The 288,358-nt window shown below is 40.5% G+C and overlaps 1 protein-coding gene across 1 annotated transcript; it reads right to left on the bottom strand.

Annotated features, from left to right (window-relative positions):
• Positions 1 to 47,772: 47,772 nt before the first annotated feature.
• Positions 47,773 to 284,269, bottom strand: kynu (kynureninase). The gene is made up of 13 exons (XM_059970252.1): positions 284,101 to 284,269; positions 246,492 to 246,612; positions 217,296 to 217,378; positions 190,320 to 190,381; positions 166,125 to 166,196; positions 165,751 to 165,825; positions 143,779 to 143,925; positions 95,831 to 95,929; positions 95,586 to 95,659; positions 82,820 to 82,872; positions 79,745 to 79,830; positions 63,921 to 64,151; positions 47,773 to 47,907 (listed from the first exon to the last, which is right to left on the bottom strand). The coding sequence occupies exons 1-13, from the start codon at positions 284,267 to 284,269 to the stop codon at positions 47,773 to 47,775; spliced, it is 1,407 nt and encodes a 468-aa protein (XP_059826235.1).
• Positions 284,270 to 288,358: the final 4,089 nt, after the last annotated feature.

Genomic DNA, 288,358 nt, shown 5'->3' with positions numbered 1-288,358 from the left:
TAACAAAAAAATGTAACAACTCATTTATTGAACTCCAGGAAACTGAACACAAAGCACCGGTAAAAGCACTTTACATGATTACGTAATTGCATTAGACCCGCTTCCTAAAGTGAACCCCAACTCAACAGCAGTGATTCTGAATTCTGTGTATTTCCACCAATTATATTACCCCACGTGACTCATCTGCACTGACTGTGGTCTCCTACTGAGGAAGTAAAGGACCCAGTAGTTACAGAGGCACAGGTTTTGAAGTTTGTTGATTAGTACTGAGATATTGATGATGTTCATTGCAGAGTTGTAATCAATAAACAGCAGTTTGGCATAGGTATTACAGTTGTCCAGGTGTCCCAATGTCAAGGTGAGAGCCAGTGAGAACACACCTGCTATAGATCTATTATGGCAACAGAAAAATTGTAGCAGGACTAGGTCAAACACGAGGAAATCTGCAGATGCTGGAAATTCAGACAACACGCACAAAATGCTGGTGGAACACAGCAGGTCAGGCAGCATCTATAAGGAGAAGCACTGTCGATGTTTCGGGCTGAGACCGTTCGTCAGGACTCCTTTCGAAGTATTGTTGAAACTCCAAATGCAGCAGTGAGAGACATAAAATGTCTTTGAACACTCCGGTTGTCACAGATTTTCAGGACCTCACCAGCTACACCATTGGTTTATAAATAGCTCACAATAGCTCACTTTCTTGAAGTACGTTCTGATATCACCCTCTGAGTCAGAGATCACAGGCTTTAGGGATTTGCACAGGTGTAATTTTCTCCCTTTCAAAGCATGCATAAAAAGCATTGAGCTTATCGGGGACTGAAGCGTCACTGCCATTCATGAAATTAGGTTTCACCTTATAGGAAGTAACGGCATGCAGATCCTGCCAGAGCTGTCATGCATCCATTGTATCTCTGACTTCACACAAATTGCCATTTTGCTCTCATGATGGCCTTCTATAGATACCGTAGTCTTGAATGCCACAGATTGAGCCTTTAGCAGAGTGCACCCCCTGGTTCATCCAGATCTTCTGGTTTAGATATGTTCAGTATGCTCTCGAGGGCACCCCCTCATTCATACACGTCTTGCTGAAGTCAGTGACAACTGTGACATAATCATCAAGATGTGAATGTAAATCCCTGAATATTGTCCAGTGACCCAATTCAAAGCATTCCTCTAAGCTCTCCTCCTACTCTTTTGACCATATTTCTGTGCTGTTCACCATTGATGTGATCCTCAGAATCTGCTGAGACCAGATGTATACCAGTTAATAGGATCAAAACACAAACTTCAGATGAGAAAGAAATCCACAAAATAGGTCAAATTAAAGCCGTTGGAGCATCTTCAAAGCTTATAAATAACATTCCACCTAAGAATAAGGAATCTGAGCAGACTGATAGATATTCAGAGTGCCCAGACGCATCTCTCCCACACTTTGCCTTCATAAAGCAGACTGCACAACCTGTTCCTTCAGATGTTACCACTTGTATTTCTCACGGGTCCACTATAATTGATTCGCATCTGCATTCTTTGTCTTGGTCATACGGCATGTATAATATTGAAATGTATTCTTCTGAGAATCGATAAATGTATGAAGTGATTTGGAAATACTCATTGTGAATTTGGCTTGGTCTTTGAGAAACTCTGCTGTACTTTTATAGTAATTATGTCTCCCACTTTACATCAATGTCAGCAAATTTTAAATATGAAAACTGTGCCTTCTGGAATTCTCAAAGTAAAAAAAAAGCAGAAATTGATAGAAATACTCTGCAGGTCAACAAATATTATTGAGAGAACTAGAGACAACACTTCCAGTTAATGAGGGATCATAACATAATATTGGTCTGGGATCTGATCTAAAGTGGTCCCATACTTAAACTCCCACTTGCCACTCCACCCCTACCCCTACTGTATCAGTATCAATTCTCTCCATCTATTGACATTGATTTCTGAATTTTGTAGATGCAACTAGCCAAAATTCCCCAGCTCTTGTAACATTTTAATTGTTTTCCAATAACCAAATGGAGCACTCATCTGTGATCATTTAACAGCTGAATTTGTAGTAGAAAATATTAATAAAAAACATGCTTGCTAGCTTTTCTTGGCTTAACTGAATGGTAGCATTATGAGTCAATATCCTATCAGCTGACTCACTTTTCTGTTTGTCTCCAGACCACTGACTTTGTGACAAATAAGGAATGGAGGGAGGGAGAGAGGGAGAGAGAGAGGGAGAGGGAGAGAGAGAGGGAGAGGGAGAGAGAGAGGGAGAGGGAGAGGGAGAGAGAGAGAGAGAGAGAGAGAGAGAGAGAGAGAGAGAGAGAGAGAGAGAGAGAGAGGGAGAGAGAGAGAGAGAGAGAGAGAGATTGTCTATAAGTTGTCACCTGCAAGCCTTACTTGAAAAAAAACTGTTGGGTCATTTGTCAACACCTGGGGCTCATAGGACTTGGTTGAAGTGTATTTCTTATCAAAGAATGTATATATTATACAACCTTGAGATTTATCTCCTTACAAGCAGCCATGAAACAAAGAAACCCCAAAAGAACCCATTAAAAAAAGACCCTCATACATCCAATGCGCAGGCAGGAGAAAAATGTGTAAACAATAAGCATACAGCACTCAAAACTGAAGTTTAATGCTGGTGCTGATCTCACTGATGAGTATGTGTAGGTTTCTTCCCTAAACTTAAAATCCATCCTTTTGTCCCTTGCAGCCCCCAATATCAGTCATAACAGAACTGGACTCTGTTGTGTAAGTTTGACTAACGTGTGGGGTGCTCTTTTTTGGAGTTGACACATTTCTCATTTGGAACACCAAACTAGGAAATTATTATCGGAGTTGGAATCAACAGAATGTGGTCCAGCCATTAATCACAGAGATCCTTCTTGTGCATGATTCTAGAAGCAAATCATCCAAATACCATTTCATAGGTGCTTTAGGACAGCTTTATATATTGTGGCATAGTGTTTGATGTTAACACTGAAGACAAGGTTAGTTAAATGCACTAAAAATGTATCAATGCATACCTTTTTTCTCAATAGATTTTAGAGGAGCAGTAGTGTATAAGAAACTGAAAATAACAAGAACTCAGTGATTTAGATTTGATTGCTGTGGTTGGACAGCATACTTGTGAAAGAGGATAGTGCCAGCAATAACTCTTAGATTTACATATTTTCTTGCAAATTGTACTTTGTCCATTTTAATAAAATTAAAGAGTGCTGCAACAGAGAGGTAATCTTTATAAAATAATGGCCAGGCCACCATAGGACTATAGTGTCCAATTCTCGATACGGCATTTTAGATATTTGTAAAGGTTGCATGGAAGATGTAGAAAAAAGTAGCAGAATGCTTCCAAACATGAGGGATTTCAGCAACACATTTAGAAGTGGATAAATGGAGACATTGTCCTTAGAATAAAGAAGTCAAGAGTAGATGTTTGGGAATAGTAATAGGATACGTGAAACAAAGGATACAAATTCAAAATGAGGAGAGATGTGAGAAATTTTTAATATAACTACCGGTACAGTAAAATTGAAAAGACTGAAAATCTGGCTGAGTGGTGTCACAACAACAACCTCTCTCGCAATGTCAGCAAGACCACGGAACTGATCATTGAATTCATGGGCTAGAAACTGAATGTCCACGAGCAAGTCCTAACTGAGGGATCAGAGGTGGAAGGGGTCAGCAACCTTAAGTTCTTTGGTGTTATCATTTTTGAGGATCTGTCTTGGGCCCAGCACGTAAATGCCATTATGAAGAAAACACCGCACCACCTCTGCTTCTTTAGAACTTTGTGAAGATTCGGCATGACATCTAAAACTTTGACAAACTGCTACAGATGTGTGATGGAGAGTGTATTGACTGGTTGCATCATGGCCTGATGTAGAAACGCCAATGCCCTTGAATGGAAAATCTTACAAAACTTGTCGATACAGCCCAGTTTCATGGATAAAGCCCTCCCCACCACTGAGCACATCCACACAGAGCGCCATGGCAGGAGAGCAGCATCCATCATCAGGGCCCCCAACACTCAAGTGAAGCTCTCTTCTCATTACTGCCATCAGGAAAAAGGTACAGGAGCCTCAGGACCCACATCACCAGGTTCAATAACAGTTATTACCCCTCAACCATCAGGCCCTTGAACCAGAGAGGATGACTTCACTCAACTTCACTTGCCCCAACACTGAACTGTTCCCAAAACCTACAGACTCAATTTTAAGGACTCTTCATCTCATGTTCTTGATGTTTGCTATTTATGTGTTATTATTATTGTTTTTCTTTTGTATTTGTTCATTTGGTTTTCTTTTGCACAGTAGTTGTTTGCCCATCCTGTTAGGTGTGGACTTTCATCGATTCTATTATGTTTCTTGGATTTACTGTGCTTGCCCACAAGAAAACAGATCTCATGGTTGTATATGGTGATAAAAATTTACTTTGAATTTTAAACTTTGTACTTTAAAAATTGTGACAAAGAAGGAGGCAATTCCTGCGCTGGTGGAGGAAAAATACCTAGATAACCCCATCTTCCAGAACTAGTTTCACAGTAATAATTTTCAAGTGTTTATCAATTTATGTAATTTTCAAATGAAGGTCTCTGTCTCTATTACCTAGAGTGGACTGCCAGTGTCATTCTCCCATAACAACAATAGCTAATATGAGAAAGAATAATTTTAAGATCTTTGGAGAAAATATAGGGGGGAGTTTTAAAGTTTTGTTTTTTACACAGTGAGTGGAAGGTGTGTGGGACACACTGGTGTGTTTGAGGCAAATATGTTAAGGACAGTTAAAGGAATCTTAGGCACATGGATGAAAAAAAATTGGAGGCCTATGAGGGAGTAAAAGGTTAGATTGATCTTAGAAAAGATTAAAAAGTCAGCACAACATCCTGGGCTGAATGGCCTGTACTAAGCTGTATCGTTCTATGCTCCATGTATCTAGCAGAATTATAAAGGTGAAAATTTCTCCTTATTTCCCTTCAATTTCTCATTCTACGTTACTTCTAACTTTAATAACCTTTACTAAACCTCTTCTGTCTTAAGGATACAACACACCCTGCCCAAATTTGTATTTCCTTCATGTTGCAAGTTTCTTTTTGTCTTCTCTTGGCTTGTTATGATCTGAAAATTACTGATTTGAAGATTAAATGAGGGTTAGCAACTGGAATAGACAAACTTGAAAATAAGTTTCATGGCCAAGTGGAAAGAGCAGGAGAACGGGCCTGAACTGGTTGATGAGCTGAATGACCTCCCTCTGTGCAGCAACGATTCTATAACTCTGCACAGGTGCAGAAGCCATATGTTCATGCCAGGCTGGTAAAGTGATGAGCGTGATCACTGACAGTTTTGTTGTCATTACAACCACATATTTGGAGCAAAATTAATGATGCCAGTGTAAACTTCTACATAATTTGGTTTACTGAAATAAGGTTATTATTTAAGTTTCACTCCATTGTACGTACATTATCATAAATTCAACAGCTGCAAAATTCAGCTCTATCACATTCATTTTATAAGCCGCGAGGGGATGCGTCATTCCTCCATTTATGTTGGGATTAGAAAACCTGAGTTACAGTAAGTTATCCTTGATCCCAAAAGATTGTTTAACAAGAAGCTTCAAGACTGAAAGTACATTTATTATAGAAGTACATATGCAATATACAAACCTGAGAAACGTCATCCCCACAGACAGCCATGAAACAAAAGAAACCATGAATTCCGTTCAAACAATAAACATCAAAACCACCCCCATGATCAAAAGAAAACAAATCGCGCAAATGGCAGCAAAAAAAACTAGCAAAAAGCACGGAGTATAAAACACAAAATCAAAAAAGACCAGGCGTATTCAGTTCTGCTCAGTGTTCGTTATCTTCAGACTGCCTGATTCAAAAGCGCCAAAAACAGCAACAAAAATGTAGTGACCGGTAACGAGAAACCACCTTGACATGAATGACAGTGTCCGATCCACAAACCATTAAACCTTGCCCAAGACCCCAGATTCCAGCACTATCCTCCGATAGCATTGAGGGAGCAGTGAACGATAGGGGGAGAGAGAGAGAGAGAGAGAGACAGAACCTGTCACACGCAGACACCCTCCTCCAGCAGCAGTGAGTGAGAGGGTGATAGATGTCACTGAGTATCCACTCACCTCAATGACTTCAATCTTTCTCGATGCTTTAATCAGAGAATATCTGCAAGAAATGGAGTCAATCATGGTTGACAAATTGATTCTAGTGTACAGTCTGGTACATAAGCACATGGTCAGACAGGTAATAACATGCAATATTTTGAGAAGGCAGATAGTAGCACTACTCAGCATCCAATAGTTAGAGAAAGCAGGTTGTAACTGTAATTTATGGATCTATTTCTTTTAGAGCAATGATCCCACCCCTCTTAGTACTACATGTTGTTGTGTTGTCTACGCATGCGCTGCTGTCTACACATGGGCATTGTTCTTTCTCTCTCTCTCTCTCTCTCTCTCTCTTTCTCTCACTTGTTGCAATGGGAATACACAAGTTAAAGCCATCGGCTGTGTGTGTGCTTTTATTTAATATATATGTAGTTGTGCACACACACAACAAATTGGTGGCAAGTACTAACTGAATATCAGAAAATATCACAAACTGCAACAACAGTTATGAGACAAAACAGCGAGAGTTAAAAGCCAAAGGACCCATGAGTAACAGTGAAAGATGTGCTGAATTTAAAGTGCACATAACATGATGATGGCTTCAGTCAGGAAAGTTGATGAATTTGGTAGTGCTAATGAAGGTTTGAAATGCAAACAAAGAGGAGGAGCAAAAGAAAGCCCCTACACTTCTTAGCTTAATGGACTCAAGAACATATAGTCTCTTGGGCAACCTCATAACCCCTGAATAACTAGCAGCAAGATGTTCGGTGAAATAGTTACAATTTTACAAAATCACTTGAGCCCTAAACTGCTGGCGTAGTTGAGAGCATTAGATTTTACAAAAGAAACCAGTCAAAAGATGAAAGCATTTCTGAATACATTGTAAAACTGCACAAACTTACCCCATACTGTGACTGTAGAGATGGACTTTCTAATGGATTAAAGGACAGGCTTGTATGTGGCATAAATAGGCAAAGCATTCGAAAGAAGCTACTCTTGGAATAAGATCTAACCCTAAAACGGGCATTGACCAAAACAATATTGTTAGAGACTGCAGCAAAGGATGCAGCAGAACTACAGAAAAGGATGGTAGAATTGGAAAAGCAAAAAAATGTCCCTGAATGGCGCAAAAAGCCAGAGACGTTATTGATATGGCAGAACTTCCCATGGTGCAAATGATTATTGCTTCAAAGGAAACTGTGCAGAAAAGTTCATAGACAAGGTCACATGAGAGAATGTGCAAGATAGACATAAAGTGCAACCAAGTGTAAAGTCTCAAATCACAAAACTAAGCAAATGCATAAAGTTCCTGAATTTAAAACAGAATCAAACAACACAGAGTCTGACAAAGGTGAACTGCCATGCCCAGGCCTGCATAATATAACTGAAACAGAACACAAATTCAACTGGATCACAATAGATGTGTCTGGTGTAGAACTGAAAATGGAGCTGGATACAGGGTTAGCTTTGTCCATAATTCCAGGGGCTGACTACAATAGACTGCTTTCTAAGATACCATTCAAAAAGACCCCAGTGATGCTAAAGACTTACACAGGCAAAAACAGTGTCTCCCAGAGACAAACTGAAAGTAAATATGACATATGGAGGAAACACAACAGTTAGAGCTTTCTGTATTGAAAAGTGAAAGGCCAGCTCTCTATGGATGTGAATAATTGAGAAAAATCCAATTAGACTCAATTAAAACTCTCAGTATGACATCAGCTGGCAACAACAGCCTGAATGGTAGCACTACCCAAAGACTGGCACAGCTGCTTAATACTAATGAGAAGGTGTATGAGAAGGGAATAGATGAACAGATTGAAGACATGGCCAAACACTGTTTGGAAGGCCAAAAAGTTCAAAATGAATCCCCACGGGCAGCATTACATCCATGGGAGTAGACATCTTCACCACGGCAAAGATAACATATTGACTTTGCTGGGCCATTCATGGACTCCATGTTTGATTGCTGTGGATGCTCATTCAAAGTGGCTGGAGGTTATACCAATGAAGTCAACCACCTCAGCAAAGATCGTCTCTGGTCTGAGGACTATCTTTGTTAGAAGTGGCTTACCAGAACAAATTGTGAGTGACAACAGACCACAATACAGGTCAGAGGAATTCCAACTGTCCATGAAGCAAAATGGCATCAGATATTTCAAGTCAGCTCCTCACCACCCAGCGATGAATGGGTTAGCTGAAAGGTTTATCCAAACTTCCAAGAAGTCCATTAAAGTGATGGACAAGGAGGACATTTCTCTATAGCACAAGGTGGTCAACTTCCATTTTGTGTATCAGAACACTGTTTGTGCGATGACAAACCTGCAATGCTGTTAATGAGCAAGAATCTGAGATCCTGCATAAACCTCCTGAAACCAGACCTCTAGAAGAATGTACAGAATAAATAGTTCAGCCAGTTGTCAAGTGAAGCAGCAAGAAGATTCGAGATTGGACAGAAATTTCTGGCGCGTGATTACCCAGAAGACAAGTGGACACCAGTAGGATAGCTATATGAATTGGACCGCTGATGTACACAGTGGATGTTGGAGATCAGACATGGAGACACCATCTAGACCAGATACTGGATGCTTAACTGAAGAACATACCTGAGTTGATTGCATCCATCAAGATGGACTCATTACAGTTACCAGACTTACCCCTCAGTGATGATGCCACTGACAGCAATGTGACACTGGAGGGCAGGTAATGTATTGATCTATTTCATTTAGAGCAAACACCCCGCACCCCCCACCCCCCACCTCAGCATTATGTATTGATCTGTTGTCTGCACATGTGCTGTTGGCTCTCTCTCTCACTGCAATGTGCATACACCAGTTAAAGCTATCTCGTGCATGCATGCTTTTATTAAGTATATATGTGTTGTGCACTGACACAACAGTAACACCACTCAATATCCAATATTTAAAGAAGGCAGGCAGTAACACCACTCAGCATCCAATAATATTGTTTGATTTGGTTGTGGGACAATTTTGAAGTTTAGTGCTTCAATTAACATCCTTGCATGCCTACACATAGCAAAGATTGTGTCCAGAAGCAGTGCAAACACCATGGCAGTGTTTAAAATGGCCACACATATCTTGCAAGTAGGTAGCAGATTGACTTCTGCTGGCTCTTGTTGTGGTGATAAAGTGTTTGGTTGTTTAGCACTCTAAAGTGACTAAGATCTACAGGTAGTGCATCAGGTGCTGATGAAATCAATACCAACTACAACAGGCCATATTAGTAGGTATTTAGTTGAAGTGGGATATGACACAGAGAATAAGCCGAGGGCATGCAACATAGGGAAAGCTGCCAAAAACATGGGGAGGGTGAGAAAGACACCTGGAAGGAGACTTCTCATACATCTTTTCTACTTAGACCTCAGCAAGGAACATTTAACATGGCACCTGGACTTAGATTTATCTTCAGTACAGTTTTTGCTTCTTCCATCTGAAATCACATCCTCAGAGCAGCCTGAAGTAAATCATGTAACTATTAAGCTTACATAGTATTGAAATGTTATGCACGTCAGAGCTAAACCTAAGTGCATATTTGCAGCATCTAAATCTAAATGAATATTTTCAGCATCTGTCAATATATTGTCCGCAATTGAATAGGGAAGATCATTCGAGCCATGGAGTCAAAGAAACCAATTGAATCATGTACACTACTTCACTATTTTTTGCTCTCTTTTTGCATAACTTATTTAATAACTGCTCCTACATGCTTCAAAAGGGCAACAATTATACCAGTGTTCTAGAAGAGCATTGTGAGCAGCCTTAATGACTATCGCCTAGTAGCACTCACATCAATGGTGATGGAGTGCTTTGAGAGGTTGGTCATGGATAAAATCAACTTCTGCCTCAGCAAAGATCAGGACCCACTGGCATTTGCCTATCATCACGATAGGTCTACGGTGGAGGCAAACTCATTGGCCCTCTTTGTGGCCATGGATCACCTGGACAATACATATATTTATGCCGGAATGCTGTTTATTGACTTTAGCTCAGCGTTTAACACCATTATTCCTTGAGTCCTGGTCAAAAAGCTACATAAGCTAGGCCTATGTACCTCACTATGCAACTGCATCCTCAACTTCCCAACGAGAAGACCACAATGCATGCAGATTGGTAATAATATCTCCTCCTTGCTGTTGATCAATACTGGCGCACCTCAGGGATGTGTGCTTAGCCCACTGCTCTACTGTCTTTACACCCATGACTGTGTGGCTAGGTACAGCTCAAGTGCCATCTATAAATTTGCTGATTATTCAACCATTTGTTGGCAGAATCTCAGATGGAGATGAGAAGGCGCACAGAACTGAGAAATACCAACTAGTTGAGTGGTTTCACAGAAACATTCTTGCCCCCAGCATCAGTAAGACCAAAGAGCTGATTGTGGACTTCAGAAAGGGTAAGATGATGGTACACGCACCAGTCCTCATAGAGGGAACGGAAGTGGAAAAAGTGAGAAGTTTCAAGCTCCTGGTTGTCAAGATCTCTGCGCACCTAACCTGGCCCCAGCATATCCATGCACCTATAAAGAAGGCAAGACAGTTCTCATATTTCATGAGGAGTTTGAGGAGATTTGTAATGTCACCTAAATCACTCAAAAATTTTGACAGATGTACCATAGAGAGCATTCTGACTGGCTGCTTCACCATCTGGTATGGGGGGGGGGGGTTCTATTTACACAGGATAAAAATAAACTGCAGAGAGTGGTAAATTAGTCAGCTGCAGCATGGATACTAACCCCCATAATATCCAGGACATCTTCAAGGAGAAGAGCCTCAAAAAGGCGGCATCCGTTATTAAGGATCCTCCCTACCCAGGACATGCCATCTTTTCATTGTTACCATCAGGAAGGAGGTGTAGGAGCCTGAAAAGGCACACAGCACCAGCTTCTTCCCTTCTTCCATCAAATTTCTAAATGGACATTGAAAGCGTGAACACTACCTCACAACTTCTTTAATTTATGTTTTTGCACAGCACATTTAATTTAACTATTTGATGTACATATACACTGTAAATCACAGTTTTTTCCCTATATTATCATGTATAATGGCTACAATATTTCCAAAAATATGCCAGTGATATTAAACCTGATCCTGATTCTGTTGTCCCTTTAGAATGGAGATGAGGATCAATTTCTTTAGTCAGAGATCGGTGAAACTGTGGAGTTCATTGTCACAGAAGGTAGTGGAGGCCAAGTTGTTGGGTATATTTAAAGCAAAGGTTGATAGATTTGTAGGGTAATGTAATGGGTGACAGATGACACATATTGTTCATAATAGAAATTGTCTACATGATTCACAAATACCATCAATGTGTTATTGTGTTCACATTAAGTAGGTTCTACTGCAGCCAGAGTACGGAGTCTACTAGAAGACCCACCTGCACACGATAAACATAATACCCTGAAAATTCACCTGCTATGCATTTTTGCACTGTCTGAGTCTGTACCAGTAAAGAGATCATCTCTTTGTTCTTCCTGGGTGACTCCAGGCCTTTAGAACTAATGGACCTTATGCTACCTCACTATCCTTGTTTTATTTTTAGAGAACTCTTTATGCAACAAATGCCTGATCAAGTTTGCACAGCCCTCACTAATGCACCCTCGAAAGACTAGGGAGCTTGCTAAAATGGTCAATAGTCTACACTCAGCCAGGCAGAGGTGCACCATTCCTCCTCCTTCCCGTGTCTCAATAAGCCCTGTCAGCAGAGCCTCCAGCAGACTCGCCTGAGGCTCCGAAGCAGACAGTGCCAGCTCTATGTTTTTACTATGCACGCTTCTGCACAAATGGTAAGTAATGCCGACCACCTTTGACAGTGCCAGCATATGAGAACATCAGAGGTCTATAAACACTGTGGGTTCCAACTGCCAGGGTTATCTGTGGTTAATTATGGACACCCTTTCAGGACGATGCTTTCTGTGTGACACAGGTGCTCAAGGTGCTGCCAGCATCAGCCATTAATTATAAGACAGAGAGTGATGCACACTCGATGGAGGCCATGAAGGGCAGCAGGATTTGGACTTACGGGACATGAAGTGTGATACTCTGCTTCAGTGGATGTGCTACACATGGGACTTTGTCTTAGCTAAAGTTACTAGACCTCGGTTTAACACAAATTTCATGTTGGCCAAAGGACTGTTAGTAGATCTTAGGAACTGCTGGCTTGTGGGCACAAAGGACTTTGAGTCATTACACTGCACACCCAGTAAGTTCCCCATAATGACTCTGTCTAGCGAATGCACCACCACAAGTGAATTCACTCACCTGTTGGGCGAATTCCCAAACATCATCAAGCCTACATTTTCCACTACAGTCACAAAGCAGGGGTTGAGCACCACATTTCCACAACTAGCTTGCCGGTCCATACCTGTGCACAAAGATTGGACTCAGAAAAGCTAGCCAGCATGAAGTTCATGAGACTGCTGTTATAACCCCATTTGGGTTTCTGTGCATGCTGCTTGGGCTGAAATAGAGCACAGGCAATGACTAATGCACATCCAAAATCAAACACTTATATCTCCGCACACTTTTCAAGCGCTTAAGCCAATGTGGACTGATAATTAATCCCGCTAAATGCCAATTCGGATCATCTACCATTGACTTTGTTGGCCACTGAATCTCCACAGAAGGTGCGATACGCCAGCCATCAAAAGTCAGTGATATTATGGACTTTTTACTGCCCCGCACAACCTATGCACTTCAAGAGTTTTTAGGTATGGTGAATTTGTATCACCGTTTCATTCCACGAGTTGCTGAACTTATTCACCCCTTGTATAGTGCCCCAAATTGCATGCTTGAGTGGTCAGCAGACAAGACCGGAGCACTTGATGACACCAAACAATCTCATTCGAATGTGACCCTGCTGGTGTAACTGTTCCCCATTGGACCTATAGCCATCACTACTGACACCTCAGACATAGCTGCGGGTGCTCTGTGCGAACAGCTCGATGGAGATGAGTGGCAGCCACTCAACTCCTTCAGCCAGTAGCTCCACCCCGGAGAGGAAGAGAGGCGCATTTGACTGCAAGCTTCTCGGACTCCATCTGACCGTCTGTTATTTTCTTTTTCTACTGGGGGGGTTGGAACCTCACCATGTCCGTTCACCACAAACCCCTCATTCAAGCGTTAGACAAGCCATCAGAGCCTTCGCCTACATGGCGGCAATGCCACCTGACCTACATTTTGGAATTCACCACTGACATACAGCAGATCGAAAGGAAAAAATATGCTGTGACAGATTGCAAACACGAGGAAATAAGTGGATGCTGGAAATTCAAGCGACACACACAAAATGCTGGTGGAACGCAGCAGACCAGGTAGCATCTATAAGGAGAAGTATCTTTCCTTTCAGTTAGTCCTGACGAAGGGTCTTGGCCCGAAACGTCGACAGTGCTTCTCCTATAGATGCTGCCTGGCCTGCTGTGTTCCACCAGCATTTTGTGTGTGTTGTGACTGATTGTCTTTTATGACCTACTCATCACGGTTGACTATGCAGGCATGGCAGCCGACCCTGTTACAAAGCCAGAGGTCCAGGCTTACAGGATAGCAGTCATGGGCCTGTGGTAGGTTGATACCAACTTCAGGGATGAAGGAGTTTATTTCCTATATGACGCCTTACCCAGTCACCCTCGCCCTGCACACTGGAGGTATACTGTTTTTAACTCCAATCACGGCCTCTCGCATCCGAGCGTGAAGTCTTGTAGGAAAGACACCATTTGGCGGCATGGCTTGGGCCTTCAGCCACACTTGGGTCTCTCAGTTCGACACCCCATCTGATAGTTCTTCAGACCAAATCATGTCAGTTCTCAGGGCTGCAGTGGCCCAGAACCTCTGGGTTGAATTGCATTGCACTGCGGCATATCGCCCGCGGTCCAATAGTCCATGCACACAGTTTCACCTTTCCTTAAAGGCTGCTTTGAGGGCCTCCCTAACGGACAAGTATTGGTAGGATCACCTCCCATGGGTCCTGCTGGGGCTCAGAATGGCTCCAAAAAGAGGATCCGCAGCCCTCTGCAGCTGAGTTGGTTTACAGGCAGCCAGTATGGGTACTGGGTGATTTTATTCCTGACACCACAACCATCTAGTTGGCATCTCTGCAGCATTCCACCCTCCTCAGTAAAGTCAATTATCTCATACCTATTCCTACCTCCCATCAAGCTTCCAGATAACCTGTTATCTAATTCGTTCAACTTTGTCCACGATGATACATATCAATACCCTCTTAGGCTCTCTTATGATGGTCCATGATATGGGGCAAAAAGACTCTTCCCGTAGATAAGAAGAGCAAACCTGAATGTATTTCTGTAGATCGCCTTAAACCAGCCCACCAAGACCAGGAAGGTTCCACTACCATTGCCCCAGCATCATGACATGACCATGTGAATGTTAGCATAAACCATGGACGAGCCAGAGGCATCTGTTCCTACTCCAGCTGAGGAACATAGAACCCAAACTGTGCAGCTCATTTGAATTCCAGACAATATACATTGCCAGTTTTGATAAATTCTGGGGGTGGGGTTCTGTGTGGGTGGTAAGGTAATGGGCAACAGATGACACAAATTGTTCATAATAAAAAATGTTCTACATAACTGAGAAACACCGTCATTAATTTGTGTTCACTTTAAGCGATGGTGTCTGACGTAATGATGTCAGTGTAAGATGCCTGCTCTTGGTATGTTCGTAGTGCAAGTGAAAGGCTGTGGTTTTTCTTAATGCAAATAAAATGACTCTCACGCTTATTAATCACAAAATCCTGAAAGTTCTTGATTAATAAGGGTGCCAAAGGTTAAGGGGAGAAGGCAGGAGTAGGGGTTGAGATCAATTATGATAAGATGGCAGAATCGACCCAATGGATCCAATCGAGCAGACCCCTCCAGTTTGCCTATCAGCCCCGACTAGGAGTTGAGGATGCCATCGTCTACCTGCTGAACCGTGTTTATGCCCACCTGGACAAGCCGGTGAGCACTGTGAGGGTCATGTTTTTTGACTTCTCCAGTGCATTCAACACCATCCGCCCTGCTCTGCTGGGTGAGAAGCTGACAGTGATGCAGGTGGATGCTTCCCTGGTGTCATGGATTATTGATTACCTGACTGTCAGACCACAGTGCGTGCGCTTGCAACACTGTGTGTCAGACAGAGTGGTCAGCAGCACTGGGGCTCCACAGGGGACTGTCCTGTCACCCTTTCTCTTCACCATCTACACCTTGGACTTCAACTACAACACAGAGTCTTGCCATCTTCAGAAGTTTTCTGATGACTCTGCCATAGTTGGATGCATCAGCAAGGGAGATGAGGCTGAGTACAGGGCTACGGTGGTAAACTTTGTCACATGGTGCAAGCAGAATCATCTGCAGCTTAATGTGAAAAAGACTAAGGAGCTGGTGGTGGACCTGAGGAGGGCTAAGGCACCGGTGACCCCTGTTTCCATCCAAGGGGTCAGTGTGGACATAGTGGAGGATTACAAATACCTGGGGATACGAATGGATAATAAACTGGACTGGTCAAAGAACACTGAGGCTGTCTACAAGAAGGGTCAGAGCCATCTCTATTTTCTGAGGAGACTGAGGTCCTTTAACGTCTGACGGATGATCCTGAGGATGTTCTATGAGGCTGTGGTGGCCAGTGCTATCATATTTGCTGTTGTATGCTGCGACAGCAGGCTGAGGGTAGCAGACACCAACAGAATCAACAAACTCATTCGTAAGGCCAGTGATGTTGTGGGTGTGGAACTGGACTCTCTGATGGTGGTGTCTGAAAAGAGGATGCTGTCCAAGTTGCATACCATCTTGAAAAATGAATCCCATCCACTCCATAATGTACTGGTTAGGCACAGGAGTACATTCAGCCAGGGACTCATCACACTGAGATGTAACACTGAGCATCATAGGAAGTCATTCCTACCTGTGGCCATCAAACTTTACAGCTCCTCCCTCGGAGTGTCAGACACCCTGAGCCCATAGGCTGGTCCTGGACTTATTTCCACTTGGCTTGATTAACATATTTTATTTATTTATTTATGGTTTTATATTGCTATATTTCCTTCATGATTCTTGGTTGGTGCATCTGTAACAATACCCAATTTCCCTCGGAATCAATAAAGTATGTCTGTCTCTCTGTCTGGATCGAATGGAGTAACTTTGCTTCTATGTCTTATGGTCTAAATGACTTAGCTCCAATTGTGACAACAAGCCTTACATTGTACATACTCGTTATTTGTCTTCTCAGTTTTACCCCAACAAACACTCATGCAGTCCCACAGAGTGGAACTTGTTTGTGAAATTGCCCTCTGGGGAGCTGGAAATTACACTGCTTTATGCTCCCACCTTGCCTGATTAGCCCACCTTGCCTGATTAGCTCTCCTGCCCAATAACCCATGAAACGTAGACCCAAACTACAAACTAAATTATAAATTGCACTTGATGTCAATATCTGAGCTGCTGACTGCAAATACTAAATCTATTGCCCATAACTTCAATCAATTTTCACTTCAGCCCTGGGACAGCTTCCAACTTTTGACTACCGAGAGCAAAGGGGCTCAATATGGCAGTAGTGGGAATGATGTAAAGAATGAGGGGTGTGCTGTCACAATCTGAATCTTGGAAATCAGACAAGAATTTGGGAAATGGCTTGTGCATTAGATATGGAACAGCATAATCAATTATGGTTCTAGCCTTGTCATTGCGCAATGATAACCACTCCAGGTTTGTCTCCCCCTGGAGTTAACGTGGCAGTGAATAGAGCTGTGGGTGCGCTGCTGCTATTAAATTATACATTTCCTTATTCCACCAGAGCAGGGGTCCCCCACCTGGGGTCCATGGACCCCTTGCTTAATGGTACTGGTCCATGGCAAAAAAAAACCCTGAACTAGAGGGAGGAAAACACTCACATTTGTATTGCGTGTTTAACTATGACAGGTGAATAACTGCAGTTTGAGATCTGGATGGGAGCCTGCCATCATGATAGGATGGGACTCTTCACTCACAGAGATTGCTGCTAGGTGAGTGGGAGTTGGGTGCCACGTTAACTAGTATATTAGAGGCATGGTAGCGTAGTGGTTAGCACAATGCTTTACAGTACAGGTAACCTGGGGTTCAATTCTCACTGTTGCCTGTAAGGAGTTTGTATGTTTTCCTTCTGACCAGGTGGGTTATTTATTGATTTATTTAGCTTGATAAATAATTAAATAAATAACACTGTTTCTGCAGTTACTTGCACAAAATGCTGGAGGAACTCAGCAGGCCAGTCAGCAGTATCTATGAAAAAGAATGATCAGTTGATGTTTCAGGCTGAGACCCTTCGTGAGTCTAACACACACGTTTTTTGTGTGTTGCTTTGGATTTCCAGCATCTGTGCACTTTCTCCTATTTCTGCTGTTGGTGGCTTTTATCTGCAACTCTGCTCCTCTTCAAGCCATGCACAATAGTCCTCAGTGCAGCACTGTGAATCCAGTCTCTCCTATCTTGAGCCAAAATTGAATGTATACAAGCCAGCTCCAGAATGTTTGCCAACATGTGCTGTATCCACAGTGTGCCTCCCTTTAAGAGATGCTGGCTGCTTTTAAATAAGACAGCCTGATTTAAAGTGTTGCTTGCCACATGCAGAATTTGGTTCCCTGCTGAGGCAGTTAACCATTGAACAGCACAGTTATTGCTGGCTGCACACGGTGTCCATGCAAATAAGCTGGCAGCTCTAAATTACTGGACTGACAGCATTGGATGGAATGGCATGAGTTAATCCTGCATCGAATCTCCAAATCTTGTTTTTGGGGGGGATTATTCAATTCAGAGTCCATCCATATCCTGGGAATTGAGATATGGAAGAAGGATAATTTTTATAACATTAGCATATGCTTTGAGATTTTCTGCAGCTTTCCCAATTGGCCTCATTGTTTTGATCATTTGCAAAATTTAGTCTCAAATGCTTTTATAGTTGTGCAAACCCAGTCAGAAGTATAATACGCTAACTGCATTTCTGATACTGGTGTCAGCTTATTTCCAAAGTTATCCAACATCGTCACTTCAGTTTTGGTATTGTGCAGGGACTTGCTTTAATATAGGGGATAGAAACTAGCTGAAAAAAATTAAAAGGAACTTGGCACTGAGTCATGATGCATCTAAGTCAGAGAAAAAACTTTCTTACAATCATTAGAAAAAAATGCAGAAGATGTATCAATCTGCTGCTAAGGTTCAAAGAGGGAAAAAGAACAAAAACTGTAAATAAAATTGTCTGAAAATAGTTCAGTGAAGAGACATGACATGACATGCAGTCCAAGGACATCGCTGCTCAAATTCCTTAGACCAAAATGCCTTCAGTTCCTTCATAAACTCTCCCCTGCAGCATTATGTCAAGAGTAAAACTATTTGCTGACTGTTCAAATCTATCAGATGATGAAGCTGTATATGTTACCTGCAACTCCTGCCCAGTATTCAAGACTAAGTTGGTAAGAAGTAAGAAATATCAGAGTCATACATTACTGATTCATCTCTGCCAGGCTGTGTTCCCTCCAAGGTGTGCCTGTGTGCACACACTTTTTGTTACTAGCACTCAAAGTAATTTAAACTGCACAAGCCTCTACCTTGTTGGCATGTTAAGTACACACAATCACATTTCCTTTTCTGGTTTCTGATGCAGATGGTGCGGACAACGTGGAGTTTGTGATCATTTGTCTGCAGATTTTAGAACTGGCTTACTCATACTGTTTTTATGGAACAAATTATTCAATGCACATATGTTACTGTCACTGTGCAAAAGATTGCACAGCACAAGATTTTTGTGCACACTGGACTTTACAGATTAGAGGGAACATTGCTGTCAGGTAGTATTCATTATCAACAAAATAGTGTCCAACCAAACTAACTTTTATTGACATTACCATTGGTGAATTTCCAAATCATTCTGCTGTAATTTCTTCAGAAATTTTAAGTGGTTTGTCACAGACTAGATGGGCCAAAGGGCCAGTTTCTGTGCTGTACTTTTCTTTGACTCTATGAAAGCTAGCTGAAAGAACAACATAAATGTTATTTCTAATAGGTGTGCATGAGGTGGCACAGTGAATGACCTATCTCCTTAACAAGAATATACATAAAAACAAAAGCCTTGAACTAAATCACTGGAAGCCTTACATAATTATTTTAAATATTTCTACCTTTTTGTTTTTCTTTTTTATATCCTTCAAGGCACAGTGAAACAACCCTCCTTAACAAAGCATATAATTATTGAGCACAGAAACAAGAAACAAGCCCACTGATCATCAATCACACACTTAGATTAATCCTACATTAATGCCATTGCATTCTTCCCACGCTTCTATCTACTCTCCTCCCATATTCAATCATTTACGAACACACCAGAATCAGCTCATGGAGTCCATTTAACCTATCGATGTACCGGCATGTCTTTGGCATGTGGGAGGCAACCAAAGTACCTGGAGAAACCACACATGGTCATAGGGGAGTGTCTAAACTCTGCACAAACTGCACCAGATGTCACTGAAGATGAGTGGTAGTAGCTACATCACTATGCTGCATGGTTCAACATCTGCTTTTATGCCTCTGTGTTAATTAATATTTGATAAAATAAGTTGCTGGTTAGATCTAATTACTTGAATGTTGCTGCTATCATTTAAATATCACAGAAATACTGCAACATTACAGAGGAAGCAGACAAAGGAAATGCAGGCAAGATATATGTCAGAAAGGGATAATTAGAAGTTTTGATTGAAGCTTAAATGAAAAGATAGTTGCAGCAGTTTTCTGAATTTTGAGGAAGTGATTAATTGAAAGGATTTATGCCAAGTTTAGGGAATAAGATTTCATGGTTATAACTTTAAAAATTAGGGTGAAAATCAGAATGATAAATAAATGGCCAAAGGACAAACCAAAAAAAATATATAGAAGTTGGAATAAAAGATGCCACATATAAATTTAAACTGAAAGAAGGTCTGGATGAAGATTTATGGCTTTTCGATTTAAGGAAACAATATGTTTTGCTGTCTCACGTACTGTTTTTGTTTGACAGTATAATTAAGTGTGATTTCAATTAATAATATTTGAACTTCATGGAAAATTATCAAAACTGGTCAATGTTGCAAGAACTTTCAAGAAGTTTTGAAAAGCTATATCAAACATGTGATAAATGTTTTCTTATTATAGACTCCTTAGAATAACTGTGTGAATCTCTTTCTAATTAATGATAAAGTATTCTTTCACCCAGAAGATATTCTTGTCCAGTAAGACTAATATGCCTGATTACTCTGTGACAAACCAATCCTAGCCCATAAAAATATACTATCCCCAATTGTTCAAGACAAACAGCAAAAATGGGCAGTTTTACTATAATGAGAAATTTTCTTTGCTGATTGATCTATGTAGTTTCTCCAATGAATCTGTGCCAATTAATCCTTATAGGACATAAAGCTTTTAATACAAAAATGTTGTTTAGCATGCTTCATGATCACAATTTCAAAAAGTCAAAGTCCTAATGTAAAGTTTTGGCCTGAAACCTCAGCAGTTTCTTTCCTGCCATTGATGTTACTCAACACATTGTGTTCCTTCAGCAGTGTTTTAATTCAAGAGTCAACAATGTTTAACTGTTCTGTAATTCTGAGAGTTTTTTGAACCTCTTTTGCTTAGGACCCCTTGGAAGTTAAAGTACGTAATGAAATCTGGGTTTGTTAGATTGGTCACAACTTCCTTATGTATCTTTCTCGAGGTGTATGAACTCAAGTGTAAAACTCATTATACCATAAAATTTACAAGCCTGCATGCTCTCCTTCACTTTCAGCAAGCATGTTATAAATTTACATGAAAAAAATATAAAAGATATATACACTTGAGATTATCAGCCTTAACACAAAGAGCAGATTCATTTGGTGAAAGGAAGGAACATCAAAGTTCTTTTTGTAACAGAAAACATACTTCTACATGATTGTATAACTTGTCTAATTGTGCAGCATGAAGACCATATAATAAGGTTTCTGGTAACCATAGACGTAGCTACATATAGTACTGTGCAAAAGTCTTAGGCACACATATATAATTAGAGTGCATAAGACTTTTGTACAGTACTGCAGTAATTTTATCTATCACACTGTACTGCTATCACACAAAAAAAATGACATATGTGAGTGATGATAAACCTGATTGTGATACGGGTCTCTGTTAAGGACTGAAAGTGGGTAGGGGGCAACGAGCAGGAGTCATGTTTGGGAAATGGGGAAGGTAGGGGTGGTGGGAGCAGGAAGCACCAGAGAATCATTATGTGATGATCAGTAAACCAATAGTTTGGAATCAAATGACCTTGCCTGGTATCTTGGGGCTAGGTGTGTCTGTGCCTGTGCACTACCCCACACCCCTGGCACTCCTTCTCCTTCACATGTCTTACACCCCTCACTCGGTGTTCTACCTTCACTGTTCCCAAAATCCTTTGCTCCTGCCAGATTTACAAACTCTCCCTCTACTCCACGTTGAAAAATATAGTAGTGTGCAAAACTCTTAGGCACCCTACCTTTATATATGTGCTTAAGATTTTTGCACAGTACTGTACATTATGTTTTCTTTAGTCTATACTAAAGCCAAACATCCATACTGGAATATGATCTCTGCAAGATTAGTAACCAGGTGATCCACCAACAGCACATCTGTACAAGTGAAAAAAATTGCACTCAAAGAAACTTCGAGACTAAATGTGGATTTGTTCTCACCGAAACAATGATCACACTCACTTCAAGAGAGCCTATTAGTTTCTATCAGTATTAATTCTTCAGAGTCAAACAATAAATAGTTAATGTTATAGTTAACATCAGACCATTTAGAGAATTATTATTTGCAAAACATTAAACTACATGTTATTCGAGTATCTTCTCCCTTCCTTTCCAGTTCTGAAGGAAAGTCTCGACCTGAAACGTCAACTGTTCATTTATTTCCATAGATGCTGCCTGATCTGCTGAGTTCTTCCAGCATTTTGTGTGTGTTGCTATGGATTTCCAGCATCTGCAGAACTTCTCCTGTGTATTAAATTATATCAACCATTCACCAATTAGGTTGATGTGGGAGCAAAATAATCTTCTAACGATCAGGTTTTATCTGATATTTTCAGATTATAGATTTAGCTAATTAAGGCACAGAGGGTTAATGCTGACAAGTGGGATTAATATATACAGGTATGATAGTTGGCAGAAATGAGGTGAACCAAAGAGCCCGATTCTATGCTGCTCTGCTCTATGACACCAACTTATGCAGTGAATTTTCTTTTCATTAATTTTTGTAACCCTTGTGCCGTTACAGGTGTGAATCAGAATTGGCTGTTGCCTGCCACATTAATTCTCCATTTCACTCCCACTCTGACCTCCTGCCTATTGTAATGATGCCCAACATAAGCTTGAGAAAGCTCCATATCTTCCATCTGGACATGTAGCAGCCTTCCAATGAGCATTAAATTCTGCAACATCAGATCACACTCTTTTCTGTCTATATCAGAAATGCCAATTTCTGTTGTAGGTCATCCATCTGTGACTTGACTCAGGTTTCCCTTCTCAATTAGCACAGGTTGACTTGATGCACATGTCTGAGGACAGCTCACAAGTTAAAACTAACTTGTTTTCTCTTGCTTCCCATTCAAATGTATGATTTCAACCTGAAATGTTAACCCTTTCTCTCTTTCTATAAACACTGACTGGTACCAGCAGTTCCTGATGTTATTTCAGACTTCCAGCTTCTTTATTTTCTTGCATTTGATTTTCTGTAGTTAACCAAAATATCTCTTCAATTTAAAAAAAGTTCTTACTAATGAAAAGGTAGTCTTGAATTAAACAAAAATCAATTGGACAACTATAAATTGAACACTTGAAATTAGGGGTGGACATGGAGATTTGAATCAAGGGTGTTTACAAGGCCTTAGGAGAGACTATAATGTACTTGCTCCATTACCAATTCCTTTGAAACTTCAAAAAAAATTAGAAAATTATAAGATTTTGAAAGGCATTACATATAGAAAGTCTCACTTTTTCACATTTGCAATTCAGACTTCAATGCATTTTGTTAGTTTCGTCTATAAAGCCCAGCTTTTGCATATAGAATTCCTCAGACATTTTCACAAGTGCATTTTAAGTCCACAAACTCTGAACATGGAAAATTGCATGTGGCATTCGGTTGTTTGTTTACGGCCCTGAGGTTTCCTGATTCTTCTTGCTATCTCTTTATGAAGACTGGAACCAGTGAAAGATCTACATTTGGTTCATAAAGCGGCAATCAGGGTTCATCCATGAAAATAACACCATTGTTTCCTACTACTGCAGAACTGTAATTTGTTCTTCTTCTATTTCCCTGAAAAATTCATCCTGAATTTGAAGAATGCTTCATTCAGAGTAATTTCAGGACTTTCATGAATGCAGCACTTTAAATTAGAACTGCAGCCATTCTGATAGGAAAAGATCAATTCAGGTGGAAGCATTGACAGATAAATATTGAAGACTTAGGTATCAAAATTACATGAGTCAAATACATATGCTGAGTCCCTAAATCTTATTTATTCACTTTCCATTTATGATATCTTACAGAAAAAAAAATCACAAAGGACAAAACAGGCAGCTTGCATTGTAGTCTATATAACTTAATGGCACATTGACATCAAAGGGCCTGTTGTCGATCTTTTATCCTTGGTGCCACCACAACACTGAAGTAAGATGGTGATATAAATTTCTGCAATGCGAGAAGGATGCTCCACAAACTCTCTCAATTCTTGGAGTTAAAAAAGACCACAAATTTTGACCGATGCTGCACTGTGCTTCTGGAGTCATACAGCATTACAAAACAAGATATTCGGGCTATCTAGTGCATTCTGAACTATTACTCTGCCTAGTCTTATCAACCTGCACCTGGACCATAGCCTACCATACCCCTCTCATCCATGTAGTTATCCAAACTTCGGCTAAATGTTGAAATCTAACTCACATTCACCAAATCCACTGGCAGCTCATTCCAAATTCTCACTACTCCCAGAGTGAAGAAGATCCTCCTCATGTTCCCCCTAAATATTTCATTTTCAGCCTTAACCCATGACCATTAGTTCTAATCTCACCCAACCTCAGTGGAAAACAGCCAGCTTGCATTTACCCTCTCTGTATCCCTCATAATTTTGTATACATCCATCAAATCTTCCCTCAATCACCTCTTCTGAAGTGCAAACACTTCCGAGTCCTCATCTTGCAAACACTTCATTTTCTTACTAAGGGTTTGTAGGATAAAATCTCTGTTCATTGTCTAGCAGCAAGGAGTTAACAAGGATCCTTGTACTGACATTTACTGTAGAAATTTGTGACCATACTCTGGGATGTAACAAGACTACAGACTCAACCCAAGGTTTTGCTTATCATTTTACATTTGGTCTTTTTGTCTTCTTGTCATTAAGGAATCATGGCAGAGATGTATTGGACTGTTTATCTAGAGAATTTGCTAAGGATAGAATCACACTTGAGGAATTCTCTACTGTGTTCTTTTCAAAGGATGCTGACTGTCTCTCGGCCTTGATATGCATTTCTCTGTTCTTGGTTTTCTGTATGGCCGGCTCTTGGGAAATATCCGCACACATTATGTAAAGATTCCTGCACTTCTTCAAAGTTCAAAGTTCAAAATTCAAAGTAAGTTTTATTATCAAAGTACGTACTGTATATGTCACCATATACAACCCTGAGATTCATCTTCTTGCAGGATACTCTGTAAATCTATAGAATAGTAACTAATACAGGATAAATGAAAGATCAACCAGAGTACAGAAGACAACAAACTACGCAAATGCAAATATAAATAAATAGCAATAACTAACAAGAGTTTGAGATAAAGAGCTGTTGTTAGTGAGATAATTGGTTGCGGAAAATATCAAAGATGGAGCAAGTCGAGTTGAGTGTAGTTATCCCCTTTCATTCAAGTGCATGATGTTTGAGGGATAGTAACTGGTGTGGGTCCTGAGGCTCTTGTACTTTCTACCTGATGGCTGCAGGGGGAAGAGAGCATGGCCTGGCTGGTGGAGATCTCTGACAAGGATTTCTGGTTTCCTATGACAGCATTTGATGTACTGTAGATGTGCTCAAAGGCTGGGAGTGTCATGGTCCGGTCCTGGAAGTCTGTGTTCCGGTTTACAGTCCGGTCCGTGGACTCCAGACTCCAGGTCTTCTGACTGTCCCTTGTTTCATTTGGGCTTAATCATAGGCACCTGATTCTCATCTTGAGCCAGGAATATAAGTGGGTTCTAGTGTAGGGGCTGATTTGTCTTGTCAGTATCCAATCCTTGCCTCTGTGGGGGTAAGTTGGGCCATTACCCTGAGGCTGGACTGTTCTCTTCCCTTCCCCTTCTTTCAGCAACCCATGCCTGAAGCCTTGCCGGCAACCTCACCTGTGTCCTTGCCTGTATTGCTGTCAAGTTCAGCCGCTGGAGTGAGACGGGAGCCTTGACATGCCAACAGAAGGAACTATCTATCGTTGAGCTTGAAACTGTGTCCCTGTGTTTGGTGTCTGTGTATGAGCCCCTGCCCTGTGTCCTGTTCTCAAGGAGGGGTCCTGACTCTGTGTAAGCCCCGGCCCTATGTCCTGTTCCCAAGGAGGGGTCCTGGCTCTGTGTTCAGTGCTCCCATGCTCAAATCCAAGGCTCAGTAGGCAGACCATTTGCTGGAGTTTTCCAGTTCATGTCCAAGGCCCTGAGGAGGTTTCCAGTCCATGTTCAAGGCTAAGTCGTAGCCCAGGCCCTGAGGCCTGGTCTCGTCCAGGGCCAGTATCCGTGTCCAGCTACGCCTCTCCCTGCTTCTGCTTTGCTCTCCCTCGACCACAACTTAGTCTGAGCTTCATGCCCTTGTCCAGCCCTGGAGTCCCATGTCCTGCCCCCACATCCAGTCCTGTTACCTTGCCCTGTCCAGTCCGAGCCTGTCAAGACCCAGGTTCCAGATCCATGTCCAGTCTCTGGCTCGGAGTCCTTGTCCATGTTCCTAGTTCCTAGTCCAGGTCCTGCTTTCCTAGTCTAGTCCTAGCCCAGGCCCTGTATCCTAGTCTTGTCCAGTGTTTCTCCCCCACTTTCCTTGCTTTCTCACACACCAGGTCCCACTTTTCCTTGTACTTCAGTGTCTGTATCTTGCATTTGAGTCCATTCCCCACGCCCACCTTATGACAGGGAGGGCTTCATCCATGATGTATTGGGCCGATCTACTACTCTATGTAGGATTTTCCATTCAATAAATCTACTGAATAATAACCATAACAGAATCAATGAGAGGCCCCCACTTACGGCATTCAGGCAGAGTGCAGAAGACAACAAACTGTTGAAATACAAAAAGAATAATAATATCTAAATAAGCAATAAATTTTGAGAACATGAGATGAAGAGTCCTTGTAAGTGAGTCCATTGGTTGTGGAAATATTTCAATGATGGGGTAAGTGAAGTTGAATTAAATTATCACACTCAAATAACACAACAACTAGAACTTCAATGAATGCTGAAACAGGCTATTCATCAATGCTTATGCTCTCTTTTTATGTGTAATCAAATGTAATCAAATGAAGCAGTGACTTATGAGAAGGAACAGGAGAAACCTTCAAAAGAGGAACCAGAGAATAAGACTGGTATTAGAAAGAAACATTTGGTGAAAACCATCAGTACAGAACTGCAAAGCTAACTGGAAATCTGTAGCATCAACAATCTGATGTGCATTCTAAAATGACAAAAAATCTTGAAATTAATCCAAATCTAACAATGTATAATATAAAACATTAAAATTATAACTGATGGTTCTGAATTTCTAGGAAATATAAATAACAGTAAATTTTATATTTCAGTAGAGTTAAATTAGCTCTGCAGAACATATGGCTACAAAAATGCTTGGGCAATTCCAATATAAATATTGCCATATTTATGTCACAAATCACAATGCTAATAATTTTTATCTTAAGAGAAATCAGTTTTCACAACTGGAATATCCTTAGTGTGAATATATATTGGATAGAAGTTTTAAAGTTATAGACATTTACAATGCTGTAAGGAACTACTTGATTCATTATGTTTGTGGCAGAAGAACAAGATCTGTATGTTCACATCCCACTTTCTTGTTCCTGGTCATGTAGATGTCACTTCAAATGCTCATCTATATACTTTCTGTCTACGTTGTGCAGCAATACCCAAAGGAAGAGTGCAGCTATATTTCCAAGATGTGTGACGGAACAGACGGCTGTGTTAGGAGAGACAGGCTGAAATTTAGGCAATCAACCAAAATGTTCTAGAATGCATTGAGAGAGCTAAGGCTCTGTGAGATATACATTTGGGAATGAATAAGAAAGAGAGGAGAATGTCTCAGATTCACTGTGACTTTTGACAGTCTGGATCTGTCATTTTCACATATTGCCATAAAAGATGTCACTTATTCAATGGTACTTTCCCAGAAGTTTTAACAGTACATGTAATTTCAATATGGGGTTACCTTGGTTCAAACACAATGAGAGGTACTAAGAAATTCTATTTTTTTTCTTTTTCTAACTAACGTACCTAATTATAAATGTATAATTGAAATTGTCCTCTCATTCAGAATCAGTATCAGGTTTATTATCACCAGCATGTGACATGAAATTTGTTAACTCAAAACCTTTTTGAAGTAAAGTAACCCATTGTAACTACAGACATTTTCAAGATCAAGATTCAAGATTCCTGGTAGTTTATTGTCAATCATGACAATCATCTGGTTTCCCCCGGGTGCTCTAGCTTTCTCCCACAGTCCAAAGACATACTGGTTGGTAGGTTAATTGGTCATTGTATGTTGTCCCGGATCAAAGGGCTGGAAGGGCCTTATTGGAAGTGCTGTATTGCATTAAAAAATAATTTTTTTTCAGTACACGAGTGTAAAGGAGAACAAAATGCTTGTTACTTTGGATCAAATGTAACATATATTAAAAAAGCCATAAGAACAAATAACGGAATTAAGACATTAAAAGACAAATACAAATAAACATATAAAAACAATGCAAAAAAAATCACAACATACAAGTAACTGTTTGAGTCTGCCTCTATATACATAAGATTAGCTTATATACAGTAGCTAGACTGATTGTATATACATAACATTATGCTAAGTGCTATAGCTTTTGCACATACGGTGTCTGACACAGAAATGTAAAGTGACAAAGTGGTGCTTGGTAAGAAGAGCTCTTCTAAGAAGTAGCAGGGCATATGAAAACACAATAGGATAGTGACTCTGGAATGTTGGTATGTGGTGTGTAGTGTAAGTGTTACGTGACAGTGCACGGGGGAAGGAAGTGTGCTGAGTGTTTGCGGAGAGGAGTGTCTGATGTGTATGTAGCAGTGATGGGTAAGTTTATGGTAGATGCATTGAATAATCAGATAGCTTATTGATCAAAAGTTGCTTTTTAATTAAAGATTTTATTGATTTTTAAGTATGTGTATTTAGTTTAACCTCCTGCCTATGGAGAAATGTGCCTGTTTTCCACAAGGTTACATAAATCCTATCATCACCTCTGTAATGAATGGTTTGCTACTTATATTATTAGGCTACAAATAATCATAGTCAGTGGTTAACTCTGAAAATTTCACTCTGTACTTCCTGTGGTGAAATTGATCCCATGTTTCCAACAAAACAACCAATTCTCCCCTGAAGAATCTTCATTTGTCCCCAGCATCTGCTGTAACCAATAAAAACAACATGTTTTATTATCTAAGTCATTGAAATGCACCTGTTCCAAAACATTGCACAATATCAGGAAAGACTGCTTTTGGGATATGTGTCAATAGTGTTTAATGCACAAAGTCTATTGAGATTAATGAAAAAATAGAAATAATATCAATGAGTGAAAACTATGTATTTTCATTTATTTGTGCTTTTGTGTTTATATGAAACATTTTGAGTATATATATAAACTTGGATGTTATTTTTTGATGACATCTTAAAAATTGGATTTCATAGTCGTCATTTCTACAGGGTATTCTTTCTCTTTTAGAGAGAGGTTAACTACAACTAAAGCATTACATTTTATCAATTGTCTGATCAATTTCATAAGAAACCACTGCAAAATTATGTTGAAAGACTTATTAATGGAATCAGAATCAGAATCAAGCTTAGCATCACTGGCTTATGTAGTAAAATTTGTTATGTGGCAGCAGGACATTGCAATACTTAATAACATAAACTGTAATTTACATTATATATATAAAAAGTGAAATTAAATAAGTAGTGCAAAAAGAGAAAATAAAAGTAGTGAGGTTGTGTTCATGCGTTCAACATCCATTCAGAAATCTGACAGCAGAGGGGAAGAAACTATTCCTGTGCTGCTTTCAGATTCTCATATCTCTTCATTAATGGCTGTAATGAGAAGAGCACATATCCTTTTTGAGGCATCACTCCTTGAAGATGTCCTAAGTGTTTCAATATGTTGGCCCCAGGATAGACCCTCAATGATATTGACATCTAGGAACTTGAAACTGCTCACACTCTCCACTTCTGATTTCTCTATGAGGACTGGTGTGTGTTCCATCGTCTTACCCTTTCTGAAGACCACAATTAGTTCTTTGTCCTTAATGATGTTGAGTGCAACATTGTTGCTGCAACACTATTCAACCAGCTATTCTATCTCATTCCTGTACCCCGTCTCTTCCTTTCTGAAATACTGCCAACAATAGTTGTGTCATCAGCAAATTTTTGGATGGCATTTGAGCTATGCCACACAGTCAAGGCTGTAGAGAAGAGAGCAGCAGGCTAAGCACATATCCTTGAGGTGAGCCAATGCTGATTATCAGTGAGGTGGACATATTACCTCCAATCGGCAGAGACTTCTTCTAGTGAGGAGGTCAAGTATCCAGTTGCAGAGGGAGATACAGAGGCCCAGGTTTTGGAGCTTTTTTGATCAGAACTGTAGAAATAACTGTGTTAAACACTGAGCTGTAGTCAATAAACAGCAGCCTGACTTGTGATTCAAGGCCTCATGAAGAGACAATGAGATCACCTCCACTGTAGAGCTGTTGAGGCAGTGGGCAAAATGCAGTAGGTCTGGCTCCTTGCTTAAGCAGGAGTTGTTTCTAACCATAACCATCCTCCCTTCATTCCTGTAGATGTCAATGTTACTGGACGATAGTCATTAATGCAGTTCATGCTGCTCTTCTTGGCCATAGGTATGATTGTCGCCTACTTGATTACTTTGAGTCCTCAGACCCAGATTTCTCTTTAAGTAGCCCACTAAGCTGTTTTTTCAGTGGCATTTAGATTCAATTTAGCTTTCTATTTCATTGTAGAAAGCAATGATTGGCTAAATATTGAAATTCCAGATTCCCTTGCTCAGCTGAAGATGGAAAAATTGTGAGCCCTAAAGAAGACCCCAGTTTGAATCCCTGCCCTTTCCTGTGTGTTCATTGGACTGTGGTAAGCAAGGGCACTAACCTCCAAAAGCACATGCATACTGGGTACGTTGGAAGGGAGCCTGAAGCAGACAAACAACACTTTACTGACAGACAAATATGAACAAGATCATTTGGACCAGGGAACAAAAAGCTAGCCAACACACCAGGCACAGAACCTCTGAACAGTAAAAGGGAGACAAGGCTTTCAAGTAAGAATTGGAAATGCAGAAGTATTACATTTCTGATGCCAAACAAATTGGCTAGGAGTTCATTACCAGCACTGTTGGTGCAGATGGAATTAATGGTGTAAAATGTAATTCCTTTCAGCCAACTGCCAGATGGATACATAAATATTCAAATATATTTCAGCATAATGACTGCCAGTTCAGTGTTAAATTACCCTGAGGACTTCGCATCAAATGTGGCAGGTTGAAATGGATAGTGGGCTCAATATGAGGGGAGAGGTAAAAGAAACAGCAAGAAGGGGATTTATAAAGCTATTAGAATATAAAAATAGTTTTTATGAAATCATAAAACCATTGAAACCAGTGTGTGTTTGTGCCTGCTCTTTTAAAGAGCTTTTCAATTACTTAATACCTTCAGTATGAGCGGAAGAGGTCACTTGGCCCCTTTCGACTTCTGCATAATTCTATACGATATCAGATCTATTGTAACTTCAGCTTCAAATATCTGCTGACTCTGGTAAGCTTCTACTACATAGCTTTATCAAGAACTTATCCAACTCTGCCTTTAACAAAAATGGAAAGGTTTGCATCCACTGCACTTTGAGGAAGCTATCTCCAAAGACTCTTCACCCTATGTGAGACAGATTTTGTCTATGCATTTTTGCACCCCGCTCAACATATCCCATTCATTTTTTCAGATTGAGTTATTCGTAACTGTGCCATTTTCCCCACCTAAGTGAATCAATTCAGCTCTTTTATGTTAATAGTCATCTATCTCACCAGCCAGTCTATATTATTTATTTAATGATCTATAGGTAATGTCCTTGAAAAGGTAGAGGGGACATCTTTTTACCAACCCAACTGGTTAAAGTATTCTGACAGTGCTGTTGCTGGGGAATTCTGATGTAAGGAAGCAGAAGGAATGGCAATATACAGTATCTCTGGGTCAAGATGGTGATTGGTTTGCAGGGGAACCATCAGGTGATTGTGCTCCCATGAACTTGTTGCCTCTGCATTTCTAAAAAGCTATTGCTGTTTGTTAAAGTTCTATTGTAAAAAAAAAGTTTCCAAGTGCATCTTATAGATTATGCACTTTATAGACACATTTCACTAGTAGTGAAGGAAGCAAAATTTAAGTTGGAAGACTGGATGAAACATCCAGTAGCCCAGCTACTGATGTTTCTGAACTTCATGAATGTTATTGTCGCCACACCTATCCAGCCAAATGATCTGTTTGGGCTGTAATGTCCATTGTATCTCCATGGCTGGTCTATTTTAACTTCTGATCAATAGTGACACGCCAACAGACAGAAAAGACTACTTCATTAGCTAAGGAAGTGCATATTAAAATAAACATATGGTATTCATGAACCATTTCTGGCTTTATATTGGAAGGACCAAAGTCGCAGCTGTGATGGTTAGCCTGAGAAACTCCCCGAGGACAGCCTGTACCAAGATGATTGACCTTTCCTTGCTTTGTTCCTTCAGTTGCACTGTTGCCTCACCTGCACAATTTTGCCTGGATGTTAATGTTCAGCTCTTTTATTCAGTTCTGGAAGTTAGTTCTTTGATCATGTTTGGACAGTAGGATTTTAAATGTGGACCAAGTGGAGCCAAAATTGGTGAGAGAATTAGTGGTTGGTTTCTGAAATACCTTGATGATGGAGCACAGACTGAAGGGATCGCTTGTATATTAATTGAGGTTTGTGTAGAGAGGATATTTCAAGTTTATTTTATAGATCCCAATGTAGCAGTACTTGAACATCTTACTTTGGCTGCGGAAAATCTAGATACTTAACACAAGTATTCAGCAATGTTGTTGGATAAGACACCCCTTGCTACATTCAGCCTTGTACTGATATGATCTTGAGTGAGGCAAATAGAAAGAATATTGGCTTCATTGATAATGTGAATATTAACAAGTAATTAATATAACCATCTCAATTTTTCCTTCCACTTCCTCATTCTAACCCTCTCATTTTGAATTTGCATTGACCTGCTCAATATGACTCCAATCCAAACATAGTCATTAAATCAACTGACCAGAATGTTGCTATTATGGGTTTCTCAAGATGGCATCTATCTTACAATGGTCAAATATCACCTCACAGTCATTGGCTTTTCGCTCCCCACAAAGCACCACTGAATATGAGGCCATTGTCTTCCAGACATTTACTAAACTAACTTTCATGGATAATCTTTCTACTGCTGCTGTGATCCTTGCACTGCTAGAAACACACAAAGCCCAGTTCTACTCACTACAGGCAGGACTGTTATGGCCTGCTCTCACCCCACAGTACTTCTCCATCCTTCTCCCCTGCAACCCTGTCTACCTTACATCTGTTATTTCTCTAATGCAGTGTTTCCAACCTTTTCTATGCCATCGAGCCTTATCATTCGCCAAGGGATCATGGACCTCAGGTTGGGAGTCCCTGATCAATCATCTGGTTTGACAGTTTGTGGTATTTTGGTCCTTATTGGTTCATCTTCATCATGGACATACAATTCCTCTCGATTTCTATCCCACATTCGGCCGGTCTGAAGGCCCCCACTTTATATTTCAATTCAAGCTCATTCATTCTCCCTGAGTCATCTGATTTTGCTCATTTTCACAGTTCAGTTCCACCCACTTGCAGCACATCAAAGGTGAATATATGGCAACTCACATGGAACCAATTTATGCCTTGTAGGGTATGTGGAAGACTCCTTGTGTCCAATCCATTCAGGTACACCCCTGAACTATTTTCTTTTCTGTTGTATCGACAATTGACTTGATGCTGTATCTTGATTTGAGTGGAACTCAGACGTGTCCTTACCTTGACTGCCATTTTCCACCCTTTACAAGGCACAGCTCTAACTCTTCTGGATTTCTGGATTCAGAAAATCCAGGAAGCCACTTCTTGGATTTCTCTTTCCCCATCTCAGGGCATGCATTAGCATCAAAGATTTATTACATGCCACAGCTACCTCATCTGTGCATCCTCCCACCTTACTCTTGTGAGTCCACCATTTTCCATTTTGTTTCAGTTCCATCACTTCTTCCGTTTTCAATGAGATTCAAAGATTCACAATCCATCAAAGTATGTATGCAGTATACAACACTGAGATCCATCTTTTCCGCAGACAACCAGAAAACAAAGAAACAGCATGGTATCTGTTCAAAGAAAACATCAAACACGCAATGCACAATAAATGAATAAATCAAGCAATGGCAAAAAACTAGAGAGAAAACAGAATATAAAACATTAAACCTCAGAGTCATTAAAACAGTCCAGGGAAGTTTACTTTAATTTAGCATTTTTACCACTGGCCACAGAGCCAGTCCACTCTGATTAAAATTGTACAAAACAGCAATAAAAAAGGCATAACCAGAAACCGGAAACACACATAACATGAACTACAGAGTCCAATCCATAAACCACTTGGCATTCATTTCCAAACTCGCCATTTACTCTTCCTGCTGTTTATTACATCTCTGATTTTCTTTTCATTTGCAAATTATTCCCTTATATACTAAAATCCAAGTTACAGTGATGCCAATACTAATCCTGAGAGGTCACTAGAGTACAGTCCTTATATTATGGAAAATAATCATTCACTCTGCTTCCTGTTTACAGCAAACTTATGTATTCATGCAGGCACAGTCCCCTAAATCCCACAGTCTTCAATCTTGTTGACAGATGGTACTTTATCATACATTTATGTAAGCCCATATTCATAACTCCACTATCTTGAGCCAGCTTCTCTCTTACTTCATCAAAGAGTTCAATCAAGATGATTTGCTTTGAGCAAATCCAAGCTGACTTTCAATCATTATCCCCTAACTTCACCAAATGCCAACAATAATGACTTTAAAAGTTTTCACTTTCTGATGTTAAGCTGATTAGCCTGCAATTTGTGGCTTTATCTATTCAGCCATTTTGATCAGAGCACCATAGCTAGAGTCCTCTAGTACACTGGTTTCAAAAGCTTTGGACACGTCCTTTAAAGTTTTTGTCCTTACTTCACCCACGATCGAAAGTATTGTCCTTCTAAAATGATTGACTATTTAAAATGTGATTTATTTTCAGTTCCACCAACACTACAAGTGTCTACTTATATTTATATGAGCATATGGATATACAGATTTGGAGCATGAAAAGGTCAGTTAGCCTCACAAATCCGTTTCATGATTAATAAAATGGTGATTGATCTGACTGTGTCATCAAATTTTGCATTCTGTGTCTTGACAAGATCCAGACACAACTCTCCACCAACAACACACGTAACTTATGGCAAGGTCTGCACACAGTTGCAGACTTCTAAGCTAAGCACAATGGTGCTGCCAACATCGTTGCCTCGCTCCCTGATGAGCTAAATCTCTTTTACACTAAGTTCGATGTCGCCAACACTGAGCCCCTGAGGAGAGCTGCCGAAGCCCCCTGCACCTTAGTCATCTCTGAGGTTGAAGTACGTAGGTGCTTCCATCAAGTGGACAATCACAAGGCTGCGGGTCCAGATGGCATCCCAGGGCGGGTACTCAGAATATGTGCAGCACAACTGGTCGGTGTGTTTACAGACATTTTTAATCTCTCCCTCTCCCAGTGAAGAGTACCCTCCTGTTTTGTTTCTGAACCTAAAACAACCAAGGTAACATGTCTGAACAACTAGAATCCTGTCAATAATGAACAAATGCTTTGAGAGGCCGGTCAAGGACTACATCTGCAGCATGCTACCACCCACAATGGACCCCACAATTGGCCTACCAATAGAAATGATTGACAGATGACACATTAGCTACAGCTTTACACACCATCCTTATGTGAGGATACTGTTCTTGAACTACAATTCAGCATTCAACACCATAATTTCCTCCAGGCTTGACAAAAAGCTCAGAGGCCTCGGCCTTCATCCTGCTTTGTGCTGCTGGAGCTTGGACTTCCAAACAGATCGCTGCCAGGTGTTAAGAGTGGGCTCCCTCACCTCTGCCCCAGTGACGCTCAGCACAGGTGCTCCTCAGGGCTGTGTCCTAAGCCCCCTCCTTTACTCTCTATATACCCATGATTGTGTTGCCACCCACAGCTCCAGTCTGCTAATTAAATTTGCTGATGACACTACACTGATTGGCCTTATCTCAAATATTAATGATGCAGCCAGCACAGAAGAAGTCATCACCCTGACACAGTGGTGTCAAAAAAAAAACCTCTCCCTCAGTGTTGCAAAAATAACGGAGTGGGTTGTGGACTATAGGAGGAATGGAGACAGGCTAACCCCTATTGATGTCAATGGATTTGGGGTTGAGAGGATGAACAACTTTAAGTTCCTTGGCATCCACATCACCAAGAATCTCACGTGGTCTGTACATACTGGCTTGTTATGGTCCGGTCCGGAGCCCGCATTCCGGTTCTTTATCCGGTCCTTGGACTCCAGGTCTTGTAGCCATCCCTCCTTTTGCCCTTGAGCCCAATTAGTCACACCTGTGATCATTGTGACTTGTTGGGGCACAAGGAGGTGCACCTGATGCCCATCAGCTGGTGATGTATACAGGGGGCTCTGGGACTTAGTGGAGTTGGGGGGGTTGCCCTGGCTTGGAGTTCCCTTTGTTAAAGATGAGTTCTTTGAGTAAGTCTGGCAGTCACCCTGGACCTAGTTCCCTTCTATCCCTTGCTTCTGTCAGGTAAGCCTGGCAGGACTGCTATTGCCTGGTGGGTACTCTGCCCCTTTCCATCCCTTGCTGCTGATAGGTTTGCCCTACAACCTACCCAGGTGCCCTGTGACCTGCTCAGGCCCCTGTGTTCCTGCCTGGGAGTTATGTGGCCCACCCAGAGGTCTCTGCCCCTACCTATCTCTTGTTGTTGATGGGTTGTGCCCTGCTACCTACTCAGGTGTCCTGTGACCTGGCCAGGCCTCTGTGTTCCTGCCTGGGAGGTCCAGGCCCTGCCCAGAAGGTTTGCAGCCTATCCAGTGAACTCCAGGATCCTGCCCTGCTGGAACTCTGGGATCTGCCTTGCCTGAACTCTAGGACTCTCCTTGAACATCTTGTCCCTCATGCACACCATGGTCACCACATCTTGTCTATTGTTTAGTCGTTTCCATCCTGCCCCTAGTACTTCAGTGCCTGTGTCCTGCACTTGGGTCCATCCTCCTGTCCTGTTATGACATGGCTGTGTGATGAAGAAAGCACAACAGTACCTCTTTCACCTCAGGTGGTTGAAGAGGTTTAGCATGAGTCCCCAAAACCTAAGAACTTTCTACAGGGGCCCAATTGAGAGCATCCTGACTGGCTGCATCACTGCCTGGTATGGGAACTCTACTTCCCTCAATTGCAGGACTCTGCAGAGTGTGGTGCAGACAGCCCAGTGCATCTGTAGTTGTGAACTTCCCACTATTCAGGACATTTACACAGACAGGTACTTAAAAATGGCCCAAAGGATCACTGGGGACCTGAGTCACCCCAACCACTAACTGTTCTAGCTGCTACCATCTGTGAAATGGTTCCACAGCACAAAAGCTGGGACCATCAGGCTCTAGGACAGCTTCTTCCACTAGGCCATCAGTCTAATTAATACACTCTGATACAATTGTATCTCTATGCTATATTGACTGTCCTGTAATACATACTATTTATTACAAATTGAAGCAAATTGTACATTTAGACAGAGATGTGACGTAAAGATTTTTACTCCTCGTTTGTGAAGGATACAAGAAATAAAATCAAATCAGTTCAATACTGGCAGCAGTTTTTAATCCCTTGATTATCAAACCTTATCCAGCTCTATCTTAAAGATACTCTGATGTTGCTTCTAGCACACTTTGAGGAAGAAAGTTTTAACAACTGAAAACTCTCTGAAAGAAAGCTCATCTTAAGTTGCTGATTGCCTTTACTTCAGCAGTGAACATTTAGTTCTGAGTCTCACACAAGTGAAAGCACCCTTCCATATTTGCCTGCTAAAGCACTTCAGGATCATATTCATTCCAATTAAGTTCCCATTCACTTCCAAACTCCACTATTCATAGAAACTTTGAAAACCTACAGCACAATACAGGCCCTTCGGTCCACAAAGCTGTGCCGAACATGTCCTTACCTTAGAAATTGCCTAGGGTTACCCATAGCCCTCTATTTTTCTAAGCTCCATGTATTCCAGGTATCAATCTAATAAGCCACCTCTGATTCAATTACCTTGTAATCCAATTCCCTTCAGCCTCTTTTACCAAAATGGTGGCATCTTTTTTGATGATGTGTCATTGTGTCACAGAGGTATATGATCAGCTTATCCATGCCAACCAAGGTGAGTACCTTTCCTATCCATGCACAGTACTTGTCCAAATGCCTTTTAAGCATTACAATTGTACCTGCTGTACCATCTTCGCTGGCAGTTCACTCCCTCACTTCTCCTTTTTATTTTTCTCCTCTCTCCTTAAACCCAAACACTCTCAGTTTTAGTCTCCCCTACTTTGGGGGGTGGTGGGGAGGAGACTGATTATCTATTCTATGCACGCCCCTCATACATTTATATACCTCAATAAAGTAATCTCTCAGCCTCATTAACTTCAGGGAAAATAAATTAACTTCTTCAATTTCTCTTTATAACTCAAGCCTTCTACTCCTGTGAACATTTTCTGCACCTTCTCCAGCTTATTACATCCTTGCAACTAGAAATGCACACAATAGAATTTCAAAATAAATTTATTATCAAAGTACATATTGTATGCATCACCATATATAACCTAGAGATTCATTTTCTTATGGGCATACTCAATAAATTTGATAACCATAATACAATCAATGAAAGACTGCACCAACAATCAGTGTGCAAAAGACACCAAACTGAAAATACAAAAAGAAAAAATAATTAAGGTGCAAGAAATTTTGAGCTCATGAGATGAAGAGCCCTTGAAAGTGAATCCATAGGTAGCAAGAATAGTTGGGTGCTGAGGCAAGTGAAGTTGAATAACATTATTCTCCCATTTCAAGAGCCTGATGGTTGAGCAGTAATAACTGTTTCTGAAGCTGGTGGAGTGCGTCTTGAGGTCCTGTGCCTTCTTCCTGATGGAAGCAGTGAGAAGAGAGGATAACCTGAGTGGTGGGGGTCCCCAATGATGGATGCTGCTTTCCTGTCACAGTACTCCATGTAAATGCATGGTGGAGAGCATTCTAACCAGCTGCATTGACGTTTTATGGGGTGGGGGAAGCTGGCTGGTGGCATAGTGGCATCAGCGCTGGACTTCAGAGTGAAGGCTCCCGAGTTCAAATCCAGCTGGCTCACTTCCATCCCGTGCTGGGTTGGGCCTCATAAAAACAAGAAAGCCTGCTAAAAAAATGCCATCACAGTGGCATCCCAATGACTCCACTCAGAGGCTTTCTTCTTCTTCTATAGGGTGGGGGGGGGAGGTGAGGGGGATACTGCACATGACTGAAAGAGCTTATTGGAAGTAGCGAACGTAATCAACTCCATCATGGACATTAGCCTCCATAGTATCCAGGACATCTTCAAAGAGTGATGCCTGAAAAAGTTAGTAACTATCATTAAGGACCCCAAAACCCAGAACATGTCCTCTTCTCAATGCTACCATCAGGAAGGAGGTACAGGAGCCTGAAGGCACACACTCAATGACTTAGGAACAGCTTCTTCCCTTCTGCCATCCGATTTCTGAATGGACATTGAACCCCTGGACGTGACTTTTATTTTTAGTTTTGCACTACTGATTTAACTATTTAACACATATGTTCTTACTGTAATTCATCACAAACAAGAGAATATCTGCAGATGCTGGAAATCTGAGCAACACACACAAAATACTAGAGGAACTCAGGAGGCCAGGCAGCATTTATGGAAAAGGCAGTTGGCATTTTGGGCCAAGACCCTTCAGCAGGACTGGAGAAAAAAAGATGAGGAATAGATTTAAAAAGTGGGGGAGGGGAGAAACACAAGGTAACAGGTGAAAGTGGGAGTTGGAGGGATGAAATAAAGAACTGGGAAGTTGATTGGTGAAAGATGCACGGGGCTGCAGAAGAGAGTCTGATAGGAGAGGACAGAAGGTCATGGAAGAAAGGAAGGGGGCGGAGGAGTACTGAGGAAGGTGATGGGCAGGCAAGGAAATAAGGTGAGAGAGGGAAAACGGGATGGGGAATGGTAAAGGAGGAGGGGCATTACTGGAAGTTTGAGAAATTAATGTTTATGCCATCAGATCGGAGGCTCCCCAGATGGAATATAAGGTGTTGCTCCTCCAACCTGAGTGTGGGCCCATTGCAACAGTAGAGAAGGCCATGGATTGACATATCGGAATGGGAATGGGAAGTGGAATTAAAATAGGTGGCCTCTAGGAGATCCCACTTCTAGCCAACTGGGCACTTTTTCTGTGTGTTACTGTAATTCATGACTCTATTATGTATTGCAAGCACTGCTGCCGTAATGTTAACTAATTTCACAATATATGCTGATGATATTAAACCTGATTCTGATTGCAATTCCGTATGATTTTACCCCTCATACCAACCAACCTACCATGTTAAAGGCCTCACTAACGTTCATGTGGACATGTGCCACCCTGGCCTCATCAATATATTTGATCATTCCTTCAGTCAAACTTTTGAAATGATTTCTCATGCACAAAACCATCCCCACTGTCTCTAATCAGTCTTTGCCCTCCAAATACAGATAAATCCTATTACTCAGAATCCTATCGAGTAACATTCCCACCACTTACGTTAGACTCACCAGCCTGTAGTTCCCTGGTTTGTCAATGAGGTCCTAGTGAAATAAAAAACAGCATTTGCAGCATTCCAGTCTTCTGGTACCTCAAATTGGCTGAGAAAGATCCAAAGTTATCTCCCCTGACAGTCAACTGTGAACCACAAGATTATAGAGGAAAGTAAAAGCTCTGACCTTATCTTACCATGCTCAACCTCCTCATTGAATACTTTTGATGAAATGCTTCACTACGTGATCCTCATATTTTAACCTCAATAACAGGTTTTGCATTTTGAGAAGACAAACCACGGCACTGCTTCCATAATGAATGGTTGGGCACTGTAGAGTAGAGAGGCCTAAGTGTTCAAGTACATGGTTCCCTGAAAGTGGCATCACTGGTAGAGGGAAGTGAAGGCTTTTGGTGTGCTAACCTTCATCAGTTATTGGTGGGATGTTATGCTGCAGCTGTACAAGATGTTGGTGGGGCCAAATTTGGAATATTGAGTTAAGTTTTGGTCACCCTGCTATAAGAAAGGCGACATGAAGCTGAAAAGGGTGCAGAGGAGATTTATGAGGATGTTGCCAGGTCTCAAGAGAATGAGTTATGGAGAGATGTTAAGCAGGTTAGCTCTTTATTCATTGGAGTGGAGAACAATGGGTGATTTTATAAAGGTACATAAAATAACAAAGGTGAAAGGACAAATACCATGATAATAAAGTATAGAGGATATGCATTGAGGATGAAAGAGTAGAAATTTTATAGAAACCTGAGGAGCAAATTCTTCAACAGAGATTGGTCCATATATGGCATGAGATGCCAGAGGAAGTGGTTGAGCCATTTAAACCAGACGGGTAATGGATCGGAAAGGTGGTTTAAAGGGATGTGAGTCAAATGTGGTCATATGCGATTAGTTGAGATGGTAATCAGGGTTGACATGGACCATTTGGGCAAAAGGTCCTGTTTCAATGCTGTGACTCCCAAAGCATCCACTCCAAAATATCTGCACACCCCCTCCCCCCGCCCCCGCAGCTCAACTTTCTAAATCTTCCCAGAATCTGCTTGCAAGGCCTGCAGGAAAGAAGCCTGACTAATGCAAAGTACTCCTTCAGTACCTTTAAAATACCATGTATTTCCACAGGTGGTCTTTTCTGGTCCCCTGTCCCATGCAGCTACTGTAATGTACTCACTTGAACTTTAACTATGATTCTATTCTCAGACAATTGCTTATTTACCATTTCAGGTTTCCCTACTTGTGCACTCAACTCGGACATACTGCTGAAATCTGAATCTGGCACTCTCAGACCCAAATGGAGTGATGACGCTTCTATGATCTACAAAATTAGTTTGAAGAGTGACACCAAAATTGAGGGCATAGTGACGAAGGCTATCCAAACTCGCAGCAGGATTTGGACCCGCTGAAAAAAATGGGTTGAAAATGAGATGGAATTCAGATAAATATGAGGTGTTGTACTTGAGAGGAAGAAAAAAACAAGGTAGGACTTATATAGTGAAGGGTAGGGCACTGGGCAGTTAATTTATAGAATAAAAGTAAGCAATTCTGGTCACCTGCATTCAGGAAAGTTATTAATAAGAAACAGAAAATTTAAAAGTTTGCCAGGACTTGAGGACCAGAGTTACAGGGAAGGATTTGATAGAGGCATTCAAATTTATGAGGGCAAATGTAAACAGGCCTTTTCCACTGAATTAGGGCAAGAATAAAACGAGAGATCATAGGATAAGGATGAAATATTTAAGGGGAACCCGAGGGGGATCTTCTTCACTCAGAGGTTGGTGTGACTGTGGAATGAGCTGACAGTGGAAGTCAATACAGGGTTAATTGCAACACTGAAGAGAATTTTGGATAGGTACATGGATGGGAGGGCTATGGAAGGCTATGGCCCTAGTGGGGTTTCGTGGGACTCGGCAGAGTAACAGATCAGCAGGGACCCACTGGTCCAAAGGGCCTATTCCTGTGCTGCTGTGCTTTATGATTTGAGGACTCTTCACAAATTATGTTCTCAAATTCTTATTTACAGCTTGTCTTCTTTTATACATTGTCAGTCTTTGCATTTTTAAATACAATTTTTCATGAAATACTATTGAATTTCTTTTTCTTCCCTGTAAATATCCACAAGAAAATGAATGAATTGCAAGGTAATACACGATGGCATTTACTTTCTTTGATAATAAATTTACCTTGAACTTTGAACTGATCTTCAAAGGATCGAGTTGCATGCATTGATTTTGCTTCTGTGCTCTTCATTTTACGAAACAATGCTGGAAATAGGAACTGGATGCCTACTTTGGTACAATTATTCATAAAAAAGAAACTCAAGATACAAAACTATGTGAGTAACAGGTAGAATGGTAATTTTTTAAAAATTTCTGCACTGAAAACAATACTTTCAACAGATAAAATAAAATTTATGCTAAAATTGGGGAAACATTTAGTCACAAAGAACAGCACAACTTCTTTGTTTATGGTTGAACTGCATTAACCAAAACACCTGCAGAATATTTTTTATTAAAATAATACAACAGGATTTCACTGTACTCCGTAAAATATTTTTTATTCATACATACTTCCTTTGTACAGTACTTTGGTACAATATTAATTTGGATTGTTGTCCAGAGAGGCCCTCACTTGGAGCAGGAATGTAGGAGGTTATTATCCAAGGGAAAGACAAAAGGTGAAAAACACAATTAGTGAGTCTACATGCAATAGCAAATTTTCTCTATCTGCATGTTCCTTCACCCCATATAATCTTATATCTGGTAAAGACCCTTCAAGTTGAAGAGAACGTAACTGGCAATTTTCTTGTTAGAAAAGGTTTCTGAAACAATGCTTTTACTAAGAAACCACAATAAATGAGCTGAAAGATAATTTTGGCCAATCAAGTTGGAATTGCAACACAATCTAATAGAAAATAACAAGACTTCCAAAATTCAGAACTAGAAATTCAACTTGTCAAGGTCTAATTAGTAATAGTTTTCTCTCAGTTGATAGCACCTAGCTATTTTAAATGCTGCTTTAAAATGGACTGTTTTGGGATTACAGAACTGTATGTACGTGGCAGGGAGAAACAAGGACACGTTTCGCTGTGGTTGCTTAGTTGTTTGCCGTGTTCTGTTTTGTTGTGTTCTGTGTTGTTCTATTGAGTATTGTAGGCATGTTGTATCAGCGCCAAAGTGTGTGTTAACACATACCGGCTGCCTCCAGCACACCCTTGGTCGTTAACACGTATTAGACATTTCACTGGTAAAGTTTCAATGTGCATGTGATAGATAAACTTGAATCTTGATTCTGTTGCAGTTTTCTGTTTGTCAGTCTCCGCATTACTGAAGGATACTTACTGAAATGCTGGTGTCTGCAAGAGCTGGAAAGATATTTCATATAGTTTTATGTCTCTGATTATCTTCTGATCTCTGGATAGCAGTGGATGTAGAAATTAGTACAATTTCCAGGAACTACATTGATGGCACTCTGCCCAGAATTTCCCAACATTTGTTGCAAAGGAGAATGATCCCCTGATGTTTGTGTCTCCCACAGAGCCCTTATTAAATTGTCTAGATTACTGAGAGAACGTAGGGACCACTACTGAGGCAAAAACTTAAAACCTACAACTGGGATTAATGTATTTTATAGCTAGTTTGAAGTCCTCTCAGGGTATTTACTGAACAATGTCAAATAGTAGCAGCTGTTGCAGATACAGTATGAAGTTCTTATGAAGCATACAGTGCCCATCGGCAGTCACGATGTGACACTGGTAATGTTCTAAAGGTCTGAGTATCATCATTTACAGATGTAGCAACAGCAACAATTTGCTGTTTTCCCAATAGTTTCTGTATTAATGATTTTAAGAACACAACATTAGAAGGGAAAAGTTCATTAAAATGTCAAGCCTTTTGCAAACAAATGTGATCCATTCATGATTGATACTCCTTTTATTAAAGTTTGTAAAACTCTGTCTGCTTCTAGTTTAGAAAACCAGCAGAAAATTCATCCAACACAGCCATTCATTAGAGGAGAAACTAATCTATGTTTTGGTAATTTTCTGGATAGACAGAAGATCAAAGTGAACCAATGTCAGGCAAATCATCTAATCTGCAAAGGGTCAAATGATAATAAGGCATCTCTGAATGCTATCTGAAGCTGGTGTTTATTCAGAAATAAACATTTCACAAATACACTAATAATATTTCAGATTTACATTTAAACAGTGCCCAATTAAATATTTTAGCAGAGAGTAGAGCTGGCTGCAGACATCAATTGGTTGCTTTGCTTGATTCTGAGATAGACACTGCGCTACATTTTTAAAAAACTTGAGCCCCTGGATCCTCAGATGATTCATAGAATGCCAAATGGAAGCTGTTACTTAAATGAAAAGACCATATTCTTAAGTTTACTTTGCTACGTAATCAACAGAAGTAACAGTCATAGTTGTTGTTCCTCTTCGAGCCCTGTGGTGCATCGGGCGGCAACCTTGCTGATTCTTTAGCATTTGTCTGTTTTTTTTAGGTGGCTGAGTTGTTAGCTCAAAGCTAAACCTAGCAGGGATGGAAAGCATACGAGCAGCTGGCTGGATTCGAACCTGAGTCCACTCGTCTCGAAGTCCGGTACGGAAGCCACTAAACCACTGGATAGCACATTGGTGAAGGTATTCATCCCAAATCCACAGCTCCCCTATATTGCTGCCAACCTGCATTAATCTTTTCTAGCTCTTCTACTCTTCCGATGGTTACTGCCAGTGAGGCAAACTGCCCAAAATGTAAATGGGAAGTACTGGACAGTCTTAGGATACTAGGTGCTCTTATGCAGTTGGGTGGAAACTAGCTTCTGCTCCATAGATTTCTGATATAAGTAAAATAATCACATATTAAATTCAAATTCTATGATCCCAACTACACAGAAATTATTAACTTGAATTTTATATGCGATTATTTTACACTGAGCTATAAGTTGAAAAAGCTAATTTATTGAGGATTAACTACAACTTACTGAATTCAAATTTATGTGCTTATGGTTAACATCAAGTGTCATTAGTTAGAGAGGAAACTCCTGGAGAATCATCCAGTGAGTTGGAATGGGTGGAACTGTGTTGCATGAAGGGGGGTGATCACGTTGATGGGGTTGTAATATAGACTCCTCAATAGTCAGCAGGAAGAATGGAGCAAATGATGTAGGGAGGTCATAGATAGCTGTAAGAATAATTGGTAGGATTGTTGAGCATAAGAGTAAGGAAGTTATGCTGAGGTTATACAAAACTTCAGTCAGACTGTACTTGGAGCATCGCTTGCAGTTTTGGTCATCCCAGTCCTGGAAAAAAAAAGCAGAGACTGTGGAGAGGGTGCAGAATAGGTTTACCAGGATGCTGTCTGGATTAAGGTCTGTAAGGAAAGAGTAGGAAAACTTGGATTGTTCTTCCTAGAGTATTGGAAGCAGAGGTGAGGCTTGTCAGAGGTTTTTAAATTACGAGAAGTTAGGGTCGACAGTCAAAATCTTTTCACCAGGGTAGAAATGTCAAACACCAGAGGTTATAATTTTAAGATTGATTGGGGGGGGGGGGTGGAGTTTAAAAGTGATGTGAGGGGAGTCTTTTTTAATACAGAAGCAGACAGTCTGGTAATCGTTTAAGGTGACTTTCAGATATACGTGTATATGAAGGGAATTCAGTATAAATTAGCATCAAGATGGCCTGTCCAGTGCTCTTTTATTTTATATTCTAAAAATATATTTATAATAGTAGGGGAGTAAACACTGATGGGGAATGCCATAGCATTACGGGCTTGTACAGTGAGGAATTTATTGTGAGGAATTTGTTAAGTATGTTCAGTAAAGTTATCACATTAACTGGTCGATGGCTCAATTTTTCTCCCTTTTGAAAATGCAGTGTTCCCTTTAAACATTTAATTTGTTTAACCAAAAGAAATTCTCTTTTTGCTGAGAGGAACAGAACAGGTGAATGTCCAAATGATGACTTCCTTCATGTTTATTTTGCATTACATATGTATCAATTTCATGAATCTCTCATTGTGCTCAAATCTTTGTGGTTAAAGATTTGATTCTAGTAATTTCTGTTTCACAATAGAGTTTTCAAGTTACCTTAGGAAATGAAGTGTTTATTGGGAACACTTCTGGAATATCAAGCTTCAAGCTAGTTATGAAAAGGCATAGGTTTGACACTCAATGTCTTGAAATGGGGCAAGGCTGATTGCAACAGTATTTGTGAGGACCATGCAAAAGTAGACTGGGAGCAGACACTTCAGGATAAAATGATATGTGACAATTGTTTCATGAGACTTAATGAGATCCGGCATGTTCTCATAAGGGTGAGCAGCCATATGTCCTTGGAGGTGACAACACAGGAAGATGGGATGGTGAAGATCGCATATGACATGCCTGTATTCATTGTTAAGGGCATGAAATATAAATGTTGGGAAATTATGTAATGACTTTACAAAGCACTGGTTAGGTTACCTTTGGGATATTGCCTGTAGTTGTGGTCAAGTCAGAAACTTTTCTGCATTCTGCCCAGTGCAACAACATCCTTCCAGATAATAGGAAGTATGCAGTTGCACTGGAGAGAGTGCAGGGATGTTTCACCAGAAAATCTGTTGGATTGAAGAATTTCAGTGATGGAGAGAAACTGGAAAAGCCAGGTTTCTTTTCTCTCAAGTGAAAAGGCTGAGGGATAACACGATAAGAGAAGTATAACCAATGTTGAGAGAACCTTTTTCCCAAGAGTGTGGCATCAAAAACAAGAGGGGTAGGTGAGAGGCAAACACTTTAAAATGAAGATATTTTACACACTTCTTAGTTGATCTCTGGAACTCACTACTTCAGGAGGTGATGGAATCAGGCATAATGACTATGTTTTAGAGAAATTTAGACAGACATTTAATAGGGCAAGGCATAAATGTGGGCTGATGGGCACATTTTTGTGCTGCGCAACAGTGAATACTGAACGTATTATGAAATTCATCAATGGCAGACATCTTCCTTTCCTTTATCTTCTGACTAGTGGATTGGTAAAGCCAATCAGTAATTTGCTACCGTTGTGGCCACTATTTCTTTTATAATGTTTGATATTTCAGAATCAGTGCAATTGACTAAATTGGAATAGCTTAGAATCAATGCTCTGAAATCGTTTAACTAAAGCTCGTAGGTCAATTGTGCACTTGTTGTCTGTTTGGCTGTTAAACAATGATCTCTATCATGAGACCGTACCATGAAATGTCTAGTTGAGTTGAACTTATAAATTATTCATTTGAAACAAGTATTTCTTAATTAAAAATAACCTGGTTTCTGACTTCTAGTTTATCAGTCCCGAAATCTGAACAAGCAGAAAGATCACTTTTCTGTCAGAGGGGGTACTCCTTGCACAATGAAACTTTGCAAATCCCACACTACATTCCATCCTTGAGTTCACGTGATACAGAATTAAGTGATTCATTCAATTTGCTGACAAATCTGTACACATCATAAAATGAGTTGTAAAGAGGTACAGGGGCTATACGAAGAATTGGTTCCCGGATGTCAGCCTGGGGAAAGATATGAAAAACAATGTTAATTTAATCCATACATAAAGCTTACTTTTCTTTTCTTTTCTTTCTAAATCTTTTTATTATTATTAGTAATATGGACAGAATACAAATGATATATTGATAAAGAAATTACCAACATACAAATTCCATTACATATGAAAAAATATAATAGTTACAATATAAATGAGTTTACCAAGACATGCCATAAAATATATGTAAGAACATGGTAAGTCTAAATATTTCATAATATATGATATAAAAAAACCAGAAGAAAGAAAAAAAATAAAAAAAAATATAATGCAAAACTAGCTAATCTACTAATGTAATAACTAATAACTAATACAGAAGAAAAAAGAAGCAAAAAAAAGAGAGAAAAAAAAGGGGGCTGTTTATAATATCTCACAAAAATAAATATTCATCAATGCCGTCACTTCCGGTCCTCTCAACATACATAAGCTAAAAGCTGGGAAATCAAATGAACTTGGAACAGGGTCATATTACATCATATGAAAATGTTGAATAAATGGTCTCCATAACTTTTCAAATTTAATAGAAGTCTCAAAAGCACCACTTCTAATTTTTTCTAAGTTTAAACATAACATAGTTTAAGAGAACCAATTAAATACAGTGGGAGGATTAATTTCCTTCCAATTCAACAATATAGATCTTCTAGCCATCAGAGTTAGAAATGCAATTATTTGACGGGCAGAAGAAGATAAATGCAGTGAGTCTAACATTGGTAAACCAAAAATTGCGGTAATAGGATGAGGTTGTAAATCAATATTCAAAACCGCAGAAATAATATCAAAAATATCTTTCCAATATTTCTCCAAAAATGAACAAGACCAAAACATATGAGTTAAAGACGCAATTTCAGATTGACATCTATCACAAATAGGACTAATATGAGAGTAAAAATAAGCTAATTTATCCTTGGACATATGTACAACCTTAAATTGTATTAATGAATGTTTGGCACATAACGATGATGTATTAACTAATTGAAGAATTCTATCCCAATTCTCACTAGAAATAATAAGACTAAGCTCTCTTTCCCAATCCTTTTTAGTCTTATAAAGAGGCTCTGAACGTATCTTCATAATTATATTATAAAGTTTTGAAATAAGCCCTTTTTGAAAAGGGTCTAATTCAAATAAACTCTCCAAAATATCTGAAGGCACAAAATTAGGAAACGTAGGGAGTACAGAACTTAAAAAAATGTCTAATCTGTAAATATCTAAAAAAATTAAATCTAGGCAAGTTATATTTGTTGGATAATTGCTCAAAAGACATGAAACAATTGTCCAAAAATAAATCAGAAAATCTTAGTAATCCCTTAGTTTTCCAAGCCGAATAAGCTTGATCTATAATGGAAGGGTGGAAAAAACAATTAGATACAATAGGACTATTTAAAACGAATTGAGTCAACCCAAAAAATCTCCGAAATTGAAACCATAAACACAAAGCATGTTTAACTATCGGGTTGTCAATTCGTTTCGACAATTTAGAAAGAGCAAAAGGGAGAGAAGTCCCTAAAATAGAACCCAGAGCATAAGCTGATACAGATTTAGTTTCTAAACTCACCCAACGAGGGCCGAAAGATCCACCCCCATCTTTCAACCAACATAACAAATATCTAATATAAACTGCCCAATAGTAAAATCTGAAATTAGTAATGCTAACCCGCCTTCCTTTTTTGTCTTCTGTAAATATATTTTACCTAACCTGGGATTTTTATTCTGCCATATATATGAAGAAATTTTAGAGTCAACATTAGTAAAAAAAAAGATTTCAGGATAAAAATTGGTATCGCTTGAAAAATATATAAAAACTTAGGTAAAATAACCATCTTAATAGCATTAATCCTACCTATTAGGGATAAAGATAAAGGTGACCACTTAGTAAACAAACCTTTAATCTGATCAATTAAGGGTAAAAAATTAAATCTAAATAAATCTTTATGGTTTTTTGTGATTTTGATCCCTAAATAAGTAAAAGAATTATTAACTAATTTAAAAGGTAAATTTCCATAAATTGGGACCCGTTTATTCAAAGGAAACAATTCACTTTTATTAAAATTTAACTTATACCCAGAAAACTCACTAAATTGAACCAATAATGATAAAACTGCTGGGATGGATTTCTCCGGGTTAGAAATGAATAGTAATAAATCACCTGCATACAAAGATAACTTATGAATGTCTGTCCCACGATTAATACCCAAAATATCCTGTGATTGTCTGATGGCAATTGCCAAAGGTTCTAAGGCAATGTTAAATAGTAATGGACTAAGAGGACATCCCTGTCTAGTGCCCCGAAATAGGCGAAAAAAGGGAGATCTTTGATTATTGGTAAACACTGAGGCTACTGGAGTATGATAAATCAATTTAATCCAAGATATAAATATCGGATGAAAATTAAACTTCTCTAACACATTAAATAAGTAAGGCCATTCAACTCTATCAAATGCTTTCTCCGCATCTAATGAAATCACGCATTCTGAAGTGTCATGTGAGGGAGTATAAACAATATTCAACAATCTCCTAATGTTAAAAAAAGAATAGCGATTTTTAATAAAACTGGTTTGATCATCTGAAATAATTTTGGGTAATACCTTCTCCAATCTAGATGCTAGTAACTTGGAAAAAATCTTGGAGTCTACATTCAATAAAGATATAGGTCTATAGGAAGCACAATTAGTAAGGTCTTTATCTTTCTTCAATATTAGAGAAATGGAAGCTCTATAAAAAGATTGTAGCAAATTCCCCAATCTAATGGGTTCCTCAAAAACCTTACATAACCAAGAGGAAAGAGTAGCGGAAAAAAAATTTAAAAAATTCAACCGTATAATCATCTGGACCCGGTGCTTTCCCAGAATTCATTGAGGAAATAGCCCCTTTAATTTCTACATCCGTAATCGGAGTATCCAATATTAAAAGATCATCAGATGATAATCTTGGAAAATTTAATTTCCCAAGAAAATCAAACATGGTATTATGATCTTGAGGAAATTCAGATTGATACAGGGAGGTATAGAAGTCTTGAAATGCCTTATTTATCTCATCATGATTAACTGTCAGATTCCCATTCTGCTGACAAATCTTAGTGATTTGATGTTTAACCAAAGCATTCTTCAATTGACTAGCTAATAGTTTACCAGATTTATCACTATGTATATAAAAATCAGATCTAGTTTTCATTAATTGATTTTCAATCGAGGATGTAAGTAATAAACTATGTTCCATTTGAAGTTCAACCCTTTGTTTGTAAAGCTCCTTACTAGGAGCAATCGAATAATTCTTATCAATCTCTTTAATTTTATCAACCAATAAAAGAGTTTCCATCTTAGTACGTTTCCTCAAACCAACAGAATAAGAAATAATCTGTCCACGTATATGCGCTTTAAAAGTGTCCCAAAGTGTTCCACAGGAGATACCATCTGTAGAATTAGTTGAAAAGAAGAAGTCGATCTGCTCCTCCATAAATTTTATAAAGTCAGAGTCTTGCAATAAGGTAGAGTCAAATCGCCATTGTCTGGCATTAGAAGCTGTATCCGTAAATTTCATAGAAAGTAATACTGGAGCATGATCAGAGATAGCTATAATATCATAGTTACAACCGATTACCAATGGAATAAAACAAGAGTCTACAAAAAAAATAATCAATTCTCGAATAAGAGTGATAAACATGTGAGAAAAAAGAAAACTCTTTGTCTTTAGGATGCCGAAATCTCCAAATATCAAAAACTCCATTGTCAGTCAAAAAAGAGTTAATACAAGTGGCCGACTTATTAGGTAAAGTCTGAATAGATAAAGATTTATCCATCAGAGGATTTAAACAACAATTAAAGTCACCACCCATTATTAACTTATATTAATTTAGATTGGGTAAAGAGGTAAATAAGTGAGGAGAATCCACATTTGGAGCATAAACATTAACCAAAGCAACCTTTTTATTACAAAGTAAACCCGTAATTAACAAAAATCTACCATTTGGATTCGAAAAAATATCATGTTGAACAAATGGAATAGAGGAGTTAATAAAAATTGAAACTCCTTTTACTTCAGCATTCGAATTTGCGTGATACTGTTGACCCCGCCAACATAAAAAAAAAACAAAATTTGTCCTCCTTCCTCACATGAGCTTCTTGTACAAAAATGATATGAGCATTAAGTCTTTGGAATACTTTGAAAATCTTCTTTCGTTTAATTGGATGATTTAAACCATTAGTATTCCAAGACACAAAATTAATGGTCTGAGCCATAATTCTAAAATCAACCCTTTGGTATAGAAAGGGTTAACCAACTTATAAACTCATGCACCCGGAAGAGGAACAAAAGTAAAGAGAAGACCCGGAAGTGACGACAACACAGACATATTTGAAGTTCAAAAACAGCCCAAATAAAAAAAACTAACACAAACTGGTGCAAAAAAAGTAGAATTAGAAAACAGACCATCCCCCCACCCCCCAAGAAAAAGAAAAAAAGCCAAAATATGACTTAAAAAAGGAAAAAGTAAGACTAATTCTACCCCCATGTCAGCTGAAGAACACTCCATATATAAAGGATATATATAAAAGAATCACCCCAACTTTAAAAATTTAAATCGCTATAATAAAAACCATATTTCTAAGTATAGTTAGTTGCAAAAAAAAACTAAGAATATAGTCACTAAAAAAAAAATTATAAATCGGGCTCTAGCCCAGACAAAACAAAAAATATTTAAGCTATGATAAGTGATGCATTGTAGGAAGAAGACGAAAGAAAGAAAAAAAATAACGCCATCTTAAGCAAAACCAAAAATCTTTTTCAAAAAACCACCATCTTAATCAAAGAAAAATTCACCTTCAAAGAATTAAAAATATACCTTCGAAGGAGCAAAGTTAATGGACAAGTATGTAGTATAATGGTTAAAGTGTATAAGGCAGAACAATTAATATGACGAAAACACGCTTTAACTTAAGTATAAAGTATAGGATGAACCTACACCAATAACCAGATTTTAATTCTGGTTGAAGTGATCGAGAACCATCTTACACGATCAGAATCGTTCATTTATTAGAGACTGGTGTCTGTAGCAGTAGGGAAGTTCTCCTCCAGATATTTTCTCGCTTCTGAAGTTGAAATGAAAACCTGTCGTGGAGCATTCGACGGAGATATTCGGAGCTTCGCAGGGTATAGGAGCGCAGGTTTCAGATTTTTCTCATAACATTCAGCCATCAACGGTTTAAAAAGAAGCCTTCTTTTTAAAAGGTCAGGGCTAAAGTCTTCGACCAGGCGGAAGCAGAATTCTTTGAATTTAATAATTCCTGCCCGACGAGCTGCACGTATAAGTTGTTCTTTGTCATGTACATAATGGAACCAGACAATTACCACCGAAGGTTTGTCTGTAGCACTCGGTGATCGACGCCGAATTCTATGTGCCCGATCCAATAAAGGAGGGTTATTCGGGAAAATCGTCGGAAACGCTTCTTTTAAAAGTTGAGCAAAATATTTCGAAGGGTCATCTTTTTCTATGCCGTCTGGAAGACCAAGTATACGTAAGTTCTGTCTTCTGGACCGATTCTCAAAATCGTCACTCTTGGCTTTAAGGGCTTCCATCAGCTTAATGGTCGAAATTAAATCCTGTTGCAGTTTTTCAATAGTCAAATCTTGCTTCCGAGCATCTTCTTGCAGAGACGCAATAAGAGCTTGTTGCTGTTTTATTACTGAATCCGTCTTAACCATGTACTCTTGAAAAGCCTTTAAAAAATTCTTTAAAAAATTCTTTAAAAAATTCTTTAAAAAATTCTTTAAAAAATTCTTTAAAAAATTGTTGTAGTTCATCAAATTTTTATCCAAAACCTCCATAAACGATTCATAAGTTAATTGAGTTTGTTGTGGCGGAGCCTGCTTCTTTCCGTTACCGTTCTGATTGCGTCCGGGATCCCGTCCCTTAGACCTGACAGACATTTCTGTTTGCATATCTTCAAAAGTTCACAACAAACTCTTGGCAGTAAGTTCAAAAAAAATTAACAAAGAAACTTTTGGTATAGGTAAAAATAAGCTGAATAAGGGTGATCAAAGGTAAAAAAAAAAGTAAAGGTTATGGAGCGAATCCAAAACAGTACTCACTCCATGAGCGTCTCCAGCTTACCTTTACCTTACTTTTAATGAATGTTTTGATCAATCATATCTTTCACTGTCATTTAACTTCTTTACAAAAATACATGTTTGTTTGGCAAGTGGATAACAGACGTAGGCCTAATGGGAGAGTTTAGGTAAGATACTAGACACTAGAATACTACAGCACAATACAGGCCCTTCAGCCCTTGATATTGTGCTGACCCATATATTCCCTAAAAAAAAGTACTAAACCCACCCTACCCTATAGCCCTCTATTTTTTCTTTCATCCATGTGTCTGTCCAAGAGGCTCTTATTCCAGGCACTCACAACCCTCTGTGTAAAAAACTTACCCCTGATGTCTCCCCTAAACATCCCTCCCTTAACTTTGTACATATGCCCTCTGGTGTTTGCTATTCATGCCCTGGGAAACAGGTACTGGCTATCCACCCTATCTATGCCTCTCATAATCTTGTAGACCTCTCATAATCTTGTAGACTTGTAGACCAAGTCCCCTCTCATCCTTCTACGTTCCAAAGAGAAAAGTCCCGGCTCTGCTAACTTTGCCTCATAAGACTTGTTTTCCAATCCAGGCAACATCCTGGTAAATCTCCTCTGCACCCTCTTCATAGCTTCCACATCCTTCCTATAATGAGGTGACCAGAACTGAACACAATACTCTAAATGAGGTCTCACCAGAGATTTGTAGAGTTGCAACATGACCTCTCTACTCATGAACTCAATCCCGCTGTTAATGATACTCTTCTGATTATGAAGACTATCTTTCTTTCCTGTATATTTTATCCTGGCTAAGACCATTCAAGAGAGCAGGAGAGAAAATATTAAGAGCATTACAATGTTTTGATTGTGGAACTTGGGGGAAGCTGGAACCAAAGGTATTACAAGCCTGGCAAGAAGAGACTGAGTAAGCGGACTAGGTGAGTGCGAAAAGCAGAAGTTTCAGACAGAAGACACAGGTAAGAACAGAAAAGCTTATTTTTATTGTCTGTAAATCCTTAGCCTTAGTTCAGAGTAGGCCGAATGGTTAAGGCACTGGAATGCTCTTCCTGTGAGATGTGGGATTTCAGCATACCTAACAATCTTCCTGATGACTTCATTGCAGGAAGTGCACCCCAACTTCATCTGACAAGGTCAGGGAACTGGAGCTGGGGCCAGATGTACTCAGAACCATCTGGGAGGCTGAAATCCTTATACAAATATGGTCACACTAGGAGTGCAGGCTTCAGAACTTACAAAGTTTGTAGATGGGTGACCACCAGTAGAAGTAAGGGGAGTAAGCAGTCAATGCAGGGTTCCCTGGTCCCCTGAGTAACAAGTATACAACTTTGGATTCTGCTGGGTGGGATAAACTATCAGGACACAGCGGCAGCTGCCAGGCCAGTGGCACTGTGAATGTCTATGAGGCTCAGCAGAAACAGGTAATTCAGGTAGAGCAATAGTGAAAGGAGACTCAATAGTTAGGGAATGGACAGGAGATTCTGTGGCCGAGAAAGAGACCCCAGGATGGTGTGTTAGGATCCAGAATGTCTCAGAGTGGCTGCAGAATATTCTCATCGAGAGTGTGAGCAGCCAGGGGTGATGGTGAACATTGCCACCAATGACATAGGTAGAAAGGGAGAAAAGGACAGTGTAGAAAGTTAGGGAAGAGGCTGCAGAACAGGACCTCCAAGGTGGTGATCACTGAATTGCTCCCAGTGTCACATGCTAGTTAGGGCAAGAATAGGATGACAGGACAGAGGCATGAGTGGCTAAGGAAGGGGCAGGGTTTCATGTTCTTGGATCATTGGAATCTCTTCTGGGGTAGGGGAGATTTGATCAAGAGGGATGGATTGCACCTAAACTGGAGGGAAACCAGTATTCTGGAGGTTCACTGGTGCTACTCAGGAGGAATTAAAATGGTTTGGTAGGGAGATGGGAAACAGAGCACCAAGTCAGAAGTGAAAGGCTGCAGAGTGTCAGAGCCAGTAAAGTTAGGAAGGAGCAAAGTAATATATGTGATAGGAGATATAGTTTAAAGTACATTTTAGTGCTAGGAATATTGTGAATAAATTTGATGAACTTAGAGCATGAATCAGTACATGAAACTATGACGTTGTGGCCTTTACATTGACTTGGTTGAGACAGGGACAGGAATATGTAATTAATGTTTCAGGTTTTGATGTTTCTGGAAAGGCAGAGAGGGAGATAAAAGTTGTGTGTGGAGTGGGTGGGGTAGGTGAAGTCTTGACCAATATCTTTGTATCCTCTCTAGCCACGGGCGAGGTCCCATAGAAATGACAAATAGATAATGTTGTTCTATTGTTCAATAAGAGAACCAGGAATAAACCTGGAAACTATACATCATCGAGACTTATGTCAATGATAGGGTACTTATTGGAGAGAATTCTTAGGGATTAAATTTAGGAGCATTTAGAAAAGCGATGGTCTAATTAGCGAAAGCCAGCATGGATTTGTACAGCAAACACAAGGAAATCTGCAGATGCTGGAAATTCAAGCAACACACAAAAAATGCTGGTGGAACACAGCAGGCCAGGCAGCATCTATAGGAAGAAGTACTGTCGATGTTTCAGGCCGAGACCCTTCGTCAGAACTAACAAAGGGTGTCAGCCCGAAACTTCAACAGTGCTTCATCCTGTAGATGCTTCCTGGCCTGCTGTGTTCCACTAGCATTTTGTGTGTGTTGCATGGATTCGTACAGGGCAAGTTATGACTTACCAAACTGAAAGAAACTTTGTGATGAAGTGGAGCTGTGAATGTTGTCTACATGGATTTGACAAGGCCACTTATGGCAGGCTCATCCAGAAGTCTAGGGGTGCAAGGGGTCAGTGATGAATTGGGCACTTGGATTCAGAATTGGCTTGCCCATAGAAGACAGAGGTGCTGGTCAAAGGGATTTATTCTGGAGGTCTGTCATTAGTGGTGTTCCACGGGGATCTGTACTGGGACTTCTGCTGTTTGTGATACATGTAGATGACAGGATGAAACTGTAGATGGGGAGGGTTAGTAAATATGCAGATGGAATGGAGATAGAAGGTGTTTGGATAGCGTAGATGTCTGCCAAAGAACATGGATATAGATGAGTTGCAGATATGGGTGGAGAAATGGCAAATGTTAAGGGCAAGACTGTTAGTAGTGTTGAAGAGCACGGGAATCTTGGGGTCCAAGTTCACAGCTTCCTGAAAGTAGCTACACAGGTTGATAGGGTGTTCAGGAAGGCCAATGGCATGCTTGTCTTTATTAGTCGAGGCATTGAGCTCAAAAGTCAGGAAGTTATGTTGCAGCTTTATAAAATTCCAGTTAGGCCACATCTGGAGTTTGCAGAGGATGCAGATCTGGTTCACCAGGATGCTGCCTAGTTTAGAGGGCATGTGCTATAGTGAGAGGGTGGACAAACTTGGTTTGTTTTCTCTGGAGTGCCAGAGGCTGAGGGGAGATCAGATAGAGGCTAATAAGATTATGAGAAGCATAGAAAGAATAAAAAGACAAAATCCTTTTTACCCCAGAGTTGAAATGTCTAATACCAGAGGGCATGCACTTAAAGTGAGAGGAGGCAATCTTAAAGGGGATGTGAGGGGCCATTTTTTTTCAGAGAGTGGTCGGTGCCTGGAATGTACTGCCTGGGTTGGTTGTAGAGGTGATGGATTAGGATTGGTTGTAGAGGTGATAGATTAGGAACTTTAAGAGACATTTAGATAGGCACATGGATGTGAGGAGACTAGAGGGATATGGACACTGTGTAGGCAGAAGGGGTCAGTTTAGTGGGCCATTTGATTACTAATTTAATTGGCTCAGCACAACACTGGGGACTGACCGAAGGGGCTGTTCCTGTGTTGTACTGTTCGATGCTCTGAAGTGTCACTCTCAGGACTTCCCAGCTCATTTCTTTGGCCCTGTTTTGTAGTGTTCTCAAGACTTCCCAGCTCATTTCTTTGGCATGCTGCATGTTGTACAAGTCAGAAAGAAAATGAAAATTAAAACAGTGCAATCAAATATTTTCCTTACTTGGTAAACAGGTGAACTACACCAAACCGTGTAGAAAATAAAGCAAATCTTCGAAGGTTACATTGCAGTTTTTTATTGCAAACTTTTTTGTGGGTCATTAATCACGACAGCGTGCTTAGGTTATTGCAACTGGCATGCTTCAATTAAATGCAGCCAGTTTAATATACATCTAAAATGGCTGCTGGAAGGCAAATGTTAGGTGCTTCTTAGACGCCTGCCAGTTTCTAATGGAGTGTGTTAAGAGCTTCCCTTCAGAGGCTAGTGGGGCTTGTGCTGACTGATGTTGGGGTAAATACTGATGGGGGCATGTATTTCTCATACAGCTCATGAAGGGCACTCCCCTTTTAGCCTAAAGCATTCTTTTCTGTATCCAGACCAGTTGAAAACCCACTGCAGTCAAACCTGAAAGGTTCAGTGGCATCTCTGCTCAGGTTTCCATTTCAATAAGACTGTAACATTTATTTTTGCAGATAAGAACCTAATTTCAATAAATTTTACAAGGTTTCCACCTGCAAACATCTACTTACTGACAATTCTCTGTCAATTAATACTGGTGGTAACATCATGACTTGCTGCAGGTCATATAATTTTAAGCAAAGGACAGGTGGACACACCATACTAACTCACCACACAACTAAGGATATTGATTAAAAACCTTAGAGTTAAGGAGATCAGCAAACGAAGAATAAATTTAAAGGAAGAAATTTAAAGTCATATAACCACCCACATTATGAACAAATAAAGAATATTTTTCCCAGGATACAATATACAATTCCGGGAAGGAAGTAGCTGCCTAATAATATGCTTTCAATGAATTAGAAGACACCGTGAATTTTCTGACAACTACAATGGTAATTTCAATAAGTTAGAGGCAGAATCAAAATAAAATTCACCATCATGGAAGCATAACCAAACACCACATTTTTAGAAAGTTATAATCAAGGATAGTGTACTGTGTTTTTCCACTTAATAATGTCACATTTCAAGGTGAAATTTATCGAGATGTTAAAGTGGCTCTTTATCAGAAGCTTGAAAATTGAATTTAGTCAGGCAGAGATTCTCAAGAATCAAAGTTCTATAGGTATGAATTAAGTTGTTTTCTATTTGCAATACCCCAGTCTATGGGACCTGAAAGCTACGACACACGAGTGTCTTCACAAACAAACAAAATCATTAGAGAGGATGTTTACAGTGGAAGGTATTGTTCACAAGGTCACTTATGTATTTATTTAGTAGTACAGCACAGAGCTATGTCATCCCAGCGACCCTGCAACCCCACTTAGCACTAACCTAATCACAGGGCAATTTACAAGGAGCAATTAACCTACCCGGTATGTCTTTGGACTGTGGGAGGAAACAGGAGCACCCAGGGAAACCCACGCATTCCATGGGGAGGACGTACAGTGACTCTTTACAGAAAGGTGCAGGAATTGAACTCCAAACTCTGGAACGCCCTGAACTGTTATAACATCATGCTAACTGCTACGCTACCATGGTGGCCAGGGTATCAATAGATTAGCTCCAGTAAATGTAGATTAGATTTATGGGGAGAGGTCAGGTAGAATGTGATGAAAATCTATTGAAATTTATAAAATTAGCAGACTAGATGCAGGGAAGGTACTTACTCTGAAAGATGGGTCTGGGAGTGGGGGGGCACAGTTTGAGGACAAGGGTAGGCTTTTTCACAGTGTGGTGAACATTTGGAATTCTCTCCTCCTAGAGTTTGTTGAGGTCCAGCCATTGTGTTTAATCAAAACAGTGGAAAATATTTCCAGAATGTAAGGGAATGAAATGATAAAGAAAAAGTGCTAGAAAATTATGTTGAGGGAGAAGCTCAAGTATGATGAATAGTGGAGCAGGCTTGAAAGCCCAAATTAATAAATTAAGCTCCAAGTTCTTGTTGTTCTTCATCTAATACTTCAGCTAAAACTTAGTTCATTGTCTTGGAGATCATTTATATATATATATTTTCAATCCAATCAGATTCCTATCTCTGCTCACCTTACTCCCTCTGTGTGAAAAAGCTTTTCTTCATCCCTCTCCTTGTCCTTCTGCCAATTAGTCTAAATCTATTTCCTATTTAATCCATCAAGATCCTCACAATTTTATACACATCAGTTTAGTCTCTCCTCAGTCTCCTCTGTTCAAAGGAAACCAGTATTAGCTTACCCAATCTTTCCTCACCGTGACAATTTTCCAGTCCTGACAAAATGCTTATAAATCTACTCTCTAGTGTAATCAAATATTTCCTGCAATGATGTGACCAGAACACTAAACAGCATCAAGCTATGGTCAAACTGTGATGTGCAGAGTGGGGACCCGTCTCAAATACTCTTTATTTGCCTGGGTGAGGGTATTGACAAAAACACTTCAGACGTGTAAGATCATTCAGTGTAATTCAGCTACCTTGAGTGCTCTCTCATCATTAACCTACACATTCACCAATGGGAAACCACAGGTGCAGTGTGTACCATACTCAAGATGCACTGCGATAACTCAGTAAAAATTTTCAATGGATCTTCACAAACATGATGCTTACCAAGTGGAAGTGTGAATAAAATGAGACAAACTAGCCTTGAAGTCCCTTAGCACCCTGTCATGCAAATATATCACTGATTGCTCAATGTTACCACATTACAATCCTGGGACTTTCTACTGAAAAGCACATAGCTATAGCTGTAACACACAAAAAGCACTGGAGGAACTCAGCAGACCAGGCAGCATCTATGAACAAAAGTGCAGTCAACGTTTCAGGCCGAGACCCTTCATATCAGGGAATGCTGTGGTACAGTACGACTTTATCAACTTCTTCTCATGGGCAATATATACTGGTCTTCCCACTGATGCTTGCATTTAGTGTGCGAACAGTAGTGAATACAATCAGTAGGAAAGAAAGCTGCAAAGTGACTAATATTATGTCTGATTTGAATAACTGTTTCACTTGGGGAGAATGAAAAATTGTGCATTTGATGGACACATCTGTTCAAGGTCACACAAAAAGTGGTGGTTACTCCAATCATAAATTGAAGTGTTAAACAGGTATACACAGTCTAAATCAATATGTAACCACAACAACTTAGACCTCTGTGGTACTACTGATGAAGAAAAGCACTGAAAGGGGACTTAAAGGAATGCAATTAAATTGAATTTTAACTCAAAGCCAAACAAAGAAACATTAGGGCAAATAACCAGGACTTTGGTCAAATGTCAAAAGAAGGCCAGGGGGCAAAGAGAATTTGGGAGGATATATCTGCAACGAGGGCCCTTAAACATAATATGCTAAATAACCAATCACAGAGAATTAAGATCAAGAATCATCAAGAGGATAAAGATGGTGAAAGTAACCCCATATCATGTCTTCCCATCCTGGAGTCCACGGACTGTTCAGTACATGGTAGTGGTGCTTGGCATAAAGACGGTTGGGAACCCTTCTTCTAAACAGTGACAGCACAATTGGTAATAAGCTGTGGCTAATTGATTCTGATCTCTTGTGCAAATTCCAAGCTGATGTTTTCAGTTTACCTTATACTAGTAGATAAATAATAGTGCACATGTCTCTCTTGCAGTCTGGAAAAATGCAGAGTTGGCTGACTGCGGTATCATTCCTCATGCAATATTGATATGGTACTGGCACTGACAAATTATATTGTGTTGTGGGAATTAATATAATGTCATATCCTTTCACAGAGACTAGACTTTCAATAACAGGTAAGACCTTATTCCAATGGCATCTGCTCTACATGCAGCCACTCTTCGAGAATTTCAGCTTTGTTGGTGATTGATTGGAAATAAGAATTATTCGTGGAGGACTTTGTTGTTGAACTCTTGTGAAGTTTCAGAATCTTGAAAGAGTGCTGAGGCATAAATCTATTTAATCCAAATATTCATTGCTCTTTCAACATGAAAAGGAGGATGAAGGAAAAGTTTGCTGTGCAGGGTGGTGAGTGAGGAGAGGCCATACATGGAGGAGTGTGTGAACTCTTTTGGAAGTACTCTTCTTGTACTGGGATTTCAGAATTGCAGGAGATGGTTCTATTTCTGCAGAAGGCTGTGATGTAAAATTGCCACAAATTGCTCCTATATTACAGCCACAGTTACTGCTATATTTCAGCAAAGGCAGAAATGCCTTTTCAATAGTAGTCAAGATAACAGCCGTGATGAATGACTCTGCTTACAGCTCATTCCAGGCTGGTATTGAAGATATGGGTCCCATCTCCCTGCTTCCAATGGAACTGAGGAGATTATAAAGTCCTGCCACTCAGAGAGAAGAATGACCCTCTTCTCCCCTGGGGGAAAGGGTAAAGAGCAGAGTACGTAAGGGAAAATGGGTGTATTGATTGAGAGTTATTGGGAGCCTCTTTACATTGTCAGAGCCAGACTGTTAGCATTATGCCTACAGTAAGGAATGTCTGGAATGGGCTGTTATCATGCCAAGAATGATTCAGTTGATGATGTAATGCAGTATGACTTGAGTAGAGAGGGTGCCACAGTAGTGTAGTGTTACGCTATCCACTATTATAGCTCGTTGGCATTGGAGTACGGAGTTCAATTCTGGCACTATCTGTGAGGAGTTTGTGACCACGTGGGTTCCTCTGGATGCTGTTTTCCTCCCACAGTCCAAAGACCTACTGGTCAGTAGCATGATTGGTCATTGTGAATAGTTCTTAATAGGGCTAGGGTTAAAAATAGGTGGGATGCTAGGTGGTGTGGCTTGTTGGGCCAGAAAGGGTTGTTCCATGCTGTATCTCTTAAATAAATTCCTTCTCCCACCATACACCAGCACCCTCTCTCCGCCAACCCACAACATGCTGTCCGACCTGCTGACTTCTTTCAGCAGTTTGCTTTTATTTTGAGATTCCAGGCCAGAAGAGCCTGTTCCAACACTGTGCCTCTAAATAAAGTAATTGGGCTGATAGGGGCTACAGCCATCCTTCACGCTACATGTTCATAATGATGACACGTTATTTGTAACTTATTCAAAGTTTTGGATGTGTGCATTGCTGGAAGGCCAGCATTCATTACTCATCCCTTTAGTTTTCATTGGCACTAGCTGCTCCTGAAATGGCATCCTGTAAAGAAGGAAATGTATTAAGTCATGTGTAAGCTACTGGCTCGATGTTACAATTATGATGCTGAGGCCCGGTCCCAAATTCTGTCTTAGAACAAACAAGTATACAAAATGCACCTTCTCCAGTATTTTGATTTTGTTTCCAGGGATTCTGGTCTTTGTAACACTTAGATGAGTCCCAATAAAATGGAAGAATAAAGTCACAAAGCACTACAGCACAGTAACATTAGCCCATCTAGTTCATGCTGACCTGCTTTTCTGCCTAGTACCATCTATTGGCTTACAGATCATGGCCCTCTATACCCTTCTCATACATGTACATATAAAGGCATATTTTAAAGGTTACAGTTAAACCTGCATCTACTTCTACTGCTGCTTGTTCCACACCCACATTTCCTCTTGAGTGAATTACGTCCCCTTCAGATTCTCCTTAAGTATTTCACCTTTCACCCTAAACCTATGAACCTCTATTTCCAGGCTTACTCAACCTGAGAGGAAAAATCAGGTCAAGTACATTCCGAATCCATACCCCTCATAATGTTGTACTTCTCTATAAGATCTCCCCTCACTCTCTGGAACTCTAGGGACTAAACCCTGCATTCTCTAGGTTTACCCCTGCATTCCCGGGTTTTATCCCCTCTCCTGAGCAGTACTGGGCTTAACCTCCTCCTACCCACTCCCTAGATTTCAACAACTGCCCAGCCTTGTCCCTCCCCCTCCATCCCAGAATCCCAAATAATAAATTTGAATGAAATAACTCATTTATTGCAAAGCTTAATTGCCAACAATTAACAATAAGTGTGTCAGTTCTACTTACAACAACTCCTCTTTTCATTAGTTCTAGAAAGATCTTTTTGATGTGGTCTGAGAACAACAGTGACAGCTGGCAGCCGCGTTCTTCAATATTTGAGGGAGTAATGATATCGATGTACAATTTCTGCGGATTATCTGGATCTTTCAAGTGATAATGTTTGATCAGACACTCCAAGTAGCCAGTAAGTAGAACAGATTTTTTTCGCAATGCTTTCTTGTCAGTTTGATTGTAGATCTGTAAATGAAAATAAGACTAATCACTAATATATCTGCCAGAATCACACCCAAACTCTATCACAATTCCAATTCTGGGAACATTTTCAAAAGAGTCCTCTTTCCAAAAGTATTGACACTGACGTAAGGAAACATTCACTGTTACAGTGCTGTCTTGCTCTTCACTAGAATCCAGGACAGAAGTATAAGTTTGTGGAGATTCCCTCGCACATGTGGTGAGCTTTCTACTGAAACCACCTACATCAGATCAAACCGGCAAAGGGGCAGCTGTGCAGACTAAGGTATGTGACAGTTATTTTAGATTTAAGTTTAAACTGCAAATAAGTTTATTATCAACGTACAAATGTCTCTATATAAAAACCTGAGATTTGTTTTCTTGTGGGTACTCACAGCAAATACAGGAAACATAGAAGAATCTGTGAAAGACCGCACCCAACAGGATGGACAAACATCCAATGTACAAAAGACAACAAATGGTGCAAATACAAAAAAAAGCAATAAATATTGAGAACATGAGATGCAGTCCTTCAAGTGGGTTCATAGCTTGTGGGGGACGGTTCAGTGATGGGACGAGTGAAATTAAGTGAAGTTATCCCCACTGGTTCAAGGGTCTGATGGTTGAAGGGTAATAGCTGTTCCAGAACCTGGTAGTATGGGTCCTGAGTCTTCTGTACCTTCTTCCTGATGGCAGCAGCAAGAAGAGAGCATGGCCTGCGGTGTTGGGGGTCTTTCATGATTGCTGCTGTAACGGTGTGCTACACGCAGCGCTAAAATTACGACACGGAGTCGGTAACTGCAGTGAAAGGAAAAAACTTTATTCGAAAACTTCAGCCTCACTTTTAAGCCTCCCTCAACCGGCCCCCCCATGGCGCAGAGGCTCCAAAGCTCTGTGCTCGCAAACCCCCGTAGGCTATCTAATTGTGAGTCGGTTCGGATGCGCCGGGAAGTGGGTCGCCACATAACCCCCCCTCCAGAACCGGCAATACACCCCCCAATGTCCACAGTCTGGGCTAGAACCTGCTTGGGAGGTCGGCCTCTGCGCCGAGGCGCCGGAAACTCGGCCAGTTGCGCCACGTCCACATGGGCCGGTTTGAGGCGGTCCACCGTGAAAACCTCCTCTTTCCCCCCAACGTCCAGCACGAACGTGGACCCGTTGTTCCGGAGCACCATAAACGGCCCCTCGTATGGCCGCTGCAGCGGCGGCCGATGCCCGCCCCTTCGTACAAACACAAACTTACAGTTCTGTAGGTCTTTGGGTACGCAGATCGGGTGCCGCCTGTGCTGTGAAGTGGGTATGGGGGCCAGGTTACCGAGCTTCTCGCATAGTCTGCCCAGGACTGCTGCGGGTTCTTCCTCTTGCCCCCTTGGGGCTGGTAGGAACTCCCCGGGGACGACCAGGGGCGCGCCGTATACCAACTCGGCCGACGAGGTGTGCAGGTCGTCCTTGGGCGCTGTGCGGATGCCGAGTAGGACCCAGGGAAGCTCGTCCGCCCAGTTGGCTCCTTGCAGGCGGGCCATGAGGGCCGACTTCAGGTGATGGTGGAAAGGCTCCACTAGCCCGTTCGACTGTGGGTGGTAGGCAGTTGTGTGGTGCAGCTGAGTCCCCAAAAGGCTGGCCATAGCCGACCACAGGCTGGAGGTGAACTGGGCGCCTCTGTCGGAGGTAATGTGGGCTGGTACACCAAAGCGAGATATCCAGGTGGCGATCAGGGCTCGGGCGCAAGATTCGGAGGTGGTGTCGGTGAGCGGGACCGCCTCTGGCCATCTTGTGAACCGGTCCACGATAGTCAGGAGGTGCCGCGCTCCACGCGACTATGGCAGGGGGCCCACGATATCCACATGAATGTGGTCGAAACGCCGGTGGGTGGGATGGAACTGCTGCGGTGGGGCTTTGGTGTGCCGCTGCACCTTGGCTGTCTGGCAGTCCATGCACATTTTGGCCCATTCACTGACCTGTTTGCGGAGTCCGTGCCAAACGAACCTGCTGGAAACCATCCGGATAGTTGTCCGGATGGAGGGATGCGCCAAGTTATGAATGGAGTTGAAAACGCGGCGCCGCCATGCTGTCGGGACGACTTGACGCGGCTGGCCGGTGGCGACGTCACAGAGTAGGGTCCTCTCACCTGGGCCCACGGGGAGGTCCTGGAGCTGCAAATCGGAGACTGCAGTTCTGTAACTCGGAATCTCCTCATCCGCCTGCTGCGCCTCTGCCAGTGCCTCAAAGTCTACCCCTTGGGAAAGGGCATGAACGGTAGGGCGAGAGAGCGCATCCGCCACCACATTGTCCTTACCCGAGACGTGCCGGACATCCGTTGTGTATTCAGAGATGTAGGACAGGTGGCGTTGCTGGTGGGACGACCAGGGGTTGGACGCTTTCGTAAGCGCAAAGGTAAGCGGTTTGTGGTCCGTGAACGCGGTGAAGGGCCGACCTTCTAGGAAGTACCTGAAATGCCGGATTGCCAGGTAGAGCGCCAACAGTTCCCGGTCGAAAGCACTGTACTGAAGCTCAGGTGGTCGCAGGTGTTTGCTGAAAAACGCCAGGGGTTGCCAGCGACCTGCGATGAGCTGCTCCAGCTCCCCACCGACTGCCGTGTTTGATGCGTCCACTGTGAGGGCGGTAGGGGCGTCCATTCTGGGATGTACTAGCATTGCGGCATCCGCCAAAGCTTCCTTCGTTTGAACGAAAGCAGCGGCGGACTCCTCGTCCCAGGTAATGTCCTTGCTCGGACCTGACATCAGGGCGAACAGGGGGCGCATGATCCGGGCAGCTGAAGGGAGGAAGCGGCGGTAGAAATTGACCATACCTACGAATTCCTGAAGGCCTTTGATCATGCTGGCTCGGGGAAAGAGGCGGACCGCATCTACCTTAGCGGGCAGACGGGTTGCCCCGTCTTTAGTAATCCTGTGGCCCAGAAAGTCAATGGTATCGAGTCCGAACTGGCATTTGGCAGGGTTGATTGTAAGACCGTACTCACTCAGTCGGGCGCAGAGTTGACGGAGGTGGGACAGATGCTCCTGACGACTGCTGCTGGCTATGAGGATGTCATCCAAATAGATGAACGCGAAGTCCAGGTCCCGTCCCACCGCGTCCATTAACCGCTGGAACGTCTGTGCGGCATTCTTCAGGCCGAACGGCATGCGGAGGAACTCGAAAAGGCCGAAAGGGGTGATGAGAGCCGTTTTGGGGACGTCGTCAGGATGCATCGGGATTTGATGGTACCCTCGGACGAGATCTACCTTGGAGAAGATCCGTGCGCCGTGCAGGTTTGCTGCAAAGTCCTGAATGTGCGGCACAGGGTAGCGGTCCGGTGTGGTAGCCTCGTTCAGCCTGCGGTAGTCGCCGCACGGTCTCCAGCCCCCCATCGCTTTGGGCACCATGTGCAGGGGGGAGGCCCATGGGCTGTCGGACCGCCGGATGATCCCCAATTCCTCCATCCTCTGGAACTCCTCCTTCGCCAGTCGGAGCTTGTCCAGGGGAAGCCGCCGAGCGCAGGCGTGGAGGGGTGGTCCCTGGGTCGGGATGTGGTGCTGTGCGCCGTGCCTGGGCATGGCCGCTGCGAACTGCGGTGCCAGAACCGATGGGAACTCCGCCAGGACCCTGGTGAAGTCGTTGTTGGACAGCGTGATGGAGCTGAGGTGAGGGACTGGCAACTGGGCTGCACCCAGGGAGAACGTCTGAAAGGTCTCGGCGTGTACCAATCTCTTCCTGGGCAGGTCGACCAGTAGGCTGTGAGCCCACAAAAAATCCGCACCCAGAAGCGGTTGGGCTACGGCGGCCAGTGTGAAGTCCCACGTGAACTGGCTGGAGCCGAACTGTAGCTGCACCTGACGGGTGCCATAGGTCCTTACTGTGCTGCCATTCACGGCCCTCAGGGGGGGACCCGGTGCCCTGCTGCGGGTGTCGTAACTCGTCGGAGGTAAAACGCCGATCTCAGCCCCAGTATCGACCAAAAACCGGCGTCCCGACCTTCTATCCCACACATACAGCAGGCTATCCCGATGGCCAGCCGCCGTAGCCATCAGCGGCGGCTGGCCCTGGGGCGTTTCCCGGGAACTTGCAGGGCGGGCGACAACGGCAGGCTTCTGCGCCCCGCCGCTGGTGGTAGAAGCACCAGTGTTTGTTGGGCCCCCCACCCCTGCCCCTGGGGTTGGCGGGCTCTGCGGCCGGGCCTGGACTGGTTTGCTGCCGGGACCGTGGCTGGGAGATCTGTGCGATGGACGCCCCGCTCACCTTTTTGGCGTTCCACAGCAAGTCCACCTGGGCTGCCACCTTCCGGGGGTCACTGAAATCCGCGTCGGATAGCAGCAGGCGTATGTCCTCGGGCAGCTGCTCCAGGAATGCCTGCTCAAACATGAGGCATGTGTGTCCGTCGGCCAGAGACAACATCTCATTCATTAAAGCCGATGGAGGTCTGTCGCCCAAGCCATCCAGGTGCAGTAAACGGGCAGCCCGCTCGCGCCGTGAGAGTCCGAAAGTCCTGAGGAGCAGGGCTTTGAATTCCGTGTACTTGCCGTCTGCCGGGGGCGACTGTACGAACTCCACGACCTGGGCCGCTGTGTCCTGGTCGAGGGAGCTCACCACGTAGTAGTAGCGGGTGTCTTCTGAGGTGATCTGGCGAACGTGGTATTGGGCTTCGGCTTGCTGGAACCATAGGTCCGGGCGCTGTGTCCAGAAACCCGGCAGTTTCAACGAAACCCCATGAACAGAGGCGGTGTCGGTCATTTCTGGTCCAAAAATCGTTTGGACCATCGGGGTCACCAATTGTAGCGGTGTGCTACATGCAGCGCTAAAATTACGACACGGAGTCGGTAACTGCAGTCGAAGGAAAAAACTTTATTCAAAAACTTCAGCCTCACTTTTAAGCCTCCCTCAACCGGCCCCCCATGGCGCAGAGGCTCCAAAGCTCTGTGCTCGCAAACCCCCGTAGGCTATCTAATTGTGAGTCGGTTCGGATGCGCCAGGAAATGGGTCGCCACAATGCCACTTTCCTGCAACAATGCTCCATATATATGTGCTCAAAGGTGGAGATGGCTTTACCCACGATAGACTAGGCCTTACTCACTTTTCATAGGATCTTCCATTCATGGGCATTGGTGTTTCATACCAGGCCATGATGTAACCAGTTAATCGATCCATTTTTCACTGCACATCTATAGAAGTTTGTCAAAGTTTTAGATGTCATGCCGAATCTTTGCAAAGTTCGAAGGAACTAGAGGCAATGCTGTGTTTTCTTCATTATAGCACTTACATGCTGGGTCCAGGTCAGATCCTGTGAAATAACACTGGAGAATTTAAAGTTGCTGACCATCTCTGATTCCCTGATGAGGACTGGCTCATCGCCCTCTGGTTTCCTCCTTCTGAAGTCAATAATCAGTTCCTTGGTATTGCTGACATTGAGTAAAATGGTGTTGTAGTGGTACCACCAGCAGATGTGAGTATGGCATTGGAAGTGTGTTGAACCTCAGACACAGTGTGCGGAGCAGAGGGCTAAGCACTGATCTGTGGTGATGGAGATTGTGCAGGAGATATCGTTTCCAATCCGAACTGGGTGTTGTCTGCAAGTGATGAAATAAAAGGATCCAGTTATACAAGGAGGCTTTTGAGGCCGAAGACTTGAAGCTTATTGGTTAGTTTTTATGGGATGATAATATTGAATAGTGAGCTGTAGTCAATAGAAAGCATGCTGATGTATGTCCCAATGTTCCAGGGTTGAGTGAAGAGCCAATAAAATAGCATCTGCCATAGACCTGTTGTGCCGGTAGGCAAATTGGAGTGGATCCAAGCCACTTCACAGACAGGAATTGCAGTGTTTCATCAGGAACCTCTCAAAGCACTTCATCACTGTGGATGTAAGTGCTACTGGTTGACAGTCACTGAGGCAGGTTACCACGTTCTTCTTAGGCACCATTATAATTGAAGTCTGCTTGAAGCAGATGGGTACCTCATACTGATGAAGTGAGCGATGAAATATATCGGTGAACGCTCCAGCCGGTTGACCAGCACACACCTTCAGTACTTGGCCAGGTACCCCATCAGGGCTGGATTCTCTCCATGGGTTCACCCTTGTGAAGGATGCTCTCACGTCCGCCTCACAGACTGAAAACAGAGGATTATTGGGGGATTTAGGAGTTCATGAAAGTTGCTACATGTTCTGATAGAGAAAGCGAGTGTAGAAAGCCTTGTTGTCACTTACAGTATGTTGCTTGGCTTCACTTTGTAAGAGTTTACATTATTCAAGCCCTGCCACAGCCATGAAGAATCCTTCAGAAACAAATAAACTCTTTTCAGGCTTCCAGCTGGGTACAGGTATTGATTATAACCGATGTTTTGATGACAAACTCTGCAATTTTCATCAGGGTTTATACCCCCATCATCTGTCCTTCTGAATTGGTTAATCCTCATCCAATCAGGTTTCCACTCTCCCACCTTGTTTACAATCAAATTCCAGTTCTTACTTACAGCAAGACCTTCATCTTCGTTAAAGTACTTTTCCTCTAGTTTTATTTCAATTGTTTCCTTTTACTTAGCAGTCCCAAAAGCCATTGGTGCAGCACAGTAGTTCTGTGTCTTCAAAGTCAATCCTACAACCATTGCAAATTCAATGTTCTGCTTCCACCGATTTTCCCAGGTAACCCAAACGGATACACTTCCTGTGCTTTTTGATGTGGGTTTCCACTATGCGATTATCAGGCCAATATATGCTGCTCTGCACTTACAGGGAAACCTGTAAACACCAGCCAACCTGAGTCTCGGGTCTTGTTTGACCCGCATAAACTGTGATTTGAGCTTTCTTACAGATTTGTGTATGGCATTAATCCAGGATTTCTTCAGGATCCTGGCAATCCTTCTAGAAACTGTGAAATATAGGGAAGACAGAAGGTAGTGATGGGGTCCTCCTCATTGTTAAGTTTGCTGGTTTTTCTGTTGGCCTGATGAAATTCTTTGACCATAGAGTCTCCCTGAGGAAATAAGATGATTCTGTACAAAGTTCATACAGAATGGCTACAAGGTGAAGGAAATCAATTGGGCCCTTAAAAATATGGACAGAAAAACTTCCCGTGCCACGCCAATAGCTTTTATGACTGCCTGGTAAAGGAAGCCATTAATATAAAAGCTAGAGTAAAAGAACCTTCCTGATGAAGATGGCAGAGATTGCCATTGAAATGTTGATTATAATCACTACCTGTAAGCCCGAGATGAGTTTATTCATCATATATGCCAGGAAAGCACTAGATTCATTTTCATTCTTCAAGTTTGGCCTAGAGCTGCCACTTCACACATGAGATGGCTTTTCGGAGATTGTACCTGGACCTTTTATCTTATTTGGTCACAAGACCTGAAAGCCATTGGTCTGGTTTTCAGTTGATTGTGAACGTCATGGTTCATCCAGAGATCTCGTTGGCGAAGACTGAATGATTTTGTGGTGCTACAGTCATCTACAACTGTTTGTGACAACTGTGGCATATTCATTTAGATTCTCTGTGTCCTTGAATATGGCCCAGTCCACCAACTAGAAGCAATCCTGTAGTTGCTCCTGTACCTTCCAGCACTTTGTTGTCCTTATCTCTGGAACCTTGATCTTTAGACTCTGTCTACATACAATTTGGAGAAGGACAGCCAAGTGATCTGATTTCCTGAAATGTGGTCGATTGTGTTGGGACCCCTGATACCTCAGGTTATATGTTGATAATTGGGCAGACACTTCTTCAAATAAGCCTTATTGGATTTTCCAACTATGATTTTAAATGCATCAGGGTGGGCAGTTTCTTGTTTGATGGTGGCAGCATTCAATATCTCGGGTGCCTAATTAATGTTGGCTTTTTGCAGTATGTGAACTTCAGTCTGAATCATGGAGGAGAGCTCTCCTGGTATGTAGAACAATTGGCAATTAATCATTAAATGTTCCAGGTCGGGGGAACAAGAGTGCAATAAAACTGCCATGTCTGAGCACCAGAAAGAGTTTGGCATGAAACATAGATTCCCACCTTGTAATTTCTCCAAATTAGTAGTTTGTTTCATCCTGTGTACCAGGAAGGCTTTGGGTCTTCTGAACGCCATGTCTCCATGAAACACAGAATGCAGCAATTCCTCATTTCCCTCCAATACAGCTAGATCCTCAATCATGTTCTCCAGTGATTGTACATTTGCTACCAAGGTGCTGGGTAGAGGGAGTTCTATTCCTCTCCATCTCAATTTTTGCTTGGAGTCCTGCCCTCCTGCTTCTCTTTCTGCCATGGTGATGTGCTTCGCCCGCTTAAAGCTGCCATACCTGCAAGCTTGAGAGTTAAGTCCGCCAAGTCCTTCAGAAGATCATGAAATTGCTAATTCATTAAGATGGTCCAAAAGCATGTTACTTAAAGGGAAAAATCAAGCTGAAGATTGCAGTGTTTTGCTCAAAAGAGTATAATTAGAAGTTTTGTAAGCAGCTCAGAACATGTCACCATGGTTCACAGGTGATATCTTAAATAGGTTTAATTTAATTTGTTAAGTTTATTTTATTATTTTAAATGATTTCAAATTGTTTTAAATATTTTAAGTGCTTTACTTTGTCAATAATAATGATGCAATTATTTGCATGCATACCTTTGCATGCTTTTTGAAGATTTTTAAACATTGTAAACAGACAATGTGATTGTCAGCTCAATGAGGAATGTGGTCAGCTGGCTGTCACAGTTATTTTCAGTTGTTTTTCAGGCATTGATCATTTATATAATGAATAAAGTCTGAAAAATGGCTGACAATACATTTGACAACTTGCTGACTGCATCTTTGGTTGGAGATGACAATCGTCTAAAGATGACAACCACAACTGGTCTAAAGGTCCTAAGGTCTATTCCATCCAGCAGTAAAAAAAAATTACCTCCTGTACCTAATAAAGTGGCCACTGAGTCTACTTTCATGGTCTTCTGCTGTTGTTGCCCATCCACTTCAAGGTTCAAGATGAGCATTCAGAGATGCTCTTCTTCTTGCCACTGTTGTAACATGTGCTTCCTGTCAGCTTGAACCAGTTTGGTCATTCTCCTCTGATCTTTCTCTTTATCAGGCCATTTTTGTCCACAGCACTGCTGCTCACTGGACAGTTCTTGTTCCTAGCACCATTCTCTGTAATCTCTAGAGAATTTTGTGCATGATAATCCCAGGACATGAGCACTTTCTGAGATATTCAAGCCACCACCTCTGGCACCAACAATCATCCCATGGTCAAAGTCACTCAGGTTACATTTTTTTCCCCTTTCTGAAATGGTCTGAACAACAACTGAACCTTTTGACCATGTCTGCATGCTTTTATGCACTGCCTTCCCATCGCATGATTGGCTAATTAAATATTTTCATTCATGACAAGTTATACCTAATAAAGTGGCCGCTGAGTGTATATTGAACCTGTAGTATTGGAGGCTGAGGTATTTGAGATATGAGATCATACTTAGGTCTTGATTTTGGAAAGGAAAGGGTAAAATATTAGCTCATTTCTCACTCCTTCAGAAGCTGACCTTTTGATATCGGGAGGAATCTTTTGAAATACAATTGAAAGCAAACATTTTCAGCAACATGTAATTTTCACATTAGCCATGCACATTGAATTAACAGTTTACATAAAAAGACAGCTATACTACAACCTGGTAACAGCAGTCCAACCACCTATTTTGATAAATTACCTGTCAAAAATCAGCCACTTTCCATTCTTTAAATTTCATGATTAACAGAGACCTGCTACATTTTAATTTATAAATCACTGACATGCGGAGTCCATTTGTCCTAGAAACAATCAGCTTTGAAGAAAGCATGTACCAAAAATTTAAGGTAAGCTCTTTTATACTGAAGATCCCTGAGGCACAGTGACTATATTGGGTTGAATAAGGTTCAATGAGGTCTCTGTCCTCTCATCTCATCTCTCCACTGCTGTCCATGCCACAAGTATCTGTTTTAGATCATGGGTGAAGTGTGAGGCAGCAACTAATAATTCAATTATTTGTCACACTTGCTTAAAATCCTGTTAAAACGGAGACATCTCTTCCTCCCTTATTAGGGGGAGAGAGAGAGAGAGGCTGTGGTATGTTGAAATGCGAAGTCTTTGGGGTAACTGCAAGACTGTGTCTTTGTTGTTGCGTTGCTCATGCTTGAGTGCTCGGTGGCAAGTCCCGATGCTTTTTTTTTGCCGGTGGGGAGAGGGGGTATTTTTGCTTGCAGCTGCTAACGCATGAAAGGAGTGGGAATTTGGGGTTCCAACATTTAACTGTCATTCATTCTTTGGGGCACTCCTCTGTTTTTGCGGAAGGCTGCGAAGAAAAAGCATTTCAGGATGTATTTTGTATACATTTCTCTGACATTAAATGTACCTTTGAAATGTATGAGATAGAATTCTGATATTGCACAACTGAGGCAAGGTGAGGCAATGGGCCTGTTGCCAAGTTTCAATCGATTTAAGCGCCAGGCTGATTTGGAAAGGTCGGACAAGGCCAAATCACGGCGGCAGGATCCAGGCACCAGAGTGCATCGAACCAACTGAACCCAATGTTTGGATGATGATTTAAGTACCGGGAAAAAATAGAAAGGTCAGGGTACAAGCCAAATCACGGCGGCAGGATCCAGGCACCAGAGTGCATCGAACCAACTGAACCCAATGTTTGGATGATGATTTAAGCACCGGGAAAAAATAGAAAGGTCAGGGTACAAGCCAAATCAAGGCAGCGGGGTCCAGGCACCAGAGGGATTTAAAGCAAAATGAACCTGGTGTTTGCATGATTTAAGTGCCAGGCCAGATTGAAAGGGTCAGGGTGCCGAGGCCTGAGGCAAGGGAAGGGCCAGTTCATCTCGCTGCTCCACGGCGTTCACTTGGCTCTGTGCTGAACAAGGGTTTATAGATGGACTCTTTGTGGACCAGTTCCGAACACTATCTGCTTGTGTTTTTGTTAGCATGATTTGTATATTTTTCTCTGCACATTGGGTGTCAGACAGTCTTTTGTGAATGGGTCCTTTTGTGTTTTATTTTTGTTTTGTGGCTGCCTGGACCTTGAGACGAATTTCAAGGTTGTATAATGTACTCATACTTCAATAATAGATGTACTTTGAAATTTGAACTTTAATGGACTATAAGGTGTAACTGCAAAAATGCAACATTCAATGGGATGCATTTAAAACTGTTTCCTAAAAACTCTTCTGAAAGACTATGCTTTGCAGCTCTTAACTCCCTATCTTTTCCAACGCCAAGTAGGGATTCCTTCACAGGTCACTGGCCTGCATCAATCATGAACATTAGAAACAAAGAAGCAATGTTAAATTTTACTCTGTTATTCTGAAGCACATGAATGATCGTTAATATGCAAGAATATTCAAACATAAGAAATTGGAGTAGAAGCAGACCATTTAGGTCCTTAAGGCCATACCACCCTGCCAAAAGAGCATGGCCATCTTCTGCCTTAACATCTTCCTGCCCTATTCCTATTTACTAAATTCCTCTAATGACCAAAAAACCATTAATCTGTTTTGTATTAATGAATAACTGAGCTTCTGCAACCCTCCAGAGTAAAACGAAAGGTGTGAAATATTTACCACAGAATAGAGAATATTACTTCTTGCTTCAATCCTAAATAGACTATTGCTTTATTTGAGACTATCTCCCAGGTTCTTGACTCCTCAGGCTGGAGAAACAGCTTCCCCATATCTAACATATCTTCCCCATATCTTTGCTTATATTCATTATGGCTCTTTGTATTTTTCTAGCGTCTAAAGAATGGAGCCTAACATATACAATCTCTAAATACAAGATATTCTGCAGATTACAAACACAAGAAAGTCTGCAGATACTGGAAATCCTTTCCTGTCCTGAAGAAGGGTCTTGGCCTGAAACATCCAGAAGACCATAAAACATACTAATCCCTCCATTGCCTTGATCCATCCATTTCACTGTCATTTACAGTCCATAGACATAGGAGCAGAATTAGGCCATTCAATCCATCGAATCTGCTCCATGATTCCGGATAACACTCAACCCCATACACCTGCCTTCTTGCCAAATCTTCTGATGCCCTGACTGATTAGGAAACTATCAACTTCCACCTTAAAATACCCACAGACTTGCCCTCCACCACAGTCTGTGGCAAAGCATTTCACAGATTCACTACTCTCTAGCTAAGAAAATTCCTCCTTACCTCTGTTCTAAAAGGTCACACTTCAATTTTGAGGTTGTGCCCTGTAGTTCTGGATACCCTCACCATAGGAGACATCTGCTCCACATCCACCCAATGTAGTCCTTTCAACATTAAGTAGGTTTCACTGAGACCCTCCCCAACGCAGTCTTAGAAATTCCAGTGAGCACAGCCCCAAAGCTGCCCAACACTTCTCATATGTTAACCACTTCATTCCCAGAATCATCCTTGCGAACCTAATCCGGACTCTCCAATGACAATACATTCTTTGAGATATGGGACACAAAACTGTTGACTATATTCCAAGTGTGGCCTGTCTAGTGTCTTATAAAGCCTCAGTATTATCTCTTTGCTTTTATATGCTATCCTTGAAATAAATGTCAGCATTGTATTTGCCTTCTTTACCACAGACTTCTGGGAGTCAATTAACTTCTGGGAGTCTTGCAGGAGGTCTCCGAAACACCTCTGATGTTTAAATCTTCTCCCCATTTAGATAATAGTCTGCACTTGTGTTCCTTTTACCAAAATGTGTTATCATACATTTCCCTACACTGTATTCTACCTGCCACCTTTTTACCCATTCTTCCAATGTGTCGAAGAACTGCTGCACTTGCACTGCTTCCTCAGCACTATCTACCCCTCCACTTATCTTTGTATCATCCAGAAACTTTGCCACAAAGCCATCAGTTCCATTATCTAAATCATTGGCAAACAACGTGAAAAGCAGCAGTCCGAAGACTGACCCCTGAGGAACACCACTAGTCACTGGCAGCCAACAAGAGAAGACCCCCTTTATTCCTACTCGCTATCTCCTGCCTGTCAGCCATTCCTCTATCCATGCTAGTACCTTTCCTGTAGCACCATAGGATTTTATTTTGTTAGGCAGCCTCATGTGTGGCACCTTATCAAATGCCTTCTGAAAGTCCAAGTAAATGATATCCACTACCTCTCCTTTGTCCACCCTGCTTGTTACTTCCTCAAAGAATGCTAACAGATGTGTCAGGTAAGATTTCCTGTTACAGAAACCATGATTTGGCTTATTTTATCATTAGTCTCCAAGTACACCAAAACTCATCTTAATAATGGACTCCAACACCTTACCAAAACTCATTGACTGTTTATTCATTTTCAAAAATTCTTCAGAAACTGGAAATTCACAGCAACACCCAAAAAGTGCTGGAGCAACTCAGCAAGTCAGGCAGCATCTACGGAAATAAATAAGCAGTTGACATTTTGGGCCAAGATCCTATTTCAGGACTGGAAACGAAGATGAAAGATGCCAGAATAAAAAGGGGTGGGGTGGGAAATAAGGACTAGCTAGAAGGTGGTAAGTGAAGCCAGGTGGGTGGGAAAGGTAAAGGTCAGGAGAAGAAGGAATCTGACAGGAGAGTAGAGTGGGCCACAGGAAAAAAATAGAAGATGGAAGGGCACCAGTGGGAGATAATAGGCAGGTGAGGAGAAAGGGGTAAGAGGCCAGAGTGAGGAATAGAAGAAGGGGAGGGATACAAAAATTACTGGAAGGAGACTCAACATTCATGCTACCAGGCTGGGGACAACCTATTTGGAATATGAGGTGTTGCTCCTCCACCCTGACAGTGGCCTCATTGTGGCAAAAGAGGAGACCATGTTGGAATGAGAATGAGGATGGGAATAAAATGGTTGGCCACCAGGAAATTCTGCTTTTGGCGGGTGCAGCAGAGGCGTTCGACAAAGCGATTTCCCCCAATTTATATTGGGGTCTCACCAGTGTAGAGGAGGCCTCATTGGGAGCACCAGATACCATAGATGAACACAACAAAAGTATTGTCTCACCTGAAAGAACTGTTTGGGGCCCTGAATGGAGGTTTGGGAAGAGGTAAATCGGCATGTGTAGCATTTCTGTCACTTGCAAAGATATGAGCCAAGAAGGAGATTAGTCAGGAGAGACAAATAGACTAAGGAATTATGGATGGAGCAATCCCTGTGGAGAGTTGGGGAGAAAGTAATGTTTGGTGGTAGGATCCTGTTGAAGATGGCAGATGTTGGAATCGGAAACTCATGGGGTGATAGGTGAGGCCAAAAGGAACACTATCCCTGTTAAAGCGGCGAGAAGATGGGGTGGATGCAGATGTCCAGAAAAGGGAGGAGATGTGGGGAAGGGCAGCATCAAAAATGGAGGAAAGGGAACCCTGCTCTTTGAAAGAGGAGATCTCTGATGCCATGGAAGTGAAAGCTTCATCTGGGAACGGATGTGGCAGAGACAAAGGAAATGAAAGAATGGGAATGGCATTATTACAGGTGATAGATAGGGTAGGAAGAACTATAGGTAAATTAGGCTTGTTAATCCTTGGTTTATAAAATGTCGGTTGACAGTTAAGTTTCCAGAAATGGAGACAGAGGGATCAAGTAAGGGGAGAGAAGTGTCAGAAATGGACCAACAAAATTTCGGGGCAGGGTGAAAGTTGGAGGTAAAGTTGATGAAAATGACAAGGTCAGCATGAATGTATGAAGCAGCACCAATTTAGTTGTTAATGTAGCACAGGAAGATTTGGAGAACGTTACCAGGGAAGGCTTGGAACATGCACAGTTCTAAGTAGCTAGCAAAGAGGCAGGCATAGCTGGGGCCATGCAAGTGAATATGGCTACCCGGTGAGTCTGGGGAAAGTGGGAGGAGCTGAAGGAAAAATTGTTGAGGGGAGGACCAGTTCTGCCAGACAGAGAAGGGCAACATCAGAGGGGAAATGGTTGGGCCTTTTGTTGAGAAAAAAGCACAGAACAGAAACTGGACATCCATAGTGAAAATGAGGTGGTCAAGGCTAGGGAATCGAAAGTTAGTGAGCAGACTGACAACATATGAAGAGTCGTGAACCAAGGGGGATAGAATGAAGCTGAAGCATGCAGACTTGAGTTCAGTGAGACAGGAGCAAGCAGAGTCAATAGGCCTAGCCGGACACGACGCAATGTCTACTTTTATGATAGACCTGCTAATCTGGAACCTGTATGGTTTATTTTCAGAGATCTCTCTGTAAATAATATATCTTTTCTCAAATTAGGAGACCAAAGTTGTACAAGTGTGCTCTCACCAAGGTCCTGTAATATTATAGGAAAACTTGTGTATTCAAATGGACTCATAGGTAACTGCAGATGCTGAGTTCTAGACAGAAAAACAAACTCAAACCTAAGATGTTGATTATACCTTTGCCTCCACTATCCTGATGCAGGGTCTTGATCCGAAATGCTGACCATCCCATTATTTCCACAGATGCTGCCTGACTGGTGGAGTTGTTACAACAGTTTGCTCCATTTCCCTTATGTATGCAGGTCCCTTAGCAATAAAAATCAAAGTACATATCTTTTCAACTGTTAGCTTTCAATAATTTGTACACAAAAAAATTGCTCTGCTTTCTTAAAGCATCATCACTTCCCAATATTTCACATGAAGTTTTTAAGTCAAATCAATGTACTTACCTCGAGGCTAGCCTGTAATGAGCGAACTAATAAGATTGGGGGATTAGATATTCGAAATCCATTCACCCCTGGACTTAGATCCAATTCTAAAGAGCAGGGAAGAAAAATAACATGTAGATTTTAGTCTTTTGTTGCAATGACTGTATGTTGAATTTTACTTCCCATCATGCAGCATTTGGAAAATATCTCAGGAGTACTCAGCTCTACTCAGAACAGTCAAATTTTCACCTCCTGAGTGAACATGTTGAGAGGCAATATCATGGCTGATACTGAGGAAAACCGGAAGACATTAGGATCAATAGGATTATGCCAATACTGGTTAATGCGTCATATTGCAGTTTATGCATCCATTGACATAAAGCATTCTCTCTCCTTAGATACTGCCTGACCTGTTAGGTATTTCTAGCACTTTCAATCTTGATTTTAGATTTCCAGCAATCTGCCATGTCTTCCTTTTGAAGGATCTACTGATTTAGAGTCATAGAGTCATAGAAAAATACAGCCCAGAAACAGGACCTTTGGCACATCTAGACCATAGCAACCCATTAAACTGCCTAGTCCCATTGACCTGCACCCGACCTGGACCATAGCCCTCCATACCATACCCATACATGTACCAATCCAAAGTTTTTTAATAGGTTGAAATCAAAATTGAATCCACCACTTGTGCTGGTAGCTTGTTCCACACTCTCACCACCATCTGAGTGAAGACTTACCCCTCATGTTTCCCTTCCAAATCCAGAGAAAACAGCATCAGGGACAAAAGGCATGACAAAGAGTGATGGGGACAGAGGAGGAAAGATGACAGTGGCCATTGTCTGCTATTGCACCTGTCTTGACAACTCAGAAAGTGAATTGTAAGCAGAATAGATCACAGAGAAATGTCCAGGGACATACAAATGACAATTAGCAAAGGGGAGGCATAATTGCATAGTGGTTAGCACAACGCTCACACGCCTCAGACAATTTGTTAACCTACCCGGCCTGGTCGGGACAATTCTTTAACCAACCCAGCTCAGACAAGTCGTTAACCAATGGCCCTTACAGTCCCAGCGACCAAGGATCAATTCCCGCTGCTGTCTGTAAGGAGTTTGTACATTCTCCCCGTGACCTTGTAAGTTTCCTCTGGGTTCTCCAGGTTTCTTACCACAGTCCACAGACATACCAGTTGATAGGTTAACTGGTCAGTGTAAGATTGTCCCATGTTTAGGCTAAGGTAAAATCGGGGTTTCTGGACGAAGCAGCTCGAGGGCCGGAAGGGCCTACAGCACACTGTATCTCAATAAATAAATAAATTTCACCATTCACCCTTAACCCATGACATCTAATTGTACACTCACCTAATCTCAGTGGAAAAAGCCTGCTTGCACTTACCTTATCTATAACCCTCATAATTTTGTATACCTCTATTAAATCTTCCCTAATCTTCTACATTCTAAGGAATAAAGTTCTAACCTATCCTCTCTTTATGTATAATTTAGGTCCTCCAGTCCTGGCAAATCAAGCATATTGCAGTTTGATCCAGTAGCATTGTCCGGTGGGGAATGCATGTTGGTAATATCCAGGTTTTGAAAAGAAGAGGGGAGGGAGTGAAAAACTCTTTAGCTTTTGGGAAATGTGTTGTTACTCTCATAATCAATGATAAGACAAAACATAGACATAATAAAAACCTCCTTGTACTTGCAAATTTCAAGAAATCTCCAGAAATTTCAATCCATGTTGTGAAATATTTACTGAACATGAGATCTATAAACAAAATACTTGGGAAGTAATAAGCATATCACCAAATTTTCTCCACGCAATATGGAAACACCAGTTAAAGAGCATTAAACTGAATTCCCTACTGGGATATGCAACCATTTGCATGACCTTTGTTAGATACCTGTATGTCCAAAGGGAAAAATGGCTGAAGTTGCTCAGCACTTTTGTGCAAGGGTGCATGAAAAATCAAACTTACAGAACTTATGAAAAATAGCAAAAACTGCCAATTTTTACCAAAAGGTATCTACACAATGCCTGCTCCAGACTTTGTCCTGTATGAATCCTGGAGAGAATCTATATCTATATATCTCTCTCCCTCTCCCCCCTTTCCCTTTCTCCCTCTACCCCCGCTCCTCCCTTCCTTTCCTACCGAGAGTGATGAGCCCGATTTACTAGGCACCAGGTCATACCATCTTTAATTACCCGCAAAGTTAAGAGCACACATAAATTAGAATATGATGCAGCCCACAATGTAGTTACAATTATTTTACAAATTAAATAGAAGTATCTACATTAAATACAGTACACAGACAACATATACACACTTACACATCCTCATTGCTAAAAAAAATGGAATATTTTGCCATATATAGTAGGGAAGTCATCATTAAACGAATCCTTTAGGACCCATTATTGGAAGATATTGGGGAAGACAATGAAGCGCGCACACTCAGCGCAACAACAGCAGAATGATGAGCTGATGTTTGTATGTAAATGCACACGTGTAAGGAGTATGTTCACCAAGCACGTTTTCAATGCTCAATTAAGAAAATTTGCTCCTAAATGTGGGAAAATGAAGCTTCATGAAAGTTAATATTTCCATATAATTAAAAAATATGAAAATATTAACTTCAAAATTTTCATTGACTTTCTTTGATTATCTATGGAAGTGGAAACTCCATTTATTTTAGCTTTAGTGGAGTGATTTTCTTCTTATCCTGGAAAACAAAATTCTTACCAATTATTAGCAATTAAGGAAGCAGAGAATTCAGCAAAAATTGGATTTAATTTGGGCAAAATTAAAGTAATTCACTGAAAAGGATAAGCTTAAGTAGCTTCTAAATAGTGAAAAGAAAAATAAATTACATATTTAAAATTTCAACATATGTAACAGTGAAGAAAACTCAGTTTAAAAGACAAAATATTATGGGTTCTCAAAAATGGCTTCCATGAGAGTAATGATACGTTCATTGGGATTCTATATTCTATCCATATTCAAAATCAAAGTATGAGAGAAACACAGTATGTACTGCTAACATTTTTATTTCCAACCTCACTAAATACAAATAATAAAGTTCAGAATATGTTCCTTACTGTTGTCCATCTGAAATCTGGATTTAAAGTTATGGCTCCACCAACCAAGTAACCTGAAAAATAAGCAATTTACAAAGCTAATCCATGCTTTGGGGACTATTATTCAACCAATTGCTCAAAATAAATCAGGCCCTTCATTGTTATCTGTGAAATCTGCAAAGTTTGGATTGTTGTACTTTATAAAATAGTAACTAAATTTTAAAAGAATATTTTTGTCAAGTGCTGTGAGATATATTCAGAGAGGCTGTCAAAGGAAACATTGGTTATCATTTCAAACTGATATTAAACAACCATACCTAGACATTGGCTTCATCTACTTCTGGTACACTAAACTGTTACCGAGTTTAGCATAGATACCCATAGAGGTCTGTAAAAAGTGCACACACACATTGTTTAAGTAGCATAATGGAAGTTTTCACCAAGAAAGATGTGCAAAAGTACGTGCTGCTTGATGGGTCCATACTCAGTTGAAAATAAATGCTTTTAATTTGCTGTACAGCAATTGGAGAGGACATCATCCTTAAAAGGTTTATTTCCCATAGTAGACAGACCACAACAACATACATTATCTTCTAAAGAAGAGACAAGTTGCAGAGGAGAAGGTGGGAGCTCAAACACTTGCTGTGATTTATATGACCTGGCTAGCGAAGGTCGTGGCATAAGTGAGGTCTTATGGCGTGGTGGAGATGCTCACAGTAAGGCAGGATATGAGTAGAATATTATTGCAGAAGGTGGCTTGGGTTATCTCCTCCAGATGTGAAAATCCACTGACAATGGGGGAATATGATGAGTAATACAATAATTTCACAAGATATGTCAAGAGGAATCTCAACCACTGTAAAAAAAATCTGATTTCATAAAGACATATAAACATAGACAGGCAAATTCTTCCAACTACACACAAAAAAATCTACCCTTTCCTACATCATTTTTAGCATTATCATCTAATGCATACTTCCCTCTCCAAATGCAAGAAAATTTAAAATTAATCATCATTTCCATTTAGATTAAGACAGCACAGAGGGTAACGACTGGCACCACAGTCAGGCCTCATGAATTCTGCGTCTGAAAGAATGTGGGCATAATATCCTTCTGCTCCCTATCAGCAAATAGCCTGTTCGTGGCCATCCCACCTCATGAACACTGGCTGTACATATCTGCTGGGTCTGCTGACAAAAATTGTTTCATTATGAATACACCTTTCCCTTTGACTAGACTGATACTAGGCACTCTGATTTTCATGGGAGTATCTCGATATTTTTTTAAAAAATGGCTATAGCTGAAATGCAATTATTTTCTGTTCTGTCCCTGCTGTACAGACAGATAATTGTTTCCCTCACATCCCTCCCGAACCTGAGAAAACAGAGCAGCGGCGACAAAAGGTAAGACGAAGAGTGAAGGGGTCAAAGGAGAAAAGGCGATGATGACCATTGCCTGTTTTTGCTCCTGACTTCACAACTCTGAGAGAGATTTGTGAGAGGAATAGGTCAGAGACAAAAGTCACAGGGACATTTACCAGACAATTAGCATAGGAGGCAGCATGGTAGCGCAGTGGTTAGCACAACGCTTCATGGTACCAGTGACCTGGGTTTAATCCCCAGTGTTGTTTGTAGGGAGCTTATATGATCTCCCTGTGACCACGTGGATTTCCTCCAGGTGCTCCGGTTTCTTCCCACAGGCCAAAGATGTAGGTTAATTGATCATGATTAGGCTATGATTAAATTGGTGGTTGCTAGCCGGCGTGACTCAAAGGACTGTAAGGATCTTTTCTGTGCTGTATCTCAATAAATAAATAAAGACAGATGCAAGAGACTGCAGTGTAGAGTGAATAATTATCTGCTGGAAGAACTGGGGAAGTTGAGCAGCATCTGTAGAAGGAAGGAATTGCCAGTATTTCAGGTCAGACTTTAGTATAGGGAAGCCAGTGTTAGGGTACCACCAAAAGGAAGTTCTCACACTTACATTCATTTTCAGAGGAATCAGATTATTGCTGAGGGTTGGGAGGTTTCCAAGATGAGACTGATCTAACAGCTCAAAAAGATGACTTTGACATTGTCGTGCTACCTGGTTGAATGCCAGGTCCATGATTCTGGTGATACATGTCCTTCTGATGCTCAGTGCCACTGGTTCAGGAAATTGCTGCAATGGAGGCAGATGAAGTCTTTCTGCTTCAATGCCTACCCAGCTGGAGGTCCACTCTCCACTGCACATGAGCGGTTTGGGCTTTTTCGGGAACACCAGAAGCAGCTCAATGTCCTCACTGTGCAGAGACATGGTACTGATGAGCAGTTATTATTCACACTGAGCAGTGGAATGGTACTAATGAGCAGACTGCCAGTCTCCATGGTCAATCCAAGAGCAGCTTGTGATTGCTGATGAGCAAGAGTAAGTTGCATGTAAGCAGCTAGCTGTTCAGCGTGAACAGAGGGATGCGGCCATACATAGACAGCTCTGCCACACGCACCTGAGTGCACGCTGCTCTTCTGTAGATGCAGCGCACAGGAACTTGTCTCTCTGTTTTCTAAATGACAACATGGCCCACTCACCTCCAAAATCTCTCTACTCATCACCCCACCCCTTGCAAATATCTTTGTAGGCAGAGTACTCTGTTTAGATGCTGAAAAGAGATGACTCCAAAGCAGGAAAAATACATTAGCAAACTAACACCTGCGATTTGGGGTCTTCAGCCTTCTCTGCTCCAGGTTTCAAGACCAAAGAGTTCATGGATCCACAGATCACCATGCCATTGCCTATCTGGTTTCCTGAGAGATCACTAGCCTCTGCAGGTGCAGGATTTTGAAGTTTCCATTAGGAGGACACTACTTCCCTGCCACTACATCCTCTCAGACAGCAGCCTCCTCTACATTAGCGAGACCCAACGCAGATTGGTGGACCGCTTTGTCGAGCACCTTCGCTCCGTCCACCACAACAGACAGGATCTCCCAGTTGCCACCCACTTCAACTCTGCTTCACATTCCCATTTGGATGTGTCTATACATGGCCTCCTCTACATCCATGATCAGGCCAAACTCAAGTTGGAGGAGCAAAGCCTCATATACCGTCTGGGTAGTCTCCAACCCCTTGGTATGAACGTTGAATTCTCCAGCTTCCAGTAATTCCCTCCCCCTCCCTTCCCCAATCGCAGTTTCACTCTACCTCCTCCTCCAGCTACCTATCACCTCCCTCATGGTTCCACCTCCTTCTACTACCCATTGTGCTTTCCCCTTACATTCCTTCTTTACCTTTCCTGCCTATCCCCTCCCTCATCCTACGATCTGCCATAGTTGGATGCATCAGCAAGGGGGATGAGGCTGAGTACAAGGCTATGGTGGGAAACTTTGTCACATGGTGTGAGCAGAATCATCTGCAGCTTAATGTGAAAAAGACTAAGGAGCTGGTGGTGGACCTGAGGAGGGCTAAGGCAAGGGTGACCCCTACTTCTATCCAAGGGGTCAGTGTGGACATGGTGGAGGATTACAAATACCTGGGGATACGAATAGACAATAAACTGGACTGGTCAAAGAACACTGAGGCTGTCTACAAAAAGGGTCAGAGCCGTCGCTATTTCCTGAGGAGACTGAGGTCCTATAACATCTGCCGGATGATGCTGTGGATGTTCTATGAGTCTGTGGTGGCCAGTGCTATCATGTTTGCTGTTGTGTGCTGGGGCAGCAGGCTGAGGGTAGCAGACACCAACAGAATCAACAAACTCACTCGTTAGGCCAGTGATGTTGTGGGGGTGGAACTGGACTCTCTGATGGTGGTGTCTGAAAAGAGGATGCTGTCCAAGTTGCATACCATCTTGAAAAATGAATCCCATCCACTCCATAATGTACTGGTTAGGCACAGGAGTACATTCAGCCAGGGACTCATCACACTGAGATGTAACACTGAGCATCATAGGAAGTCATTCCTACCTGTGGCCATCAAACTTTACAACTCCTCTCTCGGAGTGTCAGATACCCTGAGCCAATAGGTTGGTCCTGGACTTATTTCCACTTGCCATGATTAACTGATTATTATTTAATTATTTATTGTTTTATGTTGCTTCATTTCTTCACTATTCTTGGTTGTTGCAACTGTAATGAAACCCAATTTCCCTCAGGATCAATAAAGTATGTCTGTCTGTCTGTCTGTCTGATCTTTTCCCCTTACTGGTTTTTCACCTGGTACCTACCAGCTTTCTCCTTCCCACCCTCCCCCCACCTTCTTTATAGGGCCCCTGCCCCCTTCCTTTTCAGTCCTGATGAAGGGTCTTGGCCTGAAACGTTGACTGTCCATTTCCACGGATGCTGCCCGACCTGCTGAGTTCCTCCAGCGTGTTGTGTGTGTTGCTATATGAATATGTTTTCCACTATGACTTAGTACATGTCATAACAAATAACCAATTTATCAATAGTTGAGTATGACCTTCAATATAGAACATTGAACATGGAAGAGCAGGCTCTTTGGTGCACAATGTTGTAAGAACCTTTTAACCTACGTACTTCCCTTCCACAAAGCCCTCCATTTTTCCTTCATTGGTGTGCCTGTCTTAGAGTTTCTTTAATGACCCTAATGTATCGGTCTCTACCACCACACCTGGCATTACATTCCACACCCACTACTCTACATACAAAAGACCCACCTCTGACATCCTCCCTATACTTTCCTCTCATCACCTTACAATTATACCTTCTTATATTAACCATTTCAACCTTAGAATAAAGGCGCTGGCTGTCACTCTATCAGTGTTTCTTATTATCTTATATAACTGTATCACATCACCTCTCTTCCCCTTTTACTTCAAAGCCAATAGCCTTAGCTCGCCCAAACCTTCTTCATTAGACATGCTTTCTGATCCAGGCAGCGTCCTGGTAAATCTCTGCTGTAACCTCTCTAAAGCTTCCACATCCTTCCTATAATGAGGGAATCAGAACTGATTCCAAGTAAATATCAAACTGATTACCACCTTATGAAGCTTATTTGCTGTTTGTTCAATTTTATTATGTCCCCATCTGTGCGAGTGATAGAGAAATATAAGAGAGGCAACAAATTGAGATGAATCTTTTGCTGTATGCTGGCAGTTCTCTCAGAGAATCCTGACTTGTATGTGAATAAAAGCTCCTTGAATTGTTGAATAAGGATTAGTGAAAAGTGATTGCTTGTACAGGATTAGTTTCAACTGCCACAACCTATGGACTCATTTTCAAGGACTCTTTATCTCATGTTCTCTATATTTTTTCTTATGTATTTGCTCAGTTTGTTGTCCTTTGCAGATTAGTTGTTTGTCCGTCCTGTTGGGTGCAGTCTTTCATTGCTTCTATTGTGTTTCTTGGATTTAAGTGTGTTTGCCCACAAGGAAACAAATTTCAGGATTGTATATGGTGACATATATGTACTTTGATAATAAATTTACTTTGAACTTTGAAGTTGTTGCGAAATGAGTAAAATGCTGTGCATCTACTGCTGATAGTTTATCTCTTGTGCCCCACTGTAGAACTTGAAACGGTCAATTAATGCAAAGCTTAAAATGAATATCAGTTGATTTCTCATGAGGAACTTGTTATTGCTGACAGATTGTACATTTCATTGGCTTGAAATACCAACCCCTCAGTGCATTATTCATCGAACGGCAATCTTATTAATATGTGATTATGGGCATAAGCCATAATTTCTGTGGGTATGATGCTGACTGGCTACCATTGATGTTTAGCTGTAATCCAAAAGGATCAATAATTAAAATGATATATCTACTGGGATGTTTTCTGATAATGCTACAATGAAATATGGATCACTGGCCATTAGATGAGGCATGATTATTGCATGTGTGGGTGGTATTAATGCAGTTGCCCAGGAATTCTGTGCCTGGAAGTATGAACTTCACAGTGGAGTCAAAACCCTATGCTGTGTTAATGCTGGATCTCCCAGACCCCCTGATATGGGATATGAATTGATCATAGGAACAGATTTAGGCCATTTGGCCCAGTGAGTCTGCTCTGCTATTCAATCATGGTTAATTTATTATCCCTCTCAATCCCAAAAATCTAGCAGAATACTTTGAATTGTGTGTACCTATCATTCGGTCTGCTGGAGGCCACCACATGAGAAAGTTCCTCTGAGCTATTTGTGGCAGAATTTCTATGTGCACTCTTCCTCTTGGAAATGGGTGCCTTCACAATTCCAACCCCTTCCACTGATTTCAGATCACTTCTGCTCTTTGTAGACTCATCATGTACAGATCCCATCTTAACCTGCCCAGCAATGTAACCACTTGAGCTGGAATTGTTACATTTTCCAGACAGACAGGATCTCCCGGTTGCCATTCACTTCAACTCTCCCTCTCATTCCCATTTGGACATGTCCATACATGGCCTCTTCTACTGCCATGATGAGGCCAAACTTCGGTTGGAGGAACAACATCTCATATACCTTCTGGGTAGTCTCCAGCCCCTTGGTATGAACATCGAATTCTCCAACTTCCGGTAATTCCCCTCTCTCTCTTCCCCCATCCCACCTCTACTGTCTCCTCTTCTAGCTGCCTATCACCTCTCATGACTCTGTTTTCTTCTACTACCCATAGTGCTTTCCCCTTAGATTCCGTCTTCACCTCTCCTGCCTAACCCTCACCCCTTGATCTTTCCTCTGATTGGTTTTCCACCCTCTCCCCACCTTCTTTATAGGGCCCCTGCCCCCTCCTTCTTTAGTCCTGACGAAGGGTTTCAACCTGAAATGTTGACTGCTTCTTTCAATGGATGTTGCCCGACCTGCTAAGTTCATCCAGCTTTTTTGTACGTCTTGATTTAACCACAGCATCTGCAGTGCACTTTTGTGTTAAATTTTCCATCTTCTCACTCTTCTACAACAACCTGTGCTAGGTTCCAGTTCTTTGTTATTTCAAGAGAACATGTCCAACACCTATAAAAACCGACTACAGTATTAGTGATGAGAATACCATTGTCTTTCCCAGTTGCAGACTTACCACTGTTTGACTGAGCATTCATTCATTCATCATCATCATCATCATCATTATGTACCGTGTTGTATGACATGGGGGATCACAGCCTATGACCATGATTAACCTTCACAAGTTTTTCTACAGAAGTGGTTTGCCATTGCCTCCTTCTGGGCAGTGTCTTTCCAAGATGGGTGAACTCAGCCATTATCAATACTCTTCAGAGATTGTCTATCTGGTGTCAGTTGTCACATAACTAGGGCATGTGATATGCACCAGTTGCTCTTACCACCATCTACCACCTGGTCCGATGGCTTCACGCAAGGCTCTTGAGGGAAGAGATGAGCGGCCTAAGCACCTTGCCCAAGGGGTACCTGCAGGTGAGTGGAGGGAAGGAGTACCTTACTCCTCCTTTGGTAGAGATGCATCTCCAACCACTACTTCATTAGGCTACTCTAAAGATGCCATCTGAAAATCGAACAACATCTTGAAGTATGAAACAAAGTGTGTTGTAAAGGTGAGATACAATAGGATTAAAGTGGATAGCAAAATGTACAGAGGAAGATGTGTGATTAACTCAAGCCTATGTCCAGCCACATTTAGCAGTGCAGGTTAATATGATCAATCGCACCCATTCCTGGGGGTTTACCTGCTATTGTGGCCATTTGGGCTTCAGCTAGCCCTGAAGGAGAATGGGTGCTGGTGTGTAACACCAGATGGTTACACAATGAGCTTATCATGATTGAAAGTTGCCACTGCATGGAAGAGGTGAGATGTCCTTCTGACCCTGCATTAGTGGCAAATGCCTAGCTATGGTGGCTATGAATCTTTTATTTTTTTTACTTTATTGAGATACAGCGTGGAATAGGCCCTTCGAGTCACACCACCCAGCAATCCCTTGATTTAATCTTAGCATAATCATGGGACAATTTAAAATGACCAAGTTAACCTACTAACTGGTAAATCGTTGGACTGCGGAAGGAAACCTGAGCACCCAGAGGAAACCCACACAATCACGGGGGATAAAATACAAACTTCTTACAGGCAGTGGTAGACGTTGAAACTGGGTTACCTGTACTGTAAAGTGATTTGCTAACCACTATGCTACCCATGGTTTTAACCATGTTGTGAATTGAAGGTTGATACCATGAGAAATATGTGAAGTGAATGCAGCAGGTGAGACTTGGTATCGAAAGATCCTTTCACTAACTTGTAGATTGGTTCAACTTGATCACGGATAAGGATAGATCTGGTCCTCGGGTTGAGGTTCTAAACTGGAAAAAGGCCAAATTTGAAGAAATGAGAAAGGATCTAAAAAAGCATGGGTTGGGACAAGTTATTCTCTGGCAAGGGTGTGATTGGTAAGTGGGAGGCCTTCAAAGGAGAAATTTTTGAGAGAGCAGAGTTTGTATGTTCCTGTCAGGATTAAAGGCAAATTGAATAAGAATAAGGAACCTTAGTTCTCAAGGGATATTGGAACTCTGGTAAAGAAGAAGAAAGAGATGGATGACATGTATAGGAAACAGGGAGCAAATAAGGTGCTTGAGGGGTATAAAAAGTGCAAAAAAAAACTTAAGAAAGAAATCAAGAGAGCTAAAAGAAGACAGGAGGTAGCTTTGGCAGTCAAGGTGAAGGATAATCCAAAGAGTTTCTACAGATATATTAAGAGGAAAAGAATAGTAAGGGATAAAATTGGTCCTCCTGAAGATCAGAGTGGTTGGCTCTGTATGGAACCAAAAGAAAGGGGGGAGATCTTAAATGGTTTTTTTTGCATCTGTATTTACTAAGGAAACTGGCATGGAGTCTATGGAAATATGGCAAACAAGTAGTGAGGTCATGGAACCTATACAGATTAAAGAAGAGGAGGTGCTTGCTATCTTGAGGCAAATCAGAGTAGATAAATCCCCTGGACCTGACAGAGTATTCCCTTGGACCTTGAAGGAGACTAGTGTAGAAATTGCAGGGGCCCTGGCAGATATACTTAAAATGTTAGTATCTACGGGTAAGGTGCCAGAGGATTGGAGAATAGCTCATGTTGTTCCGTTGTTTAAAAAAGGCTCTGAAAGTAATCCGGGAAATTACAGGCTGGTAAGTTTGACGTTGGTAGTAGGTAAATTATTGGAAGGAATACTAAGAGATAGGATCTACAAGTATTTTAATAGACAGGGACTTATTTGGAAGAGTCAACATGGCTTTGTGCGTGGTAGGTCATGTTTAACAAATCTATTAGAGTTTTTCGAGGAGGTTACCAGGAAAGTGGATGAAGGGAAGGCAGTGGATGTTGTCTACATGGACTTCAGTAAGGCGTTTGACAAAGTTCCGCATGAGAGGTTAGTTAGGAAGATTCAGTTGCTAGGCATACATGGTGAGGTAGTAAATTGGATTAGACATTGGCTCAATGGGAGCAGCCGGAGAATGGTAGTGGAGGATTGCTTCTCTGAGTGGAGGCCTGTGACTAGTGGTGTGCCACAGGGATCAGTGCTGGGTCCATTGTTATTTGTCATCTATATCAATGATCTGGATGATAATGTGGTAAATTGGATCAGCAAATTTGCTGATGATACAAAGATTGAAGGTGTAGTGGACAGTGAGGGAGGTTTTCAAAGCTTGCAGAGGGATTTGGACCAGCTGGAAAAATGGGCTGAAAAACGGCAGATGGAGTTTAATATAGACAAGTGTGAGGTAATGCACTTTGGAAGGACAAACAAAGGTAGAACATACAAGGTAAATGGTAGGGCACTGAGGAGTATTGTAGAACAGAGGGATCTGGGAATACAGATACAAAATTCCCTAAAAGTGGCGCCACAGGTAGATAAGGTCGTAAAGAGAGCTTTTGGTACATTGACCTTTATAAATCAAAGTACTGAGTGGAAGAGTTGGAATGTTATGGTGAGGTTGTATAAGGCATTGGTGAGGCTGAATTTGGAGTATTGTGTGCCGTTTTCATCACCTAATTACAGGAAGGATATTAATAAGGTTGAAAGAGTGCAGAGAAGGTTTACAAGATGTTGCCGGGACTTGAGAAGCTGAGTTACAGAGAAAGGTTGAATAGGTTAGGATTTTATTCCCTGGAACGTAGAAGATTGAGGGGAGATTTGATAGAGTTGTATAAAATTATGATGGGTATAGATAGAGTGAATGCAAGCAGGCTTTTTCCACTGAGGCTAGGGGAGGAAAAAACCAAAGGACATGGGTTAAGGGTGAAGGGGGATAAGCTTAATGGGAACATTAGGGGGGGCTTCTTCACACAGAAAGTGGTTGGAGTGTGGAATGAGCTGCCAGATGAAGTGGTAAATGCAGGCTCACTTTTAACATTTGAGAAAACCTTGGACAGGTACATGGATGAGAGGTGTATGGTGGGATATGGTCCAGGTGCAGGTCAGTGGGACTAGGCAGAACAATGGTTCAGCACAGCCAAGAAGGGCCAAAAGGCCTGTTTCTATGCTGTAATGTTCTATGGTTCTGTTGACCCCTACTGCCCTTGACCATATTCGTACAGGGAAATCTGCACTCTGCAATACAAGATTTTACTCCTTCTTGTCACTATTTTCAACAATGACAGCAATTTATCTTCTGAAATCTTTTGATTCTTCTATCTTCTATGGAGTACTCTATTTCCTTGCTGAGTTCCAAGTTCAAGTTTAATGTCATTCAACCATACATGAATCCCCATGAATACAGCCAAGTGGAACACTGTTACTCTGGGGACAAGGTGCAAAACACAGTACCAACAGTCACACACAGCACAAGGCACATATAGCACATATTAAAAAAAACATTAAAAAAAAGTCAAGCTCCCAATGCACAGAAAAAAAATTGTGCAAACTATAAAAGTAAGCAAATAACATTCCGTACTGAAGAACTGAAGTAAAAGGTCCTCCTTTTAATGAAGTGAGGTGGTCTGTAGTATGCTCTGCTGGATGCTGAAACAATAGTAATGAGAATACTCTATGACTTCCCTGCACTGCCAATATTATGCTTAATGCATTTCAAATAAGTGCCCTTCATCATCCATATAGGCACATTCAAAATGGTGTAGAATCTCAGCAGGCCAGACTGCATCTATGGAGAGAAATAAACAGACAACGTTTTGGACCAAGACCCTTTGATCAAGAGCTCAGCCTGAAATGTCGACTGTTTATTCAACTCCATATATGCTGCCTGATCGACGGAGTGCCTCCGGCATTATGTGTGGATTTCCAGCATCTGCAGAATCTCATGCATTCATCATCCATGTCCCCCTTTTACATATACTATCCAATCTAGCTCCATTCAATAACACTCCTACTCCCATCTATTAAGATGTTTTCCCACTCCTTTTTACGAGGGTATCTTTTAAGTTTAAGATCCACATTGAGAGTACATTTCAAATGGTTCACAGGGCATGTCGCCAAGGACACTTGAAGGCATCATTCAGGTAATTTCATGAGGCACTTACTTACAATTCATTATCTTAACTGCAATGTGCAGAAATTATATAACTGCTCTGGTGGAACCTAACCATTGAGTTGCTGGAATCTCAGCTCTGCTTCAGGCTGAAAATTGGTAGTAAGGGATTGACTACCCTTTATAGACCTGCTCAATTTTCTGTTTTCTTTAAATCATGTGTAACTGGGAGTGGTCTGCACCTACTAGTTTTTCAGCAAAGGCAAAATTACCTTCAAAACTCTATAAATCATTTCAATGGAAACTTGAATTCAGTCAACTGGCCAATTACAGCCAGTCAGGCCACAAAACATGCTACCTAATAAGTTCATTGTAACAGCAGGAAAGCAACACTTCTTCAGAAAAGTGACACACACAAAATGCTGGAGGAACTTAACAGGTCAGGCAGTATCTATGGAGAAGAGTAAACAGTTGACTTTTCAAGCCAGGACCTTTTTTCTGGACTGAGAAGGAAGGGGGAAGATGCCTGAATAAAAAGATGACGAGAGGGGAGGAGAAAGTGAAGGAAGAGGAGAGCCGAGGAAACTAGAGAAGTGAAAGGTCAGAGTGGGGAATAGAGTAGGTGGAAGGGGAAATTTTTTCACTGGAAGGAGAAATTGATATTTATACCATCGAGTTGGAAATGACCCAGACAGAATATGGGTTGTTGCTCGATCACTCTGATGATGCCCTCATCTTGGCACAAGAGGAGGCCGTGGATTGCGACGTCGAACAGGAATGAGAATGGGAATTAAAATGTTTGGCCGCTGGGAAGTTCTGCTTGTGGCGGATGGTGCAGATGTGCTCAACGAAGCGAGCCCCCAATTTACAACGGGTCTCCCCAACGTAGAATCAGCCACATTGAGAGCAGCAGGCACAGAAGACGACCCCAGCAGATTCACAGCTGAACTGTTACCTCTGCTGGAAGGACTGTTTGGGGCCCTGAATGGAGAGGAAGAAGGATGCTGATTTACATATTCACGAGGCTGAAAGGAGTGAAATGGTGAAAAGCAAGAAGCAATGTAATATTCTGAGAACTGATGGAAGTAGTCCATTGTTACTAATTATATATTATATATCCTTTCATGGGGACAAAACAGCAAAACGTAGCTAGTAAAGATTACATATTTAATTGGCTTGTTTAACAAGAGGGTATCCAGAAGCCCCATGGGAAATGGCTAATAAGACAAATGAAAAACCATATTTAATACAATAAATGTTAAATTAATTTTTTTGAATTATGTTATTTATGTGTAGTATGTAACTCTTTAAGCTTTCACTAATATTTTTCTTGAGGTTATGGCAAAATTATTTTAAATGCCATCCTTAATTAACATTTGCCACCAATTATAAGACAAAAAATTCTATTGATTAAATTTAGTTGGGTTTCCGACACATGATACTTACATTGGCTTTATGGTAGATTTATGTTTTTCATGTATATATGCTCCTGCTAAAGTTCCAGCACCAGAATTCAAATACTGCAACATATTAATAAAAGGTAATTTGTTTATTTTCATATTGACTTCACAGGTTTTCACATTTATGAAACTCAAAACACAAGTAAGTCATGAAATTTGCTTCAAAATGAATAGATATAAAAACAACCAACAATTACAATTAATGAAGCTACACAGTGGATACAGTTTTACCTTGTAATTACACCAGCAGGCAAAGTCCACGTTCCAGTCATGTAGATGCAGTTCGACATTCCCAACAGCATGGGCAAGGTCAAAACCAACATAACACCCCTGCACAATACCAGTTCAAAGCCAAATTAGTTTCAAGTGCACAAACAATTTATGAAATAAAACAAACTCCAATAGTAATAGGTCGCTAAAATGGTATATATTTGCTAACAGCATTTTACCTTCTGTAAACATTTGTAGGAACATGTTTTGTTTAGCACCTTGCAGATTAAAAATACCGAAAATAACCAAAAAAAATGGAGAAGGCACATTACAAAGTTTGCTGAGTTGTATTTTCTTGCTTCATAAGCAGCACTGTCAGGATGGATGTGAAACTTTCTCCCAACTGTGAACAAGTACTGAAATAGCAATGTTTTGGGAGACTATCAGACCAAGTGGTTGCCTCTTAATTATATAACTCTTCAAAGTGCCCTTCAGCTCCAGGGATGGAGAATACCTCCGAGAACAGCAATGAATAACTGTGTTTCTAATACTTCGTTGATAGGTAATCTGTGGGGATGTTACTTCTCCTTTTATGTTTCAGCAGTATAATTGAGGGGAAAAAACGCCCTTTGGACAAAAAGCTCCTTCCATGATGCTAGCCTTTATTCTACCCACAAAGGGACCAGATAGTTAAGGATGGGTAGCAGATGTCATACATGGTTACCTTATGTCAACCACAGATGTGGAAATAGATATTATTAATCCAGCAGGGATTGGTGTGTTCTATATTCTAAAACATCTTTCCAGAGTATACAATCAGTTAATGGTTTCCTACTGAAAAAAAATATGAAGCACTTCTCAGCTGAAATATTCTTTTAATAACTCTTATAATATGTGAGTGGAGCACACTGATTTTTTCTAAGATAACTGAGGCACTTATAAGAGGATCTACTGCTAATGTAGCTATGGAAAGTGCATTCACCTGGGCTGAAATATTAGTACGATTTCTGCAGGCACCAGGTATTCTATGTCAATAAAATGGATATTTTTAACAGTTTGAGAAATTCTTAATTACACAGAAATACTGGACTGTTTTTCCATGAGCATGCTGATCATATAATTTATTTCTTTCAGCAGCAAGTAGGCCCTTCTGGCCCTTTGAGCCATGCTGCCCTAGCAACCCCAAACAAACCTGATTAACCCAAACTTAATCACGGGACAATTTACAATGACCAGTTAACCTAATAACTGGTACGTCTTTGGACAATGGGAGAAAATCAGAGCAGCCAAGGAAAACCCACGCATTCCATGGGGAGGACATAGGAGACTCCTTACAGAATAGTGCCAGAATTAAACTCCAAACTCTGGAACACTCCAAGCTGTAATAGCATTGCGCTAACCGCTACGCTATATCTAATTAGTAAAATATCACTTTAAATGTCTAGCAGTACCAATTTTCTAAATGTTTCAAGCTTAACAATTCAATTGCCTGTCTTTACCTTTGAAATATTGTATAGCTTAATCTTTTTAAAACATATTATGAGTCTATGCATTCTTAGTCCCCTGGGAACATGCTTGCTATTCAAAAAAACATACGATGTAGAAAGCTAAAAAGATCTTACTATCTGGAGTAGGGATAATTTTTGACCCAGGGTTGATCATTTCCTGGCCCTGAATAATTACAAAACTGGAGCAGGAGTTCTGATGGGAGTTATCATAGTAAATACGTTATGACCATAATGTTTAGTTAATGAATAAAGATCAACAACGAAGAAAATCTGGCTTGAAACCCAACAAGAGAAACAGCAGATGCTGAAAATCTAAAATAAAAACAGAATATACAGGAAAAATTCAACAGGTTAAGAAGCTGAACTATGGAAATAGTTCAGGGTGAAGCTCTGTTTTTAGAAATGGGAAACAAAAACTGGCTGGCATTTAGTTACATTTTGGTGGGGTTTTGGAATTCAAAGGACAACCAACCTAGGATTCATCTTTAGAAGCAAATTGGAACAAACAGTTCAGGCAAAGGACAATTCTGACAAGGGACACGTACAAACACGCTGGAGGAACTCAGCAGGTCGGGCAGCATCCGTTGACTGCTCATTTCAATTGATGCTGCCCGACCTGCTGAGTTCCTCCAGTGTGTTTGTACGTGTTGATTTGACCACAGCATCTGCAGTGTACTTTGTTTACAATTCTGACAAGGGGTTTTCAGCTGAACAACTGAAAATGAATGTGAATGATGTCTATTAGTTGTATGAGCATCATTCCAATAAAATTATTGAAACCTCATTGAAATACTGGAAGTATAGGTGTGGGTCAAGTGGAATGAGAGTGTGTCCATCTGCAGCTCCTTGTGTCAAAGTAGCAATGCCTAAAAAAAGCACTGGATGATCTATCTGGAACTTATTGAAACAGTAGAATTCTTATGAATGCTGGAACTTCAAAAAAAGTTCAAAATATTCCAAGTAAACTTATTATCAAAGTGCATATTGGTTACCTGGGGTTCATTTACATATGGGAATTCACAATAAATACAAAGAGATAAGAAAAAAAAGCAAAATAATAACAAATAAATTAGCAATAAATTTTGAGAACATGAGATGAGGAGTCCTTGAAAGCGAATCCATAGGTTGTGGGAACTGCTCAGTGTTGGGCTGAGTGAAATTATCTGTCTGGTTCAAGAGCTTGACAGTTGAGGGGTAATAAGTGTTCCTGAACCTGGTTATGTGGGTCCTGAGGCTCCCACACCTTCTTCCTGATGGCAGCAGTGAGAAGAGAGCATAGCCTGAATGATGACGGTCTCTGATGATGGATGCTGCATTCCTTTATCAGCACTCGGTGATGGGGAGGGTTTTACCTGCGATGGATCAGGCTGTATCCACTATTTATTGTCGGCTTTTTTGTTCAAGGGTATTAATGTTTCCATACCAGGCCATGATACATCCAGTTGACATACACTCCACCACACATCCATAGAAGTTTGTCAAAATATTTGATGAGATACTGTATCTTCGCAAACTTCTAAGGAAGGAGAGGCAATGCCTTGCTTTCTTTGTAATGGCATTTATGTGCTGGACCCAAGACAGATTCCCTGAAAGGATAACTCTAAGGAATTTAAAGCTGTTGACCACCTCCAATCAGGACTGGATTATGGGCCTCCAGTTTTCTCCTCCTGTAATCAATAACCGGCTCCTTGGTCTTGTTGGCGTTAAGTGTGAGGTTGTTGTTGTGGCACCACCCAGCTGATTTTCAATCGCCCTCCTATATGCTGATTTGTTGTCACATTTGATACAGTCTACAACAGTGGTGTCATCAGCAACCTGAAGTATGGCATTGGAGGTGTGCTTAGCCCCACAGTCATAAGTATAAAGTGAGCCTTGTGGTGCACCTGTGCTGAAGGAGATTGTGGGGATGATGTTGCCTAACCAAATTGGCTGTGATCTGCAAGTGAGTAAATTGTGGATTCAGTTGCACAGGATGTATTGAAGTCAAAGTCTTGAAGCTTATTGATAAGTTTTGAGGGGATGATTGTATTGAATGTAAATGAAGAGCATCCTGACATACACACCTTCACTGTCCAGCTGTTCCAGGGTTGAGTGAAGAGACAATGAAATGGGATCTGCTGTTAGAGGACTTGAAAGGTGCCCCTGATAAAATAAATGAGTGAATATGTTCTGAAGACTGTATCAATTGACAACCTTTAGAGATGTTTTTTACCTCCTTTATGACTTTCCCTCCATAGATGCAGACTGACATGCAAAATGTTTTCAGTGCATTTTGCTATTATATCTAATCTTCAGGAAATACATTATTTCCCTTTTGTTTTCAAGTTGTTTTCATGAACTAGTGAAGGGTGACCAGTTTCAAGATCTAGGGTTTCAGTATCTCTGAAGATCTATCCTGGGCCCAGCATATTGATGCAGAGAAGGGATGACAGTGGCTATATTTTATTTGGAGTTTGAGGAGAATTGGTATGTCACCAGAGACACTCTCAAATTTCTACAGACGTTCCGTGGAGAGCGCTTTTAAATGGTTGTATCATCTGGTATGTAGGGACTGCTGCATAGCGTCAGAGAAGTCAAATCAAGTCACTTTTATTGTCATTTTGACCATAACTGCTATGTACAGTACACAGTAAAAATGAGACGTTTTTCAGGACCATGGTGTTACATGACACTGTATAAAAACTAGACTGAACTACATAAAAAACAGAGAGGAAAAAAAGCTGCAGTCAGTTGTAAACTGAACCACCTCACCATGGGTACTAGCCTCCCTAGAGTTGAGGACACCTTCAAAAGGTGCAATGCCTCAGAAAAGGTGGCATCCATTATTAAGGACTCCCGTCACCCAGGACATGCCATCTTCCCATTGCTACATCAAGAAACAGGTAGAGGAGCCTGAAGACACACACTTAGTGTCTCAAGAACAGCTTCTTTCCCTCCGACACCAATGAACCCATGAACACTACCTCACAATTATTGCAATACTTAATTAATTTTATTTTTTATATACTGTATATACTTCTTTTTATAATTTAGTTCTAATTATTATGTGCTGCAATGTGTTGCTGCTACATAACAAGTTTCTTGACATATGCCAGTGATATTAAACCTGATACTTTTTCTGATCTGATAAATCTGAAATTTATCTTTGGGGACACCTTGGTAATATACTTGCGGCACCACAGGCAAACTGTTGCACAAGAAACAGTAAACAAATAATCTTGCCAGGATTAATTCTGCTCAATACTATTTCAGATGTAGGTAACAACCATCTGAAAGATAATGCAAGCAAACATCCAGGTATTTTTTGCAACAGATGAAACAAATAGGGCCTTTGCTCCTTTTCAAAGTGCAACTTTGCACAATATCTATAGGAGTTCTCAATTTGCAAGGGCATGATTGATCGCAATCTCCATTGTAGAAAGAGGCAGAAGCTCACACAACCATGTAAGGAAGAGTTATAACCTACTCTGGTTAACCACATGAAGCTTTGAACTTCTGCTATTTTTCTTGTTCAGTGTCTTCCATTCAAATGAATATTATTGAAATTACTGATTCCTACTTTGTATTATTTATTTGTTTTGTGACTTCTGTGAATCCTCAGAATTCTTTAAAAGACCATAATATATAGAAGCAGAATTAGGCCAATCGGCCCATCGAGTGTGCTCTGCTATTTCATCATTGCTATTCCATTCTCCCTCTCAGCCCCAATCTCCTACCTTCTCCCCATTTCCCTTTAACACCTGACTAATCATGAAACTAACAATCTCTGCCTGAAATATACGTAACAACTTGACCACCACAGATGCCTGTGGCAATGAATTCCACAGATTCACCACTCTCTGGCTAAAGAAATTCCTCCTCATCTCCATTCTAAAAGGATGCCCCTCTATTCTAACTATGTCCTCTGGTCCTACGCTGTCCCACCATTAGGAAATACCCCCTCCACATCCATTTTATCGAGGCCTTTCAACATTTGATATGTTTCAATTGGGTCACCACTCATTCTTCTGAATTCTAGTGAATACAGGCCCAGGACCAACAAACGCTGTTCATATGACAAACCGTTTAATCCAAGTATTATTTTTGTAAACCTCCTTTGAACTTCTCCAGCGTCAGCTCATCCTTTCTAAGGGGACCAAAACCGCTCACAGTACTCCAAGTGAGGCCTCACCAGTGCCTTATAAAGCTTGAACATTACATCCCTGCTTTTATATTCTAGTCTTCTTGAACTAAATGCTAACTTCACATTTGCCTTCCTCACCACAGACTCTACCTGCAAGTTAACCTTTAGGGAATTCTGCACAAGGATCCAAGTCCCACTGAACTCAGGTTATTTTTAAAATTTTCTCTCCATTTAGAAAACAGACTTCTCTTTATTTCTTCTGTCAAAATATATGATCATACACTTCCCAACACTGTATTCCACCTGCCATTTCTTTGACCATTCTCCTAATCTGTCATTCTGCAGCCTCAATTTCTTCATCACAACCTGCCCCTCCAGCTATCTTCATGTCATCAAAAAGCCATCAATTCAGTGAGTAATTAATGAGGAGGCTGAGCAGCCTGAAGTCATGGTGCACATTGGTGCCAATGACATTGTTAGGAAAAGGAATGAAGTTCTGAAGAGTTAATGTAGAGAAGTAGGAAGGAAGCTAAAAAGCAAGAGCTCAAGGATAGAAATCTCTGGATTGTTGCCTGTGCCACGCACCGGTGAGGTAAGAATAGGAAGTTACGGTAGATAAATGTGTAGCTGAGGAATTGGTACAGGGGCCAGGGATTCAGATTTGTGAGTCATTGGGATATCTTTTGAGGAAGGTATCATCATCATCATGTGTCGTGTCGTACGACCTGTGCCATCCTGATTCCATGACCATGATTATTCTCGGCAAATTCTTCTACAGAAGTGGTTTACCATTGACTTCTTCTGGGCAGTGTCTTTACCAGATGGGTGACCCCAGCCATAGTCAATACTCTTCAGAGATTGTCTGCTTGGCATCATTGTTCAATCCAAATAAGTGTGAACTGATACATGTTGGAAGACTGAACATGAATGCAGAATAGATGGTTGATACCAGGATTCTTAGCAGTGAGGAGGAAAGGTAAGGTCTATGGGTTCAAGTCAAAAGCTGGTATGCAAGTGACTGAGAAGATGTATGAGGCGTTGACCCGTATTAGTCAGGGGACTGAGTTCAAGAGCCACAAGGTATAACACTCTGACTCGACCGCACTTGGAATATTGTGTTCAGTTCTGCTTGCCTCATAACACGAGGAGCTAAGGTGTTAGAGGCATATATATTTTGCACAGAGTGGTAGTTGCCTGGAATGCACTGCCCTGTGTGGTAGAAGTAATACAACAGGGACATTTAGGAGACTCATAGGTAGGCATTTGGATGTAAGAAAAATGAAGGACTTACGGGCAGTGTAGGAGGGAAGGGTTAGGTTGATCATGGAGTATGTTTGCATTGGTCGGCACAACATTGTGGGCTGAAGGACCTGTACTGTGGTTCTACGTTCTATAGTAATTTTTTTTATGTTTCCTCTGTACTGCTGGCACTAAACAACAAATTTCATGAATTATGATTCCGATTCTGATCATTTTCCGTTGAAGGTGTTCAATAATCTCTTGCCTCACTGAGTTTTCAGGGCTCCAAATAAAATGTTCATCTCAGTGAAATGTGTATTTTCTTCAAGTTTCCCAAGGCTGACATTTCTTCTCACCTTTTCTCTCACTTTTTTCTGAAACTTGTATTTTATGTCGCTACAATAGATACAAATGCTCTGGTAGACTGTGTTTATGTCTTTCATAATGGAATATATTTGACCTGCCACTTATTTCTATTATTTTCTTTTTAGTCTTCCTTTTACACCAGAACACTTTTTAATCATTTAAAGCATCAGAATTTTACTTAACACTCTTTAATGGAACCCTTCAAATAGTTTTGCAAGTGATCTAATGATGGACCCTGGTCAATAGAAAATCCACTCTGAAGCTAATAGTCAGCTGGTACAGAGGAAGGTTTAAGTGCTTTTATTCTACCTTCTTTTAAGATGTTACTTTCCACAAGTTGTACATTATTTAAATGGTATTTTTTCTTGTAAAGCCTGAAGTATAGTTACTCGCGCAGATCCACAGCTAGTAGTACTGCTGTCTCACAGCCACAGTGACCCAGGTTCAATGCTGACTTCTGCTCAGGAAGGCCATGTCCATCATTAAGGACCTCCATTAAGCAGAATTGCCCTCTTCTCGTTACAACCATCAGGAAAGAGATTCAAAAGCCTGAAGACACACACACAACACTTTAAGAACAGCTTCTTCCCCTCTGCCATCAGACTTCTGAACAGTTAATGAAGGCATGAATACTACCTCACTATTTTTGCTTTCTTTTTGCCACTTTATTAGGTACACCTGTATACCTGCTCTATAATGCAAAGATCTAAGCAGCCACTCATGTGGCAGTAACTCAATGTACTCATGATCAAGAGGTTCAGTTGTTATTTTGACCAAACTTCAGAATGGGGAAGAAGTGTGATCTATGTGAATTTGACCATGGAATGATTGTTGGTGCCAGACAGGGTCGTTCCAATATCTGAGAAAGTGCTGGTCTTCTGGAATTTTCACACACAACAGCCTACGGTTTGCAGAGAATAGTGTGAAAACAAAACAAAATCCAGAGATGAGCAGTTCTGTGGGTGAAATATTTTGTTAATGAAAGAGATCAGAGGAATGGTCAGACTGGTTCAAACTGGAGGCAACAGTAACTTAAATAAGCTTGCATTACAACAGAGGTATGTAGAAGAACATCTCTAAATTTCAAACCTTGAAGTGGATGATCTACAGCAGCAGACCATGAACATACACTCAATGGCCATTTTATCTGGTACAAGAGGTACCTATATATATATATATAAAATGTCTGGCATATTCTCCAAGATGCTTGGAACAACCTACCAGCTGATATTCTCATAAAACTGCACATAGTGTACTGAAGAGAATTGCTGCAGTTTTAAAAGCAAAGGTGGTAACACTAAATAATGATTTGATTTAGTTTTTTACTCTTTACTATTCCTTGTAATAATATTTTTGAGATTTAGAAAGATTTCATTTTATTATTTTGTAAGTCTTCACTTTACAGAACTTTTTTACATGTGCCAAAGACTTCAGCAGAGTAATGTATATATTTGTATGTATGTACAGTATATGTGTATGCATGCATATATGTACTGCATATGTATATATTTTTCTTACTGTACAGTATATTTTATGCATTGCAATGTACTGCTGCTGCAAAACAACAAATTTCACAACATACATCAGTGATAATAAACCTGATTCTGATTCATATTCTCCTTCTGATGTGTCTGTAAAATGGGTGGTTTCTCATTGGTATCGAGGGCCTTTTTCCAGCTATTGTGACCCTGTGTATGATAATTTACAAATGCTATATTTTTGTTGATTCCTGAGGATAAGCTTGTTAGCCAAAATTGTGTTCTGTACATCAAACAGTCCCACTTAGTTTCTACTGATGATTTCTCAATATACTGTACATGCCAATAAATTTTGTGATTTCCACTTTAAGGTAGGAAGTCCCAAAGAGAGAAATTACCAGTCAAGTTTTGGGGGGGGGGGGGCATGTCCCATGGTACAGCAGGATTCTGCGGAGGTTCCCCAACACTTACACTGGGGAATCTGCTTTCAAACCCTGAGTCAAGCTCGATTTGCCAAGGGCTCTACAAGTCCATTCCTACAGAGAGGAAGCTACAGGGATGAAATAATAAGTGAATTGTGCTGCTGAGTTGCTCTCAGAATGCTGGAGGAACTCAACAAGTCAGCCAGCTTCTATGGGGAAGAATAAGCAGTAATGTTTTAGGATGAGACTGGACTGGGAAGGAAGTCAAGTAAGAAGGTGAAAGTGGGACTGATGATAGGTGATCGCAACTGCATCAACAAACTTGCAGACAAGGGTGGTGCTGTTGAAGACTGTGGACTGACCTCTACCTTTCTGAATCCAAACAACAACTCTCACTCGTATCACCTCCATTTCCCAAAAATTGGCTGTCACCACATCCTCCTGCAACAACAGGGATAGGATTCCCTTCGTCCTTACCTCACAAGCTCCATATCCAGCATGTCATTCTCCCTCAACTAACCATCTTCCCCCTACCCTGGTCTCAGTCATCACCTATCAGCTAATACTCTACCCTTCCCCTCCCCATTATTCTGGCTTTTGCTCACTTCCTTTCCAGTCCTGATGAAAGATGTCAGCCCAAAATATCAAATGTTTATTCCCCTCCTTTGATTCTGCATGATTTGCTGAGTTCCTCCAGCATTTTGTGTGTTGTTCAAGATTTCCAGCAGCTGAAGAATCTCTTGTTTACAAATGTGTTGATTTTTGTGCTTTGTTTTATATATATTTTTAATGTTTTTGTTTTAATATTTTACAATTTTAATTTACAAATTTTGTTCATTGAAATGCCTCAATAGTGTTTACAACCTGAAGACTGAGGTGGGACTTTGCAGGCTGTTAAAAGCTTACAAGTATTTGGTGGGCAGGGCTTGTTCAAGTCCAACTTTGTTATTACATTGGTATTGGTACAGATTTTGGTGCTTGGTTCCAAAATCCTCCAAACTCACCTGAAGGAGGAGTAAACCAACGTCAATATTGCTTGCTGCACAAGAGAGGCCCGTTCACTTTCCAACAGCTACATTGTGAAAGCTAAGACATGTGAATGCTTGAGGCCACTCTAACCTGAGCTCTGGCTAAGAAAGTAATATGAGCTTTGCTCAAACTGAATAAATGCAATATCCTTAACAACTTCTTGGGACCTTAGGCTAAGTGGACGTGGAAGAAGAACAATGGGATAGTATTAAGAATATTGCAGTCATATATTCAGAGCACTCAAAGGCCTTGCATCAGAAATGGAAGGAGCTATACCTATGCTTGCCTCCATGTTAACCACATCCTGTCCCACACTAGTTTCATGAATCAGAATCCACAAATCCATTGTAGAGCAAATCCATCTTGATCTCAAGGGTCTGCTTAAGAAGAATTCTATCAACTCCATCTTCTTTTCTCTCCTTGTTGTGTTGTAAAGTATTTTTCATCAGTGCCCACCCAATTCAGTTTTAAACGCTCCAATTAGTAATGTTCCAGACCATTACTGCTTCCTATATAAGACATTTTTTCTCAACACTGATTGTATCTGTGGAAAAGTGTTAACCTAGGGTCAACAGAGTCTTGAGCTTTCTGCAATCAGAAGAGTTTCCTTCTGTTTATCCTGTCAGACACATCAGCATCTACATCAAATCTTCTTTAAACTTCCTGTGCTCCAAGGAGAAATGAATAGCTTCCTCATCCTCCGTCTAAATTGCACAGCCTGTGGTATTTTGATTCATGTGGGGCTTTTGCGAAGCTTGAAAACTACAAATCATGTAGAAGAAATAGTTATGTCAAAATAATTATTTGAAATAGTTTGGTAGAAACTTGCATTGGAGTGTAATCACTAATTTTGTCTGGTTTGGTTCTATTTCTGCACGGCAAATGGCAAATAATGCTTTCTTGTAAGATTACCCAGCTCACTGCATAACCCGTGGGAGCAGTGGAGGTAGAGTCTTGGCTGTAGTGGGGACTGAGCCTCAATCCGTGGGCTTGCTTGCTGCTGCAGTCCAGGAGATGCTGGAGGCAGTGTAGCATGACGTCCATGCTCAGTTGGGGGTTGGCCTCTCCCATCGGTGCTCTTCCAAGTGTCCAATCGGTGGAATGACAAGATGGCTTGCGTGCATGCGTTCATCTGTGAATTGCTGGGAACTGACACCATCAGTTTGTGGGGCATGTCACTCAGTCTTTTGGGCTAAATACATATATTGCGTGACCATATGTGTGCTCACCATCTTGAATGTGCAGTGTTTGTTTTGTGCCTCGTTCCCAGAGGAACATTGTTTTGTTCAACTGTATTCATGTATGGCTGAATGATAATTCAATTTGATTGTGATTTGAATTTGACATGGGATGAGGGTTCAAAGGTGGGATATATCGAGGTGTATAAGGGGAGGGAGTTTGCAGGGATGATGATTTTTGTTAACATTGATCATGAATGATCTGACAGAACTGAGAACTGGGAGTGTTTATGCATATTTTAATTTTAAGACATTGTTACAATATAGAATATAGAGACAAACAATATTGATAAAAGGAAATTTGTCTCAAGAACTTTTTGATATATTTAATTTACTTTGTAGACTGGAGTCAGCAGGATAGCCAATATAAGTTCTAAAAAATGTAATCAGTTCTTTTCAACTGCTCAGTAATCAAATTCACTTTGATCTCTCGGAGAATACATTTCTAATTAATGTATTTCTTCAGCTTGGGATGTTTCATTCTAGGATCAGACCTTAATTTTAATTTAGAAATGCCTTTCTGAATTTCTATTCAAGAAAAACACAAATTTGGCAATCATGAGAATAGGAAGTGTTGAATTAAACAAAAAAAGAGCACTTGGGCTCTGAATATAATTTGATGATAGCATGCAATTACCATCATAAAGGAACCAGTGAGAGTAGTCCACTAGAGGCAGCGTGTTCCCTTCACTAAAGGACACTGATTAACTCAAAATAAGCTTTACTGCAATAAGCTTTACAGTCTACTAGATTTTGGAAGATGTTGACAAATATTACACAATAAAACTTGGCCTGAGGTATTTAAATAAAACAACAGAAATTTTGATTTGATATCATTTTAATTGAAATTAAGAAATGTCAAACAGAGAAAGAGCTCTGTTTCAAAACACTTACTTTGAATAGTAGTAAATAACCTTCAAAATAAGAACACGTATTTTATGAATTAGGTGTTTTCTATATCAATAAATTAAGAGTAAGAAAACCTTGTTTGTTTGTGGAATGCTTTTGAAAAACTGTAATATTTTAATAGCCTCTAGGTGGCAGAGATAACTAATTTTAATTTCCTAAAGCAAGGCACCAGCATTCTACTGTGTTAAGGAGTGAATCAACTTTTATTTACATAATTCAAAATGAGGTTAATTGATTTTGGTTTTGGATATGTTTGAAAGGGATAAATAACCAAGACAGATCAATATATTGTCACAAAGGAACAAAATCTAGCTAAACTAGGCATAGTTTGAGGAAATGAATGGCCTACTCCTTCACGTATGCACTTCATATCTCATGGATTATCCAAATGCATCTATCTTGCTGGATTTGTCCACTGCAATTATTAGCTATGGCCACCACACATACCTTGGAAGTGGAAGTCACACCTTGGGTATGGAAGTCAGATAATTGAGGTCTGGACAGTAATAATGTCTGGAGGCAGCATTGTACAGAGGCCCTGCCACTAGAATGGTTCTGACAGACTTCAATGGAAGAAAAACATGGTTTTGAAGTCTTACCTTCAGCCAAAGGTGTCACTGAATTTAAATAATAGGAGCACAAGAAATGCAGCATTAGAACGTCACAGTTGTTTTTGAGATTCCTCTGCCATTAAATAAGATGGTAGCTAATCTGACATTGTCCTAAAATTCATTTTCCAGCTAGTTTCCCATAGGCCTTGAACACCTGATACCCAAAATGGATGCATTTCACCCTGAATATATTCAATGATTTAGCCTCCATGGTTTTCTGAAGCAGATAGATCTAAATATTCATGAAAGATAGGAAATTTCCTCCTGATCTCCACCTCAAATGGACATCACTTGTTCTGAAACTATGTCCCATGCTTCGAGATTAACCCGCAAAAAAAAATCCTCAGCTTCATAAAGAGATTGAGGCAAATGGTATGGAAATGCCAAGGATTGAACCAAAGCATCAAGCACCATTGAGCTATATCCCAAAGAGGACAGTCGCACACATACAAATAAATTAAAATTCAGTCAACTATTTATTAAATAAGAATAAAGTTCATTGATACATACCAACTCTTTCCCTTCACCTCAACTGTGGTCAAGAAACTCATTAACATTAACGGAGGCCTCGAACGCTGGCCAGCATCTGGCCTGTTACAAGAGTTGAGAGGTGATTCACCAGTGTAAAGATGAGGAATCAAAGCAAGATTAGGCCTTGCCAATGAACTCCAGGAGGAGTCCGATGAATGACACAAAATGACAGGCCTGACAGTTAAATCTGTTGATTTGTCCCAGATTAATCCCAAAGGAAAGATTTCATGGCTAACAAGAGCAATCAATGCCAACATATAAGCCAAAGAGAGGGTATATCATGGAGCAAAAATTAGTGGTAAGAGGATTGGGAAGCTTTCAAAAACTAACAGAAGGCAATTAAAATTTCATTAAGAAGGTAAGAATGGAATAGGTAAGGTAAGATAACCAATAACATTAAGGAGGATACCAAATCCTTCTTCAGACACATTAAATGTAAAACAGAGGCAAGAGTGGATATTGGACTGTTGGAAAACAATGCTGGAGGGGTAGTAATGGGGGATCACAAAAATGGCAGATGAACTGAATAAGTATTTTGTATCAGTCTTCACTGTGGAAGACCTTTTGAAGGACCTTTTGATGAAGTACAGAGGCTACAGAAGGATTTGGATTAAAAGAATGGGCAAAGAAATGGCAGATGAATACAGTGTTGGAAAGTGTATAGTCATGCACTTTGGTAGAAGAAATGAAAGGGTTGACTATTTTCTAAATGGAGAGAAAGTACAAAGCACTGAGATGTAAAGGGACTTGGGAGTCTTTGTGCATGATTCCCTAAAGGTTAATTTGCAGATTGAACCTATGGTGAGGAAGGCAATTGCAATGTTAGCATTCATTTCAAGAGAACTAGAATATAGGTAAAGGCTACACAGGCAGAAGGGGAAGGGGTGGCCACTAGACAGTGTAGCAGTAGGCAGATAGTGCAGGAGTCCCCTGAGGTCATCTCCCCCTAAACAGATATACTGTTTTGGATACTGTTGGGGGAGATGTCTCATCAGGGGAAGGCAGCAGCAGCCGAGTTCATTGCACCATGGGTGGCTCTGTGGCACAGGAGGGAAGGAAAAGGAGTGGGAGAGCTATAGTGATAGGGGATTCGATTGTAAGGGGAATAGATAGGCGTTTCTGCGGCCACAAATGAGACTCCAGGATGGTATGTTGCCTCCCTGGTGCAAGGGTCAAGGATGTCTCTGAGCGGCTGCAGGACATTCTGGAATGGGAGGGTGAACAGCCAGTGGTCGTGGTGCACATAGGTACCAATGATATAGGTAAAAAATGGGATGAGGTCCTACAAGGTGAATTTAGGGAGTTAGGAGATAAAATAAAAAGGACCACAAAGGTAATAATCACTGGATTACTACCAGTGCCACGTGCTAGTCAGAGAAGAAATAGGAGGATATTTCAGTTAAATACATGGCTTGAAAAATGGTGCAAGGGGGAGGGATTCAAATTTCTGGGTTATTGGAACCAGTTCTGGGGGAAGTGGGCCCGGTATAAACAGGACGGTCTGCACCTGGGCTGGACTGGAACCAATGTCCTAGGGGAAGCGTTTGCTACTGCTGTTCAGGAGGCTTTGAACTAATGTGGCAGGGGGATGGGAACAAGTGCAGAGAGATGGAGGGGTATAAAATGAGGGTAGAAGCAAAAAGTAGTAAGGTGAAAAGTAAAAGTGGCAGGCAGGCAGGCAAATCCGGGGCAAAAATCAAAAAGGGCCACTTTCCAACATAATTGTATAAGGGCTAAGAGTGTTGAAAAAACAAGCCAGAAGGCTTTGTGTGTCAATGCGAGGAGCATTTGTAACAAGTTGGATGAATTGAATGTGCAGATAGTTATTAATGAATATGATATAGTTGGGATCACAGAGACTTGGCTCCAGGGTGACCAAGGATGGGAGCTCAACATCCAGGGATATTCAATATTCAGGAGGGATAGACAGGAAAGAAAAGGAGGTGGGGTAGCATTGTTAGTTAGAGAGGAGATTAACGCAATAGAAAGGAAGGACATTAGCCTGGAGGATGTGGAATCGATATGGGTAGAGCTGCATAACACTAAGGGGCAGAAAACGCTGGTGGGAGTTGTGAACAAGCCACCTAACAGTGGTAGTGAGGTTGGGGATGGCATTAAACAGGAAATTAGAAATGCATGCAATAAAGGAACAGTAGTTATAATGGGTGACTTCAATCTACATATAGATTGGGTGAACCAAATTAGTAAGGGTGCTGAGGAAGAGGATTTCTTGGAATGTATGCAGGATAGTTTTCTGAACCAACATGTAGAGGATCCAACTAGAGAGCAGGCCATTCTAGATTGGGTATTGAGCAATGAGGAAGGGTTAGTAAGCAATCTTGTCGTGTGAGGCCCCTTGGGTAAGAGTGACCATAATATGGTGGAATTCTTCATTAAGATGGAGAATGACATAGTTAATTCAGAAACAAAGATTCTGAACTTAAAGAAGGGTAACTTTGAAGGTCTGAGACATGAATTAGTTAAGATAGACTGGTAAATGATACTTAAAGGGTTGACAGTGGATATGCAATGGCAAGCATTTAAAGATCGCATGGATGAACTACAACAATTGTTCATCCCAGTTTGGCAAAAGAATACACCAGGGAAGGTAGTGCACCCGTGGCTGACAAGGGAAATTAGGGATAGTATCAAGTCCAAAGAAGAAACATATAAATTAGCAAAAAACAAGTGGCACACCTGAGGACTGGGAGAAATTCAGAGACCAGCAGAGGAGGACAAAGGGCTTAATTAGGAAAGGGAAAAAATATTATGAGAGAATATTAGAAAGGATGTGCTGAAACTAGAGGGGTTTACGAAAATGATTCCAGGATTGAATGGCTTGTCATATGAAAAGTGTTTGATGTCACTAGAATTTAGAAGAATGAGGGGTGACCTCTTTCAAACTTACCAAATGGTGAAAGGCCTTGATAGAGTGGATGTGGAGAGGATGTTTTCTATGGTTTGAGAGTTTAAGTCTAAGAGTAGAGGGGTATCCTTTTAGAATGGAGATGAGGAGGAATTTCTTTAGTGAGAGAGTGGCATGTCTGTGGAATTCTTTGCCATAGGCAGCTGTAGAGGCCAAATCTTTATGTAGATTTAAGGCAAACATTGATAGATTTTTGATTTGTCAGGGAATGAAGGAGTATGGGAAGAAGGCAGGAGATTGGGGCTGAGAGGAAAATCGGATCCACCATGATGAAAATAGCAGAACAGACTCGATGGGCCAAATGGCTTAATTCTGCTCCTATATCTTATGGTCTTATTTATAGTACATGTGCATAAGTCCAGTACAGACCTCACAATGAAGGGCTGAAAGCTAGTTGTTGTGAAGTCATAGCTCATGAGAATTGAATGGCCAGATGACCATTTCTTGCATCAGCAATTTGGCCTGATACAAGAACAAGGAGACAACGCAGGTAATATGCCATTAAACCAATACAAGGTTGTTGCAAAGTTAAACAAATTCTGGAAAGTTCCAACAATAATGCAGTAAAATGAAGGCAAGAGTAAGTCAATGTAGTTTTAATGAAGGACTTTAAACTCAAGTAAACAGTATAGTCAGTGAAGCAGAGAAAAATAATGAGAGATCTAATATGAAATGTTCACCATTTTTCAACAGGTTGACAGGGTAAATACATCACTATTCTTGCTGGTTATTACGTTTGTATTTCTTAAGCACATTTTAATTATATTGTTCTGATGGAGATAACAAAACTAAGGATTTACTCCCATCACATTTAGTAAGAAGTAGGGAGAAGAAGGAAACACAAATGGTTGCACAAAAGCTTAGTTAATGAGCAAAGTTTTAAAAATGACTTTAAAAGTGGTGACACATGAAACAATGGGAAGATTCCATATTCTGCTGACAACATCCAGCTCAATCCCTTCATTATCTCTTTAAACCTCTCCACTGATCCCAATTTGTTGTGCTGTTTTTGTCAAGAACAAACATTTCTTCTGACAAAATATGATGAATACCAATGCCTGTCTCTTCTATTTCAAGAAGAAATTCCATCCACCAGCCCTAGCTCTACCCCTGTGCATAAACACTGCCTGAGGCTAAAGCAAGCTATTTGCAAGACCAGTCTCCTATTTAACCCTATAGTGAACTTCCTAGTGTTAATATACTCATAAAATCATAGTTAAACACAGAAACAGACCCTTTGGTCAAACTGATCTATGTTGACCAAAATGCTGCATGAAGCCAGTTCCAGCATTTAACCCTGGACTTTATCTACTCCAACACCAATATTACTCATTGACATCTCCATCACCTCAACAAACCCCTCAAACACATCTTGGTTCCTTTGGGAGTTGACTGCCAAAAATTTATTTCCACTTGTATTTTTGACCTCATCCAAAGCGTTGCTGGTTACATCCACACCAACAACCGTGGGTTTGTTATTCACTCCTGGGGTTGTTGAGCTACCCGGGGTCTCAGGTGGCAAATATCAGTTTTAACATTTTCATGAGCTTATCAATCCCTCCATTGCCTTGCTCCACCCATTGCTCTGGTAATTTACAATCGATAAGACATAGGAGCAGAATTAGGCCATTCAGCCCATCCAGTCCACTCCGCCATTCCATCATGGTTGATCCCAGACCCCACTCAAACCCATACACCTGCCTTCTCGTCATATAATTTGATGTCCTGACCAATCAGGATACTAATAACTTCTGCCTTAAATATCCTCATGCACTTGGCCTCCACCGCAGTCTGTGGCAGAGCATTCCACAGATTCACTAATCTCTGGCTAAAAAAAAAATCCTCCTTACCTCTGTTCTAAAAGGTTTCCCCTCAGTTTTTGCGGCTGTGCCCTCTAGTTATAAGAAACCATTGGAAAAATCCTCTCCAATCCCCCTTATCTAGTCCTTTCAACATACAACAGGTTTCAAGGAGATCCCTCAGCATTCTTCTAAATTCCAGTGAGTACAGGCCCAAAGCTGCTAACTGCTCCTCCGAAGTTAACAGCTTCATTCCCAGAATAATCCTCATGAAACTCCTCTGGATTCTCTCCAATGACAACATATCCTTTCTGAGGTATGCTGCCCAAAACTGTTGACAATACTCCATGTGCAGCCTGACTAGTGTCTTACAAAGCCTCAGCATTATCTCCTTGCTTTTATATTCTATTCCCCTTGAAATAAATGCCAACATTGCATTTGCCTTCTTTACTACAGACTTAACCTGTAAGTTTACCTTCTGGGAGTCTTGCACGAGGACTCCTAAGTCCCTCTGCACCTCTGATGTTTGAATTTTCTCCTCATTTAGATAATAGGCTGCACTGTTGTTCCTTTTACCAACATTTCCCAACACTCTATTCCTGTATTCCATCTGCCTCTTTTTTGCCCGTTCTTCCAATTTGTCTAAGGCCTGCTGCAAATGCATTGCTTCCTCAGTACTACCTACCCCACCACCTATCTTCATATCATCTGCAAACTTTGCCAAAATGTCAGCAATTCCATTATCTAAATCACTGATGAACAATGTTAAAAGTAGCGGTCTCAATAATACCCTTCAGGAACACTTCTAGTCACTGGCAGCCAACCAGAAAAAGGCGCCTTTACTCCCATTCGCTGCATCCTGCCTGTCAACCATTCCTCTATGCATGCCAGTGTTTTTCCTGAAATGCCATATGAGTTTATCTTCTTAAGCAACCTCATGTGTGGCATATTATCAAATGCCTTCTGAAAATCCAAGTAAATCACATCCACTACCTCTTCTTTATCCACTGTGCTGGTTACTTCCATGAATAAATTCTAACAGATTTATCAAGCAAGATTTCCCTTTACAGACACCATAATGATTTGGACTTATTTCATCATTAAGCTCCAAGTACCTTACCAAAATGTCATCCTTAATAATAGAATCACAACACTTTCCTAACTATTGAGCTTATGCTAACTGGCCTATAATTTCCTTTTTTTTTGTCTTCATCCCTTCTTAAAGAGTGGAGTGACATTTGCAAACTTCCAGTCCTCCAGGATCATGCCAGAATCAAGTGATTCTTGAAAGATCATGACTAATGCATCCTTTATCTCTTTAGCAACCGCTCTCTGGACTGGGATATAGTCTACCTGGTCCGGGTGAGTTATCCACCTCAAGATCTTTCAGTTTGCCTCGCACGTTTTTCTTTGTAATAGCAATGGCACTCACTCCTGCTCCCTGACACTCACGGAGCTCTGGCACACTGCTAGTGTCTTCCACAGTGATGACATGTGCAAAGTACTCATTAAGTTCATCTACCATTTCCTTATCCCCCGTAACCACCTCACCAGCATTAGTTTTCAAGTGGTCCAATATCAACTCTCACCTCCCTTTTACTCTTTATATAATTGAAAAAAACTTTCAGTATCCTGTTTTATATTATTGGCTAGTTTTCTCTCATACTTCATCTCTTCCCTTCTTAATGCTTTTTTAGTTGCCTTTTGCTGGATTTTAAAAGCTTCCCAATCATCCAATTTCCCATTCACTTTTTCTGCCTTATACACACTTCCTTGGCTTTCTTACAGTCTTTAACTCCCCTTCTCAGCCACGGTTGCCTAGCCCTGCCATTTGAGAACTTGTTCTATCCTGCGCCTTGTGAACTATTCCCAGAAACTTCAGCCACCTCTGCTCTGCCATCATCCCCACCAGTTTCCCCCTCCAATCTATCTGTGCAAGCTCCTCTCTCATGCCTTTGTAATTCCCTTTATTCCATTGTGATACTGATGACTTATATGACTTATATGCATATGACTTATGCATCTGCCTCTCAAACTACAGTATGAGTTCAATCATATTCTGATCACTGCTTCCTTAGGGTTCTTTTACAATATGCCTCCTAATAAGATCTGGGTTTTAACACCCAATCTAGGACAGCCTTTCCCCTACTAAGCTCAAGCACAAGCTGCTCTTAAGAGCCTTCTTGTAGGCATTCAACAAATTCCCTCTTCTGCAATCTGATACCAACCTGATTTCACCAATCCCCTCACATATTAAAGTCTTCATTACAATTGTGACATTACCCATGTTACATGCCTTTTTCAGCTCACTTTGCAATCTCAATCCCACTTCTTGACTACTATTTGGAGACATATATATGACTCCCATAATAGTTTTAAACCCTTAGAGTTTCTTAACACCACCCACAAAGATTCAACATTCTGTGACCCTATTCTCCTGTTTCTAAAGATGAAATTCCATCTCTCACCAACAGAATCACTCCACTGCCTATGCTTTCATGCCTGTCATTTTGACGCAAAGTATATCCTTTGACATTAAACTCCCAACTTCGGCCATCTTTCAGCCGTGACTCAGTGCTGCCCACAACGTCATACCAACCAATCTTTAATTGCACCACGAGCTTGTCCACCTTATTCCGAATGCTATGCAGATCTACATACAGTCCCCAAAATGATGTTGCACATTTCTGATTTTAATTTTACCATCTCAGACTTTACCCACTGAGACACTAATCTCTAGACCTGATACCTCTTTATATAGCCTGGGATCAAGCTTTATTAAGGCTTTTGTGAAGCACCTTGGGATATAGTCAGGGCATGCTATATAACTATATTGTATTGTGACAAGAGCTAGTGGTTCTTTCTGAAGGGGTGCAACAAAATACACAAAAACTTTTGGGGTAATTTATTCTCAACATTACTGCAACTAAAGTAAGAAGAAGTCAGCTCACTAATACAGTGAAATGCAACATTATTAATGGAATATTCAGGGAGATTAATATGTTTTTTTATCATTTAAATGCTACACTGTACATTCATTAGTTCTCTGAAAAAGATAGGGCCACTCAGCTATCTGCATCTGACCTTGTCTCATTGAAGTGTTTTCAATCTGTCTGCTGAAGGATTGGAGAAGTGGACACAGGGGTACTTTTGAAATAAATAATATCCAGTTCACATCACAAGGTTATCCTGTAGTTGAAAACTTCCCCTCGGGTTATGCTATCACATGAATACATATTGGACAATTTCTTAAATTTAAAATGCACAGCTTAGTACTGAAGTGACCGGCTCTGTTGAACCGGAGAGAATGCTTAAACCAGATAAAAAATCTTTAACACAGATGGAGGGTGGGGGATGGTGAGGGAATGGCAGCTAGAAGAACACCTGAGAAAAGAAACAGGAGAAAATCGGCAGATGCCGGAAATCCGAGCAACACATAAGAATACTGGAGGAACTCAGCAGACTAGGGAGGACCTATGGAGAAAGAGTGAACAGTCAACACTTCATTCTGACCCTCCATCAAAACCAGAGAAAAAAGCTGAGGAGTCAGAGTAGGAAGGTGGGGGAGGAGAGAAATAAGTACAATGTAGTAGGTGATAGATGAAACCAGAAGAGGGGGAGTGGAGAAGTAGAGAACTGGGAAGTCAATTGGCGAAATAGATCAAGGGCTTTAGAAGGGAGAACCTGAAAGAGCACAGCAGGTCATGGAAGAAAGAGAAGGGGAGATGCTTCAGAGGGAGGTGATGGACAGAAAAGGAGATAAAGTGAGCGAGGGAAATGGGAAAGGGAAATGATGAAGGAGAGTGGGGTGGAGAAGTATTACCAGAAGTTTGAGAAATCGATGTTTATCCTATCAGAGTTGGAGGTTACCCAGAGAGAATATAAGACATTGCTCCTCCAAGCTGAGTGTGGCCTCTTTGCGACAGTAGAATAAGCCATGGACTGACATGTTGAAATGGGAATGTGAAGTAGAACTGAAATGGTTGGCCTCTGTGAGATCCCTCTTTCTCTGGCAGATTGGGCTCAGTGAAGCTGTCTCCCAATCCTCATCAGGACTCATTGATATACAGGAAGCCACACCGGGAGCACCAGATACAGTAGATGGCCCCGACAGACTCACAGGTGAAGTGTTGCCTCACCTGGAAGGACTTTCTGGGGCTCTGAATAGTAGACAGGGAGGAGGTGTAGGGCAGGTGCAGCACTTGTTCCACTTGCAAGAATAAGTGCCAGGAGGGAGATCAATGTGGTGGGACAAATGAACAAGGAAGTCACACAGGGAGAGAGCCCTGTGGAAAGCAGAAAGTGGGGTGGGAGGGAAAGTTGTGTTTGATAATAGGATCCCGTTGGAGGTGGTGGAATTTACAGAGAATTATGTGCTGAACGCAAGGGAGGACAAGAGGTGGTGGGGTGGCGGGAGGATGGAATGAGGTTAGACGTGTGTGAAATGGAAGAGATGTGGGTGAAGGGAGCGTTGATAGTGGAGGAAGGAATATCCTTCTTTGAAAAAGTAGCTCTGGAATAAAATGCCTCAGACTGAGAGCAGATGCAGCAAAAATGGGAGGAATTTGAGAGAAAGGGATGGCATTTTTAAGAGAAAATCTGAGATGTGGCCAAGGTGAAAGCAATAGCCAGTCAGTCTTGGTGTGCAAATTTTAAAAGAATATTGGATAGAACTTGCGCAAACAACAGATAAAACAATACAACTGATATAATTTTTTAGATTCACACTAAATACTATCAGAGTCAGAACCAGGTTTATTATCACTGATGTATGTCATGAAACTTTTTTTTTGGTGGAATTACACAGCAAGACAAAAAATTACTTTAAGTTTCAATTAAATTCTATGACTCAAAGGCTCTAAAAATGAAATAAATGAATGCTAGTGGCCTATTAGGTTTATGCCAGCTCCCAGATGTGTGGTCCTATTAGCTCCACTCCTTCTCCCCTTAGTTCCTGTGGCCCTTGCAAATCAACTTTGACTCTTTTTTCTAGTTACTTACACTAAATGGCAGTCCACAGTATCTGATTAACCAAGTGCGCATCTTTTGGATGAGGGAGGGGACCAGAATATTCCTCAGAACCCCACACACATCGAGAAAATATGCAGATTCTGCCCAAGCAGCACAGATGTCAGGATCAATCCTGGGTTTCCGGAGCTACAAGGCAGCAGTGCAAAATGTCATGATGCAGCTTGACTCTTATTTTCCATGGATGACATGGTGGTATTTGAACTCAAGTCTCTAGGCTGTTTCTACTGGCCTCTGGAGTGCTGGTAATTTAACTGCTGCACAGCAATCCTACCCTCACACTGCACAGGACTGTCAATTTATGTAATTATTGCAGCACAAAAGGAAGGTATTCAATCAGAACAATAACCAAAAGAGTAATCTTATCAATCCCTCATGAAGTGGGCAAATAGAACTGAGAGCTTGTTTAAATGTGCAAGTCAGACTGGTTCATTGACAGCTGGGCCAACTTATTGCTGACAGGCACGAATTCTCAAAACTTACACTATGTTAATTGTCGCAGGGGTCTAGCACCTCAGCCTATTGTCCTTTCGGCCCATCAAGATCTTGCTGTTCAAATGACTAAAGAACTGTTTGTTGATTCTGTTGGTGTCCGCTACCCTCAGCCTGCTGCTCCAGCACACAACAGCAAACATGATAGCACTGGCCACCATAGCCTTGTAGAACATCCTCAGCACCGACTGGCAGATGTTAAAGGACCTCAGTCTCCTCAGGAAATAGAGAAGGCTCTGACCCTTCTTGTAGACAACCTCAGTATTCGTTGACCAGTCCAGTTTATTGTCAATTTGTATCCCCTGGTATTTGTAATCCTCGACCACGTCCACACTGACTCCTTGGATGGAAACAGGAGTCACTGGTGCCTTAGCCCTCTTCAGTCCACCACCAGCTCCTTAGTCTTTTTCACATTAAGCTGCAGATGATTCTGTTCGCTCCATGTGACAAAGTTTCCCACCGTAGCCCTGTACTCAGCCTCATCTCCCTTGTTGATGCATCCAACTATGGCAGAGTCATCAGAAAACTTCTGAAGATGGCAAGCATGGAGTTGGCAACTCTCTCGTCTGAGAGTCAGAAGTATTGTTCTGCAGGAAGTGAAGCATGAGATGTTTGGTTGAGACTACAGTGTAGCGTTGAGGATTTGCTGCACTATCCATGATATGCAGGATATGCAAGTGGTCTTTTTGTTGAATGAGTTAAAGGCCCAGTTCACTTTCTAACAGAGATGTGAAACACTCAGTACTCAACCCTCTGATTAATGGTCTCAGATATGGGGGGTGTTAGCCACTGCACAGGATGAAAGAAGCTGCAAAAAGTTGTAAACTCAATCAGCCCCATCATGAGCACTAGCCTCCATAGTATGGCGATGCTTTCATAAAGGAGGCATCTATTTTTAAGGTCCCCCATCACCATGCCTTCATGGCTACCATATTACTTGCTATAATTCAGTTATTCTTATGTATTAGTGTACTGCAGCCGTAAAAACACCAAATTTCACGACATATGCTGGTGATATTAAACCTGATTCTGATCATTATTTTTCAACAGATGCTGCCTGACCCACTCATTGTTTGCCAAATCTCTCTTTTTATTGTCTACTGTTTTAATAAAGGTGATTATGATCAGTGAATAATATGTATTTTTCAATCGATATCAGAGTCATGGAGCCACACTGTATAGAAATAGGCCTTGTGGCCACTTCGTTTTGTACTATTAAATATCTATCTATACAGTTCCAATTTCACAACTCTTGGCCTGTATCCTTCAGTACCATGGCACATCAAATGTTCATGTACTGTAAGTACTTCTTAAATATTGTGAGAACAACCTCCTACATCAGCCCCTCAGGCAGTGCATTCCAAATTTTATTCAAACTCTGGGTGAAAAGTTCTGAGAGCTATGGAGTAAAACAGCTTAGAAAGAGGCACTTTGGACATACTTGTCCATGGCTACCAACCTCCCCTTCAGCAGTACATAGTCCACTTGCTTGCATATGGCCCAAATCTCTCCAGATTTCAGATCCACTTTCCCATATTACTCTTAATTCCATGGGCTGTTGCCTTGTGGGACAGAAGTCCACTACTAAAACACGTTGTCATGAGACATTTAGATTAGATTTTTGTTGGAGTCTTCTATCTGTAAATTTGGAAAATTTTCAAAAATATTTTGTTCGTTGCAGGGTGATTTGAAACATAAAAATCACTGGTGTGGTGAAATACACATTTTTGTTCTTTTTGGGATCTCAAAACCGTTCAGCAACAGTTAGGAACGCAAGTGGCTACAAGGACCACAGAAGGAACAGCCTGGCCTCGTATGGGTAATGCAATCAGTTGACTGATGCACATCTGCTTCAGGTGAATCTTTAAGATTGTCAAGCTAATGATGGAAAACGATTCAGACCAGATTATCAGGTGATATATGGCATCTCTGCCAATGAATGAGTACAAAGGAGGCAAAATTTTTGGCTCTGTATTGTTAACATGGGGGAAGAGATTAGAAATATCTTTCAATCACAATGTAAGTGACTGCAATACCCAAGGCTATTGAAACAAATCTAGGAGTAATTGAGGGAGCTCGTCAAATGATAAAATAAAATAGGAAATAATACCAGAAAAAATACAATTTTCCAACAGTATATTTTACTTTTACTGTTGAATTTAATGTTATATACAGAAAGGGCAATGCAAATTGATGTCACCCTCCATGTATTGATTGGAGAAGGTGGCTTGAAAGAGAAGTTTTATTCCTCTTTATAACAAATGGTAGATCGTAGAGTCAGTTAATATATTTCTAGCTGTACTATTGCAATCATCCTTCAAGTTGTTCCTATTAAATATTTCAATTCACCATCCATCCACTTCCTATGAGCAAACACTATGCACTCGCTATGGGCAAATGTTTAACTAGGCATCATTTCCCTGGGGATGTGGGTGAGTGCCTTTGATATAGTGTGTACCTTATCAAATTATGTTTTACTTATTTTTTTGTTTCTAGAAGGGTGAGCTGTTGAATTCTCCTGACACGAGTAACATTTCAAAATAGCTGACATGAGTATGTTTTGTAATTTGACGTGACCCTTCAAAAGATCGCCAGTTTAATGGGTAATGACATTTAGTATGCCACCAGATTTAATAGCCCAACTTCTAATTTAGCATAAGGTTGACTACACTACTAAATTGATACAGTGATACTATTTTAAAGAACCATGCAAAGGAATAATACTTTGCAGATTACAACTTGAGTTATTTTGATGAATTATCTCTTCTCAGGCTTCCAGGTATCAATTTTACTTACGTACTGAGTTTTGATGACAAGCTCTGCCATCTTCATCAGGGATAATGCCTGGGTATATCTAGTCTGGTGTTTTTTATACCCCCGTCGACCATCCCTCTTCTTTGGTTAGACCTCATCCAATCAGGTTTTCACTGTCCCACGCTGTTACTATCAAATTCCAGTTCTTACTTTGTCTTTGTTAAAATTCCTTTCCTCCACTTTTATTTCAAAGGCTTCCTTCACCAGGCGGTCCTAAAAGCACAGCAGTTTTGTGCCATCAGAATCAATCTTATGGCCATTACAAATGCACTTTTCTGCCACCGCCAATTTCTCCAGCTAACCCAAACATTTACGCCTATTGTGCTCCTTGATGTGGGTTTCTACCGTGCGTTCTGTCTGGCCGATATACACTGCTCCGCATTCACAGAGAAACCTGTAAATGCCAGTGTCCTGTGTCCCACGTCATCTTTGACCCGCACAAGCTGTGATTTGAGCTTCCTTATGGTTCTTGAATGGATCCTGGGGATCCTTCCAGAAATCATGGAAATACAGGGAAGACAGGTGGTAGTGACAGGTTCCCCCTTGTTGTTAGGTTTCCTGGTTTTTCTGTCTGCCCTTTTAGGAGCCCAATTAATGTCCTTCAACTTTGGTAGGAACATTGTGCATCATCATCTTATTTCCTCATGGAAACTCTCTGTGTCTGAAATAGTTTTTGCATGGTCAATCAAAGTGGAAAAGGACTGTCCTATGTTGGGAGGTAGCTGATCAAAGATGATCTGGGACTCCGGATGGCTGGCCTTTACAGGATTCCCTGTGAATGTGGTGCAGTATATATCTGCCATTCAATACTCAATGTGAAAACCAGCATCAAGGAGCACAGGTGTATCCGTTTGGGATACCTGGAGAAATAACTGGTAGTGGAATATTGCATTCGCAATAGCCATAGGATTGACTTCGATGGCACAAACCTACTGTGCTGTGCCAATATCTTTTGGGACTGCCTGGTGAAGGAAGCCTTTGAAATAAAACTAGAGAAAAAAATGTTAACAAAGACAAAAATCTCGCTTTAAGTAGGAACTGAAATTCGATTGTAAACAAGGTGGGAGAGCGGAAACCTGATTGGATGAGGACTAACCAATCAGGAGGGACGGATAACAGGGGTATAAATACCACCAGACTAGATATGTTCAGGCATCATCCCTGATGAAGATGACAGAGCTTGTTATTAAAATGTCAGTTAAAAGTGATACATGCACCCTACCTGAAGCCCAAAAAGAATTTATTCATCATATATGCCAGGGAACCACTATGTAACTCCCTGGGTCGCCTCAGGCTCGCTCAGCTCGTTCTCGTCTAGGGGGAGCAGCCTTCGGCCCCGCCAAACTGGGTAATCAGCTGGTGTGGATGCTGTGTGATGTCCCCGCCTCGCCCAAAAACAGACAGTACACCATATGCGATTAAATGAGTACAATTTATAAAGTTTACTATAACTAAGTGATTAATAACGATACAGTATATATGAAGAGAAAATTAAAGAAAAGGCGCCAAACTTATCAAAGTCCAAACCACTTCGTGCACAGCCGTTGGAGCTCAATTACTGAAGTCTTCTGGCCACCATTCGCTCCCCTCCGAACTCCTCGACTCGCAGCTCAGGACCCTCCGAACTCCTCGACTCTCCAAACAGCTCAGGACCCTCCGAGTGGTCAACCAAGCACATCTAGCTTCATCCCCCCCTCCTCGGAGAATCTCCCGGCCTCGGACCCCCCTTTGGGGTCCGATCCTCGCCCAGCTTAGAGCATTGCGTCCTCTCTCTCGACCCCCTCGCGCCGATCTGCCCAAAAGCCCGTCAACAAAAGCTTACAGACTCAGAAGAAAGAACATTAATCCCCATTTGGTTTACAAAGGAATACCATTCTCGTTATCAGTAAATTATCATTCCTGCTAGTTAACAAAAAGAAGAAACCCTCTTTACAACTAGATGCTTTTGAGTTGTTTTCAGTTAGCTTCCAACAGCCTAAGCAATTTATTTTGTTCATGATATTTGCAGGATGTTCCACTCCACCCCATTTCCTTCACTTCTGAGACCTTCAAACACATTCTGCAGATAAAAATTTTTATACTATTGGAAATAATTATTTAGTGTTTATTGAAAGGCTTTTGCACATGGTTTAATGCACCATAATGTTATTAAATGTGGTTTAAAGAGAAAACAGGTGGTGGGGTGGAGGTATGTCTACAGCAAAGGAAGTGTAAGGTGCTCCTTCTCTCTGCTAGCCTGCAGATCAACCTTGGGCAAGGTGTAGCACCTGCTTAGCACCTCCGATCAGGGTCACATGAAGCCACTGTCATATGAATGGGTGATGCACATCACAAGCCCTGGTTATACGACCACTGATGCCAGGCAGACAATCTCTGAAGAGTATTGATAATAGCTGGGGTCACCTGTCTTGTAAAGACACCGCCCAGAAGGCGGCAATGGCAAACCACCTCTGTAGAAAAATTTGCCAGGAACAACCATGGCCATGGAATCATGCTCACCTACGTGATACGACATGGGACATACATAATAAACGATAAAGGAAAATGCAAGAAGTGTTATTGAATTTGGCTGTTGACATAAAGCAGTCCCTTCTTAGAACTAACACCACAGTTGTACTGTTTCAGTTGCATTTTAGATTGTAACAACAAATGAGAACAGACCTCTAATTTTCATCAGTCAACCTCATTAGAGTCATCTCGATAATGTCTTTCTTTTAAACTTCTTCTAATTCTGAGCTAATATTTTGATCAAAGCATTGTGCCTTCCAAATAATTATCTGTTGGAGAGGATGATCAATTTCAAAACCCTGAAATAAAACTAACAGCATTTGTACACGGTGAACACAGCAAGCATTAAGTCAACTTTACCCTAGGAAATAAATCAGATTTCAATTTAAGAACAGTTAAGCTAATTAATTTCAGGGCCTATGTCCTGCAGTGGTCAAAATAAAACTGTGATAAAATGCTATTCACACAACAGAAGCATGACCTGCAGACACGGTTATTTCCCATTAATTTCACTTACCACTGCTATGGTCATTAGTAATCCTATGGTTACATCTTCCCTTGTCTCACCTCCTTCCTATCTACAACACATTCAGGACTATGAGTTGTCTTTTCCTGTTTATGATCAGATGATGCATGGTTCTGATTCTGATTAGGGGAGACTAGAAAGAGTCAAACACCTCTGTAATTGCAAGCCAGCCAACTGTGCCCTGTTATTTTCAGTTTATTGAAATTGCTAGCAGGATGCAGAACATCAATGGTACTGCCACCACTGAATTGGGGAAGTGCTTTGTTGAGCACCTCTGCTCCATCCGCTAAAAAGTGGAACTTCCCGGTGGCCAAGCGTTTTAATTCTGACTCTCATTCCCATTTCAATGTGCTAGTCCATGGCCTCCTCTTATGCCATATTGAGGCCACCCTTAGGATGGAGGAGCAAACCTTATATTCCTTCTGGATAGCCTCCAACCTGATGACATGAATATCAATTTCTCCTTCTGGTAAAAAAAAATCCTCTTCCCCTCTTTCCCCCACTCTGGCCTCTCTTACCTCTTTTTCCACGGCCTACCTACTACCTCCCCTAGGTCTGGCCTCCTTCCCTCTCCTCTCCTATTGGATTCCTTTCACTTCAGCCTTTTACCTTTCCCACCCATCTGGCTTCACCTATCACCTTCTAGCTATTCTCCTTCCTCTCCCCCCACCACCTTTTTATTCTGGCAGGTTCCTCCTTGCTTCTCAGTTCTGAAGAAGGTTCTATGCCTGAAATATTGAATGTATATTAATTTCCACAGATGCTGCCTGACCTTCTGAGCTCCTTTGGCATTTTGTGTGCGTTGCTCTGGATTTCCAGCATCTGCGGACTTACGCATGTGAATGGTACTTTTAAATTTTTTGATATGAAATAAAAAAACCTTTCTTAGGAAAGTAAAATTCTGAAAGAACAAAACAAACACTGGAAATATGAAACAAAAACAAAAATGCCCAGAACTTTCAGCATCTGTGAAGAGAGAAACCAAAGCAAGATCTCGGTTCTGCATTAGAATAGGAAACAAACACATTTTAAATTGTAATGGATGGGGGAGTGGGGGGATGTGGAGGGACAGGAATTGGTAAAGAAAGAGTGGAGACCGAGTTTGCTATGGCAACATAAAAAGTTTCAGTGCCATGGGATGGAAGGAGTAATGAAACAAAGAAAACATGTTGACTGCAAAAATGCAAAACATATCATGTAATAGTTGTGGAGAGAGGACACTGAGTTAATGTTACATCAGTACATTATAGTTGGTTAACTCTGTCACAAGCAGGAAAGCATGGTAATCTGTGGGTGAATAAGACAAAAGAGTCAGGTGGAAATCCAGTAGAATGGGGAGCTGAGCTTTTTCAGGATGGGTAGACCTGGAAAAGAAGTGACAATAAACTTAACAATATCACGGGACAACAACGATTTCGCTTCCTGAATACCTTTGGGTATATCTTATGAATGCTGATCATGAAAATCACCATGAAATTTCCATATCATGCACAATTTTGTGAAATCGCCTATATTTGTTATTACAACTCATTACTCAAATCAGAATAACTGATGCCAAGATGAAGGAAGGCATTTTTGCTGGTTCACAAATCAAACAGATCATCACTGACAGGCAACTTGAAGAACTTCTAGTGGGACTAGAGAGAACCTCATGGAAGGTAGTCATGGATACTGCTGAAAAATTTCATGGCAACTACAAAGAACCAAACTATGTGCATCTGGTTGACAACAGGCTTCAGACATACAAAACCAGTGAAGTGCAACATGTCACTAAAGATTCATTTTCTGCATTTAGACCTCTTCCCTGCACATCTTGATGCTGGCAGCGACAAGCATGGTTAAACGTTTCACCAGGACATTGCGGTCATGGAGAAACATCTCAGGGCAACTGGAACACATCAATGCTGGCTGATTATTGTTGGACACATTATATTCAAGAGAAGTTATTTCTTGTTGCTCCAAATTCCTACCTGATTCAAGTAGTATGAAATTATATTTGTGTTCAGCTTCAAATGCTCTATCATAAACAAAAGGAAGTTCTGAGTCCAGTTGTCCAGTGCAATTGACGCAAATCAAGCTTCTTCTCTCTTCATAAAAATACTTGAGTATTTCTGTGTTTGTGTGGTTTGTGCAATATATATCTCAGTCTTCCTTTTAATTTTAATTAGTTATTTTCTAATGGGAATCAGCAACAAATTAAAAATGAATCAATACAGGCTCCAAACCTCCGAATTCAACCAAAACCAAACCAAATCTTTCTTTTGTACTCATTTAGCTTCACAAAACCTTTTCTCATTGTTAAAGCAGCAATGAAATCTCATTAATTTCAAATCACTTCCCCTGAAATGCATTTTATATATAATGATGTCTATCAAAACATTACATTAAAAATGTGTGTTTTAATAACCTGTGCTACTTTCCCACAGTTTGCCATTTTATCCAAATATGTAAAAAGCCTGTGAAATATAAAACAACCTCTGTTGCTGGTGCTTTTATGTCCTTTGCTATAAATACAGTTACACAAGCTTAGTTATAGATGCCCTTCCCTGGTGTTAAACTGTGCAGAATGAAGTCTATTATACATTACTTCATAGTTTTTTGCTGTGAAATATATTAATTTCCTAACAAATTTCAGATCTGTTGACCTTAAATTACCAACAAATCCTTTATAATCATTTGTATTTTAACAGCTTTCTCAATATCTCAATGGCCAGAAACCCTGCCTTGATTTTTGTTATTATGGAATCATTATGTTCCACACTGAAATACCACAGCAAAAACATATTTAATGATTTATCCACCATAAAAATCACATGAATTACGAGGATTAAATAGGGATGGCCAGCACCGCAGTTAAAGACATGCTCCTGCCCGGAAATACATCTCAAACTGGAAGTGCTAAATATATTACCAACACGAAGGAATTAATATTGGACTTGAGTCAACTGGCAAGGTATTCCAACTCGGAATATTTTCATTAGCCGCCCATAAGTTTCTGTGGGTGATGTGACTTTGCTCAAGCAATTAGAATTACATTTGCATTTGAGGAAGTGAAAGGAGATTATGAAGATGAAAAAAACAACTTCATTTTTGCTGAACGGGTACCACATTGCTGGTGGGTAATTGTATTACATTTGGGTTCAAGCAAGTTTGCCTGATTTTCCTTCAACTCTTTGCTTAGATATCAAATTTTTAAAGTTCAATTTCTTTAATGAGTACATATAAGTCATCATAATATAATCAATGAAAGGCCCCACCAACTTAGGTGTTCATCCACAGTGCAAAAGACAACAAACTGTACAAATACGAAAGGTAAGAAATAATAATAAATGAGCAATAAATATGAAGGATGTGATAAAGAGTCGTTGAAAATGAGTCCATAGGTTGTGGGAAAATTTCAATAAAGGGGCAAGTGAAATTGAGTAAAGTTATCCCCTCCGGTTAAAGAGACTGGTGGTTAAGGGGTGATAACTGTTCCTGAACCTGGTACTGGTCTTAAGGGTCCTGTACCTTCTTCCTGATGGCAGCAATAAGAAGAGAACATGTCCTGAGTGGTGGTGGTGGGGCGTGCTGATGTTGGATGCTGCTTTCCTGTGATTTCAGTAAATGAAACTAACAGTAAGTGAACTACACATCAGAGTCCAATGCCCTCACATTTTTTGCTGCCTGTGTCAGTTTCTTAAATCATTAGTAAAAAACATTTATCAAAACAGAAGTAAGTAATTTTCTGATTTACATGAATTTCCATTTAAAATAATGCAATGTAGTTTGAGATTCTCACTGCTTATTTTTTAGCTGTACTAAACTAGTACATAATTTGAAAGAAAACATTTCATCCTTCAGATTCTTTTCATCAGTTTATGTAAAAACATGATCTCTAAATTTCTTTTGGAGATCATAACTAAAAATTCAAGGACTTTTTCCCCTGTAAGTTTTGAACATTACTCTGACATTTTTCAGTTACAGGAATACATACTTGTTTCAAATTGTAGGAGTATACTTGTCTTTTAAAGAAATAGAAAATGCTTACAGTTTTTTTTTAAATGAACCTTTTAATCACCAAGTATGATGATAACTGCATTGCTCATTATCCTGAAGGAAAAGGTTAACTAAGGACAGTCAGCTTGGATTTACTGAAGGAGGGTCATGTCTAATTGTCTTTAGTGATTTTTTTTAGCAAAGTAACAAGACTGTCAGAGAGGGTTCACCTTCACTGATTTTAGTAAGGCTTTTAACATAGCCATACAAGGCAGAGAAATCAGAATTATAAAGGCCCCTGAGATTGAAGAGAGGGCAGAAAGTTGAATCCAAAATTGGCACCTTGGGGGTAAAAAATATGAAGGGTAATTTTTGAAAAGTGTTTCCGACAGGAAAGCTGATTCCAGCTGGTTTCTACAATGCTCTATGTTGGTGTAATAAAGAGTTAAATACTAGGATATGAAGTTTGTATGATGAGGCGAGACCTTTCAAGGGGCTGATAGTAGGGAATGAAACTGTCAAATCTGGGAAAACTCTCCACTCTACGGTTTACAGACAGCTTCTTCCTTACTGCCCTCAGGTTCTTGAAATGTATGTGAGCCCATGAATCGTATCCTTTTCTTTTATACTATTTATTCAGTGATAATAAACCTGAATCTGAAGTAAGGAGGCATGAGTGAATTGGTGAAGGGGCAGAATTAAATCTGGAGAGCTCTCTGAGTAAGGCAAAGGAATACACAACAAATATTGGCATATATTAGAGAAATGGAGGGATCTAGAAGTGTTTGACTACAGATTGCCAAGCAGTTGAGAAGGCATATCTTTAATCATAAGGTAATAAATGTAAGAGCAGGAAAATCATAATGAACCATAAATTCACTAGTAAAGACTGCTTAGTTCTAGTCACAGGAGGATGTGACATCACCACGGAGTGTTTAGAGGACAGTCTTTTTTTCTCAAGATGGAAATGTCAAACACTAAAGAGCTTCTAATAATTTCTAATGTAGCTTTAAGATGAAAGGGGAAAAGTTTAAAGGACACCTACATTGTAAGTTTTCTTTTTGCAGGGAGTAAGTACCTGGAATGAGTTGCCAGGGGAGATGGTAGTGGAAGCAGAAACAACACCAAAATTTAAGAGGCTTTTGGAGAGGTGCATGAATATGCAAAGTTGAAGGATATAGACAATGTGCAGGGACATGTAGAATTTAAACAGGCATCACTATAGGCACAGATGACATAGGCAGAATGATATGTTCCAGAGATTTACAAGGTTGTGCCAAGGCCAGTTATAATCAGAATAATCTTACCCTTGAATGCTTACTTCATTCTTTGATTGACAAGCATTCTTCACCTCCCGTTAGCAGAGTTTAATTTAAAAGTGATTTTCTCCAACTTGGTTGCATATCATTTACCAAAGAAATGGACAGTAAAATATGTATTAATCAAAATACAGAATTCTAGAAAAAGCGTAGCAGGTTAAGCAGCATCTGTGGAAAGAGAAACAAACTTAAGTCTTCAGATTTCTAGCATCTGCAGTATTTTAAATTTCATTCAGGGCAGAAAACAGTAAATTTCTGATTGTAGAGAAAAGAAAGTGACAAAGTGTCTGGCAATTTGAGGAAACAAGGCAAACCACCCTCTCACTTCTTAGCATAAATTGTGTTGTAAAATTACAAGGTCACTTACTTCACAAGCAGAAATATCAGTCACAGAAGGATGAGTAATGAGCACAATTAACTGACCAAATGGGTCCCTGCAGATGAGATTTAGAATCTCTATACTGAGCCTACACCTTACACAAATGTCTAAGAAAACAGCCTTGTTAATAACACAATGGAAATCTTCATCATAATGGACTACAGCTGATCATGAATTAGCAGGAAGGAGTACTTGCAATAGTTTTAGATCTTACTTTTTATTACAGTTAAAAAGTACTCAGCTGGCTGTCACAGTATATAGACCACATTATTGCACTTTACACATTGGGAAAACTTTATGACTTGCTATGTAAACTATATCATCCACATCAGAGCACATTCAGGTTCACAACAATAGCACTTTTTTCCAGTAATTATTCCAGTATTTTAAAGCAATTCCAGTAATTGCTTTAAAATTTATTTATTTATAAACTAAACCACAATTGCAATTGTGGTCATTTTGCAAAATGTTGGGATCATCACTACCAGCAAAATTAACAGTCAGGTTTATAGCTCCAGCCCATTCAGGATTTCAGGATACGGGAACCAATTATTTGCAGGTGTGGGATTGCAGTGTCAGTGGATTATCTGTGCATTGTTCAGGGGAAGAGAATGAATGATAAAACTAAATAATTCACTTGATTGGCAGATGTCCTAGTCCTGGGAAGACCTTGTTGTCCACCAAAATACTTAACAATGATCTCTCTCTCAGGACAACGTGGTCTAGATTCTGCAATTACCTAAAAAGAAGTGAAAAGCATTGTGAATGAAATAATCCTTCAGAAATTGCTTAGAGGCAGATCAATGACTCATCTACCTCCTTATTTAGGAAATTTGATGTATACCACCTTCCTCTGGCTGACAAAACTGGTCCTCACACTCAACAATTTCTCCTACAGCTCCTCCCACTTCCTCCACACTCGAGAGGTAGCCATGAACATCCCCATTGGCCTTAGCAATGCCTGCCTTTTCACTGTCTGCATAGAACAGTCCATATTCCAAGCCTTCCCTGGTTGTGCTCCCAAACTCTTCCATCTCTGCATTGACTGCTACATTGGTGCTGCTTAATGCATCCAAGCTGAGCTCATCAATTTTAACAGCTTTGCCTCCAGCTTCCACCTTGCCCTTAAATGTACGCAGTCCATTGCTTTCACTCCATGCAGCAACAGCAGAATTTCCTGGTGGCCAATCACTTTCATTCTTATTCTCATTCCCGTTCCAACACGTTGGTCCGTGGCCTCCTTTTATGCCATGATGAGGGTATCCTCCGTGTGGAGGAGCAACAACGCATATTCAAAGCAGCCTCCAACCTGTTGGCATGAATAATGTTTCTCCTTTTGGTAATTTTTCACCACCTTCTTCCTTCTGGGCTCTTCCCTCTTAATCTCACCTGCCTATCACCTCCTCCTGGATCCCCTGCTCCTTCCCTTTCTCCCATGGTCCTCTCTCCTCTCCTATCAGATTCCCTCTTCTCCTGTCATTTACCTTTCCCACATACCTGGCTTCACCTATCACCTTCTAGCTAGTTCTCCTCCCTTCACCCCCCAACTTTTTATTCCACCACTATTCCCCCTTCCTTTCCAGTCCTGAAGAAGGGTGCTGATTGAAATGTCAACTGTTTGTTCATTTCCATAGATGCTGCCTGACCTACTGAGTTCCACCAGCATTTTATGGGTGTTGCTCTGGATTTCCAGCATCTGCAAAATCTCTTATGTGTATAAATACAGTGCATAAATAAATGATATGAAATAAATGCTAAACCATCACTAGGATGTGTTTTAAAGTTCCTAATGAATTTTGGTCTAAAGCAATCGATCATCTCCATCTACAACGGTAAGTCCTCAGGAAGCTGAAAGCTGTTCTATAGATAATTGTTTCAGGATTTAGATATGACAATGTAAAAGTGTTCTCTCTTCATTTATTCTTGTTATCAAGATCTGTGTTTTCAGAGGCACCAGTGCCTCTACTTCTTGAGAAAGTTGAAGTATTTTATTCCTGCCAGCCGCTTACCAACTTTTAACAACATACCTTAGAAAGCAATCTACCCAGATACAGCATGGCTTAATGTGGCAAATACTCTGCCCATGGTCACACGGAGTTTCAGACAATTGTGGACAGCTCAGCACATCATGGAAACGTGCTTCCCCTCTATGGACTGTCTACACTTCACAGTCCACAGTGCCTCGATAAAGCAGCCAACATAATGAAATTTCCTTGACGGTTTGTCTTCTATTCCCTCCCACAGGGCAGGATATACAAAAGCCTTAAAGCAGGTACCACCAAGCTCAAGGAAAGCTTCTATTCTGCTGTTGTAAGACCAATGAATGGTCCTCTAGTAAGGTAAGATGGATTATTGACCTCATATTCTACCTTCTGCCTTACTGTTTGCTTGCACTGCATTGTTTCTGAAACACTTTAGAAGTTTAAAGTAAATTTATTATCGTAACTATGTGTCATCATATTCTACCTTGAGATTCATTCCCTTGCAGGTATTTGCAGTAGAACAAAGAAATAGAACAGATTCAATAAAAAGACTCCTACAGGTGCATGGCCTGAAGAAGATCTTTATACTACATTCTGTTACTGCTTTCCTTTTCACTATCTCAGTGCACCATTGGAAGGAAATAACCTGTATGGATGGCATGAAAAAAACAAAGTCTTTCTGTGTACCTTGGTATACATATGACAATAATAAAGCAATTTACTTTAAAAAGTCTTTGAATCTGACTGCTATATAGTTTCCTGTAAGAGGTAGCTAATTTTGTTTATGGATAGAATCCTTTTCCCACTCCCACGCACATCTCAAATACCTACTACTATTTGTGGTATCTTTTTTTTTAACTGCTGAGTAATTGTTTTTCAGGATTTTCTTGGAAGTACAATTATTGAGTGTCATGTTTATAGTCAATCAACCTTACCAGAACTGAAGAAGAGTTTTATTTTAAAATGAACAACTAAGAGGAATCAAAAATCAATTAAATAACAGAAATTCATTGCAGATGAACAAACTGTAGAAATCAGCTGGAGTCTTTATGCTGATTCATTACAAAAAGGTGGGAGCAGGAGAGCATTCGAAACAGGGTAAGCTAGAGAAATTTATATTAATCTGTTTAGCATATTGTTTTCCTGGAAGAAAATCATACTTGGTTAAGTTGTTTAGGTGTTAATTGTTCCTGAAGAGAAAATGAAGATTGTGACTTACTGGAGATTTTAATGCTCTTGAAACACTTACACTGATTGAATTGATTTTGCTATTAACTCAAAATAGCAACCATAAAACATTAACTTTAGACATAGCTATATGCAATCTACATGGTAGATTTTATGTACATGTCAAAAATGAAAGAATATGTTCAGTGTAAATATCACTGCGTACAGTTTATAATATATATCCTAAAAAGTTCAATGTCAAATTTTGCCTTAGGAAACTTGATAATGAATTTACCCTAAGTGGAGTGCCAAATTACGTTAAGAGTCAAGAAATCATAATCAGCTATTTGATGGAAATCATGCCAAATTAGCTTCAACCATTGTTAAATGTAATAAGATTTTGGCACGTAGCATATCATGGCAACTGCTCAAGGCAGCAAAAATGACATGACATGAGGATAAACAGCAGCAACTTAATACAAAAACACTTTAATCTAACTCAGCTGCTGGGGAAGTGACAAAGGCATTTTGAATTCATTGTCTGGTTTTACGTTACAGGTCAGTTATAAAATGCATGGTTAATCTGGTGCAAATGGCTAAAATAATAGTTTCCCAGGTTTTATAAATGTAATTTATTTTTGACTCCCCTCCCATCAAAATCAACCACTCCCCCCCACCAAAGGAAATCAAAGAATACAGTTCTGTGCTTACCAATGCCATTTTCAGGTAATGTTCACTATAGAGTATTATAGTGCAGTAACAGGCCCTTCACTGACATCCCACCCTGCAAAAACTCACTTCAGGGAGGTAGCACCCAGCCCCCCCCCTCCCCCCCCCCCCCCCCCCCCCGGTCGACCTCCAAGGGCGTATGTAATACCTTGTTTAGTGACTTTGTTTAATCTGTAAACCAAGCTGGGTGCATGCAGAAAATGTGACATTAAAATATGTACGTATATTATCGTGGAGTCATTTTTTTATTCCATTACAACTTTAAGCAAATCTACAGGGAGTCTGGCCTCATCATGTAGGACATCAATAAAGTAGCTCCTTAGCAGCAAGCCAGCTAGCTTAAGTAACATTAGCTATGCTAATAAACGAATGACTCCTGTTAAGCTCACCTCAACATGTCTTTTACATTTTAACCCACCATGGGCAGTAGAAAAGTCACTGTTGCAAACAATGCAGCGAGGAACACTGTCATCATTTTTGAGGTCAACTGTAAAGCCTGCCCACAGAGAAAATTGATAGGTCTACTTAGCACGAAGACAGACCAATCAGGATGCTCCCTCTCGCTCCCGCTCTCACACTTCCTCTCAAAAAAACTGATTTCTGGGATATCGTATATAATTTGCGGGCTATCAATATGTGGGAGACTCCGGAACTTCCAGGGGAGGTGGGATGTCTGCATTCGGCCCATCTCTTCTGTACCAAAATGTTTTTCTACGAAGTCCCATCTACCCACATACAGACCATAGCCCTCCATACACTCCTCATCCATCACAGAATATCACTTGGAATATTTTACAATTTGTGCCAGAAAGAAGAATTGGTTGAAATGTAGAATATGTGGTATCTAAAATTAACCAAACCGTTTTCAGCTCAGTTTTTGCTGTTTTTAAAAAAATGTCAGATTTCCATTACAAAAATTTTGCATTCACAGATAACATCGCCACCTTTTTGGAATGATTTAAAACTTTGCAGAGCTTACTTTGAAATCTAAACTAAATAGGTAATGCATGCACTCTGAATATTGTCTTTATCCACAGATTAGACATTTTTGTCATAATTTAACTGTTTACGTCAGGTACACGATTTCAGGTTTTATGGGGAAACTACTCTTATAGTGCTGTTAAGGTGGGACGCCAGGATATTGATGGTGAGGTAATACTGATGGAAGGGTGTATGTATTACATCATCATCATCATGTACTGTGTCGTATGACATGGGGGATTATGCTCTCCTGTCCATGATTGTTCCTGGCAAATTTTTCTACAGAAGTGGTTTGCCATTGCCTTCTTCTGGGCAGTGTCTTTACAAGATGGGTGACCCCAGCCATTATCAATACTCTTCAGAAATTGTCTGCCTGGTGTTAGTGGTCACATAACCAGGGCTTTTGATATGCATCGGCTGCTCATACAACCATCTACCATCTGCTTCCATGGCTTTACATGACCCTGATCGGGGGCTAAGCAGGTGCTACACCTTGCCCAAGGGTGACCGGCAGGCTAGTGGAGGGAAGGAAGGCCTAACACATACTTTGGTAGCGACGCATCTCCACCCTGCCACTCAGTACGTATTAGAAGGAATTACAAAAGGTAATGTTTCTGCTGGCCTTCAATTTGGTTTAACTGGTTTGATAGATAGATAAGTAAACCTTGGTAAAGGGCAAATTTTAATTTGCTGTGGCAAAGCAGTTGGTGTTCTTGGCATCTGGGTTTGATCCAGACTTCACCCGTGTGGAATTGGCATATTTTCTCTGCGACTGCGTGTGTTTTTGCTGGGTGCTCCAGTTATCTCTGACATCACAAAGATGAGCTGGCTGTACTGTCATGGACAGAAGGAATCTGGGGTTCATGGACCCCCTTGGATAATGGCACAAAATTGGCTGAGCACCCCCGATTTAGACTGTCGAATCATTGAGGTTGCACTTGGCCAGGTAAATGGAGCATAATCCATTCCTCTCCTGACTGCAATGGAAAAGATACGATTCCGGATATTAAGTCGTGACAGAGTCTTTGAAATCTTAAAATGGAGATGCAAAGTCAAGATGTTCTCCAAGACGACCATAACCTTGTTGTAGAGTTTGCAGGCTTGCATGCCTCAATGATCAGGAAGGCGATGTAGGCTGGAGTAGTCAGGGTCTTGTGCTTTGACTCTTACTAGGGTCAGCAATGCCAAACAGGTCAAAGGGCAGAGGCCCGACTAAGAACTATTCCTTTAGGTTTGTGGGGTTCATCTCAGGGCTAACAAGCCCAACTGGTGAAAAAAAAACAATTGTTCTGGAAACGGCAATGAAGAATCCTTGCACATCTGTGTGTGACAATATGGACAGACAGAGATGGAGAACCTTAATTGTTGCCCTTAATGCCAGTGAGTAACAGCAGTAAGTAAAGTCAGGTATGAAAAATAATGACAGATAAAATCAAAGAAAATCTGCAGATGCTGGAAATTCAAAGCAACACACACAAAATGCTGGAGGAACTCAATAAGCCAGGCAGCATCTATGCTAAAGATTAAAACAGTCGATATTTTGAGCCAAGACCTTTCATTAGGAAGAAAATCTGAGTTATTTTATAAGTTAATAAAGATCAAGTGGACTAGGGAAGGAAGGACCAAAAAAAAATAAAGTGAGTATGGAAGCAGAGAATGAGGATACGTTTCATTGTGAATAGCTTGTGACTGTCTTCACTAAAGTGGGCTATGATGCTAATTTTAATGAAGATAAATAATTAGATTTTTACATCATAAAAGAGGAAGTATTAAGGAGCTAAGCATCTTTGAAAATGGATAGGTGATGAAATCCTTTTGAAAGGTAAAGATACAAGAGACTACAGACCCTAAAATATGGAGCAACAGAAAATATACTGGAGGAACTCAGCACAGCAAGCAGAATCTGTGGAAGGAAAGTAATTGTTACTGTAATGGGCCAAGACCCTGCATCAGGATTATTTGTTCCTCCAGTTGAAATATAACACAGGCTGTTAAAAGAAGCAAGAAAGCAAACTGCAGAGACTCAAAATATGGTATTCAATCCTACTTGGCTGCAAGAGAGATTTCAGTGGAGAGGGCTGTTGGCCTTATACCACTGGCTTAAAAGAGAGGAAAATATAAATCAATTAATTACTGACCTATAGTTTAACTGCAATGGTGGGGAAATTACTGGAATCAATTCTAAGCAATTGTATATACATTAGTTTAAAAAGATACAGTTTAATTAGAGCAGTCAGCATGGATTTGTGGAAGGATAACTATGAAATATTTAAGAATTTGAGAGTCAATAGGGAAAATGTTTGTGTATATGTATATGTGTGTGTGTGTGTGTGTGTGTGTGTGTGTGTGTGTGTGTGTGTGTGTGTGTGTGTGTAATCTATATGAACTTTAACAAGTCTTTCAGTGAAGTCCTAAATGTTAAGCCAATCAGATACAGAATTAATTGAGATATCAATAAACGGATTATAGTGGCATGAAAAATGCTTTCCTTTATTACCCAAGACATAAGAGCATGGAGATGACACTAGTAGGACCACAATATGGGTACAGCATGTCTCCACCTTAGAGGAAAGGTAAAATTCTGCAGGTGCTAGAAATCCAAAGTGCTGGAGGAACTCAGCAGGTCAGACATTAACTGCTGAATAAAAAGTCAACATTTTGGGCCAAGATCCTTCTTCAGGCCTGGAAAGGGAGGGGGAAGACACCAAAATAAAAAGATGGGGAGAGGGGAAGGAGGATAGCTAGAAGATGATAAATGAAGCAAAGCAGGTAGGAAATGTAAACAGCTGGAGCAGAAGGAATCTTCTCCAGAAGAGGAGAGTAGATTATAGGAGAACAGGAGGGAGGAGTGAACGAAGGGGGTGGTAATAGGCGGGTGGGAAGAGGTAACGGGGCAGATTGCAGAATAGGAGAGGAGAGGGGGAGGGATTTTTTTTATAGGAAGTGTTGCTCCTCCACCCTGAGGGTAGCCTGATCATGACACAAGAGGAGGCCATGGACTGACATGTCAGAACAGGAAAGGGAATCGGAATTAAAATGCTTGGAGACTGGGAAGTCCCGCATTTGGTAGACGTGATTGCCAGACAGAGAGTGGAGAGACTAACAAAGGCTTTTGCAGGATTAAAAAAAATTCTCTTGAGTGTTGTATAGAAAAGAATTAAATCCATTGGCCCACTTCACCTATGCCATGTTTCTGCACATCTAATCCTATTTGCCTGCATTAGGTTCATATCCTTCTTTCCCAAAAGTGCTTGCTCCCTTGTTTATGGAAGAATTAGAGAAGCTATAACATTGGTGAGGCTGAATTTGGAGTATTATGTGCATTTTTGGTCACAGAATTACAGGAAGGATATTAATAAGGTGGAAAGAATGCTGAGAAGATTTACAAGGATGTTGCTGGATCTTGAGAAACTGAGTTACAGAGAAAGGTTGAATAGGTTATACTTTATTCCCTAGAGCATAGAAGAATGAGGGAGATTTGATAGAGGTATATAAAGTTATGATGGGTATAGATAGAGTGAATGCAAGCAGGCTTTTTCCACTGAGGCTAAGGAGGAAAAAAACAGAGGACATGGGTGAAGGGGGAAAAATTTAAAGGTAAAATGGGGGGGGGCTTCTTTGCACACAGAGTGGTGGGAGTGTGGAATAAGCTGCCAGGTAAAGTGGTAAATGCGGGCTCACTTTTAACATTTAAGAAAAACTTGGACAGGTACATGATGAGATGTGTATGGAGGGACATGTTCCAGGTGCAGGTCAGTGGGACTAGGCAGAAAAGTGGTTCGGCACAGCCAAGAAGTGCCAAAAGGCTTGTTTCTGTGCTGTAATGTTCGACGGCTCTAACTTTCTTTGTAGACAATGAGGCTGCAACCAGACTTATTTGAGATCCATTGCTGTATAATTATGAAAAAAACGCTAAAGTAAATGGAATGCAATGCTTTATTTATCAGAGAGGTCAGAACACAGTAAGGTTTGATTCAAAAATCAAAGTATTATATGCAGAATAAGAATTTAATTTTACTAAGGGACTGGTTCACATCTGGAACTCAGTGTCTGAAAGGGGGGAAATGGCAGAAACACTCATCAAACTTTGTATGGATATGTATGTCAAAAGCCCTTATCTACAGTTTATAGACCTGGTACTGGTAAATAAGTTTAAATTGGGCTGCTCTTTTTCAATCAACACAAACTAAATGGGTTAATTGTTCTCCTAATGTCAAGAGAACTTTCTATGATTTTATAGAAGATGGAATCCTGCAAGCACAAAATGGGAAGCTGAACTGAATGGAATGATGGGAAAAAAAGCAGTGAAAATGCTGACACACTTTACCCTGCAGATTGAAAGAAAGTAGTTAGCAAAACGGAGATAAGGGATTGCTGATATCTTGTGAAGTCAACAGATACCCTAAAAAGACAAATAAGCAAAACGTAACTGATAAAATATCAGATGAGGATAGCTGAGAATATTAGAAATTATCTGAAATAAGGGAAGAATAGAAAACTGATGAATGGGCCTGCCACATTCTCTGCAATGAAAACAAAAGAACATCTGTTCCTTTGTAATGCCAAGGGAGAAACAGTCAATTAAATTGATCAGCAGCTAAACCGTCAAATATGCCATTATTCCAACAGGCCTGAATGGGAAAAAATATCACCTATATATTACCAGGACATTTCTAACAGACCTAACATAAAGTGTCTCCAAAGCAATAGTGTCTGAGAGGAGCACAGGTGGAGAAGGTCAGGAACTTTAATATTCCTGGGTGTTACTATTTCAGAGGATCTGTGCTGGACCCAGCACAGAAACGCAATTGCGAAGAAAGCATGGAAACCCCTCAACTTCCTTAGGAATTTCACGAACTTCTATAGACGTGCATTGGAGAGTGCATTGACTGGCTGCATCTCAGCCTTGTATGGAAACACCAATGCCTTTGAACAGAAAATCCCAGTACATCACAGGTAAAACCCTCATCATCACAGCTCCCTACCCACCACCCACCACACAGGTCATGCTCTTCTCTCGCTGCTGCCATCAGGTATAAGGTACATGTGCCTCAGGACTCGCACCATCAGTTTCAAGAACAGTTACTACTCCACACCCAACAGGCTCCTGAACAAAAGGGGATAACTATACTCACCCATCCATTGAGAAGCTCCCACAACTAATGGTCTCAGTTTAAGGACTCTTTTGTCTTGTTATCTCATGTTCCAATCATTTATTGCTATTTACTTATATTTGCATTTGCACAGTTTGTTGTCTTCTGCACTCTGGTTGATCTTTCATTGATTCTGTTGTAGTTACTATTCTATAGTTTTGCTGAGTATGCCTGAATGAAAATGAATCGCAGGGTTGTATATAGTGACATATATGTACTTTGATAATAAAATTTATTTTGAACTTCAAATTCACTTTTGATTTCAGATTCCCAGTATCTATACAGTTGAATAATGTATAAGCTGCAGAAGTGAAGGGAAAAAGTACGGGTGCTCTCTCAAACCTGTATCAGAACATTGACGTAAATCATGCGTTTAGAGCTGGAATGCAAATTGAAATTAGAAACTTGTACTGCAGAACTGAGAACCGCAGCAACCGAGCTACAATTTACATAGCTGCAAGGTGATAATCCCATTGTGACAACAGATTAGGTTGAATCTCATGTAATTTTCATATGACTCACAGCTTGTGTCCTGTCAGGTTAAATGAAATTACTCTTCCTGTAGTGAATACTGGATCCTTAAGTAACTAAGGTGTTTCTTGTTCTCTAGGTAACCATCTGGAAAGAAGTCAAAATAATGCAGTGGGTGAGGGAGATAATTGAAATCCCAACATTATGCTCTGAATTTACTGTAACTGTGGGACTGATTTTAGGAGTCTTCTTGAAACAGGTACCCAGTGACTTGCCCCTGTTGCCTGCCTTGTGACTCGATCATTTTGTTTTGAGCTATATTTGTAAATCGGGACCTCACTTAAATTTGCCAGTTGCAATCACCTAACTTCCACGCTAAGCCAGCATTTTAGATATGAGGAAGGTACTTTCAAGTCAAGTCAAGTTTATTATCATTTAACTATATATACATGTATACAGCCAAATGATAAAACACTTCTCCGGACCATGGTGTAAAGCACAGTAGTACACATAAACATACACATAACACACAATAACTCAGGAAAGAAAGAATGAAACTTACAAATGAACTGCACGTAACTGAAGTACATATATTAAACATTGTAGGGTACAGAGCAAATTAACAAGTGACACTGCAATGCGATGTGGCCAGCAACTGATAAGGGATTGTTCCTGCATGTTTTAATTTTGAACAGCTTGCAGTATTCAAAGCATAGCAAAGATGAGCAAGATTTGCACAGCAGTTGGCTCTGAGATCCAACCAAAAGGGCGGCTCTTTCCCAACCCCAGTGGTTTTCTGATGTTGTCAGTTATTTTACAGCAAGAATAGGAGATTGGCATTTGAAAAGTGCTGCCTACCTTCTTCAAGACATGAAAGTTGTTCTATAAATACTGACACTTACCCAGGTTCATATTAAATGACTTACTTCAGTACTTTCATGTCCCTTTCTTCTTCTGAAAACTTCTTCTCTGACATTCTCAAGTGATCTTTGAAGCTGTCATTTTATACCCATTTTTAGTAGCTTTTCAAAAAACATACTTCCAGACTTCTGTAACAGAAAGCAACCTGTCTGCCTGTAATATCCCTTGTGATCTTTTTACCTACTTTCTATTTTGCTGTATATTAATACCTGCTGGTATTTCAGTATCTGTCCACAATGTAACTTTATTAGCTCCTTTCAGATGTTGATAAATCTCAATTTCAATATTCTGTTGTTCTAGGTTGGATAGTGAATATTGGTATCTCGGGCTGAGATGTTTGATGTAGTGGTGTTTGATAAGTTTAGCAACCCGCAAAGCACTCCAGCGGGTGGTGATTATGGACACCCAATTGCTCACCATTAAGAACATCTACCATAAACGCTGCCTGGGCAGAGCGAAAAACATTATCAAAGATGCATCTCACCCTAACTTTACTTTATTGTCACCAAACAATTGATACTAGAGCGTACAATCATCACAGTGATATTTGTTTCTGCGCTTCGCGCTATGAACTTCTAACTCTTCATCTGCTAGGTGCTACAGGAGCCTCTGCTCCTACACCATGAAGCTCAGGAAGAGCTTCTTCCCTGAGGCTGTGACCCTGCTGAACCTCACATCACAGCGCTAAACAGTATTGCACTCATATTGGACTGTCTCAGTACTTTTATATTTGTGTGCTGTAGCACTTTTTACTCACAGTTACTTTGTAAATAACACTAGTCTTTTGCACTTCTGGTTAGATGCTAATCGCATTTCTTTGGCTTTCTATCTGTACTCGGCACAATGACAATAATGTTGAATCTAATTAACTTACAAACGCTTCATCACCAATCAAGGTGACATCGTCAGTGCACATTTGTTGGTGTTCCTCTCCGAGAGTGCTCTTATTTATATAGCATCCTTTGCTATTTGCTTGCCTCAGTCCTGATTGGCTACCCATTCAATTGACCTTTGAGTTCTTTTAGCCTGTGTTTCTTTGACCCGGGGGGGGGGGGGTGTTGTAGATGGAGTCTATTTTGATATGTTTGTTTATGGAGTTATCAGAAGAGAACCACGCTTCTAAAAATTCTCGTGCCTGCTTCATGTTTGCCTGCGCCCGAACCTCTGCAGCGCTCCAGTTAAAGTGAAGGGGCAGTCTACATAAACACCAGTCTTCCCAGAGGGAAACAGCAGTGACTGCTCACTGGGGATGTCACCGCGACAGGTGATTAAATGTCTGCAAACTAACTGCCAAGCTTGGTGAACGCTGCAACATGAAACTCAGTTGATCTCTTCGACTCACCTTCGCATGCCCTGTTCTTGTTATTGAAAGCATGTCAAAAAGCTGTCCAGTGTAATATTGTACTCCGCTGAAGAGAATCACGGCAATACTGTCACCTTCCTTTTCTATTGTAGATAAAATATCTTTTGTTTGCAGGATCTCTTCACCCTGGAAACAAATGGTTGGTCATGATTTTGTTTAAATGCAAAGCATAATGAATGAAATTATAATTCCTACAATCAAGGAATATTAATTGAAGAATATGTTTTGATTCATTGTGCATGAATGCTCTGTCCTTCAGCAACACTAGATGTCAACAAGATTTGAAATACTGTTTTGCAAAAAATCAGATTTTCAAAAAAATGCTCACAGATTTTAAATATCATTATTTTGTTCTTGAAATCAAATACTTATCTCCTTTAATCTAATTACATTAATAGCTACTATTTATGGTGCATTGACGTAAACACATTTTCAAGATAAAAGAAACTGCTTTGCACTTCAATCTTTAAACACCCCATGTAAAAAAAAACTTTATTCTGAGCTCATGTTGCCAAGGAGAATCGATCAGCAGGTATTTCATATTGTTTCTCTCAGGAATAGCAGGGCAATTATTTAATTATCTGTATCCATATTGTACAAAAGGAAACATGAATACTGAATTTGAAGTTTATGGTAATAACATCCTTAATGTTGTTCCTTGTCAAAACCAAGCAGTTGCGACCCATGTACAGTAAATAATTTAATTTGATGTATAATTGTTCATGTAATTATGTAATTTATGTACTGTAATTATCAAAACTGAAAGAACTAAACAGTTGTTTGACTTGGTTCTTGTTGTGTTTGTTATACCACGGGTTACTCATAAAGACACATATTCTGGAAGAACATAACTAGAACTTTTATTTAACAGCAAACAGCAACCACGATTAACCATACAAGCTTTTAGATCATTCTGTCATTTCTGCGCATGCTCTGAACTCTGTCACGTGACATATGATATCTCATCTGACTTTTCTTAAAAAGAAAAACAATTAGCAACATTAATCAAAACAAATGAATAATTTAACGTCTCTATCAGTCTCTTCGGGGGTTTATGAACATGAGTAGACCTAAGTGGTTCACACAGTTCTTGTGTTTCCTTGCTATTTCCATGTTTTGTCTGGTCTGCATCAGTTAACAGAAACTCCGAAGTTGGCTCTTTCTTGAGGTCTTTGTGATTGCTTCTTAACGCTGGTCCTTCTTCTGTTTGGACCATGTATGATCTGGGTTGTACTTCTTCAAGTACTGTAGCTTTCTGTGTTCATGTGTTCATTTTGTCTTGTATCCTCACTTCATCTCCTTGGTGCAGTTCAGGTAACGGACGAGAACATCTGTCAAAGTATCTTTTCTGCTTTGCTTTGTGTACATCTTTCCATCTTTTCACTTGTTCACCATCCTCTGTTCTCAGAAGGCTTTCATTTATTGGCAGATTGGATCTCAAACGGCATCCCATCAAGAGCTGAGCAAGTGAAAATCCACATTCAAGTGGAGTACTATGATAGGTTAACAAAGCTTTATAAAAATTACCTCCACAATCCTTTGCTTTGTAATCAGTTTCTTGATAATTCCTACCGACTTCCCAACTAATCCATTAGACTGAGGGGAAAATAGACGATGTTGTATGAACAAAGCCTCATTCCTAAGCAAAATGTCTCATGCATTCACCATTGAATTGTGGACAATTGTCTGTGAAAACTTCATCAGGTCTGGAAAGAACTGATTTGTAATTACATTCTCTGCTGTTTTTTTCTGCCCAAACCACACACTTCAGGATACAATGAGTAGTAATCTGTTATTGATAGATAATCTTTGTTGTCAGTTATAAGCAGATCAACGCCTGACTTCTGATAAGGTTTCTGAGGACTAGGATGTGGATGCAGTGGCTGCATAGGGTTGCTAGGTTGGTATTTAAAGCATATTCAACAAGAAAACACCAATTCTGCAATTTCTTGATTCATCCTGGACCAAAACATCACTTCCCATGCCCTTCTCTTACACTTTTCAATACCTAGGTGGCCTTCATGAATTTTCCCAAGCATTTCTTTTCAGAGACTTTTAGGAATCACAATTCTGCTACCTTTGTACAATATCCCATCCACAACAGAAAGTTCTGATCTGTGGTTCCAATATTCTTGTACTTCTGAGGTACAGTCATGCTTATTATCTGGCCATCCATCCATCACCACTTGTATACCTGACTGAGAATTTTGTCCTTCTGTCTCAAGACGCATCAGTTCCAACCTTTTGGGAGCAACAGGTACAGTTTGAATGACCATATCAATAAATACCTGAACATCAATAATGTTCCTGTGACTGTCTTTTGTTGTTGGATCTATAGGTCTGGTAAGTGTGTCAGCTGTGTACATGAATTTGCCAGGTGTGTATGACATATTCAATTCATATCTTTGCAATTTGATCATCATTCGCTGAATTCGCAAAGGACAGTCACTTAAAGGTTTGTGAAACAATGCAATCAAAGACTTATGATCAGTTTCAACATCAATAGATTGCCCTGACACAAACTGATGAAATCTCTCAGAAGCAAACAGAATACTGAGCAATACTTTTATAATTTGGGCATATCTTGTTTCTGGTTCGGATAATGCACGAGATGTATATGCCACTGGTAGCCATTCCTGATCATGTTTCTAGAGTAATACTGCTTGAGAGGCATCACATGAGATCTTGATGGGTCTGTCAGCATCACAGAATTTCAACGCAGGTTCTTTGGTGAGCACTTACTGAGATTTTGCCATGCCTTCTCCTGTTCATGATTCCAGTTCCATTCGTTTTTCATTTCTGTTAGCTGCCTCAATGGGGCAAGTTGTTCTGAAACATTGGGAATGAATTTTCCCATGTAGTTGATCATTCCCATGAACCTTTGAACATCCTTTTTACATTGCAGTCTTGGCATGTTCTCAATAACAGAATCCTTCAATGGATCAGGACGTACACCCTCTTTGCTGATGATATCACCCACAAAGGTAAGTTTAGTCTCTCCTAGCTGACATTTGTCTTTATTCAACTTCAGGTTTGCCTTGCGTGTTGCCTCAAAGACTTGTCTGAGTCTGGTGTCATGCTCTTGTTTAGATGATCCCCAAACAATAATATCGTCCATGGAAGTATCTATGCCCTCAATGTGCTCATACAGCATGTGAATATACACTTCAGGAACTGATGCAATTCCAAATGGAAGTCTAAGAAAATGGTATCTGGCAAAAGGAGTGTTAAAGGTACAAGACTCTGAACTCAGTTCATCCAGCTTAAGTTGCTAGAATCCAGAGGATGCATCTAATTTACTAAAATACTTTGCATTAGCAAACTGTGACATAATTTCTTCACAAGTAGGCAATTTGAAATGCTCTCTTTTAATAGCTTGATTCAAGGCTCTTGGTTTTAAGTAAATCCTCAGTTTTCCATTTTTTCTTATCAGCAATAACAAGCAAATTGACCCACTCAGTCTGTTCATCAATTTTTTTTTATGACTCCTAACCGTTCCATTCTGTTAAGCTCTGTTTTTAGTTGATCACGTAATGCAAAAGGTACTTTCTATATGAATGTACTACGGGTGGCACTGTGTTGTCAATTTTAATTGTGTGCTCTCCTGGAAGACAACCCTCATACTCTTTCATCAAGTCACTGTATTCTGACTCTGTGTCACTGTCCAGGACAAAACGTTTTTCACCAAAGTCAGTCGCTCACAGATAAACCCAATATTGACTGTACGTTCTTCAGCACGACCACAAATGAAAGCGTGTGCACCATATTTTTGTGTGATACTTTTGCCACACATGTTCCTTTAACTGGAATGTCTGAATACCCAGTCACTTTTATATTTGTCTGATGTAACTTTGGTCTTGGCTTTAATGCATTAAACTCAGATTCTGCAAGAACATTTACTTGTGCTCCAGTATCCAATTTAAACAGATTAATGTTTTCATTCACTTGCAATGGCATAGTCCAGTCATTCTTACTTACTTTGTTTTCACAAAGCTCATCTATATAAAACTGCTCAAGTTCACTTTCAAGCACTGCATTTATTTGTTTTATTTCCTTTCTACTTCTGCAACAGCGTGAAAAATGATTATTCTTACCACAGTTGTTGCACACTCTCCGATACGCTGGACACATTTTAGGTTGGTTCTGCCGCCCACAGTAATCACGTTTTTTTCTTTCAGATGGCGTCTTGCTCTCTGCCGGTTTCGTTGTTGCTTCATTACTTTTTTCTAATCTGTTCGTGCTTTACAGCGTCTACGCTGCCGTTCTCAATTTTAAAAAAGTCTCTTTAGCCTGTGACATCACAGTCTCCAAAGCTTTGCAGAGAGCCACAGCTTTTTCCAAATTCAAATCTTGTTCTAACCGTCTTCCTCTCAGACCATTATCCAGAATGCCGCAAACAATTCTGTCTTTAATGAGAGAGTCTGAAAGCTCTGCAAATTCACACGTTTTACTGTGATTTCTCAATTCCGTAACAAATTGATCAATTGTTTGACCAGCTTTCTGTTTGCATGTAAAGAATTTGTACCATTCATACATCACATTGCGCTTTGGTAAACAAAGTGCTTCAAACTTGTCGGTTATCGGTTTTAGATTCAAATTACCTCCATTCTCAAACGTAAAATGGTTATATACCTCAGTTGCATTGTCTCCAATTATGTGGAGTAGAATTGCAGCTTTTGTTTTCTGTGTTTTATTTTCTGCTCCGATCGCCGATAAATAAATTTCAAAACGCTGTTTAAATCTTTTCCAGTTTTCAGCTACATTTCCAGTCAGCTGAAGCGTCAATGGGGGGTTGCAAAACTTCCATTCGTAAAGCTGATAGCAAACAACAAAAAAGTTTGTGCTTTTGTTTTTTAATTATCTTCACTTTTCCCGTGTTAGCAAAACAAATTATTCTTCCAGACCGACTTCTGACACCATGTTGTGTTCTTTACACGTACCGTGGATTACTCATAAAGACACACATTCTGGAAGAACATACATAACTAGAACTTTTGTTTAACAGCTAACAGCAACCACATTTTAACTATACAAGCTTCTAGATCATTCTGTCATTCCTATGCATGCTCCAAACTTTGTCATGTGACACATGATATCACCACAGTTCTGATGACAGTATCTAACTACATTGTAATGTATTAACTAAGACTGCATAGAACAGAATTTATATTGGTATAAAAGAGCAATCATTATTCGGAAACTCGGAGCCCAACTGCTGAAGATTAGACACAAGAGGTACCGGAGATGCTGGAAATCTAGAGGAATACACACAATGTGCTGGAGGAGCTCAGCAGGTCTGCCAGCATCTATGGATGGAAATAAACAATCTTTTGGGCCAGGACCGTTCATCAGGTCTACAAAGGACCTCGGCCTGAACCGTTGACTGTTTATTCCTATTCATAGATGCTGCTTGACCTGCTGATCACCTCCAGCACACTGCTCAATAACGTTATTGGTGACATTACTGCATTGGTTGCAGAACATTAAATTATTAATAAAGTTATAACTGTTTCACAGATTTGTGAGTATTTAATGTGTGGAAGGAACTGCGTGGTGCATCAACGTCTATCAAACTTTCTAGTCCAATCATGTTTCACAGCTTTTGTTCCATTTTGATGCTGGCTTTACCACCTCAAGAGCAATCTGAACACTTACTAGGTGTCCTGAGATTTCTGCCTTTGCTACACTTTCAGGCTTCACCCTCTGGGTAGGTATTAAGACCCTTTTATTCAATTCAATTCTAATACCATTCACAAATCCCTGTCCTTAAGCTACAGAAAATAGATCTTTCTTATCAATTCCATGAGGCCTGCACATATGTTTTGACAATTCAATTAAATATTCCATCATCTTAAAAGCAGAGCCATTTTTATCTTTCCAATCATTCTGCATAGCTAAAATTCTACAGCCCTGGAAAAATTTTTGTAATCTGTATCATCCGATTTCCAATAAATCATACAGTGGAATTCTACACTGTAATAGTCAGAAAACATAGTGTGTACAAACAACCCGATGGCTGGAAATGTATCTAGTATCCTAGCTATGATGTAATTAGTGTTTTAGACAGTTTTGGCATGAGCACTCTGCCTCTGATGTTATTCCTTCAGAAGTATCGCATATACTCTCAAATACCTTATCTACTTCTCCTGTTACCTGTAGAGATCTAGTGACATTCACGTCAAGGTACCTCTTTTCTTCTACGTCAAAATAGCCTACAGCTCATCCGCAGGTCAGCACATTATGACACCAGCCTCCCTTACATGACCTCTGTGTTGACTATTACAGCTTGAGGGTTGGAGTTTGGAGTTCAATTCAAACATCATCTATAAGGACTCTGTACGATCTCCCCATGGAATGCGTGGGTTTTCTCCAGGTGCTCTGGTTTCCTCCCACAGTCCAAGGATGTACCAGTTAGTAGTTAAATAGTCATTGTAAGTTGTCACTTTATAAGGCTGGGTTCAATCGGGGGTTGTAAATACCCCTGAGGTGTGTCAGTGTTGATCGCCACCGAGGAGGAGGTATTATCATCAACTCGTACAGATTTTGGTCTTCCAGTTAGGAAGTCGAGATTGCAGAGGGAGGTACAGAGGCGCAGGATCTGGAGCTTATTCATCAGGACTGTGGGAATGATGTAAAATGCTGAGCTATAGTCAATGAATAGCATCCTGGCTTACAATGCTTATGAAATGTATTCCCCCACCCCCAGAAGTTTTCATGCTTTAGAACATTGAATCATAGTGGCTTTTTTTTTGTTCTTTTGGCTTTTTTTTACACTGATCAACAGAAAACACTCTGCTCTGTCCAAGTGAAAACAGATCTATACAAAGTGATCTGAATTAATTACAAATATAAAACACAAAATAATTGATTATAAGCATTTACCACCTTCAAGTCAGTATTTAGTAGATTCACCTTTGGCAGCAATTACAGCCTTGAGCGTGTGGATAGGCCTCTGTGCATCTGGACACTGCTGAAGCTCTGTCAGAATGCATGGGGATCATGAGCGAACAGTCCTTTACATGTCCAGCCACAAATTCTCAATTGGATTGAGGTCTGCACTCTGACTTTGCCACTCCAGGTCATTAACTTTGCTGTGTTTAAGCCATTCTTGTGCAGCTTTGGCTTTATGCTTGGGGTCATCTTCTTGCCGGAAAACAACTCCTCTCCCAAAAGGCTGTTCTCTTGAAGACTGCATCAGGTTTTCCTCCAGGATTTCCCTGTATTTTGCTGCATTAATTTTATACTTTACCTTCACAATGCCTTCCAGGGCCTGCTGCAGGGAAATATCTCCACAAAATGATGCAGCCATTCATAGGAGGGATGGTGTGTTTTTCATGCTGTGCTGTGTTTGGCTTATGCCAAACATTGTGTTTAGTCTGATGGCCAAAATGCTCAATGTTGGTTTCAGACCATAGAAACTTCTTCCCGATAACTTCAGGGTCTCCCACATGCCTTCTAGCAAAATGTTGACGAGAGTTCTTGTGAGTTTTTTTCCAACAGTGGCTTTCTTTGCCACTGTCCCATGAAGAGGCGACTGGTGAAGCACTCGAGCAATATTTGTATACACTGTCTCTCCCATCTCAGCTACTGAAGCTTGTAACTCCTCTAGAATTTTCACAGGTCTCTTGGTGGCCTCTCTCAATAGTCCCCTTCTCGCACAGTCACTCCATTTTTGAGGACGTCCTGCTCTAGGCAGATTTACAGCTGTGCCATATTCTTTCCATTTCTTGATGATTAACTTAATTGTACTCCCGTAGATATTCAGTGACTTGGAAATTTTCTTGCATCGTGCTTTTCAATAATCTTTTTACGGAGTTGCTTGGCAGTGTTCTTTATTCTTCATGGTGTAGTCTTTGCCAGGATGCTGACTTATCAGCTGTTGGACTTTCCAGTTACAGTTGTATTTTTACTACAATCAACTGAACCACCTTGTCTGCACACAGGTCTCCAAAAACAGGTCTTCATTTAACTAATTGTTTGGCTTCTAGAACCAAATGGCTGCACCTGTGATGATTTGGTGTGTCATATTAAAGGGGGGGGGGGGGGGGCGTGGCGGTGAATTCTAATGCAATCAATTATTTTCTATTTTATATTTGTAATTTATTTAGATCACTCTTTATAAATCTATTTTTAATTTGACACAAAATAGTCTTTTTCTGTTCAGTGTCATAAAAGCTAAATCAAATCAACTGTGATTCAGTGGTGTAAAAAAATAACACATGAACAGTTCCAAGGGGAGTAATTACTTTTTATAGGCACTGTAGGTGTTTGTATTGTCCAAGTGATCCAGGTGATCCGTGTGAAGACCCATTGAGATTGTGTTGAGTTCATCTGGTAGTGAAGCATTGCTGCCATTCATGTGACTGGGTTTCACTTTGTAGGAAATAATGTCATGCAAACCCTGCCAGAGTTTACATCCATCCAATGTCGCCTCTAAACTTGCTCGGTTGTTTCTTCGCTCTTGAAATAGCTCTCTGCAAGTCATACCTGGTTATCTTATACAGACCTGGGCTACCAGATTTAAATGCCACAGATCTAGCCCTCAGCAGGCAATGAACCTTCGGTTCATCCACAGCTTTTGGTACAAACAAGTTTCTGGGGGCACTCACTTAACCACGCAAATTTTAATGAAGTCCATAACAACTGCGGCATACTCATCCAGATTTGAAGACGAATCCCTGAATACATTCCAGTCCATTGATGCAAAGCAGTCCTGTACGTGCTCCTGTGCTTCCCTCCCTATCCATACCCTCTTGGTCCTCACTACTGCTGCTGCAGTCTTCAGTCTCTGCCTATACTCAGGGAGTAGAAGTGCAGTCAGGTGATCAGACATTCCGAAGTTTGGGCATGGAATAGCAAGGTAGGCATTTTTGATGGTGATGTAACAGTGGTGCACTGTGCTTTTTCCCTCTGGTAGTACAAGTGATTTGTTGATGGAAATTTCTCTGTCGCCATAATACTTTATTCTGTATTTCACATTTGCTTTTCCTTGTACTACATCAATGTACTGATGTGATGAAATGATCCTTAAGGATGACATGCAAAACAAAGTTCTTCACTGTGCCTCAGGTCATGTGACAATAATAAAGCAACTTAACAACGTATCATTGTTGTGCATTTTTTTGCCTTCATCAAATACATCACTAAATCTGTTATTTGCAATTTGCTACTCGTTTTACCAGTAATGTCATGTTGTTAGTTGCCATTCTGTCTCTGAAATACCGAGCACATTTGCTTTATCTCACAGTCAATTTGCCACTTTTAGCAGTGAATGAAGAAACTTCACAGCTGCAACTCAAGAACAACATCCAAGACCAATGTACGTCAGAGGCTGGATTTCATTTCAGAGTAAGATAGAGAATTGGAATAACTAGGAGATGAAAGGTTGGAGCCGCAGAGAGTAAGAGGAAGCTTTGTGAAGCCTTGGTCCCAGTGGAATTCATGGCTACAGGGGGCTGAGGAGGCCAAGTCATTGGCAATATTTAAGGCAGAGGTTTATAGATACTTAATTAGTCAGGACATGAAGATAATCAGCGAAAAGGCCAGACACTGGAACCGAGAGGGAAACGGATCAGTTCTGATGGAATGACGGAGTAGACTTGATGGGCTGAATGACCTAATTCTGCTCCTACATCTCATGGCCTTGTGGAATGGCTAATAAACAAATGAAGAGAACTAGCTTCATGGGTGGTAGAGATGAATGGATGAAGATTTGAGATAAAAATGCACAATAAACTAGGGAACCAGGTTGGTGGAAAATAATGAACATAAAGTCATAGGGTGAATATTAAGAACATGAAACATAATTCATGCAGCTGGGTTGACACATTGATTTATGGAAGACACTCCACAGAGGAGAGATAAGGCAACTGTTGAAGCTCTCATTGTGGGAGGTGATAAATTATGTATGAGTATCTCACCAACAGAGGCAGGGAGATCCACCAGTGGACTGTGGGTTTGGAGATGGTATGACAAGGGTGAGAGTGAAATACACTCATTTCTTTCACTTCTAAGCATCATTTAAATTTGAATTCTGTTATTCATCTGTATCACTCATCCTTCTGTGATCCAGACTTAACCTGTCTGTTTTCCTTAGCAACAACATCTTTCTTTTCTTCTGGACAATGAGTGAAGAAGCAACACACACAAGATGCCAGAGGAACTCAGCAGATCAGGCTACATCTATGGGAATAAACAAACAGTCAACATTTCAAGCCGAGACCCTTCATCAGGACTGGAAAGGAAGGGGGAAAACACTAGAATAAAAAATGTGGGGGGAGGGGTAGAGAGGATAACTAGTAGGTGATAGGTGAAAAGATAAAGGGCTGAGGAAAAAGGAATCTGATAGGAGAGGAGAATGAATTACAGGAGAAAGGGAAGATGAAGAGGAACTGGGGTAGGTGATAGGTAGGTGAAGAAGAAGAGGGGAGGGGGGATGGGGGAGATAACTATTTTTTTACCAGAAGGAGAAATGGATAATCATGCCAGCAGGTTGGAGGCTTCCCAGATGAAATGTAAGGTGTTGGTCCTCCATCCTGAGGGTGGCCTCATCTTGGCAAAACTGGAGGCCATGGACTGACATGTCAGAATGAGAATGGGAATCATAATTAAAATGTTTGGTCACCTGGAAGTTCTGCTTTTGGTGAATGGAGCAGAGATGCTTGATGAAGCAGTCCCCAATGAGTGAACTTCACAACTCCCATATTTGTTTGTCTATGTTCTTTTATTGGTACAGTGATAAACATACATTGCATGTCATCCATACAGATCATTTCATTGCACAAGTCCATTGAAGTAGTGCAAGAGAAAACAATAACAGAATGCAGAATAAAGTGTTATGTTACAGAGAAAGTGCACTGCGGTTACTCATTGAATACTTCAAAGATATGTCACAGCCTTAGATATTCCTTTATCATATTCACTTACAGCAGCTGAACCAATAATTGAAACAAAACGTTCCTTCTGCCTAATCATTTTACCAGGATAGCTAATGCAATTGCACACACCAGCAGAAGGAAGGTAAGTGAGAAAGAACGTATGTGTAAACATTAACCCCTTAGTCCCAACCCTTTTGGAATTATATTGCAGTATTTATCATTTGCAATAGCAGAGGTGTTCCGATATAATTTTTTGACAGAATGAAAATCAGCAAGCAAGAATTCAGTTTAACTTTCCGTCCATGGAGTCATTCAGCATGGAAACCAGCCATTCGGCCACAACGCCCAAACTAACAACTGGATGCAAATCATTATTAACCCATCTTTCAGCACTCTGCCTGTAGCCTTCAATGCCTGTTTAGACAGTTCCTAAGTGCTGTCAGCAATTCTGCTTCCACCACTTCCTGTTGTGCTGCATTCCAGGTATTCACAACTCTCTCAGTGAAAAAGGCTCACCTTGAATCCCCTACAAATCTCCATAGGCAAAATTTATGTCTTGTACTCTTAATCGTCTCTGATGAGAGGAAGAATTTTCTGCTGTCTATTCTACGGGCTCCCCTCATATTTTGTTATATACCTTAACCCTGTCCTCGCCTAACCTCCTCTTCTCCAGGGAAAAGAGACCTAGTTTTTTTAGTTTCTCCTTACATGTCATCTTGTAACGATGGAGGTGCACAAGATGAAAAGCATCTTCGATTCAGTGAATAGTGAAATGGTTAATACAAGAGGGTATTATTTTAAAGTAACCAGTAGAAAGTATGAGGGGGATGTCAGAGGTAATTTCTTTACACAGATTGGAATGCTAGGTAGAGAGATATATCAGTGGCATTTAAAAAAACTCTCAGATAGGCACATGGATGATAGAAAAATGGAGGGCTATGCAGAAAGGAAAGATTAGATGAACTGTCGAGTGGGTTAAAAGGTCAGCACAACTTTATGGGGCGAAGGGCCTGTATTGTGCTGGAATGTTTTATGTTTTATAATTGAATCATTCCATCACAGGCGACATCATGGCATTTATCCTTTGCACCCTCTGAGCTTTGCACCCAGCTGAGGGTGACCAATATTTCATAACATTGAATCATGACCTCCCTGTTTTTGTCTTTAATGCTCTGACTAATTCAAGGCAACAGTAATGACCTTTCAACAATCACTAGCATTTAGAATGGTTTTCGAAGACAGGAAATTTTGCAAATATCAATCTACTTCTTTAAGATAGGAGGGTGGTAGAAAAGAGAAATGCCAGTTAGCCTGACTTCAGTGTTTGGAAAAATTAGAGTCCATTATTAAGAATGAGGTTTTGGAGTATTTGGAAGGACATGATGAAATACGGCAAAGTCAGTCAGGTTTCCTTCAGGGGAAATCTGGCCTGACAAATCCATTGAAATTCCTGAAGGAAATAACAAGCAGAATAGACAAAAGAGTGTCAGTGGATGTTACTTACTAGAATTTTCAAAAGGCTTTAACAAGATAAGAGCCCATGGTATTACAGGAAAGATATTAGTATAGACCAAAGATTGGCTGACAAAGATTTGGATGACAGGATTATTAGTTCTGTGGCCAAGTTTGCAGATGATATGAAGATAGATGGAGGACCAGGTAGTATTGCGGAAGCAGGTCACCTGCAGAAAGTCTGGATTAGTTCCTGACGATTGGAGGGTGGCTAATATAACCCTACTTTTTAAAAAAGGAGGGAGAGAGAAACCGGGGAATTATAGACCGGTTAGTCTGACATCGGTGGTGGGGAAAATGCTAGAGTCGGTTATCAAAGATGAGATAACAGCACATTTGGAAAGAGGTGAAATCATCGGACAAAGTCAGCACGGATTTGTGAAAGGAAAATCATGTCTGACGAATCTTACAGAATTTTTTGAAGATGTAACTATTAGAATGGATAGGGGAGAGCCAGTGAATGTGGTATACTTAGATTTTCAAAAGACTTTTGACAAGGTCCCACATAGGAGATTAGTGTGCAAACTTAAAGCACACGGTATTGGGGGTATGGTATTGATGTGGATAGAGAATTGATTGGCAGACAAGAAGTAAAGAGTGGGAGTAAACGGGACCTTTTCAGAATGGCAGGCAGTGACTAGTGGGGTACCGCAAGGCTCAGTGCTGGGACCCCAGTTTTTTACAATATATATTAATGATTTAGACGAGGGAATTAAATGCAGCATCTTCAAGTTTGCGGATGACACGAAGCTGGGCGGCAGTGTTAGCTGTGACGAGGATGCTAAGAGGATGCAGGGTGACTTGGATAGGTTAGGTGAGTGGGCAAATTCATGGCAGATGCAATTTAATGTGGATAAATGTGAGGTTATCCACTTTGGTTGCAAGAAAAAGGAAACGGATTATTTTCTGAACGGTGGCTGATTAGGAAAAGAGGAGATGCAATGAGACCTGGATGTCATTGCACACCAGTCATTGAAGGTGGGCATGCAGGTACAGCAGGCGGTGGAAAAGGCAAATGGTATGTTGGCATTCATAGAAAAAGGATTTGAGTCAAGGAGCAGTACAACTGCAGTTGTACAAGGCCTTGGTGAGACAGCACCTAGAAAATTGTGTGCAGTTTATGGTCCCCTAATCTGAGGAAAGATATTCTTGCCATAGAGGGAGTACAGAGAAGGTTTACCAGATTGATTCCTGGGATGGCAGGACTTTCATATGAAGAAAGACTGGATCGACTAGGCTTATACTCACTGGAATTTAGAAGACTAAAGGGGGTATAAAATTCTAAAGGGATTGGACAGGCTGGATGCAGGAAGATTGTTTCCGATGTTGGGGAAGTCCAGAACGAGGGGTCACAGTTTAAGGATAAAGGGGAAGCCTTTTAGGACCGAGATGAGAAAAAACTTGTTCACACTGAGAGTGGTGAATCTGTGGAATTCTCTGCCACAGGAAACAGTTGAGGCCAGTTCATTGGTTATACCTAAGAGGAAGTTAGATATGGCTCTTGTGGCTAAAGGGATCTTTATGGAGAGTATGGAGTATGGAGAGAAAGCAGGTACAGGGTTCTGAGTTGGATGATCAGCCATGATCATACTGAATGGCGGAGCAGGCTCGAAGGGCCGAATGGCCTAGTCTTGCACCTATTTTCTATGTTTCTATGAAAGACCTAGACAGAATGGGAGAATGTACAAAGTGGCAGATGAAATATACTATAAGGAAGTATATGATAATGCACTTCTGTAGAAGGCATAAATTCAGAGATTATTTTCTAAATGAGGAGAAAATTCAAAAAAATCAGAGGTGCCAAGGGACTTGGGAGTCCTTGTGCAAGTTCCCTAAAGGTTAACTTGCAGGCTGAGTTGGTGGTAAAGGAGACAAGTGAAATGTCAGCATTAATTTTGTGTGGACTAGAATACAAAAACAAGGGTCTAACGCTGAGGCTTTAAGGCATTAGTCAGTATTGTGAGCAGTATTGGCCCTTTACCTAAGACATCTTGACACTGGAGAGAGTCCAGTGGATGTTCGCAAGAATGAATTGGAAAGAAAGGGTTAATGCATGAGGAGAATTTGATGGCTCTGGGCCTGCACTCATTGGAATTTAGAAGAATGGCGGGGGGAACTCATTGAAACCTATCAAATATTTAATGGACCAAATAGAGTGGATGTGAAGAGGATGTTTCCTATAGTTTGGGGGTACAAAACAAGAGGGCACAACCTCAGAATAGAGAAATGCTCATTTTGAACAGATATGAGGAGGAATTTCTTCAACCAGACTCCTGAATCTGGAATTCATTGCCACAAATGGCTGCAGAAACCAAGTTATTGAATAAATGTAAAAGGGAGACTGATAAGTTCTTGTTAGTCACAGCCTCAACTGTTACAGGGAAAAGACAGGAGAATAGGCTTGAGAGGGACAATAAATCATCCATGATGGAATTGCAAAGAGTTAGTGGGCTGAATGGCCCAATTATTCTCCTATGTCTTTTGGTCTGACAGTTTAATATCCCACAAGCTTTCTATTCTGCACTGCCACCTTCAAGGATCACTGGACTTGCATGCCAAGGTTATTACCTGTTCCTCAATACTCACTAGGAACTTATCACTTATGGTGTGTGCCCCAGCCTCAATAGAACCCCCAGAATTCATCATCCCATATTTATCAGGATTAAGTGTCATTTCCCAGCCCATTTCACCAGCGCATCATCATCTCTCTATTAGACTAAGACTGCTATCCCCTCTGTCAATGATTCCACCAATCTTCCTGTCGCTTGTGAAATTTTGATCATGCTTCCTATATGACACCCAAAGGACTCACATATGTTACAAACTGCAGAGTCTCATCAGTGAACCCTATGGCATACTACTAGTAGCAGGCATCCAATTACAAAGACAACTCCCATAACCCCTGTCTGCTTCTACCAAGCACTCTCCCTTTGGATCTCATTGAAATCCTTAAGGATGTCCACATAAACAGCGAATACTGAATGACATTTAACAATACACTTTCTACATCTTCTAAAGATCTTCCCTTGGCAAAATCTTGTTGGCTATCTCTGATTAATCTCATCTAACATATCATTCTTCACAACTTCCACCGGCTTCAACAAGACCCTGTAACCAAACACATCTTTACCTCTCCAATGCCCACTCTCCACTTTCCTCCCTTGTGCATTTATCCATCCATGATAATCTCCCTCCTGCCACTTATCCCTGCAACCGGACGTGCTATACTTGCCTGTTCATTTCCTCTCTCATCTCCATACAGGTCCCAAAAAGTCCTCCCAGGTAAGGCAACACTTCACCTTCAAATCTGCTGGGCTCATCTACTATAACTGGTGGTCCCAATGTGGACTCCTCTGCACTGGTGACACATGAACTGCTTTGTTGAGCACCTTCACTCTACCCACAAAAAGCAGGATTTCCTGGTGGCTGGCCATTTTAATTCCAATCCCCATTCTCAGTCCGACATGTCAGCTCATGGTTGTCACGTTAAGGACACTCTCGGTTTAAAGCAGCAACATCTCATATCCTGTCTGGGTAGCCTCCAACCTGGAGGCATGAATATCAATTTTTCCAATGCCTGATTATCTTCCCCCTCCCCCAATTCTCCACTCCGGACTCCTTTTTAGCTCTTCTCTACAGCTGCCTATCATCTCCCCTGGTGCCCCTCCTCTTTCCCTTTCTCTCATTGACCACTCTCCTCTCCTATCTGATTCATTCTTTTCCAGCCCTTCATCTTTTCCACTTACACCTCCCAGCATTTACATCATCCCCTCCCCCACATTCTTATTGTGACATTTTCCAGTTCTGATGAAGAGCCTCAACCCAAAATGTGTGATTTGTGGATGGCTACTTCAAGGGGAAAGGGACAATTTTGAACGAGGTTGGAGGCGAAATCAGATACACAGCAACTCTGGCAGGGACTGTAAGACATTACTTCCTACAAAGCAAAACCCAATAGTATGAATGGCAGCGATGTCTCACTACCAGATGCACTCAATGCCTTCTATGCACGCTTTGAAAGGGAGAACTCAACTACAGCTGTGAAGATCCCTGCTGCACATGATTACCCTGTGATCTCTGTCTCAAGAGGCCGATGTTAGGCTGCCTTTAAAGAGAGTGAACCCTCGCAAGGCGGAAGGTCCCGATGGAGTACCTGGTAAGGCTCTGAAAACCTGTGCCAACCAATTAGCATGAGAATTCAAGGACATTTTCAGCCCCTCACTGCTATTGGCAGAAGTTCCCACTTACTTCAAAAAGGCAACAATTATACATACCAATGCCAAAGGAGAATAGTGTGGGCTGCCTTAATGACTATCACCCAGTAGCACTCATATCGACAGCGATGAAATGCTTTGAGAGGTTGGTCATGACTGGACTGAACTCCTGCTTCAGCAAGGACCTGGACCCATTGCAATTTGCCTGTCGACACAATAGGTCAACAGCAGATGAAGTCTCCATGGCTCTTCATACAGCTTTAGACCATTGGACAACACAAACACCTATGTCAGGATGCTGTTCATTGACTGTTGCTCAGTATTTAATACCATCATTCCCACAAGCCTGATTGAGAAGTTGCAGAACCTGGGCCTCTGTACCTCCCTCTGTAATTGGATCCTTGACTTTCTAACTGGAAGACCACAGTCTGTGCGGATTGGTGATAACATATCCTCTTCGCTAATGATCAACACTGGCGCACCTCAGGGGTGTGTACTTAGCCCACTGCTTTACTCTCTGTATACATGTGACTGTGTGGCTAAGCATAGCTCAAATATCACCTGCAAATTTGCTGATGATACAACCATTCTTGGTAGAATCTCAGATGGTGATAACAGGGCATACAGGAGTGAGATATGCCAACTAGTGGAATGATGCCGCAGCAATAACCTGGCACTCAACGTCAGTTAAATGAAAGAGCTGATTCACAAGATCACAAGACAAAGGAGCAGAAGTAGGCCACTCCACCATGAGCTAAACTATTCTCCCATCTAGTTCCAATTGCCAGCTTTTTTCCCATATTCCTTGATACCCTGACTAATTAGATACCTGTCAATCTCCTCCTTAAAAAGAGCTGTATGTGGCAATGAATTCCATAAATCCATGACCCTCTGGCTAAAAAAAATTCTCCTCATCTCTGTTTTAAATGAGTACCCTCTAATTCTAAGACTGTGACCTCTTGTTCTGGACTCACCCACCAAGGGAAACAGCCTTTCCACATCTACTCTGTCCAACCCTTTTTTGTGGATTGTGGACTTCAGGAAGGGTAAGACGAATGAACACATACCAATCCTCACAGTGGGATCAGAAGTGGAGAGAGTGAGCAGCTTCAAGTTCCTGGGTGTCAAGATCTCTGAGGATCGAATCTGGTCCCAACATATTGATGTAGTGATAAAGAAGGCAAGACAGCTGCTATACTTTATTGGTAGTTTGAAGCGATTTGGCATGTCAACAAATACACTCAAAAACTTCTATAGTTGTACCATGGAGAGCATTCTGACAGGCTGCATCACTGTCTGGTATGGAGGGCTACTGCTTAGGACCGAAAGAAGCTGCAGAAGGTTGTAAATCTAGTCAGCCTCATCTTGGGCACTAGCCTACAAAGTACCCAGGACATCTTTAGGGAGCGGTGTCTCAGAAAGGCAACATCCTTTATTAAGGACCTCCAGCACCCAGGGCTTGCCCTTTTCTCACTGTTACTATCAGGTATGAGATACAGAAGCCTGAAGGCACACACTCAGCGATTCAGGAACAGCTTCTTCCATTCTACCATCTGATTCCTAAATGGACTTTGAAGCTTTGGATCCTACTTCACTTTTAAAAAAATACAGTATTTCTGGTTTTGCAATTTTTTAAATAATCTATTCAATATATGTAATTGATTTACTTGTTTACTTATTATGTTTTATTTTATTCATATTTTCTCTCTCCGCTAGATTATGCTTTGCACTGAACTGCTGCTGCTAAGTTAACAAATTCCACGTCACATGCCGGTGATAATAAACCTGATTCTGAACTGTTTATCTATTTTTCACAGATGTTCCAGTATTTTGTGTATGCGTTGCTCCCCTCCACTTACTGCCTTTATTTCTGGCCTACTACTACAATTTCTCTAGCTAATTTTAAATAGACGAAATTATGGTAACTATCTCCAAAATGCTCCTTCACTGACACTCCATCAATCTTACCAGCTATATTTCCCCTAGACGGAGTCTTGTAATGCTCCTCTCACATTGGTTTATCTGTATATTGTTTCAAACACTTTTTTGGACACATCTCATAGATCACTCCACAACATCCCCCTGAGTCTGCTACACCAAAGCAATCTCAATTAATGCTTGGGCAACTGAAACCCAAAATGAGAAAACTATTTTCATGACAGCTCTCCTCTGTCTGCCTACATATCAGTTCCCCCATCTTCTGTTTACTGTTACATGCATTGTAATACACCCAGCAAAGTGATGTCACCCTTTTTGTTCCAAATCTCTAATCAAATGGCCTCATTTGATGAGCCTTCTAAAATATTCTCACCCTTCCAGAAGAAGATGGTGCCAGCAAACAATGCAAACAAGGGCGACCTCCTCCAGATAGTTCACAAGACTACTTCTGCCACATCATCTTCTTCTTTCAAATGTGGTTCTCCCACTGATGGAGCCAGTGATCTACAATTTGGTGGTGATTGAGCAATCTGGCACTTTGCTATCTCTGAAGGTGTTCTGGAACACCTTGAACAAAGAGTGCGACCTCGCGGCCAAGAAGCCTGGAGACCAGGTGCGAGTCCAGGATCAACTGCATTTCTCACTGATCTCACCAATTAAAAGCACTTGATGACAGAAATCATCAAGGCGAATGCAGGAGGTGAGTGGGTGTTCAGCGTTGTCTTATCATTCTCTCGCTCTCGCAAGTGACGGTCTACCTCTTCCTCTCGCTCGCTGTTCCTGAATGATGATCCCTGCGTTGAAATGGTCTCTCTTCCTTGGATGCTTTTGCAGGATGGTGCCGGAGCTCTTGGGCAAGGTTTACTTGACGCAGTTTATGGATTGGACTCTATAGTTCACTTTGTGGTGTGTTTCTGGCTTCTGGTCAGTTCTTTTTTGTTCCAATTTTGGTCAACTTTGAATTGGTGCGGTGTGCAGATAACGAACGCTATACTGAACTGGGTATGCCTGGACTCTACTTGAATTTTTAAAAATTTTCTGTGCCTTTCTCTCTTTTTTGTTGCCAGTTGTGTAATTTTGTTTGCACGTGGGGGGAAGGGGCTTTGCTTTGTGGCTATCTGTGAAAAGACAAATCTCCGGGGTGTACACTGCACACTTACTTTGATAATAAATGTACTTTGAATCTCGAATCTCGTACTGATATGATACATTCTTTGATTGAGATTGAAATGCCATGAGCTCTCTTGCATCCTTTCTATCTCGCTTGAAAGTTCTACACCCCAGGATACTGAGCCTAACTGAGGTTCTGCCTAACCTCCAACGACATTTCAGTAATGCCAATAATACTGTAGCAATATGAGTATTTTGTGTAGTTCTATCTGATCACATTACGGGAAGGCTGTGTTAGTAATAGGGAGGGTGAGTGTGAGATTCATCAGGATGTTTTGTCTCAAATGAAGGGCTGTTGTGCTTGGTGAGATTCGATAGACTGAACATACACTCAAAGGATTTATTCACCCATCCATGATGCTGAGGGTGACCTAAACAAGGTTTAGATAGTTACGAGGGGCATGGAGAGGTCACATAGACTACAGTGAAGGGTAGTCTAGGACAAGAAGGTTTAAGATGAGAGAGAAGAAATTCAAAGGGTTTTTGAGGAATAGATTTTTCACACAGATCAGAATCAAGTTTATTATCGCTGACTTACATGATGTGAAATTTATTGTTTAGAGGCAGCAGTGCAGAGCCAGGGTGGTGGTTATTGGGAATGCATCACTAGAGAAGGTAATAGAGGCATATAAAATAACAATGTTTAAAAAACATTTTGGAGAGATCCTCGGATAGGTAAGGCAAAGAGCGATAAGGGACAAATACAAATAGGATTAGATAAAATACACTAATCCCATTCATCTGTACAGTGTAGATTGGCATTGTGGTTGGCATAGCCAAGAAGGGCTTAAATTGTCTGTTTCTATGTTGCACAATTCTATGTTTCTATGTTTCCTATCAAAACACTACTCTAGGTAACTATGTACTGTTTACCTAGTGTCACAACCCAGTGCAGATCACCTGCAGTTGACCACAAATTCCTGGACCAAACCACTGCATTGTTCCAGCATTCTTTTGATAATTGAATATGTTTTTACACTACATCCTCTCAATGGCATTGCTATTGGGACATTGCAAATAAATGGTTATATAAAACCTCGAGGGACAAATTTTTCCTGTGCTTTGGTAAAGTATGTGGACTGTACAAGGAAGTGCTCGGAGCCATAACAAATCTTGGGAAGCTGTGGCACTCCTCACTGCTTGACAAGCAAGGTCACTGTTTGCTCACTACTGCAGTCATGGGATATTTCTGCTCTTTTCTGTGCTTGTTAAGGAATGCAGTTTGAGTACTATTAAATGGGCTACCAGCCATGCTTATACAACCTAGTGGTTATCATTCATTCTCGTGAAAATACAACAAGAGCAAAAAGGTTAACTTTTATTCCACACAAAATAACTGCAGTGTTCAATTACATTTAATATTCTGCAACTTCAAACAGTTGGAAATAGTATTCACAAAATTTAATGCCCCTCCCATAACAACTATATTTACTTATTGAGATTAAGTGTGGAACAGGCCCTTCCGTCCCTCCGAGCCAAGCTGCCCAGCAACCCCCCGATTCCATCCTAGCGTAATCCAACTAGTACGTCTTTGGACTGTGAGGAAACCAGAGCACCCGGAGAAAAGCCACACAGTCACGAGGAGAAGCTACAGACTTCTTACAGACAGTGACAGGGAATGAATCCCCTGTTGCCTGTACTGTAAAGCATTGTGCTAACCACTACACTACCGTGCTGCTTTCCAGCAATTCCGTTGTCAGCAGAGACTGGATAAGCTAGGTTTATTTTCTTGGAATACTGGAGAATAAAAGGGGACCCTGAGAGAGGCAGATAAAAATATGAGGAGGACAGTTAGGTAGATAGCAAAAATCCTTTTCCTATGGGTGGGTTGTCTAAGACTATAGTGCATAAGTTTAACGTTGAGAGATACAAGGTTTAGAGGAGATCTGAGGGGGAACTTGATTTCCACAAGAGGATGAATGGAGGCTGAAATATGCTGCCTGAAGAGGTGGTGGAGGCAGATACTCTCTTGACATTTAAGAGCACTGAGTGAAGTACTTGAATGATCTAGGTAAATAAAGCTAAGGACTTAATAGAGGTAAATGGAGTTAAAGTAATTAAGTTCAACGAGGAGGAATGTGGGTTAAAGGTTGGGTTCTGTGCTATATGACTCCAATAATAAATGTCCATAAATAATTAAATAGTATTTTTCAAAAAGAACCTGCATTGTGCGTCATTCAAGTCTAATAATGTACGCTGCAATGGCAACTGGTTTATTATCTTATCTGTATGATACAAACCTCTGCAGGAGACAGCAAAAGCAAGCTTTCCTTTGGATCACGACCTTGAAGACGGATTTGAGACTCCACTGCATACTTTAAAGGAACAAAGGTTATAATTAATGATTTGCAGACTTTAACTTCTACTACATAAAAATCAATATGGCCAGTTTTCAGCTACTTCCATGGTCTCTTACTGAACTCTTACATCAATCATATAGCATACTCTTTTCAAAAATGGCTTTGGTAATAAGATGCATGCTGGGTGAGCTTGTAATAAAGCTTGGCAAAGAGCCAGGAAGTAAATATTTCACCAACTAAGTGTCCACAAATAAATCACTGAGTAACCTGTGCAAGGACTTGACAAATTCTAGTGCTGTAAATGTGGTTCTTACATAATCAGAAGGAAATGCCCTCGCTTCCATGAGAATCTTATGTCTACTTGATGATGGTTTGTAGAAAGACAACTGTAAAACAAAACAAAAAGATTACCACACACAGAGTTCACTCATTATTTAAATAAAACTATTTTATAAGTGCAATGAGCAGTTTAGTTGGCCATCTAAGTAAACAAATACATCTGAATTTCTTTTGATGCAAAATAGAAGAGTCTTCATATTCCTCCATAATTATTATTTAAAAATTAATTAGTTGTTGGGCCTTAAACAAACTATGATAGGGGGATTTATTTTGTATAATTGACCATGATGGAGTAAAAAAAGTATCAGAATCAGATTTAATATTGCTGGCATATGTCATGAAATTTGTTGCTATGCAGCAGCAGTAAATTGCAATACATACATAATAACAAAAAGTCTAAATTACAGTAAGTATATACATATATATATTTAAAAATAAATTAAATAAGTAGCACAAAAAGAGGGGAAAAACTAAAGAAGAATGGATCAACGTTCATTCAGAAATCTGATGGCAGAAGGGAAGGAGCTATTCTGAATCATTGAGTGTGTGAGTTTAGGCTCCTGTACCTCCTCTCTGATGGTAGCAATGATAAGAGAACATGCCCTGGGTGATGGGGGTCCTTAATGATGGATGCTGCCTTTTTGAGGCATTGCTCCTTGAAGATGCTCTGGATGCTAAAGAGAGGGGCATGGAGACCCAAATCCTCCTTAGTCCCACCACTGCTCCCACTCTTGCAGGGATCACTTAGTGACAGGTTAATTTTAAAATCTGAGTCCCATTATTTTGCCAGAAAAAGAGAATAAACAATTTAAGGACCAGCTGTAAGGCTGCAAACCAAACTGATCTGTTTGATTTATTGCTGCTTCAAAATAGCTTTCAGTCTGACATGTCATCTTTAACTATTTATTAAAGTTAATGTACATGATAGCCAAGCTCAAGGCTTGCATGAGGTATGAGTTATCCCCTTTGTCGAGATCCAAGATTGGTGCAAAATCTAATTTGAGCTGTATTTATTTCTAAGATGTTTATTTTTTGTCAGATTAATATTTTTGATCTAGACCCCTGGAAATCAGTATGTTTCAGTCTTCAGTCATGTGCAGAACACTACGGAGGTATGGATTGCATGAGAATTCAAATGCTGGGATACTTGTGGAGAAAAAGAAAGTCCTTCCAAGTGGATTACAGTAATATACTATAGCAAGAGTGTATTCAGTTTTGTTAAAGGCAGTGATACCAATCGAATTCAACTACTTACTGCTCAATCATCTACACCAAGGGTTCCCCACTAGGGGTCGATGGACAACTCGGTTAATGGTAAGGCTCTACAGCATAAAATCTATGCAATAATGAAAGCTATTATCATCAGTGCTATGAAGTGGCATTTAGTCATTCACTAATGCCCAACCTGAGTTTCGCCAGAGCTTTTAAGTTCTAAACCCCATCACAGCCTTTATCCAAGTGTAGACCAAAGAGCTTAGTTCCAGAAGGGAGATGAGAGTGGCTGCTGTTGACATCAAGACAGCCCTTGACCAAATACAGCATCAAGGCAACCTGATAAACCTGGTCAATGAATATGAAATATTCCAGTAGTTGGAGTCCTATCTCACACAAAGGAAATTGGTTGAGATTGTTGAAGATCAATCATTCCAGTACTAGGACTCACACTTCAGAAGTTCTCAGGGCAATGTCCTAGACACAGTCACCTTTATCTCTTTTGTCAATGCCCTATCTCCTATTGTTGGCTCAGCTGTCAGTAGGGGCAGAGTTAAGATGATGCCAAGTGGCTGCCTCTTCAAGTTCAACTGCAGAAACAGCTTAAATTCTTCTCTTTAATGTCTCTTTTTTCCCTTTTCAGGATGGTCGAGGTTCTATCGAGGCCTTGATTGGCAAATGACTCTCAAACTGTGTTTTTTTAAAAAGGCGGAGGAGTTCCCGTTCCTGGAGCTCACAGCCGACCATTTTCCTACATTCTCCAGGTATGGTTTGGATGATAGTACTTCCGGAGTGTAGCCCTGGGACAATCGACTCCAGGCCGATGTTGCCCATTGAGACATTGCAGGAGATGGAACAACAGGATTTCACTGCGACTGAGGTTTTTGTGGTCAAACGGTCACACTCTCTCTTTCCCTCTCACACGATGGAGGGAGAGTTTGCTGCTGATTCTTGGGTCGGACAATCTTGGAATAAGAAGTGACACGGCAGACTACAATATCGTAACAGCATCTGTCAGTCTCCCCTTTCACTGTGGAAATGGGCAATATCTCTCTGTCACTTCTTTGTCGGGGGGGGGGGAGATTTCAAACTGTCAGGTTGACTGGAGATCATGGCCTCTCTTTTGGTGCTTTGCAGTTACTTAGTGGGTGGTGGGCACTGGCACTTTCTCCCTGAAGTGGGCAGGGGAGGGGAGGGAGTTTGCATTGATGCTTGCTGCTGCTTGCACGGGGGGGGGGAGGGGGAGAGCAAGATTTGGGGTTCTAATGCTTCTCTGTCATTCAGTCTTTTGGGGTTCTATTTTTTGTGGATGTCTGTGAAGACAAGTACTTCAGGTTATATACAGTATACCTTCTCTGATAATAAATAAAACCATTTGATCCATTCCAACCATCCGATGTTCACTAATAATTGTACAATGTACAATTCATTTATAATTTTCAGCAAATGAAGCAACCCATATCTGCACACTGCACTAACCAATTAATATTCAGGTATGGACAGGTTATATCTCAAAAGTGCAAGGGAATGAGCACTTCCAACAGGAGAAAATCGAATCACCATTGAACGGTAATTGCAGGATTCAAGCTCAAAGCTGATGACCTCGAATGTGAGCTTCAAACACTACAAAGTTCAAAGTGAATTCGTTATCAAAGTACATATATAACCCCATTCGTAACCTTGAGATTTGTTTTCTTACGAGCATACAAAGTAATTCCAAGAAACACCACTCCAGCAACACACGAGAAATGCTGGAGGAACTTGGCAGGTCAGGCAGCATCTATGGAAATGAAATGACAGCTGCCAATTCCGGTTGAGACCCTTCATCAGGACTGAGAAGGGGGGTGGAGTTTCAAGATGGCGACGTAAGCATCTGCCTTTTAGGCGCTCTTTACTTTTTCAACTATAATCACCCTTTAATCAAATCTTTTCGAACCTAATCATATGAGTTGATACCTTTGATTAACTCTTTTTTTCTAAAACAATATTTGATTTAATCTTGTCAAACATAAAATGGCTACAAGTAAGAAATTGTCTAAGGATCCTCTATCCATCGACGCTATTTCTCATCTTCTGGACGCTAAACTTGCAACTCTGGAAAGCAGGCTAGAAAGTAAACTGGAAAGTAAACTGGCAAGTTTGGAAAATAAGCTTACCACAAAAATATCTGAACTCGAAGGAGTTGTTAGATTGCTTGATACTAAGCTTCAATCACAGGCAACAGAAATTCAGCGGCCTGAAGATAAGATCACGACTCTTGAAAAATTAATTTGCGAAAAAGTACGTACAATTGAAGCGTTGGAGAAGAAGGTACACTCGACTGTTAAAACATTAGATCAGTATAAGTTTAAAATTACTGATCTTGAAAATCGATCTCGCAGACAGAATTTGCGAATTATCGGGTTCCCCGAAAAAGTTGAGTCCGGTGATTTAACTGAATTTTTCTCTAAATTATTGTGGGAAATTTTCGGTGCTGAAGGTTTGCATACTAAACCTGTTATCGACCGTGCTCACAGAGTTACGAGGTTTTCAGCTGCGAGTGGCAAACCACGAGCTGTGATTGTTCGCCTTCATTATCTTCGGGAGAAACAGCTTTTAATTCGATTAGCTCGTAAAAAAGGTATGATTTCCCACAACAGCAACACATTTCGAATTGTTGAGGATTATTCATTCGAAGTAATGAGAGCGAGAATCGCTTTTAAACCAGTGATGGCAGAGATTCATTCGATTGGACTTAAACAAGCTTTAACATTTCCTGCGAACCTTAGAATTACGTTGAATGACAACAGTCAGCAATTTTTTAATACTCCGGAAGAAGCGAAGAAATTCGTTGAAGAATATCAATCTTCTAGTGCAAGTTGAACTATGTGTTATGCTGAAAATTTTTTGGAGAGAAGATGCCATTTCATTTTAAGTTTTAACCTATGAAGCTGGGTTATAACTTCTTATCCTGATCTATGGGTCTGGTTTCTTTTTTTACTATCACCATCGTTTATAGATGCTCTTTTAACTTTTTATAATATCTCTTTTTTTATTATTCTTTTTTCTGTTTCGGATATACACGTTTATATTTTGTAATAAGGATTTACCTTTTTTTAAGATGTCGTTTCTTCTTCCCATAAGACTTTACTTTTTGTAAACATTTATCTGTTTGCCTGCACTTGGTAATGGGACAAATGTTTTGGATTTTTTTGGTCTTTTTTTTTATTATATATGATAGTGTCTATTAAATCTTTTTTTAATCCTATTTTGATAACTTTTTTTTCTATTAAATTTTTTTAATAGATCGTTGAACTTATATTTATATTTTGTAATATGGATTTTTCAAAATGTCGTTTCTTCTTCCCATAAGCCTTTGCTTTTGAAACGTCATTTTTCTTGTATTTGAACATGGAATCTTTTTTAAAGGTATATTACATTTTCAAATTTTAATGTTTATACCTTTTTTTTAATTAATGATCGTTTGTTTTATTATATTATTTTTTTTCATTCTGATTGATATACATTTTCTTTTTGCAACCCTATATTTAAATCTGGGTATTATATAGTTTTTTAAAATCTTTTCATGGAGCCGCCATCTTGAAATGGGGTTAATATTAGTGTTAGTTTATGCGCCTGCCGCTTGGCTTTCTTTCGAGGGGTGGGGGGAGGGGGTAGGGATCTTTTTTCACGCTTTTGCTTTTTATTTTTTTGCTTTTAGTTTATGGGCCAACTTTAAATTATTAATATTGTTGAAGTGTCTTGTTCTCCGGTTGCTCCTGTACCATTTTTCCTTCTTCCTGAATTATGGGTTATGTGTCTTTTTCAACCTTTTATGGTATATACAATTAATATTAGCATGATGGATAAGTCTATTAATTTTATTTCTTGGAAAACTAATGGTTTAAATCATCCGATTAAATGTAAAAAAATATTTAAAGTATTCCATAGACTAAATGCTAATATTATTTTTGTACAGGAGACCCATATTAGGAGGGAGGATAATCATCGTTTTTTAGGTTCTGGAAGGGTCAACAATTTCATTCAAATTGTACTGCTAAAATTAGGGGTGTGTCTATTTTTATAGACCCCTCAATCTCGTTTATACATCATGAAATTATATCTGATCCACAGGGCAGATTTTTGTTGATTACTGGTTCACTTTTTAACCAAAAAGTGGCTTTAGTTAATATTTACGCTCCAAATTTTGACTGCCCTGAATTTTTTAAACGTTTATTTACTACCCTTCCTAATCTAAATGAATATATGTTGATAATGGGTGGAGATTTCAATTGTTGTTTGAATCCTTTGATGGATAGATCTAAACCTATTCGAACTCTTCCGAATAGATCAGCTTTACTTATTAACTCTTTTATGGTTGATTTGGGAATTACTGAAATATGGCGGTTTTTGAACCCTAAAGATAAAGAATTTTCGTTTTTTTCACATGTATATCATAGTTATTCTAGAATTGATTATTTTCTTATTGATCATCGTTTATTAGCAGATGTTATTGACTGTAAATATGATTCTATTGCTATTTCGGATCATGCACCTTTGAAGTTATCTATCAAGATCTCGGACTCTTTCATTAATACCAGATCTTGGAGACTCAACCCTACTTTGCTTCAAGATCCAGAATTTATTACCTTCATAAAACAGCAAATTGACTTATTTTTTTCGACAAACTATACTGAAGAGATTGACAGAGGAATACTTTGGGACTCTTTTAAGGCTTTTATTCGTGGACAAATTATCTCATATTCTGCTGGTAAAAGAAAACAAAGATATTTAAATATAGCTTTATTGGTGGATAAAATTAAAGAAATTGATAAGATTTATTCCGTTACTCCTACCAAGGAACTTTATAAGAAGAGAGTTGAACTGCAAATGGAACATAGCTTACTGTTATCTTCTTCAATTGAGAATCAATTAATTAGGACCAGGGCTCAATTTTATATCCATAGTGATTGAACTGGTAAATTGTTAGCTAATCAATTAAAAGCTATTTCGACTAAGCGACAAATTATTAAAATTTGTAAACAAGATGGTAATCTGACTACGGATCATAAAGAAATTAATAATACTTCCAAGATTTTTATAAATCTTTATATCAATCAGAATTTGATGGTGATCTGTCTATGATGGATAATTTTTTTAACAATTTGAATATTCCCAAATTGACAGATGAAGATCGAAGTTTATTTGATGCTCCTATTTCTATGGCTGAGGTAGGAGAGGCTATTTCATCGATGAATTCAGGGAAAGCTCCTGGCCCTGATGGTTATATTATAGAATTTTTAAAAACTTTTTCTTCTTTGCTTTCCCCTTGGTTATGTGAAATTTTTAATGATGCATTTATTAAGAAGAGATTACCCCAGTCCTTTTATGAAGCTACTATCTCTTTAATTCTTAAAAAAGATAAAGACCCTACTTGATGTGCATCTTATCGCCCTATATCATTGTTAAATGTAGACTCTAAGATTCTTACAAAAATTTTAGCTATTAGGTTAGAAAAGGTACTATCACAGATTATTTCAGGAGATCAAACTGGTTTCATTAGGAACCGATACTCCTTTTTTAATGTTAGAAAATTAATTAATATAATTTATACTTCCTCACCCACAACCCCAGAATGTGTTATTTCATTAGATGCTGAAAAAGCTTTTGATAGAGTTGAATGGACATACTTATTTAATGCCTTGAAGAATTTTAATTTTAGTTCTAATTTTATATCATGGATTAAATTAATATATTATAAACCTGTTGCTTCTGTTCTTACGAATAATTATAGATCCTCTTTTTTTCAATTATCTCGTGGTACGAGACAAGGTTGTCCCCTAAGTCCTTTATTATTTAATATTGCATTAGAACCTTTAGCTATTGCTATTCGTGAATCCCCTAATATTTCTGGTATTACCCGTGATGAGAAATTATACAAGCTATCGCTCTATGCTGATGACTTGTTGTTATATATTTCTGATCCTGATAATTCTATTCCCGCTATTCTATCCTTGTTGGCTCAATTTAATAGTTTTTCTGGTTACAAATTAAATTTGGATAAGAGTGAACTTTTTCCTTTAAATGCACAAACTTTACTGAACCATTTAAAATTGTTACTGATAATTTTATTTATTTAGGTATAAAAATTACCAAGAAATATAAAGATTTAATCAGATTGAATTTTTTACCTATGCTTCATCAAATTCAACAACTTACTAATGGATGGTCTCCTTTATCCTTATCATTGGTTGGTCGGATCAATGCTGTTAAAATGATGATTTTACCGAAATTTTTATATTTATTTCAAGCCTTACCAATTTTTATTCCTAAGTCTTTTTTTGATAGCGTTGATTCAAAAATTTCCTCATTTGTGTGGCAAAATAAAAACCCCAGATTAAGTAAAAGACAGTTACAGAAATCTAAAAAAGATGGTGGTTTAGCTTTACCCAATTTTAGATTTTACTATTGGGCGAATAATATTCGGAATTTATTATACTGGAAATTAGATTTAGATTTACCATTGTGCCCACAGTGGGTAAATTTAGAATGCAACGCTACACAAGGATATTCTTTATTTTCTGTTCTTGGCTCTTCTCTCCCTGTTGACTTAACTAAACTTAATAAACAGATATCTAACCCTATTGTCAAACATACATTGCGAATTTGGTTTCAATTTCTTAAATTTTTTACTCTAAAAAACTTTGTTCTTGATAGCCCTATCTTACTTAATTTTTTCTTTAAACCCTCTTTAACAGATCAAGCTTTTAGTATATGGAAAAGGAAAGGTATAATATGTTTTCGTGATCTTTTTTCTGAAGGTGGTTTGATGTCTTTTGATCAACTTTCTAACAAATTTAAATTACCTATATCTAATTTTTTTAGATACTTACAAATTAGAAACTTTTTGTATAAAGTTTTACCATCCTTCCCTAATTCAACTTTGATAGATTTTTTAGATATGATTTTTACTTTAAATCCCTGTCAGAAGAGATTAGTGGCTCTTATTTATAATATGATTATGAAGATACAACCAGAGATATCAGGTAGAATTAAACAGGAATGGGAAAAAGAACTTCAATACAATATTTCAACGGAAAAATGGGAAAAAATTTTACAAATGGTTAATTCGTCTTCTATATGTGCTAAACATGCTTTAATACAATTTAAGGTTGTACATAGAGCTCATATGTCTAAAGATAAGCTTGCTCGGTTTTATTCTCATGTTAATCCTCAATGTGACAGATGTCATTTAGATGTGGCTTCATTGACCCACATGTTTTGGTCATGTCCTACTTTACATAATTATTGGAAGGACATATTTGCTACCATTTCCTCAATCTGGAAAATTGATTTACAACCTCATTTTATCACTGCAATTTTTGGTATTCCAAATGAAGATGATAGTCGATTTTCTCCTCCAATTAGACGAATGATTGCCTTTGTAACATTAATGGCCAGGAGATCTATATTACAAAATTGGAAAGAAGTAAATCCTCCTACCACATTTCAATGGTTTTCTCAAACTATTTCTTGCTTAAGTTTAGAAAAAATTAGAAGTACTATTTTTGATTCATCAATTAAATTTGAAGAAACTTGGGGACTGAATTAATTTGACTTCTTCCAGACCTTTTCTCTTATTATTCTTGTTCTGGTGTGGAGTTCCGGAGTTTTTTGACACTATCATATACTTATAAACTATTATTATTGCCCATGTTAGTTTAGGTTTAGTTTTTTTTTAATTATTTCTTTAAATATACATTTTTTCTTATATTTTACATTTTTTTCTTTTTCTTTTGATGATTATTTTTAATCGTTTCATGTATAATCTATATAGATTAAATTGATATTATATGATCATTTTTCGCCGATAGTTTAATAAGATATTGTTATTTTGTTACCAACTCAATTTTCAATCTATTGTATTCATAACATATGTAATATTATTATGTTATGTTTTTTTAAAAAATTAATAAAAAGATTGAAAAAGAAAGAAAGGACTGAGAAGGGAGAAGCTGCCAGAAAAAAATTGTGTGGGGAGGGGAAGGAGCCTAGCTGGAAGCTGATAGCTGAAGCCAGGTGAGTGGGAAAGGTCAACAGTTGGAAAAGAAGGAATCTGATAAGAGAGGAGAGGAGAAGATAATAGGAGAAAGGGAAAAAGGTGAGGACCCAGGAGAAGTAATTGGCAGCTGAAAAGAGGTAAAAGGTCAGAGTTGGAAATGTGGTGGTGGGGGGAGAGAGAATTTGTTTACCAGAAGCAAAAATTAATATTCATGCCATTAGGTTGGAGGCTAATCAGGCTCCTCCACCCTGAGGGTGGCCACATCTTAAATGAAAGACCTCACCCAAACAACTGGGCAAACAACCAAGGTGCAGAAGACAAAACAACTGTGCAAATACAAAGGAAAAAATAAACAGTAATTGTCAAGAATGAGATGATAAGTCCTTGAAAGTGAGTCCATCGGCTGAGAGAACAGTTCACTGATGGGGCGAGTGAAGTTATCCGCTCTGGTTTAGTGTTAATAACTGTTCCTGAACCCTGGGGGTGTCTGTTCTGAGGTTCCTGCACCCTCTCCCTGATGGCAGCAGCACGGCCTGGGTCGTTGGGGTACTTGATGGCGGACACTGCTCTTCTGTGACAGGGCTCCATGCAGATGTGCTCAAGGTGGGGAGAGCTTTTACCTGAGATGGACTGGGCCAGATCCACAACACATCGGAGTTGGGGAGAGTTACCTGGATGCTGAGGTGGAGAGGCAGTCACACCCATTAGATTATTTGCTTCTAATTTGGTCTTGGTCAAGCACAAGAGGATGTGATGCCGAATGGGGCAGGTAGGGGGTTCCAAGAGGTACAGTTGGAGGAGCTTGCAAACAGTTTTGAGATTCTCACTCGCTGCAAGATTGGGTGCCATTGGAAGGATGAGTATCCTAACTGAGACACTGTGGTTCAGAAAATAATTTAGGGTGAGTGCAGAGAAGAGAAACCTGGTTGTACTTGGGGTAGTACAGTCATGGGAATAGACAGAATTATCTGTCACAAAGATCGAATGTCCTGACGGCGGTGTTGCCTGCTGTCTGGTGACAGGGTTCAGGACTTCTTATCTGATTTGCAGAGGCTTTTGGAGCAAGAGTGCGATCCAGGTCGGCAGCAAAATCATAGATACAACAAAAGGTTTTGCTGAAGGAATATGAGCAGCTAGGCATTAAATTAAAACAGCAGAACCAAAATGGTTATGATCTCTGGATTGGAACCTGAACCACGTACAAAGTGGCGCAATGTCAATAGGATTAAGCAGTTGAAAATGTGTCGCAGTGATTGGTCTGGGTGAAGTGTGACATTGGATCCAGTACCAGGGAATGGGAGAGCTGTTCCAAAGCAGCAGGCTCCACTTTAAAGAAGTAGAACCAGTGTTCTAGCAAATCATCTAACTTGGGCTGTAGATCGGACTTTAATCTAAATAGTGGGGAGGGGGGGCAACAGGCTGGAAAAATACTGATAACATAAAAGGAAAGGAGAGTGCAGGAGAGGCAACTTAAGTCTCCGAAATAAATAAAGATAAAACAAAATGTTTATAAAATGACACCAATTTAACTTTAGGTAACATGGAGACACATTTGAGAAGAAGGCGAGTCGATACAGGATGGAAGATGGTATATTTGCACATCTTTTTTACAAAACATGGTAGATGAACTTACAGCTCAATTAAAAACTGGCAGGTACATCATAGTTGGAAGAAAGTCACAGCTGGGGCCTAAACATCCACCTATGCACATCCTAATGCAAAGACAAGCAGGTGGGCAGAGGAGGTGGGGTGGCTCGGTTGATAAAAAATTAAATCAAATCCTTAAGACATAGGATCAGAAGCTATACAATCCTTGTGGGCAGAGTTAAAGAACTGTAAGGGTATAAAGACCCTGATGGCAGCTATGTATAGGCCTCCAAATAGAGGCCAGGATGTGGAGTATAAATTACAACTGGAGATAGAAATGAAATGCAAGAAAGGCTAATTTTTAATTGTCAAGGGGGACTTCAGTATGCAGGTAGACTGAGAAAACAAGGTTGCACTGGATCCTAAGAGAAGGGGCTTGTAGAATGCATATGAACTGGCTTTTTGGGGCAACTTGTGTTTGAGCACTTCAGAGAAAAAGCAATTCAGGGTTTTGTATTGTGCTATGAACCAGACTTGATTAGGGAGATTATGTCCTGAGGAACCAGTGATCACAATATGACAGAAATTGCATTGTAAATTGAGAGACGCAAGCGCAATGTATCAGTATTAGAGTTGAGTAAAGTTAACTAGAGAGGCATGGGAAAGGAGTTGGTGAAATTCAATTTGAAGAGAATCCTGACAGTGATACTGGTGGACTTGGACTGGTTGGGAGAATAGGCACAGAAGAGGCAGATGAAATACAGTGTAAGAATGTGCCTTGTCATGTGCTTTTGTATAGAAGTTATAACATGGAACATTATTTTCTAAATAGGCAGTGTGTAGGTTTCTGCAAATAAAATGAAGTGAGGCATTTTCTGTTTAATGACACCAGCAACACATTTTATTGAACTTCAAAACTTAACCCACAAACGTGTGCTAAATCATTTTATGTGAACGCGTCATCACGTCAGTCCAGCCTCTAAAAGTACAGCCCTAAATCAATGTTGGTGGTTGTGAATTATGTAATTTCTTCCAATTACATTACCCTACAAGTGAATTCTGAAACTGAATGTGTTAAAAGGATTCTTAGTGCAGGATTCACTAAAGGTTAACTTGCAGGTTGTGTTGGCAGTAAGAAGGCAAATGCAATGTTAGCATTCATTTTGAGAAGACTAGAACATAAAAACAAGGATGTATTGCTGAGGCTTTATAAGGTATTGTCAGACTACATCTGGAGTACAGTTGGTCCTCCTTATCCGTGAGGGATTGGTTCCGGGACCCCTCATGGAAATCAAAATTTGCAGATGCTCAAGTCCCTTATTTAACCTGTCTCAATGCAGTGGATCTTAGGACCCAGCGGAACCCCAGACCTTATTTAACCTGTCTCAGTGTGGTGAACATTAGGACCCCGGTACTGAGCTCCGAATCCGTAGTGTTTCTGTTCATGAAAATAATCACGATCACGATTGAAAATAAAGTGGAAATCATAAAGCGATCAGAAGGAGGTGAAACGCCATCGGTCACTGGAAAATTGTTAGGCTACAGTCAGTCAACGATTGGAACAATTTTAAAGGATTAAGTGAGAAAGGCCGTGCCCCAATGAAAGCTACAATTATTACTAAGCAACACAATGGTTTAATTTAAGTGGTTTAATTAACTATGCCTGCCTTTTTGTTGACCATGTGGAGCAATCTATGTTCTAAGCCTACACCGGTATCTGTCCTCCTCTTTTCTTGCGTTATATCGACGACTGTATCGGTGCTGCTTCTGCACTCATGCTGAGCTCGTCGACTTCATTAACTTCGCCTCCAACTTTCACCCCAACCTCAAATTCACCTGGTCTATTTCCGACACCTCTTCCCCTTTCTAGATCTTTCTGTTTCTATCTCTGGAGACAGCCAATCAACCGACGTCTACTACAAACCTACTAACTCCCACAGCTACCTAGACGATTCCTCCTCCCACCCTGTCTCCTGCAAAAATGCTATCCCTTTCCCACAATTCCTCCACGTCCACCGCATCTGCTCTCAGGATGAGGCCTTTCATTCTAGGACAAAGGAGATGTCTTCCTTTTTTAAAGAAAGGGGCTTCCCTTCGTCCACTATCAACTCTGCCCTCCATCGCGTCTCCCGTATTTCACGCACCTCTGCCCTCACCCCATCCCCTCGCCAGCCCACCAGGGATAGAGTCCCCCTGGTCCTCATCTATCACCCTACCAGCCTACAGATCCAATGCATAATCCTCCGTAACTTCTGCCATCTCCTACGTGATCCCATCACCAACCACATCTTCCCCTCTCCCCCACTCTCGGCTTTCCGCAGGGATCGCTCCCTACACGACTCCCTTGCCCATTCATCCCCACCATCCCTTCCCACCGATCTCCCTCCAGGCACTCATCCCTGCAAATGGAAGAAGTGCTACACCTGCCCCCACACTTCTTCCCTCACCACCATCCTAGGCCCCAGACAGTCCTTTCAGGTGAGGCACCACTTCACCTGCGAGTCAACTGGGGCGATATACTGTATCCGGTGCTCCTGATGTCACCATTTATACATTGCGGAGACCCGCCGCAGACTGGGAGATCGTTTCGCCAAACACCGGCGCTCGGTCCTCCAGCAGTGGCGGGATCTCCCTGCGGCCACTCACTTCAATTCCACAGACCACTCCCACTCCGATATGTCTGTCCATGGCCTCCTCTACCGTCAAGATGAGGCCACACGCAGGTCGATGGAGCAATACCTTATCTCCCGCCTAGCTAGCCTCCTTCCTGCCGGCATGAACATCCAACTCACTGACCTCCATTGATACCCCTGCCCCCCACCCTTACCCCCATCCTATCTATTATTTTAGTCTGGTTTGCTTTCTCTCTCCACACTATAATCTCTCCCCCCAGCCCTACTTTTCTTTCTCTTTTACTTCCCATAATTCTCCACCTTCCCCCCTAGCCCATTTCCCTCCAGCCTATCACTTCGCAGCTTCTACTTTATCCCTCCCCCCACTTCTTATTCCCCCTTACCATCCCATGTTACTTCACTCCTGATGAAGGGTTTCGGCCCGAAACATCATTATTACCTCCTCCCATAGATGCTGTCTGGCCTGCTGAGTTCTGCCAGCATTTTGTGTTTGTTACAAAGGTTTAATTATTGGGTTTTGGGGTTTTGAGCTTTGATCTTCCATATCAAATTGCCACGGATGGAGAGCGCACTCGAAAGCTGTCTGTCACTGGCTCACACTCGGGAACGGTTCCCGAGCCCAGCGCTGAAACATACGTTAAGTGTTTCATATGCATAGAAAGATAAAATATATACTATATTCTAAGATAAACGGTTGACTAACTGACACTTAATAATACCGGATGTATCTGTTCCGACTTACTTAGTAAGAGAACTTCCGATTTTTTTCCGACCCCAATCCACGATAACCTATGCACATCCTCCCATATACTTTAAATCATCCCTGCAGTAAATCATCTGGATTACTTATAATACCTAATACAATGTAAATGCTATGTAAAATAGTTGTTATACTGCATTGCTTAGGGAATAATGACAAGAAAAAAAAGTCTGTACATGCTCGAACAACAAGTTCCGGGTTTTTGTGATTCGCGGTTGGTTGAATTCACAGATGCGGAATTCGCGGATAAGGAGGGCCAAATGTATTCTGAGTAGCTTTGGGCCCCATATCCATGGAAGGATGTGTTGGCATTTGAGAGGGTCCTGAGGAGTTACAAGAATAATCGTAGGTATGAAAGGATTAACATACGAGCTGCATTTGATGGTCCTGGACCTGTACTCATTTGAGTTTAGAAGGATGAAGGGAGATCTCATTAAAATCTACCAATTATTATGAAGTCTAATAGAGTGGTTGTGGAGAGTAGTGGGAGAATCTAAGATCAGAAAATACTGCCTCAGAATAAAAGAACATCCCTTTAGAACAGAGACGATGAGGAATTTTGTAATGCAGGGATCCATTTCTTTTGGAGCAATGACTCCCCTTAGTACTACATATTGATCTATTATCTACACATGCACATTGCTCTCTCTCCTCTCTCTCTCTCTCTCTCTCTCTCTCTCTCTCTCTCTCTCTCTCTCTCTCTCTCTCTCTCTCACTACAATGCAAATACATCAGTTAAAGCATCAACTGCACCAACAATTATGGGACAAAAGAGTGAGGGGAAACAGGGACACTAACAAAGGAATGCACAAGTAACAGTACATAGTGGATATTATAGAGAGAGGGCAGAAGAGATTTACAAGGATTTTGCCTGGATTGGAGGGTGTACTTTATGAGAATAGGTTGAGTGAACTTGGCATTTTCTCCTTGGAGCAACAGAGGATGTGAGGTGACCTGATAGAAATGTGTAAGATGAGGGGCATTGATCGTGTGGATAGTCAGAGGCTTTTTCCCAGGGCTGAAATGGCTAACATGAGGGTCTTAAGGTGCTTGGAAATAGGTACCGAGGGGATGTCCGGGTTTACATCACACAGAGAGTGATGTTGCGTAGATTGCACTGCTGAGGGCAGTGGTGGGAGCGGATACAATAGGGTCTTTTAAGAGTCTCTTAGATAGGTGCATGGAGCATAGAAAAAATAGAGGGCTATGTGCTAGGGAAATTCTAGACAATTTCCAGAGTAGAGTACATGGTAGGCAAAACATTGTGGGCCGAAGGGCCTGTAATGTGCCTGTAGATTTATATGTTCTAGTATACACAGTGAAAAACACAACTAGCAATGTTAAAGTGAAAATGATGATGGTGTTAGTCAGGAAAGTTGATGAATTCAACAGTGCTAATGAAGGCTAGGAGTTGTATATTGAGAGGGTAGAACTGTATTGTAACGTGAACAATGTGGAGGAACCAAAGAAAGTCTTCATGCTTCTTAACTTAATGGGTCCTAGAATGTAAAGTCTTGTATGTAACCTATTCACCCCTGAAAAGCCAGCAAGTAAGATATTTGACAAAAATGTTACAATTTTACAAAATCACTTGAGCCCTAACCACAGGTAATAGTTGAGAGGTAAAGAACCAGTCAAAGGATGAAAGCATTTCTGAAGAACTGTGCACACTTTCCCAGTACTGTGACTTTAGAAATGGACTTTCTGATGTATTAAGGGATAAGCTTGTATGTGGCATGCATAGTCAAAACACTCAAGAGGCTACTGTCAGAAATGGACCTGACCTTAGAACAGGCATTGGCCATTGCAATATCATTAGAAACTGCAACAAAGGATGCAGCAGAACTAGGGGAAAAGAGGTCAGAATGCGAAATGCACAAAATGTTCCTGAATGATGCAAAAGCCATTTATCGATGTAGCAAATCTTCCCATGATGCAAATGACCGTTTATTTAAAGAAAAAGTTTGGAGAAAGTGTCACAAACAAGGTCACATTGAGAGAATGTGCAAGGCAGACAAAAAGCCAAACCGAGTGAAAGCTCTCAAAAACAAAACTAAGCAAATGTATAGTGACCGAATGTGAAATGGAATCGGACAACACAGAGTCTGACGAATGTGAGCTGTCATGCCTAGAACTGCATAGTATTACTGAAGCAGATCATAAAATCATCTTGATCACAATAGATGTGGCTGGTGCAAAACTGAAAATGGAGCTGGATACAGGGTCAGCTTTGTCTATAATTCCAGGGGCTGACTATAACAGATTGTTTTCTAAGATAGCATGAAAGAAGATCTCAGTGATGCCAAAGAACTACACAAACGAAAAAGTGTCTCCCAAAGGCAAACTGTAAGTAAATATGACATATGGATACCAAACACAACAGTTAAAGAGTTTGTGTATTGAAAAGAGAGGGCTAGCACCTTTCAGATGTGAATGGTTGAGAAAAATCCAACTAGACTGGCACTCAATCAATGCTCCCAGTGCAACATCAACAGGCAACAACAGGCCAAATGGTAGCACCAACCAGAGAGTGGCACAGCTGCTTAATGCTAATGAGAAGGTGTTTGAGAAGGGGATTGGTCTACTCAGAGGCAGAAGATCAGAACTGAATTGAAAGGAATGAAGCAGCAAAACCAAGATTCGATAAAGAGCCTCCACTGCCTTTCACACTATGTTCTACTAAAGTAGATGCTGAACTTCAGAATTTTGGAATTCTCTCCAAGGCTGAGTGGAGTGATTGGACCATGTCCATTGTCCCGGTGATCAAGTAAGGGAAGGCCGGAGCCATTCACATATGTGCGAAATTCAAAGTGAGCATCAACCCAGTGCTGCATACTGCCACAAATAGAAGACATTTTTGTATCTTTGGCAGGTGGGGAGAGATTTTCAAATATTGCCTTGTCACAAACCTACCTTTAAATGGAGATTGAGGAGCCAAGCAGGAAGTTCCTCACAGTCAACATTCAAAAGGGACTGTTCAGTATAATTATCTCATTTTTGGCATAGCATCAGCTCCTGATATATGACAAACTGCTCCAAGATATCCCAGGTACACAATGTTACATTGATAACATCATTGTGACTGGCAAGAATGATGAAGGGTACCTCCAGAACCTTGGTAAAGAGCTTACCAGGTTGAATGAGTATGGTCTATGTGCAAGGAGAAAGATATCTCAGTTTTTCAAGAATGAAATCTCATATTGTGGACATATCATTGACAATCATGGCTTACATAAATCACAAGAGAAGTATGAAGCAGTGCTACAGTCACCCAAACTGGAATATGAGTCACAACTCAGGTCATACTTGTGCCTTGTAAACTACTACCACTAGTTTCTCCCAAACCTTACTACACTGCTGCACCCATTGAGTGCACTGTTACAGACAGGAGCAAAGTGGGAATGGTCAGAAAGATGTGAAAAAGCATTCAAGGAAGCAAAGAGACTAATAACATTCGATGAACTGCTCACCCATTATGACCCATCCCTGCTCATCAGACTGGTGTGCGATGTGTCCCCTTATGGCACTGGAGCCACTTTATCACACATTATGAAAAATGGATCTGAATACCCGATCGAATTTGCTTCAAGATCACTGACAAGTGCAAAGCACAACTATGCACAGATTGACTGAGAGGCCCTTAGTCTAGTATGGGGAATAAAGAAGTTCCACCACTACCTCTATGGACAAAAGTTTATGCTAATGACCAAACACCAGCCCCTTGTGTCCATTTTCAATCCCTGGAAGGAAGTCTCAGTGATGACTGCCACCCAGTTACAATGTTGGGTACTATTCCTAGAAGCCCACTCTTATGACATGTTCAAGGGTATCGAACAACATAGCAATGCAGTTGGCTTGTCACGTCTTCCACTAATGGCAACTAGAGAAGTCTTCATACTGTGATCCAGCAGAAGTGTTCCACACAGCATTGGTGGACCAGTTGCTGGTAACAAATTCTGAAATACAAAGGGAAACAAGGAATGACACAACATTATTAAAAGTCTATGACATCACCATGCAAGGGTGGCCAGCTCATGATAACCCCGTGTTTCCAGAGTTCTCAGTGAGATGAGACCAACTATTGGTATGTCAAAGTACGCTGATGCATGGAGCTTGTTGCGGTTCCCTCTAAACTGCACACCAGAGTGTCAAGAAAATCTGCATGAAGGACATCTGCGTACAGTCAAGATGAAGGGTCGTGACAGAGCTATCTGTGGTGACTGGAAATAGAGAAATAGATTGAAGAATTCAACAAGAGCTGTTGAGGATGCCAAGAAGTTCAAAATGCACCCCCACAGGCACTGTTACACCCTTGTCGTCACCATGGCAAAGAGTACATATTGACTTTGCTGGGCCATTCATGGACTCCATGTTTCTGATTGCTGTGGATGCTCATTCAAAGTGACCGGAGCTTATACCAATGAAGTCAACCACCTCAGCAAAGACTGCCTCCATTCTGACTGCTTTCACCAGAAATGGCTTACCTGAACAAATTACAAGTGACAATGGACCACAATACATGAAGAACTCTGACTGTTCATGAAGAAATACGGCATCGAGCATTTCCTGTCAGCTCCTCGCCACCCAGCAATGAATGGGTTAGCTGAAAGGTTTATCCAAACCTTCAAGAAGTCTATTAAAGTGATGGACAAGGAGGACATTTCTCTACAGCACCAGGTAGAAAATTTTCTTTTTGTGTATCGGAACTCTGTTCATGTGATGACAAATCAAACACCTGCAATGCTGTTCATGAGCAGGAAACTGAGATCTCGCATAGAACTCCTGAAACTAGGCCTACAGAGGGAAGTGCAGAATAAACAGTTCAACCAGTTGCCAAGTGAAGCAACAAGGAGTTTTGAGATTGGACAGGAAGTCCTAGTGCGATACTGAGAAGACAAGTGGATACCTGGTAAAATAGCTACAAGAATTGGACCACTGATGTACACAGTAGATGCTGGAGATCAGACACGGAGACGCCATGCGGACCAGACACTGGATGCTCAACCAAAGAACACACCTGAGTCGATTGCATCCAACAAGACAGACACATTACAGCCACGGGAATTAAGTCTCAGGGTGATGTCACTGACAGCAATGTGACACCGTCAACTGAAAATGTCGTTTTAGATAAGACATCTGCCAATCCTGATGCCACTCCACAGGTCCAAAGGCATGACAAGAATGTTATCATTGATAAGACTGCTGTCAAACCTGATGCTACTCCACGGGTTCCAGAGGTACTATCCTGAAAGAAACAGAGCGCCACCCAAAAGACAATCTTCTACAGCAGTGAAGTCAGTTATGGACTGTTATTGTGAAAGCATGCATATTTGGAATATGGTTTGTGAATAGGAAGATTGAATGTTTTGTACATATACACTTCTATTGTTGCAATAATCTAAAGGGGCAGGAAATGTAATATATGGATCTATTTCTTTTGAAACAATGACTCACTCCCCTTTGCACTATGTATTACTGATCTGTCTACGCATGTGCATTCATTTTTACTCTCACTTTTTTCTTTCTCTCCAATGTGACTACACCAGTTAAAGCATCTCCCACATGCATGCTTTTATTTTATCGATACAGAGTTAACAAATTTCTTTTGCCAAAGGTTGGTGAATCTGTGTGATTCATTGCCATCAATGGCTCAGGAGGCCAAGACTTGTGGAGTTTTAAAGCTGAGGTTGGTAGGCTCTTGATTAGTAAGGGTATCACAGGTTATGGGGAGAAGGCAGGAAAATAGGGTTGAAAGGGAACAATAGCCAGGACTGAATAACAGAACAGGCTTGATGGGTTGAATGGCCTAATATTGCTCATAAGCATTATGTTCAGCAAACCTCACTTTCATTAATATTCTGGAGTCAAAAGAGAGTATGACTAACCACAGGATACACTGCAAGGTGTACAACATCTGAACTGAATTATGTTGCTAGACCTTCATTGCTATTGGGTCTCAATCTTGGAATTTCCTAGCTTCACAAAATTGTGAAACTCAAATTGCCAATGTACTTCAAGAAGTTTCTAACCATCGACTTCTCAAGGTCAATTAGGATGGGTATTAAATATTGGCTTTAGGTGCAATGTCCAGATTAAAAATATATATAATTTTTAAAAATGCCTTTAAAATTGGACCAGAATGTGCCACATTGATTAATGACATGTTTCACATTAGATATGGAAGATACATTCTGCACAAAAGTTTGTGGAATGTAGATTTGCAGAAGTAAAATTACAGATGAAAGAAAATAAAAATGAGGCACAAATTTTAGGCATGGAGCATTAAATACAACCAGTGAGTTTTTCCAAAACCAATTCAAGTAAACTACAATTCACAATTGTAATACTGTGTTGATCCAAAATCAAAATATAGTACTTGGTTTAATGCACTTCATTATAAAGTAGATTCTGGAGTGGCAGGGGAAAAAAAAGTGTAGATTTATCAAGGTGACACCATTGATATAATTTGTTCCAGTGTGTAAAAGCTCTCTTTCAAGTCTCTTATCATCATTTGAGAATATGATGATGAGAGAATTGAAAAATATATTGCACTCACTGGAGCAAATAAGGATAAGACAAGATCTAGCAGGGTCGATGAAAATTTGAAAAGGTTAGAAGAAAAAATTAGTCAAAGATTATTTCTACTGATCAATGAATCAATAACAGGGTTGCATTAATTTTGGAATAATACTGCAAGTATTAAGAATGAGAATAAAACATTTTATAAAATAAAAATATAAAATTATTGCAAGTTCCATTGTCAATTAAAGCAGAGACAGTCAGAACGTTGATGAGGCAAATGACTTGTAAAGGACATCGAAGGGGCAATGAAATGGGACGAAAATGAATTACTTAATTCAAGGAAACATCATGTAAAAATTAGTACTGTAATAATATCTACTTTTGCATTGACATATCACAAATTCTAATATCTTGTTATTTAGAAGAATTCTCCACTATGATATGCTTATGTGCAAAGGAGGCTGCTTTCTGATACCATCAGAATTTTTGTCTGTATGAAATCACTTACAATATTTCACTCCACTTACATATCTTAATTCTGGTGGTTATTATTATTATTATTATTATTATTATTATTATTGATAACATCAACAATGCTGAGCTAAAGAGGGTTGAGAGTTTCAATTCTTAGAAGTGCACATCAACAATAGCCTGTCCTGGTCCAACCACATTAACAGCATGCACAAGAAGCTCAACAGGACCTCAGCTTCCTCATTAAGGCTAAGACTCCCTTTGATTTTACCAATTTTTCTTAATACACCTTAGAAAATATCCTAAGCAAAAATAGAAATGCAGAATAGGCTCAGCAGGTCAAGCAGAATCTATGGAAATGAATAGATAGTCATCGTTTTAGGCTGAGACCCTTCTTCAGGACTGAGAAGGAAGGGGAACATGGCAGAATAAAAAGGTGGAGGGAGGGAAAGAGGCTAGAATGGTGGATGGGGGAAGAGAATTTGTCTACCTGAATAAGAGTTCAATATTCATACCATCAGGTTAGAGCTACATAGACAAAATATAAGGTGTTGCTCCCCACACTGAGGGTGGCTTCATCTCAGCACAAGAGGAGGCCATGGACCAATATGTCGGAATGGGAATGGGAATAAAAATGCTTGGCCACCAGGAAATCCCACTTGTAGCAGATGGTGTGGAGGTGTTCAATGAAAATATCCTTTCTAGATACATAATGGCTCGGTACCCAACCGCCTTAGCACACGAGCACAAGAAACTTCAGAAAGCAGTAGACACAGCTCAACACACACCAGAAACCAGCCTCCCTCCATGGTCTACACTTCTCACTGGCTCAGCAAAGCAGTCCGCATAATCAGAGATCCCACCCATCTTGGACATTCTCTCTTCTCCCCCAACCCAGGCAAAAGATTTAAAAGCCTGAAATCACGTACCAATGGGCTTGAGGACCACTCCTATCCCACATTGTAAGACAATTGAGGAGATCCATGGCAGGATAAGGAGGACATTTGCTCTCACAGTCTACCTCACTGTGACCGTGCATCTTACGGTCTATATGCACTGCACTTCCTCTGCAGTGTAATACTTTATTCCACACCTGTAATTGCTTTGCCTTGTAATACCTCAATGCACCACTGTCATGAATTGTTCTGTATGGAGGATATGCAAAGGTTTTCAATGTATCTTAGTCATATCAGGGATTCAGAACCTGGGGCCCCTGGACCCCTTGGTTAATAATAGGAGTCTGTGGCATAAAAAATGTTGGGAACCCCTGGTATATGTGATGATAATAAGCAATAAACAAAATCTAGAAAAGGATACTCTCACTATCATTATGTAGAGGAATTCCCCACTATGATATGTTTACTTGCAAAGGAGATTATTTTCTGTTACCATCAGAATTTTTTAATGTATGAAATGGCTTACAACTTATCCCATCACTCAAGTTTTAGTTCTGAAGAATTCAGAACTACTTATTAGACCTTGCATAAATTAATGTTAGTTCCTGTATCTCAACCTCAGATAAGCTGTATACAAATGGGGCAGTGATGGACAGCGAGGGTTTGTTCTGAGAGCAGAGAGAATGAAGGAAACAGAGAGAGAAAAAGAGAAAATACTGGAAAGTACTGAAAGGGATATTAGAACAAAGAAAGAATGAAAAATATAGTTTATTGTCCGAGAAATATTCTTTCAATCTGCCCTAAACAATACTCAAAGAAGTTAATCATTTTCATATTAATTTATCAATAAAAAGTTTTTATATTTATCCCATCATTCCTGACTAATGTTCAAAGCAGCTTGCTCTAAGAAAGGTCACCTCTCTTGCAAAATGATTGACCTTGGTCATCTCACTTCCGTATGACTTGATTTTACACTGTAGCATTTTGAAATTTATTACAAGGTTCAATATACTGAAGCTCATGACAATCTTGAAACTCACCATAGCCTTAACATAGTTGCTCCTGTCCACACTACTTTGCTTACCTATAGTAATGGTATTTGAACTGTATTAAGCAGTTATTCAAAGAAGAGAAAGTAAATTAAAAATAGATGAAATGAAATAAATGCTAATTTTCTGAGAATTGATTTGAAAGCTGATTGTTTTTAAGGTACAAAGGACATTGGAAGGCATTTGATCATATATAGATATTAACTGTACTTCACAGGCATTTGGATAAAGAATGAGCTGGCTTATATTCTCATCACAATCAGAATCAGGTACAATACCACCAGCGTATGGCATGAAATTTGTCTTTGTGGCAGCAGTATAATGCTATATATAATTCAAAAAATTGTGAATTACAGTAAATACATAAAATAGTTAAATTAAATAAGTAGTGCAAAAAATAGAAATTTAAAAATATTCAGGTAGTGTTCAAGGGTTCAATGCACATTCAGAAATCTGATAGCAGAGGGGAAGAAGCTGTTGCTGAATTATTGAATGTGTGCCTTCAGGCTTCTGTATCTCCTCCCTGATAAGAAAAGGACATGGCCTGGGTAACGGGGGTCCTTAATGATGGATGCCATCATTTTGAAGTTTCGCTCCTTGAGCATGTCCTGGGTACTACGTAGACCAGTGCCCATGACGGAGCTGACTGAGTTCACAACTCTCTGCAGCTCCTTTTGACCCTGTGCAGTAGTCAACCCCCTCCAGTGCCAGACAGTGATGCAGCCAGTTAGAATGCTCTCCATCGTACATCTGGAGACATTTCCAAATTAGGATTCATGAGGATGCTTTTAATCTCACCAACATGAAATTATGTAAGGGTAACTGAAGCAAACACTTTTGTAATGTTTCCCATTTATGTAGGTGACCTCCATGAAGCATACCATGAAACTGAAAAGAAATTATATGACTGCAAGTACTTACACTGTACCAGTTCTTCAAAGTATTGGTGTCTAATTGCATTATTTTTCAAAATGATGTGTAGTAAAAATGACTTCTCACCAGCAGGAGATGCAAGTTCACGCTCAGTCCATTCATCAATGCAGTTTCTTCTTTTTTAGCACCTATGAAATAAAAAGCTATTAGTGCACTATACTGAGTTAAACCAGCCCTTTGATTTTAGCTTTCATGTCATGTCGTACACTGCCTGTTTATATCTTGTATGTTTTGCTTGAATACATTTAACATTGCTTATACATTCAAGACATCAAATACTGAACACAACAGTTGGTTTTGCCAGCAAATATCAGCGGCTCATTGAGGTATCTGCTGAATATGAGGTAGCTTTTGAAATCCACCCACGTGTTTTAATTAAAAATGGTGGCAGGCATTGAAACCTCCTTCAACTGATGCAGCACACGTCTGTTTCCAGTCGTTCAGGGCAGAACTGCTGGAGTTGGTGCTGCCCCTATTGTTCACTCGGCAGAAGATACGCCATACTCTTTGGCCCTGGAGTAATGCTATTTTGCTTGGCTGAATTCATGAGTAATCATGTATGGTTGAAAAACAATTAAGCTTGAACTATGATATGTGTGTCAGAGAAATATGGTCTCTCTGACTCTGTGTTTTACATTCTATACCTGGTGGTTCTGCTCAGTAACTACTACAAAACACCACAAATTGCAACAAATATGCAGAGCCCAGGCTTTGCCTTGGCCAGCAATTTTACACCCAATGGAGAGCTAATAGGCTTTCCTAATAAGAGGAGACATGCTCCATCTTTAAGATTTAAGCGTACACTCACCAAAAATCTAACAAAGTCTCGTGGCTGTTGCAACATTGGCGAGACATTCTGCTGTCACAAGTACTCACAAAAATACAAAGACTTTATTAGAATGAGTACACAGAACATGTGATCACGCATATGTGCATCACGCATCCTGTGATCACACACTTATATGTAAACACAATGCATAGAACAGTGTGTATGTGATGCTTTTATAGCCTTTCTAAAACCTATCCTGCCATGTAGTTTCAAACCTACCTAAGCATACCCAGGTGTGCCTGGAGAAGGCAGAAAACTTTTCAGCTTATGGTGTGGGCAATATTTTAATTGACCTGAATTATGAACTGAAATAACAAATATTGGTGATTTCAAAGGAAATGGTATGTATTAGGAAAATCTCAGGGTGATTTTCATGATCAGCAGCCCAAAGTCCATGAGATACAACCAAAATCTTCAGGGCGAAAAATCTTTGGTGTCCAGTATTCTTGACAATAGAATTTGCAAAAAACTATAAAGACTGAAAAACAACCAATGTAGAAGGCAAATTTTGCAAATAAAAAAATACTGAAAACATGAGCTGTAAAGATTCCTTGAAAGTGAGTCTGTAGGTTGTACAATCAGTTCTGAGTTGTGACGAATAAAACTATCCACACTTCTTCAGCAGCCTAATGGTTGTAGTGTGATAAGTGTTTCCGTATAGAAGTGGGGATCCTAAGGCTTCCGTACCCCCTGCCTGCTGGTAGTAACAAGAAAAAAGCACGGCCTGGATGGTGAGGTTCCTGATGATGGATACGTTCTTGTGGCAGTGCTCCATGTAAATGTGCTCAATGTTGGGGAGAGCATTGACTCATGGACTAGTTGCATCAATCACATTCTGTTGGCTTTCGAGTTCCTGTGATTTGGTCTTTCCACACCACACCATGATGGAACAAGTTAGGTAACTCTCCACAGTGCATCAATAAAAGATTTGTCATAATCACAAGAGATTCTGTAGATGCTGGACCTCCAGAGTACTACACACAAAATGCTGGAGGAATTCAACAAGTCAGACAGCATCAGAAGGAAAAAAGAGCTGAAATCTCAGGGCAAGGTTTTTCATCAGGACTCATCAGAAATTTGTTTAAGATTTTTTGTTGATTTTCTGATTCTACACAAACTTCTATGACGGTAAATATGCTATTGTGCCTTCTTTGTGATAGTACTTACATGCTGGCAACAGGACAGAGCGCAGGAGGTGGATTTTTGGTGAATTATGTGAATGCTAACCTTTTGAAGAAGTTGACCAATTGCTCACAGCAACACACACAAAATGCTGGTGGAACACAGCAAGCCAGGCAGCATCTATCGGGAGAAGTGCTGTCGACGTTTCGGGCCGACACCCTTCGTCGGTTAGTCCTGATTTGAAAGTAGATTTGAAAGTAGTGCAGGGAGGGGGAAATGCGAAATGACAGGAGAAAACCGGAGGGGGTGGGATGAAGCTAAGAGCTGGAAAGGTGATTGGCGAAAGTGATACACAGCTGGAGAAGGGAAAGGATCATGGGACGGGAGACCTCAGGAGAAAGAAAGGAGTGGGGGGGGGAGCACCTGAGGGAGAGGGAGAACAGGTAAACAACTAAATATGTCAGGGATGGGGTAAGAAGGGGAGGAGGGGCATTAACAGAAGTTAGAGAAGTCAATGTTCATGCCATCAGGTTGGAGGCTACCCAGCCGGTATATAAGGTGTTGTTCCTCCAACATAAATTTGGATTCATTTTGACAATAGAGGAGGCCATGGATAGACATAGCAGAATGGGAATGGGACATGGAATTAAAATTGGTGGCCACTGGGAGATCCTGCTTTTTCTGGTGGACCGAGCGTAGGTGTTCAGCGAAACTGTCTCCCAGTCTGCGTCAGGTCTCACCAATATATAAAAGGCCACACCGGGAGCACCGGACACAGTATACCACACCAGCTGACTCACAGGTGAAGTGTTGCCTCACCTGGAAGGACTGTCTGGGGCCCTGAATGGTGGTGAGGGAGGAAGTGTAAGGGCAGGTGCAACACTTGTTCCGTTTACAAGGATAAGTGCCAGGAGGGAGATCGGTGGGAAGGGATGGGGTGGGGGGGAAGAGAGAATGAGTGGACAAGGGAGTCACGTAGGGTGCGATCCCTGCAAAAAGCAGAAAGGTGGGGAGGGAAAAATGTGTATGATAGTGGGATCCTGTTGGAGGTAGCCGAAGTTACGGAGAATTATACGTTGGACCTGGAGGCTGGTGGGGTGGTAGGTGAGGACAAGGGGAACCCAATCCCGAGTGGGGTGGTGGGCGGATGGGTTGAGGGCAGATGTGCGGGAAATGGGAGAGATGCGTTTGAGAGCAGAGTTGATGGTGGACGAAGGGAAGCTCCTTTGTTTAAAAAAGAATGGCATCTCCTTTGTCCTGGAATGAAAAGCCTCATCCTGAGAGCAGATGTGGCGGACGGAGGAATTGTGAGAAGGGGATAGCCTTTTTGCAAGAGACAGGGTGGGAAGAGAAATAGTCCAGGTTGCTGTGAGAGTCTGTAGGTTTATAGTAGATATCAGTAGATAGATATCCAGAGATGGAGGCAGAAAGATCAAGAAAGGGGAGGGAGGTGTCGGAAATGGACCAGGTAAATTTGAGGGCAGGGTGAAAGTTGGAGGCAAAGTTAATGAAGTCGACGAGCTCAGCATGCGTGCAATGGGCAGCGCCGATGCAGTCGTCGATGTAGCGAAGGAAAAGAGGGGGATGGATACTGGTATAGACTTGGAACATGGACTGTTCCACAAAGCCAACAAAAAGGCAGGTATAACTGGGACCCATACAGGTGCCCATGGCTACTCCCTTATTCCAGGACGAAGGAGATGTCTTCCTTTTTTAAAGGAAGACATTCTCCATCTCCATCTGGTGCTCTTCCCCCCAACTCCTTTCTCTCTCCTGAGGCCTCTCGTCTCATGATCCTTTCCCTTCTCCAGCTGTGTATCACTTTCGCCAATCACCTTTCCAGCTCTTAGCTTTATCCCACCCGCTCCAGTCTTCCATCATTTCGCATTTCCCCCTCCCCCCACTACTTTCAAATCTCTTACTCTTTCCTTTCGGTTAGTCCTGATGAAGGGTCTCGGCCCAAAACGTCAACAGCGCTTCTCCCTATAGATGCTGCCTGGCCTGCTGTGTTCCACCAGCATTTTGTGTGTGTTGTTGTTGTTTGAATTTCCAGCATCTGCAGATTTCCTCATGTTTGACCAATTGCTCTGCTCTTTTCCTATACCTTTCCAAATTATCTCTTTTCATTTAAGTGACCAATTCTATTTCAGAATTGATCTTTGTCTCTGTAACTTTTCAGGCAGTACGGTTATAACTGAGTCACTACATATACAGTACAGTCGGCCCTCCTTATCCGCTGATTCCACCAAGCGCGGATCAGGAAAACCCGGAAGTTCTCTCTCCAGCACTCATTGCTTGAGCATGTACAGACTATTTTTTCTTGTCATTATTCCCTAAATACAGAATAACAACTATTTACACAACATTTACATTGTATGAGGTATTATAAGTAATCTAGAAATGCATTAAAAGTACAGGCAGTCCCTGTGTTCCTGAGTTCGTCTATAAGTCGGATTTGAAGTCGGAACAGGTACATCCGGTATTATATAGCATCAGTCAGTTAAACGTATTTCTTAGTATATAGTACATACTTTACCTTTCTATGCATATAAAACACTCAAGAAACAAACGTACTTCAATAATTTAACCACTGCGTTGCTTAGTAATAATTGTAGCTTTCATTGGGGCAGGGCCTTTCATATGCTCCATTAATTTCTAATCATTGACCAACTGTAGCCTAATGCTTTTCCAATGATGGATGGCGTTTCACCTCTTTCCGATCGCTTTATTACTTCCACCTCATTTTCAATCCCGATCGTGATTATTTTTGTGAACAGAAACATTGCAGATTCAGAGCTGCGACGCCAGGTCCTAACATCCACCGCACGGAGACAGGTTAAATAAAGTCTGGGGCTCCGCTGGGTCCTAAAGACCACCACACTGATACCTGTTAAGTAAGGGACTTGAGCATCCGTGAAATTTGGTATCCGCAGTGGGTCCTGGAACCAATCCCCCGCGGATAAGGAGAGCCAATTGTACTGTGCAAAAGTCTTAGGCACCCTAGATTTTTTATATGGTTTCAGGTGGTGTGGCCTCCACAGAGCCCTGATCTCACTATCACTGAGGCTGTCAGGGATTACCTGGAGAGACAGAAACAAGCGAGACAGGACAGCCAAAGTCTGCAGGACTGTGGCAAGTTCTCCAAGATGCTTAAAACAACCCACCAGCCGATTTTATTAAAAACTGCACAACAGGATTAAAAACTGCACAACAGGGTACCTAAGAGAAATGAGCAGTTTTAATGGCAATCACAACAAATTTTGATTTGATTTCGTTTTTTAATAGCTTGTTGCTCTTTTTTTTCATATTTAGAAACTTCTTTTCATTATTTTTGAAAAATCTTCGCTTTGCAGAATATTTGTTACATGTGCCTAAGACTTTCGCACAGTATAGTAAAAGGAAGTTTTCCTGTATTTGTTCCCAATAAAGCTTTTTTTTAAATAATTGTCTTCTTAAACTTGTGTCCTCCAGGTATTAATCAATCAGGTTTCTTTCCATCAAATTAATCAAAATATCTCATGTTTTGGGTCATCAATTTTTTTCTCTCTAGTCCTGCTGAAGGGTCTCGGCCCGAAATGTTAACTGTACTCTCTCCATTGGTACTGCCTGCCTACTGAGTTCCTTCAGAATTTTGTCCGTTTTGCCTAGATTTCCAGCATCTGCAGATTTTCGCTTGTTCATATTTTGTGTCCTATTAAATCTCCATTTATGACACTGGGAAAAAAAATAAGGCCATTTTAAGAATATCAATAGAATCATTAACATAAATAAAACCATTAAGCCTTCGGAAATGTGAAACCAATTTTACTTGGTACTAAAATGGGACTTTTTGGAGCATTAAACACACTATTTGCAATCTTACTGTCACTAACATTTCTTATAAATAAGCTGAAAGTGGAGAAGCAGTGTAATGAAAATCTGGTCATTCAACTGCGATAATACATCCTTCAATTCAAAATTTCAATATTCTACATAAATAATAACAGCTTGCAAGACTTAGTCACTGTTAGCCTTTTATGTAGCAGAGAATGAACATTGGATTGACCAGTTCAGACACAGGACAAAACTTAATCTAAATAAAATCTTGAAAATTATTTCCCCTTCGTTTTAAAATCTGTCCTTTCAAAATTGACCTATTCAGAATTTCCAGAAGATATGGATTGTATTCAGCAATGCACTCTTACATCAAACTCTACATTTGTGTTTGTCCTGCAGAACAGCATAGCTGTTTTCATCTCTCCTGTGTAGCAGATCTGCTTTTAAGCCACATAATATATTGTAAGAAGACTAGCAGCTTGCTTGTTGGCAGCACAAGTTAATTCCCTGTGGTCACATGGAGGGGGCTAAGAAGATTCTGAACAAAAAAAAATCACAACAGACAGTCCTTGTATAGAGAACAGTGATGAAAAACCTTGGCTAAGGCATCATGAAAAGCTAAACCTTTCTTATATAGTCTGCTTTACCTACACAGATACACCGAAGGAGAATTGTCAGTGTCAGAGTACTGTTGCCAGCAGATTCATTCTTCTATACGTGTGAATGCAATTACACAATGTAAAATCAAATGAACTGATTTTACAACAATACCTACCACTTGTTTTTATATAAAGACATTCACATAATAATACTAAAATTATTACAGGTAAGAAAGGATTGTTGGAAATGAACAGGAAGCTTAACCTTGATTAATGTAGATTTACCAGAACAAAAATGATTGAAGTTAAGTGACGGTGATATACTGATTTTTCAAAGTATTTGAAACCATGGTGGATTATTCTGATGAGGAAGGGTGAGGATAAAATTCCAACTGTGGGGATGAAGGCATCTGAACACAAAGAGGAACTGGAAGAAAAATGAAAACTGGTGATGCACAGGAAACCAGTATCGGAGAAGAGCAGAATCTGCAAAAGAATGTGAAGATTATAAAGTCATGTTAGTAGAGAGTCGATACAAGGATGAACAATGTGATTTCATATTTCATAGAGGGAAGGAAACTCATTCCATTAAGCCTCTGCCTTCTCATAGAGCAATCTAATGCTACTACATTTCTTTATAATACCCTCGCTCTATGCTCTCATCAGCTCCCTTATGTTTGTATTATTTACCTGGACATGAGGAACAATTAACAATGGCCAATTAATCCTGAACCTGCAAAGCTGGAGAATGTGGGATCCTGCAGAAGAATGTGCAAATACATACCACACAGGACTGAAAACAAGTCCTGGAGCTGTGAGGAGCAGCTCTCACAGCTATGCCTTGGACTTCAGCTAAAACACATTTGGGGTATTGTATTCAGCTCTAATGGCATCATTAAAGAAAGGATGAAAGAAGCAGAAGAGGCTCACCAAGACACGGTCCGAATTGGAGTATATTAACCATAAGGAAAGGTTTTCTCAAAGGCTTAGAAGCACCAAATGGAAGCATTTAAAATTATCAGAAGCATAGCTAGTGTAGGTAGTCAGAGGGTGAAAGTGTCAAGTATTAGAAGGCACAGCTTTAAAGTGGGAGGGTAAAGGCATTATTATTACACAGAGTAGTAGGTGTCTGGAGAGTCCTGCCAGGGAAGGAGTAGCAGTAGGTAGAATACAAAGGTTTAAGAGGTATCTAGGCAAAAGCAGCAACAGGCAGGGAATGTGGAACACATACAGTAAAGTGGGATAAGTTTAATTGGCTTCATGTTTGAAATGACATGGTAGCCTTAAAGGTCTGTTTATGCATTGTTATATTAGGTACTCTACTTGCAATGTGCAGAAAATGATAACTTTGTAATCTGGATGCCAATACAAATCATGGATGATAGTAAATTAAACGTGTTGCAAGTTAAAATAAGGTTTGAATAAGTTTAGCTTCATTTAATGCATAAAATGGTTGGGAGCTGGTAGTGCATGAAAATTGAAGAGGGGGTCATTTGTCACCCAGAGGAGGCCAGAATTAGAGGATTCCACTGATTTTGAAAGGAAGTTAAGATTTTGGGTGATTATGGAGGTAGGAAAATACAGGGATTTAATCCACAAATATTTGTTCAATTGAATGAAAGTTTGTCAATTGTACAAAGCTAGATGGCAGTATGGGCTATGACATACTTTGTGAATGGACAAAGACATGGCAGATGGAATATAATGTTAAAATATGTGAGGTCACATATTCTGTTTGAAAAAGTAAAGAAGCTAAAGTGTTTATAAAATTATGTGAAATTGAAATGAGCTAGTGCACAAAATTAGTGCAATAGCAAAGAAAGCCCAGCAGTGTCTCTACTTCCTGCCAAAGCTGAGGAAAGTCTATCTCCCACATCCCCCATCCTCATCACATTCTACAGGGGTTGTATTGAGAGCATCCTCAGCAGCTGCATCATTGCCTGGTTCAGAAATTGCACCATCTCGGATCGCAAGACCCTGCAGCGGATAGTGAGGTCAGTTGAGATCACCGAGGTCTCTCTTCCTGCCATCACGGACATTTACACTACACGTTGCATCTGCAAAGGAAACAGCATTATGAAGGACACCATGCACCCCTCTTACAATCCCTTCTCCCTCCTGCCATCTGGGAGAAGGCTCCGAAGCATTCCAGTCTATGTAACAGTTTCTTCCCCCAAGTTGTCAGATTCAATACCCGAAGCCTGGACTGACACCTTGCCCTATCGACCTGTTTATTATTTATTGTAATGCCTGCACTTTTTTGTGCACTTTATGCAGTCCTTTGTAGGTCTGTAGACTAGTGTGGCTTTCTCTGTGCTGTTTTTTTTACATAGTTCAGTCTAGTTTTTGTACTGTGTCATGTAACACCATGGTCCTGAAAAACTTTGTCTCATTTTTACAATGTACTGTACCAGCAGTTATGGTTGAAATGACAATAAAATTGACTTGACTTGAAATAGACCTGGATGGCATTGTACACAAATCAGTGAAAATTAGGATGCAGCAAGAAATCATAAAGGCAAATGTTATATTCATCTTCATTACAAGATGAGTTGAATAAATAGTAAATGGTGTTATGTGAATGAAGTCACCGTTGAAAAGTACTGCTAGATATAAAGCAGCCCCTTTATTCAACAAGATACAGCAGGCATCATAAGGAGACGCTTTCGGTGGAAAGGTCTTCCAATGCCACATTTTATATGCTAAAGATCAAAGAAAATTCAGGACAATTCAAATAATTTTTACAACATATTTACAAATATAAACAATATTTACAATCTTCCCACCATCACTTGCAAAAACAAGTCCATGCAATGGAATGTTGAATGGACTCATGCTATGCAGAGCATTAGCGAAATGCCTGTTCCCCGGTCTGGGAACTATTGTTCAGAGTTTAATTCAAATTCAGATGTGGAGAATGGTGACCAAAGTTATCAGCTAAATGTGCTAAAGACAAAATTCATTCTAACAGTCCCTCTTCTTGGCCCTCCTGGACAAAAATATATTTGGTCCAGGAAAGGCCAAATGTTAACGAGGATCTATTCAAATAGGGCAGCAGAAATGCCCTACGTCTGAATATCCCTCCCAAATATTTTATGTGCATCTACATCTACCCTATCATCCCTTATCGCTATCTACAAAATGCTAAACAGAGAGCACAGACCCTTCAAAGGGTCTCAGTCCGAAACATTGACTGTACTCTTTTCCATAGATGCTTCCTGGCCTGCTGAGTTTCTCCAGCGTTTTGTGTGTGTTGTTTGGATTTGCAGCATCTGCAGGTTTTCTCTTGTTTGTGAAGCAGGGAGATTGTTCCAGAGATTGAACAACAGTCTTTACAAATGCAGCTTCGCTCATATGCCCGTTGGCTCTTTCCTTGCTGGCTGAATGCAGCTTAATCACATTCCTTCTCTTCACCCCTTCATTCTCTGGTAGCTAAAACTCTCACTTTCCAGGAGCACCAACAAGGTAAGTGCATCAGGCTCACAGACCCTCTGATTGATGTGCAGGAAGGGGTTGGGGTGGTCACCAGTTGAATGACTGCAAGGACCTCTCTCCCTTCTTAACGGTCTGATCGATTGCAGGCCCCAAATGCAGAAAGGGGGCAGCGCTCTTGTATTCACTCCCTGTTCAGGTCGCACCATCTTTCTAAGTCTGCCACATCATGAAGTTGTGGAACCCGTTGTCTCTGCTTTAACTTAAATCCCTCCCCACCTATTTTATTCCCTCTTTTATATTCTATGCGGTTCGACTAATCATCTACCTTCAGCAACCAGCCATCATCACAGAGTACTGACTGTCACTATCACACTTTAGTATGTTATTCACGGGTTTCTGTCATGCTCTCAGAGTCTTTCAAGAAGGAGCTAGATAGATATCTGATGGATAGGGGAATCAAGGAATATGGGGACAAGGCAGGGACTGGGTATTGATAGTGAATGATCAGCCATGATCTCAGAATGGCGGTGCAGACTCGAGGGGCCGAATGGTCTACTTCTGCACCTATTGTCTATTGTCTTCTGCCTTCATGTTTTTGCTGTTTTTCCATCAACTGTGGTCAGGTCTGGCTTGGTCAGCTGCTGTTAAACTCTTAGGTTCTCTATAATCACACAATTACTGGGTACACTTGATCCGCCGCTCTGTCTGTGGGAGCAACAAGAAGGTGAGTTGTGCAGTTTAAACTAGGTCCAGTGTTTCTGCTGGCTGTATCGCCGAGTCTCACAAAGACTCAAGTCTCATTTGTTAAAAGTACCATCTGTGGTCCTATCCATCTGGGAGCAAACCCTGCCCTTCCAGGCAGCACCCGCACCATGACTTGGTCACTCAGCCGTGTTGGAATCAGAATCAGGTTTACTATCACCGGCATGTGACGGGAAATTTGTTAACTTAGCAGCAGCAGCAGCTCAATGCAATGCATAATGAGAGAGAGAGAGAGGGAGAGAGGGAGAGAGGGAGAGAGGGAGAGAGGGAGAGAGGGAGAGAGGGAGAGAGGGAGAGAGGGAGAGAGGGAGAGAGGGAGAGAGGGAGAGAGAGAGAGAGAGAGAGAGAGAGAGAGAGAGAGAGAGAGAGAGAAAATAATAAATGAACAAGTAAATCAATTACATATATTGAATAGATTAAAAAGTGCGCAAAAACAGAAATACTGTATAGTTTTTTAAAAAAGTGAAGTAGTGTCCAAAGATTCAATGTCAGGAATCGGATGGCAGAGGGGAAGAAGCTGTTCCTGAATCGCTGAGTGTGTGCCTTCAGGCTTCTGTATCTCCCACCTGATGGTAACAGTGAGAAAAGGGCTTGCTCTGGGTGCAGGAGGTCCTTAATAATGGACACTGTCTTTCTGAAACTATGTGAGGACTATCTCCCTCCAGCTCTCTCTCATCAGCGTTGTGCTGCATTTGAATTGTTCCATCCTTCAACAGTTTAAGTTGGTTACAAAGGTCTTTCACATACGGTGTCATTCTGTCTCTGTAAGCCCCAGACTCAACACAACACATAATTACCCTATAAGAGAGTATTGTTGTTTGCCCCATTAATAATTCGTAAGGGCTGAGACCCAGAGTGTGGTCTGGGGCTGCTCACAATCTCTTCGGGATTCATGGTATTACATCAATCCATTGTTCCTTCTCGATTCAGCTACAGCTTTATTTAAGGCACGGTTGCTCGGTTCATCCTTTCTGCCATTCTGGATCTCTGAGGGTTGTAGGGTATGTGGAACTGTTGTCGAATCCCTAACAATTGGCACAGTTCCTTCATCGCTTTCCCTGTGAAATGTGCTTCCTGATCCGAGTCCACCTGAACTGGGCTTCCCCACCTCGGGAGGGTTTCCTGAACTGAAATCCGTGCACCGGTGCTGTTGGTGCAGTCTCTCACTGGGAAAGCCTCTACCCACTGAGTGAAGTGATCCAAAATTACTAGACAGTAGCTTTTCCCCTTGTGTTTTGGCAGGGGCCTGTGAAGTCCATCAGGATATTTTCCTAGGGTCCACTCAACCCTGATTGATTTGCCAGCAGTAGGTCTATGCCCTTGCCAGGGTTATGCTGGGCACCAATGATACAACAGCAGCAGAATTTCTCAACATCCCCACCTGTTATCAGTCCTGTCAGAGGGTCATGATCATGTTCTACCTTCCCTGATGCATCACCCCATGATATAAATTCAGCTGAGTCTGTCTAATACATGGGGGGGGGGACACCACGACTCCTTCCTCCCCGTGTGTCCAGCACCCCTCTGGTCCCTCCTTTGCTCCCTTTCTCCTTCTCTTCTGCCTCCATATAGTTTAACTAAACTAGCTTCCGACACTTCTTCCTGCACACTTGCAATTTCAATCGCCTCTTGTTCCTTTGCGGCCATCTTCGCACTGATGCCTGCTCACTCATTTCCTTTCTGACCCTTACTCTCCCCTTTCCAGTGAGCTTTCACTTTAACTACTGCCACCTCTGCTGGCAGACTCACTGCTTCCAGCAGTGGTTATTTTAGGTGCCTGTACTGAATACCTGCACCTGTTCAGGTTGCAAATCCTCTCCGTGCCCATGCCACCAGATAGTCATGCACCACCCTGAAGTCATACCTGATAACTGTATGATTCATCTGCCTTTACTGTGGAACCGTGCTGCTATCAGGGCCACCAGTTTCACCAACTGAGCTGAGCAACCCCCCCTTGGCAGTCCTCCTAAAGTTAATTCTTCACCTGCTTCCTTCACCATGGACCACACAGTCTGCAGCATCTCGTCTATGTACCTCTGAGACTTGTCTTATAAAAAATTTCCTCTACTTCTCCTTCCGTGTGTCTCCCCATCTGTTAGGATGGTACTCGCAGGATTCATTCCAGTGTCCCTAACTATCATTAATGTTTTGGGGGATGAGAACTGCCTCCCAAGCTGCCCTTCCACAGCTGGTGACTGCTCTCACCTTATTTCAAAGATAACCAGGGTCTCAGAATGGCTGGCATTTACAGGGCTCCCTGTGAATGCAGAGGAAGTTAGAAACCCAAGTACAGGAGGACTGGAAGTGTGTCCATCTGGGCTATCTGGAGAAACCAACAGTTGTAGAACACTGCATTTACAATGGCCACAGGATCGATTTCAATGGCACAAAACTACTGGCTCTTGGGACAACCTGGTGAAGGAAGCCATTGAAGAGGAAAAGAATTTTAACAAAGACGAAGGTCTGGGTCTGTAAGAACTGGAATTCAATTGTAAACAAGGTGGGGAAGCAGAAACCTGACTGGATGAGGACTAACCAATCAGGAGGCATGTACGATCAGGGTAGAAATATCACTGGACTAGACATCCCCAGGCATCATCCTTGATGAAAGTGGCAGTGTTTGTCCTTGAAACATCGATTAAAATTGATACCTGTACATGGCTGGATGCCCGAGAAGAGTTCATTAGGAAAGAAATATCTTAATCCAAAGTATGATGAGTTTGCTACTAGAATGCCCTGCAGGCTTGCTCACAAAGTTTATACAAGGCAGATTTTTAGGTATCAGGGAAATCAAGGGGTATGAGGCTGCACACAAAAGTACAGCTAACGTAAATGATCTCAACTATCTTCTACGGTGCAGCAAGACAATGGACTGAATGGTCTACTTCTGTTTTTCTGTTTCATATGGTCCTGCTCATGCAGTCAATATCCTTGCACCCACTTGGTGCCAGCAACTGCAGACTTCTTCTCAGCTGAGTCTAGGAACAAGAAACTTGTCATCGAAGTTTGAGGCAATGACAGAATTGCTGACAGCTCTTGTGACAGTTGCAGTAGGCGATCCAAGTGTCCAACAAAAATGGAGACTGAGGCATAATCCTGAATCAGAATCAAGTTTAATATCACCAGCATGTGTTGCAGTACAATGCGATACATAATAATAGGAAAGAAATGTAAATTACAGTAAATATATATATTTCATGGTTAATTAAATTTTTTTTAAAAGTGAGGTAGTATTCATGGATTCAATGTCCATTCATAAATTGGATTCATAAAGTGTTCCAAAATCATTAAGTATGTGCTTTCAGGCTCCTGTACCTCCTTCCTGATGGGTACAATAAGGCATGTCTTGGGTGATTCTGAATTCAAGATGTCAGCTGATGAATTTAAATTGAAGTAATTCAATAAACCTGGATTCAAAATCATTCTTTAACAATCACCATGAAATGTCTAGATTGTCAATTAAAAAGAACAGACTGACTACTGATTTAAGGAAATATTTTCTGGTATCTTTACCTATTTGGACCCCTCCATAACTCAAGATCCAAGAACAATGGTTGGCTTTTAACTGCCTCCAAGTCCTAAGGCAAGCATAAGTCATATAAAGAGAGAATACAGATTGGCAATGCCACTTAATGAAAATTACATGATGAAAAGCTAAAAACACTCAGCAAAACAGGACATCTGAATACTGAAATTATGAGCACATGGGCAGGTTAAGAAGATTAACAGTGTAAAAGTGAGTGAAAATCAAAGGGATACTAGTCAAAGAAGATGGCACTGCAGCATCCAATAAAATACATGATAACACTCAATGACAAATGAAAGAGACAGATGGAATGGAACATCATGACCTGAAGGGAATATTCAGAAAAAGATAATCTGAAATAACTCATGCTCAAAGGATAAAATCAAAGGCAGCAATTGGCATGGGAAGCCAAATGAACAAAATGATTCTCAGAGCTGTCAAACTGAACAATCACTCACTGTCCTTCCACCAGCAATGAAATACTGAAGAGCGAGATAATAATCTCCATTTGTAAAGTATGAAATCATAAGACCACAAGATAAGAACATTTGGCTCACTTCCCCTCAACCATTTACAGGCATGCCTATTACAGCACCCAGCTGTCTTTAAAATTACCCTAGGTATTCACCTCCAAAATTGTGTTTCTTATTTCACTTTCTATATCATTTAACATCCTGAATACTTTAACACCTAATCTTCCTCATTCCTCTTTTCAAGGTTGAAGCGTGGAGTTTTCTTCAGGTTTTCATTATCATTCACTGGTCTATTCCCAGGAGCCGAGTTGGCACCTTTTCAATCGTTCTGCCTTCTAGTCTGAATGCTTCTGCAATGATTCAATCAGCAAATCTGCACACTTTTATTCAAGGTGGTTGGCTGACCAGAAAACCGACCGTCCTAGTAACCTCCTACTCATATTCCAGAGATTCCAATTTTTCAGACACACTATTGTGCCTCAAAATGTGACACAACACACTTACTGTCACATAGAGATCTCTTTCAACTTCACACTTGGGCAAGACAACACCATTAATGCAAAACATATTTCACGCAATCTTATGGTGAATATGAGATTGCTTATAAATAACACTGGTGAATTTTTGTTTGCTAGCTGTTAGGCAATTATTGATTACACCTGGTTCATTGCAGATATTTGAATTCATTTTTGTGGAGCTCAGGTCCACAGCACAGCATCTTTCCACTTCCTGATTTATTTCCCTTATGATACAGATTCAGAAATATAACCATATTTATTTTAAAAGATACAGCACAGTAACAATCCCTAGCTGTCCAATGAGCCTGTGCTGCCCAATTACACCTGTGTGACTAACTAACCTACTAATCTGTTTCGAATGTTGAAGGAAACGGAATCATTGATTACTGAATCATTAGTGGTGGGAACTGAACCTACATATGTCACTGTAATAGTGTTATCGCCAACAGCTAAGTTACTGTGCTACCCTAATTATTACATAGAAATTTCAAAATATTGCAGGCTCTAGTTCATTCCTATCCAATTTCCAAACAACGATGGACCCCCAACATCCAGGTCATGCCTTGTTCGCATTGCTACCATCAGGAACGAGGCAGAGAAGCCTGAAGCCACACACTCAGTGATCCAGGAATAACCTCCTTCCCTCTACCATCCGATTTCTGAATGGATATTGAACTCATGAACACTACCTCACTACTTTTTAATTTCTATTTCTTACTTAATAAAGCAAGTTAATATATATTTACTGTAATTCATGTTTTTTCTATTACTATGTATTGCAATATACTGCTGCCTCACCATCAAATTTCACAACATATGCTGATGATAATTAAACTTGATTCGGATTCTGAAGTTATTTGTATAACTAGTTCTGATGCTATTTGTCTTCAGTTAACTTCTGAGTCTTATTCAGATTTCAATGAACTCATATTGCTCTAACAGGTTGCCCGTTAGCCTTTGAAATAGTGCCCAAAATTTGAAAAGATAGAAGGATTCAAAATGATGCAAGTCAGGCGTGGAATCTGACACAAATGCAAAGCTGATCCCCCCACTGAGCAACTGGGAAACCATTGCAAACAACTAGTTTGAAGTGCAAAAGTATTGGTGAGAGGATAGCTTCACTGCAGTTCTTTGCTAGCAGCTTCAGCATCTGTTTTTCCACATCCATTAACATCATCTGCTTTTAAACTTTTTCCATGACATTTCCATTCTTTTCTGATTTGGACTCAAGGTAGATTTAAAAAAGCACAAAACCAACTTTTAAGGACAATATGTGGAAGCTATTTTGAAACCTTTTTCCCAAATTTCTCTTTTAAGATGATCCCAAAATGGGCATGATTTACAGTTTAATGGCAGACCTCTTTTTTAAATAGTCATTTTCTTTCAATGACTTTGAATAACAAATCAAAAGTCGTTTGAAACATATACTGTTCTGGCTTTGAACGCCAGCCTCATGGTTGGAAAATAAAATCACATTCTGAGTTTGAAATTGCGAAACACATTTGCCTAAAAATTTGTTCAATTGCAATATTGTGCATTGTATCATAGTATCAACAGAATGTATTTCAATAGATTAAATTCCAGAAAGAGCATTCTTCACTAAAGTCACATTAAATGACCAACTGCAGATAATTTTTTAAGTATGCTTATTAGTAAGATTTGCATTAAACTACCAATCTGAGATAATTTTATAAATATGCATGTTATTAAGATTTGCATTAAACTACCAATCTAAGATAAATTTCTAAATAAGAATGTTATCAAAATTTGTATTACTGTGTGCCACCACATAATTTACACTAGTAAATAGGGGGAGGCGGGGGAGAACAGGAAGGTACAGCAGAACATTTCACCCTTTTAAAACAAAGCTGGCTTGGGCCAATTTGAGGTCTTTTTAACATGCCCTGTTTTCAACATAATAATTACATATTTTGGTTTTTAAAGGTAAAAAGTAGAAGACTTCCAATGCAGAGTCTAGGCAGTCAAAGTTAATCAAACATCAGCACTGACAGTCCATTTAAGTCTGCTCTGGTGACCAAAGAAAAAATTCTCCCCCATGGAGTTTCAGTCAATGACTCCCTGGTATTGATATCTTACTACCACTAGTATGAACTGGCTGCAAAATATGATCCTTTGCTCTGGAATTGTCTTGAGAGGAAGCATGATATTTTCTACATCTGTGGGGCACAAAAAACACCCATATTGCAGACTAAGAATGGATTTGTTATTCCGCTAAAATGGAAATCAAGTTCATTGAACCAGGGTCACTTCACCGCAGTGTGATCGATAAGTACATCTTACTACACTCAGAGATCTAAACATAATCTCAAATCTTATACCCAAGGGTATTTTTCCATTGTAAATTATCAGTTTGCACATTAAACAAACATCACAAGTAGCATTTAATAGACCTTGAAAATAAGTTTATATTCTATTTTAAGCATTTGCTGAATCAAAAGTTAGCATTTATAATTTTAAAATGCCCTGTTGTAAGATCAGCTGTATAAAACATCCTAATATGACGGCTCAGGCACCACGTCTTTTCCATAAAGAACAAAATTATATTAAATTTATCATGCTGAGCCTACTAGTTTGTCAGGGTGGAATTAAAAAGCGAATTATCTGATAATTAGTGGGAAAAGCTTCACATATGAATATTACATGGTTAAAAGTCACCACACTAACTGTTGAACATTCAGAAACAGGTCGAAGTTTACGTATGACTATGAGACATAGGAGCAGAAATGGGTCTATCGGTCTGTTGCGTCCGCTCTGCTGGTTGAATTATTATCCCTCACAACCCCATTCTCCTGCCTTCTTCCTGTAACTTCAGACACCTTTACTAATCAAGAACCTAGCAACCTACACTTTAAATATAACTAATTACTTGGCTTCCATTCATTGCAACTCCACAGATTTTCCACCATCTGGCTAAAGGACTTTCTCTTCATCTCTGTTCTAAAGGGGTGTCCTTCTATTCTGAGGCTATGCCTTCAAATCTTAGCCTCTCCCACTATTGGATATATCTTCTCCACATCCATTCTATCTGGGCCTTTCAATATTCAAATTCAATGAGACCCCCCCCCCCCTCATTTTTCAAAACTCCAGTGAGTATAGGCACAGAGTCATCAAACACTTATCAAATGTTAACTATTATTCCCAGAATCATTTTTGTAAGTCTATTCTGGACTATCACCAATGCCAGCACATCCTACCTTAGACATAGGGCCAAAACTACTCACAATACTCTAAGTGAGGTTTCACCATTGAATGCCTCATAAAGTTTCAGCATTTCATACTTGATTTTATATGTTAGTCCTCTTGAAATGAATACTAACATTGAACTTGCCATCCATATTACCAACTCAATATGCAAGTAAACATTGAGAGAGTCCTGCACAATGACTTCCAAATCCTTTTGCATTTCTGATTTCTGAATTCCCTCCCCATTTAAAAAAGTATATCCCTTTATTCCTTCTACCAACGTACATGACCATACAATTCCCTACATTATATTCCATCTGCCGCTTCTTTGCCTATTCTCCTAATCTGTTTAAGTCCTTCCGCAGACTCACTGCTTCCTCAATATTTTAGAATCCTGGGGTATAGTTGTTACTCCTGCAGCCCCTCCTTTGTGAGAATTGCAAGATCACTATTGGGTTGAGTCAGGAGACCCAGGAAATGAGAGAGAGACGTGCGGAATGTCTCGTTCCCCCGGCAATATAAAGCAACGGGACACGGCCATTGTCTCTTGGAGACCAACTTGTGGATTGAAATACTATGCTACGTGAAAGCCCTCAGGCAAAGTGGGCTGGTTGAGGGAGGGATTACATCACCCCCAACCTGACTGACATCTGCGACCCTGCGAGTCAGGATAAAAGAGGGTCTGTGGGAAGAGCCACTCAGATGCACCAGAAGAAATGCTAGTGATCCCGTAATAGCGGGAAGCCATTTGAAGGAGGCCACGTGCATTCAGTTCCGTTGCCTAGGACTGGTGGCTGGTACCACGGAAAACGGCTTTTAGCTAACAACGGGGAAACCAATTCCCCCGACTCAAAGGATTGGCATCATAAAAGACCTGGGCAAGATTAAACCGTCTCTCTCTTAAACCCAAAACGCTGCAGCTTGAATGAACTAACAGTGACTGTTATATTTTCATCGGACAATACCTTATCCCCTAGACAACGATAGAGCTATTTCTTATTGATTATTATTATACCCGCGCTTTTAGATTTAGTATTGATGACGTATACTATCTGTATGTTGCATTAATCTTATTTTTGTGCCCCTTTTATCATTAAATACTTTTAAAAATAGTACCATCAGACTTCAATGGACCTCTCTATCTTTGCTGGTAAGTGACCCAATTACAGGGTTCGTAACAAAGTGGGGGCTCGTCTGGGATTTGACACCAAATTGGGAGGCCAGTGAATCGGGCTTGTGAGTCCAAAACTTGGATCTGGTTACGCGGGTAGCCAGATGGGAAACCAGCAAAGATGGACGTGGGTGAATTTATAGAAAACCTGACCGTGGAGGCGGCCACCAAATCAGACTTGATAAATTTGTCGAAGGGGTTAAACCTCGTAGAGGTGAGGTTGTCAATGAAAAAGCGGGAGGTGCGAAGGGCAATAACTCAGTATTATATTGGGAAGAATGTGTTTACAGCTGAGGTATTGGAAAATATCCCTGAACAGTTACCAGCTAGTGGGACGGCTCAGTTAGAGTTGGAGAAATTAAAGTTGGAACATGCAATTCAGTTAAAGCAGCTGGAGGCAGCTGAGAAGGAGAATGAACGAGCCGAGAGAGAGAAAGAGAGGGAACGAACCAAAAGAGAGAGGGAGTATGCGTTCCAGCTAAAGGAGTTAGAAGTGAAACGAAAACATGAAATGCGGTTAAAACAGCTGGAAGCAGCTGAGAAAGAGAAACAGAGGAAACATGACTTGGAGATGGAGAAGTTACGGCAAGAGCCATGAGTTCCGGGGTCAGACCGAGAGGAGCAGTTCAATGTTAGTCGAGAATTGAGGTTAGTACCTCCGTTTGAGGAGACGGATGTTGATAGTTATTTCTTGCTTTTTGAAAAGGTGCCAGTGAATCAGAAATGGCCCAGAGGTCAGTGGGTGGAGCTGTTAATAAGTGTGTAAAAAGGGAAGGCACAGTGGGCATATACGGCGTTGGCCATGGAGGAGGAAGAGGAGGAGAGTTATGACAAAGTAAAGGCGGCCATTCTCCGGAGTTATGAGCTAGTACCTGAGGCATATAGACAGAAGTTTAGAAATTTAAAGAAAGGGTGGAATCAGACGAATATCGAGTTTGCTTATGAGAAGGGGCCATTGGTGCACAGCAGAGATAGTGGAAGAGGATTATGGGCGGCTCAGGGAGTTAATTCTGATTGAGGAATTTAAAGGTTGTGTTTCGGAGGATATCTGGATGTATTTCAATGAGAAGCTGAATAAGTCCATCTCAGAATTTGCTAGATTTGCAGATGAATATGCCCTAACACACAAGGCAAAGTTTTCCTCGAATAAAAGTTCCCAGAGAGACAGTGGGAACGATCGAGGAAGTGTGCCAGCTGAGGCAGAGGTCCCGCCAGGAGCTAGTGGTAAGGTTGAGGGGGAAAGGCCAGACGGCCAGAGATTTCTGGGTTTGACCTGTTTTAAGTGTGGAAAGGGGGGGCATATTGCATCTCGGTGCTTGACTCCGAGGAAAGAGACAGGAAAAGGGAAAGCAGCAGTCCCTATCGGACGTGCCGTGGTACTCAGTAAATCGACAAGAGAGCCCCAGGTAGACAGAGTAGGAGAAGGGTCTGAGACTTCTCTGTCACACAGAACCGTGTCTGTGAGGGAGGGAGATACACCAGTTCCCGTATGGATCTGGAGAGACACGGGGGCTGAGCTGTTGTTGATCAGCAGTAAGGTACTAGAGTTTGGTCGCAAGACGAGAATGGTAGCTGTGAAGGGAATCAGTAAAGGGACAGAAATGGTGCCCTTACATAAGGACATTATGGATTGTGAGCTGGTATCTGGACCAGTTGAAATAGGGGTGCGATCAGAATTCCTAAGAACTGACGCGGACGTCCTTCTCGGTAATGATTTAGCAGGTGATAAGGTTTGGGTAGCAATGACAATGACAAGCCGGCCGGTGAGTGCTGCAGCTCCGCCCCTAGATTCCAAGATCTATCCCGCATGCACGGTCACTCGCAGCATGTCGAGAGAGGCAGCTGAGAACAAGAGCAGTTTAAATCCAGCCAGTTTCGATTTGGCTGAGACATTTCTACCGATCCTGTACCATGAGGGTTTAGAGGGTGGTAAAATGAAGAGTAGTAAAGTGAAAGAGGGTAAGGGAGCGTAGGTAGATCTGCCCTTAGCAAGGAGAAAGGTTCTAGAGGCAGAAAATAAAGATGAGGAACCGATAGAGCGGTTGAGAGGTCCAGAGGTGGACAAGGATGATCTGTCTGGTTTGGCAGAACTGTTTGAAGAAGTTGAAAATTTTAAAGGTGTTCCAGATAATGAAATGAGGGCAATCCTAGATGAAAAGGGTACCCTTGCCTTGACGAAGTCTGCTGGGTTGGCAAATGAGGTTGTTTCAGCCCGCGGGGTTATTTACTCCAGAAGGGAATTGCCCAGAGAGTAACTGGGAGGATCAGGGGAACTTAGAATTTGAAAGGGGTACGGGTATTGAAAGCCTGGAAGAGGCCAATGTCCCGTTTGAGTGTGTCCAAGATGGGGATGCACGTGGTACTGAACCTAGTAGAAAAAGTCTGAGGTATATGATTCAGTTGAACGAGATGGCTGTCCTTGTGGGTCAGATAGACTTGGTTCAGTGAAGAAAGGGTTAACCTTGGTAATAGTGAGAAGTGAGAGTTCCCAGGTGTTTGTGCTCAAAGGTGTGTTAAAAGTTAATGCTGAGCTCAAAAATGGGGAGATAAATATTATTATTGAAGGAAACGGGAAATATGTAGTTCCCAAATCGAATGAAGAAATTTTAAAACCTGCGGATCGCTTACAGATTAAGCCGGGAGATGACCCCCCCCCCCCCCCCCGTGCTATTGTTATTCCAGAGTGTGGTGTGAAAAGGCAGAATTTGAAATGCTGCTTGAGCAAAGAGTTCGAACTGAAAACACATAGCGTGAAGCGTCCTGACAGGAGGGCTAGCCACCTGTGTAAAATTAAAGAACTGGGTGGAAATTCAGAAGATGGTCTAAGTTTGGGACACGGTGTTGATAAAATAAACCCTATGAAAGAGGCGGGCGAGAGTTTACCTCGCCAAGGTACCCAAGCGCCCCACGTGGGAACTAACCGGAAAAGAGGCGATGGTTAATGGGGACGCCAGTTTTAAATAGCAAAGGCCAGTTGTACGGGACTTCGACAAAGCAGGTGAATAATAAAGGCAACCCCATGGAAGCCTGCCTGTTAAGTTTGAAAACAGTCGAAAGATTAGTATTTGCATAAACTTTTGTAGATGCATGTCAGCTCCTTAGTTTTGTTGCTGAAGGGAAGAAATAAAAATAGGTGGTTATTAAACTGAAGTCTGATGCTCCAAGACTTTAGTAAGGTACAAGATGTTAAGATATTAAAGGAAGTGACACTGTAATCGTTAACTGTTTGGATGATGAATTGAACGTATAACAGTATTACTCTGTAGCGAAAAGGAAAAGCTTTTGTATTGTGTTAGGTTCTACAATCCTGTAAGACTCTGTACTACTTCATTTTAACTGCTAGTAAAAACACGTTGAAGAAAGGGGGTGTTACGCCTGCAGCCTCCTCCTTTGTGAGAATCGCAAGATCACCATTGGGTTGAGTCAGGAGACCCAGGAAATGAGAGAGAGACGTGCGGAATGTCTCGTTCCCCTGGCAATATAAAGCTATGGGACACGGCCATTGTCTCTTGGAGACGAACTTGTGGATTGAAATACTATGCTACATGGAAGCCCTCAGGCAAAGTGGGCTGGTTGAGGGAGGGACTGCATCACCCCCAACCTGACTGACATCTGCGACCCTGCGTGTCAGGATAAAAGAGGTTCTGCGGGAACAGCCCCTCAGACGCACCAGAAGAAACGCTAGCGATCCTGTAATAGCGGGAAGCCATTTGAAGGAGGCCACGTGCATTCAGTTCCGTTGCCTGGGACTGGTGGCTGGTACCACGGAAAACTGCTTTTAGCTAACAACGGGGAAACCAACTCCCCACAGCTCAAAGGATTGGCATCATAAAAGACCTGGGCAAGTTTAAACCGTCTCTCTCTTAAACCCAAAACGCTGCAGCTTGAACGAACTAACAGTGACTGTTATTCCATCGGACAATACATTATCCCCTAGACAACGATACAGCTATTTCTTATTGATTATTATTATACCCGTGCTTTTAGATTTAGTATTGATGATGTATATTATCTGTATGTTGCATTAATCTTATTTTTGTGCCCCTTTTATCAATAAATACTTTAAAAAATAGTACCATCAGACTTCAACGGACCTCTCTATCTTTGCTGTTAAGTGACCCAGTTACGGGGTTCGTAACATAGTCCATTCATTTCCGATGACTTATTCACCTTCAGACCTTTCAGCTTCTCAAATACCTTCTTCTTAGTAATAGTGACTACTTACATCTGCCCCCGACTCTTTCAAATTTCTGGAATGTTGTTGGTGTCTCATACAGTGAAGACTGATGCAAAATACCTATTTTGTTCATCTACCAGATCTCTGTTCTCCATTATCATATTCCAGCAGTTCAATGTCTTCTCTTGCCCCTCTTTTATTCTTTTTATATATCTGAAAATACTTCTGGAAACCTCTTTTATATCAATAGCTAGCTTACTTTTCCCTTTAAGATGTTGGAAAAGATTTGTAGCTAGGGTTGAGGATGCTGAGTACCTCAGCGAGCTACTCAACAACAACATTACTTTTACCTCCTCATTATATTTTTAGTTGCCTTCTGTTGGTATTTAAAATGCTTCCCAGCTTCCAACTTTCCACTGACTAAACCATGAATTGCCTTTTTTCTTGTGGACTCAACCCCAAACTGTTCTGAAAAGCCGTCTTGTAGACATTCTACAAATTTTTCCTTTGGGATCCAGTACCAACCTGTTTTGCTAATCTCCCTGCATTTTCAAATACCACATGACCTATCAGAACACTGGCCTTTTTACATGCCAATTCCTGTTTGCCATGTGGGAGACTGAAGTAACAAACAAACTCTCCACTGGAAATGCAATAGATTCTGCAGATGCCAGAAACCAAAGGTCCCGTTCCAAAATGTCGACTGTTCATTCACTTCCATAGAAATGACTGACCAGGCCTACCTTTATATTTTGATTAAGATTGATAGAGTTAAACAGAAACTGGCCTTTCAGCCAAGCTCAACAATTCTGAGATACCAATGTAAGCTAAACCCATTTGGCTCATATTCATCTCACCTTTACCAAGTAGTTCATAATGAACTAATTACAAGAACCTCTAACACCTCCTTCAGCAACATAGCATATTATTCCTACCACCTTCCGTTTGAAAACCTGCCCCTCAAATACCCTTTGAACTTTTCCCCTCTCACCTTAAACTTAAGCCCCCTAGTTTTAGACTCTTGTACCCATGATAAAATGCTATGTATCTTATCAATGCCCTTGAGGTTTATAAATCGCTACAAGGTTATCACCCAGTACCCTTCTTTCCAGGAAAAACAAGCTCTGCCTATCCAATCTCCAGTCCCAGAAACATCTTTCTGAGCCTTTAATGCACCCGCTGTAGTTTAAACACAACCCTCCTAGTTTATGGTGACTAAAACTACACATGAAATTCCAGGTAACTTTCACCAATGTCTTGTACTCAATGCTCCATCCAAAAAAAAAGGCAAGCAAAGCTCTGCCTTTGTCAGAAACCTGCCTATCTGTGATGCTTTTTATGGAACTACGTACTGGTGCTCCTAAGTCTCTCTGTTCAAGGCCATCTTCAAGAGGTAGTGCTTTAAGAAGATGGCATCCATCATTAAAGAGCCTCACCATTTGGGACATGCCCTCTTCTCATTATTACCATCAGCAAGGAGGTACAAGAGTGCTGTTCTGCTGCCAGAGAACAAAAGATTTCACAAGTCCGAGGATGATAAAATTAAATATAAAAGGTTTTTTTTTAAATTCCACCCTTATGTAGTTCCTTGAAAGTGGAAATACAGAGAAAAGTGTGATGAAGAAAGTCTATGGCATGCTTGCCTTTAACGGCTGTGGCAATGAGTACCAGGTACGGAAAGTCAGGTCGCATATGCACAAGATGTTGGTTAGACCACATGGAGTCCAAAGACGTACTGGCTGGTAGGTTATTGGGTATTGTAAATAGTCCCGTGATTAGCTTAGGGTTAAGCAAGGGGTTGCTGGGCAGCACAGCTTGAAGGACCGAAAGGGCTTGCTGTATCTCAATAAGTGAATATATGCTGCCTGATCCATTAAATTCCTTCAGCTTTTCCTGTGATTCTTTTGGATAAATTGGATATGAATTTACTGGTTTGTACTTGTAATCTGGAGACAGAAGATATCAGATCATGGGGTGTCAGCCATTAGACTGTTATTGTAATTTCTCAATTCAAGTAAAGACAGGTTATTCAGAAAAATATACATCATTTGTCATAATTTGTTACATCCTGGATTGGATCTGTGTACAGCTGACAGAAGTCAAATCCCCCGCCTACTGTAAAGTGGAGATAATTGTTAAAAAAAACTTGTTAAAAAAGTAGAATTGGTACATTGTGCATTGAAGGTTGATGGGAGTTTTGGATAGTGTAGAATGTTGTCATAGGTTACATCAGGGCATTGACAGGATGCAGAGCTGGGCTGAGAAGTGACAGATTCATCCCAGAGAAGTGTGAAGCATTTCACAATCCATGGTGAATGGCAGGATTCTTAGTAGTGTGATTGGACAGTGGAATCTTGGGGGTCCACATCCATAGGTCCTACTAAGTAGTTGATAAGGTTTTCAAATGGCATGTTATGAGCTTGCTTTCTTTAGTCAGGGATTGAGTTCAAGAGCCATAAAACCCTATTAAAAATACTTGGAATATTGTGTTCAGTTCTGGTTACCTCATGAAAGCTTGTGGAAAGGATGTGGAAGCTTTAGAGAGCATGCAGAAGAGATTTACCCCAAATGTCTCTTGAATGGAGAGAATATTTTATGGGGATTGTTTGGGTGAGCCATGGCTTTTCTTCATTGGAGCAAAGAAAAATGACTTGATAGAGGTCTACAAGATGATAACAGAGACAGATTGAATGGATAGTCAGATACTTTTTCCACAAGAGCAGAAATCACCAATATGAAGGTATATCGTTTTAAGGTGCTGGAGGAGTGCATAGTGGGGATGTCAGAAGTAAGATTTTTTAAACCATAGAATGATGGGTGCTTGGAACAGCCTAACAGAAGTGGTTTGGAGGTATAGTAGATACTTTAGGGGCATTTAAGAAAACTCTTAGGGAGGTGCATGAGTGACAGAAAAGTGGAGAGCTAAATAGGATGAAAGGGTTAGATTAATTTTAGAGTAGGTAAAAAGGCTAGCACAACATCTTGGGCTAAAGGACCTGTACTGTACTTCAACATTCTATGTTCCAATTTTAATACAAGATGCATTGAGTTGGAGTTTGTTCATTAAAAGTAGTTATAATAATGACACATTGAAAATTGTTCAGTACTGCTGGATTTTCTTCATAAAGTATTTCTGTTTGAACCTGTCATGCTAAACACTTCAGTAATGTGGTGATATTGTCTTGATGCAGCATCATTTATCCACAATTTTTCTTGAAAATGAACAAAATGTACCAGAAGGTAAAATGTTCACAATAACAGTATACTGCCTGGGAATCAGTAGAGAAATAACAACTTAATTCAAAATAAATTTCATTTATTAATCAGATAAGCCTTCATGATAAAATCAAAAACCAATGTGGCTTAAAGTAATTCATATCAACATTAAGTCATAATGAATAGTGTCTTACCAACTACATTAGCCATTCGTTCAGTAAAGCATTCATCGCCTAACGCCCAAGGATAAGATCCATGGAAATGACCGTGAGCACCTCTGCAAGATAAATAACAATGTTGTTGAAAAGAAAAACAAATTAATATTGCAGCACTTATCAGGATCTCCACATACTCCAAAACATTTCAGAATCAGATCAACTTAAAATAATGTCACTGCTGTCTTACTGGGAACTGCATACATCATATACCAAAGTCTATCAAGTAACAATCCATTCTTCTCTCCTACCAGATTCCTTCCTTAGCCCTTTACCTTTTCCACTTACCACCTCCCAGCTTCTTAGTTCAAATACCTCCCCACCCTACCTGGCTTCACTTATCACTGCTAGCTTACACTCCTTTCACTCCCCATACCTTCTTATTCTGGCTTTTTCCCCATTCCTTTCCAGTCTGGATGAAGTGCCTCAGCCATTGACACCGCCTGTTTATTCCACTCCCTAGATGCTGCTGAGTTCCTCCTGCATTTTGTGTGGGTTATTCTGGATTAACAGCATCTGCAGAATCTCTTGTATTCATTGAAATACTCTGAACAAAACTGATCTTACTGGAATATAGTTGCACCAATAACATTGGATAACGGTCAGTGTGGAAACTAGATGGTGATCCCTGAAATGAAATGCTGCAGGCTGTCATGAGAGGGAAAGCAGCTGAAGTACTATAAACCCAAATGTGGAGCAGAAAACTGCTGGTTCTCTGCCGGTCTCCACAGCAAAATTATGTTCTGGTGCTGGCCATCTTTCAAACTCCACCATTCAAGCCTGATACATGGTCTCCTATTAATTGACCACTTCAACACTCTTTCTGCTAGCTTCAGCTCACCATTTCTCTGGGTTATCTGCACATCATGTCATCTTGTTATGACTATTTGAACTTTTCTGACTTCTACCACTAACTTTTACGCTGAATCTCAAAGGTTCATTTATTATCAAAATATGTAAATTCTTCTCCATATAACCACAAAACCAAGCAAGAAAAGAACGGCAGCACAATCAACCCTCAAATCACCCCACCCACACAAAAAATTAGAAAGTTTGGGCAAAAACAGAGAATATAAAAATATTATTAAACTGAGAAAAAGCCTATAGTCCAAGTCCATATCTAAAATTCAGAAAAACTGGGTAACATTTTCAGGGCATGGTGGCAGGTCTTTCCCTCTCTGGCAGAGCGCAATCCCATCAGCAATCAAAAGGCAATCTCCCCTCTCCGTAGAAGAGCAATTCCACCAGCAAACAAAAGGCGGCCTGTCCTCTCCGATAGCAGAGTGATCCCACCAGCGGTCAAACGACAGTCTCTCCTCTCCGAAAGCGATTAAAAGGCAAACAGCTCACACTCACCTTCAGCATTCGCCTCGACGTTTCAATCTCCCTCAGCGTTTTAAATCGGTGAACAATGGAAGCTTTAATCTAATGATAAACTGGCATCATTCAATGCTCTTGTGATGTTGGACTCATTGGCAGGAGATTCACAAGAAAGTTTTGAAAGGTTTTAAAGGAGTTGTGTTCAAGATATTGCTGCTCCTTTTCAGACCAGCAATTAAAACGGCCGTCAAGGAGGAGCATAATGATTATAGCAGGTCCATGCTGCTTTGTAGTAAGCGTCATTGCTGTTTCTGAAGTCAGACAAACAACACAAGTGGGAGGAAAGAGTTTTTGAAAACTAATCCACGATCCTTCTACTACCGTGACCCCATTTCTATTAACTCCCAGGTAAAACAGGAGGAATAGTAAATTACAATAACCCTAGAATTACCTATAGCTGTGTACAAAATACTACTTCAGCTATAGGTCACCACTGCAGCCAACATTCCAGACTTACTCTGTTGAATGCTGGTGAAAGACAGACTTCAAATAATCATAAGACCATAAGACATAGAAGCAGAGTTAAGCCATTTGGCCTATTGCGTGTACTCGAGCATTCGATTGTGGTTGATTTATCCTCCCCCTCAACCCCATTCTGAGTTCACCCCTTAACCTTTGACAGCCTTATTAATCAAGATACTTTCAACCTCTATTTTAAATATACCCAATAACGGTCTCCATGGCAATCTGTAACAATGAATTCCACAGATTCTCCAGCCTCTGGCTTGAAAACCTCCTCATCATCTTTATCTTAAAGGAATATTCTTATAGACTGAGGCTGCACCCTCCAGTCCTTGGCTCTCCTGCTATTGGAAATATCCTCTCCATATCAATTCTATCTAGACCTTTTTATGTTTGGTAGGTTTCCATGAGATCCCTCCTTATTCTTCCAAGCTTCTGGCTCAGAACCATAAAATACTACTTATACATTAACACATTCATTCCTGGAATCAATCATCACAATTCACATTTGGAGAGATCTTTTCCAATGAAACCAGCAAATAGTAGAGTCAGCTGGAGACGCTCATGGAGTGAGTACTGTTTTAGATTCGCACCATAACCTTTACTTTTTTTAACCTTTGATCACCCTTATCCAACTTATTTTTACCTACACCAAAAGATTCTTGCTATTTTTTTGGACTTATTGTTAAGAGTTTATTGTGAATTTTTGAAGATATGCAAACAGAAATGGCTCTTCGATCTAAAGGACGAGAACCTGGGCACAACCCGAACGATAATGGAAAGAAGCAAGCTCATCCGTAACGCACTGAATTAACTTTTGAACTGTTTATGGAGGTCTTGGATAAAAAATTTGATGAACTACAACAAATTTTTAAACAAGATATAGGCTTTTCAAGATTATATGGTTAAGACGGATTTAGTAATTAACCAGCAGCACGTTCTTATTGCATCTCTGCAAGAAGACCCTCGGAAACGAGATTTGACTATTGTAAAATTGCAACAGGATTTAATTTCGACCACTAAACTGGTGGAAACACTTAAAGCCAAGAGTGTCGACTTTGAGAATCGATCCAGAAGACAGAACCTACGTATAATTGGTCTCCGAGACGGCATAGAAAAAGATGAGCCTTCAAAATATTTTGCTCAACTATTAAAAGATGCGTTTCCGTCGGTTTTCCCAAATAACCCTCCGTTACTTGATCGCGCACATAGAATTTGGCGTTGATCATCGAGTGCTACAGCTAAACCTTCGGTTGTAATTGTCCGGTTTCATTATGTACACGACAAAGAACAACTTATTCGTGTGCCTCAGCGGGTAGGAATGGTTAAATTTCAAGATTACTATTTCCGTTTGGTTGAAGATTTTAGTCTTGAAGTTATGAAGAAAAGGCTTTTTTTTAAACCGCTGATGGCTGAATGTTATGAGAAAAATCTAAAACCTGCGCTCTTATACCCTGCAAAGTTTAGTATCTCTCCGCCGAATGCTCCAAGCCAGGTTTTCCTTTCTACATCATAAGCGAGAAGTTATCTGGAGGAGAACTTCCCTACTGCTACAGACTCTCAACTCTAATAAATGAGTGATTCTTATTGTGTAAGATGGTTTTCGATTCCTCAAACCAGTTTTAGTCTCTGGTTATTGGTGTAGGTTTATCCTATACTTTATATTTAAGTTAAAGTGTGTTTTCGTCATATTAATCGTTCTGTTTTATACACTTTAACCATTATACTATATTCTTGACTATTATTTTTGTTCCTTTGAAGGTGTATTTTTAACCCTTCAAAGGTGAATTCTTTTTTATTAAGATGGTGGTTTTTTGAAAAATATTTTTGGTTTTGTTTAAGATGGCGTTTGTAACGTTCTCCTTCGCGTGTCACGAACGCCGAATTTAACGTCGAGATAAACCACAGTTAATAAGAACCAGATCGCAGCAAGATTAACCATTTACTGTTCACTCTTCACATTAACATATGGTGAAAACTGTTGATAAAACAATACAAGATTGATACAGTATTTGTTCCTTCCTTAATATCACATTTCAAGTGTAAATACTTGCAAAGGTGACTATAACTACATTACACTAAGGTGCAGTATACAGGGAGAGTTTACCTGCTCCATTGACTACTTTAAATACACTTCCATGCAAACTATCCGCGACTCTTTAAATAACGAAAGCATAAACATTATCTACCGTCGTTACTTCTAACAGGATCGGCATTAACATCTTAGTTCAATATATCGATTATCTATTAACTTACAGCGTTGCTCTCACTGTGATTTCTCATGCCTGCAAAACAACTTCTGCTCGGGTCTGCCTCGTGGTAAGCCCCCACCCTCGCGCTAATTTCAAACCGGTACTTTCCCACAAGACGCGGCGAAACCGGATGTGACGTCATCGCATGCCGATATATTTTACATGCAATGAATATACTTTAAACACTTCTAATTCTAACTAGAAAATACTATTGAATGAATTACTAAGCGGAAATATTATAAACTAAATAACTGTCGTAAAGACAGCACACTCCCCGCTTGACCTTCGTAAGGTCACAATGAGCAGAGTACAAAACTTAGTCTCTTAATCAGTCATTGGGTAGAAGTAGAATAACTTCTGTAACTGGCCCTTGGTAAATTTTCACATCGCCTTGGTCGGTAGTCTTCAATTCGATCTTCCTAACATGTCCATCCCCACTAGGGATTGTAGCAGTGATTCTGGCCGTTGACCAGCTGTTGCGGGCGATTTGCTTGTCCCTGAGCAGGACTAAGCCTCCAACTTGAAGATTCCTGTGGGGTTCTGTCCACTTTTGTCTCTGTTGCAACAAAGGTAGATATTTTTGTCTCCAGCGAGGCCAGAACTGATTTGCCAGAGCCTGGACTTGTCTCCATTGCTTTGTGTACAAATCCTTGTCTGAAAAGTCTCCTGGTGGAGGAGGTGCTCCTGCCTTCTGCGTAAGGAGCATTGATGGCGAAAGTATAAAGGGGTTTTTTGGGTCAGAAGACACAGGTAGGAATGATTGTGCGTTTATAATGGCTGTGACCTCTGCCATTAGTGTGCACAGTACCTCGTGGGTCAATCGGGTGCGTTGCTGCATCTCAGGTTTCCTTTTCCGGGTTTTCCGTAAGGACGTGAACCGTTTGACTGCCTGCTCTTTGTTATCTGGTGAGCACTGTCGTGGTTCTCTGAAAGGCAATGGGGCAACCCCATTATTTGCTTCATCTCTGAAGACCTTGGTGTCTTTGGGTTTTAAAGAAATGGTATCTTGAGCTGATTGTGCAAGTTTGTTTCCGTGCTCGGTTTGAACGAAAACTGACTGACCTAGCGTCTCGTCGGTTACTTTACGCTTGGTAATGTCTTGTTGTGCTTCTTTAGGGTACACCTCAGTGTGGCAGATCTTGGAACAAGAACGGCTTGACTGAGTTTGACTGCAAACTTCTGTACAGTTCGAGGTGACAATTGTTGTCCTGGAGTGAACCTCTCCCTCCCCGCCGTCCTGTTGTGGGGGTGAAGGAGCGTTGTCGGTTCTTTCATTCTTGACTTCATCACGGAGCCGTGAGGGTAAATTTCCTTCCTCGTATGGATGTGATGCAATCGTGACTCTCTGAGGTTCCTCGTAGCTGGGGAAGTTATCGAATGCGTATGGAGAGGGGAGACGAGCCTGCCTGTCTATTTGAGATTGTACATAGTCGCTTGTGCGTTCCAGTCTGGTCCTTTCTAAAGTAGATCTTACTGCGGTCAGATCACGCGACCCTTCAGCTTCTTCTATGTACTTTGCTTCCGCCATGGCAGCTTCTTCTTCTCTTTCTAGCTGCAGCACTTGCAACTCTGTCGATATTTTTGCCATTTCCAACTGGATTTCGGCTTCTCGGGCGGCCGCTTCGGCTTCTCTGGCAGCCGCTTCGGCTTCTCTGGCAGCCTTTTCTTTCTGGATTTCGGCTTCTCTGGCAGCCTTTTCTTTCTGGATTTTGGCTTCTCTGGCAGCCTTTTCTTTCTGGATTTCGGCTTCTCGGGCGGCCTGTTCTTTCTGGATTTCGGCTTCTCTGATGGCCTGCAGCATTTTCAAAACTGCTTCTTGTCTGGCGTAACGCAGTCGCACCTTGGCGGCTTCTGCCTTGGCTCTTGCCTGGGTGGACTTACTTGATGTCGGTTTACCGCCCTCGTCGCTGGGCGGCGTCGACTTGATGCTGGATCGAGCTGACATTGCAGCACTTGAAACACCTGATAATGTCGCTTTTTCACTGTAACGTTCTCCTTCGCGTGTCACGAATGCCGAATTTAACGTCGAGATAAACCACAGTTAATAAGAAACAGATCGCAGCAAGATTAACCATTTACTGTTCACTCTTCACATTAACATATGGTGAAAACTGTTGATAAAACAATACAAGATTGATACAGTATTTGTTCCTTCCTTACTATCACATTTCAAGTGTAAATACTTGCAAAGGTGACTATAACTACATTACACTAAGGTGCAGTATACAGGGAGAGTTTACCTGCTCCATTGACTACTTTAAATACACTTCCATGCAAACTATCCGCGACTCTTTAAATAACGAAAGCATAAACATTATCTACCGTCGTTACTTCTAACAGGATCGGCATTAACATCTTAGTTCAATATATCGATTATCTATTAACTTACAGCGTTGCTCTCACTGTGATTTCTCATGCCTGCAAAACAACTTCTGCTCGGGTCTGCCTCGTGGTAAGCCCCCACCCTCGCGCTAATTTCAAACCGGTACTTTCCCACAAGACGCGGCGAAACCGGATGTGACGTCATCGCATGCCGATATATTTTACATGCAATGAATATACTTTAAACACTTCTAATTCTAACTAGAAAATACTATTGAATGAATTACTAAGCGGAAATATTATAAACTAAATAACTGTCGTAAAGACAGCACAGCGTTATTTTTTTTTTCTCTTGTCTTCTTCCTACAATGCATCACTTATCATAGCTTAAATATTTTTTGTTTTGTCTGGGTTATAACCCGATTTAAAAGCTTTTAGTGATTATATTCTTTTTTTTACAACTAAGTATATTAAGAAGTATGGTTTTAGTATAGTGATTATAATTTTTAAAGTCAGGGTGGTTTTTTTTAGATATATCCTTTATATACGGAGTGATCTTCCGCTGATATAGGATTAGAATTAGTCTCATTTTTTCCTTTTTCTAGCCATATTTTGGCTTTTTCTTTTCTTTTTCTTGTGGGGGTGGGGAATGGTCTGTTTTCTAATTTTATTTTTCTTTTACCAGTTTGTTTTAGTTTTTTCATTTGGGCTGTTTTTGAACTTCAAATATGTCTACGATGTCGTCACTTCCGGGTCCGCTCTTTATTTTTGTTCCTCTTCCGGGTGCATGAGTTTATAACTTGGTTAACCCTTTTTATACCAAAGGGTTGATTTAAGAATTATGGCTCAGACCATTAATTTTGTGTCTTGGAATACTAATGGTTTAAACCATCCGATTACACGAAAGAAGATTTTCAAAGTATTCCAAAGACTTAATGCTCATATCATTTTTGTACAAGAAACTCATGTGAGGAAGGAGGACAAATATCGCTTTTTTAGGTCTTGGCGGGGTCAACAGTATAATTCGAATTCGAATGTCAAAGTAAAGGGAGTTTCAATTTTTATTGACTCCTCTATTGCATTTGTTCAACACGGTATCTTTTCGGATCCGAATGATAGATTTTTGTTAATTACGGGTTTACTTTGTAATAAAAAGGTTGCTATGGTTAATGTTTATGCTCCAAATGTGGATTGTCCTGATTTTTTTGTCCTTATTTACTTTTTTACCTAATCTAAATGAATATAAGTTAATAATGGGTGGTGACTTTAATTGTTGTTTAAATCCTTTGATGGATAAATCTTTATCTATTCAGACTTTACCCAATAAGTCGGCCACTTGTATTAACTCCTTTTTGACTGATAATGGAGTTTTTGATATTTGGAGATTTCGGCATCCTAACGACAAAGAGTTTTCTTTTTTCTCACATGTTTATCATTCTTATTCGAGAATTGATTATTTTTTTATTGACTCTTGTCTTATTCCATTGGTAATCGGTTGTAATTATGATATTATAGCTATCTCTGACCATGCTCCATTAAAACTTTCTATTAAATTTATGGATACGGCTTCTTTCTTTCTTTCTTTTTCAACCTTTTTATTAATTTTTATAAAAAAAAACATAACATAGTATTAAATAGGTTATGAATACATTAGACTTAGAATTAAATTAGTAACAAGATAACAATATCTTATTAAGCTATCAGCAAAAAAGAGATCGTACAATAATCAATCTAATCTATATTGATTATACATGAAAAAGATTAAAAATAACCATCAAAAGAAAAAAAAAGTATAAAATACAAGAAAAAATGTATATTTAAAGAAATAAAAAAAATAAACCTAAACTAACATGGGCAATAATAATAGTTTATATGTATATGATAGTGTCAGAAACTCCGCAACTCCATACCAGAACAAGAATAAAAAGAGTAAAGGTCTGGAAGAAGCCAAATTAATTCATATGAACTTGTCGAATGAACGGTCCCCAAGTTTCTTCAAATTTAATTGATGAATCAAAAACAGTACTTCTAATTTTTTTCTAAACTGAAACAAGAAATAGTTTGAGAGAACCACTGAAATGTGGTAGGAGGATTTACTTCTTTCCAATTTTGTAATATAGATCTCCTGGCCATTAATGTTACAAAGGCAATCATTCATCTAATTGAAGGGGAGAATCAACTATCATCTTCATTTGGTATACCAAAAATTGCAGTGATAAAATGAGGTTGTAAATCAATATTCCAAATTGAGGAAATGGTAGCAAATATGTCCTTCCAATAATTATGTAAGGTAGGACATGACCAAAACATGTGGGTCAATGAAGCCACATCTAAATGACATCTGACACATTGAGGATTAACATGAGAATAAAACCGAGCAAGCTTATCTTTAGACATATGAGCTCTATGTACGACCTTAAATTGTATTAGAGCATGTTTAGCACATATAGAAGAAGAATTAACCATTTGTAAAATATTTTCCCATTTTTCTGTTGATATATTGTATTGAAGTTCTTTTTCCCATTCCTGTTTAATTCTGCCCAATACCTCTGGTTGTATCTTCATAATCATATTATAAATAAGAGCCACTAATCCCTTCTGACAGGGATTTAAAGTAAAAATCATATCTGAAAAATCTATCAAAGTTGAATTAGGAAAGGATGGTAAAACTTTACACAAAAAATTTCTAATTTGTAAATATCTAAAAAAGTTAGATTTAGGTAACTTAAATTTGTTAGAAAGTTGGTCAAAAGACATCAAACTACCTTCAGAGAAAAGATCACGAAAACATATTACACCTTTCCTTTTCCATATGCTAAAAGCTTGATCTGTTAAAGAAGGTTTAAAGAAAAAATTAAGTAAGATAGGGCTATCAAGAACGAAGTTTTTCAGAGTAAAAAACTTACGAAATTGAAACCAAATTCGTAATGTATGTTTGACAATAGGGTTAGATATCTGTTTATTAAGTTTAACTAAATCAGCAGGGAGAGAAGAACCAAGAACAGAAAATAAAGAATATCCTTGTGCATCATTACATTCTAAATTTACCCACTGTGGGCACAATGGTAAATCTAAATCTAGTTTCCAATATATTAAATTTCGAATATTATTCGCCCAATAGTAAAATCTAAAATTGGGTAAAGCTAAACCACCATCTTTTTTAGATTTCTGTAACTGTCTTTTACTTAATCTGGGGTTTTTACTTTGCCACACAAATGAGGAAATTTTTGAATCAATGCTATCAAAAAAAGATTTAGGAATAAAAATTGGTAAGGCTTGAAATAAATATAAAAATTTCGGTAAAATCTTCATTTTAACAGCATTGATCCGACCAACCAATGATAAGGATAAAGGAGACCATCTAGAGTAAGTTGTTGAATTTGATGAAGCATAGGTAAAAAATTCAATCTGAATAAGTCTTTATATTTCTTGGTAATTTTTATACCTAAATAAATAAAATTGTCAGTAACAACTTTAAATGTTATCCTGTCATTCAGTAAAGTTTGTGCATTTAAAGGGAATAGTTCACTCTTATCCAAATTTAGTTTGTAACCAGAAAAACTACCAAATTGAACCAACAAGGATAGAATAGCGGGAATAGACCTATCAGGATCAGAAATATATAACAACAAGTCATCAGCATAGAGTGATAACTTGTATAATTTCTCATTACGGGTAATAACAAAAATATTAGGAGATTCACGAATAGCAATGGCTAAAGTTTCTAATGCAATATTAAATAATAAAGGACTTAAGGGACAACCTTGTCTCGTACCACGAGATAATTGAAAAAAAGAGGATCTATAATTATTCGTAAGAACAGAAACAACAGGTTTATAATATATTAATTTAATCCATGATATAAAATTAGAACTAAAATTAAAATTTTTCAAGGCATTGAATAAGTATGTCCATTCAACTCTACCAAAAGCTTTTTCAACATCTAATGAAATAACATATTCTGGGGTTGTGGGTGAGGAAGTATAAATTATATTAATCAATTTTCTAAAATTAAGAAAGGAATATTGGTTCCTAATGAAACCAGTTTGATCTCCTGAAATAATCTGTGATAGTACCTTTTCTAACCTAATAGCTAAAATTTTTGCAAGAATCTTAGAGTCTACATTTAGTAACGATATAGGGCAATAAGATGCACACAAAGTAGGATCCTTAACTTTTTTAAGAATTAAAGAAATAGTAGCTTCATAAAAAGACTGGGGTAGTCTCTTCTTAATGAATGCATCATTAAAGATTTCACATAGCCAAGGGGAAAGCAAAGAAGAAAAAGTTTTTAAAAATTCTATAATATAGCCATCGGGGCCAGGAGCTTTCCCTGAATTCATCGATAAGATAGCCTCTCCTACTTCAGCCATAGAAATAGGAGCATCAAATAAACTTCGATCTTCATCTGTCAGTTTGGGAATATTCAAATTGTTAAAAAAATTATCCATCATAGACAGATCACCATCAAATTCTGATTGATACAAAGATTTATAAAAATCTTGGAAAGTATTATTAATTTCTTTATGATCAGTAATCAGATTACCGTCTTGTTTACGAATTTTAATAATTTGTCGCTTAGTCGAAATAGCCTTTAATTGACTAGCTAACAATTTACCCGTTCGATCACTATGAATATAAAATTGAGCCTTGGTTTTAATTAATTGATTCTCAATTGAAGAAGATAATAGTAAGCTATGTTCCATTTGAAGCTCAACTCTCTTCTTATAAAGTTCCTTGGTAGGAGTCACGGAATAAATCTTATCAATTTCTTTAATTTTATCCATCAATAAAGCTATATCTAAATATCTTTGTTTTCTTTTACCAGCAGAATATGAGATAATTTGTCCACGAATAAAAGCCTTAAAAAGAATCCCAAAGTATTCCTCTGTCAATCTCTTCGGTATAGTTTGTTGAAAAAAATAAGTCAATTTGCTGTTTTATGAAGGTAATAAATTCTGGATCTTGAAACAAAGTAGGATTGAGTCTCCAAGATCTAGTATTAATGGAAGAGTCCGAAATTTTGATAGATAACTTCAAAGGTGCATGATCCAAAATAGCAATAGAATCATATTTACAATCATTAACATCTGTTAATAAACGAAGATCAATAAGGAAATAATCAATTCTAGAATAACTATGATATACATGTGAAAAAAACGAAAATTCTTTATCTTTAGGGTTCAAAAACTGCCATATTTCAGTAATTTCCGAATTAACCATAAAACAGTTAATAAATAAAGCTGATCTATTCTGAAGAGTTTGAATAGGTTTAGATCTATCCATCAAAGGATTCAAACAACAATTGAAATCTCCACCCATTATCAACATATATTCATTTAGATTAGGAAGGGCAGTAAATAAACGTTTAAAAAATTCAGGACAGTCAAAGTTTGGAGCATAAATATTAACTAGAGCCACTTTTCAGTTAAAAAGTGAACCAGTAATCAACAAGAATCTGCCCTGTGGATCAGATATAATTTCATGATGTATAAACAAAATTGAGGGGTCTATAAAAATAGACACACCCCTAATTTTGGCAGTACAATTCGAATGAAATTGTTGACCCATCCAGAACCTAAAAAAGCGTTGATTATCCTCCCTCCTAATATGGGTCTCCTGTGCAAAGATAATATTAGCATTTAGTCAATGGAATACTTTAAATATTTTTTTACGCTTAATCGGATGATTTAAGCCATTAGTATTCCAAGAAATAAAATTAATAGACTTATCCATCATGCCAATATTAATTGTATATATCATAAAAGGTTAAAAAAACACATAACCCATAATTCAGGAAGAAGGAAAAATGATACAGGAGCAACCGGAGAACATGACACCTCACCAATATTAATAATTTAAGGTCGGCCCATGAACTAAAAGCAAAAAAATAAAAAGCAAAAGCGTGAAAAAAGATCCCTACCCCCTCGCTCAACCCCTCGAAAAAAAGCCAAGCGGCAGGCGCACAAACTAATACTAATATTACCCCCATTTCAAGATGGCAGCTCCATGAAAAGATAAAAAAAAACTATATAACACCCAGATATAAATACAGGGTTGTAAAAAGAGAATATATGTATCAGTCAGAATGAAAAAAAATTAATATAATAAAGCAAACGATCATTAATAAAAAAGTATAAACATTAAAATTTGAAAGTGTAATATACCTTTAAAAAAATCCATATTCAAATACAAGAAAAATGACGTTTCAAAAGCAAAGACTTATGGGAAGAAGAAACGACATTTTGAAAAAAACATATTACAAAATATAAATGTAAGTTCAGTAATCTATTAAAAAAAATTAATAAAAAAGTTTCAAAATAGGATTAAAAAAAGGATTTAATAGATACTACAATATAAAAAAAGTCCAAAAAATCCAAAACATTTGTCCCATTTCCAAGTACAAGCAAACAAATAAATGCTTATGGAAAGCAAAGTCTTATGGGAAGAAGAAACGACATATTAAAAAAAAGTGAATCATTATTACAAAATATAAACGTGTATAGCCAAAACAGAAAAAAGAATAAAAAAAAGACATTATAAAAAAATTAAAAGAGCATCTATAAACGATGATAATAATAATAAAAAAAACCCAGATCCGTAGATCAGGGTAAGAAGCTATAACACAGCTTCATAGGTTAAAGCCCAAACTGAAATGGCATCTTCTCTCCAAGAAATCTTCAACATAACACATAGTTCACCTTGCACTAGAAGATCGATATTCTTCGACGAATTTCTTCGCTTCTTCCGGAGTGTTAAAAAATTGCTGACTGTTGTCATTCAACGTAATCCTGAGATTCGCTGGGTATCTTAAAGCTTGTTTAAGTCCAATCAAATGAATCTCTGCCATCACTGGTTTAAAAGCGATTCTCGCTTTCATTACTTCAAATGAATAATCTTCAACAATACGAAACTTATTGTTTTTGTGAGAAATCGTACCTTTTTGACAAGCTAATCGAATTAAAAGCTCTTTCTCCCAAGGATAATGGAGGCGAACAATCACAGCTCGTGGTTTGTCTCTCGCAGCCGAAAATCTCGCAACTCTGTGAGCACGATCGATAACAGGTTTAGCATGCAAACCTTCAGCACCGAAAATTTCCCACAACAAGTTAGAGAAAAATTCAGTTAAATCACCGGACTCAACTTTTTCGGGGAGCCCGATGATTCGCAAATTCTGTCTGCGAGATCGGTTTTCAAGATCGGTAATTTTAAACTTATACTGATCTACTGTTTTAGCAGTCGACTGTACCTTCTTCTCCAACGTTTCAATTGTACGTATTTTTTCACAAATTAATTTTTCAAGAGTCGTGATCTTATTTTCATGCCGTTGAATATCTGATGCCTGCGATTGAAGCTTAGTATCAAGCGATCTAATAATTCCTTCAAGTTCAGACATTTTCGTGGTAAGCTTATTTTCCAAACTTGCCAGTTTACTTTCCAAACTTGTTGCTTTACTTTCCATTTTACTTTCCAAACTTGCAAGTTTAGTATCCAGTTTAATATCCAGAAGATTAGAAATTGCGTCGATGGATAAAGGATCCTTAGACGATTTCTTGCTTGTAGCCATTTTAAGTTTGACAAGATTAGATCAAATATTGTTTTAGAAAAAAAAAGTTAATCATATGTATCAACCCATATGCTTAAGTTCGAAAAGATTTGATTAAAGGGTGATTATAGTTGAAAAAATGAAGAGCGCCTAAAAGGCAGATGTTTACGTCGCCATCTTGAAACTCCACCAGCCACAGCTTCTAATGTTAGACAATGGCGATTTGACTCTACCTTACTGCAAGATCCGGACTTTATTAAATTTATGAAGGAACAGATCGATTTCTTCTTTTCAACTAATTCCACGAATGATATTTCTTGCGGAACACTTCGGGACACTTTTAAAGTGTATATACGTGGACAGATTATCTCTTACTCCATTGGTTTGAGAAAACGCATTAAGAAGGAAACTCTTTTATTGGTCAATAAAATTAAAGAGATTGACAAGAAATATTCGATCACTCCTAGTAAGGAGCTTTACAAACAAAGGGTTGAACTTCAAACGGAACATAGTTTATTACTTACATCTCTGATTGAAAATCAATTAATGAAAACCAGATCTGATTTTTATAGACATTGTGATAAATCAGGTAAACTGTTAGCTAGTCAGTTGAAGAATGCTTTGGTTAATCGTCAAATCACTAAGATTCATCAGCAGAATGGGGATTTGACAGTTAACCATGATGAGATAAATAAGTCATTTCAAGACTTTTAAACCTCCCTGTATCAATCTGAATTCCCTCAGGAACATAATACCATGTGTGATTTTCTTGGGAAATTGAATTTTCCAAAATTATCATCCGATGATCTTTCAATATTAGATACTCCTATTACGGATGCAGAAATCAAAGAGGTTATTTCCTCAATGAATTCTGGGAAAGCACCAGGTCCAGATGGGAATTTTTAAAAATATTTTTCCGCTACTCTTTCTCCTTGGTTATGCAGGGTTTTTGAGGAAGCAATTAGATTGGGGAATTTGCCACAGTCTGTTTATAGAGCTTCCATTTCTTTAATACTGAAGAAAGATAAAGACCCTACTGACTGTGCATCCTATAGACCAATATCTTTATTGAATGTAGACTCCAAGATTTTTTCCAAGTTACTGGCATCCAGGTTGGAGAAGGTATTACCCCAAATTATTTCGGAATATCAAACCGGTTTTATTAAAAATCGCTATTCTTTTTTCAATGTTAGGAGATTACTGAATATTGTTTATACTCCTTCACATAGCACTTCAGAATGTGTGATTTCATTAGATGAGGCAAAAGCATTTGATAGAGTTGAATGGCCTTACTTATTTAATGTGTTGGAGAAGTTTAATTTTAGTCTGACATTCATTTCCTGGATTAAACTGATTTATCACACTCCAGTAGCCTCAGTGTTTACTAATAATCAAAAATCTCCCTTTTTTCATTTATTTCGGGGCACTAGACAAGGATGTCCTCTTAGCCCATTACTATTTAACAGTGCTTTAGAACCTTTGGCAATTGCCATCAGAGAATCACAGGATATTTCGGGTATTAATCATGGGACAGATATTCATAAGTTATCTTTGTATGCAGATGATATTATTATTCATTTCTAACCCTGAGAAATCTATTCCAGCAGTTCTATCATTGTTGGCTCAATTTAGTGAGTTTTCTGGGTAGAAGTTAAATCTCAATAAGAGTGAATTGTTTCCTTTGAATAGATAGGTCCCAATTTATGGAAATTTACCTTTTAAATTAGTTAATGACTCTTTTATTTACTTAGGGATTAAAATCACAAAAAACCATAAAGATTTACTTAGGTTTAATTTTTTACCCTTAATTGATCAGATTAAAGGCTTGTTTACTAAGTGGTCACCATTAGCTTTATCTCTGATAGGTAGGATTAATGCTATTAAGATGGTTATTTTACCTAAGTTTTTATATATTTTTCAAGCGGTACCAATTTTTATTCCGAAATCTTTTTTTTTACTAATGTTGATACAAAAATTTCCTCATATATAGGGCAGAATAAAAATCCCAGGTTAGGTAAAATATATTTACAGAAGACAAAGAAGGAAGGTGGGTTAGCATTACCTAATTTCAGATTTTATTATTGGGCAGTTAATACTAGATATTTGTTATGTTGGTTGAAAGACTGGGTTGGATCTTTTGGCCCTCAGTGGGTGAGTTTGGAAATTAAATCGGTACCAGGTTATGCTCTGGGTTCTATTTTAGGGACTTCTCTCCCTTTTGCTCTTTTTAAATTGCCGAAATGAATTGACAACCCGATAGTTAAACATACTTTACGTATATGGTTTCAATTTCGGAAATTTTTCGGGTTGACTCAATTCGGTTTAACTATTCCTATTGTATCTAATTGCTTTTTCCACCCTTCAATTATAGATCAAGCTTATTCGGCTTGGAAAACTAAGGGATTACTAAGATTTTCTGATTTATTTTTGGACAATTGTTTTATGTCTTTTGAGCAATTATCTAATAAATATAATTTGCCTAGATTTCATTTTTTTAGATATTTACAGATTAGGCATTTTTTAAGTACTGTACTTCCTACGTTTCCAAATTTTGTGCCTTCAGATATTTTGGAGAGTTTGTTCGAATTTAACCCTTTTCAAAAAGGGCTTATATCAAAACTTTATAATATAATTATGAAGATACGTTCAAAGCCCCTTTATAAGATCAAAAATGATTGGAAAAGAGAGCTTAATCTTATTATTCCTATTGAGAATTGGGATAGAATTCTTCAATTAGTTAATATATCTTCTATATGTGCCAAACATTCATTAATACAATTTAAGGTCGTACATAGGGCCCATATGTCCAAGGATAAATTAGCTCATTTTTATTCTTATATAAATCCTATTTGTGATAGATGTCAATTTGAAACTGCGTCTTTAACTCATATGTTTTGGTCATGTCCGCTTTTGAAAAAATATTTGAAAGATATTTTTGATATTATCTCTGCGGTATTGAACATCGATTTACAACCCCATCTTATTACCGCAATTTTTGGTTTACCAATGATGGAATTACTTCATTTATCTTCTTCCACCTGTCAAATGATTGCATTTCTCACTCTGATGGCTAGAAGATCTATTTTGCTGAATTGGAAGGAAATTAATCCTCCCACCGTATTTCATTGGTTTTCTCAAACTATGTTATGCTTAAATTTAGAAAAAATTAGAAGTGGTGTATTTGAATCTTCTACTAAATTTGAAAAGATATGGAGACCATTTATTCAATATTTTCATATGATGTAATTTGATCCTGTTCCAAGCTTATTTGATTTTCCAGCTTTAATCTTATTTATGTTGAGAGGATCGGAGTTGATGACACTGATGATTATGTATTCTTGTGAGATATTATAAACAGCCCTTTTTTTTCTTTTTCTAGTTTTTCTTTCTTTTTTTTGCTTTTTTTTCTGTATTAGCTATTAGATTAGTAGTTTAGTTATTTTTGCATAACATTTTTTTCTTTTTTCTGTGTTTTTTATATTATATATTATGAAATACCTAGATTTACCTTGTTCATACATATACTGTATGGTTCATGTTTTTGGAAAACTCATTTATATTGTAATCATTGCTTATGTATTCTTTCATGTGTATTGGGAATTTGTATGTTTGTAATCCCTTTATTAATATATCAATTGTATTTTGTTCATATTATTAATGATAATAAAAAGATTGAAAAAGAAACCAGGCAAATAAAGATATACACTGACATTTTGAATTACTGAGGTTTGACGCTGTCTGTACAGCTAAAAATCAAGATTAGATGGCAGTTGAGGATCTGGGTGTAGGACTTTCACCAAGAACAATCAAATCACAGAGGAAAATATGCCTGCTATGGTTATCTGTGTTATTAAAGTAATGATGACATGTATTCTGAGTGTATTGATAAACTGTAATGGTCTTTCTGCTGTCATCTTATCTTTTTCACCTGCCCATTAACAAAATCTATATTAGATTTGTATTCATATGGCACACATGAAGCAAAACCTTCCAAACTCCTTGACAGAAATGAAGCAATGGCAACAAAAAAAAAGGGAAGAATAGATAGTATAGAGAAGAATAGGTAAATAATCATATTGCAGGGGCAAAAAGTAGATTTAGAGAGGGAACTGCAGGACTGTTAGCTTTGGAAACAGGAGACATGAATATCAATGGTAGCTAAACTCTGCAGATAATTCTAAAGTCAGTATTGTAAATTGACAGTGGGAGTTATGAACTGAGGATTACAAAGATAGGACAGAGGCCTTGAAGAGAACTGAAAAGTTAGCAAAATTAAAAACCTAAGACATTATTTAACTAAGAAGAAGCATGTTTCTTTAATTATGCATTCTTTGTATTTCAGGTGGTACCATGGGAAAGCCTTCAATTGTACTCAAAGCTATGCCAACCCACAATTGCACTTAAGGCTATGCCACCCTTTTGAACAACTGCAGTATTTTTGTGAAATAATTTTAGAGACCCAACAATGATCTAGACATTGTGGTCTTAAATGAAGGCTAAATTTCTAAGTGAGGAAATTGAAAGTTTGATCAGGGAAGAAAAATGGAATGTATGGCAGGCAATGGCAACTGGAACTAAGCAGGTCTATTGAGGAACACAGAGGTAGAAGAAGAGAACTTGAGAAAGAAATTGAGAGGGTAAAAGGAGCCATGAAATAGCCTTGAAAGTAAGATTACAGAGAATCATAAGGTACTCTCTTTACATATTAGGAGAAAAATTGTAGCTAGAGAAAGAGTGGCTCTTCCAAGTGTTAATCAGTGCGTGGAGCCCAGGAATTTGGGCATGGTCATAAATAAATATTTCTCATCTGTATTCAACAAGAAAAATGTGGAAGATACTGCATTCCAGAAGGTCCAGAGTACATTATTAATAAGAGCCACAAACACGAGAAAATCTGCAAATGTTGGAAATGCAGAGCAACCACACAAAATGCTGGAGGAGCTCAGCAGCCCAGGCAGCATCTATGGAAAAGAGTAAACAGTTGACGTTTTGTGCTGAGATCCTTCTTCGGGACCTTTTCCTGGCCTGCTGAGTTCCTCCAGCATTTTGTGTGCATTGCTCATCAATAAGAGATTTGTTAGATGTCATTGAACATACAAGGGTTAATAAGTCCTCAGGGCTAAATGAGGTCGACTTCAGGATGTTATGTGCAGAAAGGGAGGAGGTAAACAGAGCTCTGAAAAGGAATTTTACACTCACTTTTGTGAGATGCCAGAAGACTAGTGGTAACTAAATTTCTTCCTTTAGTTAAGAACTCAAGTAACTACAAGCTGGAATGGTAGAATCAGTGATAAAGAAATAATTGGAGAAAATGCAAAAGAGATAGAATCTATGTGCATTTAGAAAGGCAGAGCTGATCAGGCATAGTCAACATTATGGCTAAAAAAGTTCAAAGCAAATTTATTGTCCAAGTACATTGTCACGTTCTCCTTCGGGTGTAACGAAACGCCGAATTTAACGTCCGGATAAACCACAGTTAATAAGAACCAGATCGCAGTAAGATTAACCATTTACTGTTCACTCTTCACATTAACATATGGTGAAAACTGTTGATAAAACAATACAAGATTGATACAGTATTTGTTCCTTCCTTAATATCACATTTCAAGTGTAAATACTTGCAAAGGTGACTATAACTACATTACACTAAGGTGCAGTATACAGGGAGAGTTTACCTGCTCCATTGACTACTTTAAATACACTTCCATGCAAACTATCCGCGACTCTTTAACTAACGAAAGCATAAACATTATCTACCGACGTTACCTCTAACAGGATCACTATTAACATCTTAGTTCAATATATCGATTATCTATTAACTTACAGCGTTGCTCTCACTGTGATTTCTCATGCCTGCAAAACTGCTTGTGCTCAGGTGAGCCTCGTGGAAAGCCCCCACCCTCGCGCTAATTTCAAACCGGTGTTTTCCCACAAGACGCGGCGAAACCGGATGTGACGTCATCGCATGCCGATATATTTTACATGCAATGAATACACTTTAAACACTTCTAATTCTAACTAGAAAATACTATTGAATGAATTACTAAGCGAAAATATTATAAACTAAATAACTGTCGTAAAGACAGCACACTCCCCGCTTGACCTTCGTAAGGTCACAATGAGCAGAGTACAAAACTTAGTCTCTTAATCAGTCATTGGGTAGAAGTAGAATAACTTCTGTAACTGGCCTTTGGTAAATTTTCACATCGCCTTGGTCGGTAGTCTTCAATTCGATCTTCCTGACATGTCCATCCTCGCTAGGGAATGTAGCAGTGATTCTGGCCATTGGCCAGCTGTTGCGGGTGGCTTGCTTGTCCCTGAGCAGGACTAAGTCTTCAACTTGAAGATTCCTTCGGGGTTCTGTCCACTTTTGTCTCTGTTGCAACGAGTGTAGATATTTCTGTCTCCAGCGGGACCAAAACTGATTTGCCAGAGCCTGGACTTGTCTCCATTGCTTTGTGTACAAATCCTTGTCTGAGAAGTCTCCTGGTGGAGGAGGTGCTCCTGCCTTCTGCGTAAGGAGCGTTGATGGCGAAAGTATAAAGGGGTTTTCTGGGTCAGAAGACACAGGTAGGAGTGGTCGTGAGTTCATAATGGCTGTGACCTCTGCCATTAGGGTGCACAGTACCTCGTGGGTCAATCGGGTGCGTTGCTGCATCTCAGGTTTCCTTTTCCGGGTTTTCCGTAAGGACGTGAACCGTTTGACTGCCTGCTCTTTGTTATCTGGTGAGCGCTGGCGTGGTTCTCTGATTGGCAATGGGGCAACCCCATTATTTGCTTCATCTCTGAAGACCTTGGTGTCTTTGGTTTTTAAAGAAATGGTATCTTGAGCTGATTGCGCAAGTTTGTTGTCATACTTCGTTAGAGCGAAGACTGACTGGCCCAGCGACTCGTCGCTTGCCTCGCGCTTGTTAACGCCTTGTTGTGCTTCCTTGATGCACGGGACACTCGGGCAGGGTTGAAAGATTGAATGGCGGCCACTCTCTAGCACATTGGTCTTGAGTGTGTTAACCATCGGTTTGTGTACGTCACCGAGACACACCTCTCCTATCACCACCCAGCCCAGATCCAGACGTTGCGCGAAGGGGGCGTTGAGTGGTCCATTGATCTGCTGCCTAACCTTGTGTACCTGGATAACATCTCTTCCTAATAGCAGGAGTATTTCCGCTTTCGGATCCAGTTCTGGGATGTGTTTGGCGATGTGGTGGAGATGCGGCTGGTGTAGCACCGCACTTGGTGTCGGGATCCCAGCGCGGTTATTCATGATTTCATTGCACTCTAAGAGCGGAGGGAGACAGATGACGACTTTACCATCCAGGGACTCGATCTGGATGCCTTCTGCCTTCCTTCCTTGGGTTTCCATGTTGCCTGAGCAAGTTTTGAGGTAGTATGGGAACCGCTCACTCTCAATGTTGAACAATTTAAAGAACTCTGGACTGACTAGTGAACGATTGCTCTGATCATCCAGAATCACATAGGCTTTGATGGCCTTGTCTTTGGCTCCTTTAGGGTACACCTTAGTGAGGCAGATCTTGGAACAAGAACGACTTGACTGAGCTTGACCGCAAACTTCGGTACAGTTCGTGCTGACAGCTATTGACCTAGAGTGAGCCTCTCCCTCCCCGCCGTCCTGTTGTGGGGGTGAAGGAGCGCTCTCGGTTTGTGGTGACAGGTCGGGATGCATGGCCTCGACGTGATCTGGGCTGCCACATTCCGGACACTTCACGGCGATCGTACACTCTCTGGCGAGGTGAGAGGTTGAGGAACAGCATCTAAAACATATTCTTTTCTCCTTGAGAAGAGCCGTCCTCTCTTCAAGGGGTTTTTCCCTAAACATTCTGCATGCTTTCAGGGGGTGAGGTTTGTTATGCAATGGACAATACTTGCCAGGGTCGTTGTTAGTCGTAAGGGCTTCGGTCTTGAGCACTGACACGGGTTTATCAATGTTGAAAACATTCGAAACGGATCTGCCTGGCTTGGTGTAAATCGAACTGCTTCCTGGACCTACAAGGCTAGGGTCGTTTCGCCTCTTCGCCTCCTTGCACACAAACCTAGTGAGGAGCTCAAAGGGAGGAAATCGACCATCGTGGTCTTCCTTGTACTCTGAGGCAACAGTCAGCCACTTGTCCTGCAGCCCAAATGGAAGTTTGTCCACAATTGGTCTAATCCCGGATGGAGTATCTAGGAATACTAGACCAGCTGAATAGCCATCTTCTTTGGCGCCTTGGATCTCCATGAGTAAATCTCCGAATTCTCTTAACTTAAAGTGATCTTTGGCTGACACCTTAGGAAAGTTTTCCAGACGTCGATATAGCGCCCCTTCAATAATGTCGGGGGACCCATATCTCTCCCAAAGTCTCTCCCACGCTTCGCTTAAGGCTAGCTCAGGTTTGTTGATGTACACTGAACGCATGCGTCTCACCTGGTCGCGTGATTCTTTCCCCAGCCATTTCGCCATAAGGTCCAACCTTTGGGTTGCACTGAGCTGGACCCCGTCAATCACGTTGGTGAATGTGGAGAGCCAAGCACGGTAATTTTCGGGTTTATCGTCAAACTGGTACAGTCCCGAAGTGACGAGATCCCGTCGTGCTAAATACTGCAGCGTGGGATCGGCCGCAAGCGGCATGCGGGCTGGAGAAGTACGTTGGCGCCCATATGACTGAGAACGCACGTTTCTCATGGAATTTGCCATCCTGGATTCAACCTCCGCGTCTCTTCGCATCGAACTTTGTAACTTTGGTGTCAAAGTATATCGGTTGTCAGCTCTTTCATTCTTGACTTCATCGCGGGGCCGCGAGGGTAAATTTCCTTCCTCGTATGGATGTGATGCAATCGTGACTCTCTGAGGTTCCTCGTAGCTGGGGAAGTTATCGAATAGGTATGGAGAGGGGAGACGAGCCTGCCTGTCTGCTTGATATTGTACATAGTCGCTCGTGCGTTCCAGTCTGGTCCTTTCTAAAGCAGAACTTGTTTCGGTCAGATCACGCGACCCTTCAGCTTCTTCTATGTACTCTGCTTCCACCATGGCAGCTTCTCCTTCTCCTTCCAGCTGCAGCACTTGCAACTCTGTCGATATTTTTGCCATTTCCAACTGGGTTTCGGCTTCTCTGGCGGCCTTTTCGGCTTCTTTGGTGGCCAGTTTCATTTTCAAAACTGCTTCTTGTTTGGCGTAATGCAGTCGCACCTTGGCGGCTTCTGCCTTGGCTCTTGCCTGTGTGGACTTACTTGATGTCGTTCTACTGCCCTTGTCGCTGGGCGCCATCGACTTGATCCCGGATCGAGCTGACATTGCAGCACTTGGAACACCTGATAACGCCCGGGTGGGCTTACTTGATGTCGGTTTACCGCCCTTGTCGCTGGGCGGCGTCGACTTGATGCTGGATTGAGCTGACATTGCAGCACTTGAAACACCTGATAATGCCGCTTTTTCACTGTCACGTTCTCCTTCGGGTGTAACGAAACGCCGAATTTAACGTCCGGATAAACCACAGTTAATAAGAACCAGATCGCAGTAAGATTAACCATTTACTGTTCACTCTTCACATTAACATATGGTGAAAACTGTTGATAAAACAATACAAGATTGATACAGTATTTGTTCCTTCCTTAATATCACATTTCAAGTGTAAATACTTGCAAAGGTGACTATAACTACATTACACTAAGGTGCAGTATACAGGGAGAGTTTACCTGCTCCATTGACTACTTTAAATACACTTCCATGCAAACTATCCGCGACTCTTTAACTAACGAAAGCATAAACATTATCTACCGACGTTACCTCTAACAGGATCACTATTAACATCTTAGTTCAATATATCGATTATCTATTAACTTACAGCGTTGCTCTCACTGTGATTTCTCATGCCTGCAAAACTGCTTGTGCTCAGGTGAGCCTCGTGGAAAGCCCCCACCCTCGCGCTAATTTCAAACCGGTGTTTTCCCACAAGACGCGGCGAAACCGGATGTGACGTCATCGCATGCCGATATATTTTACATGCAATGAATACACTTTAAACACTTCTAATTCTAACTAGAAAATACTATTGAATGAATTACTAAGCGAAAATATTATAAACTAAATAACTGTCGTAAAGACAGCACATACATAACAAAATACCTTGAGATTAATGTTCTTGCCGTCAAAAACAGACAGTAGACTTTTATGAAATACTACACATAAACAGACTAATAATAGTAACCAATGTGCAAAAGACAAACTGCAAATAAAAATACTACTGAGAACAATTTATAAGGAGTCATTAAAAATGAGTCTGCAAGGCATAGAGCTAGTTCAGAGTAGTGGTGATTGACATCATCCACAGTAGTGGGTGCAGAAGCTTAAGATAACTGAGTTCAAAGGTGTACTGACTAAATATATCCAAAATTGGTTTGATGATAAGAGCAAAGGGTGGAGGTAGAACAATGTTTCTCTGATTGGTCATCTGTGACTTGTGATGCATGGCACGGTATGGCAATGGTAAGTTTGCAGATGGCATGAAAATTGGTGATGCTTTGGGTAACCAGTAAGGTTGTCTAAGATGACAGTAAGAAACAGATCAGCCATTTTGGAGTTCACACAAGGGGGACAATATATAAAGTAAATAAAATAATGGGTGATCAGATGCACCTTGATGTTCTGCTATATAATTACTAGAATTAGTAGATAGTGTGGTGAAGGAGGCATGTGACATGTTTGCCATCATAAATTGTGCATTAGAACATAAAAGTTGGAATATTTTATGGTACCTTTAGAAAACACTGGTTGCACCACATTTGGAGCACTGCATGCAATTCGGGTTGCCACATATAGGGAGGATGTGCTTGTGCTGGAGATGGTGCAGAGGAAATTCATCAGAATAATGGCTACATTAGAAGACTGTAGTTATGGAAAGAGGTTGAATAGGTTGGATTTGTTCTGTCTGGAGCAAAGGAGGCTGAGGGTTAATATCTGAAACTTGCTGTCAGAATAGATGGTGGAAGCAGATACAATCAATATGTTTAAGAAACATTTAAACAATTGAACAAGACAGAGGAAAGTATGAACCAAATGTGGGCAAATGGAATAAGTACAGATGGACAAAAATACAGTTTTTAGATACTTTCTGGTTAACAGTGGTCATTCCATAAAATCTCTGATTCTAAAGTTACTTGTCACTTATCAGCCTATTTCTCAATCTAAAGGCATCAGCTGATTCATAACTAGCAGCATCCCTTCACCAGGCTTTGTAATGGAAGGTGGGGCTGACAAAGATGGAGATGTTTGAACCAAAGTCCTTGCCAGAACAATTCCTACAATAGTGTCCTGGGACAGGAATGGTTGAACTCCAACAACTAGAAATATATTTGTTTTTTTGGGAGTGAACATTCTACCGTGTGGAGTATCTTCCACTTCGTATCCACTTATGTTGGTTTATCAGAACCCGAATCAATCAATTGTTGTCTGGATGCCAAGATCCAATCTTGAGACCACCCCCTCCCCACTTCCCCCTTGAACAGCATGAGGCAGAGGATTTGATTAACTACGTTCCCACCAATCCTTCAAAACCCATAAGCAATGCTTAGCAGCTTGAGCCAGCACATCTCTGGGATGTGAGAGGAAACCAGATTATTTGGAGGAAACTCATGCAGGTCCTCATTGTATGTAAAACATCACACAGTCAGCACTCAAGGTCAGGATTATACCCAGATCTCTGAAGTTGCGATTCAGCTGTGCTATCCAATGTGCCAACACACACAAAATGCTGGAGGAGCTCAGCAGGCCAGGAAGCATTTATGGAATACAGTACAGTCAAGACATTGAGTCTTGGCCCAAAACGTTGACAGTACTCTTTTCCATAGGTGCTGCCTGGCCTGCTGAGCTCCTCCAGCATTTTGTGAATGGTGCTTAGATTTCCAGCATCTGCAGATCTTCTCTGGTTTGAAAACACATTGCCTGTTTTCAGTACTACAACTTTGTGGTTGCCTGGTCTTGACCATCGGCTTAGGATTGAGATAATGGTGAAAGAGAACTGATCAACATTAGGACATTGGCAGTGGACATTTCAATTAACATAGGCTTATGAAGTGTAATACAAGGCTGGGCAGTCAGGAAAGCACATATGGAGTTGAATTTAAATGCAACAAAAGTGAATGGAGGTTTCAGAAACAGGAGAGAATCAAGCAAATGTTGCACAAGCACCAAGAGTAGACTGCAACTGAATTCTACTGCATCTGTATGTCAGACGGCTCCTGTGTTTCAGAGTGTTTCTGCATGTATACCTGCACACCAAGAAGCTCCTGCTTATTTGACTTGCATCTCAAGTTTGCTGTGTGTTGGCATATACTGTAAGTGAGCAACTGCAGTGTGATACTAATCCCTGTGTATACATGAAGCCAGAATGTGAACTTCAAGACTTTTCAACGTAGCTTGGAATTTTCAAAGATCTAAGGATATAGTATCAGGCTGTTGCCTGTATAGAGTACCGTAACAATGTTCTGCCAGAAGAAGTTGGCACCAACAAACAATGCTACCAACAGTGACATCCTCCAGACAGTTCATAAAACTACTTCATTCACATCTTTTTCTTTCAAATGTGGATCTGCTACTGTTGGCGCCTATAATCTACATATTGGTGGTATACTTTCTGGCTAATTGGGCAATCTAGCACTTTGCTTTCTCTAAGGGTTTTCTGTGAGGCTTCGAGTGAAGTGTGCAGCCTCGAGGCTAAGAAGCCTGGAGATGGGGCAGAAGTCCATGATCAACTCCATTTAATGCCAATCTCACTGATTAAAGCACTGAGGAAGATTGAAGTCATTGAGGCTTATGTGGAAGGTGAATGGGTGTTCAGCACTATCAACCTCTCATCTCTAATGCCAGAGGAAGGTGTATGCATGTGACAGTCTTGCTCATTGCTTCCAGAGGAAGCTCCCTGCATTCAAATGTCTATCTCTCCTTTAATGTTGTCGAAGGATGGGCCAGAGATCTGAGTCTTGGACAAGGTTTGTGGCAAATCAATGCAGTTTGTGGATTGGCCTCTGTAGTTCACGTTATGATATGTTTCTGATTTCTGACTGGTTCTTTTTTTGTTGCTATTTTGGGCGATTTTATCAGGGTGGCTGCAGCAATGACAACTGAGCTGAATGAAATACACCTGGACTCTTGATTTTGTATTTTATACTCTTTTTTTCCCTCTCGTTCTTTCTTGTTGCATTATTTATTTATTTTGTGCGTAGAGGGTTGATTTTTTTTTCTTTGACAGGGTTCCATGGTTTACTTTGCTATGTAGCTGTCAGTGGGAAGACAAATCTCAAGGTTGTATACTGCATACATAGTTTGATAATAAATGTACTCTGAATCCTACTCTCGCTCCTTAATAGCCTCAAATGCATGATTTAGACAAAATAGGCTGAATGTTGTACTGTCAAAGCTATTACCTTTTTATTCCTCAAGTTCCAAAATACTTATTTTGATGAAAAACAGTAATTATCACTCAATCAATATGATAAAGACGGATTGCTGAATTATTATTTCATTGCTAATTAGTCACTATTCTCCTACATTACAAGAGTGCTAACATTCTTCAGATATTCATTTACTACAGACTATTGGGTATTGATTGACCTTAGACATCCTGAAGTCAAGGAAGTATCCATACTAGATCATTTCTTGTTTGGATAAATATTGAATTTTATGATCTCACAAATGCAAGAAAGGAAAATAAACACAGGATATTGAAATTCTAAGCAGGGTCAGTCAGCATCTGTGGAATCGGGCAGCATCAACTTGAAAGATTAACTCTATTACACTTTCCGCAACACACTAGGCTACCTTATAGTATGAGTCCTGATAAAGGGTCTTAGCCCAAAATGTTGACTAGTCGTTCCCCTCCACAGATGCTGCTTGATCTGCTGAGTCCCTGTGGCATTTTGCGTGTGTAAGACTACATAGAACAGTATCCCCTTGCAATGAGCTGGGATGCACTATATTTGCAATAATCGTTAAAAGATAAGGAGATTTATGCAGATGGATGGATAAAGCCACGTATCTAACTAGTGACAAGGTTCAGTTACTATTCAATAAACTTGGGAACAGTGGCCACTATTTGATTTCTTTTTACCCATTTAATGCAGATTCAGAGACGTTCACTGTGTAACAGGTGACCTTGGCTGGTGGCCAATGCTTCTCACACTGACTTAGCTTCAGGAACTAGAGAAAGTTCTCAGTCTGTTTTATCTTGGTTGTTGCGGGGTGAATGTTGTTATAAATTATGCTACTGAAACAGCACACACCCCATTGCTCCATGCCTATGTCGAACCCATTTTTTTCCCAAAGTTTGAACCTTGTATATATATATATAGACATCCGTTAGTCTTGTGGGACCGTGGATTTGCACCTTGGAAGGTTTCCAGGGCGCAGGCCTGGGCAGGGTTGTATGGGAGACCAGCAGTTGCCCAAGCTGCAAGCCTTCCCCTCTCCACACCACCGATGTTGTCCAAGGGAAGGGCACGAGGACCCATGCAGCTTGGCACCGGTGTCGTCGCAGAGCAATGTGTTGTTAAGTGCCTTGCTGAAGGATACAACACGCTGCCTCAGCTGAGGCTGGAACCAATAACCTTCAGATCACTAGACCAATGCCTTATACACACACACAGTAATGTGGAAAGTTAACTTATTGGCTAATCAAAAACTGGTCCGAAAGTCACTTCCACCATACTGGTTAGTGCTGCCTTCTTATCGGTTAGCTCCTGTGTCTTGCGGCACTGGTTTCTGGTCCCAGGTCACGTGCTGCGACACCTGCAATTGGTTTCTGCTCTTCAGGTGTATAGAGGTAAATGCACACGTGCTAGTCGCTTTCTTGGTCCCCGGCTCGTTTCAGGCTCTGAGCCACAGAAGGCCCTCAAGAAACCATTTGGAAGAAGTGTTAAGGTTAACGGAGGGAGGGGCTCATGATTTGGGAGCACACCTAGCTTTTTGCTTGTTTAATAGTGTTGTGTAACTTGGGCAGGCTTAGTGAATGCTTAGTGTTCTAGTTTCTATAGTTTAGCTGATGTGGATGAGTACTTGTTTGACTTACATTGAGTAAAATGTTTCATTGCTTGCTTGAAAATAAACAGTGGCAGTATATAGCTGCAATCAGTTACTGCTGTTTCTGAACCCATGAATCTGCATCCATGTAACAGGCATCTAGTTAGGAAATCTTTTAGGGAAAACAACTTCTAAATGTCACTTACATTCTGGCCCAATCATCAAGCATTTCGTTAATATAACCCTTTGTTTTCTTTGGTTGCAGTCCAAGCGAGTGTCCGCATAAGTAAACACATTCTTCTTCCGGCTTTATCAAAGCTGGGTCAACTTCAAAATAGAAAAAAATATCAATATCAGTCAGGTTTACTAAATATATTGTTGTACTCCTAGCAGATGTTCACAGTTATGTGTGGGACTAATAGCAGCTAATTGAAATAAAAGCCAATTTATGTTATTTATATAGAGAAAGCAAAAAAAAACTCTATTCACATCATTCTACAGCAACAATTAGTACTTACTTGCTGGTATCAATGTGAAGGTGATTTGACATGAATTGTTACACCTCTGTTGACCATGATTCTAAAAGCATTTTGAGTAATTATTTTTAAGTATAGATTTTAATGGCAATCCAAATATGTCAAAAACAGAAATTGGTAAGCAGATGGTACTGTCTTAAAATAGACAAGAAATACTTGATGTCTTGAAGATGCATTTTCCACCGCTGTCACTGTGCAAGATTGGCTGTATACATACTGTAGCTGTTCTGTCTGTATTAGTGGTCAGATTGTTAAGGGATCTAAAGAATTTTAGCTTAATTTGGAAGTCACTTTGAGAATAGCTATTTTCACTGATCAGCTGTGAGAGAAGTGGTGGTAGACAATCAGGATGGGGGGGGGGGGGGGTCCTTCAGCAAAAGTAATAACTTGATACATTGAAGATGTGCAATCTTCTTGTCTCTTGTGAATCTGCACAGGAAGTTTCTACACCGGAGACGACAGAGCTTGTTTTAAAAGCTGAGGCAGTGTTATACCATGTGTACTCCTGCCTCTGCTCAGTGGTAAACATCCCTGATAGGCAGATTAATGTGGCAGAAAACATACAATTACCTTTAAAAAGCTTTTAAGAACAAACCTTGTGGTCAACTTTAAATAATAAACAAAAGAGATTCTGCAGATTTTGGAGATCCCAAGGAACACGCACGGAACTCAGCAGGTCAGGCAGCATCTACGCTAGAGGAATAAGCGGTCGATGTTCTGGACCGAGACTCTTGATCATGTTTAAATACTGCTGATAGTATCATCAGACACAGGCTATAGAATATTACCAACATAATTATACAAACAAACCAGTTTAATCTGACTCCCTCCAATATTTCACACTATCAGAGAAATACAGTGCGGTAGGGTGAAAAGCAGGTCAGAGAGTTACACTTTTCACACAGTGGGTGGCAGTTACCAGTTGCCAGAGGAGCTGGCTGAGGCTGACAAAACATACAAAAGGCACTTGAACACGTGCTTGAAGAGCAAGAGTATAGAGTGACAGATGCCTATTGTAGACATCGTGGATTTGCACAGATACTCACTCATCCTGGTCAGCATGGATCAAATGAATTCGTTTTAGTGCTTTTTGATTCACTTGTTTAGAGTTCCAGCACGGACTAGGCCCTTTCAGCCCTTTGAGCCACACTATCCAGCAACCACCGCTTTTAATCCAGTTTAATCACGGAACAATTTAAAATAACCAATTAAACTACTAACTGTTACATCATTGGACTGCAAGAGGAAAGCCCCGGAGCACCTGGAGAAATCTCAAACATTCCACAGGGAGGGGATACAGACACCTTACAAATGACATCAGAATTGAACTCTGAACTCCGACGTCCCAGGCTGTAATAGCATCATCCTAACTGCTATGCTACTGTGGCAACAGTATAATGCTAGAAAGGTTCCTCTCCTGTCACCAGTCATACCCTGTCACATTCTCTGCAATCTGAATTAATTGGTGTCTCTCTCAATACTGAAGAGCCTTGGACACAACAGACAGCAGATGCTGGACATCTGGAGTATCTTGGAACACAGAGGAGTTGGAGGGCCCCAGCATCTACTAAATTCCATAAATTTCCATGGATGCCAGCTGACCCACTACATTCCTCCAGTTTCTTTGTATGTTGTCCTTGAAATGTCAACACTTTTTCTCCCCCATAGATACTACCTGACCTGCTGATTTTTTCAGTATTTTCTGTTATTACAATGATGTCAGGGTTGCTAATATGGATTCAAAAACAACCCTTACCACTTTATAGCTGCTGTTCCTTGTTCAAAAAGGGAACAGGGAAAAGTTCCAGATGGCTACTAGGCTTTGAACCTTACATCTGTTGCAGGGAACTTATTGGAAAAATTTGTAAGCAACAGGATTTATTCACTCTTGGAAAGACAGGGTCTGATTAGGACCAGTCAATATGACTGCGCGCAGGAAATCCTGCCACAGTAGCCTGACTGAGCATTTTCTGAAATAGTAACTCTGAAATGTGCTGATGGCAGGGTGGTAGTTATATGTGTGGACTTTAGTAAGACCTTTGACAAGGTCCCTCATGGTAGTCCAGCCCAGGAAGTTAGAGCACTAGAAAACTGGCAATTTGGATCCAAATTTGACTTGTGACAGAAGATAGAGTGCAGTATGTGAAGGGATGCTTTTCCGACTGGAAGCCTGCTTGCATTAGGCCCATATCCCTCCATGCCATTATTAATCAAAGATTGTTGCTGGAAACCTTGAAATTCATGATATATATTTATGACTTGGGTGTCAATGTAGGAGGTATAATTTGTAAGTTTGCAAGTGACATGACAATTAATTGTGTTGTACATAGCAAAGAAGGTTGTCTAAGGTAGGATATCAATCAGTCAGAGAATTGTGTGGAACACTGGCAGAAAGAAAATAATCTGACTGTGAGAGGTGACAGGAGTAAAATAAGGGTAGAACGTGTGCTGTAAATGGTAAAACACTGATGAACAGAAGAAATATGAGGTACAAGTCCAGAGTTCCTTGAAAGAGGCGACGTAGGTGAACAGGGTAGAGAAGAAGCCATGTGGCATGCTTGCTTTCACTGGGTAGGGCATAAGGGAGTTAAGCCATTATGTTGAAATTTATAATACACTGGTAGGACTGCACTTGAATTAGTGGTGCAGCTATGGTTGCCATATTGTAAGAATGATATGATTGTGCCGCAGAGAGTGCAGAGGAGATTTACCAGCATGTTGGATGGATTGGTGGTCTTGAGTTATGAGGTGAGAGAAGATAATTGGGTTTGTTTTCCCTGGAGTGAAGCTGACCTGGTAGAGGTATATAAAATTATAAAAACAAATATGGTACATTATATACCACCCTGCCCCCTCCCCCATGATGGAGATAGCTAAACAAGACACAGATATAAGGTGAGAGAGGAGTTTTAGAGAGGATTAGTGGGGAACATTTTGTTACTTCAGGATGTGTGGCTATCTGGGGAACTCTTTGCCAGAGGAGGTGGTGTAATCAGATATAATCACACGAGTTGAGGAGCAATTAGACAGGCACTTGAGCGAGCATACGGACATAATGTGGGTAAATGTGTTTGATGCAGACAGAGACAATGGTCACCATGGTCATGCTGGGCCAGAAGGCCTGTCTCTGCTCTGAGACTTGCATCTCAATGCTAACTACATTCTGTGGTCTTGCACAGAAGAACAACAGGAGCCCCGTCAGCTCCCAACACAACCCCATTCCCTGGAGCCCTGTAAGTTTACATTTGGAGTAACTTAGTTATTTTTATTTTTAATTAGAGATATAACATGATACAGGCCCTTCTGACGAACTGGGTTTCCTACTCAGAAACCAACCAATTTAGCTTGAGCCTGATCACATTGGTCAAAGATGAATTAAGCTACTAAACAGTATGTCTCAAGACCATGGGAGGTAACCAGAGCACCAAGAAGAAACCATATGCTCACAAGAAGGATGTACAAACTTCTTGCAGAGGACACTGGAATGGCATCACACTAACCACTACACCACCATTACTCCTGATGTTCTCAAGTCAGAGAGCTCTCTGTTCCAATTGTGAATTTAGAATAGTTTCCAACTTTTCCTCCCACCTCACATGCAAATTCTGCAATATTTGCTAACTGCTTTTTCACTTCAAGATTTAGTTATAACTAACCCAAGACTTGCTTATTACCATAGCAACCAGTACAGCCACCTTAACCTAAATCAATACCACTACACTGACAAGTGCTTATATGTGTAGATAATTATCACAATGCTATGACAGTTCAAAGTTTCGGTGTTCAGAGGTCAATTCCGATGCATTCTGTAAAAAGCTTGCAAGCCTTTCTTTTGAGTGCGTGTGTTGCCGCTGGGTGCTTCACTTCCCTCCCACAGTCCAAAGGTGTACCAGTCATTTTAAACTGTCAGATTTCAAGTAGGTAGAGTTGCAAAGAGTGATTTTGGCTCATTGGCCATCATAAATTAAAGTAATGGGCACCAGAGTAGAATGTTACGTTGAAGCTGTACACGACATTGGTGAGGCCTTATTTGTAGCATCGTGTGCAGTTCTGATTACCTACCTACAGGAAAGATAACGATATGATTGAAAGAGTGCAGGGAAAATTTACAAGGACATTGCCAGGATTTGAGGACGCGTTAAAATGTAGGAGAATAAGAAGAGGTTTTTTTTATAGAGGTATGCACATTTATGAGGGGTATAGAAAGGGTAAATGCAAGCAGTCTTTTTCCACTGAGGTTGGGTGAGACTAGAGGTCATAGACTTAAGGTGAAAAGTGAAAAGCTAAAGGGCAACATGAGAGGGAACTTCTTCACTCAGATAGCGGTGAGAGGGTGGAATGAACTGCTAGTAGAAGTGGTGAAATGGGTTTGATTTCAACATTTAAGAGAAATTTGGATAGATAAATGGATGGGAGGACTATGGTCTAGGCAGATTAATAGTTTGGCACAGACTAGATGGGCTAAAGGGCCTGTTTCTGTACTGTAGTGTTTTTTTCATTCCATGACAACAAGGAAAACTGTAACAGAAACAAGTCAGGCTCAATGCCACTGGGCTGTCAATAAAGGAAAAGATACTACTAGAGGACAAACATTCAATATTCAAAAAGGATAACCACAAACTGCTGTTCAAGCATAGAATACCACTCCTGTTACATGGATTTCGTTTCACTCTGCTACGTCCTGTTGACTGCAGGATCTCTTCATTTTAATTGTTTACGTTCTCACAGAATGAGCAATTCTTTGAATGAGATCTTCAGATGAATTGTCTAGCATTTTGTGTAAAACCTGTTTTATTCAAGAACATCATCTTCTGAATACTTCAATCCTTCCATTGTGCTCTTCATTTCATAATCAGTGTATTGTTCCAATTTACCTTGGTTAAACACTGTATTTTATTAGCGTGCTCCTGGTAGAATTCATGGCCTGCTCTATTCAAGGTCATCAGTCAGTTTCAAACTTAAAGCTAGAATATAAATTAGTGCCAATCACAAACATGAGAAAATCTGCAGATGCTGGAAATCTAAAGCAACACATACACAAAACACTGAAGGAACTCAACAGATCAAGGAGAATCTATGGAGAAGAATAAACAGTTAATGCTTCAGGCCAAGACCCTTTTTCATGACTAAGGAAGGTGGAAGATGCCTGAATAAAAAGGTGGGGGGGGAGGGGAAAGAGGCTAGCAGGAAGCAGTTTCACCTAGTTGAAACTAGGTGGGTGGGAAAGGTCAAGGGCTGGAGAAAGAATCCGATAGGAGAGGAAAGTAGACTATAGGAGAAAGGGAAGGAGGGGGGTCACCAGGGGGGAGGTAATGGGCATGTGAGAAGAAGTAAAAGATCAGATTGGGGAATAGAGGAAGAGTGAGGGCATTTGTTCATCAGAAGGAGAAATTGATATTCATGCCATCAGGTTGGAGAATATAAGATATTGCTCCTCCACCCCAAAGGCAGCCTCATCTTGGCACAAGAGGAGGCAAATTAAGTGTTCTAGCTTTGACATTCTACAACTATTACATATATTGATGCTTCAACATGGTCTTTGCAGATAGCTGTGTTTTCTTGTTAACTGATCACTGTGCTGTTTCTCAATCCTACAGCACTTTTAAAGAATTAATGCACATTGTGTTTGCTTTAAAAATCTTCTCAACACTGGTTCATCAAAGCAACAATACTCCAACAAAAGAATGTTCAAAATAAACTGATATATTTAAAACATTTTACTCTTTGTTACTTAAATCTTCCTTGAATCTGTTGCTCATTAAATTCAACCACTTCACATCAAATGAAAGTGTTGCATATTTTTATACCACTGAAAATCCTTTCAAGAATAATGAATATTAAAACACTTCCATCTGAAAAAGGAATGAAACCAATCATTAAGAACTGTGCACTGCAAACTAGAAGGTAACACACATGTATGCAGGCTAGATATTTAACATTGCTACCTTATCCAAGCTTCCATTGTTTTTCTCAATTATAAATCATCATGGCAGTTGAATCGATATGGCAGTGAAATCAATATCATTAAAAGGGCTTACAGATGCAATGATATGACACAATTCAATTTTTCTATGTATATCAATTATTTTGATTCTGTTGAAAATACTGCCATAATCATTTGACTCACACTACCCGACATTAAAAGAAACACTACAAATCTTGTTGGTTGGTTTAGGGCTTCAGCTTCCCTTTCAACTCATAATACATGTATTATTCCCCATGTCCATCACTTCCAATCTACTAGAAATAGCAAATGCAACACAAAGATTCTTTGAGTACAGCACACCCAAGCACAATTTGTTAAATATTAAGTAGTAAAAGTTGGTAAATAATAGATGGGTGTTTTAAAAATACTGAAAAATGTCTAATATTTTGCAAGAAATTTGTAAACATGATTAAGTTCATTATGACTTTGCATGATAAAGATTATCAGAGATGACCAGCAAAAAAAAACTGATCTGATTTTCCAAGGGACTTATTCCACCATCTGGTTGAAGAAACTTCCTCAATACCTAGTTCATAAATGAAAGTGATAGCAGTAAAAGACAAAATGGTGTATTTGGGAAACAATTATGCAAGTAAGCCACACTGAGAGCAGGTGCTTTACATAGACACAAGGGGTACTGCAGATGCTGTAAATCTGAGGAATACACACAATGTACTCAGCAGGTCAGGCAGCATACGGATAGGAATAAACAGGCGACATGTTGGGCCAAGAAGCTTTTGTCCTGGTGTTTTACATATGCCTGAGGGGCTGGACGTGGGGATGCTGAGTTGCCAGAGGACGACTAAAGTGGAAAGTGAAAGCAAAGATAAACACCTGAAACAGGGAGCCATGTCTAAACTGCAAACCTCTACACATCACAGGAATATGTCAAATTTGCATGCATTCAATTCCTTAGGAAAAGAATGTTGTCAATTTCATCACATTCCTCAAACAATATAAGCGTGGGTTTTGTAGTTTGACTTTGACTCAGTGGGTTTGACAACATTCCTGGAATTCACTGGTTTCCTAACAACTTCATGCTACTTGCTAACTTGCTCATATAAATGGCTTTTACTACAACTTTAGACATTAAAGATTATCTTTCAACCATTTGAGATGCTTAAATGGGCCATATTGTAACAACTCACGCTAGCCTCTGTATCACAATACAGAAGTAGCTACTAGCTAGCAAATGATCCTTTGCACACCCCCTGGTGCTTGCATCTTTTCTGGAAATGTTATGCCAACTTTATAATGCCTTCTTAGTCCTTGATGGACAGAAAGCACAAGACCAACACATAAAATGCTGGAGGAACTCAGCAGGACAGGCGACATCTATGGAAAAGAGTAAACTTTGGACATTTTGGGCTGTGATCTTTCATCAGGACATCATTGTTTAGTCTTTAGTTGGGAGCACTGGATACAATAGACGACCTCAACAGATTCGCAGGCGAAATGTTGTCTCACCTGGAAGGACTGTTTGGGGCCCTGAATGGAGTTGAAGGAGGAGATAAATAGGCAGGTGTGGCAATTTTTTTGCTTGCAGGGATATGTGCCACAACAGAAATTAGTGGGGAGGGACGAATGGACAAGGAAATCACAGATGATGTAATCCCTGTGTAAAGCAGCGAGTTGGGGGGGGGGGGGAGTAAAGATGTGTTCAGTGGTAGGATCCCATTGAAGATGGCAAAAGTTGTGGGAAATGATGTGTTGGATGCAGAAACTCAAAGGATGGTAGGTGAGGACAAGAGGAACTCAATCCCTGTTAAGGAGGTGGGAAGACGGGGTGAGCATGAACAAATGGGAAATGGAGGAGGTGCTAGTGAGAGCAGCATCAATAGTGGAGGAAGGAGAAGGGGGACATCTCCATGTCCTGGAAAGGATAGCCTGATCCTGGGAACCATGTGGCAGATGACAAAGGACGTGGGAAAAGGAGAGAGCAATTTTACAAGAGACAGGGTGAGAAAAGGTATGGTCAAGACAGTTTTAGAATCCACACAAAATGCTAGAGGATTTCAGTACGCCGAGCAGGTCTTGCTGAAAGGTCTCGGCCTGAAATGTCGACTGTACTCTTTTCCATAGATGCTGCCTCATCTGCAGAGTTCCTCCAGCATTTTGTGGGTGTTGCTTGGATTTCAAGCATCCGCAGATTTTCTCTTGTTTCTGATAAGAGCATAGGGGGCTCATTCAATGATCGTGCAAGGTCTTCCCATTGAATGGAATAATAGACTACCAACGCACTGTTCTGCTTGCATGGCTTTATATCTGTTCTGTTCCAGAAAGAACAGTTCACCTTATGCTTGTGAACTGAGCATGTTAAAAGAAGGATAATCAGTTCCATGTGGTGAGAACCAAGGCCAGGTGAGGAGGGAGGATTTTAGAAGAAAATGGATATTAACATGGGTTGGGTTTTGTTCCTGTTGTAGTGTGGATGAAACCATGGGAGAGCGAGTTACTTGTAGGTGCAAAGCAGCTTCTTTATTCGACACAACAAGGTATAGCAAGCATCATATGGAGACCATGTGGTGGAAATGGTCTGCTGTCCCAATGTGGGCTCGGTATTTATTTGCTGACCACAAAGGACAACCCCTATTTACGAAGTATAGACAATGCATAGACAATGTTTTCTTTTGAAGCTACACACAAACATCACACCTTCTGACTTCATCCTTTCTCCTGATGCCCACATATCTGGATTGGTATTCACAGCCTTTAGGAATGCAAGTTAAATCCACAATAACACACACAAAATGCTGGTGGAACACAGCAGGCCAGGCAGCATCTATAAGGAGAAGCACTGTCGACGTTTCGGGCCAAGACCCTTCGTTAGGACTAACTGAAAGGAAAGATAGTAAGAGATTTGAAAGTAGTGGGGGGGAAGAGGGAAATGCAAAATGATAGGAGAAGACTGGAGGGGGTGGGATGAAGTCCTATCCTATCCCTAGTCCTATCCCATCCCCTCCGGTCTTCTCCTATCATTTTGCATTTCCCCCTCCCCCCACTATGTTCAAATCTCTTACTATCTTTCCTTTCAGTTAGTCCAGACAAAGGGACTCGGCCCGAAACGTCGACAGTGCTTCTGCTTATAGATGCTGCCTGGCCCGCTGTGTTCCACCAGCATTTTGTTTGTGTTGTTTGGATTTCCAGCATCTGCAGATTTCCTTGTGTTTTCTCTTTAAATCCACAATAAATTTATTTGGTATTTTACGTGCCAACATAGAGGACAATTCATATTGATAAAGTATAGATAATATTGCCTTCGAAACTACAACATCTGGTCAGACTACGGCATCAGCAGTGTCTGGCATTCACAGCTTTTAGGAAATGCATCATTATGAAGTCATTCCACAGCACTTTGTCAAACAGAAGACTAGTGGTCAAGCCATTTGCTAAGTGTGAATAACCTCAACCCAAAAATTCACTCGGTAACAGTTCCCTTACCCCTTCTGGTTCCACCATCCCACCTTTCAGAACCCTCCCCTCTGCTCAAATACAAGAAACCACCTTCCCCCCTCTGATCTTAGCTTTCTTCCATTTTCACAATTCCCTCTGACCTTCCCCTCTCTGAGGCAGAACACTCTGTCTTCAGTCAGGGCCTCACCTTTGTCCCCCTGTGGGCATACCTCAGTGAGTTCCATGCCAGCCATGACGCTGAGCTCTTCCTCTGCCACCTCCTTTTCAGAGCCTACTTCTTTTGCAACATCTCTCCAGCACACACCGATAATCCCCTTCTTCCATCTTCAATCTTCCTCCTCTTTCTGGACACCCCGCCCTGGTCTTCTGCTGCTCTGGATCTTTCCATTGATAACTGCTAACGAAACATCAACCACCTCGACTTCAACACTCCTCTCTCCAATTCTAACCTCATTCCTTGCGAATGCACTCCTCTTCATTCTCTCTGCACTAGTCCTAACCTCAGCACAAACCCGCACATAAGTGGGGTGCTGTAGTAGTCTGGCAGACTGACGTCTACCTTGCTGAGGCCAGGCAACAACTCTCAGACACTTTCTTTCTTGTCACTTGAAGAGACCCCACTAAGGAGCACCAGGCCATTGTCACGGACAACATCACTGACTTTATTAACTCTGGGAATCTCCCATCCACTGCCACCAACCTCATTGTTCCCTTACCCTGCAACTCCCTTTTCTACGTCCTACCCAAGATCCACAAACCTGCCTGTCCAGGGTAGATATATTTATTCTGCCTGTTCCTGCCCCACCAAACATATATCTACATATCTTGCCACAGTTTATTCCTCCTGGTTCAGTTCCTTCCTACCTACATCGATGACACTTTATAAACTCTTGATCTTTTCAAAGACTTCAAGCTCCCTGGCTCTGGTGGTGTCATTTTCATTATGGATGTCCAGTCCCTGCACTCCTCCTTCCCCCATCAGGAGGACCTCAAAGCCTTCCAATTCATTCTGGACAACAGACGCAACCAATTCTCCTCCACCACAACTCTCCTCCTCTGGCAGAACTGGTCCTCACGGTCAATAATTTCTCCTCAGGCTCCTGCCGTTTCTGTCAAACGAAAGATGTAGTTGTTGGTGCTTGCATGGGTCTCAGCTATGTCTGCCATTTTTTCAACTATGTGGAACAGTCTGTGTTCCAAGCCTATACCAGTATCACACACCAACTGTTCTTGCACATCAACAACTCCATTGGTGCTGCTTCCTGCACCCATGCTGAGCTCATCAACTTTGCCTCCAACTTCCACCCTGCCCTCAGATTTCCATGGTCCATTTCCGACACCTCCCTCCCAATATTCCCTCTGAGGTGTGCACGTGCACATATCTTTTGCTATTAGTGCAAAAAGGAATTTAAACTATACAAAAGTTTGTCACCCTCTACCTTGTTGGTATGTTAAGTATATTTCACAATCAAACACAATCACATTTCCTTTTCCAGCTTCTGATGCGGGCGGTGCTGACAACATGGAGTTTGCGATGATTTGTCTGCAAATTTTTGATTTATATATTTATACTGCTTATATAGAAGAATTTATTGTGTGCAAATGGTGTTGTCACTGTGCAAAAAACTGCACAGCACAAGATTTTTGCACAAATTAAATGGAATATTGCTCCCTCCACTTCCTCTCTGCCTTTGGAGACAGTGTATCCACTATATTCACTATTATCATTTACAAACTCACCAATTCTCACAGCTACCTGAACTAGACCTCGTCCCACCCTGTCACTTATAAAAATGCCATTTTCTTCTCTCTGTTCCTTTGTCTCCACCACATTTGTTGTCAGGATGAGGATTTTTACTCCAGAGCTAATGAGATGTCCTCCAACAAAAGGAGCTTCTCTTCCCCCTCCATCAATGTTGCTCTCACCCCATCCACCTGCCACCTCACTCCTCCTGTCCTCACCTACCACCCCATCAGCCTCTGCATCCAGCATATAATTCTCCACAATTTCCATCATCTCCGACAGGATCCCATCACCAAGCACATCTTTCACTCCCTCCACTTTCTGCTTTCCACAGGGATTACTCCTTTGTCCCTCCTGGCAATTATTTTGCAAGCGAAGCAAGTGTTAAATGTACAAACGTGCTGCAGGATCTCAGCAGGTAGGGCAGCATCCGTGGAAATGAGCAGTCAACATTTCAGGCTGAGACCCTTCGTCAGGACTAAAGAAGGAGGGGGCAGGGGCCATATAAAGAAGGTGGGGGGAAGGTTGGAAGGTGCCAGGTGAAAAACCAATCAGAACAAAGATCAAGGGGGGGAGGGGACACAGGGAGGGGATAGGCTAGAAAGGTGAAGAAAGAATGTAAGGGGAAAGCACGTTGGGTAGTAGAAGAAGGCAGAATCATGAGAGAGGTGATAGGCAGCTGAGAAGAGGAGGCAGAGTGAAAGTGGGATGGTGGAAGGAAAAGGGAGGGAATTACCGAAAGTTGGGGAATTTGATGTTCATACCAAGGGGCTGGAGGCTACTCAGATGGTATATGAGGTGTTGCTCCTCCAACCTGAGTTTCCCTCATCATGGCAGTAGAGGAGGCCATGTATGGACATATCTGAATGAGAATGTGAAGCAGAGTTGAAGTGGGTGGCAACTGGGAGATCCTGTCTGTTGTGGCGGAACAAGTGCTACACCTGCCCCAGCACATCCTACCTCACTATCGTTCAGGGCCCCAAACAGTCCTTTCCAGGTGAGGTGATACTTCATCTGTGAGTCTGTTGGAACTTGTATCTGGTGCTCCCGGTGTGGTCACCCATATATCGGTGAGACTCAATGTAGATTGTGCGACTGCTTCGTCAAGCAGCTACACTCCTGGCCAGAAAAAGTGGGATTTCCTGGTGGCCGCCCACCAATACAGCTTCCCATTCCCATTCTGACATGTCAATCCATGGCCTCCTCTACCACCACAACAAAACCACACTTCAGGTTGGAGTATATTCCGTCTGGGTAGTCTCCAACCTGATGCCATGAACATTGATTTCTTGAACTGATAATTGCCTCCTGCTCCTTCTCCTTCACCTTCCCCACTCCCATTTCCCTCTCTCACCTTATCTCCTTAGCTGTCCATCACATCCCTTTGGGGCTCCCATCAGATTCCCCCTTCTCCGGCCCTTTATCTCTTTCACTAATCGACTTTCTAGATCTTTACTTCACCACTCCCCCTCTCTCGGCTTCACCTATCACATACTACATTGTACCTTTTCCTCTCCTTCCTCCAACTTCTTACTCTAACTTCTAATCTCCTATTTCCCATCCTGATGTAAGGTGTCGTCTCAAAACATCGACTGTGTTCTTTTCCATAGATGCTGCCTGGCCTACTGAGTTTCTCCAGCATTTGGTGTGTATAACTTTGATTTCCAGCATCTGCAGATTTTCTCTGGTTAGTGATCTGCATATCTTCCTCTAGCAGCTGTCTCCTAAATTTACACTTCTCTCTCCCCTCCTTGTTGATTTTATTTTCTCTATTTTCCGCTCTCTCTTTGCCTCTACATACCATTCATCTGGCACTGATTTATAACTTTGTTTCTTGCTACTCACCATCTCCTCTTTATACTGGCCATCTTGTCTCTTCAATCTCAATCCTGATACAGGATTTCAACACAAAATGACAATAATTCCTTTCCTTCCACGGATGCTGCACAAGTTCTTCTAGCAGACTGTAGTCCAGTTTCCATCACTAGGCTTGGCTGCTCCCATTTAGTTTTTAGTTGCATTTGACATGTACACTACTGTGCATAAGTCTTGGGCACATATGTATAGCTAGGGTGCTAAGACGTTTGCACAGTATTGTAACTTTATGTATTGCACTGTGCTGCTGCCTCAAAAAAAAGCATATTTCATGACATATGTGAGTGATGATAAACTTGATTCCGATCTGGGTCCCTACAGGGGACTGAGAATGGTAAGGGAGTCAAAAGAGGGGAATCTTGGTGGGGAAAAGGGGAAGGGAGAGGGGAGGGAGCAGGAGGCCCCAGGCGGCCATTCTGTAATCATCAATAAACCAATTGTTTGGAATCAAATGACCTCGCTTGATGTTTCAGGACTAGGTGTGTCTGCACCTGTGCTACTCCCCAAACCACTGGCACTCCTTCCCTGCCACATCCCTCTACTGCCATCCCCAATATCATTTGCTTCTGCACTTTCCCCTCCACATGGATAAATACAGTCTGTGCAAAAGTTTTAGACACTATATACAGTATATAGGGTACAGTATATACTGTATGTAGACTATTGCCCAGTACCTAATCTCTGCCCCTTTCCTATCCATGTACCTGTCTCACTACATCATAAATGTGGCAATTATAAGAGCCTCCACCACCTCCACTGGCACCTTGTTTCACATACCCATCATCTTGTGTGTGGAAAATTTGCTGCTCAAGTCCTTTTAAATCCACCCATCCTCCTGCTCACCCCAAACTTATATCCTCTAGTTTTAAACTTGCCTACCCTTGGAAAATGACTGTGAAGATTCACCCCCATCTATGCCTCATGATTATAATACCTCTATATAAAGATTTTATATACATCTGTCAGGTCATTCCTCAGCCACCAGAGAAAACGAAACACTAGTCCTTTCCGGTCACCAGACGAAGTAAGAATGTTCAGCAACAGAGAGAAATGCTAAAGGGTTTCACCCAGAATGTTGCATGCAATGGAGGGTCATGGTTGGATAGGATGTGTTTATTCTCGCAAGGATTCAAGAGAGTGAGGAGCGACCTTACAGAGGTTTAAAAAATTATGAGAGGCATATTTAGGATAGAGGGCGAGACTTTTTAGAACTAAGTGGCACAAGTTTAAGGTGGCCCTGTGGCTGTGGCCACCGGGCTCCTGGACCAGCTGCAGTGCTGAACTGGCTCTGTGTCATGGATTCACTTTAGGAACTCTGCAGTTCATATTCTGCGTATTATTTGTTCACTTTTTTATTGTTTACCCAATTTGTTCTTTTTGTCACACATTAGTTATTTAACAGTCTTTGTTGTGGTATTTTTCATGGATTCTATTGTGTTTCTTTGGTTTGTGGCTGCCTGCAAGTAGACGAATCTCAAGGCTATATATGGTATACAACCTTGAGATCCATCTTCTAGCAGGCAGCCACAAATATGCACTTTGATAATAAACTTCCAGAGGGGAGAGAAATTTAAAGGAAATCTGAGGGGCAATTTCCAGCATGGAGAGTGACGGATATCTGGACCAAAATGGTAGATTTGTATGAGTGGCAGAGACAATTTACAAGTTATTTGGGTAGATACTTGAATGAGAGAAGAAAAAAAAGGATGTGGGCCTTATGCAAGCAAGCAGGGATAGCATTGCTGGTTAGCACAACTGTAGTGGATGAGGTGGGCCAGTTGATGTGCTGTAGGCTCCTACAGTGCCATGATTCTGTAACATCAGAATATACAACTTAACATCAATCCTTGATATTCTTCAGTCTTCAGAAAAAAAGCCTATCAGTTAACTTAAGATTACAGTTAAAAGATTGCAGGGGTCTTATGGAAAAACAGGTCCTTGATATGATCACTCATTAACTTAGCCTGTTTAAATTTTAAATAGTACGATTATCCCTTACAAGGAGGTTGTTCGACAAAGCTGATGAAGTCACCTTACAGTTGAGGACACATTGAATGATTTTTACTTGTAACATATTATTCTGCCAATGAAACCTTTTTCCAAAATGCAGTCCTTGATCGATGATGCTGGATTTGACAGCCAATAACATAAATGGTTCAGAGTTTCTTTCATCCAACAGCTAGTAGGAAGAACACTACAGAATCAAAAGACCCCTGTATTAGTTATTACAACATCCTAAAACCTAGTGGAATTGCTGAGTTCGTTAATTTCAGAGTTTTATTTGTGCCAGTATTGTGCTCTGTGGAAGGATTTCATCTGCCATTTTAAAAATATGTTGCCATTGGAAGCTGTTCAGCTCTGTGATTTCAGAAGCAGGCAAAATTCTGACTAAATAATGCTTTAGGAGCTACCGGCAGCCAGTTGCAGGAATAGAAACCATTGCACTGACATGCCTTCCATTTCTTTAACATTATAAGCTTCGTTTCTGAGAAAATAGTCGAAAAATCTCTGGCATAGTTCAATTTCCAAAATTTGCCATTTATTATTGCCTAGTTAAGGATGCCTTTTATTGTTTGTTAACCTCTCTAATTTTCAAGGGAGTGCTATATACACCAATGCTTAATAAAATAAACATTTTTCTTCATTAGTTAGGTGGCACAAATGAGAGCAAAAGTGGTTTTAGCTGGCCATTTCTTTGATCAAACAAACACAGAAGCAACAAAAATACAGATAAGTCTCTGCTCATTCTTTCCTGCTATTAATTGCTGTTTACTGTGTATTATCAGCACAGCTTCCAAAAGACTTCCTACGTAGATATTCAGCTTTGGCAACAATGCAGGGTTTTACAGCCTGCTTTAACTTTGAAGAGACTGAACAAAAGGCAAAAATGACAGGAGACCTTCCCCCATCCAGATTGCAGAGTTATCCAGGATAAATTAATTCCAATTTCTGTTTCCATTACCTGGTAACTGAGGAAACTGCTTGCTGCTTTATCTGTTTTTTTTAAATATAAAGGACAGAATTTTGATCTTAATAAATTCCTGATATAAAGTAAATATTCAGCTATAAGCCCCTCCTACCTCATTCCCAGTTTAGTGCTGTCAATATTATTGATGGACACGAACAAAAAAAAGCACATGGCTATCATCAGCTACAAGTCCCTTGGTATACTACATGACACACTTCTCCCTTTAATGCCAATTTTTCTGTGCCTACGGAGCACAGCAAGAGCTCAAGGTTTCCAGACAGAACATCATCAAGCAATACCATCAGTGAAGTAAAGATTAGTAAGCTACTGCGTTAAAGCACCTTGAAAAGTAAATGGATGTACCCTGAAGGATGCAAGTCAAAAGTAAGCAGCAAAATTATGGGCTTTTTTTTTGTAACCACATGAATTGAAAAGCTTTGATGCCAGAGCTTTCTGATGATACACCTCAAGGAGTGGCTAAATAATTATGATTCACAGATGTGGGTATACAATTTGTGCATGTGTGCACTGATCTCTGCCTCTGAAATTCATTACCATTGACATCTCTGAAACCAAATTTTCCAGGTGGAGTTCTATGAAAATATTCAACGTACTGTTTATTTAGCATATACAACAGAAGATAAACCTACCCTTGGGCACTGGCAGAACAAAATGTCATTTAGTTTCTGTCTCACGTAATGGATCGCTCTAATATCTAGTGGGAGTCACTGCAATTTCCCCTTTCTCCTTCAAGACTGCCAAATCAAGGATAAGCAGTTTTCTAATACTGCACCTGGCATATGTAGAAGTAGAGATCACAAAGGAGTTCCCGACAAGATTCACGGCTTGGAGCATTTTGGTAAAGAACAATCACATTTATACAGCACTTACACACTTCGCAGAAGTTAGTTAAAGCTTTCTTTGAATTAAACTAGGATCCTGGTTAATTGGTCCATCAGTTAGTTGCAGAAGCTTATTTGGGACAACTCTTAAAGAACAAAGATTAATTGAGAAAATAACTAGGATTCCCTTTGTTTATTTGGGACACTCTGCTGCTTACGTAGGACAGGAGGCTATGCTGAACAGTTTCTAACTGGAGTCAGACATGTGAACTTGTTTGGCCATTAGACAATACATCATAGTTAGAGTGAGCTGTTTTCAAAAGTGTCAGTTGTGTGTATTTGTGTTCTAAAAGCAGTCACTGATGGTTGGCGAGAAATAAGCAGTAACATAACTTAAGAGTTGTTTGTTCATTGTGGTTTCAAGCATTCAGGCTTGGAGGTGCCTGAAATGGCTGGGAGTGAAAATGAAACCATTTCACTACTTCAATACATTAGGCACTATGAAGAATTTGACGGTATCAACAATAATCTTGACTGTTACGATGAAAATGAAGAATTGGAGGGTGAATTTGTCAAAAGTATTGTATGAAGGCAGACCATTATCTGCACTAGGTGTTCGTTCACTTACAGTCAAAAGAACCATATTTTGTTTGTCATATCCAATGATTACAGTGAAACCTATGCAGCAGAGTTTTTAAAGTAGATAAGCCATTGCACTGAGACAGTTCCACTCTCTCGACCTCGGAAGTCCAGGCCCACTGATACAAGTGGTCATCTCAAACTACTTGGAACTACAGGTGAAAGCCCATCTATTGGGAACCAGAAGTGAGTGAGCTGCCCCAGAATGGACATGACAAGCTGCGTCACCAGAGGTGCTACCGCTCTCTGTACATGCTATACAAGGCAGGGTACATTTGGATGAATTCCTCCATTGATAACTCATAGGAACTAATGTACAGTTCTATAGTACTGCAGTACCTTTGGTGATGTTCTAACTTGTTCTGAATTTCATTTTAATACATAACCCATTTAAATGGCAGTTTGTCTTTTTCATACCTTTTTAACTATTTTCATCAAACTTCAGCTAAATAAGACAGCTGTTTAATTGGGCAAAAATGAACTGGTCCAGATGTGTTTCAATTAAGCGGAATCCACAGCATTAGATGAGTGACTTAAAGCTTAGTCAAAGGGAACACAGCAAGAAGATTATGTTTTGGAAACTAATACGCCACACTAAACAAGCACATGATTGCACTGGGATGAATTTCAGAGACAACTATAAGGCTCTAATGGCTAATACTCAAACAACAAAGACATTTTTTTTTGTTTAAACAACTTAACTTTCATGGTCTGAGATTAAAACATGAGGGCGCACATCTTTACACCAATAATTCCATTTCTCCTTTTGCACACATGCCCAAAACAGGGAAAATACACATGCCAACAATGAACAGAACTCAATAATCACCCATACTTTTCATGTATATTAAAATAAAAATTTTAAAAAGCAATTTGAATGTCCATTGTGATATGGGAATTAGTTCTAATCCTTGATGTTGATACTGTTCATGATTACCAAATGCCTTCACTAAGTGCTTTTAGCAGCACGAGAGCTGGAACCCCCTTCTTTGTGAAACAGTCAGCTGGTTGTTCCTTTGTAGTTGACCATAGCACCTGATGAATCTTCTATGCTTGGACAAGTTCCTTGATGCAGCTTAGCTCGAGACAAAGCCTCTTCTCTGTAACTGACTTGGTGGATTTAATGGCATCATCCAAAGAGCAGCTGCCTGTGACACAAGATATGTGTAGACTGTTCTTCTTTGGTTCACCATGGAAAAGCTCAGAATAGATTGTGGCCAGATAAACAGCATTGTCAATACCTTCAGACATTGCATGGATTTCTCCTGCCAGTGTGCTACGTACAAATCTTCGGAGAGGTGCAAATCTTCCCTCTTCTCCCATCAGTACACTAAAATATCCCCCTTGAGTATCTCCATCAGGAAGATTTCCAAGAAAGGCATCACTGAAGACAACAAGCCTCTGTGAGCTATCTTTTCCAAGCTGTTTAAACTTGAAAACTACTATTTTCATATTGAATTCTGCACACTATCTTGATTGCCTCATATAAAATTTGTAGTGTGGCACTTCTTTTGTTGGATGCCAGTCTGTAGACATCAAACATGATGTCAGGTCTGTTCTGTCTTGCTACCTTTGACCTAAACTGCTCAGCTTCAACTTCACTGAGGGGTGCATGCCACTGCGTGGCACGTGAGGATTCCATGCGGATTGTCTGAAGATCCCTGATGCAGCTTTCTTGGTGCAGTTGTACTGTCCATCAACAGCAAGGATGTCATGTTCCTCCCGTCCAACCTGAAAGGCTGAATTTAGCTGAGGAATTTGCTGTAGAAAAGCTTTGTGAACCTCCCATATGAAGTAATCCACATGACAGGCAAGTACTCCAATCGCATTTTATCCTGAATCTTGCCAGTAAAAGGCAGCTGGATTCATTTATGACATCTTTCTAACTGTTTGCAACATTATTTCCTTGACTGTTTCATACCAGTAGAATGAGACATCTGCAAGACCATAGACACACTTGGAGCTTCCACAGTGTTCCTTCACTTCTGGCTTCAGGAGGGTGTTCAATGTAAATGTCACGTGACAGCTCCATTCCCTGTAAGAAGCGGATTTTATGTCCATGCAATGGAATTACAAATGCTTTGACGTATCACTCCCTGTGGTGCCCTCTAGAGAGCAGGCAGCCTGTCGACCAGTATAGAGGGAAGGTTTGGATTCTGGCCGAACACAAGTTGATACAGGCTACAGCCATGTCTACTGAGCATGGCATTCTTCGCCATAAGGACCCAGTCAGGGCTATATTCCAATCCGAGCCATTGTTATTCTTTACCTTCAGCATTGTCTCAGTCAGCATTTGGTTGTATTGCTCCAAGGTCTCTGTTCCAATGTTAAAATTTTCCTCACCATCATTATCACTGAATACATTCCAAAGGGGGCCATGGACACTTATCCAGGAATTGATGAAGCTTTTTTTCCCTCCATATCTGAAGGTCTCTTTATGCTTACAATGCAGTGAAATGTGTGAACTCATCAATGATATGGAGATCCCACACTCCTTGCTCCAGTTCATCTAGGTCTGCAGCTACTGTTTCAGTGTATTCAGATGCCAGTGGCAGACCAACCACAGGTTTGAGTTTGGGCTTACTGAACACCTGGCATGTCTCACAGCCATCAATTATCTGCTTCAGAACGGAAAAATACTCTGCATCTTTGTTCCCTGAACTCCTGAGCAGTTTCTGAAGACTATCAATAGAAGCCTGTCTAAACTGCTTGTGAAGTTCAATCAACATTCTGTGCTTCTCCTCATCTTATGGTCCTGTTTTGTGAGACAGTTAGTACTTCATTCTCACGTTGACTCTCAGTAATGTCTATATCTAGATGCTCACACAGTAATGTCCAGGGCTAGTGAGCTTAAGCGACACCGCCTGTTGAATTACCACTGCTCGGTCATTCTCCACGTCCAGTACTGCTCTTGCTTTCTTTAGGGAAAATTTATTCAAGAGTAATGGAATGTTCACTGGTACCACTTCTGTTTCCATGTAACATTTTGTCTGCCCCATTTTTGCAGGAATTTTCACTCTTTGGTAGAATGTACAATCTTTCCATTTCCAAACTTGCATGGTTTGTAACTGGATGTATCTGTGTTCATCAGTTTATGCACTTCATCCTGGTTCAGTTCACTTACACAGCTTTCAAGCCATTTTTCTCCACATACTGTATCAGTAACAGCAGATTCTAGATATTCTATCAGCAAAATCTCTGCACTGGTAAACAATATGATATGGTGCTCTTCTACATTTTCAGATTTGTTATTTCCTTCAGTCAGCTTAATTTCTTCAATCCTGTGTGGACAATTTCTTGCCCACTTTGACAAACCACACATTTTGTTCTCCTGCTGTACTTGTTTCATAGATTTGTGCCAGGTAATGGTATGCTCGTCTGGTCACTCTGAGACTTGCTATACTCTTGTTTCTGCTTAGTTAAGTATGGCATTTCCTGACTCAAAATAATTCTGACTATTGTCTTGGTGTCCCTTTCTCCAAAAATCCTCTTCAGTAGATGCAAAGGTAAATTCTGTACATGTAGTTAACACCAGCTGCCTGTCCTTTATGTCTTGACATGCAATATCCAACAGTTTAAATGTTAATACTATGTCAGGAAATTCCATTTTGTATTTACGCATGCCACTGTAATTTTGCTCAAAATCAATAATATATTCAACCATATATCTAGGATTTTCTCTGGAAATGTTGTCAAAGTTTGAATATGCCTCATAAATCCAATGCTTTCCAGCACTGTACCCCTTAACAATAAGTACTCCTGTTTGAGTACTGTAGGGGGAGACGGCCTACCTGGGGGAAGAGGCAGTGACCGCGCCTCTGGCACAGAGTCTGGCCCTGTGGCTTAGGAGGGTAGGGAAAGGAAGAGGATGGCAGCAATGATATGGGACTCAATTGTTAGGGGGTCAGACAAGCGATTCTGTGGACGCAGGAAAGAAACTCGGATGGTAGTTTGCCTCCCAGGTGCCAGGGTCTGGGATGTTTCCGATCATGTTCACGATATCCTGAAGTGGGAAGGAGAACAGCCAGCAGTTGTGGTACATATTGGTACCAACCACATACACAGGAAAAGGGAGGAGGTCCTGAAAGCAGACTACAAGGAGTTAGAAAAGAAGTTGAGAAGCAGGATCACAAAGGTAGTCATCTCGGGATAACTGCCTGTGCCATGTGACAGTGAGTGCAGGAATAGAACGAGGTGGAGGATAAATGCTTGTCTGAGGGATTGGAGCAGGAGGCATTGATTCAGATTTTTGATCATTGGGAACTCTTTTGGGGCAGGAGTGACCTGTACAAAAAGAACGCGTTGTACTTGAATCCCAGGGGGACCAATATCCTGGTAGAGAGGTTTGCTAAGCTATTGGGGAGAGCTTAAACTAGGATTGCTGGAGGGTGGGAAACAAACTGAAGAGACTGAGGAAGAGGCGGTTGGATTACAGATAGAGAAAGCTTGGAGACAGTGCGTGAGGGAAGATATGCAGGTGACAGAGAAGGGACATGCTCAGATCAGTGGTTTGATGAAAGTAGTATTACAAATAAAGTGGATGAGCTTAGAGCATGGATCAGTACTTGGAGCTATGATGTTGTGCCATTACAGAGACATGGATGGCTCAGGGGCAGGAATGGTTACTTAGGGTGCCAAGCTTTAGATGTTTTAGAAAGGACAGGGAGGGAAGCAAACGAGGTAGGGGTGTGGCAATGTTGATCAGAGATAGTATCACGGCTGTAGAACAGGAGGAAGACATGGAGGGATTGTCTACGGAGTCTCTGTGGGTGGAAGTTAAGAACAGGAAGGGGTCAATAACTCTACTAGCTGTTTTTTATAGACCGCCCAATAGTAACAGCGATATCGAGGAGCAGATCGGGAAACAGATTCTGGGAAAGTGTAATGATAACAGGGTTGTCGTGGTGGGAGATTTTAATTTCCCAAATATTGATTGGTATATCCCTAGGGAGGGATTGAGATGGAGGGGAATTTGTTAGGTGTGTTCAGGAAGGTTTCTTGACACAATATGTAGATAAGCCTACAAGAGGAGAGGCTGTACTGGATCTGGTATTGGGAAATGAACCTCGTCAGGTGTTAGATCTCTCAGAGGGAGAGCATTTTGGAGATAATGATCACAATTCTATCTCCTTTACCACAACACTGGAGAGGGTTAGGAACAGACAAGTTAGGGAAACATTTAATTGGACTAAGGGGAAATATGAGGCTATCAGGCAAGAACCTGGAAGCATAAATTGGGAACAGATGTTCTCAAGTAAACGTATGGAAGAACTGTGGCAAATGTTCAGGGGATACTTTTGTGGAGTTCTGCATAGATACATTCCAATGAGACAGGGAAAGTAAGATAGGGTACTGGAGCCGTGGTGTATAAAGGATGTTCTAGTCAAGAAGAAAATAAGAGCTTACGAAAGGTTCAAAAAACTCGGTAATGACAGAGATCTATAAGATTATATAGCTAGCAGGAAGGACCCTAAGAATGAAATTAGGAGAGCCAGAAGGGGCCATGAGAAGGCCTTGGCAGACAGGATTAAGGAAAACCTGAAGGCATTCTACAAGTATGTGAGGAGCAAGAGGATAAGACGTGACAGAATAGGACCAATCAAGTGCGACAGTGGAAAATTGTTAATGGAACCAGAGGAGATAGAAGAGGTACTTAGTGAGTACTTTGCTTCAGTATTCACTACAGAAAAGGATTTTGGCAATTGTAGGGTTGACTTGCAGTGGACTGAATAGCTTAAGCATGTAGATATTAAGAAAGAGGATGTGCTGGAGCTTTTGCAAAGCATCAAGTTAGATAAGTCACTGGGACCGGAAGAGATGTACCTCAGGCTACAGTGGGAGGCAAGGGAGGAGATTGCTGAGCCTCTGGCAATGATCTTTGCATCATCAATGGGGGAGAGGAGAGATTCCAGAGGATTGGAGGGTTGTTGATATTGTTCCATTATTCAAGAAAGGGAGTAGAGATAGCCCAGGAAATAATAGACCCATGAGTCTTACTTCAGTGGTTGGTAAGTTGATGGAGAACATCCTGAGAAGCAGGATTTATGAACATTTGGAGAGGTATGATATAATTAGGAATAGTCAGCATGGCTTTGTTAAAGGCAGGTCATGGCTTACGAGCCTGATTGAATTTTTTGAGGATGTGACTAAACACATTGATGAAGGTAGAGCAGTAGATGTAGTGTATATGGATTTCAACAAGACATTTGATAAGGTACCCCTTGCAAGGCTTATTGAGAAAGTAATGAGGCATGGGATCCAAGGGAACATTGCTTTGTGGATCTAGAACTGGCTTGCCCACAGAAGGCAAAGTGTGGTTATAGACTGGTCATATTCTGCATGGAGATCAGTCACCAGTGGTGTGCCTCAGGGATCTATTCTGGGACCCCTGTTCTTCATGATTTTTATAACTGTCCTGGATGAGTAAGTGGAGGGATGGGTTAGTAAATTTGCTGATGACACAAAGGTTGGGGGTGTTAGTGAGAAGGGCTGTCAGAGATTACAGCAGGACATTGATAGGATGGAAAACTGAGCTGAGAAGTGGCAGATGGAGTTCATCCCAGATAAGTATGAGGTGATTCATTTTGGCAGGTCAAATATGATGACAGAATATAGTATTAATGGTAAGACTCTTGACAGTGTGGAGGGTCAGAGAGATCTTGGGGTCCAAGTCCATCGAACACCTCAAAGCTGCTACGCAGGTTGACTCTGTGGTTAAGAAAGCATATGGTGCCTTGTCCTTCATCAATGGTGGGACTGAGTTTAGGAGCTGAGAGTTGCTGTTGCAGCTACATAGACCCTGGTCAGACCCCACTTGGAGTACTGTGCTCAGTTCTGGTCCCCTCACTACAAAGATGTTGCCTGGATTGGGGAGCATGCCTTTTGAAGACAGGTTGAGTGAATTCGGCCTTTTTCCCTTGGAGCGATGGAGGATGAGAGGTGACCTGATAGAAGTGTATAAAATGTTGAGAGACATTGATTGTGTGGATAGTCAGAGGCTTTTTCCCCATGGCTGAAATGGCTAGCACAACAGGGCACAGCTTTAAGGTGCTTAGAAGTAGGTACCCAGGAGATGTCAGGGGTTAACTTTTTTTTAAAAAACGCAGAGTGGTGAGTGCTTGGAATGGGCTGCCGGCGACAGTGTGGAGGCAGATATGATAGGGTCTTTTAAGAGACTCCTGGACAGGTACATGGAGTTCAGAAAAATAGAGGGCTATGGGTAACCCTAGGTAATTTCTATGGTAAGGATATGTTCGGCACTGCTTTGTGTGCTGAAGGGCCTGTGTTGTGCTGTAGGTTTTCTATGTTTCTATGAAGGGAGCATCATGAAGCAATCAGAGGAGTACAATTGGAATTTAAAGTTTGAAACATAAGGCAACCTATTTGTTATCAAAAAAATGTAAAAGAAGGTGTAATTTGGTGAGAGGCAAGAAGAGGACATGAACTGAAATTTACAAAAGGCGAAGAATAGGGGTGTGGGGATGCAAGGCAGGTGAGAGAAAGCAGTAAACTCAAGAGACCATTAATTTTCTCTCTGTCTTCTGAATACCATATAGTTACCCACCACAAACTGAATTGGATGACTATTGTAAGCTGAAGATAACCTGGAGTGTAGGTGTGAAGATGGAGGTGTTTGAAAATGATGTGGAATTCAAAGGAAGCATTGAGATATACTGTAACTATAGTAACTATAGAATTGTCCTACTTTGATCTTTGGCATATAAAAATGTCACGTAATATTGGGTTACTCAGGCCTCTTCTTCCAGAGTTTCTCAAATATGATACCTGCTGTTTGTTTTGCTGAATAAAGACATCCATATCCACCAGCTTCAGTGTTCACAGTCACAACACCATAATATGAATGTGCCAAAGTTCAAGTTCTAAGTACATTTATTATCAAAGAATGGATACTTTATACAACCTTGAGATTCGTCTCCTAACAGGCAGCCATAAAACAAGGAAAGCCAAAAGAACCCATAAAAAAGTGTCAAACGCATTAAGTACAGCGAGGAAAAAAAAGCAAATCATGATTAGATTAGATTAGATAAATACTTTATTCTTCCCCAAGGGGAAATTCAACATTTTTCCAGCATGCCACCACAAAGAAGAGGGCGCTCATGCAAAAAGAACTGCAAGCAAATAGCATTGTGAACTGAAGCCCGCAAAGAGAGTCCCATAGTTCAGCGCAGAGCCGAGCCACGATCCGAACTGGCCTATCACTTGTCTCAGGCCCTGACGCCCTGACCTTTTCAATCTGGCCTGGTGCCTAAATCAACATCCAAACATCAGATTCAATTGTCTCAAAATGCAATGAGGCCAGGACCCCACTGTCATGATTATGCCCTGTGCTTAAATCTCTGACCAAACACAGTTTCCATCGCCTCGATGCACTCTGGGGCTTGGATACTGACACTTCGATTCAGCCTGTACTTGGCCATTCTAATTTGGCCACTCACTTAAATCTCCATCCAAACATCAGGTTCAGTCGCTTCTAAACAACCTGGTGCCTGGATCTCACCGCCTTCAATCGACCTGCAACCAACCCCTCCGAACCGGCACAGCACCTAAACTTAAAGAAACTCAGGTCTCGATGACGGGCCTACTGCCTTGCCTCGGTTCTGCCACAATGTATTGGCTTCAAGTCCAAAGCGATCTTACAGACTATAACTTGCAGTAATCATTTGCCAGAAAAATGTGATTAACAAATTATTTAGTTGTTTTCTTTGCTTCATTATCCATCAGCCAGAAGTCAGTGAGGTTCACCCAGCACCATCTTAAACTGAATGTACAATACTGAAACTGAGTTTTTACATGCAATATATAAAAGCTCAGGTTTTTTTTATATCTGAAACACAGCTCGCTAATTTTTTTCTAGATCTTGAGTTTTATAATTAGGAATAAACGGTCAACAGTTTGTATCACATCAATACCACTAACTTTTCCTTACACAATGCTGAGCTGAAAGTATTTTAAAGTCATTTTCAGATGATTTTGTGTATCTGTTCATCTTTGCAACTTAATTTCATAATTTCAAAATACCATGCAAAAAATTCACAAAACAGTGAATGATTAACCTTGACAGACATCCCACCTCTCCCAGAAGTTCAGGGAGTTTCCTGCATATTGATAGCAGCTCCCTGATGCCCGCAAATTATATACAATATCCCGGAAATCAATATTTTTGAGAGCGAGATTGAGAAAGCGAGGCAGAGAGTGAGCATGAGCAAGATAGAGAGCGAGAGCAAGAGAAAGAGAGTGTGAGAGTGTGAGAGTGTGAGAGTGTGAGAGTGAGAGAGTGAGAGAGTGAGAGAGTGAGAGAGTGAGAGAGTGAGAAGAGAGAGAGAGAGAGAGAGAGAGAGAGAGAGAGAGAGAGAGCACGCACCATGGCAGAGTGTTCAGAAAAAGAAAATATAAAACGTACTTCACCCCAGTCTACACTAAATTGTACCCCTGCCTAATAGGGGTCAAAAATAATGACAGTGTTGCTCGCTGCACTGTTTGCAGCAGTGACTTCTATTGCCCATGGTGGGTTAAATCACTGTTGAGGTGAGTTTAACAGGTATCATTCATTCCTTAGCAGAGCTAATGTTATTTAAACTAGCTGGCTAGCTGCTAAGGAGCTACTCTATTGCAGACATCCCATCTCTCCCGGAAGTTCTGGGAGTCTCCCACATATTGATGGTGCTACCTCACTGAAATGAGTTTTTGCAGGGTGGGATGTCTGCCTTGAATTCAAATCAAGTGCATGAAAACCTACCCTTCAATTTAACACTTAAAACAATATTCAGCACTTTTAATTAATTTAATGCCAATAACATGTGTGACACTGAAATTATTCAGAAATAACTAAACTACATTTTACAAAACTTATTATGAAAAAGTAAACATCCTCATTACAAGAAGATAGAGAAAAATTATTGTCCAATATTTTAATAGTTGCTGGACAGCAATGACCCTGTGGCAGAATAAAGGAGATACAGAGAACACAATGCAAGTATGCAATTGTTAATTCACTAAAGAGTTTAAGAGACAGGCTTCGTTCAATGCTGTACTCAGAAGGAATTCTATTTACCACTGAGCTTCATCATTGGCAATCACTTCTGATAATGTGCTCAGTGAACCAATAAATGAACTCCCCTGGTCTGCACCATTCCTCTACTTCCAGCCAATCCAAAGTGAAGGCATTCTATACGAGAGCGCTATTGGAGATTAGTGTTGAGGTGACAAAGCCACTTCCATCATCAACCATCAAACCAGTCAATTGCATGAATGTTCTCAAGGCTGGGTGATTTATTTTAGCAATGGAGTTCAGGAGACAAGGCTTAGCCACACATTAGTCAATGTTTTTCAGGCTCAGCAGTGATTATTCAACCTCAACTAGTGAAATATACTCTATATTGGAAGCTGAGCATTGTCTCTGAAGTATATGTATTCACAATTCAACCACTAAATCGAGAAATTTATTCTAAAGAACCAATGATCACATAGATTAAGGACTAGTTTCTACTCTTTGTTAATAGATTTGAATTTCCTCAACTTCTTCCAAAAGGTGATAGGCTGTGATACAAATACCATTCCAAAGATTCCCTATAATTACAAAGCTAAGTCCCAGTTTCAAATAATCTATTGATCAATGATGGATAATCTATAGATAATCCCATCTTCACTAGGACCCAACCATCAAGCATGCAGTATCTTTACCTTCACCTCACTCTCTGTTTTCCGCAGGGATCACCCTCTCTGAGATTCCCTTGTACATTCATCTCTCCCCATTAATCTCCTCCCTGGCACTCATCCCTGCAAGCAGAAACGCTGTACCTGCCCATTCAGCTCCTCCCTCACCTCCCTTCAGGACCCAAAAAGTCCTTCTAGGTAAGGTAACACTTCACCTGCAAACCTATTGGAGTCATCTACTATATCCAGAGCTCACAATGTGGCCCCCTCTGCACAAGACCATAAGAGAATAAGACAACTGGAACAGAATTAGGCCATTCAGCCCAGTGAGTCTGCTCTGCCATTTCATCACAGCTGACCCAATTTCCCATTCTCCTGCCTTCTCCCCATAGCCTTTCACATCCTGTCTAATCAAGAACCTATCAACCTCCACCTTAAATACACCCAATGACCTGGCCTCCACAGCCACCTGTGGCAACAAATTCCACAGACTGAATGGGTGTCCCTCTATTACAAGGGTTTCCAACCTTTTTTATGCCAAGTACCCTGACCATTAACCGAGGCAAAGACTGGAAAGGATGCTGCTTACCTCAGGATGGGAACCTCTACTCTAATACGAGGCTGAGCCCTCTAGTCATAGTCTTCCCCACCATATGAAACATCCTCTCCATATCCACTCTATCTAGGCCAGGGGTCGGCAACCCGCGGCTCTGGAGCCACAGGTGGCTCTTTCATCTCTGTGCTGCGGCTCCCTGTGGCTTTGGAAAATAAATGATGAGTATTTAATTAAAATGTATTTTATGTTAGTTTGTTAGTTTTTGAAATGTAATTCTAAATTTGAAGATTATGGTGATCTTGTACAATCTAAATAAAACGTGTTTTTGTCGCTATTAATATACGTCACCACTGCCAATGCCTGACACCCGCCAGTGCGCGATTTCTTTAATTTTTCGATCCAAGATAGGCTAACTATGGAGAATTCTAAAAAAAAAGAAAAGTGACTGAAGAAAACAACGTTAAATGATACGTGGGCAGATTCATTTGCTTTTACTGCTGACGAAACTGGTTTACCGGTATGCTTAATATGCAATGAGAAACTAGCAAACAACAAAAAGTCAAATGTCGCAAGGCATTTCCAGAATAAACACGCAGCCTTTGCTCAAAAATATCTGGATGGAGATGAGAGAAAAATAGCCGTTTCGGAACTGATGCGGAAGGTTGATCTGAGCAAAAATCATTTCAAGAAGTGGATGAAGTCTGAAAAATCAACTACATATGCTAGTTTTGTTGCCGCTCAGGAAATAGTCAGGCACGGGAAGTAGTTTACAGATGGTGAATATATAAAAGAATCTTTCATTAAGATTTCAGAACATCTATTCACAGACTTTCAAAAACAAGAGTGAAATTGTGCAGAAAATCAGGGATATGCCCCTCTCTGCAAAGACTGTCAAAGACAGAACCATAAAAATGGCAGAAGACTTAACAAGACAGCAAATTAAAGACATCAATTCAGCTGTGGCCCCCTCGATTGCCTGTGACGAGTCTAAAGACAAAGGTGACATTGAACAAATAGCGCTGTTCTGCCGGTATGTAAACTCTGCCGGGCCACAGGAAGAAATGATTGAGTTGATACCTCTAAAAGGCCAAACACGGTGGGAGGACATCTGTGAGGCTGCCTTGAACTGTTTAAGAGCCAAAGGAATAAAGACCACCCACCTGGTGTCAGTAGCTACTGATGGGGCACCATACGACAGGAGCGCACAAGGGATTTGTGGTTTTCCTGCAGAAGTCGCTGGACAGAAAGCTGCTGACTTTTCACTGCATCTTGCACCAAGAGGCACTGTGCGCTCAAACGTTTCCTCCGGAATGCACAGAAGTAATGGATGTTGTCATTCAGATTGTCAATAAAATAATGGCAAAAAGTTTAAATCACCATCAATTACGTTTGTTACTGGACGAGCTGGAAATTGCATATTCTGATCTCCTGCTGCACAACAAAGTCTGATGGTTGTCCAGGGGGGAGGTGCTGAAACGCTTTGTCGCGTGTCTGGAAGAAGTGAAAACTTTCCTGGGCAGCAAAGGGCTCACCTTTCCTGAGCTGGAACAGCCAGAGTGGCTGGAAAAGCTAGACTTCATGGTGGACATGACAGCGCACCTGAACACGCTGAACACAGCTCTTCAGGGGAAAGGACGCACAGCCCCGCACATGTTGGAGGATGTTTTGGCATTCGAGCGCAAGTTGACAATGCTTGCCAGAGATTTACAGAAAGGCACATTGTCTCACTTCCCCAATTTGAGAGAGTTCAAACAAGCTCACGACATGATAAATTCGGAGTATTTACATTCTGCAATCATCGCAATGCAAACATCGGTTGGGAAACACTTCTGTGAGTTCAGAGAGGAAAGAAACACATTATCCTTCCCCGTCACTTCCCTAAGTATCGATCCATCCCTACTGAATACGACTGCATTGGCAGGTGTGAGTCAACTTGATCTTGAGATGGAACTGGATGACCTAGCCGACAAAGACATATGGGTGTCCAAGTTTAGATGCTTGACGGCAGACCTTGAAGATGTTACCCGACAGAAGACCGTTCTTGCTCAGAATCACAAATGGAGTGATATTGAAAACCTCCCCTAACCGGACAAACTTGTGTTCGAAACATGGAATGCTATCCCCGACATTCATGTAAACATTAAAAAGTATGCGCTTGGAGTCCTGTCGATCTTTGGATCCACATATGATTGTGAGCAGGTGTTCTCCAACATGAACTTTATTAAAAACAAACATCGCGCACGCCTCACAGATGACAGCCTGCGATCCTGTGTAAAGATGAAGGTGACGTCATACAGCCTTGATGTGCAGACACTGTGCGCTGAGGTCCAGGAGCAGAAATCCCATTAACCAAGTATAAATATTTTAATTGCCTATTATTTTACGTATATTCATATTTTTTCATCATTCAGTGAAATAGTCCTTTTATTTTTCAGGTTGACAGCGGGGTGACATTATTTTTGGTTTGCCTTTGGCGGACAATTTAAGTTCGCCGTTTTTCATAAATACAAGAATGACTCAAATAGACATTGAGTATTTTACTTAAAAGTAACCTTCAACCCAACGTCTTTTTTTCGGAGTTCAAAATGTTTTTGTTGCATGCAGAAATGTAATTTCGTTTTCTCTGCAGGAGTTCATCGATTTCATAAATGCAACGCATTATATTTTGTTTATACATAGCATAAAGGCAAAAAAACGTTGTATGCAGTGTTATTTCATTTTAAATGTCAAACGGGTTTTGTGGCTCCCAGTGTTTTATTTTCTGTGGGAAAGGGGTCCAAATGGCTCTTTCAGTGGTAAAGGTTGCCGACCCCTGATCTAGGCCTTTTAACATTTGCTAAGTTTCAGTAAGATACCGTCTAGTGAAACCCTCATTCTTCTCAATCCTAGCAAGTAAAGAACCATACCATTAATTGTTCCTCATACAATAGGACTTTCTTTCTTATGAACCTCCACTGAACCCTCTCCAACTTTAGCATGTCCTTTCTTAAATAAAGGGCTCAGAACTGCTCACAATACTCCATGAGGCCTCACCAGTGCCTTATAAAGCCTCAGCATTACATCCCTTGCTATTACATTCTAATCCTCTCAAAATGAATGCTAACTTCACATTTGCTTTCCTCACCGCCAACTCAACCTGCAAGTTAACCTTTAGAGAATCCTGCACAAGGACTCCAAAGTCCCTTTGTACCTCAGATTTTTGTATCTTCTCCATGTTTATAAAACCTGTGCTTTTATTCCTTCTAGCAAATTGAATGACTATACAGTTTTGACACTGTATTCCATTTAAAGTTCAAAGCAAATATATTATCAAAGTACATATGTCACCATACAACCCTGAGATTAATTTTCTTGTGGGTATGCTCAATAAATCTACAGAATCATAACCATAACAGAATCAATGAAAGGCCACCCAACTGGGGCATTCAACTGTGCAAACACAAAAATAAGAAATAACTACAATAAATAAATAAGCAATAAATTTCAAGAACATGAGATGAAGAGTCCTTGAAAATGAATTCATGGGTTGTGGGAACATTTCAGTGAAGTTGAGTGAAGTTATCCCCTTTGGTTCAAGAGCCAGACAATTGAGGGGTAGTAACTATTCCATCTTCCTGATGGCAACAGCGAGAAAAGAGCATGTCTGGCTGGTGGGGATTGTGGGTGGGTCCCTGATGATGGATGCTGCTTTCCTGTGACAGAATTTCTTATAGATATGCTCAATGGTTGGGAATGTTTTACCAGTGTTAGACTGGGCTATATCCACTACTTTTTGTAGGATTTTTCATTCAAGGGATTTGGTGCTTCCCTAGCAGGCCGTGATGCAGCCAGTCAGTCAATTTACTCTCCATTACCATCTCTAGAAGTATGTCAAAGTTTTAGATGTCATGCCAAATCTCTGCAATCTCCTCAGGAGGTAGAGGCATGTTTTTGCCACTTCTTTGCTTATTCTGCTCATTTGTCCAAGTCCTTCTGCAGCCTTCCTGCTTCCTCTACACTATCTGTCCCTCTAACTACCTTCATATCATTCACAAAATCAATTCCAGCATTAAAATCTTTGATAGCGTAAAAAGAAGAGGTCCAATGACACACACAAAGTCCTAGAGGAACTCAGTAGGCCAGGCAGCATCTATGGAAGAGTACAGTCGACGTTTCAGGCAGAGACCCTTCAACCTGCTGAGTTCCTCCAGGATTTTGTGTGTTTTACTTTTATGTCCAGCATCTGCAGATTTTTTCTTGTTTATCCCAACACCAACCCCCTATAGAACACCACTAGTCACTGGCAGCCAATCAGAAAAGACTCTTTTTATTCCAACTCTTTGCCTCCTGCCAATCAGCCAATGCTCTATTCATACTAGTTTCTTTCCTGTAATACCATGGACTCCTATCTTGTTAAGCAGCTTCATGTGCAGAACCTTGTCAAAGGCCTCCAGAAAATCTAAGAAGAACATCCACTAATTATATCCTTTGCCTATCCTGTTTGTTATTTCCTCAATGAATTCCAACAGTTTTTTCAGGCAAGGTGATCCCTTAAGGAAATATGCTGATGTTGGCCTATTTTATCATGTGCCTCCACTTTGTTAACAATCGACTCCAACATCTACCAAACCACTGAAGTCAGGCTAACTGGCCTATGACTTCCATTTTTTTCTGCTTCACTCCCTTCTTGAAGAGTGCAGTGACATTTGCAATTTTCCAGTCCTCCAGAACCATTCCAGGATCTACTGATTCTTGAAAGATCATAACTATTGCCTCCAGAATCTCTTCAGCCACCTCCTTCAGTAGTCTATCTGGTCCAGATGACTTAACTGCCTTCAGACCTATCACTTTCCTAAGAACCTTCGTAATTGCAACAGTACCCAATTTTGCCCCCTGCACTCTCTTAAACTTCTGGCATACCACAGTGAAGAGTAATGCAAAATACTTATTCTGTTCATTTGTCATTTCCATGTCCCCCATTACTACTTCTCCAGTGTCATTTTCCAGTGGTCCAATATTTACTCATAAATGTTTGTTTATCAGAAAAATACTTCTGGTATCCTCTTTGATATGGTTGGCTAGATTATTTTCATATTTAACCCTCCCCCATGTCTTTTATTCGTTGCCTTCTGTTGGCTTCAAAAATTTCCAAATCCTCTAACTTTCCACTCACTTTTGCTCTATTATATGCCCTCTCTTTGCTTGTATTTTGGCTTTGACTTCCCTTTTTAGCCACAGTGGCATCATCCTGCCTTAGAATACTACTCCGTCTTTGGGATGCATCTATACTGTCCCTTCCGAATTTCTCCCGGAAACTCCAGCTGGTCAACTTTGAACAGATCTTCTCTCTTGCCTCTGTAATCCCCTTTACACCACTGTACCACTGGTGCATTTGACTTAAGCTTCTACTTATTATGATCAGGGGGCTCCAAAGGTTCCTTTATCTTAAGCTCCCTAATCAAATCTGGTTCATTACAGAACACTCAGCCCAGAATAGCAGTTCCTGGAGTAGGCTCAACCACAAGCTGATCTAAAGAGCCATCTTTAGAGTGTTACGTACCCTGTAACTGGGTCACTTACCAGCAAAGATAGAGAGCTCCATTGAAGTCTGAAAGTACTATTTTTAACAGTATTCATTGATAAAAATACACAAAAATAATATCAATGCAAACATACAGATAATATACATCATCAATACTAAATCTAAAAGCGCGGGTATAATAATACTCAATAAGAAATAGCTCTATCGTTGTCTAAGGGATAATGTATTGTCCGATGGAAATATAAAAGTCACTTTAGTTCATTCAAGCTGCAGCTTTTTGGTTGGAGAGAAAGACGGGTTAAAACTTGCCCATTCCTTTTATGATGTCAATCCTTCGAGAGTCGTTGGGAGTTGATTTCCCCGTTGTTAGCTAAAAACCATTCTTCCGTGGTAAAGGCCCACCGATTCCGGGGCAAATGGAAACGGACGCAGGTGGCCTTCCCACCGTCTTTCGCTATTACGGGATCGCTAGCGTTTCTTCTGGTGCGTCTGAAGGGGCTGTTCCCACAGACCCTCTTTCATCCTGACTCACAGGGTCTCAGATGTCAATCAGGTTGGGATGATGCAACCCTTCCACCAACATCCCCCTCGGTTCATTGCCTGGGGGCTTCGATGCATCGTACAGGATTCAATACACAATTCTGCCTCCGAGAGACAATAGCCGGTATCAATGGTTCCGCCTTTCGGAGGCCAGGACACATTCCAAATTCTTTGTGGATTCTGCATGTCTTTCTCTCACTTCCTGGGTCTCCTGACTCGAATCAATAGCGATCCTGCGATTCTCAAAAAGGAGGGGGCCACAGGCATAACATAAGCATTCTACAATTTCTTTGTCTTGGGATCCAGCACCAACCTAATTTTCCCAATCTACCCCAAGACTATCGTAACATTGCTCTTTTGACATGCCTTTTCTAACTCCCATTGTAATTTGAAGTCAGCATGCTGTCTACTGTTTGGAGGCCTGTTTTTAACTCCCACTGGCATCTTTTTACTCTCGCAGTTTCTACCTCTCCAGTGTCATTTTCCAGCGGTCCACTATTTACTCTAACCTCTCTTTTACTCTTATTTATCTGAAAAATACTTTTGGTATCCTCTTTGATATGGTTGGCTACCTTATCGTCATTTTACCCACAAGGAATCTGCATCTTCCAATCCTGCATCACTTCCCCCTAAGGAATGGGAAAACCTGATGTAGATTGGGGACCACTTCATCTAGCACCTTCACTCCATCCACACAAGGCAGGATTTCCCAGCGGCCAACCCTTTTTTAATTTCAATTCCAATTCCCAATCTGAAATGTCGGTCCATAGCCTCCTCCTCCCCCACTATCAGGTTAGAGGAGCAACAACTCATATTCCATATAAGGTAGGTTCCAACCTGATATTAGGAACATTGATCTCTCCAAATCTCGGTCATATTATTCCCTTTCCTCCTTCTTCAATTCCCCTCTCTGGCCTCTTCCCTCTTCTCTCCACCTGCCTCTCACCTCCCCCAATGCCCTTCTCCCTTCCCTTTCTCCCATGGTCCACTCTCCTCTCCTATCAAATTCATTAATCTCCACCCTTTAGCTTTTCCTAGCTTCTTACTTCATCCACCTTCAACACACAATTGGCTTCACCTATCACGTTCTAGCTTGTGCCCTTTCTCTTACCCACACCTTCTTAATCTGGCATCTTCCACCTTCCTTTCCAATGCTGAAAAAGGGATTCAGTCCAAAATATCGACTGTTTACTTATTTTCGTAGATGCTGCCTGACCTGCTGAGTTCCTCCAGCATTTTGTGTCTGTTGCTCTGGGTTTCCAGCTTCTGCAGAATCTCTTGTGTTCATCTACAGATTGTAATAATTTGGCAGAGCATTATAGAAAGACAGAAACTGTAACAATTAATCCCATCATCAAACCAACATATTCAGGAAAAAAAAAGGTCATGAAAGGAGTTAACTGGTGCCAAAAGTATGAATTGATTCAAAAGGTGGTGATTAAATTATGAAAAACCTATCAAAACTAATAAATTACTTGATCGCCACTCCTTCTAAGTCTGTTTTCTTGAGCTCTACTTTTCCATGCAAGAACGTCAACACTTCCAGTGTCCACCTGAGGTAGGAAATTTCATAAGGTCTCAATTGGTACACTACAGTTTTCTGACCCAAGTGTAACATTCTACATCTCAGCAACATTAGTATAACATAATAACATCTTATATTGGTACCTATTTTCAAGATTATTTGCCCTATTTCATTGATGCTGGATTGCATTGTAGATTGACAAATTGAAGTGGGTGCCAAGATGACAACAAAGTAAGCAACTCCAGAGAATAAATCTTGAAAAAATTAAATCCCCATATAAAACCGTGCAAATATAAATATAAATAAATAGCAATAAATAACAAGGACATGAGATGAAGAGTCCTTGAAAATGAGATACCTGTTTCTGGAAACATTTCAATAATTGGGCAATTGAAGGTGAGTGTAGTTAGCCCCTTTTTTTCAAGAGCCCAATGATTAAATGCTCTTGAACCTGTTGGTGCGAGTCCTCAGGCTCTTGTACCTTCTACCTGATGGCAGCAGCGAGAAAAGAGCATAACCTAGGTGGAAGGGATCACTGATGATGGATGCATGATGTATTACCATATGTGTTAGGCAGCAGAAATAAAACATTCATTCCAATACTTTGACATTTTAAAACTGTTCTCAACAAAAAAAGTCACTGAGTGATTATACTAAATTCTATGCTTGACACTGGATCAACCACTGATGGTCTTAAACATTGATTTCCTTTAAAAATTCTGCAAAGATCATGGTAATAGGATAATTAAACTTAAATTTATGATTTCAAATCAATTCCTTCAGTTTTTTTTTGTTGAAACCAACAAATGAATTTTTTGTTAATGAAATATATCTCTAAATGAAGGTGATAAAACTGATTTAAATAACATTCTTCTTTCACCCTATGAGGAAGGTAATACCAGTTGTCTTTTGAAATCATTACCATAGGCAATATCAACAACACAAATTCAAAGTGAAAAATTCAATGCAAGCCAGTAGATTAGTTGTAAACTTACTGGAAGGCAGGTCTTTACTTTTGGGAATATGGAACTGGTCTCGAAGATGTTGCAGTTCATCTTCTTGATCTAAATGAATTGCAAGCTTCTCATCAGTAATACTGCATCCTAAATTGGAGGCAGTACATTCCAAAATCTCTTTTGGGAGTTTGCCAACACATCGATCCATAATCAGTAACCTGTAATCAGTCCAAAAAGTAAAGTTAAAATTTGTTATTGATGCAATGTCAGTAGTCATTTAGATAACATTTGTCCTGAAAAAGCCTCTACAGTATAGAATATGATGCATGCTTGAACTAATTCTCTGAGGTCCCCACAAGATTACAAGAGGAGGAACGATCTTTACAAAGAGCGAAATGGCAGCTCAGCACAATGTGAGATCTCTGGAATATGAGTAAAATGATCCAAATGCACCCATTCTACTTCCTGAGACAGGAACTTTCCAGCAAGCCTGCAGGAAACATTATGCTAGGTTTTGCCCATAGTTTCCAGAGAAGTCAGGATAGCATCTGGGTCACCAGAAATGTGAGGTAGCAACTCCAGTAGCTATAACACTCAGTAGTACTTATATTAACTACTGTTACCTCATCCAATAAAAGGCCTACCATCTCATCATCAATAGTATGACCATAAGACATGGGAGCAGAATCAGGCCATTTGACCTATCAAGTCAATTCTGCCATTTGATCATGAGTGATATATTTGCCTCTCAATTCCATTCTCCTGCCTTCCTCCATGTAATCTTTGATGCCCTTGCTAATCAAGAAACTGTCAAAGCTCAGTTTTAAATATATCCAGTATCTTGGACTCAACACCATCTGTGGCAATACTATGACTAATAACTTTCATTTGCATGTTCTTCAAAAAGACCAAGAATATCTTGAGCCTGGGAGCATCTGGAGATGCTATTAGGAAATGGTCATTATAAATACATGCAGAATAACCTGGTTGCCTTTTGTGTGAAATTGTCAGAAATTTTTATTTCAGAGTATAAATTTCACTTTACCTCAAACAGTTTGAGCACATTTCAATTTCAGGCAGTTGGCAGCTGCTTGAGCATGAGCTAAAAGTCTCAGAAATCATGACATTTCACAGCTTGTGTTCTAACAAAAAGGATCCCTCAAACAAAGGTGAGGAGAAATCAGTGAGAAATGTCTCATCTAAAAATGAAAAAAGGGAAAATACTGGATATAACAGTAGGTCAGGCAGGATCAATGGAAAAGGAAATAGTAAACGATTCAGATCAAAGGCATTTAATCAGAAATAGTAAAAAGCAGGTAAACATGTTTTATTTAAATACATAAGAGGGGAGGGACAAATTACAAATTTTGGCAGAGCAAAGCTGATAAATGGGGATCTTTGTTTGAACTATTGAACTAAAGGTTGAGTCAGATGTTCAATCTCAAAAGATGAGGCTCTATGCCTACAGGAAACAGGTGTTCAAATGATAGCCTGCTTGTCCAAAGCAACTCTTCGCTTACCCACTGAGGGAGAGCACAGTAACAATTGGAGCTCAGATATTCCATTAAGTGTGTGGCCTCAGGCATGATGTCACAGTAAAGGTCCTTCAACCTAACCCCTTCCTGTTGGTAAAGTCAGATATATCAGTATTACAGTTTGAAAACTATATCAGCAAGTTTGAAAACTATATCAGCAAGTTTGCTGACGATACTAAACTGGGTGGCAGTGTGACATGCGAAGAGGACGTTAGGAGAATACAGGGAGACTTGGATAGGCTGAGTGAGTGGGCAGATACTTGGCAGATGTCATTCAATGTGAATAAATGTGAAGTTATCCACTTTGGAAGCTGGAACAAGAAGGCAGAGTATTGTCTGAACGGTGTCGAGTTAGGTAAGGGAGAAATGCAAAGAGACCTAGGAGTCCTAGTTCACCAGTCAATGAAGGTGAATGAGCAAGTGCAACAGGCAGTGAAGAGGGCAAATGGAATGTTGGCCTTTGTTACAAGGGGAATTGAATACAAGAGCAAGGATGTTCTTTTGCATTTGTACAGGGCCCTGGTGAGACCACACCTGGAATATTGTGTACAGTTTTGGTCTCCAGGTTTAAGGAAGGACATTCTGGCAATTGAGGAAGTGCAGCGTAGATTCACTAGGTTGATTCCTGGGATGGCAGGGCTGTCTTACGCAGAGAGATTGGAGAGATTGGGCTTGTACACGCTGGAATTGAGGAGATTGAGAGGGGATCTGATTGAAACGTTTAAGATAATTAAAGGATTTGATAGGATTGAGGCAGGAAATATGTTCCAGATGTTGGGAGAGTCCAGTACCAGAGGGCATGGATTGAGAATAAGAGGTCAGTTATTTAAAACAGAGTTGAGGAAGAGCTTCTTCTCCCAGAGAGTTGTGGAGGTGTGGAATGCACTGCCTCGGAAGACGGTGGAGGCCAATTCTCTGGATGCTTTCAAGAAGGAGCTGGATAGATATCTGATGGATAAGGGAATCAAGGGATATGGGGACAAGGCAGGGACTGGATATTGATAGTGAATGATCAGCCATGATCTCAGAATGGCGGTGCAGACTCGAGGGGCCGAATGGTCTACTTCTGCACCTATTGTCTATTGTCTATTGTCTACAGTGGAATAAAGTGAATTACAGAGGCATAAGAGAGGAACTAACCAAAATTGATTAGAAGGGAACACTAACAGGAATGACAGCAGAACAGCAATGGCAGCTCTCAACACATCAGAAGTCCTGACAGCATTCACTACGGTGAGGATGTAGCGGAGGCTCTTAGAAACTTTGTATCCACTACTTCCAAAAAAATTGTGGTCATGAATAGTCCAGCAAAATCCACATGAATCCTCTGTCTGTGCAATGCAGGGTCTTCCCAGTGATAGAGAGGTGCTGCTCTTGGCATCTTTCGGGCATGTTGGCATCCCAAACAGTGCATGGTAAGCAGCTCAATCTGCTGATCGATCCCAGGCCACCACACAAAGCTTCAAGCCAATGCTTTCATTTTGACTGTGCCTAAGTAACTGGCATGTAGCTCCTCTAACACTTCAGCTCTCAAACTGGATGACACAACAAATCTCAGTCCCCACATAAGGTGACTCCCATCAAGAGCAAGTATATCCCAGCAGTGGTAAAATGGGGAAACTGGAAATTCTGCTGAACATGCCAGCCATTTTGGGCTGCTATATAGACCTGAGAAAATGTGGAGTCCTTTCAGGATTCCACAACATGTAACATGACTGCACCTATACTACAAGGCGAAGCATCATAGGCAAATTTCACCTAATGACATGGATCATAGAGTATGAGCTGTGTCTAACATCGCCATTTGCTTTACACTTTGGAAACGCCACCTCACACTGCTTAGTTTATTACTATTTCTTCCCAATCTGGAGCATGAGTTCAGGGGGTGGAGTAACGTGGCCAGGTTTGGCAAGAACCTGTTAGTAATTGATAAATCCTAAAAAGGACACAACTGTGACACTTCCTTTGCCCTTGGGGCATCCACCACTGCTTGAATTTTCTCAGCACACTTTTGTAAAGCTTGTATGTCAATGGTGTGACCACAGCGTGTGATGCTTGATTTAAATAAGTCACACTTTTTGCATCATGCTCTGAGCCCATAATCTTCTAATCTTTTTAGCACTGTCTTGGTATTTTGGAAAAATTCCTTGTCTGCCACACTGATAATGATGATGTCATCCAGGCAACACCAGGTGACTGTACAGCATTGCAGCACTTAGTCCATAGCTTTCTGCCAGAATGCAGGTGTGGATAGTACTCCAAAATTAATCCTATTCTAGCGATAAAACCCATCAATGGTGCTTATGCTGAAAAACACTTTGGACTCTTCTTCCATCTCCATCTGTAGGTAGGCCTCAGCTGTCCACTTTGCTGAAGTGTTTCCCTCCAGCAAGGTTTGCAAAGATATCCTCTATCTTGGGCAGAGGGTATTGATCTCCTTTGAGTACTGGGTTGATAGTGACCTTAATATCACCACAGATCCTGACAGACCTATTATTCTTGGCTACTAGGACCAGTGGTGTTACAAATGGGCCCCACGCAAATTTAGAAATAATTCATTCAGCCTCTATGCAATCTAGATCACTGGCTACTGTATCAGGAATGGTACAAGGAACCAGAGAGGCTTTGTAGAACTTTGGTGTGGCATTTTCATTTGACACTATTTTATCCTTGGTGTGTTTGAGTTTACCCTTGATATCCATGAACACCACTGTGGCATCAGCCGGTGCCTTTCTTAATTTGTTTTCAGTTGACTTTATTGT

This window comes from Hypanus sabinus, chromosome 5, assembly GCF_030144855.1.
Source record: "Hypanus sabinus isolate sHypSab1 chromosome 5, sHypSab1.hap1, whole genome shotgun sequence".
Lineage (NCBI taxonomy): Eukaryota > Metazoa > Chordata > Chondrichthyes > Myliobatiformes > Dasyatidae > Hypanus > Hypanus sabinus.
Note: the sequence above shows the minus strand (reverse complement) of the source record. Positions and strands in the feature narration are given on the sequence as shown.

What these genes read in the sequence shown, in the direction of transcription:
- kynu (XM_059970252.1), bottom strand. Translation starts at nt 284,269, where the DNA reads ATGGATCGATGTGTTGGCAAACTCCCAAAAGAGATTTTGGAATGTACT. An exon ending in ACGAATGGCTAATGTAGTTG is followed by an intron (nt 190,382 to 217,295) that starts GTAAGACACTAT and finishes TTTATTTCATAG; the next exon opens with GTGCTAAAAAAGAAGAAACT. An exon ending in AAATCTACCATAAAGCCAAT is followed by an intron (nt 82,873 to 95,585) that starts GTAAGTATCATG and finishes CTTATTTTTCAG; the next exon opens with GTTACTTGGTTGGTGGAGCC.